The sequence below is a fragment of the Ixodes scapularis genome, unplaced genomic scaffold, assembly GCF_016920785.2.
Source record: "Ixodes scapularis isolate PalLabHiFi unplaced genomic scaffold, ASM1692078v2 PGA_scaffold6__148_contigs__length_123643588, whole genome shotgun sequence".
NCBI classification, from domain to species: domain Eukaryota; kingdom Metazoa; phylum Arthropoda; class Arachnida; order Ixodida; family Ixodidae; genus Ixodes; species Ixodes scapularis.
Genome location: NW_024609881.1, coordinates 108,696,053 through 108,949,085, shown reverse-complemented (window position 1 = coordinate 108,949,085; position 253,033 = coordinate 108,696,053). Strand labels below are relative to the sequence as shown.

The 253,033-nt window shown below is 47.6% G+C and overlaps 1 protein-coding gene across 1 annotated transcript; it reads right to left on the bottom strand.

Annotated features, from left to right (window-relative positions):
- Positions 1-13,222: 13,222 nt before the first annotated feature.
- On the bottom strand, positions 13,223-245,851 carry LOC8028630 (zinc finger protein ush). Its single transcript, XM_029987364.4, has 7 exons — positions 245,452-245,851; positions 37,736-37,929; positions 29,585-29,708; positions 27,803-28,316; positions 24,920-25,176; positions 20,406-20,570; positions 13,223-18,640 (listed from the first exon to the last, which is right to left on the bottom strand). The coding sequence occupies exons 1-7, from the start codon at positions 245,489-245,491 to the stop codon at positions 16,410-16,412; spliced, it is 3,525 nt and encodes a 1,174-aa protein (XP_029843224.2). The 5' UTR covers positions 245,492-245,851; the 3' UTR covers positions 13,223-16,409.
- Positions 245,852-253,033: the final 7,182 nt, after the last annotated feature.

The following is a 253,033-nucleotide window of genomic DNA, read 5'->3' as shown; positions in this document are numbered from 1 at the left end:
GTTTTACTAGAATTAACAAAAATATGATTGTTAGAAAACCATGTCATTAATAATTCGATATCTTTCTGAAAAGTTGAAAGTGCGCTTGTTTCATCGCTATGTTCTAGTACCAGGGCTGTATCATCTGCATATTGATACACTCGAGATGCAAGAGATAGTGCTCCAATTTGATTTACGTAAATATTAAACAGTAAAGGTCCTATTGTTGATCCCTGTGGTACTCCCGATTTAATTCGTATTACATTACTTCTACAGTCTCTTATTTTAACCAGTTGATATCTATCTGTAATGTAATCCTGCAAAAATGTATAAAAAGGCCCCCTAAAACCCATATTTCTTAGCTTTAACACAAGTTTTTCATGATCGATTGTTTCAAAAGCTTTTGTCAAATCGAGAAAAAGGGCTAACGCAAAATGATTCTTGTCTAGACTGAAACTGACATAATCTGTAAAATCTTGCAGCAAAAGTTCAGTGCTCTTATTCTTACGAAATCCGTACTGGGATGAGCGTATTAAATCATACTTTTCGCAATATGCAGTCATTACATTAAATATCCATTTTTCCATAATCTGTGCAATAACTGGTAATATGGAAATAGGTCTGTAATTTGAAACGTCCTTTCTGTCGCCATTTTTGTGTAACGGTCTAACTATAGCGGTTTTTAACTCTACCGGGACATGCCCCGTTAAAAAACTGTCGTTTATTATTTTTAATAAAACTAATTTTAGCTTACAAAAATTATGTTGAATATCCCTTAAGCGTATTTTATCAATCCCCGCAGGTTTTGTCAGTGACATATTTTTTATTACATCTTCAAGGTCTATTTCTGTCATCTGTGGTAAGTATGCGGAGTGCAAACTACCGTCGTAATCCTCTCGTCCTCCCCTTTGATCTTTTATCCTTTTTCTAAGATCAGTTACCCTTTGAGTAAAAGATTCGTTAAATAAATTGCACAATGAGACCATGTCGTTACCTCCAAAAGCATTTTCAATTGTTTCATCAATTGTTCGCTTCCTTTTTGAGCCGGTGATGAGGTTGATCAAGTCCCACGTCTTCTTTAGGTTTCCCTGGCACTTCTGAAATCTATTAGTGTAATAAAACTTTTTTGCTAGTCTTATTTTCGCGGTTACCTTATTACGTAACTTTCAAAATTCTGCTCTTATTTGAGTATTGTCTGGGTTTCCCTTACATATATTCCATAACCTATCTTTTTCATGACATAACGTCATGATTTCATCATTTATCCATACATTATCTGGTTTTCTTTGTTTCAGTTTCACTGTTTTCCAACACTGCTGATAAATGGACCCCATCTTGTCACTGAACCTTTGATAAGCAGTAATATGGTCGTATTCCAATAGTGACCCCCAATTATATGCACTTATCATTTTGTCTATTCTGCTATTGTCTAGAATGCGTTTATAGACCGTCTGTTCTTTTACCCCAGAATTTACTCCCAATATATTCAGCGCTACAAAATAGTGATCGGCAACTTTTTGCTTAATCACCCCTGAAATTAACTTGAGATCGCTGCCTCTAACAATGATATGATCAATACAGGAACGCGTAAGGCGCGTTCCTAAACATTCTTCCCTAGTGTAATCATTAATTACATGTTCTAACCCGTAGCCTGCAAGTAGATTCAGGTAGTCAGACACACCGAACCTGGCTGCATTCATAATATCTATGTTCAAGTCACCAGCAATAATTAAATATTTGTTGTTATTGAATTTATTGAGTAGCTCGTTGAATTCATCGAGAAAAGAATGTATATTCGCACCAGGTGGCCTATATATCGCACAGATAACAAAGGATACCTGTTGATTCGACGCACACACCACCAAACCTTCCGCGTGTATCCAAGATAACTTTATTTGCTCAGTCATCCAGTTGTTCTTTATAAAAACTAATACGCCACCACCCCGTCTTCCCTCTCTGCACACGGAAAACGAGTAGTATCCAAACAGATTAAAACAACTGACCATCGTTGCATCTACATTGGTTTCTGTCAAAATGAGTATGTCGAGACGCGTCAATCTGCTACTTAAGTAGACATTTAATTGGTCCCAATGTTTATGTAGAGATCTTACATTTATGTGTAATAAGTTAAGATCCATTCTACCGCCTTCCAAATCTGCCAACACACTCTGGGCGTTGATATCCCAGTCTTGAAATGATGGGAACGATTTAGCCATAATTAACGTAGTTTAGATAAGTCCTGTTCCTTTTCCACGTGGATCGCAGCCGCTTTTTCTTTTTCCCGGACTAGAATTTTCCCGTTAGTAATCCACACAAATTTGTAGCCCTTCTCTTTTGCGCACGACTTCGTTTTCCATAGCAGTTGTCGAAGTAACTTTGTTAAATTTTCATTAATAAATATCCGTTCCTTTGCCAGAGCCCTTCTCTTGGAGATCCAGAGGTCTCTTACCGCTCTTTCTTTGAAGCGAACAATGATGGGCGGGATTTTCCCTTCCTTCGGACTTAATCTGTGTACCGCTTCTATACTGTCGTATGACGGAGCAGGTAGCTGCAGTTTAGCAGAAAGTTGTTGGATAGTTTCCATTAGGTTCTCGTTATCTTTTTTAGGGACCCCGTGAATTTCAAGGTTTTTCCTCCTTGAGTACTGCTCTGCCGCATCAACTGCGGTCTTCAGCTCCTGAATCTCCAAGTCTTTCTTATACATCGTCCTTTCCAGCTCATTGGTCTTACTTTTTAGCTCCTTTAGCTGTTTTTCTTGGACATTCACCTTTTCCAGAATTTCATGGTACTCTTTCCCCATCACTTCTAAGCAGTGTTCTATGCCTTCCACGGTTTTCTCTTGACTGGTAAGCTTCACAATTACCGCATCATGTTTGTCAGATTGCTCATCGATGGACTTTTCGATTTTATTAATACGGGTTAAAACTTCCGTTAGTTTTGTGCTCATGGCAAGGATGTGCTTCATTAAATCTGAAGCATTCGGTTCTTCCGAAGTTGCGCCCACGACGCTGAATTGACTAGCTTCCTGGGAGTCCCTAGCCGCCTGCGTCGTCTGCCTAGCCTCGTGAATCTTACAGGTGGCACACTGCCAAACACCCAAATCCTCTCTCGTCAAGGTCTTAAGCACGGTCTTAGTCACCCCGGCACACTTACCCACATGATAGCTATTATTACATTCTACACACTTTAGACATTGGCTATCTGCCGGAATTGACTTCAAGCAGCTCAAACACTCAACAAGAGGCATCTAGGAAAGGGGAGCAGTCCAGCGAGGCGGCAAACGAAAGAAAACAAGATTGATAAGAAAAGATCCTTACCTAGAAAATGCAGACGAGAAAACAGTGTTACGTCTTGCCACACACCCCGCTGGACTGCGCCCCGCCGTAGGCTGCTGCTTGGTTTTGTTGACCGCAAGGGGGAGGTACCGTAGCCAACAACGTCACTTGAACCAATCGTGTTTCATGCGACTATCAACGTCCGACAGTGCAAGTATGGTTTCACTGTCCGATAATTCGGCGACTTTTTCCTTGGGGCAGTTGATGTTCTGCGATGACTCAGGCACTCCGACGTACTGCGCTCATCCTTCACCACCGCTTGGTTCGTTGACTGTTGGCGATAGTCCCACTTCTGTTTCCTTGGCACGAAGATAGGCTTTTGCCGGGAGCGCGTACCAGGGGCTAGAAAATGCAGACGAGAAAACAGTGTTACGTCTTGCCACACACCCCGCTGGACTGCGCCCCGCCGTAGGCTGCTGCTTGGTTTTGTTGACCGCAAGGGGGAGGTACCGTAGCCAACAACGACACTTGAACAAATCGTGTTTCATGCGACTATCAACATCCGACAGTGCAAGTATGGTTTCACTGTCCGATAATTCGGCGACTTTTTCCTTGGGGCAGTTGATGTTCTGCGATGACTCAGGCACTCCGACGTACTGCGCTCATCCTTCACCACCGCTTGGTTCGTTGACTGTTGGCGATAGTCCCACTTCTGTTTCCTTGGCACGAAGATAGGCTTTTGCCGGGAGCGCGTACCAGGGGCTAGAAAATGCAGACGAGAAAACAGTGTTACGTCTTGCCACACACCCCGCTGGACTGCGCCCCGCCGTAGGCTGCTGCTTGGTTTTGTTGACCGCAAGGGGGAGGTACCGTAGCCAACAACGTCACTTGAACCAATCGTGTTTCATGCGACTATCAACGTCCGACAGTGCAAGTATGGTTTCACTGTCCGATAATTCGGCGACTTTTTCCTTGGGGCAGTTGATGTTCTGCGATGACTCAGGCACTCCGACGTACTGCGCTCATCCTTCACCACCGCTTGGTTCGTTGACTGTTGGCGATAGTCCCACTTCTGTTTCCTTGGCACGAAGATAGGCTTTTGCCGGGAGCGCGTACCAGGGGCTAGAAAATGCAGACGAGAAAACAGTGTTACGTCTTGCCACACACCCCGCTGGACTGCGCCCCGCCGTAGGCTGCTGCTTGGTTTTGTTGACCGCAAGGGGGAGGTACCGTAGCCAACAACGTCACTTGAACCAATCGTGTTTCATGCGACTATCAACGTCCGACAGTGCAAGTATGGTTTCACTGTCCGATAATTCGGCGACTTTTTCCTTGGGGCAGTTGATGTTCTGCGATGACTCAGGCACTCCGACGTACTGCGCTCATCCTTCACCACCGCTTGGTTCGTTGACTGTTGGCGATAGTCCCACTTCTGTTTCCTTGGCACGAAGATAGGCTTTTGCCGGGAGCGCGTACCAGGGGCTAGAAAATGCAGACGAGAAAACAGTGTTACGTCTTGCCACACACCCCGCTGGACTGCAAAGTAGCAGACGCTCGATTCCTTCCGCGTCGCCGCGGAAAGGCTAAAGCGTCTGCGAAGCCTTGTCAAGCCTTGTCTGCTAGGTGCCGTTAGTGATACTATACGGTACCTGGTACGCGTCTTTCCGACTGGAGTGTTTAGCGTCCCATACCGCCCATGCATCGAAGGCGAACCCGAAGGGGCTACAAATGGCGTCACTAAATCCGGAGTGTCTTGCCGTCGGATGTTGCGATTTTGACACACCGGTCGGAGACCCGTTCCATGCACTCTAGCCACTATGGTACCTGGAACGGCTCCAAAGAAAAGAAGGATAGGCTCCTCCCTCAAAGCCGTTCACTCTTTCCACTTTAGTAGAGCGAACGCTGGAGAGGAAAAAAGAGAGAGGAGGCGAGTTCGCTCACCTCCTTTCCAGCCTTCGCCCTGCTCAAGTGGAGAGGGAAAAGGACTTTGCGGGAAGGGCTTGTCTTGCTTTTGTTATCCTACAAAAAAAAAAGTCCTAGTTTTTTTGTTTTTTGTTTTTTCCTAACCAGCGGTGTTTGGTTTTGAGAGGAAGCATGCTTTGGGTCGTTTGCTTCACGCATGCGCGTGACCTGACACGAGTTTTTTCACGGGTATGCACGCGGATATATGTAATGCGGTGTGCAAGGCTCGAGATGGAGATTACCGCTCCTCCCGCCACCTTGCGGGCGCCGGCGTCGATCGCGCGGAAGACGATGCATGCAAACGGACAGACGGAGAAGAGAGAGCGAGCAGCCCTCGAGGATCGCCGCGTGCAATGGCGCGATAAAAATGCTCCTTCCAACTGTTTGTCCCCGGGGCCGACTTAATCCACACACATATATATATATATAAAAGAAGAAGGACGGATAAAACGGAGAGAGGCCGTGTAGGCCCCGGGTTCCGCGGTCCCCAACAAGGCCGTATAAATCTAGTATTATTATTATGATTATTTAGACTATATTTTTTTTCTCGGGACGTGTGAATAAAAGCGGAAACAAAGCGATTTCGGGTTCCGTTTAGTCTAGAAATACGACGACGCGTTTGTAACTGATTTTTTTTTTCTTCTCTATTTCCGTAAGCCCAACTTTCGTCTTCCTTACGTTTTGTAGCGCCTCGCGTTCGTGGAAGATGCTGAGGGGCGTGGGCCGGCCCCCTCGCTTGCTCGAAAAAATATGGTCTCGCTCAAGAATAACGTTCCTTGTTCGGCCGAATACAGCTCCCTCTCTCTTTCTTCAAAGCCCGTCTTCTCTCCAGAGTGGTTGCGAGATTTTGCAGGATCCTAGATCCACTGGAAAGTGGGCGGAAGTAGAAGCGGGTCGACTAAGGAGAAGAGAAAGAAAACCAACGTTCTAGCACCACGAACAAATAAAATCCTTGTTTGTGTTGATTTGTTGTTGAAGATGAAGCTTATATAAAAACGGCGAGAAAAAAATAGTGCTTTCTAGAAGTTGTGTAGACGGACTAGACGGAGAAAGAATGAAGAGGTAAATCCCGATTTCTGGAGTCGATCGAGAACGCAGCAGCTGGGAGGTTATTTTGGAAGGGCGAATAAACACGTGACTGTGGATAAGTAATCGGGAGAATTTTTCTTGAGACTCGAAGCTGTTGCTCAAATGCCACTATCGCCGCAGACAGGCAGGAAGTGTTTACTTACTCCATTTTTTTTCTTCTTCTTTAAACTGATTTAATGCGCGCGTATATACCTGCCGATATTCGCGGGTGCACGCCTCGGATATGGGTGTAAATATTGCGTCCGCCTTATCGGCGTTCGTCCCGGTAGAGAGGTGGTGATGTTGTTTAAGAAACGATCATAAGAAAGAGAACGGCAGGGTGAGGGAGGAGAAGTTAGTGGGCGCAGATCTTAGAGTATTTCCAGTTGCTCAGTGAGGGTCACGTGGTTTGTGGCAGCCTTTGCAATGCATGATGCGGGGACGAGTCGACAGCGTCGATCGCCTGGAAGCGTCTGCAGGTTTTGTTCGGCGCCTCCATCTACTATCCTTCTCGAGACGCGTGCGGAGGTGTAGGCCATTAGATTGCGAACGCTCTCTATGGTCTGTGTCCTCTCTTACATCTAGGCTCTCTAGGATAGGTTAGTCCCCCCGGAGGGGATTATTGTACCGTTCAGTATAGAAGGGTAAAAAAAGGGAGCATAGGTGAGAAACGTGAATGTGATCTCTACGGCCATTACGCTAGACCATGGTGTTGGTAAAAAAAATTTAAAACTGTTTGTAACGCATCAACTTTCTGCACGTGAACCCTAGGGAAACAGAACGGTTCTGGTGTTCGGGGGATTTGAGCGGCTTTGTGAAAGGTTTCAAGCTATGATTCGTGCGATAGTCTGCAAGTGGTGGGCGTGTCCCTAAAGGGTGGTTTCAGCCTTCCACCATATTGCAGGTATTTTACAGTAAAACAAAAAAACGCCCGGCAACCAAAAAAATTTTTTTTTCTTGTTGGTGCGTCTAAAATATTGTGAGTGTAGAAGTGCTTGTTGTTTTTTTTTACATTGTTTTCTCGGAACAAGCCTTAGAGGGAGTTTCAACGCTGTCAAAGGGCCGAATAGCTACCCTTGATACTGATTCTAATACTTTATTTGTTCCCACTGGGGATTACCCAAGCAGAGAGGGTCACAAAAGGTAATGCTGCCCATACCAGAATGGCGTGTGTGCCCAACCTGCCCTTACAAAAATTATCAGTGAGTTTCAATTGAGTTTCTCATGTATTCTTATAGAATACATTAACAACTCAATTTAAACTCATTGATCAGGGTGGGGCCTGTGAGCATGCCGTAAGTGCGTACATATTCATCAACGAAAGGAAGAGGAAGAACAGAAAGGAACACGAATTAGGAGGGATGTTGGGTGGACGAGGTCAGGCTGTTTGCGACTCCAGCAAAATGGACAGAACCTAGCGGTAAAACAATGAACTGGCCGGAATAGGTCCTGTTGCGATTTCTGCTAGTCTCTTGTGGTTTCCGTGATTCCATGTTGTCGTTGGTTTGAGCGATAGAACAGTTGTCCCGGCGACTCTGCCATAGCTGTAGTATCAGCTTGTTATCCAGGTTGCTCTGCGCGCAACCTACGGAAGCGCGTGAACTAGGTGTTCCGCGTTTATCAACGTTCATCAGCACCATGGAAGGACAGTAGGCAGTCCTTTCATCGATCCTTCAAAGAAAGTCAAGCCCCTGGAAGCTCGCGTACGCCAACACGTCGCCGCGGGTTTGAAACGTTGAGGATAGAAAGCGGGGTAAATCATTTTGAGTCCAATGCTCGTTTGCTGATGCCCCAGTGTTGTGCGTTGAGCTGGCACATGGCACGGCACGACTTGGATTAGACCGCCATATTTGCCCGATAGTGGAGTCCTTGTAGGTCGCTGGAGTCGCGAATACATCGACTTTCCACGTGACGGAAGAAGACCAAGGTCCAGGGCGGCCTGGTCCGGTCATGTGGCCGCCAGAAACAGGGCTGCGTCTGGCTGTAACGTGAATGCTGTCGACGCAACCCCTCCCCCCCCCCCCCCCCCCCCCCCCCCCCGGGCTACGTGCCTAGCCCAGGTGCTTGGAGTTGAAGTTGGCATAGCAGGCGGATCGGGACGGTCTGCACCCTTGATGTACCCGACTGCCACGAAGCCCATCGCATTAGGCTGTCGGCCGCGATTTCTGTGTAAAAGAGGAGCGCTGTGTCTAGGAACACCATTCCAACGTGGTCCATGGGCTCTGTCGCACTTCTTTGGATAAAAGAGTTTCCCACGAGGGTCAGCAATGGCGCTTGTACAAGAGACTGCTCGAAGTGTCAGAGTCGGCATTCTCGTTACCCTCGATGTTGCTTCATACATTCGTAAGCTTCAAACATGTCTGCGGACTGTTCTTTTCATGACCGATCGGAGAGGACCGTCGTACAAGGAGGAAACACGCCGCACGCAGACGGTGTCTGAAGACTGTCTTTTGTGTTTTTGTATTAGGCAGCGCCACCGCGCGGCTTTATGCCCGTGCTTTGCTGAACTCTACCAAGGTGCGTGTGCTGCACTGCGGTGATCGCACGGAACCTCTTGTAGTGCACACGTAGAATGGTACTCCGAGTAAGGCCTAGAGGCCGGCCCTAATGCTGCGGAAGAACACTGCGGCGCAGCGATACGGGGTGCGTGCTGAGGTGCTTCCCGCATGCTTTTCAATGGGCGGAACGCGAACAAAACGAGTCCGAAATAAGGACTTAACGCACAAGGCTGGTTTCCTCCAGCTCCTCATAATCTGACGAGCCTTACACGAAAAGCGTGTTTTTTTTTTTTTTGGCCATACCGCGCCCTATTTGTTTATTTCATTTTTTATCTGTAAGATGCGTAAGAGTATCACACTGCAAAAACTTTTGAGTGACGTCACGCCCAGCGGTTGAGTTTTCGGTTTCTATCGTGTCTATTGATATGTTCGGGTCAAATGCTTACGATATTAAAATTCTCTGGACAAAAATTCAATAGAATTCACCCAAACTCGTTCTTTTTTTCTTTTACAGCGAAGCTGTATATGACTCATAGGTCGGGCTTTTCGTGTCCGTCAACAGAAAACCCACGCGCGCGTCTTATCACCGTTTGTGCACGCCTTATCATTTATCACGTGGTTATGAGACTTGTTTCAATGAGAAAGGAACAAAACAAGTGTCAAAACCACGTGATAGATTATAAGGCACGCGTGAAGGATGATAATAACGTAGCGCTCCCCGCATGCGTTTCACGGTAAAGATTGCGGTTGCATAAGCCGTCGCGGCGATGACAGCGTACGAAGTCTTTCATACATAAAAGTTTTGGTACAGTTTTACTTTTCTTTCGTGAATCATTTGGTATAGACCCTTTGGCTGTTTACAAACATGAACTGCCGCTTGCGTCCCAAGCGACATTCGGTCGTACCATCTTTGCGAGCCTGTTTAGCTTGCTTACGTCACCAGTGCTAGTAAGCGTAAATGTTACAGGGACAACAAAGTTGGAGAGGGCCTTCGGCTGTACAATATTACATCTTGGAGGGGGCAAGTTGGTTTACAAGAACACTCGAAACATTTGAACAGATCTCGCACTCCTTCGTTGTTTTGGCGTTCACCTGGAGAATTGGTGGTTGAATGTTTCATGTACATTTCGAGCAGCGGTGTTAAGGTGACCTTTGTTCATTCGTTTTATAAACAGGAAGCTCTGTGGCACGTCAAAAACTGGAGCACCAGCTGGTGGCGTTTGCCATGAAAAGGATCTATAGTGCAGTGGGCAATCGGTGCAGGTGATAGCACAGCTTCGCTGTCCAGCCAGCTTCACTGCGTGGATTGGAGCCTTAATTTTTTTCAAGCACCTTTTCAGTTTTTGTTTTAAAGCAGCCAACCAACACTGTGGGCGTCTGCTGTCGGGAAAAAGGGCGAGAAAAAAAGAACAAAAATAAATTATTTTTTTTCTTAGGTAAGATAGAGTCCGACGGGACGCAGCACAATTACAGGAACAACCAGTACGCACGCGATCAGTCAATTAAGCCTGGAATTAGAGGAAAGTCGGCTTCGCGACAGCATTTGTATTCAGTGGTGGTAGCTCCGTACCAACCTCTGCCAGGCATCGTTTCTTTGATCCAGCGTGAAGGGAAGAAGTGAGACGGACGCCAATAATCGATTTCACGTGCAACACAACTTTAATAACTTGTCATTAAAACTCGTGCGCTTTCTCTCTCTATCTCTCTTTCTTTTTCTCTCTCTCTCTGTCTCTCTCTTTCTCTAGAAAAAAAAAAAAAAAAGAAACACCTTCGGCTTTCGGACTAGTTCGTGGAAGACATCGATACACAATTAAAAAAAAAAAAGACCGAGCTGGCGAGAAAGTAAAAACAAAGCTCAGCCGACATAGTGGCGCCAACGTTGTACGCTGCGAAAGGTTGACACGCACACAGGGTTCGCAACACATCTCATCACGGCGCGCTTCTTTTTTTTTTTTTTTCCCCCGATCCCGCTTACATTTCATCTCTTTCATCTTTCATTGACCGGTCTCAATAAAAAAGAAAAAAAAAAAGCCTAAAAAAATGCCTCAAAATCTTCGTTCCTCTTCTCCACACGGACGTTCATCTTCGCACCCCCCCCCCCCCCCCCCCTCTTTTACAGCGCTCACACGTGACTAGTTCGAATGCTCAGCACGCGAGAAGAAAAAAGAAAACAAACAAAGAACCTGTCATCGAGACAGAAGGTGAACAGTTTTGGGGGGCGCAAATAATAACTTAACAAAAGTCGAGCCAACTCCAGCTCAAGTTGCTGCTGTTGCTGCTGCTGCTGCTGACACGAGCACACACACACATACATACACAGGTACGCACGCACACGTACAAACAGGCACACGATGGAAATCCCCGATTGAAAGTAAAGAAGAAAGCGAACCTAAAATTAAAAACAAACGACACAAAATGCAGCTTGACATAAAAGCCCAGGTCACTCCCCTGGTACATCATGCAAGAGACACGGTGCGTCGTCACAGTTTTTGCCTCACAAAACTATACGCGCTTGCGGGGCGCGTTCAGACAGTTTCTGAGGACTGTCTCTCGCGTGATGTATCGGGCATCGTCGCCGCGGCTTAGAGGTCTCGATCGTTTCGCGTCGGTACTGAATTTGAGCTCGGCATAAAGCTCTTAGTGGCACGCCCGTTTTTGAAATAAATGCCTCCCGCTTTTGGCGAGCAGAAGCGGCCGCCGTCATCGAACGACCGTTTCTGGTGCCGGTAACATTCGCCGTTGCACGCCTTCGGGCTGCTCGCCAAGCTACAAGTTCAAACTGAAAAAAAAAACTAATTATTTAGTTTTTTTAGAAGTATCTTCGACAGAGCGCGCGAACATGCGTGCGAACCCACGACCAGACACAGCACGCGTTCTATTGAAACAGTGAGAAAGCATTCTTATATTCGTTGGGGAAACTGGCTAGAAGCAGGAAAGACTGGTGGAAGGATGCTTTCTGAAATCATGGTTATCGTTTTGTAGCTCACTGAATTTAACGCGCCAATTCGTTTCCAATCTCGTGAACAGCGTTTCGAAGAAATGAAGCCGCCTAATCGACGCAGACGTGACGTAGAGCCGGAGCTACTCTGCGACCCACTGCCGAGGACACAAAATTCCGGACTGACAATATGGCGGCGGCCCGGCGGATGGATCGAGGGCAGTGTGCTTGACCGAGAGTCTGTGATCTGAGTAGAGATCGGTGATTAGGCCAGTTCGTTGAAGGATGACCGGTTGGCGACTCATATTCATCGTACTGTTACTTTGGCAATTAATCATAAGCGCAGTTGATACCTAGACTTAAAGTTAAAGTCCCTCAGTCTGTACTTCGACAGCATGCTCTAAATTCACCGCAAAGTCTTCTTTACACCGCGGCCGGTTGCTTGCGAATGCCCAGAAACTAGTAAACTTCAAAATAGTGTCAGCTAACGCGAGCGTCCAAAAGGTTGTCAAAATGTTGTCAAAAATAAAGCCACGTCCTAAAGCTGATTCAGTTCTTCAGCGTCAGCACTTGCATCTCGATTCTTCGGAGGCTGACACGGAGTACTGCTTCGGCCTTTCAAGAGCCGAACAGTAGTTTCCGGTTGCGGATAAGAACGGTTTTTTGTTTTTACTTCGAAGTACCGTTTTACGGTACTAAGTTATTGGTGGGGTTATTTTACTCGCCAAGGGACTGTTGCGTGACTGGACAAATTAGAACACATTGCCGTTGCTGGTCCTCCGAACAATGTGCAAGTGGGTCCGAGTTCCGACAACCAATAAAATGATTCGGATTCAGTTCTATTTAGAACGCGATTGTCGAGGTAGCTCGCGCAACTAAGCCCATGGGCGTGACTAGTGCCACTAAATAAGCTACGCTTCAGAGTAACGACACTTGGCCATATTGTGGCTTAAAATCATGGTTGCCAGTTATCTGAAGCTTTATCTGAAATCACAAGAAATGCTTTTCCGCCCTCCACAAACGTTTAAACCGTTCGCGACAGAGCAAAGCAATATTACATTACCTTCCTAACACCGAATCTAAAGCTGAGGAAGTCGCACTTTTGAATCATGACAATCGGCTGTTACGTCTGTTCTGCCTACGAGCCTAAATGGCGGCGCCCACAACAATGTCGGGGAACGGAGTGCCGATACTCTAAGCGCAGCTTATTTAGTGGCTCTAGGCGTGACTATACTTCGTTCTAGCTTCGGTCCAGATGCAGCCGATGCTACAAGCGCGAGCGCGCGAGCTTGGCAGGGATGCTGAAAGCCCGGAGCTCGCGCTTGTAGCTTTGGCTGCGTCTGGACCGAAGCTGAAACGAAGTATAGAGCCACTAAATGAGCTACGCCTAGAGTATCGGCGCTCTGTTCCCCGATATCGTTGTGGGCGTCGCCATCTTGGTGCTTAGTACAGAGCAGACGTAACTTCCGATCGTCATGATTCAAAAGAGCGACTTTCTCGCCATTAGATTCGGTGTTAGGAAGTTCATATAACATTGGCTTTGCTCTGTCGCAAACTGCGTAAACATGTATGAAGGATGGAAAAGCATTTAGAAATGTTTAACCGGCTCGCCTGCCTTATTACGTTATTTTCGATGGAAAAGCGTTTTCTGTGACTTCAGATGAAGCTTCAGATAACTGGCAACCATGATTTTAAGCCATAAAATGAATTAGTGTCATTACTCATGAAGCGTAGCTTATTTAGTGGCACTAGACGCGACTTTATACTGCAAGTTTCCATCAGATAGAGAACATATTTTGGTGGACTCTTGTAGCAAGATAGAATAATTTTACTACGCCATTATTAACGTTCTCGCTGTTGTTGTTATTTTTCATCTACTCGTGAGCACAATACAGTCGGGGACGAAATAAACTATAACGCACCATCAAGCTCGCCTAACTGCTTTGTGCGACTTTGTAAAGGCCTCTGAGCATCATCGGCCGGCCCGAGGGACCTGTGGCGGGCCCCGAACGCTAATGACCAAGCGTACTTTGGCGTTCGAGCTTCTTTTTGTCCGCGACTGTGTGTATAGTACGTGTTCGTTTCCGACAAAGAGAAATCCTTTACGTAGCGTCGAGGAGTGACAAAACTCCGCGTGAGGCCTCAAGGACCAAGCACTGCTATGTCCCACAGCCCTTTCCAGATTGCACAACTTCAAAACTGAACTTGAGAAAAACGATTGTGGAATGCCTCTGTTACCTGGCCGGGTCTAGACAACGAGCACGGGGCAACGGTGGACCGATACAGCACCTCCAAGATGACGAAGTCGTAGCGCCGAATCGTCGGCGCCACCTAATGAAGGCCAATGCGAGGCAGACATTTTGGGACCGACTGCTGCCTTAGTGGCTCGTGTTCTCAGCGACTGAACACGATTCCCAACCGAACTCTGACGCGGCAGTCGTGTCCAATCAGGGCCTAGCGTTGGACTTCAGTAGGTGACGCCAAAAAAATCAGCAGTGCGGCTTTGTCATCCAGGAGGGGTTGATTGAAGGCCCGTCCACACACTGGCGTTTGCTTACGGCCGAGTTCTTGGGATCTCTTACGACGAGACAAGACAATGGCACGCTGGCGCCATCTATGATGTGACCCTTGACCTGCATTTTGTTAGAGGGAAGGTTTTGCGGTGTTTGCGGTGTTTACGACATCAAGTGCACGCGCTATATGAGAAAGGGTCGTTTACAGCATCGTCAAAAAAGCTTTTCTGGCCAAGAAAGAAAAAATAATGCACGAAAAGAAAAAGGAAATGAACGGAAATGCCGGGTGTTCCACGGCTACTCGATAGATGGCGCCGTTGTGTTGTCTCGTCTTAAGAGATTTTTTAAGGCACTCGGTTCTAAGCAGTGGCAAGTGTGTGAACAAGCCTTGAGGTTGACTTCTGGCAATGTGTTACCACTACGGTTAGGCGGATACAAGCGCATATTTATAGTATTTACATCGACAAGGCGTACACACAGATGGCACGGAAAAGCGCGAATAAGGATGAACTACAAGCACACGTCCCTTATTGTTTTGTTTTTTTTGGCTGCTTTCTTTTACCCTTCTGTCATCTTGCACTTTTGGTCACCAGAAGCACGTGATATGTTACACCATCGCAACGTATAGAGTTGCAATGGGAGCATCACATGAAATGGGTGATGTTTGAGGAGCGTACAGCAGCAAAGTTGGTGTCGAAAAAAAGAAAATATGTTTTCGTTTACCCTAATGCCAATTTCCAATTTCCGACATTGGTCCAGTAGCATTTCTGATACATGCAATTTCTTGGAGCTACTCGTGAAAACGCCTTATCAACACGTTATAAAGGGAAATTCATGGTACTTGTTCATATAAAACGACGCTAGAAACGTTGGAAGCTAATAGTTTATCTTAGTAAAATAATGATCGCTTTTAGCTGTTAGGTGATCTGAGCAAGTTCATGAGAAAAATAAAAAATGACGCGTGAGACCGTTATCTTTTCTTTTTTTTTTCGAGATCAACAGTTATATACAGGTCCTACAAGAGTAACTGCATAACTGCTGGGAAATAAATAAAGCGAAAAAAGTTCATTTGTGTCATTTTTGTCGAAATAGCAATCTTTGATTGCTCGTTGTAAAAACAAATGCCGAACATAACACCTCAAATCCATCATTTCCTTCGTTTCTCCAGACATCACTGTCAGCCTTCACCGGTAAAAGACGTCAAAGTTTTGTTTAAATGCCCTACTTTGTATAAGTGTGACACTTTCAAAGGTAAACCGCGCGGAGTTCGGAGGACAACGCAATCTACACTCACGAAGCCGTCTGCTATGTACGGCTACGGGTCTGCCGACCCTCGTAGCGTTCATCAACATGCGAAGGTGGGTTTGACCAAGCCTAAACATTCGTCGCTTGCTCTACCCTCAGTTTTTGCCGGAGAGCAAGCAACCATTGTTCTTGCTACAGTGTGAGACAGGCATAACAAAAGACTGGTGGCGACACATGGGCTGGGATCGGCGCACCTACACGTCATAGTTGCTGGGGTGGTTGCGACTATAATGCCTGTAATTTTGAACCCCGGCAGAACGGTCCGACGCCACAGGAACGGTTGACGACACGCTATGGAGTAGGCTTGACGAAACGTACGTTGAGAGTTCCTTCATCGCGACATTATTCCGACACATCGACCCAAGGACGAGTGTCTTGATAGATATATGTCACCGACTAAAGCGGCAGCTTTCTATATATTGCAGTAATCCCCAACGTCCTCCACATCCAACTCTAACACACACACACACACACATACATACACACATAAAAGGAAATGCGCAGCTCTAAGCTGGACTATGTACACATCGGTGTAAATGCTCGTTCTCGGGAACTTTCTAGAATTTACACCACCGACGTTGTAAATACTACAGCCGGAATCACGTCCAGCGTAGGGTGCAGCAGAAGGGTGTAAAGAGTGCATAAATGCCACCATATACATCTTGGAGGGTTGTGACACCTACACCTAGCGCCTTCCAAGTCAAACACTGTTGTCAATGTGACGACGTGTCAGGTATTCGACACGGGTGCGGGTTGACCATCCGATTGCAGGGTTGCCCGGTCGGGTCGTCCTCTTGGGATCTCGCCGTGGCGTTTCCTTCTTGGGGAATCGGCGCAGCTGGCTCGCCGAGAAACAGCACGAAGTCCTCGATTATGTGGAGCCTTCCTCCGCTAGTCGCACCTCTCCACCGGGATTCGGGGCCGCCTGTGACGAGCAGTAGTACTTTTTATGGGCGATGAACGTGGACAGGTAGTTGAACGAGATGTCGCACGACTTGCAGTACTTCGGACCTTGTAGCTGCGGCGGCTTCACTCCCTCTCCACCCATCGGCGGGGGCGAAGACTCGGCGGCGGACACGTCGCAATTGGCTTCCGTCACAACAGGAGACTCCGCGCGTCGGGGATCCTCCACACCACCTTCCTCTTGTTCGTGGTCTTGAGACACTGAGACGTCCTCCGCGTCTGAGACCTGCTCCGTCTTGATGTCGGATGGCGGCGCTGGGGAGCGTCGCTCATCCACGGTCCTCGGGCGCTCACTCGTGAACGACTGGACAGCCGATGCGGCAACGACGTCCCGATGAACCAGCTTGACGTGCCGAACCACGTTACCTTTGTAGGATGACGAGTAGCCGCACAGGTTGCACCAGTGCAAGAGTTCCGAAGACGGAGGCCCTTGGTCCTCGATGGCGGCGGCGCGGGAGACAACTGACTCCTCGGCTGCAGAGCTGGCCGTAGGAGGACTGGCCGACCTTGCAGAGGGCTGACCGCCTTCCTTGGCCTTTTCCTGGACTGTGTCCACGGGCGACTTGGGCGCTATGGGCATCGGATTGGCAGACGCTCCGTTCCACGGGCACACGGTACTGCCGTCGGCACCGACGCAAAGGATAAGGGCTTCTTCTTGAAGCTGGGTGCCCTTGTCAAGGTGGACACGCACATGGGTGCGCATCCCGCGAAGAGTGTGCCCCTTGTAGCCGCACGCGGCGCACCGGAACGCCCGGACTCCGGTGTGAGTGACAAGATGTCGCTGCGCGGCAATCTGTGTCGGACAGAACACGTCACAGTACGGGCATTTACGAAGCGCGGCGGCGCACAGGTGCTGTTTGAGGGCCTCGTCGCTCTGGTACGACAGGCGGCAGCGCGGACAGACGAACTCTGCGGGCCGGGTGACGGCCGCTACGCCCACCTGACCCTTGAGCACGTCCCGCTTGGGACAGTAGTACGTCTGATGCGCCTGCAGGTTGCTGAGCGAAGTAAACTTGATGCCGCACGCAAGGCAGTAAAACTGGTACATGGGCTGCGGTGACTGGGCGGTCGCCGATCGCTGCGGGAAAGCGTCGACTGTCGGGGAAGCGGTGGCGTTCGCGGGTGACCTGGATGCCAGCTCGGACGACGAGCCCTCGTCACCGGACGGCGACGACAGACGGCCAAGCTTCTGCTGCCGCGACGCGCAGTAGTGCCTCTTGTGGGCCAGATAGTTCGCGTGCTTGTAGAAGACGATGTTGCACTCGCGGCAGCGGGAGGTGCCCTGCTTGACCACCACCTGGTCCCCCAGCGGGTCCAGCCCGCCAACGACGATGGCGGGCATCTCCCCCGACGTCCCCGGAGTCGGGGAGGACCGGGGAGACGCCTCCACGTCTTTTCGGAGTCGAAGGTCCAGCGGCGTCTCGGACGCGGGCTCCTCTTGTTTCACCGAAGGGGACTCCCTTTCGACGCTGGACTGCTCGGTCACCTGTAAGTCCGCTTCGCGAGGTCTCGCGCCGTTTTCCTTGGCCACTTCAGGGACAATGGGGGCAGTGGTCGTCACCGGTTGCTGACAGACAATCGCGGGCGTGATAGCGGATGTGGCGCTAGTCGGTACCAGGCCGTTGCCAGGAACGTAAGAGCAGGGCACCAGGATGAGCGGGTTTGTCGAAATGGCCGCGAAGAGGGGTTGGTTCAGCAACACGTGCTCAGGGCCTTGTTGGGGAGGTGGGACAACTGAGGTGGCGGCGGCAGCAGCGGACTTCTGGACGTGGCGCGTGCTGCAGTAGTACTGCTTGTGTACCGTGAACGTCTTGTAGGAGGAGAACTGGATGTCGCAGTTTGAGCAGTAGCGTGCACCGGGCGGCATGGACACGTCTTCGGCGCCCACTGGGTCGGCGCTAGGTGGCGACGGCGGGGATCCGTGAAGCCGCATGTGACGCGTGAGGCTGCCCTTCCGGTCGTAGGCGTACGAGCAGTACGGACACTGGTAGCAGCGGCCGGCCTTGGGCGACTTGCTGGGAGTTGAAGAAGCGTCTGAGCTTAGCGGAGAGCTGTCTTCGCGTCGGGGACGCTTGGCTGGCGCCGCCGACTCTTCGGGACTGCCCTCGTCTGCGCCGTTCTTGTGCGGAGATGAACCCCCTGCGAGAGGAGACAGGGCCGTGCTTTGTCACCTTTGTGCCATACATGTGGCGTCCGTCGGAGCATGCGGACGCTCTTAACACGTCCTAAATATCAAGGCCTAGTACTGAATTTTTTACATTACCTAGCACAGACCAGCGCGAGCAGGGCAGTTTATTGCTATGACAGTGCGGCCATAGCAGTAAACTGCCCAATCGGTTGCTATTTTTTGATATGGCAGTGCGGTCGTTCATAAACTGTTGCACTAGTCTCCAAACACGTGAATGTAAGATCGAAGCTGCATTTGAACTATACCCTTCGTGAACCTTTTGAAGCCTCCAATCTTTCCACATTTATTGTCTCAGTGCTTGTAAATTGGTGACTTGGGCAAACTTTTACCACGACCTACTTTCACTGTTTCATGTTTTGTGCAGTCACATATTATACCATCCAAATTAAAATTTCCCAAATATTTACTTTGTCACGCAGCAGGGCCAAATGCTATAAGAGCAAGGAGGCTACGATATACAAAACATTAACAAGAAACCGACAGAACATCGCACAAACTTTGTAAAGTTCGGAATTGTTCCGAATGTCCGTAGTGAAAAATATTATATGTGTAAGGAATTTCTTTGTCCAATAAACGCATATGGTCAAATAAGATCATATAGAAGCACACATGAACCTTATAAGAAAAATATAAGATTATACAAGAAGTTATGGGAAACTGATAAGAAGTTTCTTATAACGCATATAGTAATATATTGTTCTTATATGTTCCACGCGACGCGAGCGATGCTACGAGCGGCCTTTCCGCACTGACATGTGCAAATGTGAGTTTACCTTCCCGACGCCGAAAGGGGGCGGTGGCGTTGGGCGGAATTAGACTTTTACGTGACACGTTACAAGTACTCCGTGACGTGTGTCTAGTTATTTTTTTTTCGGTAACGAAGTAACAACCTAGTTACTTTTCACGAGAAGTAACGAGTGATGGATTTTCGTTACTTTGAGACCAAGTAAGGAGCAACGGTGTTTAGTTACCGCTAGAGCGCAACGCGTGCGACACAAGTACCCAACCAAGTTCTCTCCCCAACCCGCGTCTGTAATTTGCACGGTCACAAATGTCTCGATAGACCATAAAAAGGTGTGCACAAGGTACGTCAGTATAGCCAAAGTCATCCCCGAACGAATGCGTTAAAAAGCGGTACATTATTAACCCCGATAAATATTGAATGGGATACTGCTTCATACACACGACCATAGCCTCCTCTATACTCACAAAGCCTGGCAGTTCGACGACGGAGCCATAGACTGCCCGGTCGCAGATTTGGAGCGCAAGGATGTGGTAGCGCAGAGCATTTCTCTGGGAAGCTGGTATTCAGCACACAGCTTTTGGAGCGGCGAAGACCCGAAACATATTGGTTTCAAACCCGACTAGAAAAGAAGCGATAACCCGAGGAACGCGAGAAGCACGAGCGGACATTCCATCGTTCGGGACAAGTGTGTTTCGGCGTCTCGCCGCAGCGGGGCGCCCGTTACATGCCTCTTGTTTGCCGCTCTATCTTTTCACCTTCGCTGACCGCGTTTTGTGGCGATCTGCCAGGCTTTGTCAGTATAGACGAGGCTATATGACACCACGACACACTGGGAGTAACGAGAGATCAAGGCGTTATTTTCAAAGCTGGGGTAATTCGTGTTACTTTTGAATCGGAGTAAAGAGTACCGTACTAACGGTAGTTCGTTACTCTATTTCAGTAACGTGTTTACATGTGTGGGCGGAACTCACGTGGTCTGGGCGAAGAGACGCCGCCTCCGCTCGAGTCCTCGGCGGTGTCGTGCTGGACCGAGGGCACGAGCAGCTTGTCCAGCCTCTTGGTGCAGTAGTAGGTCTGGTGCGCCCGGAGGGTCTTGATGCTGCTGAACTGGATGCCGCACATAACGCACTTGAAAGCTGAAAAAAAGAAACGCGAAATCAGCGCCCTTCTCTGCAAGAACCACGGTCGGGAAACCCGCTGGTCTCACGGACTAAAGATAGGAGATGAATGTGGAACTGAAAATAACAGGTTTATAAAGCGAACTTGTGGCCTACAAATCAGGGTGGATGATAAAAAATCGAGCTCATTTCCACTGTAATTCGAATCGTGATTTAAAATCGTGACTTCGATCGCACCGGTTTTACCTCGGGGATTAAAACCAAACCTTTCCCGCAGAAATAATCTCAAATGTATTTTTGTTTTTATTTGACATTGGTCTATAAATTAAATAAGGAAAAGAAAATAAGCGGAAGCTGTTTCCGGAAAGTCTTCGCACATGGAAGTATTACGGCGATAGAGCGTTTTCATTATTTGAAGAAAAAAACAGAAAAAAAAGATGTTTCTGTTTTACTATGGCGTGGTTCAAATAATAAAAAAAAAAGAGAAAAAAAAAAAGCTCTGAAGTAAACTGTACTTCACGATGTGATCAACTTGACAGTCAAGTTCTGTTCCCCACTGCTCTCAGTCATTGAGTAGATTAAAAAATCAATGTGCCGGCCATGTATAAAACAAATGCAGTGAGAAATAAGCAACACACTTTTTTAGAGAAGCGATTTAAGCCACATAGTTTCGATTTAAAACAAATAAATCAAATACAAATAAAAATATATTTATTTGATCTTAACTTTTCTTCAAAGGTGTATTTCGCGGGTCGTTTTCATCCCGTAAACTCCCAAAGTGTAACTCCCATTGTGTAAAATACAGGGCCAGAAAACTTGCCAGGTTCAACGGCGGACGGCGACGCAGGGTGCGTGGCGGGGTGCGTTTGGCGCACGTACTGATAGATGGCGCTACCTCTTTCTCGAGACTGCTCGCGAAGACCGAGGTCTGTGAAAATGAACACCATGTTTTATCTGATGTACCTTTGGTTTAAAATAAATTAGAACATTAAAAAAGAGCCTTGAAATTAAAAAAAAAAAAAACACGCGCACAAAAAAAAAAAAAAAAAAAAAACGTGGGTACGTAACGACGGCGCTCTTGCTGCATTTGGATTTCGTCTGCGCGTCGTCTGCTTTCTTCCGCTGGTCGGCTGCACCTTCAGACGCTGTTCCGGACGCCATCTATCAATACGAACGCCAAACACGCCCCGTCACTCGACTCGGTCGTCTGCGTCGCCGTCCGACGTTGACCCTGGCAAGCTTTTTTTGTTTTTACAAAAAGAAGCTACGCTTTGTAATTTTAGAGGAAAGAACAGACCCGTGAAATACATATTTGACGAAATGTTTAGATTGCTACGTGAAGGCGCCGATCTTTACGGTTCATTCTACAGGGTGAATCAAGGAGAGGCCAGGCTCTTTGAATCGACAGCGAAATTCGGTTTCTTAACCTATCGCGCTACGACTTTGTGCAGCGTTGCCCACAGAAGCGGTCGCGACGCCAACTGCGAGCATACGGTGCCGAGAGCCGGCGTCTTTAGCAGACAAAAAACAAGGGAAAAGTTCCTTGTTGTTACCGTTGGTTGTTACCGCGCCTGTTTTTGTTTCTGCGACTGTCACCGCCTGCGGAACGCGCGCCGCTTTTGAGTCGAAACGATCGTCTGCTAAAGACGCCGGCTCTCGGCGCCGTATGTTCGTTTTACAGAGGCTTAAAGGGGGTAGTGTAACGAACGAAACCGGAGAAGCGGCACACCGTTGGAAAACGGCCGCGGGTGGCGCTGGCTCTTGCAGCACCGTCGTTCCGGCTATGGCTCCGGCTTGGCCACTTGACCAGCTTGGCTCCGGTCAGCTTCGGCCGCTGATCTCTATGTCTATTTTCTGGATCGCGTTTGACCAGCTCCGCCTATGGACCGAAATGCGGTCACTGGCGGGCATCTTTAGGTAGAGTTATATCATCTCTAGCCATCATAGTAATATGGCGGAGAGCGCAATGGCGGCCGGGTGCCATAAAATAGCCGTGGATCTAGGACACTGTACCGTGGGAGATAATTCGTGCTTAATTCAAGTTGTTCGACGACGTAAATTCTTGAGACCCGGCGTGAACGATAGCCTCATCTTTGAGGACCCGGAGAAAGTTCTACGAAAGCGCAGCACCGGCGGAAAGCAGCGCAGCTCGCATCGAAAGCAGACTCCGTACCGGCGTCTGCTTTTGATGCTAATATTGATGCGACTTTCGATGCGAGCTGTGCTGCCTTTCCCCCGGCGCTGCGATTTTGTGAAACTTTCACCGGGTCCTCAAAGATCGCGCTACCGTTCACGCAGGGTTTCAAAAACATGTTTCGTCAAACAATTTCAATCAGGCACGAAATATCATCCACCCTATTTTGACGGCAGCCTGCCACCACACCTGCCAAAACGCTGTCTGCCATGGATGGACTACAGTGGCTGCAGGAGCTGTACCTTGGCTAGAGGTAATATAACTCTACCTAAAGATGGCCGCCAGTGACCGCATTCGCAGAGCGGGCAAACGCGATCCAGCAATTGTCATTGAGATCAGTGGCTCCGGCCGATTCGCAGCTGTCGACTACACTGTCGTCTGCTAGTTTCTCATTTTTATTCACCTTCAAACACACATCTGTCCTTGGAAGTTCTCTGGAAACAAATAATTGCTTTTGAGGTATTTATATTACTTACAAAGCGTGTTAGGGTGCCTCTATCTGCCTGCCGATCGAGGCACTCTAACGGAGCTGCAGATCGAAGCGCCACCTGCACCGTCTTCTAAGGAGCGGCCGTTCCGGATGCGTGGTGGAGGCTACGCGGTAACTGCACTACCCCCTTTAAGCCACTGTACTCGTTCGTTGGCGTAAAGCCCCTCGATGTGTTTGCTCTCGTCTTGCAAGTAGCGTCAAATGCGCGAGTGCGCGAGGCCCATGTCTCGAGCGGCCCTTGGAAGCAAATGGCGGCACAGCACTGAAATGAGCGGGCCTTGGAAGCGAATGGCGGCGGAGCACCCGCTCATGGCACGTGCCTCGAGCGCTTCCACAACAATGGTTGGCGGTATTTGTAAAAAACGCTTTTATCAAGGGGCTTTACGTTGGCGGCGTTCGTTGCGCCATCTGTTGTCTCCCGTGCGAAACGGCGCTGTGTTGTTTGCAGACCGGTGGCGTCGCTGCGTTTCCATAGGAGCTAAGCCTTTTTCTTTCTTTACTTTTTCCTCAGGTAAGTTCGCTCTTTGCAAATTAAAAAAAAAAAAAAAAATCACCATTTGTGGGCAACGTTGCGCAAAGTCGTAGCGCGATAGGTTAAGAAACCGAATTTTGCGGACGATTTAAAGAACCTGGCCTCTCCTTGAATCACCCTGTAGATCGAGCCTGCATGGTTACTTCAGCTAGCACCCTATATTTCGAGGCGGAGTGTCTCTAATAACCTTGTCACACGGGTACACTTAAGTGCAGTTACGCTAGGCTACAGTTAACACACAATACTTGCGGACAACATTTGGTGGCTAGGCAATCAAAGCTATGCGAACACGTGTGCTTGAGCATCTTAGAGCATTCATCAAAGCAGTGCACGCGCGCTCTTCTCTTCTTTTGAAATAGCTGCCCAAGAGTATAGTGCGGTAACCGTGGTGCCGCATAACAGCAGTAAAATGTGATAAACTGCGCGTAAGGGTACTCGTGTATAAAGGGGTATACGTTAACCGAAAACAAGCTATATCCTAAACTTTCAGCGGGGTTCAACCTCTTCTGCCAGAAAGGCACAGAGCGGGCGTTTCCCCCGCGAATCCACTTCTCCGCAGCACAGTGGTGTTCAAGGCAAAGCCACGCGCTCTTCAGAAGCACGCGCCCAGAGCAGCATCAAAGCAGGCGTCGCGAATCCCGTGTTGCTTCTATTTGCTCTCATTTCATCTTAAAACGAGTCTTAGCGCAGCCGACGCTACGATCGGCGATGTAGTCACTCAAGAAGCGCCGAAAGTGCCACAACATTCGTCATCTTTCTCTTAAGGCCATCTAACGCAACCAAGCCCGGAGAGTACATCGCGACAGTGCGCTCGTAGTCCGCGTCCCCTCTTTTGACACTCCCTCGCAGCAAGAAGCCCCACCACATCCCCATTACCAAATGAAGAGTAGCCAGCCCGCAGGTTTGAAAAGCACAACGTCGTTGAAAGCACGACGGAAGGCGACAAGCAGGCGCTGGAGGCAAAGCTTTTACTGCATTCTTAACCTGCCACCGATGACTAGCGCCGAAATGCTTCGGTGGCGCTCTCTCGTGGTTCCCTTCTGTGATTTCACGACCGGGATTGTTTCTGCGGTCCGAAACTGAGGGAGTTCTCTATCGCGTTCGACGATTTCCCGCTAATCAAATAGAGTAAAGGGAATAGACCCGCATACCTTGAGCCTGCAGCAGCGTCAGAGGATGTTCCAGCACCACGGCCTGAACCGCGTTGGCCAGCGGGTTGAAGCCGTTCACCTGCTCGTACTTGAGGGGCAGCCCCGTCACCGGCACCGGCGCCACGCCCTTGCCGGCGCCGTCGGTGGTCGCCGGAGGCTTGTCCGCTTCTTCCGAGCCGGCATCTTTGGAAGGCTGTCCGACGGCCACTGGACTGACCGCCTCGCGCTTCACCCTCGCGGAGGCCGCGGGACAAGGGCTAAACCGAAAACAAAAACGAGCAATAGGATAAATACGTCGTACAAAGGACAGTCTGCAGTATGACGATCCCATCGGTCGTACAGAAACTGTGTGCGCACATCTTCGAAGAATGCATATGCGTGAAGGAAACACGCTTCGTCCGCAGACGATTCCGTCCTAAAGTCCGCTGCAAATGTCGCGTCTTTTGTGCGAAGTGCGAGCAAGATGGCTCTGACTTGATGAGGCAGAAACGTATGTGTGGCACTTTGGTGAGACCGGACAGAACTAATCGAGTGTGGATTTTGTCCGAGGGTCACGTGGTGACGTGGTTTGTGCAACCGTGAGACGTGACAATAGGTCCCGCAGAGTCATTTTAAGTTTAGCCGCACGTAAGCCCCTTTACAATTAGCTGGGTCGTTTTGTCGTGATGCCTTTAGCGTAGATATCCCCGCCGCAAACTCTCTTTTGTGCGTTTCAAGACTAGCGATCTGTGGCTCCAGAAATGCTATCGCCTTTAAAACTGGACATCGAGAATTTAAGTTGAATGTTTCAGCCAGCGTGAGCTCAAAAGGGGGGGGGGGGGGGGGGGGGGGGGGGTGCAACGATTTCCGGACTTCGGTCAAAGATTTCTGGAAGTTGCCCTCTGACACTTCTGAAGTAAAAAACAGAAAACCGATTTCTCCTGCGTGCTCTAGTTGTTGCGTAAAAAAAAAAAAAAAAAAAAAAAAAAAAAAGATAAATATTGGCATTTTGGGCACCCCTCAACTCATTCCCAGCCTTCAGGGTCACACCTGGTCCCCCTCCTGGTGACGTCATTCGGAGTGCCGTGCAGGTTCCCGTGTGCTCTCCCGGAGGACACATCCTCTCCCTCTATCTGCTGACATTAGCGGGCGTTATGCTGCAGCTTAGAGCCGAGCGAGGTCACGTAATATTTTCGCCGTAGTTCCTTCGGCTGCCACTTCGGGCTGCAGGTGGGGGAAAAGGCTCGACTTTTGCTTTGCGATTATGCAGCGGAATCGCGACATTTTTAATGAAGGAAGTGTTTTCTTCACCCCCAGGACACGATAAACAACGAAAAAATGACGAGATGCAAATTCTTTTAATCCTAAGATCGTGGCACCGCCCCTTTAAGAGAGGAAGACGTGAAAGTACAGAGACGGAAAGTGATACAGAAATACCGCTGGACTACCAACTGTGGTTTAATACATTTTCCTCTTCGTGTACCTGAACTATGTTTCGTTTTTTTCGTCATTTTAAGAACAATACGGTTTAAGCTGGCCTTATTCTAGTATCATGTACTAGCTATTCAAAACAGGTCCATTAATTCGTATATTCCTGCGCATATGTTACAATCCAAGTGATTTTCGCCCATTTCGTGAGCATATAAATAGTATCTTTTCAGCAACCTAGGTTTATACGTGTGAAGGGAAAGACGTCCTTATGTTCATGGTGATGCATTTTTAAAATACAATTTACCAGTGTTAGAAATTTGTAGTCGGTTAGTAAAATTCATTTACATTGATTTTATAGTTTATTGCATGTATATTACTTATTTATTTGTAGATAGTTTCGGTCAGTGGCCCATTATGGAGTGCAATTTTGCACAACACAAATATGCACTTTCATTTCTCTCAAATAAATATTTACTAGACAAAAAATCTTAATAAAAAAAAGAATTGTAACGTTTAGAGATCCAAATTAAGGCGCTAGGAACTCCTGCTGATTTCGCAAGCGCGTGGAAGGTCGTAACAAAAAAAAAATACTGCGGATCCAGCGGCGTGTATGAACACCCAAAACGAGTAACTGGCGTACATCGGGTGCGGAACCCAACGAATGGCCGCGCCAAAAACCGACGCACGGCCACCTTCCTGGAACATCCCGTGGAACAAAACGTTTTCGTGAAAATGTCAAAATGTTAATTGGTTTTCCTTCCATGATACCCAAGCAATTACAGTCCTCGAAAACATTACGATATTTTGTTAAGAAAAGCAGAAATTGACAATTTTGAATGAAAAAAAAAAATTGTAAAACCACAAAAAAAAAAAAAAAAGAAGAAAACTATACGCGTGTCCAAAAGTTGAGTTACTGCTTATTGATATTTTATGACTGTCGTCTACGATATTTCTCGGGAACAATGCGATGTTTCTTGTTCTTCAGTTGTTTTTGGACATCCGCAAGGCCACAGAAGTTGGGGATGTTAGCTCCTGGTCGTCCACGTCATGTTCAAATGTAAACTCCTCCTGCCACTTGTGTACAACCCGACGACTAGTTAGTCCGTAGGAATCTATGGAAATACACCAACACGCGACTACGACGTCGCGCCGTCGTGGTGTCCACACAATTTTTTTGTGTGGACATCACGGAATTTGTTTTTTGGTCTATAAAAGTCAGTAACCAGTGTGGAGAGCAAGTCGTCTGCTTCTAGAGCAGGGGTTGCATTGACGTCAGAACGACGCCCAGTTCTGATTGGCTTTGATCGAATGGATAGTGGGTAGGCTTCAACACAAGATGCCTCGAGGTCTACCCACTATCTTTTTTCTCAATCAGCCAATAAGAGCTCGGCCTTCTGACATCATGGCAACCCGCTGTGCAAGAAACTAACGAACTTGCGTTTCGCATAGGTTTCGCAAGGAATAAATAATTACCTCAGCGAGGACCGAGTCAAAGTCCCTTCACTGTTGGCATCAGAGCCCTTCGCCGAAGCTTCCACAGCCTGACAGGTCGGCGAGCTGGCCACTTGTACCTCAGGCTGAGAGACGTCTTCGTGGACATTGACAACGCACTCATCATCATCATCGTCATCATCGTCGTCCGGGACGCGGAGATCAACGTGGGCTCTTGAATCTGTTTGTAAGTTTGGGTGAAGAAGGGTTGTGCCACCTGTGTTGTCCCCGAGGACGTGCACGTGTCTCAAGGCGCTGTCTCGATGATCGTTTTCTGCCGTTACGTCCGCGTCCGAGGTGGCGGGAGCGGCGGCAGCACTTTCTTCGCACGGTGGTGGCTCGCCCCCGGGAGGGGTGTTCCGGGACGAGGGTTCCTGGGACGTTCTGGAAGCTGGTCCACCGGATGCTGCCACGTCGATGGAAGGTAGGTTTACGTGCGCCAACAGTTCGCTGTCTGCACTCACGTCACGGGTTAAGTTGCACCAGACCTCGTCGCCTGCGTGAGTGAGAGAGACAGACGAAAAGAAGGAGAAATGAAGACCGAGCTATGGGAAGGAAAAGTTCGTTTGCTTCTTCCGAGGGAATTGCCGTGACGCCAGATCACCGACCTCTGATTGGCTCTGATTGGAAGGGTAGAGGGTAGACCTCAGTGCTAGCTGCTTTGGGGTCTACCCACTACCATTCCTATAAAAGTCAATCACAGCTCGAACTTCTGACGTCGACGCAACCCCTGCGCAAGAAACAGACGAACTTTTCCTAGGCATTAACCTAGGTTAGTAGTTGAGACGAAAAACAAGCTGTAGAATGTCCCTTGGCTGTGAAAGGTTCGAGTGACCGGAAAGCCGCCAAACCTCAGAAAAAAGCAAACTCGGAATGTACAAAAATACCACTTAAATGTATCGGATTATCTCCACATCCTCTTTCATCGGGAGCAGCCAACCCTTTGGAAGTAATTCAAGTATAGATCTGTCATGGAACTTCTTCAGCCTACGCTGACTTAGGTGAATGGGTATTTTGGCTGTTCTCCACCGGTGCAGAAGGGCCGTTAGTGACGTTACGAGAAGCTGCTCTAAAACAGGGCTTCATCGATGGTTCTTACGCGATAATTGGAACAGAATCTTTGTTAGATGCCAAGTCCACCATGATTAGTTTCTAAGCCGCAGAGTAAACAAAAATGTAACCACTCGACCAGCGTAAATGTGTCTGTTTTACGCGCTGTTAGCTGCGTCGCAACGATGTAGTGCCACATTCAACAAGTTATTGCGCCGTAATCCTTGTATCTCATCGGAATCACGCTACGATCACTCATGTTATGCTAAGATGTCCCCGAACTGAAACGCATTACCCTAGAACTGCATTTCCAGCGGCAAAGTTTCGAAGCGGGTTTATGTGTGTGACAGCTGTATGTGTTATAACAGGTATGGGCTGACCTGACATGCGAGACGATTTCCAGCAGGACGAGCAAACGTCGCACACAACCAACACCGCCTCCAACAGCCGAAGCCCATCAAGAGCCTTGCCTAACTCCACAAAACGTCATCACGCTAGAATGCCGTCAACTCAACCGAGCCCGACGCCGAAGGTTCATCGATGCACGAGTAAAAGCGAGGCACGCCCAAACGCTAAGTGCTTGTTTCCAACCTATGTGTTCTCTCGACCTTACAGTGATGACGTCAAAATTCAAGTGCGCGAGTTTTGATACTTGACAGGGCACGGCAGCCGTTCGGGTAAGTACGAGTCTGCTGTGTTGTCTGTTCAGCTGACCTTCGAGCGAGAGACTCGCGTTCGCCTCTTCTCTTCGCCGCACCAGGCGCAGCATCTTGAGCCAGGTGCCGGCCGCCTGCTTGAGCCTCAGGTTCACGCCCGGGTTGCCGTCCCTCGGCTGGATCTGCGCCGGAGAAATCCCCAAAATTCTGCTGCTGGTCCTCCGTCAAGGCACACGGTAGAGCGCTCACTTCGCGTTTATTAACATGGCACGGGGCAAAGAAGCTATCCTTATCGCAATCGTTACCATTGATAGCGCCAGCCGGATCTAAGTGTTGATAGCGCGAAGATAGGGCTACCGATTAGTTTCTTGATACTTATCGGTCGTCGCTTAGATAAAGAGAGAGCTCTAATCGACCGTTTTTAGAACAATCGATGAACCTCGTGCCTGTGAGACGACGCTATTGAGCCTGTCGACATGCGTCGTCATGTGGATCGTTTACGATGCTGATACAATTATAACGTTCAGTCGTAAATAGATGACATAGTGTCAGAAACACGTCAAAACTAAAAGAAAAGTCTCTCGGATTTCTTTGAGATAAATGTACCGGTGTTATTGAACGACCCAAGCTTTTATATAAAAGAAAGCTGCCTGTCTTCGTGCTATATCCCGAAGTGTACCCCAAGGGCATAGCATTCATTCGCCGTCTATGACGTCATGATGTAGCCTTACGTCGCGTAACGCTACATTACGTGACCACGTGTCGTGACGTCACATCACGTAACAACACGGCGTCACAGTGCACGTAAAGTCAGTGTCACGTGACGACCGTCACACTGATAACGTCACAAGATCAATAATCCACGATATCAGAAAGTACCATCTTGCAATGCGGAGCGCAACTTCGTCTGCTTCTTTTTGCAGGGGATGTGGGAACATAAGAACGCCGAGCTCTAGCTCCGATTGAAGGACAGTGGGTGACATCAATGCTAGTTGCCTTGATGTCTACCCACTATCCTGCGATCACAGCCAATCAGAGCTCAGCGTTCTGACGTCACCACAACCTCTGCAAAAGAAGCAAGGACAGTGGGGGACATCAATGCTAGTTGCCTTGATGTCTAGCCACTATCCTGCGATCACAGCCAATCAGAGCTCAGCGTTCTGACGTCACCACAACCTCTGCAAAAGAAGCAAGGACAGTGGGTGACATCAATGCTAGTTGCCCTGATGTCTACCCACTGTCCTGCGATCACAGCCAATCAGAGCTCAGCGTTCTGACGTCACCACAACCTCTGCAAAAGAAGCAAGGACAGTGGGTGACATCAATGCTAGTTGCCCTGATGTCTACCCACTATCCTGCGATCACAGCCAATCAGAGCTCAGCGTTCTGACGTCACCACAACCTCTGCAAAAGAAGCAAGGACAGTGGGTGACATCAATGCTGGTTGCCCTGATGTCTACCCACTATCCTGCGATCACAGCCAATCAGAGCTCAGCATTCTGACGTCACCACAACCTCCGTAAAAGAAGCAAGGACAGTGGGTGACATCAATGCTAGTTGCCCTGATGTCTACCCACTATCCTGCGATCACAGCCAATCAGAGCTCAGCATTCTGACGTCACCACAACCTCTGCAAAAGAAGCAAGGACAGTGGGTGACATCAATGCTAGTTGCCCTGATGTCTACCCACTATCCTGCGATCACAGCCAATCAGAGCTCAGCGTTCTGACGTCACCACAACCTCCGTAAAAGAAGCAAGGACAGTGGGTGACATCAATGCTAGTTGCCCTGATGTCTACCCACTATCCTGCGATCACAGCCAATCAGAGCTCAGCGTTCTGACGTCACCACAACCTCTGCAAAAGAAGCAAGGACAGTGGGTGACATCAATGCTAGTTGCCCTGATGTCTACCCACTATCCTGCGATCACAGCCAATCAGAGCTCAGCGTTCTGACGTCACCACAACCTCTGCAAAAGAAGCAAGGACAGTGGGTGACATCAATGCTAGTTGCCCTGATGTCTACCCACTATCCTGCGATCACAGCCAATCAGAGCTCAGCATTCTGACGTCACCACAACCTCCGTAAAAGAAGCAAGGACAGTGGGTGACATCAATGCTAGTTGCCCTGATGTCTACCCACTATCCTGCGATCACAGCCAATCAGAGCTCAGCATTCTGACGTCACCACAACCTCTGCAAAAGAAGCAAGGACAGTGGGTGACATCAATGCTAGTTGCCCTGATGTCTACCCACTATCCTGCGATCACAGCCAATCAGAGCTCAGCGTTCTGACGTCACCACAACCTCCGTAAAAGAAGCAAGGACAGTGGGTGACATCAATGCTAGTTGCCCTGATGTCTACCCACTATCCTGCGATCACAGCCAATCAGAGCTCAGCGTTCTGACGTCACCACAACCTCTGCAAAAGAAGCAAGGACAGTGGGTGACATCAATGCTAGTTGCCCTGATGTCTACCCACTATCCTGCGATCACAGCCAATCAGAGCTCAGCGTTCTGACGTCACCACAACCTCTGCAAAAGAAGCAAGGACAGTGGGTGACATCAATGCTAGTTGCCCTGATGTCTACCCACTATCCTGCGATCACAGCCAATCAGAGCTCAGCATTCTGACGTCACCACAACCTCCGTAAAAGAAGCAAGGACAGTGGGTGACATCAATGCTAGTTGCCCTGATGTCTACCCACTATCCTGCGATCACAGCCAATCAGAGCTCAGCATTCTGACGTCACCACAACCTCTGCAAAAGAAGCAAGGACAGTGGGTGACATCAATGCTAGTTGCCCTGATGTCTACCCACTATCCTGCGATCACAGCCAATCAGAGCTCAGCGTTCTGACGTCACCACAACCTCCGTAAAAGAAGCAAGGACAGTGGGTGACATCAATGCTAGTTGCCCTGATGTCTACCCACTATCCTGCGATCACAGCCAATCAGAGCTCAGCGTTCTGACGTCACCACAACCTCTGCAAAAGAAGCAAGGACAGTGGGTGACATCAATGCTAGTTGCCCTGATGTCTACCCACTATCCTGCGATCACAGCCAATCAGAGCTCAGCATTCTGACGTCACCACAACCTCTGCAAAAGAAGCAAGGACAGTGGGTGACATCAATGCTAGTTGCCCTGATGTCTACCCACTATCCTGCGATCACAGCCAATCAGAGCTCAGCGTTCTGACGTCACCACAACCTCCGTAAAAGAAGCAAGGACAGTGGGTGACATCAATGCTAGTTGCCCTGATGTCTACCCACTATCCTGCGATCACAGCCAATCAGAGCTCAGCGTTCTGACGTCACCACAACCTCTGCAAAAGAAGCAAGGACAGTGGGTGACATCAATGCTAGTTGCCCTGATGTCTACCCACTATCCTGCGATCACAGCCAATCAGAGCTCAGCATTCTGACGTCACCACAACCTCCGTAAAAGAAGCAAGGACAGTGGGTGACATCAATGCTAGTTGCCCTGATGTCTACCCACTATCCTGCGATCACAGCCAATCAGAGCTCAGCGTTCTGACGTCACCACAACCTCCGTAAAAGAAGCAAGGACAGTGGGTGACATCAATGCTAGTTGCCCTGATGTCTACCCACTATCCTGCGATCACAGCCAATCAGAGCTCAGCGTTCTGACGTCACCACAACCTCTGCAAAAGAAGCAAGGACAGTGGGTGACATCAATGCTAGTTGCCCTGATGTCTACCCACTATCCTGCGATCACAGCCAATCAGAGCTCAGCATTCTGACGTCACCACAACCTCTGCAAAAGAAGCAAGGACAGTGGGTGACATCAATGCTAGTTGCCCTGATGTCTACCCACTATCCTGCGATCACAGCCAATCAGAGCTCAGCGTTCTGACGTCACCACAACCTCCGTAAAAGAAGTAAGGACAGTGGGTGACATCAATGCTAGTTGCCCTGATGTCTACCCACTATCCTGCGATCACAGCCAATCAGAGCTCAGCGTTCTGACGTCACCACAACCTCTGCAAAAGAAGCAAGGACAGTGGGTGACATCAATGCTAGTTGCCCTGATGTCTACCCACTATCCTGCGATCACAGCCAATCAGAGCTCAGCATTCTGACGTCACCACAACCTCCGTAAAAGAAGCAGACGAACTTGCGCTCCGTGTAGGATCTAGACAACTTTGCTTTGTAATGTACAAAAAAGGCAAATGAATATCAACGTAACGAAGACGAAGTGCATGATAATTACCACAAAGCGAAAAGTACTAGATTATAGGCATTTTTCCTTTACGCTCTAAGCTTTTGGCTGACGATTGCGTCATATACAGAACAACGGAGGATGACGAAGATTATTCTAAACTTTAAATAGACTTGGACCGTGTGTCAAATTGGTGCAGGAATTGGCGAATGGAGCTCAATGTAAAAAAAAAAAATGTAAATTAGTTATATTTTCGAGAGAAAAGCAAGATAGAGAAAGTATGGGCTATGCCACTGCCAATCAACTACTTGATAAAAAGGATGCAATTCGTTATCTCGGTGTTATTGTTTCAAGCGATTGGCTGTGGGATAGTCATATCAATTTTACAACGAATAAGGCAAACAGCATGTTAGGAGTTTTAGGTCGTAATTTCCGTCACTGCCCAAAGTATCTCAAGGAAACTTTTTTTTTTTTTTCGTTCGTTCAGTCCTGGAATATGCATGCATAGCTTGGGACCCTCAAACTAAAAGTCTATCGAATAAATTAGAGCGAGTACAAAGTCGTTGCGGCAGATTTGTCTCGAATAATTATACGATCAAAGCAAGCGTCACGGCTATAAAAGAACAGTTACACTGGCGACTGCTCTTATGCAGACGGAAAAATTTAAGATTAAAACGTTTTTATTGTCTATGTCACGTTAAAACTTGCATCAATAAAGAAAATTATATCCGATGTCCTTTCTACGTGTCAGAAAGAGTTGACCATCAATACAAAGTTGCAACTATAAACTCTCGTTGTAGATAATTTTTTATTCGAACTGCATTGGAATGGAACACGCTTCATGAAAATGTGTTTCCCTCTGTATTTTCATCTGAAATGTTTTTGATAATCTCTTCCTGCAATAATGCCTCCAAGGCGATGCAGGTAATCTCAATAAATAAATAAGACAACGAAATAGACACAGTTGCGAATTTCAAATACTCTCGCGTATTTTTCACACCTAACCTAACTTGGGAAACTCGCACAACGAGCACAGTCACCAAGGCGAACAGTACGTTAGCCTACATTAAACGGAATTTAAAATTCGCTTCTCAGGGCACAAAGCTAATTGTCTATAAAAACACTGTCAAATCACAGCTGGAATTTTCTTCGTCAGTGTGGGCCCCTCATCAGTCTTTACTAATATATATGCTTGAATCTGTACAAAAACAAAAAAACAACAAAGCGGCGCGACCTACACTCTTAGTCTTCAAACGGGAAAGCAGCGTGTCAGCAATGAGATGAAAAACTCAACTTCCCCCTTTAAAAGCACAGTAGAACTTGTACGGATCTGCTAAGGCTACGCGGATCGTATTGCCTTTCCCGCGAATGAACTGAGCAATAGTATTGTAAACCCGCCCAACATATTTCCCCGCGAACAGATATCAGTGGCAAGCTTGCCCTAATCTCTTCACCGAACAAATCTTAAGTACTCACAATTTCAACTTTCGACCGTATCGTGAAACAGGCTGCCTGATAGCATTGTCACTATATCTCGAGGATGATTTCAGAGATGCGCTTAATGCATGAACTGGTCAAATGCTGAATTGTAACATGTGTATGTAACTGCTTCTTCTTTACGTTTTATCCCCCTCCCCCCTCCCCTCCCCCCTCCCCTCCCCCAAGTTTTTTTTTGTTAAACCTAGAACTGGGCGATGTAAGGGTGTAATAAAATGAAATAAAATCACGGAGAACTTTTTAAAACACTGATGACGTCACGTGAACATGGTCACGTGGCCTGCGTGACGTCACTGTTAAGGCTACATGCCACGAATACGCAGACGTTTAGAGATGGACCTCATAAACGATCTGCCTTTGAAACACGCAAGAAAGCAAAAGAACGGGACTGGAGGCTACTTATTCAAAACCAAATGATTGTACGTTCTGTAATATGAAAACAACGTAGTTTGTAATTGCATGTAAGGACGTCTTAATGTGTCTGTCTTTGCTTTCGCGATAGTCTGTACACTGCTTCGGCTCGATAAGACCGGAAACCGTTACAACTAAAAAAACAGCAAAAAAACTTGGCATGCGGCATATGAGGCACGGATGTTCTGATAACCTAGCCGCCTTATCTAGAGATATGTAATTTCCGGAGATTTTTGAATCTTCAGAAAAATATTAATGCGTTTCGTTTTCCTTTTTGCCGAAAAAAAAAAGGGAAATATTGGGAAAAGTAGGAAGTTTGAACTTTTGAAGCCAGTGAACACGGTTATTGTTTCGACGCAATCGAATCAAGGGGTTATGCGCTCCTCCTTCGACGTCTTCTTACGAATACTTTTTTTATTATTATTATCAAAGGTGTGCGAACACTGCTTCGGATCCAAAAGCAAAGCGAATACCATATTACGGTGAGTGAGTAATTAGGGTGACACAGTGTTTTAAAATGGTCAGTTGCGCCGTAATTGCTATATCCTTTTCGAAAGTCCGCGCCGACGTCTGTCCGCCATTGCTTGATCACATACTCCGCGAGCATGTATTGGACACGAGGGCTCCCTCGGCGTTCGGCGTGAAGTCGGCTCAGGCTCGTATTGGATACAAGTGTGACGTCAGCGTTCGGCGAGAAGTCGGATCCAATCACACGCTTCGCGTCCCAAGCAAGGGCGACAGCCAATGTTGCTCGATGCACTTTTGAGAATGGACTATTGTTTCAGCCGTAAAAGTCGGTAAAAATCTCGACAGAAAAGCTTTGTATCAACTAAGGGTTTGTGGACTGCACTTCGTGTCAGATGAGGAACTTCTTTGCCATCGACTATATATAGACGTTTTCTGTTTCCTGTCGTTCTCAGTCACGTGGGTTTCGTATCTGGTATGCGGGACGAAAAAAATAATAAAACATTTCAACCTGGAATATACGACAAAATATAGGTGAGGCAAAACAAGAATGTGTGACAATCACGCATTTTTAGTGAACACCTTCCAGCGGCGTGGAGAGATCGAAATGAAGTTTTAATGCGTACCAGAAGTGACGATATACAATATGGCTGCGCCCATGCGGAAAAGGTTTGTGTGGCGCCTCCAGCCTTCATCCGTGTAGGCAGTCAAAAAGTTGGAGGACCGGCTACAGTGCTGACAAGTTTTGCACAATATTCCCCAATGATTTCGCGTATGGGTAGGGGCACTACTTTTCTTGTCAGTCGCCGCAAATGATTAGCAGGCGACGCATTTCTTTTTTTTTTTTGCCATCCGACGGCATTTTCGCGCGAGGCGCTGAAGAAGTGTTTAGCGACGGCACCCCATGCGCGCGTTCAAGTGCCGTCCGAGGATGTTAATCACGGGCCACGCTTAAAATCTTACCTGTGTTCCATCAATTGCTCGCCACCAATTTGTTTCATCGTCTAACGCGAGCGAGGCAAACGCCAGGGGAGTGAGCGGCTATATGGCTCTACGGCACTATTGCTGACGCAATAAGACGCCGAATGCCTCCAACGTGGGGGTCAAGGCACGGATCGCAGACGACAATGTTGGTTTCGATTTCGAAGCTAACCGGAAGTGACGTCAGATGCGAGAAGCCTATACTCGTATTCACCTCAAGAACTGTAGTCAAAAATGTCCGGCTCCTCGCAGAATGTTACTAATTTCTCCCTCAAGCGTTAATTTAAAATAATATATGAGTGAATATTTCAGATTAGCTTGAAGTTGTTTTACGAAGACGTCCACGTTTCAAACGCTAAAAGCATTGCTTCCTTCTTCGACAACCAAATTTTGTAAGAATTATTTCCCGCAGCTCATGCAAAACTTTTTTTTTTTTTATTTGACAACGAATTTAGGTTGCGCTTTAAAAGACGGGTGGCTTTTGGGGCGGGGGGTTTCCCCCTCCGTGGGAGTTCTACAACTGAATCGATCTAATAACGTCGGTTTTCAGGCTACTTGGAAGAGAGGTGGGGAGGGGGGTACCCCCTTTGTTGGAGTTCCACAACTGAATCTATCAAATAACGTCAGTTCTCAGGCTACTTGGAAGAGAGGTGGGGATGGTGCGTGTCCTCACCGCCACGTGGTGCTCAAGGTGCTGGGGCACCAGCATGGCCGGGTAGGGCCCGAAGAGGGTGCCTCCTCGCAGCATGGCCCTGGCGTACACGGTCACCTCGGGCTGGGCCAGGTCGGCGCTCTCGCGCAGCTGCAGGGCTTCGAGGGGAAGCTGCAGGGACTCGGCAAGCTCCTCCAACTCCTCCTCGGCTTTTCCTGTCAAAGAGAGGCACAAATTAATCGCCTACATCTTACTCGTAAAGTCCGAATCATACTGAATGCGTCTGACGCACTTGAGGGAGACAGTTGTAGCGAGACACGTGATATATATTTTTTTTCAACAGAAGGTGATTACACGACGCTTATTCCGCGATCACGCCATGCTACGTCACTTATGTCGTAGTGCCCGTAACGCTGTGATATCACACGACGTCAGCGTCATTAGATATTGTGATGTCAACTTGTGTGACCTCGTGACTGTGAGGTCAAGGCGTCACGACTCACGTGGGACCGTAGCGCCAAGTTGCCACAGTCACGTGGTCGCGTCACGCTGTGACATTAAGTCACGCGGTCACGTGACGCCGACTTGTGTGGCCACGTGGCACAGGGAGGTCACGGTGGGACGTGGCACTGTAGCGTCAAATTACATGATCGAGTGACACTGTGTGACGTCGAGTTACTGTGCTGTGCAACTGACCTTTAGAACAAACGTGACGCCGCCACCAACGCGTTATCTTCACCTCGGTAAGCCCTCGCCCGACAACGCACCGAGCGAATCGTTACGAAGCCGAACGAGAACCATTTAGAGAGATTCAAATCTGCATATCGCGCGCACAACACGACCGCTATCGAACAACTTGGTGCCTCCAATCAATACTCCCTAGAGAAGACAAGGACTGGACATCTCTCTCTCTATCTAAATCTCCCCCCTCTCCCCCCTCCCCCCAACACACACACACACGTAATCACTAGTGGTTTCGCGAAGCGCCGCCTGGTTTGTGTCAGCAACTGTACTGTCTGTCCTCGTTTCTAGGTGTCTTTATTCTTTCTTTGATCCTTTTTTATTTTCACCAAACCGCTCTTTGTTCTTTGTTTGACAGCCCGTGTTGCAGCGTCTCAAAAATAAGGGCGATGCTTGCACGTTTTGTGGTGTCTCTCGTTCTCGTCTGGGCGGTATTGCTCCGATGCTCGCCGTACACACCAGACACAGACAGAGGGCAAGGTGGATTTCTCTCAGATTGCGAGGAATAAATTGGGAAACTCTATTGACTCTTGGCGCTCACCAACGTTTGCTTTAGATGAAACCCTGCAGTTAAGGGGGTTGCCGCTCAAAACGAAAACTAATAATAATTAAAAAAAAAAAAGGATCAAAGCGCAGGCGCGGAGACCGCAGCTTGGGCAAACAGGACGGACGTTGCTTTGCCATTAGACGTTGCCCGGACAGATTTGCATGGAGCGCGCGTCATCGGACTAATGCGTTTTGCCCAGTGCGCCTAGGTTTCAGAGTGCATCCATCTGCCCGATCGGGGTCAAACGTTTGACGGACCGCGTTCTGTTATACAAGGTGTGAGGGGGAGCTGACACCGTCGACGGTCTGCAAGAGTTTCCAAGATTTTTGTCAACCGTCCCCGTCCGATATCCCAGGACCGCCAAGAATAAAAGGCCTTCAGTTTAATCCCTCCCCTAGTGGATCCACACGCCGTCGCCCAGCTCGCGTTAACGACGCCGCAAACGCGTTGTGGTACTGGAGGCCATCAAAGTGGAAACGCGCTCAGCGGTTTACGTTGCCTCCTCCCTGAGATCTAGGCTCTCTGATTTTGCTGAGTCCCAGTCGATGCGCTATCGCTGCCGTGCGCAAAATAGCCCGTTCACCATCTTCGAAGACGCCTAACGTTGAAGATCGTACACGGCCCAAAGTTCGTTCCTCGATTTGGTGGTTGTCTGAAGGCGGAATCAGTTTAACGCGTTCGTAAGGTCTAACAGAAACTGTATAGCGTCGGACTTTTTGTGTGCAGGGAAAGTGCAGAGCTGCTTGACTATAGACGGCGACAAAATTAAGAGTTTAAGCAAAGCTCCTTCCACCTCTTTTCACTTTAGCAGAGCAAACGCTGGAGAGGAGATCGCTTCCTCTTCAACCTTAACTTGTCACTAAGTAGTCAGTCTTACCTTAGCATAAAATACTGTTAGCCGCGCATGCAAAAAGCGCGAGCTAATTTTTTCGGATGAAGCCTCGGCGGCTGCACCAGCGAGTTCCACAGTCAAGGCTAGCCGTTCGCGCTTGATAAGCCTTCACAGTTAGTCTACGATGAGGTGAAATGAAGTATAGGTGACTCTAGTGCGAAATCTCCCCCCCCCCCCCCCCCCCCCCCAAAAAAAAAAAAATACTGTTTTTTTTTTGTTTTTTTTTTAACGCGATAGCGTTTAAGAGCTTGTGTCCCAGATAATCCGGTGTGGGCGTTCGCGGGACAAACAAACTCCCGACATGCACCTGTTGGCGTCACACGGGACGTCGCGTGTGACGTCACGAGGGTTAAATATTCTCACCATATACGGCGGGAAAAGTTTTCCGCTAAATTTATCGGATGGATAGGGTCATAACGTCACAGCCAGTCACATCACGCGTGCGACGTCACACGTCGCACGTGCGGCGTCACATGTCGCACGTGCGACCTCACGTGCGACACGTGACGTCACGCTACATGACCTCGCGCGGGAATCGAAAGCAAACCATAACGCTCACCTGTTACGTCACGTGATACGTGACGCTATCGACTGGACCACGCACACACGCTTTGCAAGCCTTGGAAACGAGCGCGGGTTTGTATGAGAAGGCTTTGCGAGCGGGGCCCGATAACGCAAACGCGTTCCACTCTTAAAGAAGAAGCTTAAGCGTCGCCCAAGTTTTTTTTTGTTTGTTCTGTTTTTTTATCGCAATAATAAACTACGAGTTGCCGAATGCTCCTTCTTCGCCCAAATGTAGCGCTAGCGGTGCAAATTAAACGACTCAGTTTCAGGACTAACCGTTATCTCATTCAAAAGTTATAGGTGATTTTCTAGAACGTTCAGTGGCAAAATGGCGGCTGACGGAGCACTCGAACACATGGAGCTGAATGACCCCGGTTATAGAAAACTGATACAAAGGGGCGCCATTTTCCCCGTGAAATTTTCAGAAAATCACCTATAACTTTTTAATAAAATAACGGTTAGTTCTGAAACTTAGTCATTTGGTTCGCACCGCTGGCGCTACGTTTGGGCGGAGAATGAGATTGGGCGATATGGTAATTCATTTTAGCCGTCAAAAAGATACTGTAATGTTTTTTTCCTTTCTTTTTTTTGGCGCCCTCTACTTTTTGCACAGTTTCATGTGAAAGTAAATGCTGCCATGTTAAAGAGGATGCAGAAATAGAAGTCCGATTCGAATAGCGCTGATCTACAAGTAGCCCCTGCAAGGCAGCGAAGGGCCACAAAGTCCGGCTTCCTGCTTATCTGGCGCTATGATTAAAAGCCGTCGTGCTATTGTAACCACACTATATTTTTGTTGTAGTTGTAGATGTAATCCAGAGAAAAAATAAAGAAAAAAAGATAGCCGGGAGACGTGCGGGCCTATAATACGGGGCACGTCGCTACTCAGCGAGTGCTTGGTAAACCGAAAATAGTTAAAAGGTAGCTAAAAGGTTAAAAGTAAGGGGGGGGGGGGATCAGAATTATTGCCATAGTCGAAAGTTCAAGGTGTATACTTTAGGTGCATAGAACTGATTTTGCTCTTATGTCAGGGATCTCTCTCCACATACAAGGCCAGTCGTCTTCGGAAACGTCGGGATGGCTTTGAAGGCTCTGTTTGCAGTTCCCTGTGGTGCAGTAGGCCATCTTTCCCCTGTCACGCGTGAACGTTTCCTAGAAACGTCGAGTTTAGTTTTCTGTCTTGTATACACCTCAAAGAGAAACTGTGGAAACTACATTAAGTGAAGACAAACAACACGTGTTGGTCCAAAAAGGAACTTGGAAGGATTCTTCTACTTTCCCAAGAACCGAATCCTTCGAACTGGCTCCCCATGTCTGCACGGCCACGGTGAACAAAAAACCTTGAACACGAATTTGCGTCTCTAATATCTTAAATACTGCGACCACCGACGGAACCAGTTCAGTCGCACCGAAATGTACTCGATTGTCTTCGATCGGCAAGAAGATCGAGCTATAAAAAGCGCTTTGTACAGCTTGTTTTATTTTATTTTTCCCCAGAGCTCGGCGTTTGAATTTGGTGCAGTGTTCGGCCGCGTCAGCTGAGCATTGCGTCAAAATTGGCTTTTTTTTTATTAATGTTGTTTTTGTCTTTATGGGTTCAGTTCTCAATTTAGCCACAATGCAACCCATGGTTGGATATCCTTCCTAATAGTCACCGAACATAACGCGCACGTGATAAGAAAGGTTATCAGATCAAATAATAAAAAAGCAATCAGTGCTTTTACTCGTTGTTTCCTTTCCTAACTTTCTTATCTATTGGACAAGCCACAAAAAGCAAATCAAATAAGAGGTTAGTTGTCTCTTCAGAGACAACTAACCTCTTAGAAGCGACAAAACCAACTAATGTTGTTTTTGTCGCTTCTATCCAGCTTGAGCTCCGCAATGTGGATGAGACATCTAGCCAGTGCACCATGACGGCTAACCCGCGACCCTCAAGCCGCGGTTAGAACGCCAATACGTAATACAAAAGACAGTCTGGAGACGCTGTCTGAGGGGCGCTTGTTCTTTGTATGACGGTAATGTCAGATTGGTCACATGTTCGAAGCACACACATGTATGGGAGACTTGGTGGCCGAGTGGGCTAGCGCACACCAGCTCGGACCACGTGGAGCGAAAGCTCGCGCTTCAGAACCCCGGGGGTCCTGGGTTCAAACCCTACCCTTGCCCGTTTCGATCTGGATGAGCATCGTATCGGCGTGCGGTCGCGCATCATTATACTGTGTGTTGCACGCCAAAGACCTCAGGCTCGAGGTTGTACCGCACTGGCTAAATTGCTCATGTACAGCTGAGAGACAAGTCGCTCGTTGAAGGCAGACTGAGTTCAAGCTGTATAAACATACGCACACCAATTGTTTTGTTTACATTTATATGTATGGAAAAAAAAAACATGCTTCGGAAACGCATCAGCCGTGTTCGGAGATACTTCCGTCAGCATGTGTGCAGAGGACAAACTGACTTTTACATCATGTACGTGGAGTGTGACTGAGACTTTAGGGAAGCAACAGAGAGCAAGGGTAGTTACACATTAGATGTCTATACTCGCTTTAACTTAAAAATAAGGATGAAGTTTTGAGCACTGTTTGTACGCCGCGAGTAGTTTTTACAAGGTTTTGCTGTCGGAGGAAGAGCGATACTTTTGGCGTTTAAAACGTATGTCTCGATGCCGATAATGTATATCTAATCTAGAATTCACCTACAGATATCTTAATTCTCTACATAAAGGGGGAACTTAATAATGCTCCGCAAAAAGCCAAACTTTTTTTTTTGTTTTTTATAACGGTTTTCGAGATGAAAACTAGTCTATTCCGCGTTAAAGTCACCTCTATCCAGCGTGAGCTCCAGAATGTGCAGGTGAGGCATCTAGGCAAGTAACCTGCGGCCTTCAGAGTGCGTCGCCCAGGTAGTGATTACACGAGTGTCTCCCGCTATTAGAGGATCATTCAGATAGGCGGTGCGAACTGATATATGCAACATCCGACGAGCATACTGCGCGATATCTCTCCGAGTGCGCATGAGTTCATTTCGCCAATATCCTTCTTCGAAAACACACTAGCCCTCTGACGTTTATCACACTGACACACTAAAATATACTGAGTGTTTTTTTTTGTTTCTTTTTTTACAAAACTGTTAAAAAAAACAAAGTCGTCAAACGTACACTAATTCGGTATGTGCAGGTGAGTTATACGGTAAGGGGGACATAATATACGGGGGTAACCGTCACGATAAGTCGGTCAGTTAACTATCGTTTGGTAAGGAAATCATTCTACTTGATAAAAAACAAAGGAACATATAGCTCCAATTCGAAACTTGCTGAGCGTGATCAAAAGACCAGTAAATCAGCAAATATTAGAAGGAATTTGAGCGCGTGGGTGTCGAAGCGACAACTCGGACGCGTGACTTTTCCGTCTCTCGTTAAAGGGGCACTGACACCCCAAAGGTCGTATTTATTTTTATTGTCTAAAACGATGCAAGTTGCAGTCATAGACACGCAAAAAAAACCGCATCGCGAAAAAAAATTTTCCCGCGCGCGCGCGCGCCTTTTTATTTTTGGCGTTTGATTTTCCCGCCTCTCGCCTCCTCGCTTCTTTTGATCGGTGACGTCAAAAATCAGGAAATTTAGAAGCTTTGTAGGCGACATCTCTATAACATTTAATTACGGCAATCCTAAAACATGTTTTTTAACGCAATTGCGAACGCACTACGGCCCTTCTTTTTGAAATACCAAAAATCGGGAGTTCGTTGTGGTGCCGTCTCCTGGATTTGTATCCTCCAACGGAAAACAGGCGACACCGCTCAAAACCGGTCCGCCGAAACGCCGCCGCTCGCTCCCTTCCTCCTCGCTTTGGGTCGCCATGGCAACAGCAGGGAGTAATGAAAGGAAGTCGACTCTCAGGTCTCCTCAATTTTTGACGTCAAGGCACCGGCGCCGATCGCGCGGGAACTTCGAATTCGGCATTTGGAAATTGTTTTTTTACTTCACGAATACTGAATTCCCAAATCTCAAATTTTGAGGGTAATGTCCCGGCATCGTTTTCAATCGTTTCGGATAATAAAAAAAAATATGATTTTGATGTGTCAGTGCCCCTTTAAAGTACCCCGACCACCCACGCGCTCAACGTCCTCCCAAAAATATTTAGTGGCGTTCGATGACGCTCAGCAAGTTTCTGATTGAAACCGTAAATTTCGTTACCTTCAACAAATAAAACGCTACTTAACAAATGTTAGTGAATTACCTCACTTATCGCGACAATTATACCCTTATATTGTGTCCCCCATCTGTATAACTAACTCACCCGCTCAGCTTGTTTTTGTTTTTACAACTCTGTAAAAGCTTAGAATAAAAACACCCTGTCTGTATATACGTACATATAAAAGAGAGTCCTTACAGAAAACAGCCGAATATTATTGCTTCATTTTGAATTTATTGAGAGAAAAAAAAAAGCGGCAGCGACTTTTACTTTTAATGCCCTGTAACGCATGAGATGCATCGTAGAAAATTGCTGCGGGAACTGGTGCGTCACGAGGCGTATATTTTACTCGGGGAAACTGAATGGTTGCATAGGTCACCTGATCTGTCAGGTCACGTGATGTTCATTTTCCCCACTAAACTTAGCGGGCAAACTGGATTGGTGTCTGGGTCACAAGACGTGAATATTCCCGCTACATTTAGCGGGTAACTGAATTGGTGTATAGTCCACGTGACGTCAATTTCCCGCTGAATGTAGCGGGGAAGCTGAGCCGACGTTTTGGCCACAAGATGCGAATTTTCTCGCTAAATTTCGCGGGAAAACTGAGTTGACGTATAGGTCGCGTCACAACAATTTCGCGCCAAATTTTGCGGGAAAACTGAATTGGTCACGTGACGTTAATCTTTCCGCTAAATTTGGCGGGGAAACTGAATTCGTGCATAGGTATCGTTATATCAATTTCCCCGCTAAATTTAGCGGGAAAATCTTGGAATTGTGGGAAGCCTTAAAAAGCATTTCATGCTTCAAAAAAAACACCATAGTCAGTGACAATTTAAAAGAAAAAGCAGTATTCGCAGGTAAGAACACCCAATAAGAACCAATCACGACGCAAGGAGCTTGAATTAACATATTAAGCCACGCCCCCGCGTTTCGTAAGCCGTTAGCGACTATATAGACCAACTCTCTGACGTTGTGGCGCTGCTGTTTTCACCGGGAATGAGTGGAAGCTTCGCCTCGGCGAGTATGGTTTGTGCGCACGCGCAAAGCCCGCAGCCGGTGGAGGGGCAAACGCGGGCCTGTTTGTAAACAGTGCGTTGGTCTATAGACAACCCGGAGTTTCGTACCGCAAGCTCCTCCGCCTTATAGTTATCGTCATTTCTAAAGAAGCGCCCCTTCGGATCTTCGTAATTTCTGTTTCGCGTGGCACTTTGTTTATACATTTACATTTACGGCTGCCAGAGACGCGTTATTTATTAATAATTTATTTTAGTTCCGTCCTTAAGTTTCGGCTTTCGGTTAGCGATAATGCTTACTTGATGCAAAACCACATAGGGCCCAAAAGCAAAATAAGAGCCACGCAAATCTATCAAAATCGTTACAGAAAAAAAAAAAAGATAAAAAACAGTGCACGGAAATTAAGTCGTACCACGTCAATACGAAAAAAAAAACAAAAACGCTCACCAGTAGTTGAACAAAATAGCAAATGTCAAGTCGGTGTGGCAAAGTTAATTTATGGAGGCCCGCATCTGATTAATTATATTCCCTAATTAAACGCGTCGAACGCGACTCTGACAACTGTACGCGGTACCTCCGTTGGTAACAGCCAACAAACATATGCGACGTGCCGATACGAGCCAACGACGTGACACACGGCGAAAAAAAGAAAAAGAAAGCCGAGTCAAGCCAAGTCAAGCAGTCGGTTACGCAGACGGCAAGAGATGACAGCCGCCACGCGTATCCACAGAAATTGTCGCTGCGGCGTTTCCGCACAACTTTTTCCTTTCCGATAATGGTTACGAACAAAGCATCGAGCGCTCTATATTATAAAAAAAAAAAAGTGTGGCGGTAAGTAAAGTTGCAACAAGATACGTGACGAAGAAGAAGAAAAAAAAAAAGCGCTACCAAAAATAATTGGTACGCAACTAACCCTTCAGCATCCCTGTTTATCTCAGTTGCACTCGCACGCGTTTCGTAGGGGGAGGGGGGGGGGAGGGGGGGGGGGGGGAATCACGGTGGCGTTCATTTCCGAACCGATGCCGAAGAGACACGGGCAACACCGAGCCTATCGAAAGGAACAACGCCTCCAAAGTAGAAAAAAATAATAATAAAAAAAAATGTTTGCGCGTGCGATCGGAGAAGACCCCGTTCCAGTTATTAATTAATCCTATTTACGAGTCAACCGGTACACCCCCCTCCGCGGCATCCCGAAACAGAGATCCGCCTCTTCTTTACAACGCCAGCACCCCTTCGGCTAAGCGAAAGAACCGCTCCTGAAGAACAAACAAACAAAAAAAGTAAATCAATGAAACGACACACCCAACACCTAAAACTAGCTGAAAAAAAAAAGCGCTCCAAACACTGTACGAGTAAAGAGCACGCAACTTCCTTAAAAAAAATGTGGTTCAGTCACTCGGCTGGCAGAGATAAGTTGCAACTTGAAAGGTTAGAGTAAAAAAAGAAAAAGAATAAAACGGCCCAAGAAGAAAGTACAAAAAATAATAAGAGAGATGCGCGGGTTAATTAATGATATTGTAAATAAGGGACGAGGGTTGACAATCAGCTCGGCGACTTGGTGCAACTCTGCGGGACTGCGGTTGGAGGGTTATCTCGACTGTTTCTTATTGCAGCACAGAGCGCCGGAGCACGTGTGTGAGCCACGGAAGCGGCGATCCGAACTGCTCATGTTGCCACAGGACCGCTGCGTTAGGCTTTGTTTTTTTCCGCAATGAAATATAAACAAGGAGAGATTTGTGGTCCATATAGTCTCGAGCACAGTTCGGCAAACTTCAGAAGTCCTACCACAGTTTTTGATGTCTTCGCGAGATTCTAGTGAGGATTTAAGTATTAAAATTGCTACACTGCGGTAAAAGAAGAGCAGCTGTTTTTAGCCAATGCATCGAACCGTCACACGTAATTTTTTTTTTTTTATGAGGAACGCAGTACATGCTGGCGTCCAGTCTCCGCTTTTGTCGAACACGACGCAGCGTCCGTTCAAAGCGTCGCTACGCTTATCTTTTCTACTCCTATTTTATCTGCTTGATGTTCTTATCGAAAGCTTTTGGCAGCTGGCCAAGTCTTTTCAAAGCGTCGCAACGGCCTACTTTTCTAACGCTTTTTTCGTGTTATCGAAAGCTTTTGGCAGCTGGTCAAGTCTTTTGGAAGCGTCGCACCCTCCTACTCTTCTAACGTTTATTTCGTGTTCTTATCGAAAGCTTTTGGCAGCTGGCCAAGTCATTTCAAAGCGTCGCAGCGTCCTGCTCTTCTGACGCTTTTTTCGTGTTGTTATTGAAAACTTTTGGCAGCTGGCCAAGTCTTTTCAAAGCGTCGCAGCGTTCTACTTTTGGAACGTCTTTTTTTTTGTGTTGTTACCTAAAGCTTTCGGCAGCTGGCCAAGCCTTTTCAAAGAGTCGCAGCGTCCTCCTCTTCTAACGTTTTTTTCGTGTTGTTATTGAAAGCTTTTGGCAGCTGGCCAAGTCTTTTCAAAGCGTCGCGGCGTCCTCTTACCTGTCTTTTTTGCTTTATTTTGTTGCTGTTCACGAAAGCATTTGCCAACTGGCGAACTCCATCGCCTTCTACTGTGACACACGACGCGATGCTCAAGAAATCTGTGTTAGGTTCCGTTAAAATTCAATTAAGAAATAATAATTCAATTTGGCTCGATGAAATTAGGTAACTTTTTTGTATGTACCTAGAAAACAAGTACCCGGAGTACCCGCAGGTCGGGGTGCTTGAACACGGATAACCAACCATCGTCGCGTTGTACCGACTGAAAAGAAAAATTAAAAAAAGGAGCGCAATTTTATCATCGATAAAATTCCTTATTTCGTTCATTGACAATGATCAAGCACACCCGGTGTCTACGAATTGACATACCAAAAACGATGGGTGCGCATTTTAAGCGACGAGCTCCGAAAAAAAAAGTGGCTGACCTTGAAATGTTAAGACAGAGTGCGGTAACTTTTGTAACACGCAACAACATTCCATTGCAGTATAGAGAGCCGGGGAAGGTTGAGTTTACTGGTTGACTTCCCTGGATGAGAGGAGCCGCGTGTTGAACCTAGATTTGCCTGATCTCACGTTTTCGAAACAGGTCTACACTTTTGTTCTACTTAAAGCTTAGCTCGCCTAGTAGAAACAATAAAACCTCACCATAGAGAATGACAGAGAGGCAGAAGAACGGTCAGTCTTATCCATCCAAAATACCAGACAAAAACAAAAGATCCCTCCAAAGCGTCCGGTCCGGGCTTTTAAAACCGGGAAGCATCCAGCCGTGAAAAGAGGTTCGCCCAAAACGCCGGCAAAGTCACCGGCCGAGAGCAATGCAATTCAAAGAGGGCGGCTCCCGGGGGAAGAATATCCCGGATGACCGACGGACTTCGCGCCCAATCTAGACTCACTTGCTGTGGACTAAGAGACAATAAACATCGATATAAAAAAAAAAAATTAAAAGAAACAAAGCGACGCCCGAGCAATCGCCGAAAACCGGACGACAAACTCTGTCTCGGACGGACGCGACTATAGCCCGACGGACCCATAGTTGGGAAGAGCGCGCGCGCGAGGCGTCATCTTCTCAGATGTCGCCAAATACGGTACTGCGGACGGCGGATAACTCGCTAGGCTGCATCCGGCCGCAATCGGACGGAACAAAAACACAAACGTAAAACAATAAAAAGAGAAACGCGGGAGGAAGTCTATTTCGAGAGGCTGCGCTGTTACTGTGCGTCCAAGCCAACAAATCCACGACGCCCGGCCTCTTCCCCATTCGGGAGAGCGTCATTCCACGTCGCAAAGTACGAACTATCGGTGTGCCCAGCAGCGGGGTCGGGAACCATTGAACGTAAATCGGCATTATTGTTACGATGCGCGCGTTATTATTGTTATTTTTTTTTTTTGCGCTTTATCTGTGTAGCGACATCCTTTGTTTTTGACGCAGAATCCGGTATGGAACTGCCCACAGAGAACAATATATACTCCTTCCGGCGGTGTAACGGACGTCATTTGGCACACCTTATAGAGCGCATGCAAAGCTGAGACCTGGATTCTGCTTTGCCACTAATCCGTTTTGCACGTGCTCCTAATCGGGCCGCGAAATTGTGTTCCCTAAAAAGTCGAAAGCCGAAAGCCACGCTGCTCGGATATTATACAAAACACATGCTGCGGACATGATGAATAGAATTATGTTCGGACACGTCTCAAGAATGTTCGTACATATGCGTGTGCTCCTAACATGCCTGAAGACATGTTAGACCATGTTAGAGAGAAACACACCCCAGACATTGTCTGAAGACGGTACTTTGCAAAAGATATTAGCAGCGGGACCGCGCTTAAAAGGGATTCGTGTTCCGCGGGGGAAGCCCTTTATAGGGCTGGTTTAGAGAGTTTGAGGGGAAAATTCCCGCCAATCTTAGTGGGCAGGTTATCCCGCTAAACGTAGCAGATGAGCTTGTTAAGTGTTTAATATTGCTGTCCCTATACACATCGACACGATAAGCGGACAATCTCAAGATCCCGAATGATCGCCCACCCCCCGAATGCTCGCCCACCTCTTCATGTTTGCCTTTCATCTTCTCACAGTGGGTGGGTGTTACTTCGGGAACTTCGAGTACTTAAGGAGAAAACGGGAGACCACAACACGTCGAGAAATCGTGAGCGGGACTTAAACACAAAAAGCGAAGGCAAAGATTCAACCTGAAGCATTCTTTTTTTAGTAGAATGTGTTCCTTTTTTGGCTCGAGGAGTGATTCTGAAGAGGGATGCAATGTCACAGACATCTGCAACGTCACAGACAGATGTGATGTCATTAACATATCTGTAATGTCACGTAAATAAGCAGACATGATGCTTAAAACAGGCTAAACATGGCGAGGACATTTTCAAGTTAAATTTAGCGGGACAGGTTTAACACGTCGCGTTGCGTCCCATCAGGGTGTCACGTGACCGCTGGGAACGCATCACACGTTCACATGAGTTTAGAGCTTTTTTTTGTTTTTGTTTTTTCCCATTGAAGCTTATTGGTTCTGCAAGACCTCATCTCACGACGCCGGGGGCAGGCCCCTAAAAGGAGAAGGCCCGCGAATGACGTCATCCTTAGTGGTTCCCCGGCCCGCCCCAAGCGGAAAACACGCTGAAGCTCCACGAGAGACGACGTAAAGCGGTAGACGCGTCCGTCTTGGCTTAGCCGCGTGTGAGACGACGCCGTGCGACGCGCTGGCGGGGACGCTGACGGACCCTAGGCGGCGCTACGTGGGTCTACTAGCGATGACGTCAGAGGAGGAAGGGTGCAGGCCTTATCTCCAAGGAGGTATTGGCCGAGGGCGGTGTCGCCAAATGCGGCCCCCGCTTCCATTTGAACTCGCCGTACAGACAGCAGAGACGCCCGAAGCAAAAGACAACGACAACCAACAACGACGACGACGACGACGGAAGTAGCGGGAACTGTCGGCACCCGATGCGATCGCGGCAACGGCAACAAACGTAACGAAGTGTCGCGGCCGACGCGCTGACGGTGGGGAGGCGCTTCAAGGAGGCGCCTGTCGGGCCAAGATAGCGGGCGGCCAGTGGACAAACGCCGAGGCAAACATAAGTGTCCGCCGATGTGGGACAACAATTTGAGAGCGCGATGGGCCCCCGACGAGGCACGCTGCTGCGCCGGCAATGTTTCCGCTCCGTGCCACACCAATATACGACGTGCTCGCTAGACGCCCTTCCTGTTCGGCTGTCCAACACCCCCCCCCCCCCTCCTCCCCCCCTTCCCCCCCCCCCCTCCCCCCTGCGAAGCCGTCCTCCTTCTACGAAAAGTATTTTCTGCCTCTGAACGCCCTTGTCGACGTTGTGGATTGAGTGAATTCTGAGTTCTGAATTCCGTCAAACTATGCGGCATTATTTATTGCCGTAGATTCGTTAGTATCGGGAGTATCTCGAAGGAGTATTTTAGAACATTTTCTTTTTAACGTTTATGTCAACGATATTGTGAAAACTGACCAGAATACGATATATACGCGAACGATACAACCAACCTCCCTGCTGCGGATGAGGCAAATCAACTTGTATCCCTGGCCTAAAGTGATTACTTCAATAGGTTGAATTTATGTAACCATATTTCATATTGGAATGGATAATTTTTGTAAAAATTTTGGAGTTGTGCTCTACGAAACTATATTACAGGATAATCATATTGAGTATCTAATAGAAAGGGTTGGTAAAAGTTGTACGTCTGGTATATCGGAATAGATATACACTTCAAAAGTCAGTTAATGTATTATTATTATATACATCCTTCTTTGTTTTTCTCATTTCAATTACTATTATCTGGTGTGGGGTACCACCACGGCAACAAATCTTGAGAAAGTGCACTTGCTTCGAAAATGAATGTTACGCGAAGAGCGAATGTTTCTTCTCGCTCTTATACTGATAACCTGTTCATGGAGTGTTATATATTAAGCATCTACAACATTAATACTTGGAAGAAAAAAAATAAAATAAAACGAGACAGGAAAAAAAAGGGGGGGGGGGCCGACAAATACAACGAAGTCTCAAAACGAAGCTCTTTTTTGAGACTTGGTTATGTTTGTCCCTTCCTTCCATCCTTCCTTCTGCCCCTAGCTTCATTTTTTTTAAGTGTAAACGTTTACCAGTTACCATGCGCAATAACATTTATTTCTGTAAATCGACACGATAAGGCGTATAGCTGAGTTGCTCAACAATAATACCTACTTGGTAGAATTGTCTGGTCTGAAGCAACATATTTCGAGGTATAAAGTTCGTAACCCCGAGCGCTGGAATGTAGTTACATGCATGTCGATTAAATACTGGAAAGGAAATGTTGCCCTACAGAACTCCTAAAGTGACGAATTTTCTTTCTGAGAGTGATATTCATTTTGAATGAAATAACCATGAAGGAATTGTGTATGTTTATGTATAATTTTGTTACGACCTACTCATGTTTGTAGCATTTTCTCTGTAATAAAGAGATGCCTCGTTAGTATGGACACCTCATTTCCTTTTAAAACAATCGTCCCTAACGTGAGTTGTCCACGATAACGAGACAGATATGCATGCATTTTCCCAGTATGTCCCCGAAAATGGTGTCCTTATAGCAAGGTATTCATATTAACGGTGTCTACATTAACCAGGCATGACTATATAGATATATATGTGTCTTTTTGTAATTTCACACCCAATTTTATGTGAGATTGTAACTACAAGCGGTATTCTTTATTTCTTTCGGGATATTATATTTTTTCTTCATTTTTGTCACTGCTCTAGGATATAAATGGGAGCCGAGAACTCATCAAGCCATTAAGTTGTTTTATTTGTTTTTGTCTCCGCGGTTGCATGATTGGTATATATATATATATATATATATATATATATATATATATATATATATATATATATATAGAGAGAGAGAGAGAGAGAGAGTTTCTGAAATACCTAGGCTCGATCTAAAATGGCTCGTAAAAATCGGTGCGTGCATGTAGCAATCTGAACTTTTCGTGAACGGTGTATTCCACGTTTCGGTTTTAACATGCAAAAGTACAAAGGGTAGCTCCCTTTCTGTAAAAAAAAAAAATAGTACAGAGAAGCTTGCCAGGGTCAACGTCGGACGGTGACGCACACGACCGATTCGAGTGGCGGGGCGCGTTTGATAGATAGCGTCGGGAGTAGCGTCGGAAGGTGTAGCCAACCAGCGAAAGAAAGCAGACGACACGCAGACGAAATCGGTCGGCAGCAAGAGCGCCGTCGTTACGCAACCGCATTTGTTTCAATTTTTGTTACTTCAAGTTCTGCTGTCAATGTTCGCGTTTATTTTTAAACCAAATTTACATTAAAAAAAAGATTTTGTTTATGCTAATAGACCACGGGTCGTCGCGAGTAGTTTCGATAAGGAGGTAGCGCCATCTATCAATACGCGCGCCAAACGCGCCCCTCGGTCGTCTGCGTCGCCGTCCGCCGCCGACCCTGGCAAGTGTTTTGGCCCTATATTTTACAGAAAGGGAACTACGTTTTGTAATTTTACAAGATAAAACCGGCCTGCGAAATACACATTTGATGAAAAGTTTAGCTTGCTACATGCAGGCGACGATTTTTACGGCCCATTTGAGATCGAGCCTGGATAATTCAGACACCGTATATATATATATATGGACTACCGAATCCACCAACTCAACTCTCTGACTGCGCACGCGCGGCTCCTACGCTTGGTATGGGCAAAGTCAGGCTTGTTTATAAACAGCGTGTAGATTTATTTCCCTAGTTATCGCGCGCTCTTAAAGGCAGGACACAAGTAAACAATGCAAAAAAAGAAGCAGTACCGGATGTAGAAACGAATACAGAACTACGCATCATGGAACCCTCCGTTCAGTCTTTCATAAAAACGCAGCGCTAGTAGACTGGGCCGGCTATACGCGAAAGTTCTAGAGCTGGCCGTTTTCTGATCAAATATTTATGAGCCGATTTTCGAGGATTTCCAATGCGAACGTGGTGCTTGTTCTCGATAGCCGATTTCCAGGTGTTCGTGGGCTTCGCCGGTAGTCATTTCCTCATTATACTGTTGTTGTGATTCCGAAAGCAGCTTGTACCTTTTTGGATTCGGTGGCGCGAAGCTGTAGAACTTTGGCGTCTGCGTGGCACGGACTGCTAGCAAAGACCGAACGTTTGGATATGCGAAGCTTATTTTTCGGGTGAGAAAATTAGTCTGTACTTTTTTTCCAAGACATCCGGTAATATATACTTCAGTAAGTAGCCATAATAGCCCCAGAGTCGTTCCAGTTGGCATAACGTACGCAAGTAACCGATTGAAATGAAAATACTTGAATAGCGACGAGACGGCCCAGCGAGAAGGCATAATTTTTGGGTGAAAAAATTCGCACGCCCTTCGTTTCAGCCGAATCAAATTAATCCGGATAAATAAATCAACCGCGTGACTAAAGCATTATTTGAATATTCATATAGTTCATTCTTTAATAACGCGTTACATACGTTCGACGTTCGTGCATTTACCATCAAACGATCGCCGTGTCGCATTTTATGCGTGGTCGTTCAACACCACCTGGGAGACAAGGTCTGCACCCTTCCTGCTCTGACGTCATGACTATGCGAAGCGGAAGTTCGTCTGCTTCTTTTGCACTGGTTGTGGTGACGTCAATACACCGAGCTCTGAATGGCTCTGATGGATGGATAGTGGGTAGACCTCAAAGCAAGCTGCCTCGAGGTCTACCCACTACCCTTCCATCAGAGTTCGGCGTCTGTGTGTGTGTTTGTCTTATTCCTTGTGTCCGTTGATTGTTTGCGTCTTGCATCATGCTTCATAACGTTCACCAACTAGACCAACTACAGGTTCCTTCTAGACTCCTTCAGCGTGTTTTCCACTTGTGGAGGACCGGTGGATGCCCTAACGAAGAAGTCGTGCGCGGAAACTTTCCTTTTCGTTGGCATCGGTTAATCACACGATACGCACCCCCACGGCACCACACTCCAGAAGACCGTCGTCTTTTTCGTAAACGGACACGGCACGCCCGATTCCCATCCCTCATCCGGAGAGCTTCCCGTACGACTCGGCGAGAGACACATCGAGACGTGTGTTGTCCTCCACAGTGTGCCCCAAATTTTAGAGTGCTTCCACGCGACAACGAAACGCATGCGCGCTTGAAACCCATCTGCCCGGGACGCGTCTGCCATTAAATTGCAAACAGTCTCCGTGGTTCGACTTGCCCCATCTCATGTATCTAGGCTCTTTGTTCCTCCACAATTTCCGGCCATTTTCGATCTCCAGTGGGAAGGAGAAGAACGATGCGGCAATCTCGTCGAAGAGCCTGTTGTGTCCGCGGGCTTTGCTCGCTCCATCTTCGAAAACCATGCGGCAGCCGGGCATATCCCAATGGAATGAACGCGGCACCAGCTTGGTTCCTTCCTTCCTCGCTGAACGGCTGTCTCGTATATAGTCTGGTTCCAGCAATCGCTGCAGAAGTCCGGTCGTTCTGGCAAACGTGTCACCGTTCCGTTTAGCTACACGCTCCCCGAAATCGAACCTTCACCCCATAGCCCTGGTGTCGACAGCACGATGAATGAGCTGGGAACGCGTTCGCCCCAAGATCAAGTCACGTACATCGGAAAACGCGATAGCGGGAATCACGAGACACTCAGTTTTTCGAAGGTTCGTTTTTGCGTGGACTATGATCAGTGATTACATCCGTGGCCATAGAAAGTGTTGGGCGAGCTCGTGACGGTGACTTCCACTTGCGATGAGCGCAGATCGTAATCTCTCTGACCAAGTATCCATGATTACAGCGTCAGGAACCCAAAAATAAAACAACCAACAAGGCTAGACTTGCATCCGGACTTTCTAAAGCTGTCCATCACTGTGGCCGTCTATTATCGTCGAGAATTACTGCGGTAGGTGATTGTTAACGGTGTTGTTGTCGCGCCTTCATCCATTCCCGTTCGACACACGCTTGTCATTCCTGCCTGTCGCGTGCCGTTAAAGATAAGGGCGTGTTTGTTTTGTTTTTGTCTGACAATCGCGGCGCTCGATGGCATCTCTCCTTATCGGGGGCGCACCGCGACGACCCGACCGGGAGGCCCATTGTTTCACGTTCCCCCTCTCGTCTCGCGGTCGACACCGAAAGGCGACATCCCGTGCGGTCGCTTTATCGGCTCTGTCAGTCTGATGCCAACGGACATGTTCGTGTTGCCGCTTTGCACTCGGATGGGGCTGCCCCCGCGACGAAAAGTAGCTCCGAGCTTGTTCTTGTGGACTTGAACTTTCTGACTAGCACGTCAAAATAGCAATGAAAAGAATAAGACGCGAACAGCGAAAAGCGGTGTTTTTGACGACAATGTCTGGCGGAGATCGCCTCTTGCTCGTTTCTAATCAGTTTTCATTGTTTACCACCTTAGTAGAGCGTATAGTTCTGGCAGTCAATGAAGATCGCTCGAAGAGTAACACAATTTTGTAATTTGCTGATATCTACTTAAGACTTAAGGCTTAAGACATAGATACGTTGCCGTTAATTCACATGCTGAACCGCTTGTTTATACACCTTTTAGTATTGCATAGCTTCGTAGCAGGAACGCTTGCGGTATGCACCTATGTCCTCCTTTTTTATGCATCATAATTTCGCCAAGGGCTCGTGGGTAGCGTTCAGGTTCGATCTCGTAAATATAAAACTTTCAGTCTGGTTAATGACCGGAAGCGTTGAAGCGCTACTTGCCACACCGGCACCTCCTCGTTTCAACTCTGTGCAACGCGTCGCATTGGAACGCCAGGAGTCGTAGCACAGTCGGTCGCGGTCAAACGCAGGTGGGTGAACCATGCCTTAAAAGTGCCGTGTAAAGGTGGTAAGCCTTAAACTGGTTACCTCCTTGCCGTTAGCCGCAAATTGTGCATGTCGCGAATTTTACCCAACTTCTAATAGCGACGAACAAACACTAGACGAGCACTTTGATCATACTACTAATAAAAAAAGTCGGAACAGTCGAATCTGTTGACTAAATTTGCCGAGTTCATCGGGTCAAGAAATCCATTCGGCAAAATTTACCAAACAGGACGGCACAATTGTGTAGAAGGTGTGTGTGTGTGTGTGTGGGGGGGGGGGGGGGGGGCGAGGCACAATTAGATTCTGTGGCCTGTTTCACTAACTGACTAAAATTATTTATTCCGAGAAACAGAACCGAAGCGTGGAACAGAATGAACCGGCGGGCGGGCGCGTAGAGTCGATAGTCACTCTCTACTTCGCGATTCTCTTCGAGTGGACACGTGTACGCCAAAAAAGGATCGACAAAACAAACAGAAAAGAAGTTGGAAAACAAACACGCGAGCATGGAGGACTCTAAGAATGGCGGGGAGGCGGCCGTGATAAGCGGCCGCGACCATGTTCGTATGCACAAGTGCCGCGATAACATTTGCATACGGGGGCGAACCTCAGAAAGCAGCCCCGAGCAGGGCCTATCTACGACCGGTGCTAGCGGATACCCTTTTAATCGTCCGCCCATGCAAATGACGCGATTGTTACGTGAGGCGGACAGCCAGAGGGCATTTTGTCCGCGTACCCCCCACACACGCGACTCGTCGACCGGCGTCAACGGGTGGCGTTTCCGCTGGCCACCGAGAGAGGGCAGCCACATTCGGGAGAGATTGTCCGCGCTGCGCGGCGTTATCTCCCAGAGACTCTCGCGGCACCTCGCGGGCTTCCGAGGAACCTCGATGCCAACTCGCCTTCCATTCATTATGCTTCTGTTTTTAGCCAAAGCAAGATTGCGCGTTTCCCGTTTTTATCATTTTTGTCATTTTGTTTTATTGAATTCTGGTGTAAGCAAGACATCCGCAGGACATCCGCGGTCGTCCGATGTGATAAGCCGAGCTTAAGAAATTGGCCGCTGACCTTCATCTACAAAGTCCTATAAGGTGCTTTATTATGGGACTTGGGAGATAAGAGTCTCGTTTCTTAATTGACGAGACTTATTAATTGACGTCACGTGACCTGACATCGCGGTGTAAGTGGTGTTCGGTGTTAGGGTGACATAACGTGACGATGGTTTCTCCCGCCTAATTTGGCGGAAAAAGACACTTCTCGCGTGACAAAAACGAGTGACGTGACCTGGAAACACGTCGTAGTGAGCTGAGAAATGTATGCACCAACTGACGAGCGGGCGAACGTGCGGTGGGACAAATGGCTGTGGCATCGCCGAAAATCCCGACTCGATGAAACTGCGCAGTCTTTCGAGCGTTCCGCAAATCCGCTTCCCCGCAATACGCGCCTGCACTGCGAAGAAGTGCGCGAGACGAATATTTCTCCGCAGCTTACGGGTGTCTTGCGGGGAAGTGGATTTGCGGAACCCTCGACGAGAGACTGAGTGTAAGCGCACTTCCCCGCAGCGCACGCGCGCGCTGCGGGGAAGTGGATTTGCGGAACGCCTTCGGAGGTTACATACGTGTAGTACGCGACACGACCCGTCAAAATATGCGCTGGAACCAGCCGAGAAATATATAAGATATGTTGCGAGTGTTCCATTATGTATTTCAATGCGTCACCAGCAGTATGGTCTCATCAGGGCCACCGACGTCCGCGGCCCTGTCCCGCAATTTCGGAGCGGCCGAAATACCATGAGAGCTTCCCCTCTAGACTAGTTATCTATGCGTTAGATAATTATTTATTTCTTACATACTCGAGCCACTTGAGTAGGCCCTTACAAATGTGGGGTAAAGGTCCAATAGGCACAAAATAGAAGACGTTAACCCTACGCCTCTGCAGCAAACATTTCGCAAAATAACTTTTTTTTTTTTTTTTTGCGAGAACAAGTTGGAAAAATTGCTTGCATGCTTCGATGGCGCCACGTGCAAACCTCGAATCGATCAGACAGCAAATCGCCGCCCAAAACTTGTAAAAGCGCGCTTTTGGGGGGACAGCGAGCGTGACTTCGCCTCACGACGTTCCCACGAGTGCGTCCGCCCGCCCGCGCGAGCGAGATGACATGTCAGAGATGCGGATTCGGGATATTCCGCTACAACGCGGATTTTCGGCCCGGGGTAGCAAAAAGCCCCAGGGAGATTCTTTTTTTTTTTTTTTTTTTCGTGGACCTTTCGGACCAACTGGCGGGAGGAGGCGGAGCGTCAGCGAGACGATAACGAAAGAAAGGAAGCAAAGAAAACACAAACGAGAGAAGATAGGGAAAGAAGCGAAGCACCCCCTCGGTCCTGTGAACGCCGCCACTTGCTCTCTGCGCGAAGCTGATAAGCAAGATGGCGGGGGGCTCGAGCTATCCCGCCACTTTTCCCCCTCCCCCTTTGATTTCCCTTCTTTTCCCCACAGCGAACGTGGACCGGCTTATCTCTACGCTATTATTACCGAGAAGACCACCCTCCTTCGCATAAGCAACACCCCCCACGACAATGAACGAGAAAAAAAATAATAATAAAGAAGCAAGATTAAAAAGGTATATAGCGAGCACGATATACGTAACCGGCGAGGAGGAGGAAAAAAAAAAGAAAAAAAAAAGCTCGCGCCGAGGGCGGCACGCTGTGTGGGAGGGGAAAGGGGAAATGTGGGAAAGGGATGAACGGAAAAAGGCTCTTATCACGTCCCGGTCTGGGAACTGTCGTTGTTAAGAGATTTCCCTGGCGATGAAGAGAAGGCCCCGAAAGGCCCACTACTACTCTTTTTTTGTTTCTTTGCGTATGCAGCGTTCCTTTTGAAGCGGTGTCGGTGTGGAGGGGAGAGAGAGGGGGCGGCCATCTTTGTTTGCTCTTTTAGGCGCGTGCGGCACCAGCCTCTCCTCCTTTCCTTTGCTTTACTGTCCGTGTTACGGAGATGTGCTGCGAGAAAATTTTTTGGTCGACGCATGTGCCGCGGAGATAACGGCTGGAGAGAGCAAGGAGGGATAAGGCTTCCCCCTCTCCCACCACCACCACCACGCGCCGCCGCCAGTGCTGCCCCCTGCCGTCGACGGTATCGCTTCCTGGGGGGGGGGGGGGGGGGGGGGGTGAGTGGAGGTGTCGTGGGGGGGAGAAACTCAGCCTCTGTGGTGGCGGGATGGACATCCAGAGATGTGGAAGAGCAAAGTGGAGGAGAGGGAGGGGGGCGAGGCAGAGGCGGGCTTATCTCCATTCCGGTCCTGGCTCTTCCTCCGCTTTTATTGCTATCGGCCGCTCAAAACGGCGACGGAGACTTTGTCGGCTGCCATCTTTCGCCTCCTCCGCCGCGCTTCTTTTTTATTTTTTTATTTTTCGTTCGCTTTTTTGCGTGTCTTTTTCAACCCTTTTATATGCGTTTTGTTGCATTGTCATTTTGATTGCTCATCTTTAAAAAAGAAAATATTGCGAGTGAAGAAAAAAAGCATTTAAGTTTTCGTGTCTCTTTTTTTTTTTTAAGTGTCCGTTATACGGACTGCTTGTTCATCATCGGAACGAATAGTAAGTTAGAGCAGACTCGTTTTTTCCGACACCTGGACTTAAAGATACCTTTTTCTCTGAGAGAGCTTAAACTTCTCAGGTGCATTGAAGCCAACAGGTAACCAGATCGCGAAATAAAATAAAGTATGTCTTTCCATTATATTTCAACTCGCGTTCCAAGCTACCGTCCCGTATTTCGACGATGTGACTTCATTGTCATTTATCCAAAATGAATGCTCTTGGGGCAGCGACCTAACCAGACCTTTGTTTTAGGGTTTTGGGGGGTGCTTCGTTTCGTCATATTGTTATTTGCAACAGAAATCGTGTCATGAAGAATAAAAATAACGTTATATTCTATGGGGAAGGAAAATGACCAAAGTGCTCGCCTGTGGCCAAGCAGGACCAGGTATTCACGGTATGTGTTTCCATGTGTCCACAAGCTCGATTTGTGTGCGACAAAAACAACTTTGATGATGACAAATGAACCTGAACAATCTCGATTTAGAAATTGATTAGCACTGTCTAGAACTGCTGGGTATCGGGTCTCCATGAAATAACTCTTCGCCACAAGAACTCTCGCGCAACCAGGCGAGTTTCTGGTCACCGATATAATTACTAAAATAATCATTTCTGGCACACGACAGAACAGCACACGACAAAACAGCACAGCGTCAAAACTGCACGCGTCAAAACAGCACAGCGTCAAAACCAGGGTGTCGAACCGACACCCCGGTTTTGCTGGAGACGATGAAATAAAAGTGCTACCAATTAAGTACATCGCGAACATAATAGGTCGTATATTATCCCACATAATAAATATAATGCTTGAATGCGGTAATTTTCCTGATGAATTAAAAATCGCGAAACTAATTCCTGTCTACAAGGGTGGCGGACAGACCTTAATTAATAATTATAGGCCCATTTCAGTACTCCCGGTTTTCTCCAAGATTTTCGAGCGTGTAATCAACGACAGGATAGCCGCTTTTTTAAAAAAAAATATCATATAATAACTCCTGCTCAGTATGGTATCCAGAAGGAAAAGTATGCAGAATCAGCGCTAATCGACATAAAAGATAAAATTGCGGAAAACATTGAAAACAGAGTGGTCACACTGAGATTGTTTTTGGATTTAAAAAAGGCGTTCGACACTGTGCAACACGATATTTTAATTAAAAAAAACTTAATATATATGGTATACGAGGAATAGCGCTAAAATTAATTAAAAGCTATCTAAATTAACGCTACCAATATGTATGCTTAAATAATGGGTCATCCAGCAAAATGAAAATAAAACTTGGCGTTCCCCAAGGCTCTATTCTAGGGCCTCTACTATTCCTTGTCTATATAAACTATATAACGGAAATGCCTGGCTCCCCTCAGTTAATAATGTACGCAGACGACACAAATGCATTTTTTGCTGGTGAGACAAAACAGATCGTAGAAAAATTAGCCAATGATTATCTTTTAAAACTCTCAAAATGGTTAGAAACAAATCGCTTAGGTCTTAATACCAGTAAAACAAAACTATCAACATAACATTTGAAGGTACGTTGCTGGAGCAAGCTACAGAGCAAAAATTTTTGGGGCTGTGGTTTACTGAGGACCTGTCTTGGTCAACTCGCTCAAGGCTGAACTGTCCCGAGTTACTGGTAGCATATACAAAGTGCACAGTTTACTACCGACCTGGCTTAAACAAACATTATACTACTCTCTATTTTACTCAAAAATGAGCTATGGCATCTTGGTGTGGGGAACTACGGCAGAAATTAATTACAACAAACTAATTATCTTGCAGAAAAAAAATCTTGCGTATGTATGAAAATTATAAACGAGACAGAAGAAATTTAAGCAGCAACCACTTTTTAATCAATATAATATTTATTTATTACATACTGGTCATACAGTCAGGAATGAGTCACATCTCCCCTCCCCCCCCCCCCCCCCTCCCCCCCCTTCCAAACGCCCTCAAAAATACTGACATTTTTCAATTAATACTGACATTTTCTTTTTCTGATGACTATAAACGACACGGAAAAATCCGACAAACGTCCCAACAAGAGCTTCGCTGATGGAGGTTCGAACAATTGCGTTCGTTTGTTCTAAGCTTTCCCTCTGTCACCTTACGGAAATGCTTTACGCTGGATGCCGATCGGTAACTCCTGTTGTGATAAAAATCGTGGTCCACTACCAACTGCCGTGCCTTCAGAACTGTGGGTCCGACAAATCCAGGGGGGAGGGGGGGGGGGGGGGGGGGGGTCGCGAAGCAATTGCTACTATCAGTATTTTCTTTTTGTGGATATAAATTTAGTCATCTTCAGCATACATTTTATTATGTGGACTGCTACTAGTACTTATCACTGTAACTGATTCTTGTACCCTCGTGAAAAGCACGAGGGGAGGAATCGCGACGCGATATATTATATTTGGGGGGGGGGGGGGGGGGGGTCTCCGAGTTGCAGAGTTTGGTGAGCTCTGAAATAGGCAATAAATTCCTCTATAACCTAGCGACAATGAATGAAAAGGTCAAGGATGTTCGATATGATTCGCTCAGAGGGAGGTGAAGAACGCGCTTCAAGTTGCTACACGCGTGCTGTTTTGTCGCTCTGCTGTTCTGACGCCGTGCTGTTTTGGCACGTGCTCGTCTGTCGCTGTGTCGTTCTGACGATGTGCTGTTTTGTCGCGTGCTATTTTGACGCGTGCTGTCTTGTCGCCGTGCTGTTTTGACGCTGTGCTGTTTTGACGCGTGTTCTTTGACCATGCTGTTTTGTCGCGTGCTGCTTTGTCGTGTGCTGTTCTGTCGCGTTCCCATCATTTCTATCTTGTGATATTACTAAAGGCAACCCCTGCCATCCTTTATTGTTTCCTTCAATGGTGCAACTGGCAGTGTTTAATTACCTACAGTCTCATTTTTCTTCTGTTTGTCTTTTCATTCGTGTTATAAACATTTACACTTTTTCAGGTTGTTTTTTATCAACTTTGTTGTTTTTATTATTAAACTTTGAAGCTGGCTGTCGTTCCCTCGGTAGAATGCCAATTAGGTCTTCAAGGTGGGTTTAAATAAAACGAAAAGAGAAACGCACCAGCAATGACTACGGGAGAACAAAGTAAATTCTGTGCGAATAAAAACACGAAAACGAAAGTTCTTATAAAATACAACAAATGCAACCAGAATGAAGTGGTCATCGCGTTCGATTCAATTTCAAATCAAAGGCGTTCCATAAAAAGTGGTACAAGCGGAACTTCGTAGAATTTGTCTCGTAATATGGTAAATTATACTTCAGCTAAATTTGCTTATGTTAATATATGTACCACTGCGTTCCTGGGAGAAGAGAACCGTTCTTTTTTGGCCCAAATGAATAAGCACTGAATCGCAGAAAGCTCTAACTCCGTGGAAGTGTAATTGGGATAAAACGCAAAAATTTGAGAGCATAAAATTACCTGAATCAAAAAATAATAAAAAAAAAAAAAAGAAACGCCACTACGAGCCAACGTCTGTCTACCTAAGCCCAATATCGCAAAAAAAAAAAAAAAACTGATATTGCGGAAGTTTGTGGGATTTAATCAGTGAATGTGCTTTCTTTCTTGCCGACAGTTTTTTTTTTTTTTTTTTTTTAAATAGATGCCACAGGCGCCTCGCAATATTATTTCTTGTTTTGACGATATTAGGCTTAAGCGGACGGCGGCTGGCAGAGAAATTCTGTTTCTCTCAATTATATTTTGATTCATGTAACGTCATGCTCTCAAACGTTTCGCATTCTATCCCAACCGCTAGCGCCACCTTCTGGCGGAGTTTGAGTTTTCTGCGACGCATAGTTTTGTATACCCGGGCCGATTTCTCGGAAACACCCCGTACAACTCCGACGGTATACGTAAAACTGATAATGCTCACAACTCGATTAAAGGAGCTTCTACACTAGACCCGAAGTTACCGACAACTCAAGAACTGCAAGGCGTGGAGAACCTCCACCAATACGATAGCGGCATCAGTCAATAAGATAACCGCAGGACCAATCAGCAAGAAGGAAGCGCGAACATTATAATTATAAGCCACGTCCTTCGTCTTTTTTTTTTATATTAAACTATCGATGACCTCACGTTCGAAACCGTGTGTTAAGTCACTTTGATTTTAGTTTTTTTTTTCTTCTTTTTTTTTAATTTGCGGACACGATGGAAGGTTGTCCGCGGATACGCCTCAGGCATATACAAACCGCGGACATGTTTTTGTGTTATCGATATGATCGCCATACAATGAAGAAACACGCCTCAGAAAGTGGCTTTAATCTCGCCTTTTGTTTTCACTTAGCCTGGCCGAACTGTCACGTCTTCCGACTGCCACGAAGCGGCCCCATCCGCTCCCCCCAGCCCCGCGTGCCGGGAGGACTGACCAGGACAAAACTCCGTGGTCATGTTTCCACGCGCACAGCGATAAGGCACTCGCGGAGCCCGCCCGCGGTCGTAGCCCAGCGTCGGCTTATCGGAGACGGCCAGTCGTCGTGGCCGCCGCGGTCTGAACGCTTCCGTCGCTGCTTTTTCTTTTTTTCTTTCTCTCTTTTACCGAGGTCCTTTACGTGTGACTCAGTTTGACTCGGTGACAGAGTGGGACGAACGCTCCCCGAGAATCGTCTCTTGGGTGACAGCCCCTCTCTCTCTCTCTCTCTCGCCTCTTGTCAGCTCTCACGCTAACCAAACTCACACAGCTATAATACATCGTCCAAAAGACAGACTGCTGACACCGTCTCAGGCCTTCCGCGCCCCGTCAGATTGGTCATACAAAAGAAACAAATTGCTTGCAGACATTCTCGAACCATACATGTGTATGAAGCGAACGTGCTTCGAACGTGCATCAGGCCATAATCTCCTATAAACTCACAAAGCCTGGCAGATCGCCACGAGAAGCGGCCGCCGAAACGGAAAAGGTGGAGCGGCAGACAAAGGATGAGAGGAGAGCCACGTGACTGGCGCCCCGTTGCGGCGAGACGCCGAAACACACTTCTGTCGAGCGAACGAGTGTGTTTCGGGTTCTCGCCGCTGCAAAAGCTGTGCGCTGACGTCCAGGTTCCCCGAGAAATGGCTCTTTGATGCTCTGTGCTACCAGATCCTCGCGCTCCAAATCTGCGACCGGGCATTCTATGGCTCCGTCGTCGGTCTGCCAGGCGTTGTGAGTACAGAGGAGGCTATGATCAGGCGCGTCTGACGCCAGCAATTCTGTAATCGGGCGCGCGGCGAACACCGCGTCTTTTGTATGACGTGTGAGCGGTATGAACGCGGCTTAAGGCCCGTTCACACTCTTGCGACCTCTTAAACCTGGGTTCCTTAAAACTTCTTAAACCAGAAAACACACTGGCGCCATCTATTGGGAAGCAGTGTAAACTCGGCAGTCCGGCATATTTTTTCTATTTCTCGAGCATTATCCTTTCTTTCTTGGCTCGAAAAACTTTTGACAATGTTATAAACGAGCCTTTCTATGGGTATTACGCACATTTGACCCCGGGAATCCCGCAAAACCTTCGCTCTTGTGAAAAGCAGTTCCAGGGTCACCGCATAGATGGCGCCACAATGTCAGTCTGTTCCCTCATTCTAAAAACATTTAAGAAGTTGTAAGAGATCTCGTCTCTCTCAGTCGTACTCGGTCGCAAGAGTGTGAACGGGCCTTAACTTTCGCGTTCACACTTGCGGATTAAGCGCCGCAAAGCGGCACACGCGTTGGTCTTGGAGTCGCCGCTGGTGCCGGCACTGTAAGACGCGCTGCAGGTGACGCCGAGGCGAGCTGGGTGGCGCCGCGTGGATTCATTCGTAATAACGTTTGGGGGAAGAAAGGTGCTATAATGCCGTGTCTTCTAGGTGTGGTACTCGTTCAGAGGGCTATTTTCTTGTGGCTCCGTCGCGTAGTGCGCGCCCAAAGCCTACCACGACGACGCTGAAATGCCCGAAAGCAGACCGCGATCGGATCGCTCCAGGTCCACCGGATAAGCTCGTCGCCTGATGTCCAGGTATAAATTTACGCGGACTTTCATTTCAGTCCGATTTTTACGACTTTGCTTTTTCTTCCCCCGTGTTTGCCGGATCTTCCCGGTCAGTAAAACCGACGGCACAAATCGCCGCTTGGTGGTTTCCCCTCCTCTGCCTGAGGCGCTTGTTAATAGCCTCGGCGCTCCTAGAGAGCCTGGGTTTAAGAGAGGAGGCAACACAAAACCATAGAGAGCTTTAGCAATTTAATGGCGGACGCCTCCAGCTCACATCGGTCGCAAGTGGGCAAACGTCGCGTTGTCGCATGGTGTGAAATAAAACGGGTGGAGAGGAGAGGACGCTCGACGATCGTCATCACCCCCTACGAAAGTTATTTATGACTTTTTTTTTATTGAAAACGTGTTCACTCTTTTGACCTCGCCTTCCTGTTGACATGGTCAACCTAAAGTCTGTTGATTTTGTGTATAAGTTTTTCTGTCGATTTTTTTTTGCAGCCCAAGTCAAAAGAAAAGCTGTTGATTCTCTGTTAACTCTATTTTGATTTTACTTCTGCTGACTTTCTGTTGACAGTGTTATCAGAAAGACTGCAGACGTTCTGTTTACTTCGTGTTGAGAATACTCAATTGACTGCCTGTAGCCGGTGTCAATAGAAAAGGTGCAGACTGTCTGTGCGCGTTTTGTATATATTTCACCATAGGTCAAAAGTTTACACTACGATCGTCATAGTCAGTGGCAGAGCGAAAAGGGCAGTGAGGGGCTTCAGTGGACTCGTCCGCAGCACGAGCCTCCTACCCTTGACAACGCTTCGGCTGAAGGATAAAAGCGTTCAAAAGACACGCTCTGCTCTTCTCACTTTGTCAGTCGTGGTAGACTTTATTGACCCTAATAAACTAGTCAAATAGTAAAGAAAATTAACGACAAAGAAAATATTTTAAAGCGGAGCGACTACCGTGACTCGCCTCGTCCTGAATGGTGTTATGCAGGGAAGCGATAACATACCTTATAGGAGCCACTTTTGTGGATAGTGTTTTAGCGACTGGGCTAAATTATTGCCTGTACCAATGCTTTTTTAGTAAGAGATAGAGTCCACGAACGTCGAAACTTTGTTTTCCGTTTGACAGACTTCCAAGAAGAAGATAAGATGCTTGGAACCTTAATAAATGATAAGTTAGCCACCGGCCAAATCCTTAATTAAAATGTCGGATATATAAGTCCGTGGGGCAGTCAATAGGACCATGATTCAGGTGTTGTCAGTGCTTTATGGGGTTTGTGTTGGCTGTGTTCATTTCTTTTGTATTTTTGTGGAATGTATGTAGCGCTTGCACATACAATATATAGGCACCATACAAGAAACAAGATAAAAAATTGCAAACTTATTTTTTTTTTTTGCGGCAACTCATTTGAAGCAGAATGAATAAATACCTTAGTAGTAAATAATTTTTTTAAGGTTGTAGCTTTTCAAATGAAAAGCTGTAGGTTTTCAATTGAAAAACTACAAAGCATCTTGGAGGTGACAAAAAGTCTGTTGACTTCGTATTGAAAAGTGGGCCAATATTCAAGAGGAAGTCAACAGAAAAGCTAGAAAAAGTCAGATGAAAATCTGTTCACATTTTATATACCAGCGTCTGCTCTGTCCAATGGGCGCCGCCATGTTTATTCATGCTGACGCCATGACACAGTAGGGGTCTCCGCTTTTTGCGAGACTCCGCTTACTTCATTTTTTTTTCTTTAACCTTCGCACATATCGTAGTGCAATAACGTCAGGAATGCTTAGTCACGCAGCTCCAAGATCAACACCGACGTCGAGAGAGCGGTAAAAAAGTAAAAATGTTGTTTCATGAGCAAGCCCTTTCCTTACAAGAACTGTGCGTCTGAGATTATTAGTTCCCATTTTTATCGCTGGGGGGCCTCGGATTTTGGGACACTGGTCCATATCCTCTGATGACTTTTTTTCCAACGGAAAAGCACCACACATTTGTTTTTCTAAGGACGCTTAAGTAACATCCTCGCACAGCTCGTACTGCAAACGTGGTTCTGAAAACACGTGACCCCGCTCGAGCGGTTGGGGACACTCCGATTTCTGGGCACACCAGACGGTCCCTGGGAGTCCTCATGGGAAGACAGCCGTGGCGCGGATTACGTGCGTTACGTAGATTCAACCCGATTTGCTCGCGCAGGGCAAGCGTTTCACACGCCGCTATTTCCCTTTCCCTTTCGGTTCATCTTCTCATCCGTTTGTTGGCGGTGTAAACAACAACAACAACAAAATGGCAGACCGCGGAGTCTGTTCCGGCAAACTCGGCGGATTCTCACGGAACTGCGGTTGTGAGAGGCGACCTCGCGGTCAGAGTTTCCGGGAAGACCCGGAACAGTATACGGTCCCTCCATCTTCTCCGAGATCCGATTGTTGGCCCTGTCGTTTCTCTTTATTTACGCATAGCGTAGCGTTCTTCTATACACCAGCACGCTGTCAACAAACGAGTCCGCATTTGCCCACGTCAGGAGTGGGCACTGAACATATGCGCAGAGACCAAATGTACGTGAAGCGTTCTGCGCAGACGCCACCGCAGTAGATTGACGTAAGAGCCCCATGTTGGTGTATACCAGTCTTGTACACGTTACAAAAAAAAAAAGAGTAATCGATTATAATTGCAATTACTTATAACTGACTGTTTCCGGTTTCGCACTTCGGTGACAGAATACCGCCAAAAAAAAGCAGAGCACGCTTTACAAAAAGCATTATACACCCTTAAGTGTGTAAGTTCGCTCGTACCAGGGCACATATCCTTAAACCACACCAGAGTCACTTTGTTCATACATCAAACAAAAAGAAAAAAAAAAAAAGAAGTGCAGGCGATCTTAGCAACTCCCTAGGCGATTCTTTTTTTCTTTTTTTTTTTTACGAGCAACGATTTTACAAGAAACAAGCACACATGAAGTTATAACATGTAAGAGAGAGAGAGAGGAATCACGACCCTGCTGACGGCTTCACCGCCTTATATAAATCTCGACGAATCCAAAACACTATAGTTTGCGGGTGATTGCTTCCGCAATATTACGAAGGTTACAGATATTGTTCCTTTGGTCTCGCGAATATTTCGTGCAAAGCCTATTTCTATATCTACATGCAAGAAATCTACATCCAAGTTAAAAGTATGGGTGCAGGCCAAACATTAAATCGGCAAGTAACTCTAGCGGTTCAGACCACACGCCAAAATTTCGGAGCTCGCCATTACCTGAATAAAAAGTTATAAACGAGTTTCGAAAACTTTTAACGAGAAAATAGTAGCTGACGAAGACCACCAATCCATGGATATAAATGGCGTCGGCTACCAAAAAACGGGTCCCATCTCCACATTAAAGGGAAGCTACGGAGCTTCTTGAAAAAAAATGAGTTAGAAGTGAATTCGAGTGTAGTTTTACCCCGTGAACCCAAATACATAAATTATTTTCAGCTCAAGTATTGTAGAACGCGAGAAAACGCGAAAGACAGTCGCTGTCCGTGACGTCATCGACGGATCTTTTGGCTAACCAAGGCTAGGGAGGCGGGGCTTCAGCCCTATTTTGAATTAGCTCTTATGGCTCTCCGGCGCGTCGCATTGAAACATTATTGTAATATCTGTTATTCTAAAGGCCAAGTGAACACAATTCAAGTGTTTTTTCGCAAATTCAGAACCGCCCCATCGTCCCTTTAAACATTTTCGAAAATCGCTCGCCACTTTTAAATCTGATAACGGAAACCTCTGGAATTTTTGTCATTTTGTCCTTACCGCTAGCGTCACGTTGAGCAGAGACTAAGTGTTCGAGGATGCGTAACTTACTAATTCAACTTTAAAAAAACAAAACTTTAGGTTTTTGTTTAATGACTTCCGGTGCAATAAAACCATAGCGTCAGGTGGAGAGGAAGTTTCGTCACTGATTAAGTTCTTAATAGTTCTCAACAAGTTCTCAATACAGTTCAACTTTGGTAAAGGATAGTAAGTTCTCGATCTTGAACTTGACAGCTAACAACTGGCTCGATAGGTTCTGCTACGACGCGTCAGTAGGATATACAGGGTGTCACAAACGAAAATTTACACAGTCTTTTTTACCGCAAAATTAAACTAGGCATCGCCGAACGCTCATTCTCCGCCCAAAGGTAGAGCTAGAGGTCACAACCAGATGCCAAAGTTTCAGCCCGATCGGATAACTTAATCAAAAGTTATAAGTGATTTTCTGAAAATTTCAATGGGAAAATGGAGCCCATTTTTGCCCGTTTTCGGTTTCTGGTGCGATAGAGCCCCATGCGTTTGAAAACTCCGTCGGCCGCCATTTTTCCATTGAAATTTTCAGAAAATCACTTATAACTTTTGATTAAGTTATCGGATCAGGCTGAAACTTTGGCATCTTGTTGTGACCCTAGCGCTACCTTTGGGCGGAGAATGAGCGTTCGGCGATGCTATAGTTTATTTTTACGGTAAAAAAGACCGTGTAAATTTTATTTTCTGACATCCTGTATATGCTTTGGCGGATTAATCGGTTAAAAAAAGTCATTGGTCCATTAAAGTGGTGATCCATTAACCGGTTGGTTATTCTATTCATTTTGACAGCCCTAGTTTTGAACCATAATTTGCTCGTCGCTTATTGATGCACTGGTAGATTTCTGTCGCATTACACCTTCTAAACGAAGAATTAGGGGAAAAAAAAGAAACTAAAAAAAGGCGGGCAAAAAAAAAAAAAGTGACCGGAGGCTGCCAATGGAGTGCGTGCGGGTTGCACTCGCACCTGCAATCATTAACATCGCGATGTTTTTTGTTGCTTTTTTTTTTGGACGGTTTGTGAAAGTTTTGCGCATAGATCGAGAGGTCAGGCGTGGCGGCACACACCAGCAGCAACGGGGGGTTCCCGGTGTCGAGATTAATGCGAAAAGAATGCGATTTGACGCCGATAACAAAAATCGCCTCGGCCTCCGCTCTACTTTTTCTGCGTGTGTCTCTGTTTCTTTCATTTTTTTTTTTTTTTTACGATTTTTCAAGTTTTTCGTTACCTTCCCCGCTTCATTGGTTTGCTCAAAGCCCATTTCTTTTAGGAAAGTATTTTTAGTTTATAATGTTGTTCTTGTTTCTTCGTGTTTTTTTTATTAGTTTTCTCTTCCTTTTGGCCGCCTTCATTACACGTACGCTTTAGCGTGCTTTGACTCGTGGACGCGCTTCTGAGCTGCTTCCGAATACGCGATGCCGATGGAATAAATGATTCTTCTTTTTTTTTTTTTCTTCTTCTTCTTTGTTAGGCAGGGGAGGCCCACGGTGCGGAACCGCCATTCCCCACGCGAACAAATAACAACAAAAATATTCCTCGAAACAAAGAATAAAAATGGCGCTCTCGAGATCGCGGCAAAGAACCCGAACACAAACAAACAAAATAAACCGAGAAAGATCTCCCCTACCCTGCACGGGGAAAAAACGTAATAGCCCATTTCTTACGACCCCAAAATAAAGATGCAAATAAATTAGATTACGAGTTGGCGGAGAAGATGAAAGCCTATATATATAAGAAGCACTGTGAAATTTGAGCTTAAAAAAGGAATAATAAAATGAGTTTATTTTTTTATTCTTCGTTTATCTGGGGGAAATGGTGAGGTGGGGTCGCGAGTGGTCAGAGATATCAACTTTCCCCTTTTTCATTTCGTGTAATCGAAACGGCAGTTTCACAACTACGCCCCAAAACAAAGACGTTAGGGAGCGTAAAACTTTCGGGTATCTGATACGCGAATGCGATTAAAGGTTTTAGCGTCGCTTACGATACTCCTGGGGAAAAGTCCTCTAAAAAAATTTGAAACGCACTACTTTTCTCGCAAAGCACTTGAGGAGAGCCAATCGCGTCGATCTACAGAAAGAGCTCGTCCAATGAGGAGGTCACTTGAAGACTCAGCGTAGCAGGAGCTAGACTCTCCGGTCTTGCAGCGTGCCTGCCAAGCACGCGCGCTCTTGCAGTGCAAGTGGTACCACTAAATACGCTACGCTTCAGAGTACCGACACTTACCCATATCGTGTCTTAAAATCATAGTTGCCAGTTATCTGAAGCTTTATCTGAATTCACAGGAAACGCTTGTCCGCCTCCGCAAAGGTTTAATCAGTTCGCAGCAAAGCAATATGACATGAGCTTCCTAACTTCGAATCTAATGCCGAGGAAGTCGCACTTTTGAATCATAACGACCGGCAGTTGCGTTTGATCTGAACAAGCACCAAAATGGCGGCGCCCACAACAATGTTGTGGGACAGAGTGCTGATACTCTGAGTGCAGCTCATTTAGTGGCTCTAGCTGAGTCGAAGTATACACCGCCGGAACGCTGAAACGCGCCATGCTCAGTGCCATAGCGCAGTCTGTTTTGTTCAAGTTAGAGACGTGCGAATACCGGTTAGAATATTGGATGGCGCAGTATCGTCCCTAGAGCTTTAACGCAGTTAAGAAAACCGGTAATAATCCCTGGGAAAGGGGAACAAGGGGGACAAAGGACAAACACAAACCAGTGACCTTTCCATTTTCAGTGGAGCGCTCTACCGACTGAGCTAACCATGCAGGGGTTAGACGGCAGTAGAGCAAACGGGTTTTATCAGCTGCCACCAGTCTAACACCAGCAAGGCGAACGGCTTGCAATGTTAAGGTTATGATGATAATGCAATTAATGCAAAGGTGCAAGCGAGCTGGACAAGTCCGGCGTTTGATTCTCGCAATTAAAGGGGTTCAACAAGCGCAGTGGAGACAAAGGTGTTCGCTAGATAGACTTAAAGCTAAAAAGACATTGGCGACTCCAGCGAAATCGACGCCGCGTGGCGGCAACGCCGAGAAGCTCAAGAGAGGAGGTCGTTTCGACTTCGTCGTCTGCTATCGCTGCTTGGTTCTCGCAAGCAGCATAAAAACAAACACGCTCCCCAGTAATCATTTTTATGTTTCCGCCGTGTCATTCCAACGCACTGACTATAGAAGAAGATATCTACCGTCGAAACATCGCTTTGCTTTCATATGTAACACCGATTTTACGCTGCAGTAATTTATGGTGGCCCGCGTGTTGAGCGACGAAACCGACCTCCTTTCGTCCGCCATTTTGCCTGACCAGCGCGCCCCCTATAGTTCGCTGGAGTCGCCAATACGTCTACCGACTAATATATCCAACCAGTCTACCCACTAATATATCCCGGCGTCCACGCACGCTCTCGTCTCCTATCTCTTTCAGTTTCTTAGCGCATTGGCACACCTTTAGTTCGGGTCTCAACCAAGGTTTGCTAATACCGGTTTAAACGGAATAACGCCGCGTCATTCCTAACCTTCCCTATGAAAAAGAAAGACGAGAGAACCGGCTTTCGTAGCAGTGTTAAATTCATACGGTCTGCAGGTTCTTTGCCCCACCAAAGCCCCCAGGTGCAGGTTGCCGTCGTCACTGCGCATGCGCGGTGACGACAGCAGCGTCACGGAAGTGGCGTGACGTCAAAGACTCGAGTTTGTCTGTAAGTTAGAGACGGCTTAAATATCCGCAAGTCGTGACGAGTGCCGCGCATCTCATTATCGGTCCTCGGACAATCAGATGGCGGCAATCGCCGACGCGGACGACGAGGAACCAATCAGAAAGCGAGGATTGTGAGCAGGATAAAAGCCGCGCGCTCTGCATTTGGTTTAGCTGACGGCGCCGGGGTACTAAGAGCTTCCTCAAGGGCCGCAGTCACTCGTACATCATTTAGAGGGAATGGTTTTTGCTGTAGGCATGATGACGGAATTATCGGCGGGCACTGGTCCAGGGTGATCGAAGCACGTTTTCTTCGTGCATACCGTAATATCCCGAGAAATCGCCCACCTAAAATCGAGGTAGATCAAAGCGGATGAAAATAGGGAAGTGGGCTCACTTTTAGTGTACAATCAGGAGAAGTCGAAAATATGCTATATTTAGGCCATGTGTCCCTCGCAAGCTTGTTATGGCGGCCAGGGGCAAATATGACTGTACATCCCAGTCAGCGAAATTCGCTAACTACCCGCGTTCACGTGAAGGCCATTCTTGATACCAACACTAGTATTACTAGAAGTGGGCTATCTTTCGGTGTTTGAAAAAAATATACCGAATCGAGCCAAAAATAGGGGGTGGGCTATCTTTCGGGGGTGGGGCATCCCTCGGGATTTTATGGTACGTATCTGCTACAAACATGTCTTCTGCAGGCAGCATTTGTGTGACTAGTGTGACGGAGAAGTCACGCGAGAAAGAAGCACGGCTCAGACAGAGTCTCAAGACTGCCTTTTTGCATAATGTATTGGCGGCCTTGGGCAAACCTGGGGCCCTAATCGGGACACGTGGCGAAAAAGTCGGCACGGGAAATACGGCGGCCGTGATTGGCCAACGCACCACTTGAAAGTGGCGCCGGCCAATCGTAGCCACCAGATTTCTCGTCGACTTCTTCGCCACGTGACCAGATTAGGGCCCTCCATCGGACGACGGTCTCGCGTAGCTCCATGCCAGCAACGAGCGCCCGATGCGCTATTGAGAATAAAGAACCGTCAGGCAAGTCACTTGGCTGCTCGTCGATTCCCTGAACCAAACGCGCCCAGCCCCGCCATGAAAGAATATCTCCACGCACGCGTAGATAAAGAACAACTCCGATCTTCGGCCCAGGGCGACGCGATCCTCCACCTACATTCCAGCGAAGGAGCGACGGGGCAACTCTGGCGCCACCACCGCCACTAAAAACAAAAAACAAAAAGAACAGCAATAACGCGTTCAGATTACGTATATATATATACACACACACGAGAAATGCACTCACGCATAACACGCGGAGAACAAGAGATAACCCGAAGTGCGCTCACTCTCCGCTTATACCGTCAGACCCCCTCCCTGTAACGTCTCAACTATAGTAACAGGAGCAGAAAGGCGGCCTCGCCGATAACGCCTCCGCAGTTATAAATAGAGCTCGGCCCAAAACTTATCCCAGCTTTACATCGATACGCTTTCGAGACAACCCCGACCTCGCAACCTCACTTTCCACAACCTCCTCCTCCTCAAAGACCACTTCTCCGCAACGCCGCAAAAAAAAAAACAACACTAAAAGAAAAGAATAGGGCATATATAAAAAACCCCGAACTGCGCAATCTCGATTCACACAGACGCACACACAGACACACAAAAAAAACCTAACACAGCAATGTGGGTCTATGAGAAAACGCACAAAAAACAAGAGATTAAAAAGAAAGGCGGAGAAATCTTCTGGTTAGGGGTGTGTGTATGTGTGCGTGCGTTGTTGGTGCTTTTGCGGAGCGGCGCATCTCGCCGCCACGTTCTTATCAAAAGCTCCCGTGTTCCGTGTTTTATTTATTTTGTTTCCACCGGCGTATGTACTTCGATGGCAGAGCGGGAGCGTGCGGAATGGTCGCATCTCCTTCGATAAGACCTCTTCTTTCTTTCCTTTTTTTTTTTATTATTTTATCTCCACAAGAGAGAGACAAGGACCGTGACCTTTATGTCACGCTCGAAAAAACACCGCGTCCCCGATAACGCGAGGTGCAGCAGCATTAGAAGCGCCGATAAGCCAAGAAGAAGAAAAAACAAACCGAGTGGTATATAGCTTGTTCCTATCACTCCGTTTCAGCTCAGGATGGACCGCAACGGACGCTACGAGCCACGTTAACCAGTACAGAGCTCCGAACATGTCACGTGACTACACTCTGAATACGCAGTCACACCGTTCGCACATAAAAAAAAAGAGGGGGGGGGGCGGAACTCCTTACTGTTATTTCCATCAGATGACATAATTTGATTGGCAAATCAGCTCGCGATCCTGACTACGAGCGGCGAGTGTGCACCGAGTTTCGACAGCAAAGAAAAAGAAAAAAAATTGGGTTGTGGGGATATTTATACAGCGTGTAGTTGGTCAGCCATTAAAGTTGCGACGAGTCACACGCTGTAGATGAACAATTTAGCCAGTGCGATACAACGTCCGCTAGCCTGGGGTCTTTAACGTGCACCACGCAGTAGTGATACACGACCACACGCCGGTACGATGCTGGCGCACGGTGATTTGCCGCTCAGAAAATAGGGACTTTTAGCAAACCGTTACTGCGTTTCGCGTGCTGCACTACCGGAGCCTTCGAAGCATGCTTTTAAGCACGCGCCCCGCGCGGTCTCACGGTATCAACCGGGCGCGTGCTTAAAAAGCATGCTTCGAAGGCTCCGGTACTGCAGTACGCGGAACAAGGTAACGGTTCGCTAAAACTCCCTAATAGAGACTTTTAGCGATTGTTACCTCAATAGCGTTACCGTGGGCCCGACAGCGCGTGCGCGACCGCGTACCGTTCAAATCCTGCAATTTTTAATTTTAGCATACCGGGGACTCGCACCGTGGTACCGGAGCTCGAATGGAGCATACACCAGTGACAAGGGTTGACATAAGAATTTACAAAAATGGAGGCGGAATAAAGAGGAATAACTATAAGACTAAGGACCGGCATAAACCGGTTCCTGATACTCGGGGACAGCGTTCCTTGACAATGCAGTCAAAGATATATTCCAGGGCGAAAATATTAAGCGATATCACTTTAAGTGTCCTGATTCCAAGTGATATCAGTTCGACCACAACTGATATCACTTGGAATCATTAGGGACACTTAAAGGGATATCACTTAATATTTTTGCTTGTGAAACGGGCGTACTTGAGCTCGCGCACCCTGGGCTCCGATCAAATCTTTGCACGTGCCCTCTTTCTACATTCTGATATGCCATGAAAGGCTGCCCTCGAGTGGAAAGCGCCGGTATCGTGCTCGCCACTGAAATGAAATGAAAAATGAAATCAGCTTGGCTTTCTGCACAAGCGTATTGTCCTAGTTTATTAACCTCGGTTAGGCTTCCCGTAGTTTGCGGTCACTAACCGCGGTTAGACCCAACTCTACCCACCACGGGCATCTTGATCCCTGCTGTCAAAATAAGGGAAAGTGCTGTGTTACATCATCACTCTGAGTAAAGAAACAGAACACACACTCTAAAAAAAAGGGGGTGTAGACGTTACACCCCTTGTCACATATACGACACCCCAAAACTTCAGTTGGATGTACAGCGCACTGACGTTGTACCGACGCTACCAAATTTCACGAACGACTTGATAGCCGAATTGTACAACTCAATAAAATAGTTAGTGTAAATTAGTGTATTTTTTTTTCTGTAGACTTTGATACGTACTTTAGCTCTTTAATATGTTAGATCGCACCGTCATCAACCCTCTGGCAAACGTTGGGGCAGTCAGTTCGACGTCAACGCGCTGTACGTCCAACTGAATTTTTGGGGTGTCGTATATGTGACAAGGGGTGTAACGTCTACACCCACTTTTTTTTAGAGTGCACATTAAGGAATTTGTCCCGTTTATAGGCGTTTAATAACTGTATTGATAGCGCGCCTTGCTATAGCAAGGCGCGCTATATATCTTTGGTGAAAGGTGAAGAGTACTGCCACTAAATAAGCTACGCTTCAAAGTAACGACCCTTGGCCATATTGTGGCTTAAAATCATGGTTGCCAGTTATCTGAAGCTTTATTTGAAATCCCGGAAACGCTTTTCCGTCTTCCACGCATGTTTAAACAGTTCGCGACAAAGCAAAACAATATTACACGAGTTTCCAAATACCGAATCGAATGCGGAGGAGGTCGCACTTTTGGATCATGACGATCGGCAGTTACGTCTGCTCTGCGCAAGCACGAAAATGGCGGCGCCCACAACTAGATCGGGGAACGGAGTACCGATATACTCTATAGCGCAGCTCATTTACTGGCTCTAGTGAATAGCGCAATCGAAGCTCCGCCTCCAGCGCGGAAGAGTGCTCACGCAGCTACACGCAGCCAAAGTGCGGCGAAAGACAACGACCGCGTGATGAAGGCACTGACTGTAACCTTCTTTAGAAGCAGAAAGGAGATAGACACCAAATAGCCGCAATGCATTCAGAAACTATCTTTTTTTTTTTTTTTTTTCTTTTTTGTGGAAAGAAAAGAGAAGCCATTCCGTTCTGAGACGTGCCGGGAAGGTTTTAAAAGCGGCCCCCACCACTAAATACGGCTGCTACGAGTGTTTCTAGATGGCTCCTCCAGCATTCTGAAACAGTAAGTGTGTCGTCAACGCTTGCAGTGACTGAGCGTGAACGCCGCCATGTTGAACACGGGTCGACCACGGTATCGCGGTAAGACGACCACAGTAACGCGTTTCAGGCACGTGACGCCGGTACGAGTCGCGCGTACGCAGTCGGGTCCCCGGCAACGGTCGCACGGTAACGGTTTGCTAAAAGTTCCTAATACAGAGAATTTTAGCAAACCGTTACCGCGCTCCGTGTACCGTGATACCAGAGCCTCCGAAGCGTGCGAATCCCGGACAAAAGCTCACCGGACAAAAGCTCACCGGACAGAAGCTCACCGGACAAAAGCTGACCGGACAAAAGCTCACCCATTTTTTCACAGACCTGGACAAAAGCTCACCCATATTTTCACAAACCCGGACAAAAGCTCATCACGAGAAAATTTTATGTTGGTCTTAACACGAGTGCGGACAACTTAGGCGCATGCGTGCGACACAAAAAGGCAACGATCAATTAAATCTGACAGGCGCATGGTTTGTTGATTTTAGGAGAAACAAGTTTATTTATCGATTGGTTAGAAGCGAATAGAGTCCCCCACTAGCTCCAGCAGTCTTGGTAGATCTCGATGTACATGCAAGCCCTCGCAGATATTTCTAAGACGATTCTGCAGGTGCAGAGTAATTTTTTGCACCCGGTTTACGGTGGGCTCACCTCTCCGGGCTTTTGCCAATGCCGTGGTAACGAGCACCTGATTTTGCTGTAGGCATTCAATCAGCCTCAAGACGCTTGGATGGGCGTGGCCGACGAGCTTCTGGAACCCGGTACTCTATCTTTCGCAGGTGTTGCTCATCCGGTCTTTATCTTGAAGAGTGGTGTCGTACATATTCCACCGTACCGGGGGAAACTCCGGTCGCCGTCGGCGCAGAGTCAGGCGAAGGGAAGAATTCGCTCTGGGTGCCTCCGCAGATGGAACAGAAGCATAACGGAAGCGGCCGTTGAAATACGTGCAATCAAAATATTCCAGCAGGTAGCCGATGTCACCGGTAGACTTTTCCCTGGTGGTTAGTTCTTGTGGAACAAGCTGTGGTGGAAGGAACCCGAGCCTATCTAAAATCTCGCACAATTTTTTTTTAATTGGTCATCTGTCTTGTACTTTTCCAAAAGGCCGAACTGCCGTTCTTTCAAAGTATTTTAAAAAAATTCGCAACTCAATGGTGGATGAGGTACAAGTTCTCCTAAAAATGGTCCAATGTCCATTGCGTCCGCACTTTATTTCGCCCGTGTTTTGCCCGGGGAGGAAAAGAAAAGAAATCGAGGTGAGCTTTTGCCCGGGTCTGTCAAAAAACGGGTGAGCTTTTGTCCGGGTCTGTTAAAAAACGGGTGAGCTTTTGTCCGGTGAGCTTCTGTCCGGTGAGCTTTTGTCCGGTGAGCTTTTCTCCGGTTACCGAAGCGTGCGGTGTCACCCGAAGAGCATGCTTCAAAGGATCCGGTAGTACGGTACGCGAAACACGGTACAAAGCCGAGATCACACTGCTTATACACTGCAGAAAAGACAGCCTTCATAGAGTTTCGAACGCGAATCACCGCGAGGTCCCTGCTACATACATGTGAGCAGTGGGACCCCTAATATCATTCGATGGAAATGGCATTTACTTTGCCGTGTGGCCTATAGCTGTGCATGGCGTCCCACTGTGCTCTTTGCCAGAGAGACGGCTATATTTTCTTTATGTTTTGTGTTTAAACATATTACCAGCCACGCGATTGGCCGAGCTTCCTCGGTACATCGCAGCGATTGGCTCAGCCGTGCTAGGCAATGCAGCGCTCTTGAGCTATCACGTGACTCTCGCTGCGTCGCTGTGCCTCTCCCGGGGATCACGTAACCTAACCCCGGGAGAGGCACAGCGACCCGTCGTGAGGTGTAACAAAAAAAGTAATAAACTTTTCTGTTTTTTTTTTCGTTGTGTTTTTTTGCAAGTTGGCATATTTTAAGTGCGACGAAGACAAAAACACAATTAGGGTTCGTCCGCGTTTCATATTGCTATTGGGCGTCCGTCTCACGTCTTATCTCGAACTTGGCCGCCATCGGCCGGATTCGTAGTTCATAGAACGGCCGTACAAACTTTGTTCTTTCCACTCGCGGAAAGAGACGGAGCAAAAAGGTTTTTTTTCCTTTTTGTTTTCGACTGCTCAGCCTTTAGCCCGGCATTTCTGAGTACATTGCATAAAACGACGTAACACGGCCGGAGAACTATCAAAATCTGCTCCGATGAGAGGGGAAAAGTGCGGGTATACCTGCCGCAGTATCTCAGAGATAGACCGAACTGCGGAGATTCGCGAACACATGGGGGCAGAAGCAACTTAGACGTAAGGTGTTTGACGGCGTGAGACCTGCAGCCTGCCGTAGTATGGTGACACTGGACTCAGCGAGTACGCTTCGGCATATCTACCTTTGTTCCGTTCGCTGGCCCGAAGAGACTACATCGGTCATACAACAATCGTATCGCAAATTGCCCCGCAATCGCGTTGCTACGTGAAACGTTCTCGGTTTGGCGCTGGAGTAACCTCCAGGCATTTCTTCTCGAAGTGTAAACATCAGGTCTCTCCACTCCTCTCCGCCCCACTGACTACTCTTCTCCACAACCCATGACTTTCGCCGTCAGTTTCCCCGTTCAATGTAGCCGGGAAACTGAATTTGTTTACACGTCACGCGACATAAGGTAATCTTACATCATTTTTTTTCCAGCTGAATCTAGTGGGCCATTTGAATTGGCGTTGAGGTTACGTGACGTCAATTTTCCCGCCAAATCTAGCGAGAAAACAGAAGTCACACGTGAACGTCAGAGGCCACGGCTTTGCGAAATGCACCTTCACAAAATCCGGAGCAACATAGCTGAAGAACGCTTCACGTTAAAAACCGTCTGCAAACCCCCAATCCTCCTCCCTCCCTCCCTCCCTCCTCCCTCCCTCCCTCCCCCTCCCCTCTCCCCTTCCCCCCCTTCCTTCTTCCCTCCCCCCCCCCCCCCCCCCCCCCCCCCCCGCAGTGCGCTTACCTTCGCGGCGGCAGTCTGCGGCGGCTCATTACGAAACTTTTAACCCACTTGGCCCACCCGTAAAAGCCGCTTCGCGGCGGCAGACTATTGGCTAAAGTGTTTTTCGATGAAAAGTCGGCGTTCGACCAAACGTCGTTCGATCAACTGAGTGCCCGCATGAAGCAAATACGCTGAAAACAAGCGTGAATCATGGGCGCAGTAATGTTTTTTTTTTTTTTTTTTTTTTTTTGCCGATTGCTTTGGAGGTGCTTCACCATTGCGGTGGGTGCGAGCTGCCTGTGGATCATTGGAGCTCGGCTTTTGATGACGTCACCACAATCGGTGCAAACGAAGCAGACGAACCTGCTCTCCGCTTTGCTTCGCTGCACGAATTCCAACGAAAGTTGACGAAGAACAGATAACGAGGCGAGGAGTCTGCACATTAATAAGTCAAGTCCTTTGTTTCTTAACCCGTGACCGACTATAGAAGCAACACCAATACAGAGCAGCTCACACGCACGAACTAAAAGAACACTGTCAGGCTACATCTTATGCGTTTGATTGGATGAGGTGACAAGTGCCAGAAATACTACGAATGCGGCGACGCATAGTCTCCTAAGCTTGTTGATTAGACTTCTTTGGCTCGGGACTTTAATTGACCGTACTCGGACGTAGAGTGTATGCGCGGTTTTTCTTTATTCATTTTGTTTTAAACGCTATTCCTCATTAATTTGCAAACATACTCTCCAAGCTTCAAAGGTTGTCAAAACAGATTTTTGGTAAGGTAAACACTAATTTAGTGAATATTTTGAGGGACACTTTAACCTGCGTTCGAAATAGATTACATTAGATAATTGAAAAAAAAAAGTTATTTAGAAATTGGTTTGCGACCTGTTTTTTGGAGACGCGAACGTATTTAAAGGGAAGCTACGGAGCTTCTGGGAAAAAATGAGTTAGAAGTGAATTCTAGTGTATTTTTACCCCGTGAACCCGAAGACCCAAACCATTTGCCGCGTAAGTATTGTTAAACGCGAGAAAACGCTAAAGACAGTCGCTGTACGTGACGTCATTGACGGATCTTTTGGCTGCCCAAGGCTAGGGAGGCGGGGCTTCAGTCCTATTTTGAAATTGCTCGTATGGCTCTCCGGCGCGTCGTATTGAAATATAATTTTGATATAATGTTATTCTAAAGGCCAAATGAACGCAATTAAAGCGTTATTTCTCAAATGTAGAAGTGCCCCATCTTCCCTTTAACGACGATAGAGCCGTTCCAACCGCCTGGGGCAAGCCAGCGCAACCTATGTGGAAGGAATTCAAAGACCCGACGACGAATTCTGATACCTGAATGTATGCGGCGGCGTCCCTCGAAGCATTTAGATATTTGCGGACGATAAATCTGTCTGGACACGGCCGTCACCAAAGCTGCCGCGACACATCGCGACGATTAACGCTCCCCCCGACGAAATGGACGACCGTGTACGCGGGGAATGAGCCGCGTTCCGTCGCCTAAGGACGCGAGGCAAAACACCCGAGATAAAGAGGATTAAATGACCGATATGCCCTCGGAGATCGTCGATTCGGGCCGCCCCATCCACTGCTTTCGCTGCCACTTGAACCTGTTAAATCGAAGACGCTAACTACTATGGTAGACTTTCGTGTGCTCGTTCGTGTCACCGACAGAAAGGCGAGTCTGACCGCGCGCAGTGGGCCGACACCAAGTGTCGAAAAGAATGAATGAAGCCGACGCGTTCGCTAGAGGTCGCCCCGAGCAGTCCGGTCCAATACCAGCGACTAGAGTCCCTGAAAATTTACACGAAAAATCGGATGGTGTGGCTTCTCGTGTTTCCGCTTCCTGCCTCGTGATTGGTCCTTCGCAGCTCCTATAAGTGAACGCCTCGATCTCCTTGACTGCGGAACGACATCCGGGACTCGTCACGTGCAGACTAAAAGGTATACAGACGCGACAAGCACAGATGTCGTATACGTCGAGCAAGGAATCCCGGACAAAAGCTCACCGGACAAAAGCTCACCCATTTTTTCACAGACCCGGACAAAAGCTCACCCATATTTTCACAGACCCGGACAAAAGCTCACCACGAGAAAATTTCATGTTGGTCTTAACACGAGTGCGGACAACTTAGGTGCATGCGTGCGACACAAAAAGGCAACGATAAATTAAATCTGACAGGCGCATGGTTTGTTGATTTTAGTAGAAACAAGTTTATTTATCGATTGGTTAGAAGCGAATGCAGTCCCCCACTAGCTCCAGCAGTCTTGGTAGATCTCGATGTACATGCAAGCCCTCGCAAATATTTCTAAGACGATTCTGCAGATGCAGATTAATTTTTCGCACCCGCTTTACGGTGGGCTAACCTCTCCGGCTTTTGTCAATGCCGTGGCAACGAGCGCCTGATTTTACTGTAGGCATTCAATCAGCCTCAAGACGCTTGGATGGGCGTGGCCGACGAGCTTCTGGAACCCGGTACTCTATCTTTCGCAGGTGTTGCTCATCCGGTCTTTATCTTGAAGAGTGGTGTCGTACATATTCCACCGTACCGGGGGAAACTCCGGTCGCCGTCGGCGCAGAGTCAGGCGAAGGGAAGAATTCGCTCTGGGTGCCGCCGCAGATGGAACAGAACCATAACGGAAGCGGTCGTTGAAATTAGCGCAATCAAAATAGTCCAGCAGGTAGCCGATGTCACCGGTAGACTTTTCCCTGGTGGTTATTTTTGTGGAACAAGCTGTGGTGCAAGGAACCCGAGCCTATCTAAAATCCCGCACAATTTTTTTTAAATTGGCCATCTGTCTTGTACTTTTCCAGAAGGCCGAACTCCCGCTCTTTCAAAGTATTTTTAAAAAATCCGCAACTCAATGGTGGATGAGGTACAAGTTCTCCTAAAGATGGTCCAATGTCCATTGCGTCCGCACTTTATTTCAGCCCGTGTTTCGCCCGGGTAGGAAAAAAAAAAAAGAAATCGAGGTGAGCTTTTGCCCGGGTCTGTCAAAAAAAGGGGTGAGCTTTTGTCCGGGTCTGTCAAGAAACGGGTGAGCTTTTGTCCGGTGAGCTTCTGTCCGGTGAGCTTTTGTCCGGTGAGTTTTTGTCCGGTTACCCGAGCAAGTGTTCCAAAATGCGTCTTTGGCGTATACACTCCGTGCGGGAACTATAGGGGGCGCTTTGAAAAACGCGCGCAGCGCCGCTCGCGGAGGAGCTGGCGTTCGACTGCGAGGCGCGTTCAGCAGCCTGCGGCGCCTTTTCGCATGCCAAACTGTGGCGGCGGAAGCGCGCGCGGACGAAACTTTTGCTTTTTGAGCCGATAAGTTGAGGGTGACGTTGCATGAGTGCTGGGGCAGAAGGGCATTTAGCTGTTCTCCACTTCTTATATATTGAGTTTGAGTCGTTATTAGGGGTAATTTCTCTAGTTGCGGCCGAAAAAGGAGTTGGAGCAATTTTCTGAAAAACAAGACGGCCGCCACCATAATTGCTCTGAGTGAGAAATTTATTTCGCTCGTCGCTGTAAACCTAGGACTGCTGGAACGATGATATTTGGAGGCGAGTGAGATGTTCACTAAGTTTGTGCACGAAGAGTGCCAAGTTTCTTTAAGACAGCAGGTGTGAAAGTTGTTTCTAACGAATAAAGAAATAAAGCTGTACGGGATATCCAATATTGGACCCAAAATGTTGTGTTATAGCGGGCTGTGCAAAGTGCAGATTTGGCCACACAGGTGCTTGGACTTGACAGTAACATGACACAGCACTTATTATACAAAAAAAAAAAAAAGGTGGCATAGGGAAACCAGGTGAAAATTTGGTTTGGGCGGCGTAACTCAATGGGAACCGGTTTTGACCATGAAAAGGCTGTCAAGATAATACCACTGATTGTGGGAGGTGGATACTTTACAGGTAGGAAGGGACTGGTGGACTGTACTTCCAATTGAAACAACTTTACGGAAGGTGGTTCCAAAGCCGAGAAAACAAAGATGTCGGCCAACACACGGTTTGGCCACCAAGGGCTTTTGCGGTCAGCTGTTGTGTAATAACCTGTTGTGCGAGGTGCTGATTTTCGGCGCACAGGTACTTTGACATGACCGTCACTTGGCACAACACTTATTATAACAAAAAGAGTTGGCATAGCGAAACCAGGTGGAAATTTAGTTTGGGCGGCGTAACTAAAGGGGAACCAGTTTTGACCGTCAAAGGCTGTCAAGATATATCACTCATCGTGGGAGGTGCACACTTTACAGGTAAAAAGAGACCAGTGGACGGTACTTCCAGTTCGAACCACTTTGCGATACGTGGCTCTAAAGCCGAGAAAAAAATTGTTGTCTACAGAACTCAGGGTGTCAGCGTTTTCACATCCAAAAGGAGGCTGATCCAGAAAGAAAGCACACCACATAAACTTCCATACTCAAACGTCGATTCTCCAGCGATTCCGAGTTTCATTGTTGTTTTCTTTAGGTTTATATTTGTCACTTTTTTTACCGTTCGAATCTTTCTTCATGAAGTACAGATTGCGCGCCATACTTGTCCGGAAATATCAATGACACGTACGATGGGGACGAAACTTCTTTGGAGGGCATTCCTCCAACAAAATTGGCACTTCATACCCGCGAGTGTGGGATGGCATTTTAGTTCGTCCCATCGGCGCTTACAGATGTAGGCGTTACTGGTACGAAAACAAACGCAGAGCGCAAAGCGGCAGTGTAGAATATGTCAGCCGTGATGACACAGTGGCAGACATGATCGGGAGACCAAATTTCTCGTGTCGTACGGCACGGCTCCATCGTTGTCGCTGTCCCAGAAAACATCGGCGAGGTGAAAAACTGTGAAACTTTGTCTCCACGAGGTACGGCGCATAACTATTGAAGCACTTAATGACGCAGCACAGGCAGCACTTCATGCCGTGAACCCGGCGCAACCGCACCACTCCGACTTCAATGCGTACCAAAGTACGCGGCGTGGTTTCGGTTTCGGTTTCTCCGGGGTTCTCACTGCCTACCTTCGCTACCGGCCGCGCAGCGGCGCGCCAGTCGCGTTGCACGGAGTGTATAGGAACGCAGAGAGAAGCACGCGACATAAGAGAACAAGAGTGAGGTCGGGTGAGGGGGGGGGGGGGGGGGGGGGGGTAAGCAAACGCACGAGGTACGAAGGGAGTACAAGAACTGACATGCCGTGTTCTCCGCAAAAAAATAACAATCTGTTTCATTTGGTCGCTGGCCAGTCGAACAACCTGAGTAGCGGATGTAGGACATCGATAGAATTAGCACCTCACAACTGTGTCATGCAAGACTCCATTCCAAGTCGTCCATTCTCTGCTTAGCTTTTTAAGCCAGCTGAAAAAAAAAAAAAAAAAAAGAAGTTTACTATTAACGCGAAAGAAGATCCAAGAAAACGTACGTGGCAATTCATATCAGGAGTCAGTCTCGAGGCGGCGCCACGATCGATAGCCGGCCGATAGTGCTAGCGATGCGGATGCACGGAATCCATCGAGCCCTCTCTCTCTCACACACAGACTCGCAATCTGGCGACGAGAAAATAAGAAGAAACCGAAACTAACCCGCCTCAGGCCATAGTTTGTGCCGGGCAGTATTCCACCGCGGTCGCGCCTTCGCTATCTCCACGCACGCATTTATTCCGAACGCTATCTTTTTTAGAGCCAGCTTCGGAAGAGAAAATAAGCCAAGAAGCGAGAAAAAGAGAAAAAAAGATAAAAAAGAAAAGGAACCTGACGATAGCGACACACGTCGCGGGAGCAGTTACCGGTCGCCTTTCCTCGCGTGTTCCCATAGAAAGAAGCGGCTATCCGGGGACAGTGCTTATCGGTCGCCGGGACGAGCTTCTCGTATACAAGCCTCCGGAGGGGGAAAAAAAAAATGTAATCAGCCCGTGCCCGGAGACTACATCAGCGCTCCCCGATAACGTGGAGACGATCATCTTTTTTTTTTTTTTTCTCCTTTGAGTCGCAGTTTTTGTGTGCTTGTTTTTGAACAAGTCGTGCCCGCGCAGAGCGTGTGTCTGCAAGAAGGGCAGAGTTGTTTTAACTCCGCTTTCGTTGGGCTGCAAGTTGCTTATCTCGCTGTATCCGTTTGCGAGGTGCTTTTTCATTTTCCTTCTGAAAAAAAATAAAACAGCCGGAGACGGAAATCAGTCTTTATCTGGATAGACGCGATGGCGCCGGTAGAATCCGCGAGACGTGCCATTTTTTTTAAAAGATAAAAAAAGAGAAATATATTCGGAAATGCAAGTAGGGCCCGGCGAAGTCTCACCTCATGACCAGACTGCCATCTGCTCAAAGCTGGCGCCTTTTAGAGCTCACCTTGACAGAATAAAAAAAGAACGCGAAAGGTCACAGGAAAAACCACGGGAGGGACGGAGGTGTGCATTACAGCTCGCCTGCTTCTATCTTAAAAAAAGAAAATATAAGAAGAAAAAAACACGATTTCAACGAAGTTGACGCGTCGTCCTTGGTTCACTGTGTCATGTGGTCCGTTTCTCGTGCAATAACGGACAGACTACATTTGTAGAGGGAGTATTCACTGGGCGCCCTATTTGTGGGTGCTCTTTAGAGCGCATGCTCAAAGTGAGGTGACATTGATAGGCTGCTAAGACCGGCCATCTTGACGGTGGGGAATGCAAGCTAAAAAAGAACTGTGGAAGCTCGCCGTCAGCACGCGCTCAGCAGTCGCACACACAGCTATGGCCGCCAGTGAATACTCCCTATAGATGGCCGACAGCTGAGTCCGCGGTTGGTCAGCGCGTGCCAACTGCAAGCCTCCACAGTTCTTATTCTGACACGTGCAACACGCGCCATCGAAATTGCAGGTCTTACCGACCTATAAATGTAAGCACGTTTAGGGTATGCACAGTGAATAGGGCGTTTAAATTCGGCGCCTAGTGAACTAGACTGGCTCAGTTACGGAAATGCCCATAGGTGGCGCATGCTGTAAGACGTATACCTAGGTGAAGCACCGCAAACGCTTACGACGCGGTCGACCAGATAAAGTCCTCTTGGCACGAGCCCGATTAGCCTCAGCATAGCCTCCTCTATACGGAGAAAGCCTGGCACATCGACGACGGAGCCATAGGGCGTGCGGCCGCAGGAAAAAGGAGAGGAGGAGCGCGCCGAACGGTGACCAATATGGTAGCGCAGAGGAGAAAGGGCAGACCTAGACAGCGAGCGCTTGGGTCACGAGCGGCCGCTCCCCGAACCACGCTTGTTTTTGTGTTTTTGTCACCGTCGTTTTCGTACTCCGGGAGAAACGGGCGTGGCGATTCCAAAGGGCGCAGGGAGAAACGGGAAAGAGTGGACGTTGAGTTTCTCCTCTCCACGATAGAGAGAGAGAGAAAAAAAGATTGTTTCTGCGTTTGGCCGCTCGCTCTTTTGTGGCGCTAGCAGGCAAGGTTCTCTCCGCTCCCGTTTCTCCGCCCCTCCTTTCCCATTTACGGCGGCCCTCTTTTCTCGCGACGCGCCAGGCTTTCTCCGTATAGAGGAGGCTATGGCCTCAGGCGACAGCGCCTCTGCCGTCGAGACGGTGAAACTGAAAAAAAAAGAAAAAAAAAAAAAGGGGGGGGGGGGGTTTCGTTTCCGTCTACGTTGGTTTTCACGGCACCCGGAGCAAGCGCTCTTTCCTCTCGGACCATGTGTTGTAACAAATATCAAAACATACGGAAACCTTTTCCGAAATGGGTGAAATATGACCGAGGATATATCCGTAGCATACCTCGGCAAACCTCACTCATGAGGGCCCTCACTCACCCTCACTCACCCTCATCTTCACAGGTGAGGTGAGGGTGAGTGAGTTTTCGAACCAGGAAAATTCATGAGTGTGAGGGTGAGTGAGGGTGAGTGAGGGCCGTGAGGGCCGTGAGGGCGGTGAGGGCCGTGAGGGCGGTGAGGGTCATGAGTGCGTGAGGGCGGTGAGTGGCGTGAGGGCCATGAGTGCGTGAGTGGTGTGAGGGCGGTGAGTGCGTGAGGGGTGTGAGGGCCATGAGTGCGTGAGGGTAGTGAGTGGCATGAGAGGCGTGAGGGCCGTGAGGGCGGTGAGTGCGTGAGGCCCCCTTCAGATCGAGCATCTTTCTCAGCAATTTTGGTGTTGATGGCGGGTTGTTCTCTAGCTTTCAATAGGTCGACACGAATTGCTGAAATCGGGTCCGGCTTGAAATAAGCAAGCAACTCGGAGCAATTCGAATACGTTTGAAGCGGCTGCATCCGATCAGGGACGCAAAATTTTCACGTGATACCTCGTGCCGGTGATGATGACACCGAATGACTTGTTCCTGGTTTAAAATCGATCGTTTTTTTTTTGAAATAAACTGTTTCAGAAAGGTGCATTGGTATTCTTAACGAGGTTTAAATGCATAAAAACACGTTTATAACGCATAATTCTGTCTAAATAGTACAAGAAATATTAAATTTTATGATGACGATGGCAAATTGCAGCAATTGGTTGCTGCGTGTGATCGCGGGCGGTGCGTGTTGCTGGTGTTGCGACGTAGTTTCTGGGCGAAATTGCCCCATCTGAAGCTGGCCTCAGTGGCGTGAGGGCCATGGGTGCGTGAGGAGCGTGAGGGGTGTGAGGGCCGCGTGGGCGGTGAGGGGCGTGAGGGCGGTGAGTGGCGTGAGGGCCGTGAGGGCGGTGAGGGCGGTGAGTGGCGTGAGGGCTGTGAGTGGCGTGAGGGCTGTGAGTGGCGTGAGGGCGGTGAGGGCGGTGAGGGCCGTGAGTGGCGTGAGGGCTATGAGTGCGTGAGGGCCGTGAGGGCGGTGAGTGGCGTGAGGGCGGTGAGTGTCGTGAGGGTCATGAGTGAGTGAGGGGCATGGCCGTGAGGGCGGTGAGGGGCGTGAGGGCCGTGAGGGCGGTGAGGGCGGTGAGTGCGTGAGGGCCGTGAGGTTCAGTGAGGTGAGTGAAGGGCTGAAGGTGAATGTGACTAGGAGGGTGAGGGTGAGTGAGGGGCTGAAGGTGAGTGTAGCTGTGAGGGTGAGGGTGAGTGAGGGGCTTAGGTGAGTGTGGCTGTGAGGGTGAGGGTGAGTGAGGGCGACCTAAAATGCCGACCTCTGATCCGTAGATGACAATCGCACGTTCGTGTTTTAAGTGGATGGTTATATATTTCGTTTCAAGCGTCCCATTCAAGCGAGCGCTTCGATATCGGCCATCGAGGCGAGCGATCCGTCATGGGAATTCCGTCGCAATCGTGACGTATAAGGCTCCTCAGCACACGCTGGCGTGATTATGAGCGCCGCCACGCGGTGGCTTTTGCGTGTTACACTCTCGCGTTTCGAAGTGGCGGAGGACTGCACAGTTGCACGACGACCATCGTGACGTATTCACTTCGGCCCTTGTAGTCCGCGGTGCGTTCCGCCACGATCTATGAACTCGACGGGACGAGGATTTCGACTACCCAAGGGCACTCGGAAGATGTCGGCGAGGACGAGTAGTCACTCTCACACATGGTCACGGACAGGTACGAACCATCCGACAGACCGAACGTCTGCTCGAAAAACTGCGAAGGGGGTGGGGGTCGCCAAGATATGATTCGCATTTAATATTGATTGGCCAACTTGGAGGTATGCGCCAGGTTGCTCCGCTTTTCGTGCGGTTCGCCGAGCTCTTCTGCTCTTCTTTGAAAAAAAAAAGAAAAAAGAAAAGGTCGACATAACCCAGCATCCGAATATGTTTGGTAGGAAGACCCAGACTCCCGAGGACAGTGGGTGGCTTTTCATGGTCCTCATCGCGAAAATGGTCACCGTATGTATACAGGCGATCGGTTTTCACGGCAAGACGACGGACTCGCCAGACGGATCCACACGCATCGGAATTTCTCGTTGTTCGGAAACCCGTCGGTCGGCGTCTCGCAGTTCAGCACGCTGTTTCCCTCTGGGCCGGAGCCCTCTAGCGTTTGTATGCATCTTGCTCGAAAACGTGATGATTAAACGCAGAAACAACCCAGCGGTACCAAAAGAATCACGCGCCGCGCGTAGCAGCGCGATTGCATCACTGCATTCACGGCTAGGGATCCATGGGCTCCGAGTTCGGGATCTCGGAGGCCATGGGGTATCTATGCGAGTACGGTGTGCTGCCGAGGGTGGCGCCACTGCGGGAGGAGCAACACGTCACGGTCCTCCCAACGAAGCTTCGGCCCCCCAACCACCAGGGGCGAGTGGGAAATTGTTTCATTCGTTTTAGAATCGCTTTTCTTGCGTTTGCGAGCGAAATACTAACGGTTCTGAGGTGCCGATGCGACGTGGTATATATACCGAAGAAATAAAATGATCCCTAAAATTTCGTTCCCGTTCCTTTTTTAACATGAACTCTAATCGTGCTGTGTGTGTGTTATACAGCCGCAACTTAGTCGGCACCGATGAGGAGTGGTGTCTCAGCAGTAGATGAGCAATCTCGCTAGCGCGGTACAACCGCTAGCCTGGGTGTCGTTAACATGCACCGCGCATGTATGGATACACGACCGCACGCCGGTCCGATATCTCATCCAGATCAAAACGGGCAGGGGTAGGGATTGGACCCAGGATCCCTGGGTTCTGCAGCGCGAGCTTTCGCTCCTAAAGCCCCTTCATGTTTTAAAAGTAGCGCAAGGTGCGTCGATGCACGAGACACGCGCAACCTGCAGCCCTTTTGGGAAGATCATGGCAGCACAGCCCAGCACTGAGCTAGATTTCAGACGCCATGTTCTTCCCAGAAGTGGTGCGCGGCACGTGTCTCGAGCATTTCCACAACAATGAATGGCGTCACTTTTCCCAGGCTACAGGGGCTTTATTCGCTCCACGTGCTCCGAGCTGGTGTGCGCTAGTCCACTCTGCCACCGATCCCCCCTCCGTAGCAGGCTTTGGCTAAGTGAGCTTAAGCCTGTTAAGCTCGTAAGCTTACGCTTAAGCCTATTAAGCTCAGCTCAAGCCACCGATCCCCCCGCTCTGGCCTTGACTATAGTCACTGGATCAAGGGAAAGTAGCGCCATTGCCTTCCCTGCCTGCTGGACAGACACAAACTGATAATAATTCATACACATGGCGAAACCTGACAAGGCGATTGGCTGGTCGGTCTCGGCTGCCATGGCGATCGCCATTTGGGTCCGTTCGAACCTCCGAAGCTTTGAAAGGTTCGTCCTCAACCCGTCGCGCCAAGACCGCTATGAAGCACCGACGCCTCATGTTGTGGCGGTACGTAGATGTGCGCTTATTTCGCCGGTGTGTGGATAACGAAATTTCGGTATTCGAGAAACGCCCTTATAAAGCTACCCGTCACCAGCGAATATAAATCGGCTCACCAAGCGTGGAGAAGTCAAGGAGAAGCTTCTCATTCCATGAACCAAAACGACGACCATATCTTGGCGCTACTTTACAAGGAACCAGTTACCTTAATTAAAAGGGTCACACACCAAAAATAATATGAGACAACTATACTGCTAGGATCGATTGTATGTTCCTAGATTTATTTGGAAAATAGAACGATAGTTTTGTAGATAAATCGATTTATTTTCGGGACCCTCGGATTTGCGCCCCACTCGAAAACGTCGCCGTGGCTGGTGGGCGGGCTGGTGACGTCACCAGCCCACCACGCGGCGACCCCCTGGCACGCACTCAAAGACTTGGCTCTCTTGGCCTCCCTAAAGTCACTAGGTAAGCTACGCTTTCAGAGTATACCGCATTCCTTTTCTTTGGCGTTTTGCCGACAATACAGTCGCTCTATTCAGCAATATTCTGGTTCGCTGCGGCATCATTGGACAGCGGCAGTCACGTGAGTCGCTATCATCATCATCACGTTTTCTCAACGTTACCATCTTGGATCCAGCGGTCTTCTGCCTGCTACTCTTTACTGCGCGCGCACGCTGAGGTCCGTCGCTCAGCTGGCGCGGGCGACGGCTACAACTCGGCTTGGCTCGGCTAGAGTAACTCCTCCATCCGCGAGTGGACCCAAGATGGCGGCGCCTGACGCGCTTCAGACGCGCAGTTTGGGAGTTTCGGTACTCTGAAAGCGTAGCTTTATTTAGTGACTCTAGGCCTCCCGAGCTTCGGCTTCCTAGTTTACCTTCCGACGCAATACGAGCATGCGGTCCGTGACGGGTCTAGGACTTTTTGTCCGATGTAGGGCATTTCGGTGCGGACTTTTCGGTCCACGGACTTTTCGGTGCACGAACGTTTCGGTGCACAAACTTGTCGCTGTACGGACATTTCGGTGCACGGACTTTTCGGCGTGGGACGTTTCGGTGCGCGAACATTTCGGTGCACGGCCAATCAAAATCGCGTTCTTTTTTTTTTTTTTAGTTTTTTCTAAACATAAAACCTATATGCACTCTTTTAGCCAGAAATTCCTTCTTTTTGCCATTCATAATTTTTTCTTTGACTTGGTCATACATTTGTCACTTATTGATATACGACCTAAGTGACTTTGACCTAAGTGACTTTGACAACGGGAAAGTCTCGGCCGCCGCTTTCCCGTTGAACATTTCAGAAAATCCCTTATAACTTTTCGATGAGATGACGGTTAGTTCTGAAATTCTGGCATCTGCTTCGAACCGCTAGTGCTACATTTGGGCGGAGAATGAGAGTTCATAATGCACAGCTTACTTAAAAAAAAAAAAAAAAAAAAAAAAACATGTAAGTATTTTCGGCATCTTGTATACTATAGAGCGAGCTCACAGGCTATGGCGGCAAACCAGAGACACAGATACAAGTTACAACTCCAACGACTCTCCTCAAGGGGGAGGGGGGGGGGGGGAGGGGGGGGGGGAAAGAGAGAGAGTTTTTGCTTATACAATATCTGCAGCAAGCTGCTATATATAAGCCTGGATTGGCAAGCTTGTATATAATTATAACGTTTTGCATCCAAGATTAGCATCGAGTCGAAATGATTTATGCGTCAGAGATCGTTTCTCGCGATTATAATAAATTACGGTACATAGTACACGCCGCACAAAGATCCTACCTGCGACAACCCCGTAAAAGGGTGCATTAATTGTAGCCTCGATAAATTGGCTCGGAAATTGGTCAAAATTAAGTTCGCGTAACATGCACGATTGGATTAATCGGTTGCTTCATCGATTAATTTCAAAAGTAATCGTTATTTGGTCCCAAGGACTTACAACCCTTGTCACATATACGACACCCCTAAACTTCAGTTGGACGTACAGCGCATTAATGTTCAACCGATGCTACCAACTTTCACGAGCGAATTAATAGCCGAGTTGTACAACTTATTACAATAGCTTATGTAAGTGTAACTGACTGTAAAAAAAGTAATCAGGGTTTTCTTGGCCCTATTTCAAAACCTCTGTGTTTTCTTTTGTTTGGTTTTTTTTTTTCACTTTGATGCCTACTTTAGCTGCTAATATCTTATATGTTATATCGCACCGTCATCACGCCTCTCGTAAAAGTGGGGGCCGTCATTTTGACGTCAGTGCGCTGTACGGCGAACTGAAGTTCTCGGGTGTCGTATATGTGACAAGGGGTGTAAGGGCTACACCGTTACTTTTTTTTTTTTAGTGTGCGGAACGGGTCTTTGACTGGTGTGTTTATCGTCCTGTCCCGCCCATGTACTTCAAGCGTGGCGTAGACGTGTTAACAGATGACGTCCCATGCGAGCCGGCTAGCATGCCGTACTCTTATCGATGTCGCTATTCTGACGGTAGTCCCGACAAAGAAATGTACGATCGCATGCAAGTCGTGCTGGGGTCGCGTAGTCCCAACGCCTGGCTGCTAAAAGCTTTCGCGTGGCCTGTCAAGTTGTAGAGCGACCTACGGCAGAACAGGCGTCTGTCACAACCTATGCACCGCTCCTGCGACACCGCCAGGATCGCGGCCAGCGACAGCGTGACACTTCCGTGACGTCACCAGGCGGTACACGGAGGACCGCTTTTTTTAAGACGTAATGAACACCCCGCGTTCCAGGTGCCATAGTGGCAACGTTGCCCATCCCGCGTGCCAACGCGTTCTCCGACGTTTCCGTTCCTTTGACTCTTGACACGGCCAAGTCGTAGCGTAAAGTCATATGCCCGTAGGGACTAGTGACGCCTCACAGTGAGGTTGATGTTACTAATGCGAACGCATTACCCATGAAGCGATCCTATGTCATCAGCTTTGAAGCCGCCCCAAACGGCACCTTAAACCCTTTCCCCGAGTGAAGCAGGCTCCCAGCTATGAAACCCCGCGAAAAGCCTAGACAACGGCATCTAGTTTCCCCGATCCCAAATTAGCGGAGGGAAGCTGATGGATTTCGGCTTCGGTCCCATTGGCTGGCGCGCGTCATAGTTTCAAGGAACGAGGCTCCCATTGGCCGCTGCGCGTCAGTTTCAACGACCGCCATCCCATGGCGCTGCCTGTCCGTCAGCGCGCCGGTAACACGAAGCGTCCAAGGTCAGAGCATCGAGGAGAGGGCTCGCTCTGCCGTCGACGCGAATACGCCGCAGACGAAATAAGGGAGCGCAAGAATGACGTGCATGCTTTCGCATTCACAACTCATAAGAAGTGCTTACGTGTACCTCGAGCCTTTTTAATGTCGACTCGTTGGGTTCTACGTGTTTCGAGACCATCGTGCGTTCCTTGCGATTGTACCATAGCCACGACATCTTGTGCCCGAGGGTGAGTCCCTCTAGGAACATCCCGACTGTGGATAGTGGTTCTTGAACTTCTTCATCCCCATGGTATATTGGATCGCACGGTGCATTTTCTTTTTGTCTATGTGCACATCACCGCGTGTTGCTCACCTGATATATTTTCGTATTATTTTTTTACATATACTACCAGTAAAAACGGATGTCGTTATACATTTTGTCTCCTTTCTTTTACGTTCGTGCCGTGTACACTACTTTGCACTATTTTACTTGTGTTTGGACGTGGCGGCACGGAGACAGATAATAGATGGTGACCCTTGATTATTATTATTGTTGTTGTTGGAGGAGGAGGAGGAGGAGGAGGAGGAGGAGGAGGAGGTGGAGGTGGTGGTGGTGGTTGTGGTGGTGGTCGTGGTGGTGGTGGTGGTGGTGGTGGTGGTTGTTAATGATGATGTTATGGCGGTAAGACGTTAAGTTTGAGCGATTCAAAATACGTGCCCGGAGGATCCGATAAGTCAAAAGCTTTTATGTTGTCGTTTTTTTTTTTGTCACCAGGGTACTGTACGTGTTTTTCTTCTTAATGCTCCTCCGTAACTGAGTGATTCCATTCGACATCCGCTAAGCCAGCAGGTTGGCAAGGGTACGTAATCTCCGCGCTGACCCCGTCAAACAGCCATTAAATCAAACGAACCAACAGTTCACCCTCCTTTTCGTTCTCCGTTTTCGTAAGCAACCTGCTGGCGTTCAAAAAAAAAGAAGGCAGACAAAACCAAAAACGAATAGTTCATCCAGACGTTCCGTCGGAGGAGGCAATCACAGGTCCCTAAACGAGGCAATCATTCGGCCAAGACGAAATGAGCTCCCCGGTATCATATGCTCCCTCCGAGATGCACCGAAAGCCTCCCAAATTACGCTCCCTACCACGTTCATCGCACATCGCAATGAAGACCGCCGAGCACCGCTCCAAAAAAGATGCTCCAAACGCTCCCTCCCTCCCCCCAAGTTCCCCTTTACAGCTTGAGAAAAAGCTGTAAATTACCCCAAACTTGAAAAGGAACGCTTTCAGATAACGTTTCCATTCAGAACACACACACACACACATACATGAATTCCGGCGCTTTCAGATATAGACTTCTTTTTTTTTTTTTTTTTTTTTGTCGCGAGTAAACGAAGAGAAAATGAAACTAAAACGTTCCACAACTCAACTATCAAAATAAGACCGACCATAAAAAATTAAAAAAATATTTCCAAAACGTCGGCGAGCGATCTGAAAACTAATTTATGCTTTGCTTGTTAATATATTTTTCGTGCCAATCTTCAGTTTCCATTGGATATCTACGTTTTCTGCATGATGAGGCCATATACCCATACGTATATACTCGGATCTAAAGACCATAGAAGTTGGGCTCTTAACACCATACGCTGCTCCTTCCCCCAAGTGGCCCTCCTTTTTTTTTACTGTAGTTCTTATTATTTGCTTGTTCATTGGATAACTCGCCATCGGGAATGAGAGCGCGAGCCGCTTTGTGAACGAAGCCCAAATGAGAGGGGAATTTTCCATCGGGAGAAAGTTTCTCTCGCATGATGATTCACCATTTGGAATGAAGAGCACTCCTCTCTTCGGCGACACAGCTTATCGAGCACTCCTTCGCAACAACTCGATTTAAAAGGTTGGAAATAACGAAATAACCCGAGCAAATTCTGAGCGCTGATAGATAAATAACTAGAGAGGAGGTCTTGATTGGAAGAAGAAAATTATCTCGGAGCTTGCACTGCCGGGAGCGCGTCGTAGAGACGTTGGTTCCGCTTGATTGCACCCCGGACGCCTCTTTTCTTTTTCGCTGCCTCATCTAGAGCCCACTTAAGGGTTGCCGGCCAAAGATAGATATGCCTCTTCAGCCCGTTTTAGATCATGGAAGAAAAAGCCATACGCGAAGGAAAGAATGGCGTTCGCTATTACTTTTAAATGCATAGTATTTAGAAGGCCAGTTTTTTTTTTAGCGCGACGTCACAGTCGTCTTGAGGTATACGACACAAGTAATCCTGGCGCGGTGGACGCCGCAGTTGGAGCAAGGGGTCACGACGTAGCTGGATCGAGACACGAAATCAACTTAGCACCTGGCCAACTCTGCGGCAGCGAGGGCAAGGGGGAAAAGAGGAAAGAGCTAATGGCGTTTTCCTCCTTGCTGGTTTGTCAGGGACGAGCAGAAGACCTGGATGAACGCCACGGAATGCGTATGTGCTTCAAGTTCGCTTGTTTTCTTCGCGGTTTCCTACATTTCTAGCACATTCAATGACGACAATCCCCTGGTCATGGGGACGCCCATTGTTCTGTAATAAGCTGCACGAATAACAACTAAAATTTCGGAATATTATCGGAGGACATCTTTCTGGCGCACAGGATCCGGCAAGGCAACTGCGACTGCAATATGTTTTCAAACTTGATCGCTTTTTAAATGACCAACACCTCCGGCGGTGTGCTTGGGAACATTTTGTTAATGGAACGCGCACCGAACTATACGCCCTGCCGTCGATGAACAAGGGGTACGCTGGCAAGGTGCGTGCAAGGTTTCTTGAGAGAATTGCTGTTTCAGCTTGCAAATTTTTGGTAACTTAATTTATCTTGATGTTGATATTTTGCAGTGGTGGCATTGACTCGATTTTATCACCTACAATGCTTAGTTGAAGGTTCATTTCCGACGCAGGGAATGGCTAGAAATTGGCGAAAAAATTCTATCCGTTTTCTTGAATCGCGATTTCCTGTGCGATACCAGAGAGCCGTCAACTTCCGTTGACCGCTACAACGCGACTGAATTATTTTTATTTTGAAAATTATTACATAATGTAGCAGGAAAGAAACATTTTGCTTCTATAGCCGAAATGATGTTCATGCATCGATTTCGAGTCGTTGAATCATTGATCAACTCGCGCCGCGGCAACGGGTCCATCCTGACTTTGCTGTTTTAAGTTTCCGACAAAAGACAGTCGTCAACACTTGATCCTCAAATAAAGCTTTCTTAAACGTCTTCAAGCCTCCGATCGTTCCATGCAATGTTCTTTTTTCGGGCGTCCTTGTTCACATTATGTTTCATTGTACTGGACGACACAAACCGCCAAACAATATTCTCAAAGTACTTCATCTGAACGACAAAAACCCGAAGGGAAATTAAATCGCTGTTCACTTATAGGATGCTCTGAGTACTTGCCTTCAATTTCTATCGCTGGCGCGTTCAGTGTCGCACTTCTCGGCATCGCGGCAGTGGCGGATGCCATAATGCGGGGCAAGAAACGTTCCCAGTGAGTTCAAAAACGCCATCCGCGGCACACAAGAACACTAGACGTGCCAAAAGTCACACACCCAGCACTTTGGAACACCCCACTAGCGACCCAACGCGGGAGCGGCGCCCCGAGGAGAATTTTCACCAACTTTTCCAACCACTCAGCATGGGAGGGCTGCCAATAGACCTTTTTCACAAGGGCGCCGCCATCTTGAAATATCGTCACTTCCAGTATGGGCGAAAACATTGTTTTGCCGTCGCCACGCCAATAGAAGGCATTTAGGAGATAAGCGTAACCGTCAACCATTCTCGTTTTGTGTCCCCTCTATTTTTTTTACTACTTTTTACTTTTACGCCATTTAGGGATATCCCATACCGGATATCCCTAGTTGGCGGTCGGAGGCGAGAGTTAACAGAAAAGATTTATACGGAAACTCAAAATATCCCTAGCGGTGTCCTGAAAATTCCCTATTTCTGCCGAAATTTCTCCTGCTTGCCCAAATAATTATATACTACTAAATATCCGTTGTTTTCAGCATCATTTCTGTTTTTACGATAAGAGATATATTATATATTACGCTTCGCGCACGTTTCGGAAAAAGAAAAAAAAAAAGAGTTTATCGGGCTAAAATCGTAGCAAAACTAAATCTGGCGAGGGGCAGTGTTACCGGGAGATTCAAACTGACGAATGAATCCCTATCTTCACCTTAGATGTTATGAACGTCATAACAACATGTTACTGCTTTATCAACTTCATTATCTCTTTTTATTATAGCCCAACTCAAAAGGTGCAACAAAAGCGAGAGTTCTCAAATTCGAGCACACAGAACACGACACACAGGGCACTTCACGAGATATTCTTTGTCATTGTAAGTCAGTATCTCCAGACATCGCAGTATCTCTCCGTGTACTCAAGCTTTCTTTTTCGACTTGGCTGGTCCCTTCCTTTACAATTTTCACTCGAACGATGATGAAAACTGATTTTGCCGAAAAGAGGTTGTTGGAGCACTCCTCAGTCTTGGCAGAAGTTCATGCAACAAACCGCCAAACGGCTGGAGGGAATATCCCAAATGTAGCCAAAGCCGCTAAAAATCGATGATATCTCGAAAAAAAAAATCATAATTAACCTATAAAATTCTAGATATATACAGTGCCCAGAATTTACCTCTAACTAGCAAGATTTCCCTTATTCCTACGTAGACCTGAATATTACCTTAATCTTGGAAATTCCCCTCGGTGCTGCAGCCCTGCAGCATGGCACCGGAACCTGACGCTCGCTAGACTGCCAGTATTCAAAATGGCGCTACCCACGAAACGCCGCTTCGAACGCTTTTCCTAAATACTTCTTACTGCGAAAGCATTAACTCTCCCATGGAGCGAACTGACGCCATCAGCTTTGAAACCACGCCAAACGTTGGTCAGACGGAACCTAAAATCCCCTTTCCTAAATGAAGCCTATTTCTGTAATGGATCATGCTCCCATTTTGAAAGTTTTTTTTTTATTATTTCTTTTTGCACCAAAGGTGGAGGTGATTACAGTAAGAAGGCACAGGACAGATTAAAGACGAAAAAAAAATGAGACCAATCAAAGGTTCTAGCGCCAAAACGGGAACAGAGCAACTTAATTGCGAAAAAAAAAAAAAAACTTTCGACCATCAACGCCACTTCATTTCGCAAGTTCCACCCTCTCGATACCCGACAAAAACACCGCGATAACGCAAAGTGCTACCCCGAGAGTTTTCGAGAGTTTCTCCCTCGCGCAATCATATTTTCAACCTCTAAACTCCGAAACGCCGGACACCAAAAGACCCCAGCGTGCCCCCGATGTTGAGCCCCGCGGGGGGTTAGTCGTATAATTCGTAATCCTGGACCAGGCGAATCGACAAGTAAGTACTCGTCCGGTTAATTAAATTCCGCGATTAAAAGGCGACCGTTTAATTTCGTCCCGATCTTCAAATGTGGCTGTTCCGACAAGACGGCCGGTGCACTTTACAAATCGGACCGGGCCGATTCGTTAATCCTCTTAACTTCGGCGCCGCGCTCGAAACTCAGAGCAGCGCATCCCGAAAGAGCCATCTATATACTTGCCACGAGAGGCATTCCGAGCGCTTGCCCCTCCTCCTCCTCTTCCTGCTTACCCTTGCTCACAGCCGTCGATCAGTCCAACGAGATTGACTTCGCCGCGCGCTAGCGCTCGCGGCCATACAGGGGTAAACTACTTCCAAGATGTAACTTAATTACAATTACAAGTAGTTTAACTAGAATTACAATTAGTACTGAGTAAAAAGTAATTCATCGCAATTACAAATTACTTTTTAGGAAGTAATGGAATTAGTTTACAATTACTTATTTCTGAGAGCGACCCTACTTGGGCCGTATAGGTTTACACGAGTTGTTTAGAATGCAACGCATTTGTTCATTCCTCGCCCCAACGTTTTGGAGGCTGAAACATTGGGGTATAAATGTCACGCATTGTGCTTTCCTTTTGTGAATTTTGTACAATTAGTGATAGAACTTGACAGTTTGGAGTAGTGAAGTCCTACATTATCATATTTCCAATTAAGGATAACTCGAAGACGCCAGATCGTTAAAGTAAAATTAGGTTCACACACTTTTATTATCCAGGCAAAACAACAAACTATGCGGCGCCATTTTTGTTTAGTGTGTGTGTGTGTGTGTGTGTGTGTGTGTGTGTGTGTGAGTGTGAGTGTGTGTGTGTGTGCGTGTGTGTGTGCGTGTGCGTGTGTGTGCGTGTGTGTGTGTGCGCGCGCGTCTATGTGTGCGAGTGTGTCACCGAGCGCTTGGCCGCTTGTGCGAGCGCCGAGGCTTTCAGTGAGGTTCCGTCGGCGCCGCAAAGTCTCGCAAAAGCAATTGTAATTGTGCCTGAAATTTTTACAATTACTGATGCTAGAAAGAAATTAATTTTCAATTACAATCCCTTTTAGGCGAAAGTAATTAATTGCACTTACAAAGTCCTAAGAAAGTAATTAAATGACAGCACTTAACTAACTGTAATTGCATTACTACCAAAGTATGGCGCGCTTTCAAAGGGCGAAAGTATTTAATTACAGTTACAAATTAATAAGAAAAATAATTCAATTACAGTAATTCAATTACTGTAAATGAATTACTACCCAAGCATGGCGTACACCTCCCGAAGTGCTAGCGTTCCGCACTGCTGCGAGAGCACGTGGGTTCTTGTCGCGTTTTATTCACACGCACTGCTTCAATAGATTTGAGAGTGGGAGAACAACGAAAGCTACGGTAGCCAAAACGGAAGGACAACGCGTACGACGCGACGCAAAAAAAAAAAGCGAAGCCCCTGCAGGAACGGGCCCTATAGCTGAGCGTCACCGACAAGGCGGCTTAACCGCAGAGCAGAAGGTGCTGACCTGGTGAAACTCGCTCGTGACGGGACTTTTCGGTTTCTTGAGTTGACACCCCGCCAAACCTTATTCGAACAAAAGAAAACAAAAAACGTACAAAATCTCGTCGGGGGAAGGCTTAATCAGCCAAGCATTTTCTTGTTTCGAGTTTTACTTAATTTTTTAATAAACTAATAAAAAGATACAATGAGGCTCGATCAAACTCCAAGCACGTTGTACAGAAAACCTCTTCTAACGGGGAGGGATTAGTTAACTTTTTGTAAAAGCGGGATTACACGGAGGGAATATGCAACGAACAAAGGATGAATTTCACTCGCCGAGTCAGCGGCCGTTGCGCAGCGCGCAAAGAGATCGCGTCTCCGAGCGATGTTCGTAGAGTTAAAAAGGTTTAAGAGCGCAAAAAGAAAACATTAAGAAGACGAAGATACATGGACGAGCGTTCCCGTGTGTGCTTCTTCGTCCTTGTGTGTGTGTGTGTATGTGTGTGTGTGCGTGTGTGTGTGTGTGTGTTTTGCTTGCGGTTTTAAAAATTCCGAGGACACCCAAGCAGCACTTCTTATGAGTTGTCAATGCGAAAGCATGTACGTCGTTCGTTCGCTCCCTTAGTTCGTCTGCGGTGTATCTGGAGTGGACGGCCACGTTTCGCTACTGCCCAGGTTGCGGCCGCCTACGATATAGATGCCTCAGGCGCCGAGAGGAGCAGAAGCGGCCGCAGCCCCCCACCCCATCCGGCAACGCCTGAAACAAGAGCGGCGGCCGAGCGCGCGCTCTCGTGGAACGACCGCCAATGGCTATCTTGGAGCCGTTTTGCTCAGCCAATAAAAAAATAAACATATATTTTGCGTTGTGTCTTTTTATTTCGGTGAAAGACGTTATTGGCTCCATTCCATGGGATAGTTAATGCTTTCGCATAAACAAGTGAACATGAACCAACTAGCACAAATCAAGGTATTACGCATACTTCACGATGTTCGTAGGTTGTTCGATGTACATTTAGTTCAGGGAGTCTGGGCTTTATTTGACATTACATACGCTCATCCGTCAAACGGGTCGCGAAAGAAACCAACCGATGTGTCGTTTAACGAAGTAAGATTAGCAATAATTAATATTTCGATCGATATCCATAACCACCACGGTCACCGACAACTTAAGAAACCTCCCAGGCATCTAGTCTGATTGGCCAGCAAGTGATTGGCTCGCAGCCAATCACATTGCAGTATTAGTCGGTAAGACCGCGGAAGAACTACAAATACAAAAGCGCGTGAACATAGTAAGCGACGTCCCGCATTTCTTAAATCGACTAACTGTAACTAAATATCGACAGTCGGTGGCGAGCACATATGCACGTGCGTGAGCTCACGCACGTGCAACACCTCCTACACTCATTGTCATTTCAAGAAAAACAAAATTAAAACATTTTTGCGCATTATTTACGCGGTGCACTAAGTATTTCTTACACGATTTGGATGTCGACGGAAGAAACTATGTTTTTGCCGTTACTAAACGTGTGCGTCTTGATAAGTAATACTGGCAGGCTAATCTAAAATTCACCCCCACATATACATAAATTCACCACATAAAGGGGGAAATTAATATTCCTCCGCAAAGAGCCGCACCTTTTTTTTTTTTTTTTTTTTATTACGGTTTTTGAGGCGAAAACGGATGTATAGACGGTAAGTTCCATAGTACCCAATTTTCTGTATCACCCACTATAGAGGCCAACGCGTGGCACGCATTGGTCGCGAGAACTGCGTCAGCATTCGGTGTCCAATCAGCGGAGAGCACGAGTTCCAGCCGAACGATGACGCGGCCTTCGTGACCAATGCGCGCTCCGTGCGCAGCTCCCTCTCCCGTCGTCGCAGCCAACTTGGAGAACGAGGCAACGGCTCGGCAAATTTTTTTTCTTTTTCCTCTCCGGTTCCCGATTCTAATTTTATCCTGGCCGTCATTCATCCCGCGCCCGGTAATCTCTCGCGCCGTGCACGTCATAACGAGCTAATCGGAACCGATAACAACCGTCGCTTTTCTCTCCTGCCCTCCGCGTATACGTCCATACTCTATATATATATACTAGTATTCCGCGCGCTTTGTCCAGATCATGAAGGATCGCCCAGGATATCTACATGACGGAAGACGAGCGACACTTCGCGTCCCAGCGCGAGGTCAAGATAAGAACAACAAAAAAGGAGGCGAAAATTCCTTTGGCCCCTATCTCCAGCACACTATAAATTACAGCGACGATGCGCTAAGAATTTGTGGACGACTCGGTCGACTGGCCACAAATCATGCGTCGGTGTGGCGTTAGCGCGTGGTCTCCGGCCGCCCCCTCGGCAGCGGCGACGATGATAAGGAAGAGCACAGCTTCCTCTTTCGCGCTATCGCGCAAACCAAGTGCGCCGACTTGAGGTCAGTACAACCAGCCACTCATCAAGAGGACACAAATTTTCCTCTCCCTTCGCCGCCACGAGCCACAAGCAGCAGCGACAGAGAACAACTTGAGATATGCCCCTATTACCGGGACAACCCGCGCGCGCACGCCTTAACATTGGACGAACGCTTATCGCTTCCCGCCCTTTTTCTCTTTTTAGGCGCGCATTTTGGTTTCGTTTTGGCGCGCGCGTCTTTAGCCCTTATTGTGGCTGCTAAAGTTTGAGCTCTTTTTTCGTTTTTTTTTTTTTTTTATTGGCGCATAGATTTGCACCGTTTATGTATACCACTTCCCGCTTCTTTTTTTATGTGTGTGTGTGTGTTTGTGCGTGCGTGCGCGTGGTGGGCGTGCGCTTCTGTACATTGTGTCTTGGTCTCTTGTTCATTCCCGAAGTAGCCTATCTCTACGAACTAGGGATCGGCCATCCGCTTTGGTGGCTTGTTACGATGTGTATATATTTTAGTATCTGATGTAGTTTTGGCTGAAGGATCGCCTCCTTCTTCCACCCCCCCCCCCCCCCCCCCCCTCCCTGAAAATCCCATCGGCTCCGGCTTTCCACAGAATACCAAAAAAAGCTCGCTTGTCATCGCTGCGTGGACACAAAAGGAAGCAAGAAGAGTCTACTAGTCGCCCATAGATGGCGGTAGGTGTCCGATGATAACAGCGCGCGGATGTGTGCATCTGTGTGTGTGTTGTAGATACGCTGAGGAGCCGCGGTGGTGGCTACTACCGCTGCTACGGTAGCGCATGATTAATGTGCATTCCGAGAAATGTGCCGTGGTCGGCGAAGTAAGCGAGAAGGGCGCTATCTCGCGCCCCCTCGCTCCCATGTTCCCGCGTTGTTAGAACACGTGCTCTCTTCTGAGATCTCGTTCCACGAGGCCGGCGGGGCGCCGAAAACGCGTAACTGGCTTCTTTTTTTTGTGTTTTAACACATAATGCGTTGTATCTGTTGAAAGACCCGGTTTCAAAATGCAGTGCCACCTGATGGCTCAAAAAGCGGTTCCATTTTTCAATAAACTATGGCCGGTAATGGAACTATATTTCATCGGGCACCGTCACTGTCGAACTTTAGCGATAGATTACATCATAATTTGTTTTCTTGATTTGTTCCACTTTCGATGGTGTAAACATAAGACTTGACCAGTAAAAAGCGGCGACCCCTTAGGCACCCTGAGTATGTTTCTGCCATCAAAAAGCTTGAAAGTCAACCTTGTACCGACAGATCGATCATGCGCTTACGAGCTATTGTACCTAATTCGCGCGTCGTGTTGTATAGGAGGTATTCACTGGACGCCATATTTGAGGACGATGTTTAGAGCGCATGCTCAGAACGAGCTCACATTAATAGCCTGCTAAGACCGACAACCTTGATGGTGCCAAATGAACGCTCCAAAAGGATTGCAGAAGCTCGCCGTCAGCACGCGCTCAACAGCAGCGCACACGGATATGGCTGCCAGTGAATATATTGACGCCTCGAACGTACTACGGGCCAACAATTACTAGATTACTTCACTCGTGGAACTCCCGCGGAAGGAGGTACCCCCCTCACTCACTTCAGTCCGCCTCCCGTCGTTCGAAGCGCCATCTAGATTTTCGTTTACGAACTGTGTGTTTCATACAGTATAGAGAAGCGCCATCTAGACGCTTGGCTTTGAAACATACGTATCCCATAGAATACACTGCAGTTCCCACAGCAGCCGGTATACGGCGCGTCGAACGAAGGGAGGCGAACCGTGGTAAGTGAGGGGGGTGCAGACGTTCTTTATAGTCTCTAACATGCACTTATCTCCGATAGCACGTGCAGAGCCTTATCGTAAAAACAGCTTGGAAATCGGGGAATATAACGACAGCTTTGGCACCTGTTGATTTGTACGCAGACCACGTATACAAGGTTGGGCAAGTTGAACGGTACGAGAAAACACATTGCAAAACTCGTCCAGGCTGGCACGGAAACAAGGGCCGCCTGCTTCTAAGCAGGGCGTGACTTGCGAACACGGCTGGTTTTGATGATGTCCGTAATGAACCGAGGGAGGCGTGGTAAACAGTTAACTGCGTAATCGGGAGAACGAACGTGCGCAAGCCCTGCGGAAGAGATCAAGATGAGGCTTGATTAGACCCTTTCCGAAATTCAGTCTGGCCACTTTGATCACTATCATCATCTGTGGAACGGCATCTGTGCCATACCAATGGCGGCCTTCAAGGGACTCATAAAGGAAGACGTTGAAGATGCTCCTAAGCGGATGGTACGAGGCCTGTACATTCGGGAGGTCAGTACGACGCGACGTAGGAATGGAACACAAGAGCTACGTAAGCGTTCATTTCTAATAACTCAGACTCAGTTAATCTGTGGGCGGCACACAATCGGCTTTAAAGCACTTTGGTGTATAGTTTTTTCTCGAGGCATCTGAGTGTGTTGGAGCTTTGTTCTGAATGCAGGTTCTTGGTCACCATCGAACTGAATGTGATCGAGAAAGAACTCGCACTGAACAATTCCTCGCGTGCCGTTGACTCGCGAAAGTGACGGTGCCGATACAAGTTCATTTCCGCCATTGATATGGCAAAACCTAAACTGCTTTACAAAGCACCAGATGGCACTGAATTTTGGGAAGGGTCTATTAATCCTAGATATGTGTATCAATCGCGGTACCAAGTATCTTCAACTTTCGGTATCTTTTTTTTTTAGTGACACTGAAGGAAGTCGTTATGATCAAATCAAATTCAATCATTTCAACCACGGACAATAAAACCAATTTTCGTTGGACCGTCGAGCACCGGGCCACGAGTGCTCGGCAGACGGTGACTGAGATGCAGAAAAAAAATCTAAATAACATACAAACAGAAAATACGGCAGCTAAACGTTTGGCATTAAAAATAACACAAATTGCGCACAATGACGTTCAAAAACTTAAAAAAAAAAAAAAAAAAAAAAAATATATATATATATATATATATATATATATATATAAAACTGAGAAGAAAAAAACCATTAGTGAAAAACAGCAACAACGGACGATTTAATCTTCGACGTTTCGGCCGGAGTCCGGCCTTCGTCTTCCTGACGAAGGCCGGACTCCGGCCGAAACGTCGAAGATTAAATCGTCCGTTGTTGCTGTTTTTCACTAATGGTTTTTTTCTTCTCAGTTTTATACCCACGCCTTCGGCCTCCCGCCACCATGCCCGTTATATATATATATATATATATATATATATATGTATATAATGCATTAAAACTTGGGTTTGGGCTAGTTGGTCCATTACTGAATAAAAGGTTAAAAAGCGCGAACAAACGAGGACAATAAAGAAACACGGACGACAGGACAGGCGCTTCACTCTCAACTGGTTTTTATTAACACCATTGTCACCTATATATACACATTGCCCAAACCACATCGGATTCAATCGCGACAATCAGAGCCAACCTTCCAGAAACACCATCTCACTCTGGAGCAAATACAAAGACGGAGCGCTGACGCAATTGTTTTCTTTCTTTTTTATGTAGAATGCCTCTATAATCTCTCTTTCCGTTTTTTCCTTTGCCTTTCTTAAAAACTTTGTGCCAGTCAGGTCAGGTTTACATCCACATCGCCCACAATGGTCAGCGAGATGGCCCCCCGCGTTGTTGCGCACACACAAATTATGTTCACGTGCTCTATCATTGAAGCAGCGCCCAGTCTGCCCAATGTAGACTCTGCCACAACTAAACAGAATCTCGTACACCACATTGGTGACGCACGCAGTATATTGCACCGCGTGTTTCTTGGAGCACGGTGCCTTTTTCTGCCTTGTCAACATCGGACATATCCTGGCAAGTTTACACGGTGACTCTCTTGTTTCCTATGGCATGCACGCCTTGGATTTCGGGGTGAGAGCAGATGGTTACTTGCTTGCGCAAAGCCGAACTCCCACCTGCACGTGGTGCCCGCCGCAGGACTAGTGAGCCTAAAGGGGGTGCATCCCTGGCGAACTCGTTCTCAACGGGAGCTCTCGCACCCTTCTGGGGGGGACGACCCTGCCCCCTCCGCCGGCTTGGCAATTTGTACCACTACTTTCTGTAGACCCTGACCGAGTGGTCGGGGTTCCAAGTCTGGAGTCCTGGCCGTCTGCCCGTATGACGCCATAACTGCCCCAAACTGGATGGCCGCCTGGCTGAGGCCAATGCAAGTCCAGTACTAGGGCAATCGGTGAGGGCCTTTGTCCTCTTGCTTGAGCCCTGTGCAGCGGCCAGGCTCTACCCGTGTTCCTCGGAGCACGGGGTTTTTCGGGTCCCTCTGCCCAGTCATCTCAGAGTGACAATCCTTCGTACACCACATGTGCAGCGCCCAGGCTGCACATGTGGAAAAAAGTTGCAACCACCAGATGAAAATCAGTTTTGAACGACAATCAAAAAGGTTAACAGACGCGGGGTACCCCTCTAATCTAATCTCTAGTTGTTGTGAGAGCCTTCTTCAAAAGCTAAAAAGAAGTAAAAAAGGCAGCGAGGCACGTAAAGAAAAGAAACGAGTGCAAGTCATTCCGTACATGCATACCCTATCTCATAATCTAAAAAAGGTAGGTGGTAGATACGACATTAACGTGGTTTTTTCTGCACCGTGTAAACTTGCCAGGATATGTCCGATGTTGACAAGGCAGAAAAAGGCACCGTGCTCCAAGAAACACGCGGTGCAATATACTGCGTGCGTCACCAATGTGGTGTACGAGATTCCGTTTAGTTGTGGCAGAGTCTACATTGGGCAGACTGGGCGCTGCTTCAATGATAGAGCACGTGAACATAATTTGTGTGTGCGCAACAACGCGGGGGGCCATCTTGCTGACCATTGTGGGCGATGTGGATGTAAACCTGACCTGACTGGCACAAAGTTTTTAAGAAAGGCAAAGGAAAAAACGGAAAGAGAGATTATAGAGGCATTCTACATAAAAAAGAAAGAAAACAATTGCATCAGCGCTCCGTCTTTGTATTTGCTCCAGAGTGAGATGGTGTTTCTGGAAGTTTGGCTCTGATTGTCGCGATTGAATCCGATGTGGTTTGGGCAATGTGTATATATAGGTGACAATGGTGTTAATAAAAACCAGTTGAGAGTGAAGCGCCTGTCCTGTCGTCCGTGTTTCTTTATTGTCCTCGTTTGTTCGCGCTTTTTAACCTTTTATTCATGTATATAAAGCTGCTGCTGATAAAGCACAAACGCACGTGAGTGCATTTCAGCGGTATTTTAGGGGGGCCCGCCGTATAGGCCTGTGTGTACTGTTCCTTCTCCACCGCTCGAAAAGCAACACGGTCCGGACATTGAAGGCCATGCGGAGAGCAAATCGACAGCTTCTTGCACAGCAGTTCCGGTGACGTCAGAGCGATGCCGAGTTCTGATTGGCTCCGATCGAAGGATAGTGGGTAAACCTCAAAGCAAGCTGCCTCGAGCTCTACCCACTAACCTCCATTCAGAGCCAATCAGAACGCGGCATCACTCTGACGTCACCAGAACTCTTGCAAAAGAAGCAGACGAACTTACGCTCCGCATTTGTCGTTCCAGCAAGGTCACGCAGGTGTGCTAATGGAGGGAGCGAATCGACGGCCGCGCCCTTCGTTATTCGACTGTTCGTTTGACGTCATGAAAGGCAGAGAGAGAGAGAGAGTAAGCGGGCGCCATGTTAGTATCCGAACAGTAAAGCTGAAGTCACTCTGCTCGCACATCGTATACAAAAGACATGGAGTTCTTTGTGTTTCGAGCATGTTCGAGGCACGTCTCCTTCATACAATGTAGGGTTAACAACATACGTGTGCATACAATATTTGTATGACCAATCTGACTCGACCGTCATGCGAGAAAGAAACTCGCCTCCAACGATATTTGCAGACCGCGTCTTTTTGTGCTTTGTATCGGCAGTGTAACCGCGGCTTCATTAAAGGCAGACCCTTCATAATCGTCTTCTGCCAGGCAGAAAATCGGGACCAGGTTTCCTTCTCCCCTCTCCCCCTCGCACTGCTCTCTCCTCCTCTCCCGATGCGAGCGAGTTACTGAGCTACTCCCCCGCGGAAAGGAGGAGGCTCTCCCTCTTTCTCGAGCGGAAAGCAGGAATTGAGAAAGGGAGAAAGAGAGAGAGCTTTATCCTTTTCCGATGGAAATTGTTTTAATACGTCGGGAAAATCACCCGTGACCAGAGTCTGCTTTTCAGCCACAACGATCCGAGTTACTCAACTTTAGCGTCGTTCAAAACAAAATAACTAATAGGGGCTTACAGTTTTTTTTTTTTTTTTTTTGTCTAGTCATGGTTATTAAAAACTTAAGCGAATGATAAGTGGCGTGGCTTATCCTTATTCGTGCTTCTTCCTTCACTCTAAAAAAAGCCCGGGAGTCTGCTTTCCCGCACAACACTCGGAGAGCCTATCAGCGCAACTTACGGAGGCAGCTCAGCGAATGACAATGCCGAAACATCTGTTTAGACCAAAAAACGCAGTCTGAGTTGTGACATTAAGCAATGCAAGCGTGACGTTTAGCATTGCTTAATGTCACAACTCAGACTGCGTTTTTTGCTCTAAACATATGTTTCGGCATCGTCTTTCGCTGAGCTGCTTCCGTAAGTTGCGCTGATTGGCTCTCCGAGTGTTGTGCGTGAAAGTAGACGCACAAACTTTTTTTAGTGTGTTAGTGATTCGCTCTTTGGCGCGAACTGATCGCGGCCCTGGGGCAATAATGACACGTTGAATGCAAACAACGTCCGATCCCGCGCGTTTGGCCAATGGCGTTCCCTCATTTGCGTGCAGCAGGCCGCCCCAATTGACGGGACCATACTCTCACACGCGGCCCGTACGGGCAGTCCCTAAGTTCGGAATGGCGAGATGAGGGGAGGGGTGCAAAACGAGGGGCAAGGAGGAAAACCCCGGCGCTAAGTCGCTGTAGCGAGGGGTGCCATATCGCCGCAATACATCGCGAGGCGCGACCTTCGCCTATCAGGCACATCTTACATTATCTCGCGCGCTATTTATTCCGCCCGACTCTCCGCCGCGCACGCATGTACACACTTCCTTTTTCGCGTCTCGAATAGAAGCGGTCGGAGGACAAGGAGACAGGAGGGGGGGACCCTTCCGCCGGCGACGCCCACGGCTTTACAACTTACAAGCAACACACACGAGGAAAAGCCGCGGCTGCCAGGGCGCCTTCGATTTTTATGGGTATCACTTTTATGTGCGTTATCGCGTTTCGCTCGACTTTCCGACGAAGACAGATGCACGTCCGTGCGCTAGTGCCGGCAATTAAAAAGAGCTCTTTCCGAACATCGAGTCCGGCGGCTGAGACGAGCAGACTTCTTCCAAACTTGGTTTCACCGTTGCTGGGCGAAGAGCGAACACTACTGCCCCCTCGAGTCGATCAGAGCAACGAAGGCGAAGCACGTGATAACCTTTACCGTAGCTACAGTGGCGTCAGCCAAGCAGTTGGAGAAGAGACCAAAGAAAAAACAACCGCATCTCCACGTGGTGAATGATGTTGATTGGGGCGAAGCTCTGGTGGTGCTTGTTTGCGTAGACGCTGAGCCGCAGCATGCGCCGAGCCTTTCGTTCGTTTTCATCTATGTCACGCTGCGGTCAAATGCTCAAATGCGTGTATAACCACGTTCCATAACACACATTTTCTTTCTGACATGGATATAGGCTCACCAAAAAAAAAATCACAGCGCATTTAACCTCACCGGGGTAAAAAAAAAAGCCAACTAAAATAAGCTTACCGGAGACAACCTCAACAAACAGAACTCACCGGACATAAGCTTCGGAGAAAAGCTCATTAGAGATAAGCTTGCCGGAGAAAGTTCACCGGAGATCATTCTCACCGAAGAAAACACTCACCTGATATACGCTCACCGGAAAAGAAAGCTCACCACAGATAAGCTTACTGAAGTTCACCGGAGATAAGATCACCGAAGAAAAGCTCACCAGAGATAAGCTTACAGGAGAAAAGTTTCACCAGAAATAAGCCTACAGGAGAAAAGTTCACCGGAGAAAAGCTCACCAGAGAGAACCTCAACGGAGATAACCACGGAGAAAGTTCACCGAACATAAGCTCACGAAAGAAAAATCCACCGGACACCGAAGTTCAGCAGAGATAACCTATTGGAGAAAACTTCGCCGGGGATAAGCTCACCGGAGATTATATCCGGTGAGCTTTTCTCCGTCACTCAAGGGCCCCCTTTTTCAGTTGTCATCTTAGAAGAAGGGAAGACAGCGCGAGCACAGCTTTGATCGGTGGTCAAGGCACGCGAGCGGATTTTTAGCTTTGCCTTCACTACCAGAAGGATTTGCCCCCCAAGTAACAAGTGCACGCAGATGCGCGCATAAGTTTCGAGCGTCTCGATTCGAGTGTTGAACCGAAACTACGTGATGGCTCCGTCACACACAGAAAGCAAGTCCTGGACGCCTCAAATCGAGACCAGCGCGTTCGGAGGCTCGTCGGGCGAGCGGCTCGATTCAAGGGGCACTCGGCGGTCGCAAGGCCGAGCAGCTCGGCCGAGTAATTACTTTCTTTGACGAGGCTCGCGAGCCAAGGACGATACTCGGGCCACGCTGTAAAAACGGGATCGACAAAGGCCTCGCTGTCTCACTTATTTTTCGAGCGCTCGTCGGTCGACGTGTCGAGGAAAATGCGGTCGAATAATAATCGGTATCTTATCTCGTCGATAACTTTATACACGGAATATGCTTAGAGCTAGACTTCATTTCAACTTAAAGATTGGTTCACGCCCTTGACTCTGCCTACGACTGTGTGCCTTGAAACCTCTTAAAATATTTTACGACGAGAGAACATCCTGGCGCCATCTATCGGGCAGCCGCGGAACACTTGGCGTTCCCGTATAGTATTTCCTATTCTTGTCGGGCACCGTCCTTTCTTTCTTAGCTTAAAAAAAAAACAAAACTTTTGACGATGTTATAAGCGACCATTTATTATATACAGGACGTAAATAACGCAAAATTTTCGCTCTAGCGAAATGCAGTTCCGGGGCCACCTCACAAATGGTGTGCCAGTGGCTTCTCTCGTAAAGCCCCTCGATGTGTTTGCGTTTGTCTTGCAAATAGCGTCAAATGCGCCAGCGCACGAGGACCGTGTATCGAGCGGCCCTTGCAAGCAAATGGCGGCGGAGCACCCGCTCGTGACACGCGGCTTAAGCGTTTCCAGAACAATGGTTGGCGCTACTTTTTAAAAAAAAAAACGCCTTTATGAAGGGGGACGAACGCAAGACTTCGGTCGCAAGCGAGCGGAAGTGTGTGAGCGGGCCTTGAAGGGGCGATGGTACGATTTTCGCATTTTGCGCAAATACCGCTTAGAACGGATCCTTGACGTTAAGGATCCTGTGAAACACCCGTTCCTTTTTTACAACAAACAATCAAAGTCGCAGAAAAAAAAGATTAAATAAAAACTAGCACCCCTCAACTTGCAGCCAGAACAAGCGGCCGCGTGATATCGAGCCGATTATATGCCGCCAATGTTGATCCTAGCCACGTGCTAAGGTCGGTAAGGCACAGGACACGCGCCGAGTTCCAGACATTGTTATGGTTCGGCTATTGTCGTCACTGCAGAGATTGGACACGGACCACTACCCGAATGCTTCTCGAGCTATCGATAATAAAAATTTCGGCTTGTGATATTCGATAGCCATCGATTATCACGAGCCCAAATCGAGTGCCCAAGCAATGCTCGGGTTCAACCTATGAGCCGCATTCAAATATCGTCAATGGAGGATACTGCCATCCCCCAGTTACGTCATCAAGTTTTGCGAAGGAGAGATTGATTGAAAACGCTCGCTTTTGTCCTTGAAATTACACCGCAACAAAGGGGTTTCTTGGTCAGTGGCGTTGCGTGCGAGTATCCTTGAGTGCCACTAGTGCGAGTAAGCTCGTGTAAAGTGAAAAACATTCCAATTGTATATCATTGCACCGTCCCTTTAAGTCCGGATCGAAGCCGACGGTACCATGCCGACGGTCCAATCAAGCACTCCAAAAAGCGCAACGTCACGGAGCTAGCCGCCATTCTCTGCCTGCTCGTCTGCCCGCCCATCCATTCAAGCGCAGATAGCCACAATCACACAGATCATATATTATACAACGGCGTTGGCTCCCGACACGATGATTAATATTCGGATTATTTGCCCTATAGGTAGCACATTTTAATAAGATATGTGTTATCAAAAAGGTTTACATCAGTTCTTCGATTTGCTAACGAGAAATTATGCTTAGCGTTATTCGATGGCCAAGTTAGGCTTTCCATAATCCCCGTAACTGTACGATGGACCGCAGAGGACGTTACCAGCCATCGGCAGGAACCGAAACTAAGAGGAAATTGAGCGTCGAAAGCTCCGCGTATACGAAGAGATGGCAGGGTAGGGTCATTATAGATATTGCGCCTCGGTCAGATCGGGTCATCATAAGTGGCCACCCGTTCATAAAAGCTCACATCACTTCCTGAAGGAACTTTTACCGCTGCATACTTTAGGCTCATAAATAAATTTTGTTTTTCTTTTGTATCTTTCGATCCAAGTGACGTCATGATCCTCAAACTATCGCGTCTTGTCACCACTGCTGGCGTCGCATTCTCACGGGGTTTCCGCTTTCTGCGATGGGTAGAATTATTTCTACGGGCCCAAAAGGCGGGTTTCATTCGCGTGGTCCAACCCGGTAAATTTACCTTCGGTCAACGGGATCAGGCGCAGACTCCGAGTCCTAAGCAAAAAGGAAACCATTCGCTCTTGAGTTTCCTTACCGTGGCACGTAAAACCGGGTATGATTTCCTCTCTCGCACCCTGTAGATACTAAATCCACGACCGGTCAACGGGGGTTATAAGAGCAGTCTTGGAGTCCCAAGTTGGGGAACATTTCATCCTTCGTATTCTCCAGGGATGGGCAGTATTTCAAATACAAATATTTGAAATACGTATTTCAAATACTTTGTGTATTTTGTATTTGTATTTAATTACTAATTGGGTAATGTATTTGACGTGTGTATTTAAATACTAAAACGGGGGTATTTCAAATACAATTGTAATTAAATACAATTTTGTGAACGAAAATACATCCCTCAAATTTATTGTCACGACTCATTTTGCTCATCCTAAGACGTGTCCAAAGTTGTTCTTTCTTCACCTCAACGCTAACGGCAACAACAAACCAAGAAACTCCTCATCTCTTCATGCTCCAGTCCTGCGGCAGTTCGCGTCTCGCTCCCCACGGGCGCCCGGGCACGCGGGGCGCCCGCGGCACTTGCCTCTATTACGTTAAATAAATGTTATTGCCAAAGTTACAATTCTTGTTTTTATGCATGTGGTTGTAAAATATAGTCTCCATCCTTTATTTGGCCATGGGGCTTTTTCTTTTTCTCCTTTGGCTTTATTTTAAAGGCACTGTCCAGAGCTGGAAGAAAACTACGTTCTGCACCGAATGCAGTGTCTCTCAATCAAGCACAATCGTCTAGTGACTTTGTGATTACGGTGCTAGTCTAGGGCAACAATAGTTACGAAATCAACGTTCACAGGCGGACTGGCTAAATAAGTGCCCCTGACAACTTGTGATGCTTTCCAGCCTGATTTCCATCCATATTTTTGCCTGAAACATTCTAAATGATCGGGTCGTCAGATTTTCGTAACTGGTGCGAGTTGCAACAATAAAAAAATTCTCTACCTAGTGCTGCGCGTCTTGGTCGTCTCGGTTATTTGTTGGTCTATACTAAAATGTAATCGACAAAAAAAGCTGCTTGAAGCTCTGTACTTTTTTCACTTATTACGTCTAAGCTGATTACATTTTTTTTCGTTATTATATTTCTATTGCGTTACTAGAGCCTCGCACACTAACTCCCGAGTGTGCGATGCAAAATTAAAATGAGATACCCAGAAACCCGTTGCAGGTGCCCTGAAGTCGCTGACGCAAATTTTGAGGAATGTATTTGGAAAAGTATTTGGAGGAGACCAAATACATTAATTTGGTTGTATTTGTATCTTGTACTTAAATGCTTTTTTTGGAAATGTAATTAGATTTGTAATTAAATACATTTTTGACGAAGTATTTTGTATTTGTATTTCGATACATATTTGCATGTATTTTGCCCATCCCTGGTATTCGCGTAGTTTATTCTCGCAGCTCGAAGAAACCAGGCAATGTTTTCTCTCCTGCCACCAAGTAGATTATATCCCCACGTCCGGTCAGCGGGGTCAAGAGCATTCTCCTCGTCCCAAGTATATCTGGATATCATCCGTTTGTCGTCCTCCGTCGGGAGCGATTGGCTTACGTCCGTGCCCTTCGTGCGCAAATTACGACGTTGAAGAAGCAACAAAAAAAAAGTCTCCATCATCCTGTTTGGGTTACCAGTTTTGCGGACGGCGCCGATGCACGAGGCGCTGCCATTTAACTGTGGCGCAAGACGACGGGTATAGGCGGACAGGGCGTCCAGATGCCAGAGCGTCTCCAGCTGCTCGATCGGGGATCACGTGGTATACGGCGCCGCGTTTGCAGTACGAGCTGCGAGGAGGTGACGCAAACTGCAAGAGTCTCTGTGCCCAGATTCGACAAGACCACTAGGTCAGCGGTCCTCTGGGACTTGGGTTCTCAATCAACGAATCAACCAACCAAGCTGACGTCTGCAAGAGTCTCTCTGCCCAGATTCGACAAGACCACTAGGTCAGCGGTCCTCTGGGACTTGGGTTCTCAATCAACCAATCAAGAAATCAATGAATGATTGATCGATCTATTGATTGATTGATTGAACACGAGTTCAGGCCGAACATTGACGCATTAATGGCGTCCAATCTCTGCCAAAAGCAGCAGGAGTCGTCCGCCATTAAAGCGCCCATCCTCTCTCGGCGGTTTCCATCGCTCGCTCTCTCTCGAATCTCGGCTCTCACCAGGTATAGGCGGCGGGCAGGGCAGCCTTGACTGTGGCGGCACGCAGATCGTGCAACGAAATGACGATAAGTCACTCCAGACTTCCTCCTGCGCGAGGAAGAAAAAACGGCTCAGAGTGTCTCCTAATCTCCGGCTCGAATCTGGCGGACGGGGAACAAAAGCAGGCTAGCCTTGACGTTGTTTTGCGCTGCCAGTGGGCGGCTGCCTGCCCCTCCGTACTTTCCTGGCTCCCGATATGAATACGTAATCGTGGCGCGATCGGCCCGATGTCGAGAGAGACGCGTTAAACACATCAGTCGGGAACGATGCTATCTCAAAGGCGCAATAAAAAAACACAAGAAGCGAGCTCAGGGAGAGATGGCGTTGGCGGCTTGGCCAATCTCCGCGGCGAACACGTGTGGGCCGCAGACTAAGAATGTTTCTTCTATGAAATCACACACCCGATCAGTAAAAATAAAAACAAAAAGTAACGTCTTTTCTCAGGCTGCAACCAAAGGAGGAGATGTAACGTGATAGCACTTGGGACACTTCGTCGTCAAGCTCGGCGCCCTCGCTCTGACTCAGCGTTGCGCCATTGTCGCGTCAAATCTCTCCGCTAATAATACAAATAAAAAAAAAAACAGGTTTCCCGTTAAAGGAACAAAAATATATTAACTGAAAAATTGAATTGGAGTGCAATAATACACCCATTCAGACTTTTCCGCTAAATTTAGCTGTCAAGACCCCGATGGACGGGCGTATTATTACGCATTATAATCAAAACGTTAATATTACTATCTCTGCATATAATGACGAACATGAAGGTACCCTCGATGTTTTTCCTTGTTTGCCGAAGTTCACGCATGCGTAAATAAATGTTAACTAATTATGGCAAGACATGCTTTCGGATTATTATTAGTTTTCTTTCTCTCGCAGCTTTGTTTTAGCTTTACCGCTAAATTTTCCCGTTTGATCCCAGCGTATATGTGCTCCACGTAGGAGGCATTTGCGGCTGTTCGTGGGCATAAGAGTGAGGTATTACTATTATTAAAGGGATTGCGTAATGATATTGGGTTGGGACGTTCCTCACTTTTGTGGGAGGTACTGGTTCCCGTCCCCCGAGAAGGCGTAAGTCGCGGACGTTCCGGCCGAAGTCGTCTCGCTTCGAGCCCTGCTCGTTCCGTATCGTATCAGGGAGAGTACGCCGTGCACCATGCTGGCCTTCTCTCGCGCACTCCTCCGCGCCTCTCCCGTTTTCGGGGGACCAGCGAGATCGCACGGGACAGTCGGGCCTGCCCTCCTCCGAGTGGACGTCCGTCTGCCGAGAGCCCTGCCTTGATCCCCTGCGACGACGGGTAGCGGCGTGAGGTCGGCCCACCGGCGATGGCTCCGCTCGCAATACGCCCTTTGGCTCTCATGGTCGACGGGCGCTGCGGGCACTCTGTGCCCACGGCCCGCTTGACCGCAGTTTCTTGTTGGGGAGCCCTGGTTCCCAATAAACGCTGTTGGATACCGGGGTTATCGTTGTTAGCATGGCGTTGGCGGACCCGGCGCCGCGACCGCCCTCGCTGGTATAGCCGTCGGCCGCCCGGTGCATGCGACTTGCGTCGCGTTCCCCTTTGAGCACCGGTTTCCGGACGTACAGGTGCGTAATCTTTCACACTTTACACCAGCTTACTCGCACTAGTGGGACCCAAGAATACCCGAACGCAACGCCACTGATCAAAAAGCGTCTTCCAGTCATGTGATCGGCCTAAGCCGTTATGGAGCACCTTTCGTAGCAGCCAAAACAGTGTTTTGGAGCAGTAAACGTGACCTTTGGAGCTCCCAAAACAGTGTTTCGAAGCAGCAAAAGTGTCTATTGAAGCAGATATTCTTAGAAAAATAAAAATGTTAGTTTTAAGTGCTGGACAAATAAGGGCACTTTGCTCGCCGCAATAAACCAATTATGGTGAAGTTAGACCACCAGGGAAGTCTTTCAACATGTAATTGAAATGCCAATGACATGACACATTTTGCAATGCTTCAGTTAAATTATACATATGTATGAACGCCCTATAGATAAATAAGAACCAAACTACACAATTAATATTTATTTCAAAATGACCAGCTTGGTAGTAAATATCACAGCATTGGGTTGACCCTGACATTCTTTTCTGCGTGTTTAGCTTGTACATCGCCTGCCGGCTTGTCGGGGATCAAAAAGTTCTTGAAGCGCTTTGTGCAACGACTGAACTCGAGACAAACAAGCGCGCTGTGCGGGTTCAGCGTGCAGACATCACCTTCTTTGCTTTAGCTCACTTCTCTTCACCAACTTTCTTTGGCAGCAGATTTTTCACGTACCGAAGTCCCTCTCAAAAGAAAGCCTACCGTGAGAAACCTAGGTAATCAATACTTCGGCACAGCAGTCTTTGAATTAAAGAGGGCTTTTTTTTCTAGTAGCGTATGATTTAAACAAGAACAGGAATGTTGATGACCTTGCGGCGGTCCTTGCGTTTCAATTTAGGAAGCACCATATTTGCAGCGACGTGGGGACGGCAACACCCGACGTCGTGCGACCACAGTGACTGGTACTGGTAGGCAGGAACCAAATACAGTTTTCCAATGACCGTTGCTTTCAGGAGCGAGTGTTTCAGCCCACAAAGTAACTTGCGCTGCGCAAAAACGTGGTTTCGTTTCACAGCATGACGGCATGGCTTGTACCCGGCGCTAGCGTCGGAGCGTCCGTCACACGCTTGCATCTATCGTTGCAAAATTTTTGAAAAGACGCGAGACGAGACCTACGAGACGACGAGAGCGCGAAACGAGAGACGACGAGAAAAACCATACAAGACCGGATGGACGATTCATGCAGGGTATTTGTATCGGGCGGCTGCTTGCGCCACCTAGCTCACGCGTGCTCAATTACGGTACTCAGTTTTGTTTCGGTCTTGAAAGGCGACCGAAATTTGTCCTTTGACGCAGGCTTGGATTACGTAGAGAGAGAGAGAGAAAAAAAAAAAAAAGCAACGTGTGTTTTATAGGTTATAAATGTCAAGGAATAATTCGAAGCTGAATTTATTGAAAGTAGAACAATTGTTGCATCGCCCCATGAAGAGGGATCAGTATAGTAGTAGATGTCAACTAGATCCGCAAGCAGACGTTTCCTATGGACCAATTCAACTCCCTGACGTCACGCGACTGCGGTGGCGCAGCTGTCGGCACTGCGCATGCGCATATGCTTCGTCTCACGATGAATGGATGGATGGACGGATGCCAACGGCTGTACCCATTATAACGGGCGGCAGCTTCCGCCACCTAGCCTAAAAATTAAAAACCAATTCCTCCCGTCGGCCTTCGAAGTCAATTCGCTTCCCCTCTGCGATTTCGTAAAGCGAATCTGGGTTCTTCGCACGCGCACAGCCCACGCCCCGTGCGGGGCGACGCGGGCTTGTTTTTTAAACAATGTGTTCGTGTACACGTACTACGGTGAAGATTTCTCGATTAAAAGCTGCGACGGAAAATGGTGAAATCTTCCGGTTTTCCCACCAGGAACGCACTCTGGGTGGGGGCAGTTTGCTCGGGTTGTTTTCTCGGGAGTTGTTTTCTCGGGTTAATCGACGGTAGTTTGAACTCAATCGCACTTCCGTGCACTTGTCGGGGCCCTCACTTCCGGCTGTCAGCAATTCCATAAAGCTGCCTTTCCCGAAGCCATCGGTGCACGAATGGAAGCCAACTTTAGGTGAAAAGAGTGGGAGAGTCTGCGGGGACGGGCAATATGACGGATGAATGGACGGATACGGCTGAAGCCTTTTAATTGGACGGCTGCTTGCGCCACCTAGACAAAGCTTTTTAATTAAACACTTTGGTTAATACAACCTTACGGTTAAGACATAGTAAATGTGCAACGCAAAAAAAAAAAAAAAAAAAAACGGGGCACAGAAGAAGTAAAAACACGGGACGAGCGCTAACTTGCTACTAAAAGGTTTATTGAAGAAATTCCACGGAGCAAACATATCTCACGTTTTCTGCGCTACTCTTTTACACTGTCTGGCGTCAACCAACTAGCGCCCGTCAATCAACTATTTTAAGATTAAGCCTTTTCATAGTAGATTGTCCGGTCGCTCCCTACTGAAAAAAATTATATTAATCTATATAAGAACTGATATCCGACATATGGAACGGATATGAAATATCCAAAAACTGATATGTGACATCTGAAACTGATATGAAATACTCAAAAACGGATATGCGACATATAAGAACCGATATGCGACATATAAGTCCTGGTATGAAGACGTGTCCAATAAGCATATCAGAAATAAATTCATATAATTTTTTCAGTATATGACGTGCCGTGCAGGAAAGTAACACGCGACTTGGAGCCGCAGTGGAGCCGCTTGTTTTATTGCCTTTCAAATAATTACGGCATCAGCGTTTACCTTTTACTAGCAGACTCATCCCCTGAGCCGTTCAAAACACTCATAGAGCTATGACATTACTGAAGACAAATCAACATGCTGGGAATATTATTTATTGCTAAGGTGGCCACCGAGAAAATCCGTAACTTCAAAACGACCAGTATAAAAAGCGGAAACGCAGAGCTCAGAAGTAGTTATCGGGTGCGCTGTTGTATTCATGTTTGTTGTGCCGTATATGTGCAAGCGCTCAATGTATATGTTCAGCTGATGTTAGTGGTAGCGTAATATATCCACATGTGTGTACAATAAAAGTGCCCGGAGGGCTTGAAGTGAAATGGTGGCGTGAGCAAATAAAAAATATTTCTGTACCATATAACTTGTGCGGTACCTAGCGCCACCTAGCCTAGCTGAAACTTACATACGACATATGAAACTGATATGAAATACCCAATAAATTCTGGTATGAAAAACGTGTCCAACAAATATATCAGAAATAAATTCATATAATTGTTTTTTTCCGCTACGCTTATTGGGAGATGGCGCCACAAGTTAACAGTGTCGCTAACTCGGTCGTCTGCGAACGCGACCGGCGTTAACTTTAACAGATTATTTGCTCTCTTTTTTTTTTAGAAAGATGCAAGCAAAAACAACGTGTAATCTTTTTTTTTTTTTTTTTTTTTTTTTTTTTTTTGTTACCTGCTCGGCGCACATTTCGTGGACGTTTTAGCTTTCTGTGGGTAGGCGCCGATTTTTCCGGCTCGCTTTACAGTGTTGAATCCACTTAAACCACACTACACAAAAAAAAAATAAAAAAAAAAATCCGGGAGACGATGGGGAATTTTCGCCCACCCTGATGAGCGCACGTTCCACCACCCTTTAAATTAGAAAAAAAAAAAAAAAATGTCAGCGACTTTTATTTTTAACGTTCTATAATGCACGAAAAGCATTATTCGAGATGCGATCGTATAAAATTATTTAGAAAACATTAAACCGTCGTTCCGGAGAATGGTAGAAGCTTTGTTTTACTCAAATTCCTCGATCCATTGAGTGGGAGAACTCAATTGGTGTATCGGTCCCGGGACGTCAGGTCACATGACACGATATTTCCCGATAAATTTAGCGCCCTATTGAAAATCGCTCTGATGGGACTTCAGGATTTTTTTAAAGGGTGTGAAAGGGACTTCAGGAATTTCTGAGATGTTTGACGGGGGCACCGATATTTCCTGGTGGGTTCACTGGCCCCGTCAAAGGCTCTCCTGAAATGTCTAAAGTCCCCTTTACGATGCCTTCAAATGTCTGAAAGGCTGTCAAGAACTTTTCTAATGGGGTCGGGAAAACCTTCAGGCTTCTTGAGATGTCTGTGGGCAACGAGACACATTTCGCAGAATTAATGAACATAGCTGCTTATTGTACGCTACGAGGGAAAAAATAAGTATTTGGAGAATGCCGATCGTGTGTGAGTACGGTCAGATTTTTATTACTGCTCTTCTATCAAATACGAGTGGGCTCCTGGACCCGTCTGTCACTGCCCGGGTGTTCGGTCGCGAAAGAGCTACTGAGGGCGACCGCCCATGTGGAGAATTGACGAGCCGCGGGCCGAGTGGTGTTGGCCGAGCGGCGTTTTGAGGCGAACGCAATCCTGTCCGCTCGAGGCGAAATACGTGCAACCATGCATAAAAAAAAAAAAAGAAAAAAAGAAACAAGAAAAAAAGAAAAGAAAAAAAAAAAAGAACAAGCCGAGAGCAGTGCGCGCTTTCCAGGAACAGGGACGCACGCGGGAGCGACTCGTTCCGGGAACCGGTCCCCCCACGGGGGACTGTCCCCAAAAAAGCAATCGCCTCTCTCCGCCCGGCGATGGGGAGAGGGTGCAGGGCTGCCAGGCCAGCGGTCGGGGGGAGGAGGGTGCTGTGTGCAAGCGGGGGAGGCCATAGCCATTTTCTCTCTGCTCGTGTGCGGTTCCGGTTATCCCACGAGCCGGGATGTTTGGAGCGGACCAATTTCCTCCAGGAAGGTGAGCATGCATGGTTTTGAGGGCTCGCCCCTTGGTCTGTTTTGATCCGTGCAGTTTCTTTCTTGGTACCGCAGGTGAACCATAGTTCGGCGCAGGCCGCCTTCAGCACCGCTCGAGCGCCATTGTGTTCAGCGTGTTCAAGGAGATGGTGGCCGGTGTCGGCTTACTCGCTGCAAAGCCTGGCAGTCGGGGTCAGCGTCCCACCGCATGTTGTGCCTGCGCACCGGGATTATGGCACTGTGGGTGTTGAGACGGTGGATGACGGCCGCTGTCCGGGCCTGTTCCTTGCGCCTCTTCGTCCGTCCGACTTCAGACCAGCGAGCAAAGAATACGCCGAAGACGCCGGCGCGACGTCATCATGGACGAAACCGTGACTGTGCTCGGGATTTCTCAACGGCGGCGGGTGCTGCTTACGAGTTTGTGGTTTTCGCTAAACGTGCTTACTGAGACTGTGTATGTGTCCGTGAGGTGCACCTGCGCGGTTTTATTAGCTGAACTACCGTACATCAGGAATATACCCAGCGGCATTGTGAGTACTTTGAAAGGTATTTTTCTTTGTGATAAGGATGTCAGTGGTCCCTGTTTGATGTGATCCCTCTCGTCTACAGCTCCTTGCGCCGGGTTTGAACAAGCGTTGCTTATTGAGTTATAATATGCATGTAAAACTAAATGTCGGCAATAAATTTTCAGTGTTATGACCTGCATTTTTGTCTATGGTTCACAGTCATTTGGGCGTCTAAAGGGTTGATGGGCTAAAGGGCCTGACGGGTTAAAGGGCTGTGGGGCTAAAGGGTTTTTCTATGGGGTATCCTTGAAGGGTTTTTCTGTGGGGTATTTTTGAAGGGTTTTGAAGGCCTGTGAGGTCCCATAATCCTTCAAGGCTGACGGGCCCTTTAGAAATATTTTCAATAGGGCGGGGATCGTGAATTTGTGCATAAGTCACGTGACGTCAAATTTCCTCTCTAAATTTAGCGAGGTCCCGTGACATCAATTCGTCCGCTAAATTTAGCAGGGAAAGTTAACTGGCGCAGAGGTCACGTGACATCAGGTCACGTGACATCAATTGACGTCCAATGAGCGCACGATATGCGCAGAGAGCAGACGAGTTTCCACGCGAGGCGCAAATGGAACACGGCTGCCGCGTCAGAGTTCGGCCGCAACTCGCGTTGTCGTTCAGTCCGAGCGCGAGTTCTAGCCCAAATTCGCCTGATTGCGCAGAATTCCTGCGCAATGCGAGACTCGCGCTGGCTGCTAAATTTAACACGTTATACTTCTGCGTTACCTTTCTCTCGAAGTACATTTCTTCTTGTTAATGAAAACAGTCATGTCTCGTTTAGTATGGACCCCGTTAATATGAATACCCCGCTTAATGGATACCACATTCGGGGACAAACTGGAAAAATACGTGCATTTTTATCTCGTTATCATGGACAACTCGCACTATAGACGACTTTAACGAGAGCGGAGGTGTCCATACTAACGAGACATGACTGTACTTCGTTCCTGCTTGAGTACAAGCTCAGTCAAAGCCTATATATACTCGTCATTTCCTTCGAGGAACGTAGTAAAAAAGTAAAAAAAAAAAAAAAAAAAGGAAATTAGCAATGCTCGCGGAGCATTGCTAATTTCCCCTTTAATTTAGAAATTTCAGATATGTGTAGGTGCATACGAGATCTTATCTCAAACGCACAGAAACTATATAGGCGTAAATCGGCCGCAGACAAACTGCTAATGATCCTACAAAAAAAAAAAAAAAAACTGGTTGCAGACAATAGGGATTTTTAGGGAACCGTTTTTCCCCAACCGATATGGTATACGATGGGCCCTCCGGTACGAACTGCGCATGCGCTGCCGCAGAAGACTCGCGCATGCGCAGTTCGTACCGGATAGCCCGTCGTACCGTATCGCATGTGCGAAAGACGGTTCCCTAAAACTCCCTATTGTGTGCAGGCTGTTTTTTTAGCAAAAAAGGTTCCCTAAAACTCCCTAATGTTTGAGGCGCGCTTCCCGTCACAACGGTCGTACCAAAAACCGTCTGCAAACATGTTCGAAGATGCTTGAGGCATGTCAGCAGATAATTATGTTAATTAGGTAAATATAATGGCAACCTTTATGCTCGCACTCCGACGTCCACCGCGGTCGATAGCCTTATTACCTAGAGTTATACCCTACAAATTTCTTTGTTCATTCTAAGTGTCTTTCTTTATTACTGTCAGCTTTAGGTCAAACAACACCCCGTGTGTGTGTACGCCAACTTGAAACTCTTCGCACGACTGCCTCCAGACATTTTACATACAGCAAAGCTCACCGATTCAAATTCAGCTGCAGTTTTCCTTAACGTCGACTTCCGCTGGAAAGCTTCGATGGCCATTAATGAATAACGGGGACTCTAACGACATTCCATGAGCAAAGACAAAGTGAGTGTATATCCTGCGACAAGATGGGTCTCGCTGACCTATATTAGAGAGCAAAACGTCCGGCTCATTGAGCCAACCTAGGCGCGTGCTCGGAGCTCGCCCGTGAAAAGGGGTGAAGCTCCAAACGGGGGCGACGGTGCGAAGCAGTGAAGCTTGACGCGAGAAATGGCGGAATTCCTTCTAGCCGGTGACAGGTCAAGAACGAGGTGGAAGCTCCCTCACCCCTTTCCACTTTAGTTGAGCGAACGGTGAAGAGGAGGACGCCTCCTCTCCCGCGTTTGCTCTACTAAAGTGGAAAGGGGTGGGAGGAGCTTCCACTTCGTTCTTGACCTGTCACCGACTGTAGACGACTTATTCGTAACTTTCGAATATCCGAAAGGCTAAAACTTCAAAGTAAAAGTGGGCTGTACATCGAAACGAATAGGAAACGCAATGCGCGAATTATAATCGAAATTTCGAATCTTCGTGCGCCTCCAATAAACGTCCAAACAAAATGCAGATGATGTCCTACTTTTTTTTCTCTAATCAGCACGGCGTGTTCGATCAAAAAATCGACGGTGCGTAGGAACACGAGGAAAGCGAGTCGATCGCATTTGATAACTTCGCTAGCCGTCGCATACATCCGGAGATGGAACGCGCGGTTCTTTGTCTTCAGTAACCGAGCATCGTGTCCTCTTGGCCACGTTGTTCCGAAACGAGAAGAGACCAAAAATAACGTAGCACGGGAAACCAACATGGCACGCGAGCAAACAGGCATAAAGAAGCGAACGCCACCGCACCGCGCGCTCACCGCGCGACTGATAACAGCGCCACCGAGCAGACAGGGAGGGAACCGCCGCCGGAAATCGGAAGCTCCAGATGCCACCGCGGAAGGAGGGAGATGGAGAGAGACGGCTAGCGCTACCAGTCGCAGCGCCATCTCTCGCACAACGCTGGCGGTTATCTTGAAGCCGCGCTCCGTTGTCTTTTACGTCGTACGACCGACGACCGACGAGTGAGCTGGCGCTGATACCGTCCCACGCGCGGACAAACCAACCAGAAACACAAACAGCAGGAGCGGGGAGCCAACTCGGCCAAACAAAAGGAGGGAGGACGGGTTACTACTACACAAACTGGCCGGAGCCTAGGGGGCGCTGTAGACAGCCGGCGGGAGAGATAGTGGCGCCACTCTTCGGCCGTCACGCTCCCTTTTCCGCGAGCCTTATCTCTGTCGGCGGACATCGAGGGAGGCGATAGGGACGCAGTCAGACATCGTCGCGCCCCGTGGGCGGACGACGGCTGCGTGCTGCCGGTTCTACTCGGCGACGGAAGTCCACCTCAATTCGTGCCGCCACTTCCTCGAGCGCATTTGTGCGACTACCGCGGCCATTATTATTTTATTCGGCATCACCTCATCGCTGACATTCTCGTCATTATGATAAGTTTAACCCGAGACTGGGGCAGAAGGAGGAAACAAATCACTTGGTAATGGTGGATTGAGAAACAGGGACCCCGCTTCTTTTTCTACCACTGTCAGTGTTTTTTGTTTGTTTTTTTGCCTTCTGTTTCATCCTCGGGTTAAACTCATCGTGGTAAACCTACACCAGCTCGCCTGCGCACTGACCGCATTTTAATCCCAATCATATTGGTTGTAAACTGCAATCTGGGGGGATTTTTCGGAAGATATGCGTTTCTCAGTTTTTCTAGGCTATTAATATTTCGGTATTTTTTTTATTACCTTTACCTACACTTTGCCTTTCTCTTATTTTATACTCTGGGGAATGAAAAGAAGAAAATAAAGATGACTGAGAACCGGGTGACGGGCGGGTGCGCGGGGTAAGTCGGAGCTTGAGCACTGTGAGAATAGGTATTCGTTTCTGAGTCTCCACATTTGGTGCCCAACGTGGGGCCCGAGATATCGCCGCAGCTACGCGTCGACACGACCAGAAACGCCCTTTTCACTCGGCCTTTGAATGTCACGCGACACGCCCAACGGAGTCATGAACAGACAGGGAACTCCTCCAGTAGACAAGGACTGGGAGGACTCGAAATTGGCACGAGCTGCCCCTACCCCGTATACTCCAGCGCCGCTTCAAAAACCGACAAATTTGTGAACCAGACCATCAGGGCCAATGGCCATCAAAAGCGGTGATGTCTCGAATCCCTCCGGCCCATATGAACGAGCGCCAACTCGGTATCTTCAGCAATGCTTCCTCCCTCTGTAATTTATCCACTTCCACCGCTCAACACTTATACCACATCAAAGACCTACATGGACTTTTCTTTTTTTCGAAGGACTTTAGCTTTAGTTCCGGGAAGCTGAAGTTTACATTCCGACTGTGATGCTTGCGTACGTGCCGGCAACAGACAGACAGGGGATAACAAGCGCCTCCACCACCGAGGGAGGGGGGGGGGGGGGGGGGGGGGGCTGGCTGAGGACACGGGGACGTTCGGGCGCGCGGGGTCAGTCGGAGCTTGAGCACCGTGAGAATCGGTATTTATGTCTGAGTCTCCGCAGTACATGGGAGGTTGGTAGTTATATCTTACATTTTGGACATTTGGACAGCTGGTAACAATGAGCCCTCAACCTGCCTTCTTGCCGAAATTATGTGGTGAAAGACACCCACCGCCTATTACAAAGGGACCGATGGTGGAACCGAAGCGGAGGGGACTCTGTGCCGGCATGCATTCGTAGCCATTACCCGTGCACGATGAAGAGTCCAGATTAGCAGGAGCACTGTACTCAAACCAGACGCCATTGTAAGATACATGAACCCTCGGCTATTTCAAGCTTTGTAAAGTAACACTGAGCGTTAACGTAAGCTGCCTGGGCCAGGATAATTACGTCTTGCATGTGTGCTCTGTTACGATGTATAGGGTGTGGCAGTTAGACAAAGTCAAACCCCTGTCATGTGCATCAATGTCAGTTGTTCATATCTTTATCGTGAGTGCCTGCTGACACTGGGCTTGCACATATAGATCGTTTCGAACGATGAAAAGCTTGTTCCCTTAATAAAACGGCCATGGAAAATATGTTGTCATGACCAAGTGAACCGTGATCTAGTGGACCATTATCTATTGAACAGTGAGCCATGACCTTCGTGACCTAATTTATCGCGACCTAATGGGCTGTGACCTAGTGAACCATGACTTAGTAGACCGTGACCTAGATCGTGGCCTAATGGCTTGTGATCGAGTAAACCATGACTTAGTGGACTGTGATGTAGTAAAGCATGACCTAGTGATTCATTACCTAGCAGACAGTGACCTAGTGAACAGCGACATAATGAACCGAAACTAGTGGACTGCGACCTATAGTGAACCATGATCTAGTAGACCGTGACTTACCCTTGTGAAACCTCTTATATGTATAAGAAATTCCTTTGTCCAATAAACGCATATGATCAAAAAAGGTCATATAAGAGCATACAAGAACCTTATAAGAACAATATACGATTACATAAGAAGTTATAAGAATCTGATAAGTCTCTTATAACTTCTTATATAATCTTATATTGTTCTGATAAGGTTCTTGTATGCTCTTTTATGATCCTTTTTGATCATATGCGTTCATTGGACCAAGGAATTTCTTACACATATAAGATTTCTCACTAGGGTAGTGGATTACGACCTAATTGACCTTCACCGAGAGACGTGTGACCTAGAACAGCGCTTGTCCCGGCTACACGTTCCTTGTCTTTGTTATTTGTGCGCTGTTTCTAGCTGGACCTAGTCTAGATATGACCTAGCAAATTGTGACTTAGTGGACCATGACCTAGTAGATTGTGATTTAGGGAACCCAACAAGTGGACCGTGGCCTAGCGGATGGTGGCCCAGTGGACCGTGACCTAGTAGAATGTGACCTAGCGGGTCGTGACCTAGCAGACTGTGACCTAGTGGACTGTGACATGGTGGACTGCGACCTAGTGTAGCGTGACCTACTGGCACAAGACCAAGTTGAGTGTGACCTAGCGGAGTGCCTACCAAGCCGTGAACTAGTGACCATGGCCTAGCGGACCATCACTTACTGAACGGTGATCCAGTAGACCGTGACTTTGTGAAATGTGATCTAGTGGACTGTGACATTATGAACCTTGACCTAGAAGGCCATGACTTAGTGGACCGTGATCTAGTAGGCTGTATCTTCGTAGAATGTGATCTAGTGTACGTGACTTAGCAAACCATGACCTAGTAGGCCATAACCTAGTGGACCGTGGCCTAGTGGATTGTGACCTAAAGAACCCCAAACCAGGGAGTCACCCTAGATTGTGAGCAATAACTGACATAGCGAGAGTAACTTGCGCTCCGGTGGTTGAAAAGGTTGTCACGGAAGAGTAGCTGGAGAGGCGGAGGACATCCAATGGTCCGCAGGCCGCCGTTCCACGAATCCAACGGAGACGGCACAACATGTGAAGACAGCTTCCTCAACGACCACCATGTATCAAGGTGGCGAAATCCTCATCCTGAAGGAGCTCAGCGGCTCCACAGCGTTCGGAGACTCCCACGCTCCGAAGTGAGATCGCGTCCTGGTCGGTATCCTTGAGCGGCACCAGAACGTGAGCAAGAGCAAAAAGCCGGCAAAATGAGAACCGCGATAAACCGATACCAATCTCTCGCACGTGCCTGTCTCTCACACACGCTCCTTTCTCTCCCACCAAGCTCGTGTATCTGGCTCGGCCATTGAAGAATTCCGACACGGGAGGCGGGCAACCTTGGCCTGCCCAGCTGGCCGCTTCTTTCTCTCCAACTAATCCCAACCTTGGCGACGATCAAGGTACATTGCATCGTTAAGCCGGTCTTACCGCCTGCTCGCCGCGGCGATAAGCTCACGCTCCGCAATGAATTACGAAGCGGCGCGCTGGCACAGACGCAGCGGTCAACCGAGGAGGTCGAACCCGCGTAAGTTTCCAAGAGCGCCACACCGCAACGAAGTTGCTCGGACTGCGGTGCACAGTGGAGTCTGATTGGGCGATGCCGCCCCAAGAGGTCACGTGTCTCAAACACGTGACTAAAAACGTCCAACGAGCAAGTTGGGAAAGCGTTCAAAGGAGGCAAAGGGTGACCGACTTTGCAAAGACACTAACGCTTGGCTGCAATGTATACAATCTGTCTCGTAATTTACGTCCGCCCCCTTGAAGCCCGTTCAATTCGCGCGCCTTGGGTGTTTTCCCTCTCGCGGTCGGATTCGAATTTCCGAGTAGTGGCGTAACTCACCGCCCGCTGAGACGGTATGTGTACATACTTGTCCTTTGTTTTATTTACTCTCAGCGCGCCGAAGAGTGCCATTGGCCTTCGGTAGTTTGGCACGTAAGGCCACCAAAATTTGCTTCAACGTTGCACGCGACCTTGGTGCTTTCAGTAACTTTTTCTTTGGTGTTAGCCTCTATTAAAATAAATTGAGAAAACAATGTGGTGAAGCAACGAAGCGCCAAGTATGTGGCATTCGATGTCGCAATCTTTGCCTTCCGTGGCATACGTCTTTTGCTGTTATTTAGAATTCTGCTAGCCTATTTTTAAGGTGTTTCTTCTAATGTGATAACATTGCGCATATTTGCAAAGGGAATGCCACGTACGCTATACAACCTGCGGTGTAACTGGCGTTTTGCGGCCTCTGGAAATGGATTAATAAATATATGATGCTCAATCCACCGTGAACCTCTTCTCCGTGTTGCTTTTTGGATGTTGTCCTCCCGACAATAATGGGGAAGACTGGAAATAAGTGTACTATATTCAATTTTAAGTTTCAGCCGGGTTCAGTTATCCAATACTTTCAATAGAGGGCCCCGTGCCTTTGTTATACGCATATGGGGCGTCCAGTTTTAGATATCTAAAGCCTATATTTCCACATCAACGTGCGAGGCATAAAGCTTAGTGTTACCATCAAATTTTCGAATCCATCTTTTTTTTTTTTTTTCGCAATATAGTCTGCGATGAATTTCGAGCGCCATAGTGATTTAGTGCTTAGTGCACTTAAGTGCACTTGCAAGCGTCATAGTAATTTAGCGTCATAATATTCAAAGTTAAAGAACGCGGCTGGCGAGGGCGTTGGCGAACATGCTTTCCGCAATGCCGACTCCGTGTCATATGACTCATATATCTCGAAAGACGTAAGCGTACCTTACCGTAGGCCCGTGCTGACCAGGATTCAGAAACACTTACCTGGAAGAGACAGAAGAAAAAAAAAGGGTTAGACTCTGACGAGACACACGGTTCCGGGTTCTTTTATACATTTCAGACAGACATGTCGAAATGGCGATATGTATAGTCGTTATAAATTTTATAGCTAGGTTCAGTCCCCTCCGCGTAATCGGGTGCTAATGTGCACAGTGCAAGGGCCCCTATATAAGGGCAACATATTGGATATGACTAATCTTGGGCGGCGGAGAAACGCTCACCGGAGAAAAGCTCACCGCAAAACCGGCAGATGCGAAGAAAAGCTCACCGGCCTTTGAGCGGATGCGGAGAAAAGCTCACCGATTTTTTAAAAGTTTTTCTTAGCTTAGCGGATTCCGTGCCACACGTGGCAATTTAACACAATTCGAATTCGTCACTTCGTTAAATATAAGTACCACTTTTGCAATATTCTTGAAGTTCATTGGCCATATTTACTAAATCCTCGGAAATTAGTAATCACCCATTCTGTATATTAGTCTAGCCGCAAGTATAAAATCACAACATTGGACACCGGTAAAAAAGACAATTCATTGACAGCTGACAGTGCGCCGTCGGTAGCTCTGTCAGATAAAAAGGTTTGTTCTTTACGAGCTAATATGAACAGCTGTGTGGGAACCGCTTCAGCTCCAAAGATTGTGTAGTGCCTGATAGATAAGAATGTGTTTGTCGATGTAATCAGTGTCGGCTACGCTGTTTTCTTTCTGTTAATTTCACGAATAAAACTTTAGTTGCGAGAACAGCTTCGTCCTGTCGTGTTTGCATGTCTTCACTCCGTCATCATCGTTTGAGCGGTTTTCATCATGTATAACGTTTACCAACCCGCCATATTGGCAACCTTACAAAAGACTAGTTCTTATATAAGTCACGCATAACAACGGTGACAGTGTGCAGCTCTGAAGGTCATAAGTGGCTCGCCGTAGAAAGGCACTATCACGCAAAGGCAACGTGTGGAAACAGCAGAACGAACGGCTAGAAAACGTGCTTCTCCGTGGAAGAAAGAAACCTCGATATCCTATATACTGACTGTTTTATCCTGTGTTTAAAGGTTAACAAAAGCTTCAAAAGAATTTCAGGCACCGCGTTGTTGCGCATGCACTTTCGGATTTTCAACATTTATGGTTTTGATTTTTAGGTTTTAGGCAGACATAATTAAGTTTTCGAACTTTTTCCTGTTCTTCAAGTTCATAAAATTTTCACTCAGGCTTTCGTTGCCCAAAGAGTAAACCACAGAAAACACTCGCCCGCAATTATAAGTTTGGGAGAAATATACCCAATAAGCTTAACAAATAATACAAAAAAGGACATTTTCTTTTTTACAAATTGACGATTTTCAATGATAATAAATTGATATGTTATGCATGGTCCAACAGCCTCCATGTAAAAAGAAGAAAAAAAATCGGTGAGTTTTTCTCCGGATACTCTGAATGGCCGGGGAGCTTTTCTACGGTGAGCTTTTCTCCGCTGAGCTTTTCTCCGCATCCGCCGGTTTTGCGGTGAGCTTTTCTCCGGTAAGCTTATCTCCGATGAGCTTTTCTCCGGTGAGCTTTTCTCCGGGATTCCGGATCTTATACACCTACGTTTGTCGTTCCTCGTCGTACACCGCAACATTAAGCTCGGAAAATGTTCTAATGCTTTCGATCAGAAGTTAATAGCGAGCGTATTTCACGTGACAATTGCTAGTCTAAATCGATTGAAGCGAAAAAACACGGCGTGGTAAGCGAGAGTATACAAACGAGCTGGTGATGCTCAGATACAAATCTCCTTAAGATCGTAGCTGTGCGGATCAGGGTTTCAAAAATTACCGAGACCTTTACGTAACGCTCTCCAATAGGCATCTTTGCAATATTCTCCTCTCCGTGCGTGTATATTTATAAAAAGGATGTACTTGTCACCACGTGTGATACAGCGAGTCTCTGCTCACCCCGAAAGCCCATATTCCCTGCGCTGCCATCAACAAGAAAGAGCTACAGATGAATATAAGCTAATATAAGCGTACCAACACGCTCGTTAGGAATATAATATAAGCTGCCCCGTGTTTTCCTCGCTGATCTCCACTAGGGGGCTGGATGGAGCACTGAGCACACAGGTATAAAGCCACCGGAAGTAAGCGGCTTGTCCCGGAAGTGAGCGTTTGACGGGCTTTCCAACTCTTCGGAGCGTAGGTTAACACAATGTCCAAGGCGCTGGACTTTTCTTTTTTTACCTCACAAGAGAGTGGAGTGTTTGTTGTGGAATAAAAGAGTATGCATGCCCACTTGGTCTTCTGGGAAGCCATTTTGTGTGCGAAACTTTCTAGATTTTAGTTGATTTAAGTGTGCATGACACACGTTCAGATTCCTAGTTGTCTAGATTTAGTGCTAAGGGGAATTATTATTAACACCCGCTTAAAAACGCAAGCGTGAACCAAAGCATATGCTGAATACCCTAAAAAGCCCAGCAGACAGACGCCGGACTTCCGGGACAGGCATATCAAACTTCCGTTGGCTCCACTCGCACCCAGACTATGGTGCCTGGAACGCGTCTCCGACTGGTGTGTTTACCGGGTTCAAAAAAGTGGTCCCTCGATTTCCGCCTGATGATGTCATAGAAGTGTCATGCTGTCGCCTTTTGCGACCCTGGCGGCGCCCCAACAGTTGTGGTATAAGTGGCAGACGCCTGTTCTTCTGCAGGTCGCTTTCCACTGTGACAGTTCACGGAAGCTCGAGCAACCGGAAGTTGGGACGCCTAAAGGGACGCCGTGACGAAAGCGACACTCGCGTTCACTCGTGCTTTTCGCCAGCATTTCTACGGCCAACCGCCAGGATCGCGACAGGCAACAGCATGACACTCGCGTCATTTGTTGCCACATCGGGACCACTTTTGATGCATGGGCGGGATAGGACGCTAAACACACCAGTCGAAGACGCGATCCAGGCACCATACCCAGACAGCAGAGGTATTTGACTGTAGAGTGCTCTCAAGCGCTATTCAGCCGTAAAGAAAGTCGTATGAAGAAGCTAAAAAATGCTGTGCAATTAATTTTTTTCTTCACAAATGTGTCTTTACGTTGAATTTCGTTGAATTTACAATCTAAAAAAAGTGACAAAAAAAAAAAACGTGGTAGGTATGTTTATGCATAGGAATAAAATCGGAACCAAACCTTCCAAATGACGCTGCACTATTCGCGGCTCCAGCGAACTATAGAGGGCGCGCTGTTCAGGCAAAATGGCGGACGAAAGGAGGTCGTTTTCGTCGTTCAGCACGCGGACCACCACAAATTCCTGCACAGCAGCGTAAAATCAGTGTTACATTTGAAAGCAAAGCGATTTTTCGACGGTCGAAACCTTCTTCTAGTCAGTGCGTATGAATGACACGGCGGAAGCATAAAAATAATTACTTGAAACAATGTTTGTTTCTATGCTGCCTACGACAACCAAGTAGCGATAGCAGACGACAGGGTCGAAACGACCTCTTTTCCTAAGCTTCTCGGCGCTGCCGCTACGCGGCGTCGATTTCGCTGGAGTCGCGAATACCCTTAAATGGCACTACACAAAAAAAAAAAAAAAAAGAATTGAGAAGCTTTTACGAAATATATTTTCTGAAACACAAACAGTATAGATACGGGGGGGTGTGGTCTCGTCTGCGAGCAAGACCGCCGACCAGGCGGTGTATTTCCGTTTATCTCCCTGTGCATATACGAATAACAGGTTTTTCTTTTCTCTTATTTATTTTCACAAGATGACACTCGTAAAATTTGAGTATTACGAATTCACTACCTGCGGAATACAACTTTCTGAAAAGTTTAATTGCATTTCATTAATTTACTTGTTGATGTTGTTTTTTTTTCTTCCGACTGAGTGGCGCGCTCTCGAAAACCCTGTATACAAAGGGCCGCCCTTCGGAAACAAGAAGGTACCGAATCGACCCCTTCCAAAACAAACTATACTTGGTTTTATAATAAGCCCGGACGCAGCTGACTGATGAGACCGAACCAGCAAAAGCGCGGGTCACCGCGGGCCTTCCTCGTAAGGTAATTGGCTCAGCCATGATATGAACCAGGCACAGAAACACGACGAACATACCGTCGCGCTTTTGACACAACATGATTGGTAACCCGTCAGCTTGTAGCGTCAGAGCGGAGAGTGCAGATCAGAGAACGCCGATCAGAGGACACCCAGTCACACGCGTTTGACCGTAGCGATTAAGACTTAATTGACAAAACTCTACCTCGTCTCGGTTCATGACGATCGTAAACTTCTGTCCTGGCCCCCTACCGGAGCAGTGACGCAAGCGCTGAACCTTTATCACACGGCGACGATCAAAAGCATATAATAAAAAACAATATATATGAAACGAAGGTCAGGAATCAGCAATTCCGATCCCAATCAGCGTCTTGTCAGCGAGATAACAGATCGGGGACAGCCCTTGTTTATTCCTTCAGCCTCGTATACCTCCAAGAAAGTCCGTGGCTGTCACCGGCTCCTGGCAGTATAACTGCGTCGTGGCGTGCAAGGGTACGGCCATTCTTCGGTATTAGCTGGAGGCCAAACGTATTCGGAGCAAAAACGACAACCAAATGCCCCCTTTTTATTTTTTTATTTTTTTTTCCGAAATCGACGCCGAGTTGGACGAGCACACCTGACGCGAATCGCAATGATTCCCACCTGCGAGGAAGACTTCCCGCAATGCGACGCATAATGAACCGTTTAGCGAGTCGGACCACCGCGGGAGGTAAGCATATATTAGTCCGGCTGTGACACCTCCACACTCGCGCAAAGCCGGAAAAAAATTTTCCCAGCCGGCTTTTGCTGGGACACATATCCCCAGCTTGTGCGCTGGACGCGAGGAATGTGTCACCGTTCGCCGTGAACTGGGCTCGGCCAACGCCACCTAAAACAATCAAAGCCCGTGCGCTAGAACTGTGACGTCATAGCAGTGAGATGGAGCGGAGACGCGGATTGGATACGATTGCTGCGTCAGTGCTCGGGTGGGATTCGTGTCCAATGAACGCGTCGAAGGACGCTCGGCATCGGACTCCGGTCCAATTGCCGAGTTGGCACCGTCCGACCGCGATGGCGTTCCACGGGGTAAGAGTGGGGAGTTCGGAGGCCTTCGTCGTTCTACAGATGGTGTTGGCTCAGCTCGTATCGAAGACCATGTGCTACGTCAGCGTGACGAAGCATTTTTTTGTTGCTGCTCGATGGGCTCCGAGACATCGTGGCGCCGGCTGTGGTCAGACTCGAAGCGCAACGGAGCGTAGAGCCACTCAATAGGTTACGCGAGTAGAGTATCGACACTTCCTATCTTCGAATTTTCCTAAGGGCGCCGCCATTTTGGGTGCACGGTGCAGAGCGGGCGCAACTGGCGGTCGCGAGGATTCAAAAATGCGGTTCCCGGATTCTGAGATACGGCGTCAAGAAAAGACTCGGGGAATAGCCCTTTTTTTTTTTTTTTTTTTTTTTTTTTTTTAGGTGTGTCGTGGGCAACTTCAACATTCCCGGAGGGCGTAAAATGGTTTCCTGCGTTTTCTAATAAAAGCTTCAAAGCGACGCGGCAACGGGCATTTTAAGCACATAAGGTGGCTGAGGGTGTCTTATAGTCTGACGCTTGGCTAATCTATATTTGAATCCAGCCGGGTATAAATTAACACGCGGTCCTGACGTCACACAGCTGCGGTGGCGCTGTCAACGGCAATGCGCATGCGCAGACGCTTCACTTGACGCGGATTCGGTTTCTGCGCTCGCGCAGTGCCCACACCTGGGGCCCTAATCTGGACACTTGGCGGAAAAGTCGGCGAGAAATTCGGCGGCTCTGATTAGCCGGCGCCAAGGTCAAGTGTGGCGTTGGCCAATCGCGGCCGCCAGATTTCTCGCCGTCGTTTTCGCCAAGCGTCCAGCTTAGGGCCCCTGGTGTGGTCAAACGCGGGCTTGTTTGGAAACAGCGTGTCGTTCCATAGTGCACAACCGACCGCAGTGTTCGAACCCACTTTTGTAGTGGCCGTGCTAACGGGACGTATAGAATTTAGGAATTTCGACATCTTCGCACCGAAGGCAGTCGGCAAATCGGCGAACAATTGAAGTCACCCGTGACGCGACCGAGGGTCCGGAAAAACGAGCTGCTTAACCTGAAACTCCCTCCGGTCCTCGAGATATTTCACCAACGCGACAGCGGCTCGACCCAACCTTGAAGTCTCAGACGTACTGCTATCACACAAACGACATAGATATGATGACACAATTATCTGCGCACATTCCTCAAGCTTGTTTCAAGCACGTTTACTTCATACATATGTGTGCTTTGCGCATGTCCGGAAACGGTCCTCTGCATGTAGGGCGATCAAACGAGGCTCTCGAAGACTAAAAAGCGACACAAAACATCGGTATTATATACTTGTACCAGTGGCCATGACTCCTATCCGAAATTCCGTAACGCGCGTGACTGCGTGCCCGTAAACGCGGTAGTACCGACGAGCAAGAAGGCAACATCTAACCACTTAGGATAGGTGTACACTTCTTTCCAATTATGTCCGGGCCAAAATGTTACTAATGCACGCCGCGGCGTTTAGGTATATCGTGGCGCCCGCCACTGTACACCATCAAGGAAAAGAGCGCGATTGAAAAAATATATATGCATACATATAGAAGCCTCCAAATGAGGTGTCGGCCGGCTTTCCTTGGATGTGCGGGCTCTGCTCTTTTCCCGTCGGGGGGCGTCTACTAATGGTGCGGAGATGGCGGCAAACAGCTCCCATTAGACGCGAAAAGCGGACCTCCCGTATCGAGCAATTCACGGTGCCCAATTTATCTCTCGCACGGCGTTCCTCCGATATCCGCTGTTAAGGAAACACATTTGAGGAGGGGGGGGGGGGGGGGGGATCCATTTTAACGAGTCCACAGCCAATGAAAGGCTCCCATCTGCTGTTAAATGCAACTCGACAATTACGTTGTGAAATGCAACTCGACTATTACAATTACGAAACGGTAACGGAAGTGACGTAATGGCATCTGATTGTCGGACGCAATCGGCTTCACCAGTCAGATGCCTTCACGTCACTTCGGTGATCTTATAAAACGCATGCATGTCAACTGTCCAACCTAGCCCTCTTGCTTGCCGTATTCGCAACGAGTACAGCGGGTTGGCTTCCCCGCAAGAGATCGCGGAGAAGCCGTCCGGCGGTGTGTTGCTCCAGGTCTCGGGAAGTCGCATTTCGTAAAGCCGTGGCCTGTGACGTCCCGTAATGCAACGCGCGCAGTGTTGCATTATGGGACGTCACAGACCTTTCACAATATGTAAAATACTCAAACCGTGGCCCAATGCAAAAACGCCGTCGTCATGCCTTAGAAAGTTCTGTTTGAAAAAAATTACTTAGTCAATAACAAACACATTCCTTGCTCATTCAATGGGACAACATTTCTTTCTCGTTCTTCATCTCAATATTAAGGGTCTTCCGAAAAAACTAAATGTTTTGACTACCTGGAGATAAAAAAAAAAATACCGTGCGATGTCAATTGATCTTTTCTCTAAGCCTGATTGCAGTCGTGAAGCCCTTGAAGATGCTTGTGCGTAAAAACTCTGACTTTTAACTTCGCAATATATTTATTAATTTATTCGTTTATTTATTTCGTTCATTTCCTTTCGGTCAGGGTCCGAAAGACGAGGCACCAGTCCCTCACAGCTGATGGGTACAGCATAAGTATATACAAGATTCTTTTCCGTTTTGAGGGAAAAGGTGGGAGCGGCAAAGGGGGTTGGGGTGTTATTTACATGTACGGGTGCTCAGGGGAAATAGTGCTGTATTCTGCTCGCATAATAAAAGGCTGATATACAACACCCTCCGCAAATCGTAATGAGTTGGTTGGTCAGCCGCACCTTTCGTCGAGGCCGAAGCGTCCGTTTCTTCGTTATTTTTCGCATATCGAGAAGACCAAGAGGGCTGTAGGCTGTATCCTGCTGCGAGTAAATTGGGAAAACTCGGGAACACGTTTTCGAAGCAATCGAACTTGCCGCAATCGATCAAAAGCGGCCGGCGCGCGCCGCGAGCGTCCGTGCGCCCCGTCCGTACGTAATCACGGCTGTAAACAAGAGCGCGGGGGCTCGCTGTCTCACTCTAACGCCTCTGCAAGAAGACAACAACAACAACAACAACGAAGATTACGCAAAGAGGACCCAGAACGCAAAGAAACAATTAAAAAAAAAAAGCGCGAAAAAGCTGCGTGCAAAAACAAAAAATAATAAAAGAATAAAACGACAGACGCCGCGGGTAAGAAAGAAACGAACAAAGAGAACAAAATTGCTTCCCACGGTGGATGCGTCCCGACCGGGAAACTCCGACTAATATCACACTCTACCCGTGTCCGAAAGAAGAGTGCTCATTCCATCTCGACTTAATCGTCGCAACCGGACTGGAAGAGGGAAAGAAGTTCGTGCCCCAGTTCCTCGAGGCTCGGTGAATGCGCGTAAGCTACCAGGTGCCGAGGTTAAGGTGTTTCGATAAAGAAGAAAAAAATTAACCTGGGTACAGACTCATTACAAGTTATCAAATCGTAATCTAGCACTACCTCTCGGAGTAAATTTGTAATAATTTAAATTCGGTTAATTAGGGAGTCATCACCACAGTAATTTGATTATTTTTGAATAAATTTTGATTAGAATAAATAGATTATTCTAATTGCATAATGTACAGTAGGAAAGACGCGTTTTTAAAACCGCAAAAATATCAGTAGTTTCCAAAATCTGAACTAACCGGAAAAGTAATGAAGAGTTACTTTTTCGACTAAAGGCCAGTTACTTTTTTTCTCGAGTAATCAAGTAATCTAATCAAATATATATATATATATATATATATATATATATATATATATATATATATATATATATATATATATATATATATATATACACATTTTAAGTGTGCAATCTCTCAAGCCACAGCCAAAACAAAACACAGAAGCCTTAACATAAAAAGGTTCGAGGACACCTAAGCACTTCTCATGAGTTGTGAATGCGAAAGCGTGAATGTCGTTCTTCCGCTCTCTTACCGCTCATTCACACTAGAAGCGGATCCGCGATCGCAAAGCGGTTCTGAACGCGGTTGTATAAAGATCCAGTACAATTGCACGCGCACTCGATGACATCAAGTGCGCGTGCAATTGTACAGGATCTTTATACAACCGCGTTCGCAACCGCTTTGCGAACGCGGATCCGCTTCCAGTGTGAATGAGAGGTTAGTTCGTCTGCGGCGTAGTGGCGTGGACGGCCACGTTTCGTCGACCGAAGGCCGAGCGCGCGCTCTCACGGAGTGGCCGCACCGCGCTGAGCTCGGTCGTGCACCCTCCCCCGGAGTTTGCCCGGGCGGGCTCCGCTGCACCTCTTGCCGGCGACCAGCCCGATGCGTGCGCTGCGCCCCTATGGAGGGGGCTTCCCTGGTGGCGTGTTTTAGAACTTTGCCGCACGAAAGTCAATGGGGGCCTCGTTCCTTGATGACGCGCGCCAACCAATGGAAGCCTTTTTTTTTTTTTTTTGTAGAAATTACAGGGGTGATTATCGATGAATGCGATAGCGTTCATCGTTGCACACTCGGGCAGGTTTTCGGTTTCGGCGGCTAAAAACTGGAGCACGTGCACTGAATTTACGACAATTCAGTTCCACTAAATTTATCGGGGAAACTGAATTGGTCCACAGGTCAGGTGACGTCAACTTTCCGCTAAATATGGCGGAAAACCTTTTCCGCCAAATTTAGTCGAACAATTTCCTGCCAAATCTAGCGGAAAATTTTTCCACCAACTTTTGCGGAGAAACTGAATTGGTGCATAGGTCATGTGACGTCAATTTTCCGCTAAATATGACGGAAACTTTTTCCCGCCATATTTAGCGGGGAAAGTATTCGAGGCCAGATTCCACATAGACAGAAATCTGTGATGAGTAGCCTAATAATGAATAAAAAAAGTGTCCTAAATTAGCAGCTGAACTGCAAACTCAAAGAGCAAAACAAACAAAAATCCAGATTAAAAAAAAAAACAAAAAACAAAGCAGTGGTTGAAGCTATTATGAACGATGAGACCCAATCTGCACAGTTGTTGTCCGATCTCCGGTCATGCCGAGAGAGGCGCCCCACCCCGGGAGCCAGCAGCGATATACATACTGGCCCCGAATCAATCACGGGGGCACCCAACTGGGACCCTCCTCTCCCACCTAGAATCCGGTTTAGCGGCGAGCAAAAAGCAGCCACCGGACATTTGCTTAATTGGCTCCCGGTCGGTTTCGGGGCGGCACGGGTGCCCCCAGAACGGAACAAGCCCCTTTGGCGCGGAAAGGAAATGATATACCTGAGAAATGGGGGTTCGCACCCTTCCGAAATCAGCCTCCATCGCGCGCAGATCCATTATCGATTGCTATTTCCTCTCGACTTGGTCGAGCGCTCAAAGAGTATGCGCACTCGTAGCGGGCACTGCCCTACCCCCAAACGTTCGAATGAACAGTCGTCCGACGAATCAAGTCGCATTCAGAAAGGGCCAAGCCCCAATTTCTTTCCTGACCGCAGCCGAATGGTTTAGGCCAGACTTGCACTCTACTTATTACAAGCAGGGCTGGGCATTTGACCAATTAGCCTCCCGACTAATCGATTAATGCTTTAATCTCGATTAATCAATTCGGCTAAACAAATGGGTGAAAAAAAAAAAACAGGCCTCCAGGTCTCGCAGTAAAACACTAGCATTTTGTATGACCGCCATCGAGGGTGTGAGCTTTTTGCCTTTTAAAAGTGCCTGCCCTTGTTCTGTTTTTAAGGGTGGTCAGCATCAAGTTTCAAATGAGATTGCGCCATTGATGACAGTAACAATATATTCGAAAGGAAAATGTGTACTTTTGTCACTTTCTAGACCTTATGTCTGGTAGTCAGCAGAACCGATTCATCGATTAAGTAATGCGTTGAAAGGTAGCAATTAATCGGGTTAACAATCTTAATCGACGCCCAGCCCTAATTACAAGTAATCAAATTACTTGTAATCCATTACATTTTGGAGTAGTGTTGCAAGCATGTCAATACATTTATTAGGAAGTAATCACGAGAGCCATCTTATCACTTTTAAAAGTAGGTGTTAAAGTCACCATTAACTCTTATTGTTTTACAGTGGAGCTGTTAAGGGCTAGTTTCCCCAGGATCGTGTCCGCCAGCAAACAAATGCCGATACAACACTCTGGACAGCTACCGCCATCTATGAGTGACGCCGGCAACCAGACAACCAACTTGCCGGTCGTCTGGTTTGCCGCTATCGCTCATAGATGGCGGCAACCTTTCCAGCCTTTCCACTTCGGCTTCCCGACTTGCAGCCGGCCATTACTTCATTCCCAGCATAGTACAGCTCCGCTGGTCTTCCTTCTTCACCAGAGTAGAAAGGCTGAAAGTTTTTCCCTCTCCTTTCTAATGGCGTCTTTTGATTTCTACCAGTTTTCTACTAAGGGATCCTCGAACCAAGTCTTGGACAGGCGGAAGCTAGGTTTACGAAAATTGGTGGATTAAGAAGATATGCAGTTCATATTTCGATGACTCCAACCCAGTAATGGACAGTCAAAAAAGACCCGTATTCAAACCGGCAGAAAATTTTGCCGTTTTGAAAATCTGAAGTAATAAAGTAACCGTTACTTATTCAACTGAAGGCCAATTACTTTGTTTAGCAAGAATTCGGGTATTCTAACTGAATAATTTTAACCGAGAGTAATTGTTATTGTAAATGGTTGCTTTTTTTTTTATTAGTGTACTTACGAGATTGGTTTAAACTGACTTGTTGTGCTTATTGCAAATACTCTACTCAAAATACTCTATTTCGAATATACTTTCGGCAGTAACGAACTGGTATCTTGCAAAAGCATTTGATCGAGAGTGTTTGCTAGTCTATCTTAATTGCATTTTTCATAATCTTGTACTCATTACTTTATATGCATTTTTTTTTTTAGAGCGCAGCCTTTAGGCGCTTGTTTCTGGGTTGAGCGTCGGCGTCGTCGGCGTCGGCGTAACCGCGCGCGTTGCATTATGGGACGTCACAGTTTTCCCGCTAATTTTAGCGGGGAAATTGACGTCACGTGACCTCTACATCGATTCAGTTTCCTCGCTAAATTTAGCGGGGAAAATGGTGTCGCGAGTTCGTGTCACGTCACCCATGAACAAATTCAGTGCCAGAAGAAAAGAAGGAGGAGAAGGGGAGGAGGAGGGAAAGAGGGGCATACCCTCCCCTCTGTACCCTTTCCCTCTCCTCCTCAAGAGCTGCGCTCTAGTTTCGCATTACAGAGATTTGTAAACGTCTTTCTTCTTTCTTTTTTTTCCGAATGTGAAGTACTTTGTCGCTGGAATATTTTACCGGAATGGGATTGTAAACTTTGGAGCGGATACGACCAAACGCAGAACAGGAAACAAACCACGACCAAAAATGCAGACGAAGACCAACAGCAGCAGCAACAGCAGAGAGGGGAGGAACTACGAGAACACCAGATGAAGGCACAAGTGTCATTTCATGCGTTTTTCTTCTTTCTTTTTCTTTTTATTCTTTGACCCCGCTTACGGAATTTCGCAATACGGAAGTGTCTTCGAAAGTAATTTAATTACATTTTTCGTACTTACTTGTGCTCTATATCGAATATATAAGTTGCCCCGTACATAATTTACAGTTTTTTTAATAGCTAATTTTTTTTTTAGGTATTTACCGCTCAAAAATATTTTCCTCCCAAATGTAGCGCTAGAGGTTCCAACCAGATGCCAAACTGTCAGCACTCACCGTTATATTAATGAAAAATCATGTTTTCTTTTTTTTAATAGTAAAATGGCGCCGACTTTTCGAAAACGGACGAAAATGGGCTCTACTTTCCCATTGAAATTTTTAGAAAATTACTCAAAGCGTTTCAAAAAGATAATGGCTAGTGTTCAAACTTTGGCATGTGGCTCGGACCGCTACATTTCGGCGTAGAATGAGCGTTCGGTAAAGCGCACTTTATTTTTGTTAAAAAAAGAAAACTAAAAAAAAACTGTAAACTTTTTTTCTGTGTGTTTAAGAGAGAGAGGGGGGGGGGGGGAGGACACGCTGTATATTGCGCTGAAAGTAACTTGAGTAGCACTCTACATACTTTGCGAAGGAAGTATTTACCAAATTGCCTTAATTAGCGTTGTACAGTACGTTGTCCAGCACTGAGTTTAAGTCGAGTTCGGTTCCATCAGTTACCCATAAATGGGACATGTACCAGACCTTCCACAAATTAGGCTCGACCTGCTCCCAATGCGATTAGAAAATGCGAATGACTTCTCATCCGGAATACCGCGGTGCGTCACTGGTTGAGCGTTCGTCATTTCACACGGAGGTGTAATGAGATGGCTCATTCGTGTATTCAAAATATTAAAGGATGAGCTCAGGTGAGTACACAATTACGAAGGAGAAATATTTCTTTTTCTCACAACTGGCTAAGCTGGCCTAGCTCGCGTGAAACCATCAAATGGGATAATGGGCCACTGTGTCGTTTACTTCGGCAAAATTAAGGTAATAAAACACGTAAGCCTTTTTTATCTCATTTTCTTTCCGTCCGTTGTTCTGTCGCAATAACGTGGCATTTATTATGAGAGTAAAACGGGCGGGAAGGGAAAATGGGATAAAAGAGGCCTACGTGTTATTTCTCTAATTTCGCCAAGACAAACGTCACGGCGCATGCCATTTGCTGGTCATGACTTCGCAAAATAAGAAAGGCTTAAGTGGTGGTTTGTCCATTCAGTAAAACACTCGTTTTCTGTCTTGTTTTTTTACTCGAGTGACTTATTATTTTTAATACCCTATACCTTAATATACTAAATGCACCACCAATAGGCACCTATGAAGAAAACTTTAGAACGACACGTTAGGAAACCAATGTATGCGGTCACTTCGAGTGTCCGAAACGTCATCGGTTCCCCGCTGTACGTACACTCTCCGGCAATATGAAAGACCCACTGGGAGCGCGTGGCCGAGGCGGTGGCTGGCGGGGGCGCTGCGAGCCCTCCGGGCAATTCCATTCTGCTTCGAGGGGAGGACGCTCACTCGGGCTCAGATAAAGCGAAACGCGCTTATCAGTTTGTGCCGAGTGCCGAATGAGCGTCCTCCCCTCGAAGCAGAATGGAACTGCCCGGAGCGCTCGCAGCGCCCCCACCAGCCACCGCCTCGGCCACGCGCTCCCAGTGGGTCTTTCATATCGCCGGAGACTGTACATGAAAGAAAAAAACCTCCCGATTTTGTCTACCCTTTGTTACGTCAGAAGACCCGAGCAAAAAACAAAAGCGCGTTTCCCAAACGCGTCGGGCAAGCCTTTTCATTGTTCGTCGCAACGCAGCTGCGGTATGTACTTTTTCGGCGTCTCCGTGAAACCGGCCGTAAGAAGGAAAACCGCGGGGGAGTCCACTCCTAAAATACACTGAGTTAGCTTGGCGCCGGTTCTCTTATATAGCGCTTCGAAAGGAATACGAGGCCGACTAGCGCGCATTAATTAAGCGGAAAACCTGCAGCGCGTGCCGCGGGAAAGCCTCCCCGCGATAACCAAGGGTTGTTCCCCTCGTTTAGATGGGGCCTGGCTGCGCGAAAAAAGAAAAAGAAAAAACCCCGGTTGCTTGGAATAAAGCGTAAAACGATGCGTTCAGAGAATCTTAACGCCTTGCACGTGCCGTTTTTCTTTTTTTTTTCTGGCGTTGTATAAACTTTTTTTTTTTAGTTTACTCCCCCCCCCCCCCCCCCCCCATTCCCAGCCACCTGGTAAAAAAATTAGAGGGGAGACAAAACGAGAATGGATGACGGTATACGGTGCTATAGGCGGAAACATGTAGGCACCCTATAGACATTTTCCACAGGAGCGCCGCCATCTTGAATTGTCGTCACTTCCAGTATGGGCGACGACAAAATAGTAAAACGTTTCAACCTGTAACTAGTAAAAAAATAGAGGGGAGCCAAAACCAGAATGTGTGACGGTTAGGCTTACATCCTAAATGTCTTCTATTGGTGTGGTGACGGCAAAGTAATGTTTTCGCCCATACTGGAAGTGACGACAATTCAAGATGGCGGCGCCCTTGTGGAAAAGGTCTATAGGTAACGGTTACGCTTCTATCAATGAGTTCGGCTGACGTTCTTGGGAACCGCGGATGCGTCACTGTGAAAAGGCGGAGGGATTTCGAAGGAAAGGAGGTGACATAGAGTCCACGGTATAATCAAAATTTTTGTACCGAGAAACAGGCTTTTTTTAGCTTTCCAGCCTCGTGCACTAATTTTCTTTTCGCGCGCTAAACGGTACGCGATTGGTAAAATCCTAATCTAAAATCATTTGTCAGAAGCCCGAAAGTCATTTCATGATGTCCTTAACTGAAATTTGAATTACGCGAACCTGGTTAAGATTTTAGTAACATTGAGCCTTATATGACTCGATCAAGATAGGCTCATTATTAATCGTAACACGATACCTTTTTTGTTCTTTTTTTTTTTTGCTATACTTAGTTGTTTTTGTTTTGTTTTTACGATCACTTCGGCCAATGTTTGGTAAAACACTTTGTCCATCTTTCTCGGAGTTCCTCTTTTCCCTCTAATCATTACCGCCTCGTATTTAGAGGAAAAAACAAGTTCGGCGAATTTTCTTTTACAGCAGCCCTCCCCGGTGTAGTGTTTTCCTGATAGCAGTTCCCAAAAACTATGCTCTTGATGTATTTTCTTTCTTTTTGCTCTTTTTTATACTCATGACAGAACTTCGAAATGAAAAATCCTTCGACATTGATACACGTATACTTGAGCTCGGTTCCATTCCGAAAGTAGGCCGCATTACCGCGAATTTGTGGCGCAGTAACTTAGGCGCGAACTTCCTTCTGGTGATTCCCCCGGTCAGTGTACTAAGCCCCCAAGAACTGCATTGCTCACGGGGAAAAATAATTGTTTCACAAGAGTCGTGCAATCACGGTCGTGGTCATACACACAGTACAACGATGCAGAGCACAGTATACCAACAATTCTTCAAAAGTAAAAAAACAAATAAAGAAGAACAGTTGAACGTTTGTAACATGACAATAGTATTGCACAAATGGGGTCGCATTACTGATAGAGTCCGGCGCATCTTATCATCATTCCGCAGCTCTCAAGCGCTAAAGCGACGTAAAAAAAAAAAAAAAAACTATAAATAAATGATTTACCAGATGGCATTGAAACGTTTCACAAAGGTGTATTTAAGTGGGGCCTTCGTCATTATCAAGTTTTATCAGTGTAGTTTATACGAAACAAAATCAAGCCAAAAATAAAGTAAAACTTGTTTGTTGTTGCTTGCACGCGCGAAAAGGAAAACGGCAAAACAACGCTCTGGTTAATCGCACAATATAAAGGGGCAAAAAAACAAGAAAAAACTGAAAACTTCTTTGAGGGGGGATCGGTGACCGAGTGGGGTTAACGCGTCTCAGCTCGGAGCGTGGAGCGAAAGCTTGCGCTGGGAACCCCCTGGGTTCAATTCCCCACCACCCCCGCCCGTTTTGATCTGGATGTGTTTCGCACCGGCACACGTTCGAGTAATCACTAGTACTGCGTGGTGCACGTTAAAGACCCCCAGGTTAGCGGTTGTGCTGCACTGGCTAAATTTCACACAACTACAACTGAGGGACAGGTCACCCGTTGAGACGTGTACCAATTTCAAGTCTGTCTAAACATACAAGCAGCACAATTAAAAACTTCTTTGAGATGAATACCCAAAAGCAGATCCAGCAGATCCTTACGTGTATGGTACCATATGTGAAGAGCAACGTCAACTAGAATTTTTTTTTTCCCCCGTTTTCTTGCTTGTGGATAGAAAAAATACATACTCTACACCTTTTCTTTTTTTCTTTTTTTTTTTTCGAAACAATTGCTTGAATAAACATTGAGTGATACATGCACCATGAGACACCTTAGTGAAAAGTTTCAATGCGCACTCCGTTCATTGGTCCAATAATCGACTCCAGCCAATACCACCTAGGACACAACGGCCTGTGCGTGGTGTCATCGTGTGTGGATCCCCGACCGGAGCCGACCCAAGCGGCAAACACCCTGGCGCTCGACGAAAGAGGCAACTGTAACGAAAGCCTATTTGCAAACAAACCGGAGCGCCCCTAGCGGACGCCACCGGCGCCGCGCATGCGCGATGGAGTGTGGGCAACAAGCTCGCCGTCGCCTATAAAAAAACATTGAAATGCGATGTTGTTGGTGTCGGTATGAGTCCCAGTGCACTTTTTCGTGTTGGAATTGTTGATTACGCGTCTTCCTGGGCAATGTCTGACTACTTGAGCGGCCTCAGCGAAATTACCGAGGCTCGTTACACCGCAAAACTTCGCGTGAATATTGTGCATGCGGCGATTCTTTCCGCGTGGACGCCGCAAAATGGACGCTAAAGTCTCATTCGAATGATGAGATTCTGCTCGGCAAATTTCAGTCGGGACGTCGCTCGGGCTGCAAAAGCGTGAACCGTAGCTGAGATGGTCGACGTCGATACTGAAAATCGCAAGCAGAATCGGACCAAGTGAATCGGGAATAACAAGTCGATGATGGCCACTGGTAACAATGGTCAACATCTCCTTATATCTATACCGTTTTCATCAAGCCTGCTTACCCCAACCAACCTTCAAAGTTAAAGGATTTTGAGGTCTGCACTTTCTTCTTATCGCAATTACCGGGCCAACGTTTGGTCTACAGGCCGGTGTCGTCTGAAAGAGCAGACGACAAGCAGAAACGTTCGAAAAAGCAGATGACTGTTCGAACGACCAGCCGACCGTTTGAACTTGAAGAAGCACTGAACGCAGTCCACACGTGGTCCGTACAACTTGACGGTTTTCCCACGTTCATGTTGGAACAAAACAAATAAATTCGATGACCACAAGGAAACCCAAAGTGCTTCCTGCACAAGCAATCGTGGTCCGACGGCGTCCGGTTTTCCCTTTTCACGGCGCATTTCCACGTTCTCGGACGAACCGAACACATGAAAACAGACCTTCAAACCTTTTTCGACTTTTTTGGTACAGCCCCAGTCGCGGCGTTTCGACGAGAAGGCAGGTTTTTGTCTCGTTTCTTTCAAAACAACACAGGAATGCACGTCTCGCATGGTGACTTCCGCCCACAGCCCCAGACCGGAAGTGCGCTCGACGCGCCGCCACCGCGGTCGCCGCGAGTACCAGCGTCGCACTCGATTGTGGAACGCTGCAGGACTCTATAGAGCGCGGCGACCCAGGACGTATCATGTATTTAGTACACCCGATGCAAATAAACGAATCGAATCAAATAAAATACTTCTTACTTCGCTATTGTTTTATTTTTAAATTTTTATCGCGCTGGTGTAGAAATTTCATTGGCTGTGGAGTGATTCGTAAGATGCTTGGAAGTCACATAGAGGTACACGCCGTTTGTGGTGGGGCAGGTTTGGGGTCATTTCACGAAGAAAGGGTGAGCGAAACAAAAGAGACTAAACATTCATACCGAACACGTATGCTCGGTTGCTTCATGTGTGCCGCGGAGATCAATGGGGATAATATCCAGCCCACGCCGACATGAAATCTCGTCGAAATCTGGCCTCTTGTCGGTTCGAAAAAAAGAAAAAGCTCGCAAACGTATCGCCGCTTCCACTTCCGACCCAGCACCGGAAGCCACGTGCTGTTTACATCGATTGGAACGGAAGAGATTGTCGCGGTTCGCTCGCTCCGATTGCCATCTCACTCAAATGTGCGCCATAAAAAGGGGAGGCCAAGCGTATAACACGTCATAAAGGGGACCTATCTCCCTGCCTTATATAAAACTCGAAAAATTCGATTAAAAGAAAAAAAAGAAGTAAGAGCATGGTTCCATTTGCTCATTCATTCTTTCTTGTGACGAAAAAGGTAGAAACCGACACTTTAGCGTACCAAACATATATATCCCTTCGAAAATTACACCCCCTTACGGTCGATCTGAAAATACTGCAAACTGGAGCACGCGAACGTCACCAACAAGATGCCAAATGAAGCGGCAGACAACGGATGAGAAGAGAGCCACGTGACTGGCGCCCCCCTGCGGCGAGACGCCGAAACACACTTCTCCCGAGCGAACAAGTGTGTTTCGCGTCCTCGCCGCTGCAAAAGCTGTGCGTTGGCGTCCAGGTTCTCCGAGAAATGGCTCTTTGATTCTCTGTGCTACCAGATCTCCGTGCTCCAAATCTGCGAACGGGCGCTCTATGGCTCCGACGTAAAACTGCCAGGCTTTGTGAGTATACAGGAGGCTATGCCTTTTCTCAAGAGACGACAGCGTGAGAGCGACCGTCCGCCACGACGCCGCACCATTCACGGAACTATACACGCCGCCTGGAACGCGTCTGGCTAATGGCGCGTTTCATAGAGTTATGCTTATGTACGCTAGAGGCTCAACTGGCGCTAGTGTGCTGCAGGCAAATTGAAGCAGAAAGCAACCAGTCGAAAACTGACTTCCGGTAATTCGTTTCTATGGGGAAAAGTGAGTTCATTTTCTCCTTGCGCTCGATTATAAGAACAAATATACCGAATAATTCGTACGTACTAGGTAGCTTGGAACATTTCTCAGTCAGGCAGACGAAATAATTGGTCAGTTACGGCGTTTTTCTTTCAAATCCATCGCATTGAAAACGGTACTGAAACGGCTTCGTACAAGTATTTGTATGCATTGTCGGACACTGTTAGTGCGAACACGACGTCGGCGCTTTTCAGCATGGGGGATACACGTGACACTGAAATGAACAAATTACATCTGGGAAACTAAGGCAGACGACAAGAACTACGCACTAACACTGAACCAGTAACTTAGTGCGCAGGTAGACGATAGAAATTAATTAAAGGGCACATAAAATAGGCCAATTTTTATATACCTAAGTACCGCTTTATTCTTTCTGCTCTGTGCGAACATGCTTGTTCTACGTTCAAAATATCATCCTCGCGCTCGAAATCTTTGATAACAAGTGCCCAATAAAGGCTGCCCGGAAGAGAAAATAATAAAAAAAGACTCCTTTCATAGCCCACGTACTTCGTTTTTTTCGTTTTGGATGTTTTTAACCGCTGGTAAAGATGCGAGACGGCGTAACTTTGCTATAGTGACGGGTATAGTAGTAATATATAAGCGTCACCGGAATGCTCTCAAGCCTCAAACATGCTCTACATTCTGTTCGATTGCTATTTTGCTTAGAATCGTCTCTCGTTTTTACACACCTGCTGTGGAACAGAAGGTGAAATGTAGCGAAATTAAACATCGTTCACCGATGAAGAAAAAAATGCGGCAACTAAAGCAATTGCACTTTTACATGGCTAATAAAAGTACATATACCATTCGGTACGACCCAAAATAACGTGTGCCGCGGTCTGTTCCGTCGTCGACGAAAACGAAGGCGGCCGCTCAAAAAACGACCGGACGAATGAAAACGATCGCGCCCCGCTGGAATCCTTGCCCGCTTCGCCGGCCTTCCCCGCATCTGCGGGACGCGAACTTTAATCGGGCGTCCGAATCTCGGAAACGTCGTCGGCGCATCAACACGAGCGGCCAGTGAGAGAGATAAGAACCAAAGAAGGAGAAGAGGTCCGATTTGCCAATCTCCGCCCGTCTCACGCAAACACACACGTTGAAGCCAAACTGGCACGCCAAAAAAAAAAAAAAAAAAAAAAAAAAAAAAAAACAAGCGGTAACCACGAAACAACGAAATGACCCAGCGTCATGCAAGAGAACTGCGGGCAATCAAAAATAAATAAGTAAAAAATAAACGGTCGCCATTTTTACGTGTTCTCCTTTTTGATGGTCGCGTCGCGTCCCTGCAGATCCGACATCTTGATACCGGGAGTTAAATCAAAACCAAATATCTAAACGCCATCTTCAAAAAAAAAAAACAAAAAAAAAAAAAAAAAAGCGCGTCACTGGCCTTAACTCTGAAATGAACGTACACATAGGAATCAATGACGCGACAAAAATCAGCAAAGGCTGGGAGCCCCGAAGCGTCTCGGTCGTCGTGCATACGATAAAAGAGTGCGCGCGTCTGCAATAAACTTTGCATCGAAGGAAAGATATAGCTTCGCCGTTTTTTTTTGTTTTTTTTTATCTTATCTCGGTTTCTTTGTATTTCTTCTTCACATCGCGCAGACCGAATGTCCAGGCATGATCTCGAGTTGATGACCCTTTATCTGTTTGTGCGAGTGCGCAAGCGAAGAAGCGGTGGTTGCTCCGGTGTATAATTCAGGTAATTTTTGTTTTTCATACCAAGACTTCTCAAGAAATCTCTCGCCAAAAAAGATATAGATGATATTAATTGAAATTTCGACGAAATTTGGAACATGTGAAGTTTCTTAAAAACCGTTCTGCAAAGGTGTTAAAGAATATGTGCACAAAGAACATGGAATGTTGGTATTTCGAGATAAAACGAAGGAACTAATAAGACAAACTTGGGTTTCGGAGTTTTCGGATTAAACCGATAAAAACCGATAAAAGTGCGCCGAATCCATTTTCGGAAATTCGGTTTAAACTGAAAAAGGTCAGTTTTTTGGCTTCGGCATTTTCGATTAAGCCGATAAAAACCGATAAAAGTACGCCGAATCCATTTTCTGAAATTCAGTTTTAACCGGAAAAGGTCACTTTGACTTTCCAGTCGTACCGCAGAGCCGTGGCGAAAAAGTGAAACGACACGACAGTGTCTATCGAAACGTGTCCAAATGTAGGGGATACACGGGTGCCATCACGACGTTTTGGTTTAATGTGCGCATCATGGATCGGAACCTGAAGTCCGAAATGCCCCATGACTTCGCCATGTACGAGCATGTTTTCAAACTCGTAGTAAGGAAGATTGACTTGATGCAAGCTCTGCATATTGTTGAGCTTCAAAACATCGCACCGTGTCCCTTTTGGCGGTCACAATTGGTTGATTGGCCGATTTTGGCTCAGGCAGCACTTCATCTCCTCAGCCTGCCAGTGTTAGCGTTGAGAGGGCATTCTCGAAGCTCAGGGTCATATTAACAGGAAAGAAAGAGTGCGAATCAACGAGGAGAACCTGGGAATGTACATCTGTGTGTACTATAATAAGATCACGTAATCCTGATGTACAGAAGGTGAAGTTTCATGCTTTTTGGGCATAGCTTCATATCTGACTTGTTTGTACTTCTGTGCTTGTTTTTTTCTTCTTTCTTTTACAGTTGCCCATATTTGCCAAATAAAGTGTCCATTTCTTTTTCAATGTATCTGTGCCGTTATTTTTTAAATGATCACAGATATCAGATCTAGAAGGATCATCTGATCCGGTGTCCGTTGGTGTTTATTTTATAGCCACCGAAAAAAGCCGATAAACTTTAGTGGGCATAAATATACGCCGAAAAAGCCGAAAACTGAATTTTAAAATAAACACCGAAAAAAGTTCGCCGAATTTTGAAAAAACAGAAACTGAAAACGCGGAACCCTAGACATACTATAAGGAATTTTGGTTTAAAAAATAAACTTAGACTATTAAGGAAAACAAAATACGAAGAGGCGACAAAAAGAACATATTACGTGCCAGAGAAATATTTCATAATGTTACCCGAAGTGATCCTTAATTTAACAAAAAAACCGTCCTAAAACACTCAGGATGTCGACAAAAAAAAAAACGATATAAAAATAAACAAATGAAAATGCAAAAAAAAAAAAAAAACATGAGAGGAAAAAATATTTCAAGGGAACTTTCTAAGTTGTGTTCGTTCATGGGATCAAAGACAGTGTCAATACAAACGGCTAGTATGCGCAGCTCGGTGTATGTACTACTCGTTTCTTTGCTTTCGCCTCTGTGAATAGTGGCCACAATATAAAATCTTACCCAAACAATGTCGTTTTATTTCGAAGTTCTTAAACCTCCAAATTGTGTTCTCGTTAGTTTACCTTGTTTCTCCCTGTACCACTACTGCCGCGTAAACCAAGTTAACCAATTAACCAATAAACCAAGTTGGAAAACGTGAGGGGAAAACGTAATAAATTGTATTGTATTGTTTTGTTTTTGCTTTACTTAACTTCTGTCCAAATGCCTCTGCCTTTTTTTTAAACGTGTGTTTGAACCAAGAAATCGCAGTGATTATGTTTTTAAGAAATTAATGATGTCTTTATATATATAATGGTTAATATTTAACCCACAATGTGACATAGCCGGCCAGCATCATCTTTTCTGTGCAGTTGTAGATGACCCCAAAACAATGAACAGGTTAAGAAACTGAGGCCGTAGCCTATTAATGATGATGATGATAATAATAATATTAATAATAATATTAATAAATGTATTGGCTAACGCAAGAATCTCATTAGTTGCGAAGAGATAATCAGATGATCGGAACTTGCCCTTAGCTGCGTTCCCCCTCCCCCCCCCCCCCCCCCCAATCCACTGTCAGTAAATATACAAAAACAAAAACGCCTAAACGCCTAAGTTTTTTTTGTTGTTGTTGTTTTAGAACACGGAGATATTTAATCAGGGCGAAGAACAGAGGATATCTCAGCCCATGACAAAACTCAAAGTACGAATAGATAAAAAAAAAAAAGGAAAAATGTCTATGCCCATAAAAAAAAAAAAAGGAAAAATGGCCATGAGTAGACGACTTCCATCAATCCGTTGCCGCGCGCGTTGCATTCTGGGAATCTGTGGTCCAGGAGGGGAGCGTGCAAGTCTGCATTCCGCTGGCCACTGATTCCCACGATGCATAACCCATGGCATTACGCCGCTTTGAAGCGCTTAGAGTTTTGGTGAAAAAAAAAATCTATTGTGTGGGTGTAGCAAGAGGAATGTTTTTACACTCTGAATAAAGGGTGTCCGTACACCCGAGGGTATGCAGGGAGGGTGTCGGGCGTCGATGTCGGAGAGGCAGCGGAATCGAGAGCTCGCGAATGACTGCACTTCGTGCAGCGCTAATGTACGGCAGTTTCTTTTCCTTTTTCTTATTTTCTTCTGATATATATATATGGCGACGGCGCATGTGCGTTGAATCACCACCTCGTGTCCTTCCCTCGCTGCTCAGCCGTGACTTATCTATTGCAGGTGTACAATCGCCTCTAAGAAGCATCTCTTCATCGCCGCGAAGCTGCTCGGTGTTCGTGCTTCTTTGCACACGCTCCGCCTTTTAGCGAGCGGCCTTTTAGTCGCGTTACGCGCGGGGGGGAAGGAGGCCACTTAGCGCGCATTCGCTATATCGGTGTCCTGTAACTCGCGCCGCGAAATCGGAAGATTCAGATTCGCATCGAACAAGGACAAACCCGTCGCGAGTTAATTCCCTTCGCGTCGATCGGGTCATCCGAAACAGGTTTCTCTCGCGTTTATACAGATACGCGTACCAGAACAGCAGTAACGAAGCGAGCGTCCGAGCACTGCTTCAGACACGTGCGATTGCTCACGACCGAGCGAATTAAGACCTCTTAGGATCGCTTACAACGAGAGCAGACGAGAAATACGCTGGCGCCATTTATCGGGAACTCTGGGACACTCGTCATTTCCGTATAAGTTTTTCCTATTTTTGTGTTTAGCGCATCATTCTTTATTTTCCTGGCTCGAAAAACTGCTGACAATGTTATAGAAAGGAGCATCTCTCAAAGATACTGTAGTGCGTATATTAAATCTCGAAAATATCACAAAACCTTCCCTCTAGTGAAATGCAGTTCAAGGGTAGGCTGGTAGGTGGCGTTGCAGCCCGCGTTGCAAACGCGACCCATGAATCACGTGACCCTGATCGAGCAGTTGGAACTTGTCTGTAAAACAGGCTCTCTGGTGCTTTCTCGTCGGAAGGGATCACAATAACTTGGTCTTAAACGCGAGTTTGTGAACGGGAATTCACACTAAAGACCCCGGAATCCGCTGCGAGACCTCGCCAATAAGAATAATATTTTTTTTTCTCTTCGAACAAAAAAATAGAGAAAGGGGGAAAAGCAATGCAACGGCTATCGTCATAAAAATAAGGTATGCAAACGAAGAAGCCAAAATAGGCATCTTACGACCGACCCAGCGCAACGAGGCCCGACGAGGCTATACTCCGTCTCACCCTACGATGGACTAGGGCCCGAAGGCTTGCGGACGGAACACTGCCTCCGAAAAGCTTGCATCCGCATTGCGAAAGAGTGCGCGAGAGAAATTCCGATACGCAGACTACGATAAGCACTAATCTAACGCATATGTTCCCTGTTATCATAGCGGGCTATTTTATATCGATGAAGTAAACGTACATGGTATTTAGTTTCATAAACATGCTTGGCCATATTTCATAAACATGTCAACTGTTTCGAGAAGTTGGACGGCGCGCAGGCAACAGGTCGTCTCGACATAGCCACAACAATCCAATCCAAATCCAACATTTGTTGACGTAAAACGCACCTGGACCAGCATTTGCCTGTCCCACGCGGTCCGTACATGCCAGTGGCGTAGCCAGGAATTTTTTTTCGTGGGGGCTGACTTGGGATGTCCATGACTGGGTGCAGACACACGGAGGGGGCTTTCCCGGTTAAGCCCCTGGTACATATGCTCCCGTGTCGAACACTCTATCAGACTTATCTTCACTTCTTAATGTCGAGTGCTTCTGATCCCGGGTTCCCTTCGCCCCATCGCTTCCAGACGGTATTTAATCCTTTCAGTAGTCTTCAGTAGTAGCAAGCAGACAGAGCCGCCGCCAGGGCTCGACAAGCAGACGAAAAACTCGCCTCCGCATGACGCGTCTTGGCGCACTGATACGTACGACGGAGCAAATATGCCACGTCGTTTCTAAGAGGCTCGTGATTGGACCCGGCGGCCTGTAGCATTGGGCTTTAGTCCATCGTAGGATGAGGCGTCACACCGGCGAAGAACCGACCTGGCGTGAGAGAAACGAATCACTTAATAAGGGGTGCCGGGCGATGCGTCTCCGGCGGCAGCCCGTCCGGGCCTAAAACACGGACTCGAGGACCATGATGGATACGAAGAGCGAAGGAACGGGGGAGCCACCAAAAATCGAGCCACACTCGTCCAATTCTTGGTAGCTCTATGCGTCTACCCGAGTTAGATGCACACCAACCCACCCTTTTTGCAGCCACGAAATACTCCGTTCATATGCGGCCAGGCTGGTATAAAGCGAGGTGCTCGTTGGACCAATCTTACGTCGGTCTTTCGCCACATGACCACGCTGTCGCCCATACCCTGCCGCAGAGATATAGTAGAGAGTTTTAGTAGATCGTTCCCATGACTCCGATAACGATACCCGATACTCCGCCACCGCCTCCCTTGCGCATGCATAGTAGAGAGTTTTAGTAGATCGTGTTTTCAGGCCACGCTAATCGTAGCGGGAGCTCGCGCTGCCACTTCAATGCATGCTCTGAAGCGCGCGCTCGTAGCGGTAGCGGGCCTTCGAAAACGATCTACTAAAACTCCCTAGTATCGTTATCGGGGCTATCGGAGGTATCGGAACGATCTACTAAAACTCTCCAATAATGGCGGCATCATGAATGCGTAGGACGCTGAAGTAAAATCGGTCTATTGTCAGCTTATACTCTGTTTCATACTTAGCGTGCAACGCTGTCAAAGCTACTGGCGCGAGCACGGGGCTTGAACTCGTTGATCACTTGCACGCGTTCTCGCGCACACAACAAAGTCACGCGCTCGCGCCCGTAGCTTTCACAGCGTTGCACGCTAAGTATGAAACAGAGCATATATGAGCTTGGCGTGGGGGGAGAGGGGGGGGGGGGAGAGTGAACAACGAGTAGCTTTTGCTCTGCGTTCCACTGGAAGGACAGCCTGAACCTGAAGCAATGCGCAAATCGAGAAACGGTCCTTGGGAAAACAGAGACATCGTTCTCGACCGCTGTAGGCCTAACGACGTAAGCATAATGACGTAATGACGGGTGTGCGCGAAGGGTTACGTGAAGTATCCAGGCAAAAAAAAAATAAAAACAGACGTCGCGAATTGCGAAAAAGAAAAAGATGAAAAGCGAAGTGATAGATGAGAGGTTTTGGTGCCCCTTGTTGGCCGCAGTGGCAAATAGAATGTATCTATAAAATGTCTCTCTAAAATGCGTCTATAAATTTCCTCTATAAAATGCCTCTTAATAATGGATGTAGGAATGCCTCTTGAAGGTAGATCTGAGGAATGCCTCTATAAAATATTCATCTAGAATGTTATTTAGGCTGCTTTTCTTGTAGCTTTCGTAGCACCAGAATTTAAAAGAAAAACTTCGTTAGGTTGTGTTTTTTTGTTTTTTTATCCCCATAATATAGTTGAAAAATTGACGCTCGACCTCAATATAGTCTAACCGTGACATGAAATTTTGTAAAAATACCTAGTGGGTACTACGAGGCGACAAATGTCATCTTCGTTCACGGCTTGAAACCGAAATCACCCGGTGAATTTTCTGTTCGATCTCGTTCGGTATCACATCAAGTGACGTCAGGTGATACCCCGACGTGACATCATCATGTTAAAGCAGGTGATATCCTTACGTGACGTGCCTCCGTGATGTCCCATAACATCACATGACGTCATGATCATTGCGAGGTGTGATTGGCTGTAGTCCTTGCGCATACGCAGAGCCGACAGGAGCGCCACCACCGCGGCCTGGCATCCAAAGAACCGCGATGGTGTATACTCGACCCTGCTGTAGAAAAAAGAAAGACGCCATCTTCCAGCCACTTTGCGCTACAACCGGGGCTATCTATCCGACGTGTTGGAGGCCTTTTCAATGCCCCGTGTAACGCGTCATTGATCGCGTATATCCCGTGAACGAGCCGGCGCATGTAATAAGGTGCGAACAACCTGGACGGGAAAGAGAAGGGCTACAGCTCAGATGTAGCGGGGATAAAAGCGGCCGGCTTAACTACATTAATCCGGGCATCGTGCCACCGCAAAGCCGGCAGCGATTAGGGAACTTAACTACACCCTGCAGAACAAGCCTATGTGTTGCCGGCGCCGCCATTGCAGCCTCCGATCGGCCTTGCTCGACCATCGATCAACGTCGCGCGGGCGTCTCGCGCAACCTAATCGCATGCGCGCATGCGCAGATTGGGTGCTCTTTGGTCCGGGCCCCTTCTTGGAGGGCCTACACTCTAAAGAGTCGGTCTATACTCCTCATGCATCATGTAAAAGACGCGGCGTTCGCATGCAGACATAATAACATTAATATACAAAATGTTTTTTTTATTTATTTGTTTTTAGGCTGAAAATGTTTTGTATTTAAACAAGCCGCGAGAGCTACACTTGTGCGGTTAGTGTGAGTGAGTCATACGACCCGGGGGACATAGTATAGGGGCGCTAATCGTAACGATCAGTCGGCTAATTAAGCAAACTTTGTTCATCAGCTTTTTAATGAGCGGAAAGAAGGCATATGATTCCAATTAGAAACTTGCTGAGCGTCATCGAAAACCACTAAATCAGTTTTTGATATATATACTTTGAGCGCCTGGGAAGCGTAGTATAGTGCGCTAAACTAAGGCCGGTTCACACGTAAAGCGGAGCGCTGAGTTCGCGCTTCATGAGCGCTGGAAGCAGCGCTCATGTGGCACCGACTTGCGCGTGACGTAGCGCTCGGTTAGCGCTTCAGAAGCGCTCCAGTATTCGTTCAGTTAGCGCTGCAGCAGCGCAGTGTAAGCGCTCTCACGCTCAACATAGTTAAAAAATCGCGCACAAAGAGACGGGGACAAACGAGGAAGGAACACAGAACACAGATTCTTAATTGTAGTAAAGTGGTTAGTTGGGCGAGTTGGTAATGATTGAACATGGTTAAAATTGCGCACAAGTAGAAAGGTACAGAGAAGAGAGAATGAAGAAAAGACAAGCGCAAACTCACAACTCGATGCATTGAAGGAAGCGTGCTCGGGTGCCCCCGTGCGAGTGTGGCCTCAGCTCGAGCTGATACCGAGGGCTGTTCTTTTTTCTTCCTTCAATACATCGAGTTGTGAGTTTGCGCTTGTCTCTTCTCTCTTCCCTCTTCTCTGTACCTTTCTACTTGTGCGCAATTTTAACCATGTTCACAGATTCTTAACTATGTTCGTCGTTCACCAACTCGCCCAGCTTACTACTCTTCTACTGCATGCACTCAGGCTCCTTACGCCGTGCGGAACAGCGCGTGCACGGCGATTCCGTTGTTGTTGTTTTTTCCCTTGGCATTTAAAGAAGAGGAAGTAAAATAGCCGCTCTCCAAGCAAAGGGTCGGAGAGACGATCCAGAGTCATGGACTCTGAGCGACTAATTGACTGGATATACGACCTCACCGCTTTCTGTAATTGACATGTGTGACCCATGGTTTCAACGACATATAGTTAACAAATAATCACCTTCGAAAGAGCTCATGTGTCTTGGTCCCTCAGTCTAAGGTTCGCCGGATACCTGTCGGTATCCCGGTGGCGAAAGATTTCGCGCATCCAGAAGGCTCTTCTGGACGTTAAGTCGTCCAAACACATATGCACCAATTGTGGTTGTAAGGGCATTCGTCGCGTTTCTATTTCAGCGTCCCACATGCCCGCCATTGATGCACACCCAACCACAGGAACCGGAACCGCAGTGCACGCGCTAATCCGCAGCAATAACCTCCGTGCAAGAAGCGCTAACAAGGCGCTACTGAAGCGCTAACAAGCTGCTACTAAAACGCTAACAAGGTACTACAAAAGCGCTAATCGCGCGCTATATTAGAACTAAGTCACGCGCTAGGAAGCACATGAGCGCTCTTTGGAGTGCTCACGTAGCGTTAACTTAGCGCTCCGCTGTATACGTGTGAACGGGCCTTAAATGTACGACTCGTGCAACAGGTATGCACAAGGCTCGGGCTATGTATCATAAAAGACGAAAAAATTCGATTCAATTGAGTGTTTTATTCGGACAACATACGCGGAGGCACGTTATCGCACCGAGCCTTGCTCCTGTTGCACGAGTGTGTAACTTTAGCGCACTATAGTGCGCTTTCTCAAGCGCTCAAAGTCTCTCTAAAAATTACCGATTCAGTGGTTCTCGATGACGTTCAGAAAGTTTCTAATTGGAACCATCTGTGTACATTTTCCCAAACTAAAAAAGTTAATGAACAAATATGACTTAATTTGCCGACGGACCGTTACGATTAGCACTCCTATTGGCGAAGTGCGCGATCGAAATCGTCGCTGTGATCGGCGTGCCACGATTGGCCGAAGGCTAGCTGTGACGTCATCAAAGGATTTCTCATCGACGGAATGAAGAATAATGCAAGGACTTTAACTGTGGCGGTATTGGCAGTGTTGCTTTGAGAAAGCAATGATTTCAAGCTTCCACCATGCTTATTACAAACACCATCGAACTTGTTGTTCGGGAGGTAATGACGTCACGAGAGGGAACCATAAGAGGGCGCCACTAAAACATCTCGCCGCTAATACTATGTCCCCCGTATAACTCACCTGCACGAGCCGCACAAGTGTAGCTTTTACGGCTTTCTTTTTTCTACTTTTTTTCTTTTAGCAAATACGCTAAGCTGGAAATAAAATAAAACAAACCGTTTTGTATATTTGGGGGGACCACTCAAGCTTATGTTGGAAGCATGCTCACTTGATACATATGTATGTGCTTCGAACAGATCTGCAGAATACCTTTTGTGCGATGTATTAGAGCAGTGTCCGCGCATCCGAAAGGTATGAAAAAGGTTGTTGCGGCGTCTTGCGCTCTGGGCTGTACACGCACCTTTTTTTAGCACCAGTATTTCCAAAAATACTAGTTTCTAAAGCTATCAAATTGGTTGCGAGTGGGTGGCAAACCCTTCGTTTCCCGAAGGGTGTAAAAAGAGCGTAGAAAAGGATGTTGCGGGCAAGTGACACTCGCTTCGAACAGTTTATAGGCGGAGGTTATCTTAATCGAACAAATATTGCCAGTACCGATGCTATTTTATCTGGAGATATGCAACTCCTTAAAGTTCTAGATGTTATATTCTATGTTTTAGGAACGAGGCAAAGCCGCTTCCAAAGTTCGTAATCGCGAAAAGTTAGGGTTGTAATACCGGTTTCGGCCATGCCTCTCGGTGTCTGTATTGGTCGTCCTTGTCTGTGCAACGCTCTTATACAACAATTGTGGCCCTAAACTGGACACTTGGCGAGAAATTCAGCGAGAAACCTGGCGGCCGTGATTGGTCAACGCCCCACTTGACCTTGGAGCGGCAACTTCTTCCGTTCGACAACGCAGACGACGTTTGACGTCGTCTGCTTTGTTCTTGGCGACTATATATTGTTTTTCAGATTGGTGAGAAATAGAAGCTATTGTATTGTACACAACAACACGCTGCTTAAAAACAATCCCGAGTTTTCCCGCATCAGGTGTGGCCTCTGCTCGTGCGCTGAAACCAGATTCGCGTCAGAGTTGAGTTGGTGTATTATTGTCAACGTTACTATACTCCGTTTCAGCTTATGTTGTACCGCAGCGAAGGCTAGAAGCGCGAGATCATAGCGTTGGCAGCTGCCCCTGGTGCACGAGAGCTTGTGCTACCGAGACGTGCCCTAGAGCAAGGAGCTCGCGCTTGTAGCCTTTCCTGCGGTACAACAGAAGGTGAAACAGAGTACAGATTACCTAAGTTGTGCAACTCCCGCAGAAGGGGGTACCCCCCTCACTCACTTCAGTCCGCCCCCGTCGTTCGAAGCGCCATCTAGATTTACGTTTACTAACTGTGTGTTTCATAGAGTTTGGTGGAACGCCATCTAGACGCAGTGCTTCGAAATGTACGTATCCCATAGAGTGCAGTTAGCAAAGCAGCCGTTCGGTGCGTCGAACGACGGCAAGCGAGTCGTGGCGAGTGAGAGGGGATACTGCTCGTGCATACAGCGTCTGCGAGCAGTTCCGTAACTGAGCTAATCTAAGAACGTTGATTGTTGTACGCTGCTCACTCGGAAGGCAGGGCTGGCGCGCAGGAAGTTTTTGGTGTTGTTCGACACCGACCTAAAGGTACATATTCGCGCGGTGCATCTTCTTAACGAGTCTAGTTTCGCGAAACAGATGCGGCATGTGATCGCGACCGAATCAGCGAGATTTTGCTGAAACCTCGTCGAGGCCTGTCAATCACCTGAAGGAGAAACGCAGGCGCTGTCAGTGGCCCGCTCGACATCGCCGTGACGTCTGACCATCGAGGCGGAGCGAGCCTTTGGAGGAGCCTGATTTTAGGCCGATCCAGTATCCGAGCCAAAGCCGGAAACAGAAAACGAACATGGCGGCGAGCGACCAGCGAAGAAGCGGTGCAAGCACTGCATACAAACGCACGGCGGCGAGCGACCAGCGACGAGTTCAAGCACTGCATACAAACATAATGACTGCAGGGATTACATCTCTTAGCGGTGCTAAGATGTCCGAAACACTTCGAGATCATCATCCCGCGTGTCCCTTGACGTTCGCGGTCTTTCCTCGGTTCGACAGGCCTACATAGTAAACCGAATCAGACAAAGCATATCGAGTGGTATTACTGAAGCAGACTATCTCTTCACACCGTGCCCACTTCATACCGTTTTGGAGAAATTGCTCGATATTCCCGGTGCAGACGACACGGTTTGGCGAAAATCTCGAGAGCCGATACGCACGCGTCAGACTCTACGGGTGACCAGGTCGCGATTTCGCGAAATCTGGCTTTCGCCAAACTGTCGCGCGTCGCCAAAAACGCATCGCGCGAATAAACCTTAAAAGTCAGCTAGCCAAACGTGTCACGTCTTCCGCTTCCCCGGAAAGGGTGCTCCCCTCCGCACCGACGTCGGCGACGTCCATCCACCCCCGAACGCGACTCGCGCGGCCCGCCGCAAAGCCCTTCCGCGCCGTCCACGCGGCGGCAGCAGCCGAGCGTGCGCCGCCCTTGTGTGCCTAAATCACGGAGTGCTTCCAAACTGTCCGATCCCGCTCACGTGGCTTACGGGGCCACGTTCGCCACCCGGGCTGCGAGGAGGCGATGAAAGTGGCGTTCGGCCGCGAGCGCCTCCCCCTCTCTCCGACTGCTTTCTCCCCCCCTTTACGGGGGGGGGGGGGGGGGGGGGGGGGGGGGGTCACCACAACCCCCGCGAAAAGAAAATAAAAAAAAGCAGACGAACTTGCGTTTTGCATACCCGTTTTCACCTAAAAAAAAAGGTTTGCGCATTGTTTATACGCGGGGCGAAGTAGTTCTTAACGAGATTTGGTTGTCGGTGAAAAAAAAAAGCGATGATTTTGGTGTTTGAAACGTCTACCGCTTGATAAGATAACATATATCTGATGCAACGTTCACCTACGTATCTCTTAATTATCCACATAAAGGGGGAAATTAGTAATGCTCCGCGAGGCGCCGAACTTTATTTTTTACTATGATTCTTGAGGTGAAAAAGGGTATAGTTACTTTCTTTTTTCTGACAACGCAGCTCCGTTGCTTTTCGACAGAAGCAACGAACAACCCATTTCCGTTCCAGTTTGATGGAGTAATGACTAAGAATATTTAATTACTTCTGGGAATAAAAAAAAACATGCACAACGCGAATTCCGATATTTGGCCCTCACCCCCGCTCGTGCCTGTAACTTTAACTGTAGAAAAAAAAATATGCGACGAGAAGAAAACGAACAACAAAGATACTTTTGTAGATCGCTTCCGCTGTCCAGCGATGTTCTCCGCAAATTGCCACGAGATCGGGGACTTTGCAGGTAAAAAGCTAGCGCCGCGCGTCCGTAGTAGTGCATGGTGTCTTCACTTCGGAGAGCGTAGCGGAGGTGGGAAAACGGTCTACGAAAACTTCCTAAAGGTGCCCACGGATGCGTTTATAAGCTAAGCATTATGCACGACACAAAATACCCGGAAGCGGCGACTATACTTTGGAAAAACTAAACATCCAGAGTAAGAAAAAGAGTAACTCATTATTTTTCTTTTTTCAGCCAAAGCAACGCATTTCTTTTGAAATCTCAGTAAGGAGTAGCGTACGTAGAGGTATTCAGTTACTTTAACTTTTGGCACATTGTACACGTGTGAGCTCAGTCCTGCCCGGAAGTTATACAATTGAAGGCCAGAAGGTCAGTATACTGAAGAAAACGAAACCGTACCAGCGTAAAACACCCGACCTCGCGCGTGAAAATGACTCGAGAGATGAAACCAAACGACCGAGCCACTTATTCTACTCTAGAGCCGCTATTTTATGCTGTAACTCGATATGGCTCCTCCAACGAAGCACGTGCAGGTACTGTAACGAAGTCACGTGCTCCAATGGTCCGTTTCGTTTCGTGGAACACTGTACATAGCGCGCAGACACCTTGCATTAAAAAAAGAAAAAAGAGTTGCTTCCTCCGTTAAATCTAGGCCCTCTCGCGTTGCGTAGGGAGGGCGAGCCGCGAGGGGAGAGTGAACCGCGGAAGGGGACGGAGAGAGCGAGAGGGTCGACTCTCGTCGTCGACGGTGCCTTATCGGCAACGACGATCAGGCTCGCCCGGTCTCGACTCAGACACGCCGCGATAAGCAGCCTTTTCCCCCCCCCCCCTCCCTCGCCGATGGGGTGGGGGAGGGGGGGGACATGGCCGGCGCGGTGGCTCGCTTATCTGCGCCGCCAGAGCCCGAAAAACGTCGCTATCGGAACGCCATGCATGCGTGCAAAGGCAGGAAATGTGCGCCCCTCCCCACCAGCGCCACCAGATCGGGCCGATAAGGGACCTCCTTCCTTTCGCCCTCGCTCCCTCCGGTGGGCGCGCGCAGTCCTTTCTGGCGCGCTCGCGAAAGATGCTGACGATTACGATTCTTACCGCGCCCGGGTCGCACCGTTTGCTTTGTCTTGTTTCCCTGATATGTTTGTCATAGATTTTTAATATCCGAATTACTTTTTTTTAAATATTTTTATAGATATTTCGTCAACGGAACCGATTTTCGCTGGATCTGATAACCTGAATATTAAAACGAAAAAAAACTACAGTTATTGGTTTGTATGCTTTTAATTACAAGTAATCAAATTACTCTAATCCATTACTTTTGGAGTAATATTGTTTTGTTACTTTTGTCATGTAATAATGAGAAGAAGAATCGGATTAATTTTGGAAGTATTAAAATTTCTCGTAACCGTCACTATTTGTATCTCCCCTCCTACAAGTTTCCTACCGGGAAATCTTCGAACCCACTGCCGGACAGGGGGACATTTTACCGAAATTGGCGGATTGCGTTAAGTGGTTCGCAGTTCGGCGATTCTATAGTCCAATACTTCTAGAGACAGTACTAATGCGCTCTAAACAAGCTCGCCTGTTCACTAGCTTTATCATTACTAATAACCCGTTTTCAAACCGAGATTAAAAAAAAAAAAAACGTCGTTTTGAAAATCTGACGTAATGGGAAAAGTTTTTTTTTTTTCCCGAGTGACGGCTTATTACTTTCCTTCTTCAGTAATTTAGTTATTTAATTGAATACTTTTTAACCAAGATTAATCGCGACTGAAAAGAATTACTTTTTTTTTTTCTCGAATAACCTGTACAAGGCTCTTTGGAACTCACCGCGCGCAACATTTCTTAAGTTATCAGCGGGGTAAAGAAGAAAAATCAAGATGATTTTGTGACTAAAATCACGATATAAATCGTGATTTACATCCGAACCCGTTTAACTATGATAATTTCAATCAAAACGTTCCCGAAAAAAAAAAATAAATAATAATAATTTTTTAAGCCATTTTTTATTCTCCCTTCGTCGATCCTTCGATGCTTTCTATGTTTCTTTGTTTTGTATTTAAATTGAATAATCATGAAGCAAGAAAGGCGAGCAAAAAGAAGAGCTCTTCCGAGCAAAATGACAAAATGCCCATGACAAAACGCTGTATGAAAGGGAGGGGGAGAGGAGGTTCCAGCACCATCGAAGATTTCGGGGGGGGGGGGGGGGGGGGGGGGGGCCCCATGGGCCGCCCCCCTGGCTACGTCCGTGCCATTTAGGCAGTGGCGGATCCCAGAAGGCGGCCCGCCCCCCCCCCCCCCCCCCCCCCCCCAAACAAAGTCGACCCCCCCTCCCTCCCCCTTCTTGGAGGGCAATTTGACATGGGTGGAACCCCTTGCACAAGAAAGAATGGGAAAATAGTATCCTTACAAATTATCCGCCCCCCCCCCCCCCTCCCCAATACGGAGTTCTGGGTCCGCCCCTGCATTTAGGTTACAGTAATGTTAAGTGATCGGAGGAAATGACGAATCGATCTGCCACGCCCAAAACTGATTCCAGTCGTAAAGAATCCCTATTTTCCTAGCGACGGCGATTTCAATCAAATATATCTGATTTCTTCGATTCGTTCAAAAATAATTTACGTCTTTTATCCTATCCTGGCTGCGAATGACTACCAATTTATCCGAATGAAAGTATAGCGCGCGCCGCGCCTTTCTTTAATACGAGGCTGCGGTTACGTCGGCGTAAAAGTGTCTTCTTCCATCGAACATAGTTACTGATTCGAGGTTCCCTCTCTCCCGATATATCATTGTGCCCGTTGCTCCCGGCATCTGAGGACAAAGTCACAGCCCCCTCCCACGGAGAGCTCATGCTACAGGACCCCATCCGGGGGCTATATATAGACCACTGCGGGTGCTATGAGGCCATCGCAAGCGCGCAACCAATCCGGCCAAACACGACCTATAACAATCAGAGCCCACGAACAACTTCCCTATACCTCCACCCAACAAGTACCATACTCGCGGGTGGCGTCAACTCAGCAATCGGGCACGAGCCCAAAGCGCCTCGTCATGGTGTTTATTATCATCCCCGCTGAACTTATCAGAAACAGAAAAAAAAAAAAGCCAGTGACCTGAGCTTTTTACGCTCGTTGATTGGTCCCATTACCGTCGTAGCGTCGTCTGTTAAGCTGAGACGAAGTACGCTAATCCAATCAACACCGAGATCCCCGCGTGTGCGTTTATTCTAATCCCATGGATTCAGACATGCCTAAAAAAAAAACGACTCACGGTACGTTCTCCCGCTCAGCCACTATACGAGAAATACAAAAATGAAAAATGATAAAAATCGTCTAGGCCTTTGTCGAGCCAATGAGCGTCCACGAGTCTGGATGCTCCGATAACGAGCGGACGATAAGACGCTGCCACAGCTGAGTGGCGCGAATGCTCTCCCGTCGGAGATAGCGAGATAGCCCCGGCCGCACTGAGGAGACACACTCCGCTGACCGCAATCGCTAGGCGTGGCTGCAGATGTGCTGGAAGCCGAGCGGCTGACGCTGTTCCTTTGTTTCTAGTCGCACGATGGGTATTGGCTGTGGCCATGGTATCGGCCGGAGGAGGAGGTGCATGGCTTTGGACACGGCCACTTAAATGAGCGCGTTTCAGAAAACAATGGCATTCGAGGACTTCGTTCGTGAGGCAGTGACAGACGAGCCCACACCAACGTAACAGTGCCCCTCAAACTTAACGCCGCCACTCGGTTACGCAAATATTGAGCTGTTTCATGGTATTCAAAGATAAATTGGTCGTTGCAGCTGCTCGAATCCCTCCCCTGGTTGGGTTTCCATCGGGGACGCAAATCTTTACGAAGTCGTACGACCGCTATGTTCAGGAATAGCTCAAAAACTAACAACAACGACGACTTTGTTAAGAACGTCAAAGTGCGAGTCGTGCAAACATTCGAAAGTTCATTAGAGAGTTTTAGTAGATCGTTCCCATTCCTCTGACACCCGCTAACGATAACCGATAACAACACGATTCACGCGTAAAACCGCCAGCGGAGTATCGTTAGAGAGTTTTAGTAGACCGTTCCGGTATACCTGCGATAGCCCCGGTAACGATAGCTCGACAAGCGGTAGCACGTGCTATTCACACCGTGATCAGCGTTGCGTATACGAGCGAACGCGAGCGGTGTTCGCTTGCGTTAGCGGTGCGTGTTCCAGACCAAGCGTGCGTGCGCGCCACATTTTACGGGACAGAGATAAGGTCGCCACGCGAAAATCTGATCTGGGCAGATCGCATTTTCGTGGAGCGTCGTTTTCTCGACCTCGTTATTTGCTATACGTTTCGTGTGTAAAACAGTAGAATGCGATAACAAGTTGTATGTGGGCTGTGCGGGGTATGTCTTCTATTAGAGTGAATGCTGTAATCAGAAAACAATAATGAAAATAGCCTTAAATATCCGAAACGCTTGGTTCTTTCCTACACTCTAAAAGAAAGCCCGTGAGTTCGCTTTCCTGCGGAACACGGGGAAGGTCAATCCCGGCGACGAGGAAAAATATTTCAGCCGATGACAAACCACAGAATACGCGTATATCAGGTTTTTCCACATCTAATAGTGTACGCCGAGATTACTCGTTGGCTGAAATACTTTTATTCATTCGCCGTGACTGGCTAACTCCGGGATCTGCAGGAAAGCGAGCTCATGGGCGTTTCTTAGAGTACATGGCCTAATGGCAGAGGTTAATTAAACTTTTTTTTTTGTTTAAATGCCTTCTATTGGCGTGGCAAAGGCAAAACAATGTTTTCGCCCATACTGGAAGTGACGTCAATTCAAGATGGCGGCGCACTTGCAGAAAAGGTCTATAGGAGTCGATGGCCCCAATCAGGGAACGTCAGAAGCACTACGTCACGACTCTCGGCATCTTTCCTTGGGTGTTTTCCTGGCACGCAGCCAATCCAATCCGATCCAGAGAGCTCATCGTGACAAAGCACTTTTAAGCCCCGGTGACTCTGCTGATACATCATACAAAACACAGCCTGTCCGCAGACAGTGTATACGAAGTAAACACGCCTGGAAAGTGCTTCGGGCGTCTCCACAGAGACCATTCTGTTATCGCGTGTGCTGCGAACACCGTGCCCTTTGCACGGGGCGATCAATACGTCTTCACTCCTTTAGGCGCTAACGTTTTTATTCGGCGATGGAATTAAATGGTGTTACATTCGTATGAAAGCTTGGAATCACCTCTTTCCCAGGAGCCCATAACCATTCAATACAGAGTCCCGATTAGCGTCGTGGTGATGCCCTTCCGCTACCAGTGCACTATTCTATTCGCACGCCGTCGCATATATAGATGATTGAGGGAAGCTGTCGACGAGACCAACGTCGCGCCGAAGGAGCTGCAGTCGCGAGATGTTTTGGATTGTTAACCTTACAGCTCGGACCTCGCGCCATCGGACTCGGCTGTTTTCTAAGATGAAGGACCATCCGAAGGGTATATACGCGGTTTGCGGCCGACAACGAGGTTACCGATGCAGTGCGACCGTTGGTGTCGTCAACAGCGTGCACCCTCAATCATCTACGACCGCGCTTTGACTCGGGATTAAACGAAATCGAGAAGTGACGCCTACTGTCCCGAGACGATCATGATGGCGGCGACTGCGACGAAGCAATAAAAAAATAAAGTAAAGGCGCCAGAGGGGACCGGGGATGTCGCTATCAATTTTTATTCAGGGGCCTTACCGGTGCCATCCTCGAGAAGGCGATTGCCACCGACACCAGAGCGAATCAGTCGATCGGCGATCGAGTCGATAGCAATAAATGATGGCCCGCGCTTGTCGGAGATCAGCGTGCACTCTAAGAATGGAAGAGGACATCGTACGTGGACAAAGTTCCTGAGTGAGCCGCCCGCGACACTCGCCCAGTTCCGCGTCCCGGGAACGACGGGTTCGTTGACAAACCGCCGATAGAGCGCAGAGCTGATTGCACTAACGAAGCTCTCTACGTATACGTCTCTCTGCATTTGCCGTCAAGACGCCGAACTCGCTGCTTCTCGATAGAGCCCGTCCCTGCGCGAGTATGCATGGAGCGAAAAGCTCGCCAAGCAGTCCAAGGATGCGCCATAAACTCGATGCCATAAACTTGCAGGGGTTGTCATCACAACCCCTGCGAAAGAAGCAGACGGACTTGCTCTTCGCATAGCATCGCACAGGTGTTCCGACGCTGCAAGACGCGCTCGCAGTGACTCGGAGGCGATGGCACTGCGTGAGTCCACTAATGGTCGCATCGAAGTGGAAACGCGCGGATCTTGTCTTTGTGCTCTGCTTGTATCAACACCTCTACATAGCCGTATAGTGCTAAATCTTCTTCCTCGTCTATACCAAAGGACGCTAGAGAGTATACAGAAGCGAGTGCTGGGTCAGCGTTTCACCCCGCTGCCCCAGAAGCCCACGTCGACTCTTCAAGCAGCACTCGTGGCTGTGGCCCGTATACGTGCCATCCTCTGGTAGATGGCGCAGCAAGAACCAACAGCCATGTCTTCTAGGAAGACAGTCATCCTGGGGGAGGGGGGGGGGGGTATAGGCAGCAAGCAACGAGGGAGATTGCCGAGGCATACCACATATCTCGACATGGGAATGAAGTGTGCGTAAGTGCGCCCTCAATCGCTCTGTTTGATAAAGAACTAGCGTTCCTGGGGGCACGTGTTTGACAGTCAACGTGCATGACAATGTGATAAGAATGGTTTCCTATTTATCCGCGGCGAGTTTTATGTGTTGCTTTTCAATAAAGTTCAGTTGAGAGTCAGCGCTCTGTGTGTCTACGCCTCCTCTTGTCCTTCGTCTGGTTCGCGCTGTTTTTAATCCTTCAATATGCAAAACCAACTCGCCCAAGTCTTTATCCTACTGTTCCAGGAGAAACACCTCCTGTATCTCACCGGGAACGGCAGAGCGGTGTTGTCGGAACACCTCACCGCTGCGCAGAACCCGAACATTATACATCCAAGGCAGGTGGCCGTGTTCCTTCTTCCGCGGTTCAAGTGCCCAGAGCCTTCCTGCATTACATCGGAGATCGCATGCAGGTTCGGTGTTTCGCCAATTCCAGGACCACGCCCCCTTTCGCCGACAACCGTTATTAAATCAATCGACGGCCGAGGCGCATAAGAAAAGCCTGCGATGGCACACCACGATAATAGTATAGGGCCGCGTGTTCCGGAGGTGCGCTTGTTCCTCGTCGGTAGCTTACTCGGTGGCCTTGCCGCAGGGGAGGAGGGGGGGGGGGGGGCACTTAGTCGGCATAATTAATTGCCGCAATTATCCGCAGCAGGCCGAGAGACATCCTGGCGTCGTAAATTCCAAAAACTCGCCCTTGTTGTCGGAAGGGGTGTATACCTGCTCGGCGGGCGCCCCGCCACTGCTTTGCCCCCCATTAATGCGAGCGTGCATGTATTACGGGCGGAGTCAAACGATCTGCCAGGTCGGCCGACCTTGCGTCGACGGTGTTTTGACGCAATATTGTGTATGTACGTTATTGCAAGCCCCCTCGATTCCTGGTGCAGTGATGTAATGCTTCGCCGCTGCAAAACAAATAAAAATATATAAGTAAACCCCACATTTTCTCTGGCTCATGCCAGAGCAAATTGTTGTGTGTATGCTTATACAGCCGGAAGTTAGTCTGCCTCAGTGGGCGTCTGGTGTCTCAGCTGTAGATGGGCTGAGACACCAGACGCCCACTGAGGCCAGTGCTGTAGAACCGCTCGCCTGGGGTCTTTAACGTGCACCACGCAGTAAGGATACACGACCACACGCCGGTACGATGCTCATTCAGACCGAAACGGGCACAGGTGGGGATTTGGTTTTGCCAAAGTCATTCCCTCCTTGATAAGCAAACCTTAAAGGGTTACTGAACCGAAATTTAGGTTTCGCAAAATAAGGTCGCAGAAGCGTTGAACGGGACGCTGCGAACTCCAAAACATCACTAATACATCGATATCTCAAACGGATGGCCATACTTTTCGAAAAAAAGGGCGCGATCAAGCGAGGTCTTTGACGTAATTGTCCTCCGGGAGAATTTGAGGACGAGGGGAAGCGGCCTCGCTTCTCTCCTCCTCGCTTCAGTTTACCAGCTCGACGGGACGTAGCGAGGAGGAGAGGGAATGGGAATTGTGACGTGCCTTGTATCGTCGGCCTTGTCGGCCGTGTTCAATCGCGCACCTATTTTCCAAAAACACGGCGATCCGTCAGAGATATGGCTGTATGATGATGTTTTTGGGTTTTGCAGCGTCCCGCCTATCCGTCCAGCCTTGTTTTGTGAGCTCGAAATTTCGGTTCAGTATCCCTTTAAAAGAGCCATGAAACTATTTTATTAACTTCTGCCTCCTTGGTTCTAAACTTCAACTCAAAAGCGAAATGAGAAATCACTCGGTCGTGACTTGCTCGGACACCGGTGCGATAACTCTAAGCTTCCACCATGCTTTTTAAGCAAACCATGGAAGTTAGCATTCGCAAGCGATGATATGCGATATCATGGCACTGATTAACCACGAACGCGAATTCAAATATTTGTCAACGGATTGATTGTGGACGAGTGCACGCTTCGAGTAAAGCAGTGTCCAAAGTGTATAAGCTGGGATAAGCTGACGCGCCTTGGGTACTGCGAATATGTCACAATAAAATTGCGGAACGCTCTCGAAGGAAAGAAAGGTACGAAATAGTCCCCTATATTTTCAAACTTTCGTACCGAAGAGCAGGCTTTTTACTTTCTACCCTCTTTCTTTCGACCCATAGTAAAGTTCCAAATCTAAAATTATTTATCCCAGCCAAATATTTATTTCAAGACCCCTTTAGGCCTGTGTCACATGCTTATAGACCCTTTTTGCTGTTTACAAACACGAACCACCTCTTGCTTCCCCCGGCGACTTCCCGCCGCCCCGTCTTTGCAAACCTGTCGAGCTTGCTTATACCCCAAGTGCACGCTAGAAAGCGTAAATGCTACACGGACAACTGAGTTGGAGATTGAGCGAGGGCCTTCGGCTGTACCATTTAACGTCTTGGAGGACACAAGCTGGTTTACGAGAATATTCGAAAAGAAAAAATGAACAGGTCTCGCGCTTCTTGGTTCTTTTGGGCGTTCGACTATAAAATCGGTGGTTAAGTGTTTCATCGACGTTTCAAGCTTTGGAGTTAAAGGGGCCATGAAACGAATTTTGGGACTGGGTGAAGGATTTTAGATTGGGACTTTCGTAATCGTATATCGTTTGGCGGGCCAAAAGAAAGAGGGAAAAGTCACATTGATCATATAAAGACTGCCTCCAGACATGTAAGAAGCGCATATGGAGCTTCGAAGATGTTTCCATAGACATGCCTGCATATATACTTCGTTTCACGATCCCTTGGCGAGTTGTGGAGGCTGCAGAACCGCGACCCAATAAGAGAGCCGGGGCAATGAAAGTTCTGGGTAGTTTAGCTCCCATATGTCACGCTCAAATAATCACCTCGGCGAGCATAAATATACGCTGTCCGTGTCCCTTTAAAGAAACGGATGGCGTAGCTTATGATATTCGAGCTTCTGACTAATGCTGACTATTCACTTCTGACTATTTACTAATGCCTAAACTGCATTGACTGTGGAGCGATTATAAGATGTCCGGATTTCGCAAGGCCTTTCGTTTTTTTTTTATTATTATGTTTTTTTAGGGATTATTGGAAAGGCATGCGCGACCAGAGGCGTCGCTGTGGTCGACCTTCCACGACTGACCAAGAGCTCACCATGACATCTTTCGTAATCTGCTTTCATCGACGGAAATAAGGACACCCTACGTGATTTCACGTAGGGTGTCCTTATTTCCACGCGAGGACTCTTGCCACTCGCAGGATCACTCTTGTCACTCGCAGCTGATGATAAGTAGCCAGGATCATACCTCGTGACGTCACGGCGAGGGGGTAAATTCTGGTTGCGACGTCACGAAAAGGTACCATAAGAGGACGCCACCGAAACATCCCGGCGATAATAGTCACCGCCCGATTAAAGAACGCAGGCTGTGGATGCATGTTCACCTTTGTGATTGGTTCTTTGGAGGCTCTGATCGGCTAATGCCGCATCTTGATTGGCTGTGGAGTGATAAGCAGATGTGACTATGTGGAGTGCAAATTCCTCTGCTTCTTGATGACGTCAGACGTCGTGATCCTGACGGAGTGTCTTTAGAAATGCCGACGAAAAGATTCTCGGTAGCGTCAGAACCCCGAGCTCTGATTGGCTACGGTTAGAACCGGGTAGACCTCAAGGCTGCTAGCATTGAAGTCTACCCACTATCCTTCCAATCAGAGCCAATCAGATCTTGGCGTTCTGCGCAAGAAACAGACGAACTTGCCAGCCAGACCCGCTAACATCTCCATTGCCGGGGCGGCGTATCAGCGTCGTCTTCCGATTGAAGCGGTTTATCGTCTTGGTCTACGGCACGCTCGAAGAAAGACAAGGCAATTCAGAACTGCAGGGCACGGATTCCAGCCGACTGATTGCCGGTGCACGAGACAGCGGCAACCCTCGCTCGCTGCAGCGCCGATAGCCGGCCGCTATCCTTCTACGCGCTGTTGCAGACTGTTGTCGCTGCTTATCATATCGTGTTGCTCGCGTTCACGCGCCGTCCTGACTTTGCTCATGGGGTAAAGGGCACCGCGCGGCCGGCCTGGACTCTTCGGCGGGGCGGCGAAAACGTTCGGAGATCCCGCATCGGGCCGTGTGTATACTGCAGCGCGACACCGGCCCGACTGCGTCAATCGCCGAGAGTTTCGAACGCACGTGCGAAAGAGCACCGCGGAGGAGGAGGACAAAACATATTTATTAATGGTTTTACGCTGTGGGGTGGATCCTCAATTCAGGTACTCATTGTGCCGTCCTGGCTCGATCGGCCCTCTCCACCAGCAAGAGCTGATCTTGAGGGAGGGAGCTGGACAGCAGTGTCTCCCACTGCTCGGGGGTAGGGGAAGGAAAAGGGGGTGATATGTCTGGGTTGTTGTCGCACTCCCATATGATGTGTCTCAGGGTGCCGGGTTGGTTACAGAATTGACATTGGGCGTCGAATTGTGTGGGGAATAGCAGGTGCATCCTAATTGGATGGGGAAATGTGTTAGTCTGTAGTAATCTGAGTGTGGTTTCCTGACTTCTCGTGAGGGAAGGGTGTGGTGCGGGTAATGTTCTTCTGTTGAGCCTGTAATGTTGTGTAATTTCTTGATAGGTCGTGAGGGGTGTGGAAAACATATACGGCACGCGAGGGAAGGCGAGGAGGAAAAGACGCGAGCAGATGGATTATTGGCGTCAGGGCCTGGCGCTCGGGTTGCCGCAATTAAGCTGGAGAGCGACTTGCAGCAGAACAGGCGTCTGGCACAAACAGCCATGCTGATGAATAACACCGCCGGGATGGAGGTCGGCGACGGCATGACACCCCTTTGTGACGTTAATTATAAGGCAAGAATCGAGAAATCATTTTTTTTTTTTCTTTCTTGACGCGGTAAACGCACTAGTGGGGACGCGTTCCACTGCAGGCACCACATTTTGCGCACCGAAAGCAGGTGTCGTCCGCTGATCATAGCAATGGCTGTCAAATCGCGTGATGCCATAGTGCGCACTCAGGGATTGGCGGTCCTCGTGTGAGAACCCAGCTCGAAGCTTATAACAATTGTGCCTAAAAAAAATGGGATCAAGATTCTACAATTAACGTTGTGGAAAAAATATTTAGAGAATGTTTTAATAGCACCGAGTGTTAAATAGTTAATGCGTGAAAAAAATATATATTTTGTTTTCGAAAACATACACCGAAATTAGAAACTTGGAGAAAATGGCACTTCACACCGTTCCAGCACTGCGTCAATTGTTTTGACTAACAGTTTGGTAACCATCGATCCAATCTTATATAAAAAAAAAAATGCCTAGAGCACGTTAAAAAAAAAAAAAACCGAATAGATGCAAAAACTAAAAGTCGAGATCTTAAATACACATACCTCGTAATTCCCATTCCGATTTTTTCAAAGGCTGTTAAACTGACATTTTTTAAAAGATATTATCTATTATACCCTGAATCATGGGAAATGCTGGCGGAAAACGCGGATTTATGACGACCATATTAACGCTCTCACAGAGTCCAGACTGACCATGAGATCACAAGATAACCAGGACGGCGGGTGGATGCCCTGCCAAAATTCTCTCACTGACAACTAAAAAAAAGGAAAGGCAGGTCATGGCGAGGCCCAATCATTTTACTCTCGCTTCTTAGCCGATCACATCGAAGCATCGATCACCCTAAAAGAACGCGAAATATATTTAACCCTAGAGACCAACTCAACTCTCATGACGTCACGCCACTATGGTGGCGCTGCTGTCGGCAATGCGCATGCGCAATACGCTTCCCTCCTCCGGAATTTGTTTTCTGCGCAAGCGCAATTCGCCCGCCTGGTGTGGGCAGAGCGGGTTTGTTTGTAAACGGTGCATAGGCCTCGAAATCATATTGGGGTTTCTGCGTGGTAAATTATCCCCTCTAACTCGATTAAAATAATTTAAAAAAAAAGTGCTCAACGACTTTAGTCTATGTTCTAATGCTCGCTCGACTGAAGCTTTTTTTTTTTCTTTTCTTTTTTTCGGACTGGCCTTACGTTTAAAGTCAATTTAGTTCTACCTGGAGTCACTAAGTAGGCATACGGTGCACTGTTCCTTGACAGTTTTCCTAATATTCGGTCGGGTCAACCCAACATCCGGTAGGGTACGCTAACGACTAAACTATATAGACCACTCCGCCAGAGATTTTGTCTTACGGCGGCTTCGAAGACTTTGATTCATTCGATCAAGTACGGTTCATTCATATGCCTCTTTGGAGGCCACGATAGTGAAAGTGCCCGAGATATATTAATATACAGTTTTAGTATAGCGTTCCTGGATCTTACGTACGCAATACGCAATAGTATAGCGTACGCTAAAAATGACCTGCTCGGACCGAATTTAGTTGTGCGTTACGTTTTCGTGTGAACACCACGCATGATCTTGGTTAAATTTGCTAGAGCCGTGGAATTCCGCGTGCTTATAGTGCAACCGTGCTCCTGGAAAGAAATATTGAAAAAGAAAAAATGTCCAATCATTTTATTTCAGATTAAACCAAGCCACAGCTGCCTCGTCAAGCGCGTTTTTCTGCGAGGTACAGAGGCTACGAGTACGAGTGCGTAGCCAAATTCAATCACGGAGCTGCCGTCAATCTTCCCTTTGAAACGGCACCTTTTAGCAATGCTATCGCGGAATGAAATTCATGACCCTGATGTCCAGTGCATAGCGAGAACTTCGGCGATTTCTTTCAGAGTCGTTCGTCCGTCGGCGATGAACTGTGGGAATAGGCTTAGCGTTGAGCAGATCGCAGCGTCGACGCACACTGCGAGCGGCGAACATTTCCACTGTGCACTCCTTCAGCTGCAGGGCGATCTGATTCGACCGCGGTAGGTCCCAGAAAGAATCGCCGAGCTGAACACCACGCAATTTCACGTAACACAGAACTTCGAGAACACCACGTCGCCCTTGCTGCGCCGGTCGAGGCAACCGCCATCTTGAAACTGGCGCTCTCGTTGGGTCCGAGATCTCTCGAGAGCGTCCCGAAAGGCCCGCTAGCCGGCAACGCAAAATCCCCAGCGTTGCGTGCGTACGCAATACGCTAGCCCTTCTATCGCGTTCTGCGCATGCGCACTCACGACCCGCAATCTCCTTGCGTACGCAAAGCTATAGCGTACGGTCCACTAAAACTGTCTAATGCGAAAGCATGAACTGTCCCATGGAGCGAAGCCGGCGTTGTCTGTAACCAGAGAAACGGCACCTAAATTCCCAATGGCCAGAAGCACAGCAAAGTGGATGCATCGTCACGGGAGCCGTCGTGAAGCCGGCGGGGTTCACTGCGCATGCGTAGTGGGGGAGCGCGTGATGTTGCCGCCGGAGCGCCGCGTGAAAAAGGAAGAATGCAGCGCGCTCCTTGTAGGAATGCGCTGCGTGTACGAATGCTTTCGCATTTCCACACGTAAGCGGTCTTTTCAAATCGTGGCTCTTGATTCTCGCAGATGATAATACATTGTCTCTAAACCCCCATAAAAAAAAAAAAAAAAATATTTCATGTACACGTGACGAGACAAACAGTGAGAGGAATTCTGGATCACAACGAGCGGCAACGTGTGCTTTCAGAACACCCCTGATTGCATACATTTCGTTTTCATAAGACAGATAGGAAAACGCCAGAAAGGCAAAGAAAATACTTTATTCGTTAGTCATTTAGAAATTGAGTGCGTTAGTGACGAAAGTAAGGCGTTACCTGCCACGTCGTTACTAATATGGTAACGCGCGTTACTTCCAACATCGATAGCCATCGACAGCCGGCGTTCCTCGCTTTGAAAATTGCCCGCAGATTGGTTTGCGCTCGAAGAAATACCTCCTGGCACACCGCCTCCATTTTCTTCGTCGGTGCGAACAAAGTCAAAGCATAACGACCAGACGCTGCCTTGAACGATGCTTATTACAGCGGTAGCAATTCACCCGATACTAACACAACGCCGCCACGGATCGCATCATATCGTTATCGGATATCTGTATCGGAACGCTTAAAACGGTCCGCGAAAATTCTCCAGTAATACGTCCTCGACAAGCCAAGCCGATGGTGTGCCCTGGAGCCACCACAAACAATCCAGGTTTAGCTATACAGTATCGACACTCGAAACCCCGATTGTCTTGTCGGCGCCGCCATCTTGTTACCTAAAACGGTGCGGGCGCAATTAGCGATAGTTTCGATTATAAAAATGCGACCTCCCGAGCCTTAATTCGATATACGATGCCAAGTAATATCGTTTTTTTTTTTTTTTTTTTTTTTTTGTGTGTGTGTGTGTTACAATTTGTTTTGAGGTATCTGGAGGACGGAAAAGCGTTTTCTTGCAATTTCAAGATGAGGCTTCGGATAACAGGCAACAATGATTTTGAGCCACAAGATGACACGAGTGTCGTCGGTACTTTCTAGCGTATAGCTTACAATAGTTGCTCCCCAATGGTTAAATATTTACTGTGAGAAAGTGAGAAGATATGCCTAGAGGCAATGCACCGTTCGCGTATTGGGAGCGAGGACTGCACTGTGGGTTAAACAATAAAAAAAAAACACCAGTCAAGAAGTAAAAAAAAAAAAAAACGATTTAAACGTTGAACGTTTAGACAGGAATAGAACCTTTCGAAAGTCCGCGCCGACACCTGTCCGCACTTACTAGCTCACACAATCTGAGCAGTTATTGGACACGAGTGTGACGTCAGCGCTCGGCGAGGACTCGGATCCACTCACGTGCTTCGCGCCCAAGAAATGGCGACCGCCAATGTTGCTTGATGGGGTTTTGAAAAAGGTCCGTTCATCTACCTTTGAGGCCACCAAAAGACAGTCTGCAGACAGTAGAGAGTTTTAGATCACCTGTTTCTGCATATCCGATACGGTATCCCTCCGGCCCTCCGGTACGAACTGCGCATGCGCTATTGCAGAAGACTCGCGCATGCGCAGTGGGTAACGGAGGGCCCATAACGTACCGTATCGGGTGTCCCAAAACGGTTCCCTAAAGCTCACCACTGTCTGAAGCCTGTTTCTTCCTTGCACGACGGTGTGATGTCTGCTCCTATCTCCAGACATAAGCATAAGCAGATGTATGAAGCAAACATGCTTTTGACATGACTGAAACATGTCCGAAGATAACTCAGTCATCATATCCGCAGAGATCTCCGCGTCTTTTTTTGTATGATGCACGAGCAATGGAACCGATGCTTTAGTTGTTTTTTCGCTGGGACGCTGAATCCGACATAAGAACCTTGAACGTTTCAAGGCTCGACATTTTATTTATGTTACCGCTTCCCACTGCGGTGTCAGTTTCGGTTGAGTTTTGTTAGGACGCTCAAACGACTCAATAAAACAGTAGCAAGTGATCGTTACAATAATTTTTGAAAAAAAAAAAAAAAAGATAGTGCTAACTTTCGGGAACTTTGAGAATGGTTTGACCCGAGTCGAGCATTGGAAAGCTTATGTCCTAAATTGTCCACGAGCAGGCAAAAAGCAGACACAGTTTGCCAGGACTGCAAACTTATCGCACGGAGTGAAAACCGTAAATTGCTGTTTGCTCACAAATAAACTCTGCTGCGTTTAAACTTTTGTGTCGTGTTGTCCGTATTTTTTTTTTATTCTTTTCCCTTGTCTTAATGTTTATATTATGATGTTGTCAGATGGCTTTCATAGTGTCACGCGCTTTTTCGATGCATATATATCTTCTTTTTTTGTGAAAATATCCGAAAGATAATTCAAGGAAATCAGCGAAAAGAAACACAAACCTCCTTAATTTAATTATGCAGAGAAAACAAACGTGTTGAATGGCACAGACTTTTCAATGTTTCTCCAATCCCCAATTGCCAGAAAAAAAAAACTTTTCCGATTTGTTCAATGTGTTTGAAAATGTGACCGTTTCTTGCTAACTTCAGGCCTTTAATAGGTATCACACAGCAGCAGTCTCTAATATGCCTCACGTCGTTACAGTGCCAAGCGCAAGTTCGTCTGCTTCTTTCGCACGGGTTGTGGTGACGTCAGAACGGCGAGCTCCGATTGGTTCTGATCGAAAAATAGTGGGTAGACCTCAAAGCTATGCTGCCTCGCCCTGCAAAAAAAAGCAGACGAACTTAGGCTCTGCATAGTCTCGCATCGTGTGCGAAGCATTCGTTGCGGTCTAGCAAAAAGAAAACAACACACACACACACACCTGGAAGCGATCCTACCGATAAAAACCATCGGCTTCCGCGCATGCACGCAGCTGACCCGTGCCCCGCTCGTTGTTTTCAATTACTGGACCCTCTCCTCACCCTTCTGGCACCCGATGCCGCCTTACAAGAAAACACGCGTCGTTCCGAGCGTGATCCAAGCCACCGAAATGAGCTCCAATTATAGCCCGTTCCAACTCACGGCGGACCGCGGACAGCCATCCCAGCCAATCCAATACGAAGCCAATCCAAAGCCAACACGAACGTACCACGTGACTACGGGCCCAACGCGCGCGTCACTTCGCTCCTTCCCAAGGTCACGTGACCTCAAAGCGGCACTGGATTGGTTCTGGTGGCTCGTAGTGTCATCGGCAGGTCCATCGCAAATGCGAAACGGAGTTTGCTAATTCGCGTCGTGAGCGGAGGGAAAGGAAAATGTTCGCGTATACAAGCAGGGCGTGTAACTACCACGATGTTTTCTTTTTTCTTTTTTTTTGTGTGCAACACTATAATTAGTAGAAGTGGTATACGCCGGTGCGCGTCGAACAAGGAGAGCCATAATGAATAATCAGGTACTCACGACGTTCCCAGAGAGCCGCAGGGCAGGCAGACTGACGTCCATCGACGAGATGGCCCCACGAACTTCCCCGTTGGTTGGATAATGTCCCTTATTTTGTACATTAGCTAGCGTTAGATAAAATCTTATGCTGCACAACTCTTGAGTGAGAACTGCCGCGTCTCTATGTCGATCCTTTCCCGTGAAAGGCTCCTTCCTCCTCCTTTCGAACACCGAGAGATTTTTCCCAAGGACCTCTGTCAAGAGAAACAGCTAGGAGAGACGAGCGTTCATGAGTGTAATGAGCGTTTCGCTCAATTACTGATTTACGTGTCATTATAGATCTACGAAATTTCTGCTACCTCAAAAGCTAACGACGGTATGCCCGGGTGGGCCCCCAGAGAGATTCCTCTTTGAGGTTATCTCTGCAGGAAGCGACATCCTTCCTGAGGAGGGGGTCACACGGGCGAAAAGTGCCGAGTCATTGGGCCGTGGACACGACGTGTGCGCCGTCTGGTATGTCGCGGAAGAGAGCTACTACGCGTGCTCAAAAAGCTCCGGCCACACTGGTAGAAGAGGTGTTCGAACGGCACCCGCCTCGCCATGGAGGAGTGTGGCGAAGGTTCGCTCGCATTTTCGACAAAGGCCGCGAGATGGCGCAACGTGTCTAGGGGCATCTTGATGGGCATGCACCGAAAGCCAATGGAAGCAAGGCAGCGCGGCACACGACCGCACCTGCGCAGAGGCTCCTTCACGATAGTTCCCCTGCCGGGAGATGACCGAAGCGGGAGCATAGATTTGCCGGCTTGTTTCGTTTTGTTTTAGACACCTTTCTCTCTCTATTCTTCCACCGGGGCTCAGACAAAGTTTGCAGCATGTGGAAGCCAATTATTGGAATAACCTATTCGCGACTCCAGAAAAATTGACTCCGCGTGCCGGCCACATTGGAAGATCCGAAAGGGGGGCCCTTTCGCCATGGTCGTCTGCTTTCGTCGGTTGCTTTTCTTAGGCGGCGTAGCTTCGGGTGTTTGCTTATCAAGATAACAAAATACTCACGGCTTAGCGATATACTAGAACGTACAACCTAAAAGTACAACTTAAAAGTGCGCAATCTTAAGAAACATGTCATCCCGCCACACGCGGTCCTGTCCGCAACTCAGAATAAAATCCGCCGACCGGGAGATGCAGTATAATATAAATGCCGCATAAAGTCACTTTAGCAAGAATGAAGTATAAATAAATGTTCAGAAACCGTGTTTTTTATGTGTTAATAAAAGAATACTAAAACCCTAGCTCTTCACAGTGGCTCGATATTGGGTGTTTTGAAGCCCATTCTCGCGCCTGCCAGGGTCAACCAATTTCCGAAAAGACCTCATTTTCGCGAATCACCTACAACTCGCCAGAAAAGCTCAGGCAAAATGTCAACGTTGGGAACGCAACATCGATGCTTTCCGCCACGTTCAGCTTGTAATCATAATAAGCTTCATTTACTATATACATCAGTTTAAATATGCACAAATGCGGTTCTATAGGATCGCACTTGATTCCGTTTAGATTCCTTGTTAATGAAATATTGAAACGAGTAAGCCGTCCTAAATATGCAGGCAGAAAATAATAGAGAGAAGGATCTCTGTTTCCTCCTCTCCCTCACTTTCTGCCCGCGTAGGGTCTCGCGTTTTCTGGCTTTATTTTTTCTTCAAATTCATTTCCTTTTTTTTAAGTTTAACTTTTCTTTTTGTAGATCCGTGGTTTTACGGTGTATACACTGCTTGTCGACCAAAAAAAAAAAACAGTTTTATCCTAACTTGCGTCGAAGAAAACAAAACACCAGCATGATTTTTTCCATTTTTATTATTCATTACTATTATTGACCTCTGGCATAGTCTCCTCTATAGTCACAAAGCCTAACAGTTCGACGACGGAGCCATAGTGTGCCCGGTCGCGGATATGGAGCGCGAGGATCTGGTAGCCCGGAGCATCAAAGAGGTATTTCTCGAGCAACCTGGAAGTCAGCGCACAGCTTTTGCAGCGGCGAGGACCCGAAACCATTTGTTCGCTTGGGAAAAGTGGGCTTCGCCGTCTCGCCGCAGCGAGGCGCCAGTCACGTGGCTTTCCTCTCATCCGTTGTTTGCCGCTCCACATTTTCCGTTTCGGCGGCCGCTTCTCGTGGCGATCTGCCAGGGTTTGTCAGTATATGGGAGGCTGTGCGTCTGGGGTACAAGCGTATAATCTAAGATTATCCAGAAGAAAAAAAAAAATTAGAATGACGAGCGCAGTGACGCTGCACCTTGACGCTTTTTATTGGTTCGTTGTCTCCCATAGCGTTGGCCCCGCTCCAACTTTCGCTATCTTACAGAATGACTTGCTCGTTTCGCGAAGTCAGTTGTGCAGGGGTTCGCACCCGGCACGTGACTTTCGAATGGGGGCCTATTTGAGGATTTCGCAGACAAGCCCTGCCAAAGGGTAGTTCTTATTTTTGCCTTGACGCTTCCGAGAGTCCTCCTCGACACCATAATTACGTTTTGGTCTGCCAACGCGAACTAACCTTCCCTGCGGCCTCGCAAAACCTGCGGATCCGGTACAAGAGGAGCACGACCTCTTCATCGCGAACGTCCGTGGCCGCGGGATTGGAAAGAACTCGGCAATACCATCTAAAACACAAGGCCTATACTATCCCCCTAAAAATGCCATCACTTGGATCCACGGAGCGCCGCCTTCGTGGAGAGCAAGTTCGTCTGCTTCTTTTGCAAAGGTTATGATGACGTCAGAATGACGCCGACCTCTGATTGGCTCTGATTAAAGGATTGTGGGCGTTCCTCAATGTTGTTTAATATTTCTACCCATTGCTCCTGACACGCCCTTTTGTATTTTCACTAACTATATTTTGCTTCCTAACTCTTCAGTGTACATTTTCCCATCGCCACCGCCACTGCCTCTGTAGGGTGGCCGAGGACCATGTCAAGCTGATTTATCAGCTTTTTTCTTCGGTCCCCCCCCCCCCCCCATTTTTCTGTAAATGGGAAAATAAACTATTTGATTTGATTTGATTTGATCTTAAAGGAAGCTTCTTTGGTGTCTGCCCACCATCCATCAATCATCAAATATATATATATATATATATTTTTTTTTTTTTTTTTTTTTTTTGTGGTGGCGCGGTTACGGTTTTGGGAAACCCGGTCACGTAAGTATACCTAACCCCCGGGGCGGCGAACAGGAGGTGCCTCGGTTGGCTGTATAGTGTCTACATGTCTGCCGTCTCGGGGTGAGGACACCAACTGTTGCACTGAGCGGGCCAGTTTGGACTACGCGCTGGTGCACTCAATGCGTGACTTGCGCTGTAAAAAGGCGTCTAAACCTCAGCCAAGGCTACGAGCTCGAGCTGAGTCCCATAGATGTGCGCGCACTTCAAAAGACAAAATAATAAAAAAACGATTGGGCGGAAAACAGGTTGCGACGCCCCCACTCAACCAAAAGCGCGTGTTTGAAAGAACTCTATGGTTGGCTACAGAGCCGTTTATACTGAGTGAGTTAGCGAGTGAGTGAGTTTTGACAGACTGGCAACTGCAGCAGCGTAGTCTGACAACCGGGAGATGGCTAGTTCCGTCCGCCAGTTTGGGGTTGAGACGCAGAGGAATTTTATGAGATTTCTCAGGATTAAAGAAGAGAAAGAAGTGATGCCATTTTCTGTAATCGTTAAAGAGGCGATGTAACGATTTTTGTGCTTAGCGGAAATACCGCTTAAAACAGATCCTTGACGTTAATGACCTATGAAACACGCGTTCGTTTTTCACCCCACGCCAATAGAAGTTCCAGAAAAAAATGAAAGAAAAACCGAGCAGCGTTCACCCCCTCAACTCGCAGCCAGAACAAGCGGCGACGTGATCTGGAGCCACGCGCTGGGGTTGGCAAAGCACAGGACACGCGCTGAGTTCCAGACATTGTTATGGCTCGGCTGTTGTCGTCGTTGCAGCGATTGGACACGGGCGACTATCCGAATGCATGTCGAGGCATCGGTTGCCACGAGCCCAGATCGAATGCGTAAGCAGTCTTCGCGTCCACTGTGTGAGCAGCATTTGAATATCGTCACCGCAAAGCTCGATGACGCATTCCCGGGGATCGTACTGTTGCCATTGTCCCCACAGCTTCGTCATCAAATTTCGTGAAGGAGCAAAAGGCGGCTTTGGAAGGCGAGACTGAAAGAAACTTTCATCCTTTGAATTCCGCCGCGACGAAGACGCTTCTTGGTCAGTGGTGTTGCGTTCGAGTATTCTTGGGTCCCACTATAGTGCCAAGAAGCTGGTGTAAAGTAAGGAATATTCCTACCCAATGACGTTGCACAGCCCCTTTAAAACAAATGGCCCTAGCGGGCAACAAGCTCCACCCCATTGGCCAAACTCTCAGTATAAACGGCCCTGGTTGGCTGGTATACAGTCAGTGCGGCTGGCTGTCAAAAAGGGCAACCTTGGGCAAGGCCACGCCACCGCGAACGGGTTGACACGAGCGCTGAGTCAAAGTTCGGCAAGGCACTCTGACGTTCGAGCTTGAGATCGGGTTCAAGGGTTGCTGCTGCCGCGAACCGTCTACGAATTGCGAAAATTGCTCATGAGGCGGCGCAACCTCTCAAGCCAACTTTAATGTTCCTGTTGTTTTTACCGCAAAAATAATCGACGCATTGACAAACACTGCGTCTGCATTCAAGTGTGCTAGCGATTGGGACGACATGTACACTTCCCGTTACCTGATTTCAGTATACTTACCGTTATCCGATTCAACAGTTATAAGCGATTTTCGGAAATTTTCAATTAGAAAATGGGACCCGTTCCCGTTAGCGAACGCGTGTTTACATCTGCATGCATTCGCAGGCGTCGTCTGCCACCACTTTCTCGTGGAAATTCCAACCGCTGTGGTCCGTTTCACCCTATGTCCAAGCGCAGTGGATGCTACGAGTTATCGGACCCAATCTAAGACCACCTCAGCGTCACGTGACCTTAGAGAGGGGTCGCAGCGCCGCGCAGAGATAATAGAGGGTTTTAGTAGACCATGTTTCCCCCTCCGCTACGAAGAAACCGCCAATGCGCCTGCGCGCCGATGGCCTTAGCTATAGAGTTCTGGGTAGCGGAGGGGCTTAGCGGAAAGGGAAACACGGTATACTAAAACTCCCTATTGGGGTGTTTTCCTAGAGTTTCCGCAGATCATTTCGGCAGTCCAACAACGCGCTCCACAACACGCTACGATACCATGGACTCTGCAAACAAGCCTAGCGCCGCGCATAGTTTTAAACGACGGTATGGAGGTGTGACCTGTATCGTTTTGTTATATGTTGTTCCTTCCTGCCACGGCCCGCGGGTCAGCAGTATGTATAAATAAATCAATAAATCTGTCAGTTTCAGAACAACTTTGAGCGCGTGAGAAGCGCAGTAGTGCGGGAAAGTGTCCACACGTGTTGCAGGAGCTAAGCTACCGGTGCGATAAGGCGTCCGCGCGATTTTGCCGTCTCTTATCTAGCCCCAGCCTTGTACCTGCTCCACGAGTGGTAACTTCAGCGCGCGACAGCGCTTCTCACTAGCTCAAAGTGTATCTGAAAATGACTGATTTAGTGGTTTTAAATGACGCTCAGAAAGTTTCAAATTATAGCCATATGTCTATTTTCACTAATTAAAAAGTTAATTAACAAATTGTAGTTAATTACTTACCAGACAGTTACGGTTGTTCGCATCTCGAATGTCCGCCGACCTCAGGATACATATGGTGAAGACGGCATTCACGTAGCAGTTAAGACGCCTTTAAAAAAAAATAATCTTTTGGGTCTGCGACGTGTAATTCTTACTGTGTGAAATACGAGCGATATAAGAGCCTGACCTCCTACTTCCACGTCAAGAAGGTGTTTCATTCCGAAGTCGATAGTCCGGGAGTATACTGGGGAGTGCGATTCTCATACCGCGGTACCACCATCGCTGAAAATGTTACCGCTGTGTCACTCTTTTGCACCGACTAGAAGGAGGCGTTTAGCGTTCAAAAAGGGCTTTCCGTGCAGCGTATTTAGACACCACGCTGAAATGTAAGATTATTTTGCGTGCCGAACGATGGAACTGACCTCCTTGCGTCCGCCATTTTGCCCGGCCAGCGCGCCCCTTTTATAGGTCACTGGAGTCGCAGATAGATTTTGTGAAACGGTAATAACGCAGGTTCCCGGAATTTGAATTGCATTTTTTATAATAGGAGCTGTAGCAAAAACGTAGGTAAGACACATAAAAAAAGTTTGCTCATTTTCAGTACTCGGTAAATTATGCATGAAACACACGCAGATCGCAAGTGTGCCAGGGTCAGCCGATAGATGTCGCGAGCGGTTGCAACGCAGTCGATCACACCCGAACGCAAATGTGTGAAGCAACCTTCACAGAGTATCTACACAGTCGCTTCCTCGCTTACGCTCTTCAGTTTTCGGCGGGACGGCATGAGTATAGGTCACCTCGATGATATAGGGTATGGACGCCTGCTCCGTGTTCGGCGACCATTACAAGTCCCCCCCCACCCCGAGGGGGGAGGCCCCCCACATCGAGCGTCGCGGCTCAGCGCCTCGCGAACAGCAAATTAGCGGAGAATCTTCCTTCCCCCCCCCCCCCCCCCTTGCCTTCCTTCCCCTTACTGTAATGGCGACCATCGCAGCATGTACACGTGCAGACACTCCAAGCCGCCTCACCGTAGCTACGGGGGTTAGGACGCAACGAGATCTGCTGAGATCTCGAGCGCGTGAGAGAAGCAGAAACTTTATCTTCAAAATCAATTACCAAACCAGTTTGTAGCTCGCCGCCGGTGGCGCATCTTTTATTTTCCTGGCGGTTCATGTTTTGTTTTTGCTCGTTCGTTTCGAGGGCGACTAACGCTGAATGAACTCCACTTCCTTCCCTCTTGTCGTCGTCTGCTCGCTCGGCGGTATTTTTCCCCGACAGGCCTTCTTCACTCGGCTTTTTTTTTTAGTCATCTGCACCGCGGGGCAGCTGGCGTGCTCTTCAAGCGGGAAGTGTAGAGAGCCTGCAGGGAAGCTATCAGGGTCACGGGACGCGCTCAGCACGCGATTATTTAATTTTCCATCGCGTGATTTCAGCGAACTCGTCTGTCCGTCCACGGTCTCTCTTCGTTCTTCGGTAACGTTGCCATATAAGGTCCATCAAGGAACGGTGGTGGTCGCCATTTCTTTGCGCAGGGAGCGTGTCACTGGATCCGAGTCATCACCCAACGTTAACGAAAGCAGCCAATTGAAACAGCACTCATTCTCAATGCGAGCTGAGTCGAATTCACACTGACGCTTGTGCTCAATAGAAGCTCATGAGTACGAGTTCAAACGGCGCGCACTTTTCAAAGGGAGTAGCTTGTATGCTACCGGACTAGGATAGTTTATTACATCGAAGGAATCGTACTACTATTCAGACAGCTGTACCATTATGTGAGGAGGTATACCGACCAAAGTGCTTTGAATGCATAGCGTTTACAGGGCCATCTCTTAGGGTTTACGTGTCAGAGCCCGGCGCGTATCGCCTCAATGGAGAAGAGCGCGCAGTGCAGTCGGCGACTTCGCTCGGAGCATGCAACTTTCCTCAGAGTGCGCTCGGTGGCAGCAAAGCGTGTACACCGACGGCTGTTGCTTGCGGGGTTTTGTGTACCAGCAAAGCGGCACAGGAACTACAATGGAACCGATCGGCAGTCCAAACGCCAGTTTGCTGTCAATCGATTCGGCGCGATATGTAATGTGCGCGCGACAGAAAGTGGTTTCGGGCGAAAGGAAGCAAAGGTTACATAAATTGTATGCATTCAGAACGATTTGGTATATCCCGAAAAGATAGCCAGATATTGTTCTCTCTTATAAACACAAGTATTTTTTTAATAAGCTAAGTTAGGCAGTTCGTAAATGATAGTGTGAGTTTTAGTAAACTATACTGTACGATGATGAGGCGACACTCTCACGTCTGGTGTCATCAGCTGCGCTGGGGTGCATTGCAGCATACTCTATAACCGCATGTTCACGCATGTGCTCGTATGTCTAACAGGACTTGTACAAGCGAATGGAGACCGAGATGCAAACAAACGCACTCACCAATAGACTTTTAGATTAGTCAAAAATTACAACCTAAAAGAATATTCACAATTCTGCGAAGAAAATTACGCCTAATCTTCCCTTGGCATCATTCGGTAGGAAGCGCCACTTGAGGAGTCTCCGGGAAAAAAGAATGCATAAAAATATCTACCTTACAGACATATTTTAAAAAAATGGCTATACATAAGCGACAAAAATATTGCATGAATGCAAGTATCCACACGATGCGACGCGAGACACACGCAAAAGCTATCTCAAACAAATTGACGATAATTACTATTTCAGTCAAATGAAAGAGTGAAATGTAAACTTTTTTCCATCATCTTGCTAAACCCGTGCAGTCTTGTACATGTTCATCGAAAAAGTAATCGATTACAATTACAACTACACTTAGTTAACAAAAGTATCCCATTAGACTGTGGACGCACGCCACACGTGCTCCTCGTGTTAATTAGAATGATTGTGAGAATCTTACTTTGTTCAGGAACCGTGACGTCGTCAGATAACGTTGAGAGCTACGCTTCATCATTCGGGAGCCAACTGCGCGCGCCGACGGCCGCCTGCTCAGCTGGCTCCCCTCACACTTAGTACAGCTGCCTGCACTTCCGTTCGCCTCCTCCTTTACTCTATTTCACATTATGATGTACCGCAGGGAAGGCTACAAGCGCAAGCACCTTGTTCTAGGGCACGTCTCGGCGGCACAAGCTCTCGTGCACTAAGGGCTGCTGCCAACGCTATGAGTTCGCGCTTCTAGCCTTCGCTGCGGTACAACACAAGGTGAAACAGAGTATAGTTTCACCGAGCAAAGGCGTCGGGTTGTGGATCGATTCGCAGGTGCGGGGGTTCGATTCCCGCTGCACCGCTTGGAAAATGGCGTTTCATTATGACGAATCGCGCTCACTTGATATCAAATAAAATTAATGTTACAAACTATATACGCATTCTATATTCTTTCTACGCTAATACATTGCCTGCTATTGTTATGCTGCGTTATGTAGCCTCGGCCAGCCTGTAACGTTTTTTTCTTCACACTCTACAGCAGTGATTCTCAACCACTGATGTTTCGCGGACCCCTTGTGGATCGGGGGAAATGATGGAGGACCCCGTTTCTGGTGAATGGAAGGGAAACGTATAGGTCAATTATGATGATGATTCTATAAGTGGAAATAACTGAGGGCTAGTATGAAGTAGACTTCTCTCATCGACATGCACACAATAAAGCACGCCCGAAAATTGGAATGTTTCCTCTCAATCTGGAGAAAATACAGGTTTATTTGCGGGGCTTGACTGACGCGGCAGGGCTTGGCGGACCCCTAGAATGCCTTCCCCCCTTTGAGAAGCACTGCTCTAGAGTAACGCTTTCCGCGTAAAATCCAGCCGTCAAGCAGATTCTAGGTTAAAAGAATAAAGTAGAGATTTCATACGGTTTAGAACATAGCTGCAGGAAGCTGAGACGCAAGGCAACCAAAAATGCGAACACAAAGAAAACTTCGACGCCGAGGTTTTCTTCGAATTATTTTTCTTTCTCGTTGTTTTAAGGCGTAATATGCCCATCTTCCAGTTTTAGCAACACAGTACCCGTTAAAAAATAAATGTCCTCGATAATAGTTCCGTAATTGGAGAGCTAAGCCGCCTTGGTTTGTTTTTTTTTTTTTCTTTTTAGTGTGTTTGTTCGTGAGCGTTATCTCGTGGCTTGGGAGTTGTTTGCGTCTGCGGAAAGCAAAAATATGTGAAGTATGTAACACAATGAATTATGGGTTCGCGGAAAAATAATGATACCACTAAATGCCGTAGGCAACGACGGCGAGTCGTGAGATCAACAGTCGTTAATAAGCACCCCCAGTAGCTGTATAGTGGTGCACTAAATTCTCCTCGCGTCAAATTACCGTGATCTTTTCCCCAAATAAAACTCATTTTGATGGGAACCTTTTAGCGGCAGTTTTCCCCTCTCCCCCTAAGAGCCTCGGAAGCAACAAACTGCCTCAGACCCAATGAGTTGTGGTTCACGCATTCCTGCAGAGACGACGCGACACAGAGTAAAGTAATTACGGAAATAAACATTACCTAATTATTTCGCCGTTGACGTTCAATCGCCGAAACTATGGTATACATATATCATTCAAAAAGGGTTATAATAATATCTGCTTGGCTTTTGGTGGGAGGACGCTAAGTCGGTGCTGCGAAGGCTCAACACTGCCGACATTGCCATTACTTCGTCACTAACATATTCTTTCTTTCTATTATTTTTCTTTATAAAACAGCTTTAAATCAATACCGTAGAAGGCCTGAATATTACGTCATCACAAGTGGATCCCCGCCCCGCCCCAGGCGGCAAGCACGCTGACATTCGAGGGGACTACGACGCAAATGCATGGCATATATTGTGAGTCTTAACGCTTTCCCCGTGCTGGCGTCCCATTTGTTGTGAGACGCTGGCCAAGTAGGCTACGAGTCCAGATGCGTTTCTGAAGTGTGATCTCTGATTATTTTTAATTTTGTAAAAATTAAGTGAATAAATCAATACATAAAGATGCTCTGGAGGCGACGCCGACGCAAACCTAGGCGGGCGCTGCGTCGATCCACTTGTAATGATTTTCGGAAGAACCTTGTCTTCTAAAGATGGTATTGCCCAAGGCACAGCCTCCTCTATACTCACAAGGCCTGGCAGTTCGACGACGGAGCCATAGAGTGCACGGTCGCAAATTTAGAGCGCGAGGATATGGTGGCACAGAGCACCAAAGAGCCATTTCTCGGGGAACCTGGACGTCAGCGCATAGCTTTTTGCAGCGGCGAGGACCCAAAACACACTTGTTCGCACGGGAGAAGTGTGTTTCGGCGTTTCGCCGCAGCGGGGCGCCAGTCACGTGGCTCTCCTCTCATCCGTTATCTGCCGCTCCACATTTTCCATTTCGGCGGCCGCTTCTGGCGATCTGCCAAGCTTTCTAGTATATCGACCTTTTCTACAAGGGCGCAGCCATCTTGAATGTCGTCACTTCTTGTATGCGGTAACACATAGACTGGCATGGTGGAAGCTTGAAATCATTGCGCTCTGAAACCAACGCTTCCAAAACCGCCAAAATGGAAGTTCTGCTATTCCTAGAGTCCAAGAGAAATCCTTTGCTGACATCATAGTCAGCATTCGGCCAATCGTGTATCGCCGATCACAGCAACACTTTCGATCGCGCACATCGCCAATAGCTAAATTTACCTCTTTATTTCTAACCCAGAAATGTTTTGTAACATGTACAGTGATGTGATTGGCCTAAGCCGTTTTGGAGCAACTTTTGGAGCAGCCAAAACGGTGTTTTGGAGCAGCAAAAGTGGCCTTTGGAGCAGGTAAAACAGTGTTTTGGAGCAACAAAAGTTGCTTTTGGAGCAGCCAGAACAGTGTTTCGGAGCAGCAAATGTGGTGTTTGGAGCAAATAATCTTTAAAAAATAAAAATATTTGTTTTAAGTGCTGGACGAACAAAAGGCACTTCACTCGCCGCAATAAACAAATTATGGTCAAGTTCAACCACCTGGGTGTCTTTCAACATGTAACTGAAATGCCAATGACATGACACATTTTGCAATGCTTCAGTTAAATTATACATATATATGTACCGTTATTGATAAATAAGAACCAAACTGCGCATATTAAAATTTGTTTGAAAATGACCAGCTTATTAGTAAATAAGCTGGTCTATTAGTAAATAAGCTAGTAGGTTGACTACCGTAGTTATATAATATAATAAATGGAAGCAGTCTCCGACTGGTGAAACACGTAACTATACTGCAGTGCAATGCGAAATTGTACACAAGACAAAGGTGCTTTCCTTTGCTTTTCGAAACTTTCTAGTACAAGGATGCTGCAAGCCTCGCTTTGCCTTTGACTAGTAATGAATTCCCACTTTCAATGTCTCCAAAGAGACATTGTGACATCCCACAATTGAACAGTGCTGTGGCCGTTGCCGAGCGATTCCGAAAAACCGCTTGCCACCGTTTAACTTGTTCCCGACGTGCCAGATTTTCGTGAAAAGTAAGCAAACATAAAACAATGGGTTGCAAGTGTCCCGGCTGGTGCCTCTTTCGTGCAGTCATGTTCGCATGCACATGAGGGCAACTTCGGCCGGCTTGCATTTGCACGTGATTCGTCGCGCGAGCGGAGATGGCTGTTCGATCGAAACAGACACCACGCCAATCCGCTCCGTCGCCAACTGGTTCCCAAAATTGTATGCAAAATGTAATTGTCCAGCATACGACAAAAAATAGTCCAGCAGCAAGTGCTTGCCAGGCCCGCAGGCGAGGTACAAGCTAAACACACAGAGAAAAAGAACCTGAGCGAGTCAGGTCAAAACAATACATCGCGAGTCAGGGTCAAAAATGTACTTGGAGCGCTTTGTACAACGACTGAAGCACTGAAGCGTCAACACACGCCCGCGTCTATCGTTGAAATTGTTTTTAAAAAGACGCGAGACGAGACCACGGTGTAGACGAGACACATGAACGACGAGAGCGTGAAACGAGAGGTGGCGGGAAAAAAACTATGCAAGACCGGATGGACGATTGATACAGGGTACTTTTTGTTGGGCGGCCGCTTGCGCTACCTAGCTCATGCATGCTCAGTTACGGTACTCAGTTTAGTTTCGGTTTTGAAAGACGACCAAAATTGATCTTTTGGCGCAGGCTTGGCGCAGTTTACCCATATTTTGGCAAAATGTAGCAGGATGTAGCAGGGTTCACCCCTTGGCGCAGTTTGGCGCAATTGGCGCAGCAATCACATCACTGCATGTATCAGTGATATTGCCACGCGCGTCGCCGAGCGAGCGTGAGGCCGAATGGGTACCACGCTTGGCTGTCGCGCGGAGCCTCCGGGTTCGATTTTAGGGAGCGTACTCCTCTTTTATTTATTCTGTCAGCTTGAGATTCTCGTAAGATCGAGAACCTTGTCGTGTGATCGAGTCACGAATGTTCTACGCGCCGCACGCTATATGCCGAATGTTCCAGAAACCCACGCGGGTACAAAAGGTGCTCCGCGTGGCGGTAGCGAAAGCAAGGCATGTAGTTGGGCTAGTTGGTGGTACATATTGTTTGGAGGGAACAGCGCAAAACACAACGACTGTGTTGAAACGGTTAAAGAGATTGTGGACATTTTTAGTGAATGTTCCCAGGGCCTAAGTTTTAAGCTCGAGGTCCCGACAGAAGGGGCTTTGCAATTTTTGGACATTAATCTCCGCCTTGGGACGTCACACGTGTGCTGGGCCTATGATCCTAGATCAAAGAAGGGATTACTTCCTTATGACTCGGCACACTCAAAATTGGTGAAAAGGGCTATTGCTGGGTCGTGCCTCAGGGCGTCTTTGTTAAAATCATGTCACCATAGGTGTGGGTCAAGTTTTATGACTCAGGTTGATAGGCTTGCCTCTGCGGGCTTCCCTTCGGCGGTTGTGGGGGGTGTTGCTGAGTCCCTTGTTCGGATGTTTAGGGGGCACGCTAGTCCTGGGAAAAAACAAAGGCCATCCACTAGACCTGTCGTACTTCCGTATAGCCATGCCCTGTCCCACCGAATTAAGCGCGTTGCCGGTAGGTTTGAGGTGCCTGTCGTCTTCTCGGCGCCATCTAAGCTTTCACACCTTTGTGCTGCTGTTAGAAGAAAGGGACGCCCTTCCGTTGTGTGCGACATCAAACATCGCACCCCGTACGTCGCCTGTGTAAGCGGGGTCGTGTACCAGAGCCCCCTGTCCTGCGGCAGGGTGTATATTGGTCAAACCGGGCGTTGTGTAAACGTAAGGGCAAGGGAACATTCCCTTTCTTTGCGTTCCTCGCCCTCAGGAAACCTAGAGGTTCATTGTGACAGGTGTGGCTGCACGCCGTCATTGCGTGACATAAAGATTTTGTCTCGTCACAAAAACAAAACTGCGAGGGAGATAGGCGAAGCGTTTTTTATCGCGTCTATCGGAGCTGACACGTGTGTGAGCGCTCCTTCGGTTGCCCTTGCAAATGACGAGGTGGATTTTGTAAGAAAAAATGAAAGCCGCTTACAACTCCCTGTAACACCGAATTAGAGCGCAGCTCTTGAGGAGGAGGAGGGAAGGGCACTGGGGGGGGGGGGGAGGGTTAAACTAACCAGTGGGGGGTCACGTGACCTTGGGGGTCACGTGACCCCCAGTGCCGATGATGTCATCACTGACGTCACTGATGACGTCATCACTGACGATGACGATGCGGGTACCGATGACGTCATTAGTGACGTCACTGATGACTTCACCAGTGATGATGACGATGACGATGCGAATGTCGGTGACGTCATCAGTGACGTCGCTGATGAAGTCATCAGTGATGATGACGTCATCAGCGAGTGATGAGTGATGATGACGATGCGGATGCCGGTGACGACATCAGTGACGTCACTGATGATGTCATCAGTGATGATGACGATGACGATGCGGATGTCGGTAACGTCATCAGTGATGATGACGATGACGATGTGGATGCCGGTGACGTCATCAATGATGATGACGATGTGGATGCCGGTGACGTCATCAGTGATGATGACGATGACGATGTGGATGCCGGTGACGTCATCAGTGATGATGACGATGACGATGCGGATGCCGGTGACGTCATCAGTGATGATGACGATGTGGATGCCGGTGACGTCATCAGTTTTGATGACGATGACGATGTGGATGCCGGTGACGTCATCAGTGATGATGACGATGATGATGTGGATGTCGGTGGCGTCATCAGTGATGATGACGATGACGATGTGGATGCCGGTGACGTCATCAGTGATGATGACGATGACGATGCGGATACCGGCGACGTCATCAGTGATGATTACGATGACGATGTGGATGCCGGCGACGTCATCAGTGATGATGACGATGACGATGTGGATGCCGGTGACGTCATCAGTGATGATGACGATGACGATGTGGATGCCGGTGACGTCATCAGTGATGATGACGATGACGATGTGGATGCCGGTGACGTCATCAGTGAGGATGACGTCATCGGGGGGTCACGCGACATCGGCGGGGGTCACGTGACCTCGGGGGGTCACGTGACCTCGAGGAGGGGGTCACGTGACCTCAGGGGAGTCACGTGCCCCCCACGAGGTCACGTGACCCCGGTGGGGGGCTCGCGCGGTGCATTATGGGACATTTCCCATGATGCACCGCGCGGTTACGCCGACGCCGACGCCGACGGCGACGCCGACGCCGCTCAAGCCGGAAAGGGGCCCCTAAGAGCTGCGCTCTAAAAGTGGCAGATTCGTGTGACGGAGCGTGGGCGTGGGTGATGCCGCATGTTATTGGTTTGATTTGTTTGTTCTCTCCCCTTCCTCCTTTCTGCGTTTATTTCTCTTTCTTCAGAGCAATAAACTTTCAGTTGTAAGTCAGCGCCCTGTCTGTGTGTTTCTTCGACCTGGTCCTACGTCCTTTTTGCGCTGTTCCCTCTAAGCGGTAGCGAAAGCTTGCTCTGGGAACCTCCTTGGTTCGATCCCCACCGCCCTCGCCCGTTTCGATCTGGATGAGATTCGTACCCGCACGCGTTCGTGTGATCACTACTGCGTGATGCACGTTAAAACCCCGTGTAAGCGGTTGTATTGCACTGGCTAAATTTCTCATCTACAGCTAAGAGACCGGTCACCCGTTGAGGCGTACCAAAATCAATGCTGTAAAAATATACAAAAAACAAGCCAATTTTTTTTTTTTTTTTTTTTGTCCGGAGCTAGTTTTGTTTCAGCGCTCAATCCTGCTCTTTCTCCTACATCGACGCCTGCGACGCTAGCCTTTCTCTGTTTTGTTTTTGGCACAAGTTCGCCCCATTAAACGTTTAGTTTCTTTAGTTATTCGCCGCTTGATCCTTTGTCATTCGTGACAGTATTCTGCTCCTTATATTTGGACTGCATAAAATAGCCATAGGATGTTTTTTTTTTTTTTTTTTTTTTGCTGTTTTGTGTTGATGCGCGGAAATAAATCATTCTGGTGAACCAGATTCGCGCAACTGTATAATTGTCGTAGTCACTGACGTCGATTCAAATTACGCAATGCGGAAGTATCTTCAAAAGTAATGGAATTACATTCCTAAGTATTTGTATCCTACTCAAGATACTTTGCACCGAAAGTGACTTGAGTAGTATTTTAAATACTTTATGAAGCAGGTATTCAGTAACTTAAATACTTTTGTCGAGTATTTCTTTCCAACATTGGGCTAACGTTTTGACCGCATTCAGGAGAGTTTAGACAGCCAACCCAAAATGATGGTTTAAAAAAAATATCTAACACACAATCAAGCAAGCACGACCACACTAGCTGCTCGCGAATCAAAAATTTTAACACGCTCAAACGTGTAAAAAAAAACAGAAATAAAATAAATACACCGTATAAAGTCTAGCCCGCACTATATATATGACGCTATGCAGGCGAGCAAATTATTTTCAAATTGGCTTAGAGAGTCCATTGTCAGTACACCACGGGGAAGAGAGTTCCGATCCTCTATGGTTCCTGGAAAGAATTAACATTTATATGCGTGTCGTTAAATGCGTGATTCGATTCCGATGACGGCTTCCGACTGGACGAGACTTTCGTAGCACGTTGTATCTATCGTTCAGGCGTCAAACTCGAGAAGATACCGACGCGTAAGTATGCGAAACGCACAAAAGCGACGAAGCGTTCCGTCGCCGATGCTACAAACAAACGCGCGAGACAATTTGCGTGCGCGCGGCAGTGATCACGTGACGAGAGATGAATGTCGTACGGCCGACCCAACAGGAGCCTGTTTGTCCGTTGTCCCTCTTGTTCCCCTTCTCCGGGGATTATTTTCGTCATTCTTGCCCAGCTCGCTCACACCTTTGCATTTAATTGAATTAAAATCATTACCACCGCACAGACGGCTCAGCGGCAAACGGAGTACGGCCATCCTCGCCGAGCGTCGCGCGGTGATGATGTGCCCGGGGGCCCCGCGTCGGCGGTACAACCGGTCCCCCCCCCCCCTTCTCCGTGTCAGCGAGATCTGCGACGCTAATCTCGCGCCAGCATCGGGTCCTGGCGGCCGTAAAGATAAGGGCTTATCTCGGAGAACGATCCGGGTTGTCCAGGTTCTTCAACCTCCCCCCCTCCCCCCCCCCCCCCCCCCCTCCATCCCGGTGGCGGGGAGGGACCGGGGAGGCCGATGGCAGCCAGCGAGTCGTGTATCGAACCGCCGGACTCGATGACGCGACGCGCACAACTGTAGCTTCACGATACCCACGAGGTTGTTGTACCAAGTTTGACGTTTCGAAGCCGAGAGTTTACCGGTGCATGGCCCCACCCATTGCGGACTATCGACGGAAAAATGTTTTTTCTCTTCGGCCACAATATGCCACTTTCAATTATACACACTACAGGTGCCGACTATAGAGCCTACTAAATGAGCTACGTTTAGAGTACGGGCACTCCTTTCCCCGATCTGCCAGTGGGCGCCGCCATCTTGGTGCTTACAGCAGAGCAGACATTGCCAACTGTCGATCGTCACGATTAAAAAAAAGTCACTTCCTCAGCTTTAGACATGCGGGTAGCAAGCTCAGGTGATATCGGTTTGCTCCGTCGCGAAGTGTTCTAACATTTTCTGGGAAACGTTATCGGGTAACGCTTCAGGTATCTGGCAACCATAATTTTAAGCACCAAGATGGCTGACATGTCGTCACTCAGAAGCGTAGCCTGTTTAGTGGCTCTAGTGCCGACTGCACGGAGCGCAAGTTCGTCTGCGGCTTGTACACCTTGTGCGTTTGTTTCCTCCCGATGTCGACCAATGACGGCGGCTCCAGCTTGGCAGCCTCGTCCCCGCGCGTTCTCCACGCTTTCTTTATGTTGTCATTTGAATGGCGTTCCCATGCGACTAACAGACGCGTCCTATAACACTTGCCCGCCGCACAATCCGGAAAATACGGAAACCATACATATATACTTTATGTTATAGGAAATTTGCAAGCTTCAGGTTGGTCCTTGTTTCCGGCGTGTCCCATCAGTTTCCTTCGGTAACCGGGATCCATGCACGGAGACGCATCGCGGAAGTCCTGCACTCGCCTCGAGTTCCCCAGTGTCACGCGAGCGTACAGACGCACCAAGAAGCTGGACGACGCATAATCTGAGGGCCGGCTTCACCCGCCGCAATCGATAAAGAAGGTGTACGGCTTCTCAACCCCCGAGCGCGCGGTCGCAAACACGGACTGGGCGCGGCGGCAGGGCACCCACGCTCCAAAACTCGGGCACGGAAGGATTCCCCCATATAAAGAACGAACTTCGCTACCCACAAACTCTGACAGCGCACCGTATGCGTGGACGTCCTTCACACGAAGACTCGTTTGCAAACAGCGTGTTGAAAGTGAACATTCGACTGATATCAGTCTGGTTGGGTGGAATAATTAAAATTAATCACACACACGCACACACACAAACAAACAAACACGCGCACACACACGCACGCACAAATGAAATTTAACAAAAAAAATGAAACCCGTTTACAGCTCCCTGTAACGGCGGATTAGAGCGCAGCTCTTGAGGAGGAGGAGGGAAAGGGTACTGAGGGGAAGGTATATCCTTCTTCCCTCCTCCTCACCTCCATGATCCTGTCTGCTACCCTTCCCTCCGAGCGGCGTCGCCGCCGTCTCACGAGGGTCACGTGACGATGACGATGACGTCATCAGTGACGTTACTGATGACGTCATGAGTGACGATGACGATGCGGATGCCAATAACGTCATCAGTGACGTCACGCGTCCCATAACGCACTGCGCGGTTACGCCGACGCCGCTCAAGCCGGAAACGGGCGCCTAAGAGCTGCGCTCTAAAAAATACAGAAAAGCCGAGTACGCACCGAAGCGCAGGGTTCCCAATAGATCTGACGTGGAGCCAAATATTTTCCGCCAATGTTTGTATCATGGCCACGCGCTGGGGCACGAGCGAAGCACGGGTCACGACGAGCCGAGTTTCACAGATTGTCAAGGCTCGGCTGTTCCCGCCATCGCAGCCGATACGAGCAAACATACCAACGTGTACTACGTCGATGCATCGATTGTTTAGGGAGCCCAGATGAAATGTTCACGCAGTACTCGTGCCCACTGTATACGAACCGCCTTTTTTTTAAATATCATCACCGCGGGGTATTGCGAAATCCTGACGACGAAATTCTAGGAATCGCATTGTCGACACCGTCAACAATGTGATCCCAAGAACTTTGCAAGCCATCGAGTCTTTGCGAAGGGGAGAGACTGAAACAAAACCGTCCGCTTTTATCCTCGAATTATTACGCGTCGACAAAGGAGTTTGACGCCCCTTTAAGCTGGTTCACACACATTTGCGTTTGTGTGTGGTCTAGTCCAGGGTGTTTTGATACCCTGGACTAGACCACACACACGGAACAAGTCTTTGATATATCTAACTTCCTAGCCAGGTAAGTTTTGTTCGGTGAAAGTTTGATACACAGAATCCACCACCTTCGGGCACCTCTGTAACAAATCCTAGAGTCCTAATATATATATATATATATATATATATATATATATATATATATATATATATATATATATATCTGGTCGGGGAAGAGCACTTAGAGGGTTCTTCGGCTTGCCCATATTTAGCACCCTAAAGAGTTCTTTTAAGCAACCCCTAAAAAAGTTCTTAGTGAAAAACCTGTAAAGAGTCCTTTTAAGCTCCTTTCTTGATGCGAAAGAGTTCTTTATCGCCCAGTTGCTTTTCTATAGTGTGCCAGGAAGCGATAGTGCTCGAGGCGAACCGTTCTTCATGAACTGATAGGTCTTGGGGCGTCAAAAAACCTTCCGAAAAGATTTTGTTTTTTCGTTTTCGTGTAGCGTCATAAGTTAAGAAACCGACTTATATGGTCCCTTCAAACAGCCAACCAGCCCTTCGCGACTCACGCTGTACATTAAAAATCGGTACCTGTTCTACACTTTACGAGCACTAAGAGCTCGTATACGCAGCACCGAACACGAGTGAACCGGTGTCGTAGACTCGCTCGCCCTTTACAGCGGAACATTAACGTATTACCTTAGCTTATCACGGGAACACTAAATCCGAAATGAGAACCGTCGAATCAAAAGAGAGAAATCGAGATCGTCTCCCGTTCATCAGAGAGAGAGGCACCCACGTTTTGATCCAACCCCGCACGCAGCAGGGCATCAACGTATGCAGAGCGTCGATAATCTAGAATGCGCGACTGTTCTTCTCTCTCTCTTTATTCTGTTTTTAATGTAGGTAAAAATAAAACCCCCGAATCTTCACTGGGCTGCAGTGTTATCTTAATAGCGCTCGTGGCCATCTTGAAACCAAGTTTAATGGTTAGAAAAGGGCTTTAGTAAGGGAGATAACGAGATCGTTCTGCGGTCGAACGTCACCGTAAAGCCAGTTTGATATAAACAGGCATCAACAAAACGATCGGCGGGAGCAGATAAACATGTCTTCATTTAACTTACTTTTTTTGTTGTTAAACACAAGTTTTTAGAAACAGTATTTTCTTTATATTTAAAGGACAGCTAAAATATAGTGAAAAAGAGGCATCATTAGAAGGGTATATCGCAGGGGTGGCCAAACCGCGGCTCGCGAGCCGCATGTGGCTCTTTGCCGGTCCAAGTGCGGCTCGCGGTCCCTCGTAAGGGGACCCCCCCCCCCCCCCCCCCCCCTTCCCGCATTTCCCCAGGAAAAAAAGAAAAGATTTCAGGCAGAATGAAGTACGGCTCGCGGTTTGGCAACCTTATACCCCCATACGTACTGTCGTACATCCTTGTGCACTCATACGTACAGTCAGACTCTGCACAAAATTTAAACTTGCCCCCTCCTCCCCCCCCCCCCCCCCCCCCCCTGGCTCTTAGAAGTTTCGCGGTTTCGTTTGCGGCCCTTAGGCCTGGTCGGCCTGGCCACCCCTGGTATATCGAATACGCAGCTTTCTCTCGCTTATCACCCGGTCGCAGAATGCCGAGTCATCGGACTTTGTATATGCATGCGCGAAATCTGAGATTACGCACAATAGGGCCACTGCGCAATGCGCACACTCGGAGCGCGACCAGCAGCTGTGCATGGGCGCCGCCATAATAGCCGACCGACCTTCAGTTTTTTTTCTTTCCTCTCTGTTCCGTTCATATACTTCACTTCATTATTACAGCTGGGCCTCTAAACTCGTCAAAAACAAAATTGGGGCCGAAGTTGACGGAGCGCACCGATTGGCCTATCACGACGATGACTTCGCACTTTTTACGCCGACGTCCAATCGGCGCGCTCCGCGAACTTTCCGCTCCAACTTTGTGTTTGACGAGTTTAGGGCTCCAGGGGTTCTGAACTGGACACTCGGCGAGAAAGTCGGCGAGAAATCTGGCGGCTGTGATTGACTGGCCGGCGCCGCTAGGGTCAAGTGCGGCGTTGGCCAATCACGGCCGCCAGGTTTCTCGCCGATTTTTTTCGCCAGGTGTCCAGCTTATTAGGGCCCCAGGACGGGTTAATGCCGCTTTATATTCTGCCACGTCCTTCTCCATGGCAGGGGCCTTTGTGGACACTCGTTAACGTCCGCTTTGGTGACGCGGCATCTCGGTAAAGGGGTGTCCAAACAGGACACTACAAAACGCACGACTCCAACAAATCGTGAAAATTGAAGCGGGCTTGAAGCGGGCGCGTCCGCTTTAATTTTCACGATTTGTCGGACTCGTGCGTTTTGTAGTGTCCTGTTTGGACACCCCTTAATACGAGCGAAGATCAGCAATGGCGGTTGTACTCCCAGAGACGGTAATATAACCGCAGAAAGATAAATTCGAAAGTAATAACTCTAATCTATTTACCCAAAAAAAAAAAAAAAACAGATGCAAGACTAGGTTAACACATGCGTAACTCAGTGGGGAACTACAGAACTACGCGTATCCCATATCTGAGCCAGAGCACAAAGTTGTTGCTCTCTGGCTTGTAACCGTAATCGATGCCGGTTACACGCAGATGATACGCGTTTCACGCCCGCGACGCTGCGTGAACCGAGACGACGCGCAGCATAAGATAATAGCGCCGGCGATTTCTCTATCTCCTCCATGCTGCAGATAAACGAGCCCCGAGATTAGGAACTAGGGCGATAAAATGGCTCGTGAGGAGCAATAGGCAAACTACTCGGACGATGGCGCCAGAGCAGCGAGACTACCTGTACCCCGTGGGCGCCGCCATCTTGAAACATCGCCACTTCCAGTATGGGCGCAGGATATAAGCGTAACCGTGACCCATTCTCGTTTCGTCTCCCCTCTATTTCTTTACAATTTGCAGATTGAAATATTTTATTGTTTTTTTCGTCGCCCATAAGCGAAAAAAAAAAAAAAAAAAACCTATCACGACGCTTGTTGTTTCTCTTCGTTCGCTGGCACACCCAAAATATATCAGGCGCCGTGACGGCGCACTTTTTTGGCGCGACTTGGTTGGCGATCATATAGCGTCGTCTGCACTCGGACCCGTTGTGAAATGGAGTTAAAAAAGAGTTCCAAATCTTAACTGGTATACACAATCCGAACGCGGCCATCTCAAAAGCACGTTTTATTATTTTTATATTTTTATATTATGATACTGAACGAATTACAGTACAAATGCATGGTGGAACGCGGAACGCGGCTCGGATACACCGTGTGAAAGAGAGATCTACATGGCACTGTCTAAGGCGCGCTTCACCCAGCCTAAGTCTTTTTTTAGACTTAGGCTAGGTGGCGCAATGTACCGCCCATTTCAAAGGGTGTAGCCATTAACATCCATCCATCCATCTTTTCTTTGTATGACAAGCCTCTTAATCATACGAAAAAAAACACCTGCAGCTTGTGTTCGAAATGGGCAAATGCGTAAATGTTTCGAAGATGCGCTGGAGGATTGAGTCCGCAGATCATTCTGTAATGATGTCTGCAACAAACACCGCGTCTTTTTTTTTACATATGTTTATTAAGCGTCAAGAACGATTACGCCTTTCAAGGTGGCATATTTAATCCGTGACTATAAGCGAAAAGCGAGTGTATTCAAATCGCTCAGAATGGTGGCAGAAACAGCCCTATACCAGCTCTTCTGGAACGAGGAAACCCGAAGGAGCGTGACGCGGCAGTATATAGTAATTAAACAAATACGCGCCGCGACTGTTCTTATACCGAAACCAGCAATGATCGGAGCGGCTTAAGTTTGCACATAGCCTCGTCTATACTGACAAAGCCTGGCAGATCGCCACGAGACGCGGCCGCCAAAAGTGAAAAGGTATAGAACGGCAGACAAGAGTCATGCAACGGGCGCCCCGCTGCGGCGAGACGCCGAAACGCACTTGTCCCGAGCAATGGAATGTCCGCTCGTGCTTCTCGCGTTCCTCGGGTTACCGCTTCGTTTCTCGTCGGGTTTCAAAAACCATGTTTCGGGTCCCGCGCCGCTGCAAAAGCTGTGCGCTGAATACCAGACTCCCCGAGAAATGCTCTGTGCTACCAGATCCTGGCGCTCGAAATCTGCGACCGGGCACTCTATGGCTCCGTCGTCGAACTGCCAGGCTTTGTGAGTATAGAGGAGGCTATGGTTTGCAGCGCGAGCTTCCGCTCCATGCGTGCTATCGAACCGCGGTCCAAATAGACTCTTTCCTAAAGGTCAGAGCCACCCATGGATGGTGGCGTTCACGGAAACTCCGAGGTTTCATTCCTTGAGCCCTTTGGAAAAGAAACCCGACAACTTGGATCACGAACTCTCAGATTGAGGAAATTGGTTAATAAGTTCCAGATTTCCTTTCTTTTCAACACTTCTCTCTCTCTGTCCGAAGAGACCTGTGCACGTTAAAAACAGCTCTGAGAGTTCCGTGTTTTCCGATAAATCAGAGAAACACTCGCCGGTAAATTTTTCGTCAATACGGATTTATCCGAAAAACTCAAAATTTCGAGATTACAACGACCAAAAACAAATGACTCTTTTTTTTTTATATATATATAAGTGCACAGGGTCAGTGGTCCATGGGAGACGCCACTTCGATTTCCTATGAAATCTCGAACTGCTGACAAAAATGGTTTGCCTTTTAGCTCATGAAAGTTCCTTTGGGACAACAAATTATGGTACTCGGAATTCATTTTTTAGTATCATATCTTTTAAACTGGGTACACAGTAAAACAAACTCCGAATTTCAGAGAATTCGGAACGTAACAAAAATAAACTCCGAAAAACACCCTCCGAATTTCACGAGAAATAAACTCCGAAAACACGGAATCCTATCTATCCGCGACCAGACAGTTTCGGTGATTCCTATTTCTGACGGCACGACCAGTAATATAGACTATACCAAGGACGATTTCGATGGTCTGTGTAAAAAGTACAGTAGAAGCCTGGAGTCGCCGCGTTTTCAGATCAACACCGCCAAGACTGACAGTCAAACATGGATCTTATTTCCGTCGGTAAAACCAGAATTAGTCCTTCGCAAGACGTCACATTGGGGGCAGAACCAATCAGGGAAGGCCGGCCACAGCGACGCTTTTGGTAACGCACGTCATCTGCGTGACCAAAATCGTCGTTACGGTCCAAATTCCAGAATTGTCCAAAGGCTCACCATGACGAAAAAAGGAACAAATTGTCCTACGATGAAATGCCTTATCCGACGAATTGCCCTGTACCAACTGACCAGCTACGAACTGTCTTTCGGCGAACGGCCCTATACGGCCGCTGAGAACGGGAGTCGCGCGCTACGCGACGATACAGGCCTGGGATGCGCATACCGGCACCCCGTTTATCGCCGATGCGCAAGTTGTCACCTGTGCGCAAGATTTGACACAAACGACGCGCGAGATAAAATCGCGCAGAAAAATTAACCTCATAATAAATTTAAAAAAAGAAAGAAAAAGAAAACTCCCTGCTACTACACCGACACGAAAAACTAAATGTACGCAGCAATCAAGGGGGTTAATTCAGACAACACCGTGGAATATATTCAGGCAAAAACAAAAATCGGCCTCTATGCATCACCAAGGCCACCGAAAACATCAATAACACTACTCACGCCGAAGCATAGTACAGTGTTTTTGTTCTTCTTGATTTATTTTTAATTAGAACCGTTTTTCTAAAAGGAGTTCCGGAAGATGCGAAGCTGCTTCGGGGAAAGGGGGGGGGGGGGGGGGGGGGGGTTGTAATAACTTTGTCGTCCGTAGCGGACGTACAAGTGCGAGAGTAAATTAATTAATCCTAGGTCATTAACTTTACTTCACTATTCGTCCGTTAACAACGTTTGCTTTGGCCGCCCCTTTTCAAACGCACTCTCTTTTTGCTGAAACGGTTATATTTTGAAGCCGGTTTTAGAACTGTACCCTGCTGCGTGCTCCTGAACTTACGCTGGTGTGCTGCTATCACTGTATACAGGTGAAAAGGGGACGTAAGTCACCTTTTGCACCATCCCTCTAGATGTTTGGCTGATTGAAACGATTTCACAGCGAGGCTGTTTATGGCTAGGGTTCCGTGCATTTTTCATGCGCGTCAACAAAACCTCGCAGTTCCCCCTCTTTGTCGTCGTTCCAAGCGCTTGCGTGCCTAGCTTCCTTCCGCTCTCCCGGGGTGGCGCTCCCGTCGCGCGTGTCTGGTTTCCTCCGGCTCCACGGGGCGGCAATAGTCGTACACGCGAATGTAATAATGGGGAGGCCGCGTATAGTACGGACTCCCGAAGAGCAACGCGCCTACGAAGGGCAACGCGCCCACGAAGAGCAACGGCGGGAACGGCAACGAGAATGTCATCGGCGGCGGCAAACACCACCGATGATGATCGTGCACAAAACGCCAAGCGCACGCGGCAAACCAGACAAGACGACGAACGTCGCGGGGCGGAGACGCATCACAGATACGCAGGTACCATGCTGCTAAATTGGACAACTTTAAGGGAGCATACGCTAAATTAGAAAGGGGCTTTTTTGAACAGGCAGTTTGGGTGTAGTTGTAGGGTGTGTGTTATCGGCTGTGGTTCGACAACGACTTGACCAACATCGGCAATGTGCGGGATCCTGCAAAGCGGACTCGTCCGCTGCAGGAGATGTCGGGGAACACTTGCACTTTATCGATGCCGACCGATCAAGACAATAAATGTGTGCGTACCTTAATTCCCAATTCTGTCACGTCTGTGTCGTGTGCTCAACAGCTTCGCTGGTCATTCACCTTCACGAAGTGGAATGGCTCATGATCTTTTTTTTTTTATTGTTGTTGGTGGACGAGGGAGGTGGGGGAGTCAACGTAGGCGAAACGGTAAAAGATGGGCAAGCAACTACGCTACCACAATTATCTTTGTCTCTCTCGCTTTCCCCGGTGTTTCGTGGTATACGCTGCGGGGCCAGGTACGCGACGTTCCCACAGTCCCTTGCGCGAGTGGCGCGTGGCCTTTCGGGAAATGGGGGGGCGGGGGGGGAGTAATTGGTCTATTGAAGAATTTTAGCACGTCGCCAATAATCAATATAACCCATGGACGTCGGTCAGCCAGCCAGGTCCAATCACGAGCATATTAAAAACCATGCGGTACATTTTTCCGACGTGGATATCAGCGCGTCGCAAAACGCGGCCTGGAACTGATCGGCAGAGTTTTGGCTATACTTTGTGTCAGTGTAGGATACGAGACGAAGTATTTACACGGTACTCCAACCGAAACATAAACAAACATGGCCGAACTTCCGGTGGGCCCAAAGTGACATCCGAATGAACCGCCGTCTGTGAATGCTTCTTTCTATATATCAAGAAGAATTGATAACACATATCAAGGGTCTTTCTTGGGGAAAATTAGAGAAGACACGTGGAAACGTTGACGCTCCATGGATTGATCCCTGTCCCTATCGTCTTATGACACCAGAATGAAGCAAATTTTCTCGTTTAATTCGGCATCCTCTCCGAAGATGATCCTATCCTATTGGTACGTCCTAGTGCACCTGACCCGTTCACAGCGTAGACGCCCTATACAAACTCACTAATCGATCGAGGACCATAAAATTATTACTAATGCAAAACTGCATTGGAAGAACTCTTATTTCAAGAGAGTCGCGTGGGCGCGTACGGCGAGGCAAAGTTTAAAAAAAAGCGGGACAAGTTCCTCCCCACCGAGCTCTGCACTCTTCCTACTTTAGAGGAGCAAATGCTGGAGAGGAGGCGAGTGGAGAGAGGGAAGCAACCAATCATGAGAGCAGAGGGCTTTGTGGGTGGGGCTCAGTGTCCCGCTTTTCTTAACCGGACTATAGACGAACACACTGCTCCTTAACGAGCCGGCGTTTGCCCACACCAAGTGGGGACACTAGCAGATTATGCTATAGAAACCGGATTCGCGTGAAATTAAGGGTTTTTTTTGCAATTGCACCGCGACGACCGCAGCGCCACCTTAGCGGCGTGACGTCAAAAGCCGCGCCTGCGAAACAACTGCGCCCTAAACCAATAGCGTGCGTAAACGCGCGCGTGACGTGTTGACGATACGTTGAGTCAACCCACACCACACTCCCTTGCCCCGTGTGCGCGTTCCAAAGGCCGTCGCAAAAAAAAGAAAAAAGAAGCAGCGACGAGGCGACGTTTTGAAGAGACGCGGCGGCCCGTGCCAGGAGGATGGACATATTGAACGTGAGCGTCGGCTTCGTTTCTCAGAAAATGCAATTCCGCACATGGCGGTTTTGATTGACAGATTCTATGGCTGCAAATTTTGTTTTTCTCGTGAACGGGGGATCACGTGCGTGAACCAATCGCCGCCCTTTCTTCCCTGAATCTCATCGCCGTGAGTGCTCCAGGAACCAAAGAGGAGTCTAGGACTTTTCGATGTAGGACTTTTCGGTGTAGGACTTTTCAGTGTAGGACTTTTGGCTGCGGACTTTTCGGTGCACGGACATTTCGGAGCACGGAATTTTCGGTGCGTGGACTTTTCGGTGTGCGGGAACTCTGGTGGATATGAATGGAAGTCCTGGTTATCCTTTGATTGTCTTTGAACGTACCTCGCATATTTTATCACCTATAGTACTTATTTATACATGCTCATGCAGTATTTATTCTCGGTATGGTACTTTTATCATTGCCTCTACAAATAACAATTCCTTTATTTGCTATGTTTATGAATCAAATGACTAAGAAATTATATTCGGCTTACTTGGCCCCACTCGCCACTGTTTCGAGTATTTATGTGGCGACTATTTCATGCCATCATTTTGCCTCACCAAACCTAAAGCTAAACCAAACCTTATATATCCATTGTATGAATGCCTGCCGCTAAAAGAAAGCACGTTGCATTTTTTTGTAAAATGTATAGATTATTTGATCTCTCATAATGACTGCCTTGACAACCGTACTTAAATATCTTTCCCCGCAATAAATAACTGAATATATTATTGTTGGACTGGAGACGCTATTAATTTTTGTTGTTGAAGTCTATATTTTTTTTCTTTTCTGTAATGGACAAAAACACAGCTAAAGTAAGACAAATCTGCAATCCCTATCAATACATCTTGTAACTCTCCTGCTTCAAGATATTCAATTTCACAAAGGTCCGCAATGTCTGGAGTTTCAACTATTTATTTCCAAACACAAATATCATTTACACCGAAACGTCCGTGCACCGAAAAAACCGCACCGAGAAGTCCTACACCGAAACGTCCTGCACCGAAATGCCCGGATCCCACCAAAGAAAACCTCGACGCTACAACCGATGGGCTGCAGCTCAAATGCCGTTGGTTCGTAACACAGCGTGACGGATTGTGTCGCTTGTACCCCGCGAAAAAGCGAGCGTCGCTCTTTTTCAAAGGGTGAGGGCATCACGATTGCGACAACGTCGGCCCGTCATCCCCTGAAGGATGCTGTCGAGAAGCGACGGAGGCTAAACTTTCGCGAGGAAAAAGTTCAGTGCAGTTCAATGTGTCTACACTATGCGTAGCGCAAATTCGTCTGCTTCTTTTGAGGGGGTTGTGTTGACGTCAGAGAGACGCTGAGCTCTGATTGGTTCTGAATGCAGGATAGTGGGTAGACCTGAAGGCAGCTTGCTTTGAGGTCTACCCACTATCCTTCAATCAGGACCAATGAGAGCTCGACGTTCTGACGTCAACACAACCCTTGCAAACGAAGCAGACGAACTTGCGCTACGGAAAGCGGGCTGTTCGAGGTTATCGAATGCTGTCGACAAGCTAAGAAAATTAGTGAAGCGCTCAACTTGCCGCCTATCATGCGTGCACCTGAGTACAGTAAGGTTCAACGGGCAGATAACGTGGTGGAAACATGGTTATCTCGACATCCGCAGGGCCACCAAAGTCGATCAGGGGCTCCGAGCTATTCGCCGTATAGGAAGAACCCGCGCCAATTAGACTGCCCAAGTCACGCAAAAGACCACGGTGTTTGATTGCGACATGACGACAACACTATCTGCAGATACGCCTCCAACACGGTCTAAGCACGTTTGCTTCATACATAAGTAGGCATTGAACATGCATCTATAAAGACAGCTTTTGTACGGCCAAAGTAACAGTAGTGTGCCTCGAGATTTGAGTGTTTCCAACTGCTCGATCGGGGTTCAGAAGCCCCGTCTGCAATACAAGGTACGACGATGAGGAGGCGAAAGCGATGATCGTCGACAAGCGTCTACAAGCTTTGCTCAGCGTCTACACCCACTGTCCTCCTCGCCATGCGGGAATGCACGCACGCGCATACGCAACCAATCTGCGCAGAAGGTGTCCACCATTAAATGGCTAACGCTCTTCATTCTTTAAGTGGCGCCCCCCCCCCCCCCCTCTCTCTCTCTTAATATCTGAACTCTCTAGGCCACTATAAGGGAGGCAACGCCACCCAGAGGAGAAGTCGCGAAGCAGGGAAGCAAGGAGCGTGTAGAGAATGCTGGGGCGGCCTATGGCGTCCGAAATGAGAAACAGGGAAAACAGGATCCGCACTGGAGTATGCAGCTTTACGAGCGCTTATCGCCCAGACAAAAAATGCTGAGTCACTGCGGCTGTGTATGCATGATCGGCGTCTGATACCAACAACTCGCTTCCACAGCCCAGTAGACGAAGATAGCAGTGCACGGAAGGCAATTACTGGAATGACCTGTATATACGGGGCGTACAATTTCAATTCCTACAGATTTCTTTTTTTTTAATCCGCGAACAATAGGTTCATATGGCCTGCGCAGGTGAGCTACGCGGCCAGTGGCGCCTACTACAGGGGGATAATCGTCACAAAGGTCGAATAATTAACTAAAATTTGTGAATTAACTTCCTTGTTATCGAAAATAAACATACGCTTTCAATTAGAAACTTGCTGGGCGTCATCTGAAACCACTAAATAACTCAATTTAAAAAAAAAAATATGTGAACCTCGTTGGTAAGCACGGAAGTGCGTTGTGCTTCCCCCTCGTGCAACAGGCACGAGGCTTGCGATGCGAAAACACGGATGGAAAGATGATCATCCCCGTTTACGGACCGCCATTTTGTAATCGACAGTGATGTGATTGGTCATAGCCATTTTGGAGCAGCTGTTGGAGATGCCAAAAATTCATTTTGGAGAAGCAAAAAGAGCTTTTGGAGCATAACAGCACACTTCATTTTCATTTATATCGCTGGAAATGTGAGGAGAGACGGCAAATATCAGGAGAACAAACACTAGCTGTTTAGTTGCGCGTGGAAGCACCAGACACAGAACAAGAAGACGATTGATGAAGAACAGCGCAAACTGCCGTGAATGATTATGCTAGGTACGAAATCCCACTGAAGAAATGTTAAAATACAATCATTTTGGGCACCTAGATCTATGTGTCCTTCAAGTTCTAAGGGGGGTTGTAACAAAACTGCAACTCTTAATTCAGACAAAAAAAAAGGCATAAGAAATAAACCTACAAGAGTCCATATAGACCCTTTCCTCAAGGGCGCCGCCATCTTGAATTGCCGTCACTTCCAGTATGGGCGAAAACATTGTTTTGCCGTCGCCACGCCAGTAGAAGACACTTAGGATATAAGCGTAACCGTCAGACATCCTCGTTCCGCCTCCCCCTTATTTTTTTACTAGTCACAGGTTGAAACGTTTTAGCAATTCTTCGTCGCCCATACCGGATACGCCAGTTAGGTGGCTGGGGACGAGAATACACAAAAGTGGTCTATATACCTTCTTGCACCCCGTCTCGCTCTGGAGGAGTACATTTCCCCTTAGTACCCGGGTGTGCTGCGGCGAAGCAAGACACGCAACATCGCGACGCCCAGTTCGCAATTGTTGCTTCACTGCATTACACCACAATGCGCTGAGAAGCGCACTCAACAAAGCGAACTAACCCACCAGAACAGACCACGAACACGAGACTTGTTGCGAAACTTCCGAGTACTGTTAGTGCTTGGTGCGAAATCAAATCGAATAGTATGTTATTTGAGGCGATTATCGAAAGTCCTGAAAACCCGCCAAGAGCCTACACTAACGATTCGCCCCGGTAGCAAGGCCTGCAGCTGTCATATTTTCAGTATTGTTTAATTGAATTTAAGTTCTGGTGCAATGTCGGCGCAAATTCTTCACATTTTGATGAAATTTGGCAAGCGTAGCAGAATAAGCACTTTGGCGCAGTTTGGCACAAATGGCGCAGCAGTCACATCACTGAGTCGATTACTTTTTGTACTTATTTTGTAATCACTTGATTACATTTCTTAGGAAGTAAAGTAATCGCGAGATAATCTGACGACTTTTGGAAGTATACTCAAATTACTTGGTAACTGCTACTATTCCCCTTTCTAATGGCGCTCTTTCTTTCTCTGTTTCCAACTAAGGAATCCTCGAACCAAGTCTTTGAAGGAAGGATGGTTTACAGAAATCGATGGATTAAGGATCATGTGATACGTATCGTTTATAGTCCGATGATTCTTATCGAATAATGGACACTATAAAAAAAAACGTTTTTAAATCGGCAGAAAAAAAACTGTCGTTTTGAAAATCTGAAGTAATCAAAGAAGTAATTGTTACTTTTTTTTTTTTTTCAAGCAAAGGTCGACAATTTTTTTTACTCAAGTAATCGAGAAACCTAATCTAATACATTTTGAACCAAAAGTAATTGTAATTCTGACCAATTATTTTTCTTCTTTTTTTTTTTTTTTTTCGAGTAACCTGTACAAGGCTGCACCGGTGTGGCGCAACGTCCGAGGGTGCATTTACAGCGCCGGCAAATGGGGTGCGGGCCGTTCCGTCTTTGCAGAGCATGCAGCTGTCGCGGGGGCTATTGAGAAGTGGGCACGACCGACGTGGTAAGTGGCGGTGCCAGCGATTCGACGGACCGTGACTCTTCTGCACCGCGCCCGTCCATTGTGGCGCGCCAGGGGCTCGGCGAGACCCAGTTTGTTCCCTGCGGCCGCGGCGGCATCCATCGCTCGGCAAATCCCACCCCCCGCCGCGGCCCGCCTGTCAATCAAACGCGTAAGCGAGCCCTCGATGTTACAAAGTATCTACCAAACAGGTTCCCGCGTATACTTTCCGGGTCACAAACACGCGGAGCGAGAGAAGGCACGCAGAAGCAAGCTGTGCTTCTCAGCGGCACGAAACCTCTCGAAAAGGCACGAAAAAAAAACTTCCTGGACTTGTCTACGCAACTCTTTGCGAAGCGCAAGTTCGTCTGCTCCTTTGGCGACGGTTCTTGTGACGTCAGAACGCCGAGCTTTGATTGGTCCCGATTGACGGATACTGGGTACACCTCAAGGCTAGCTGCCTTGAGGTCTACCCACTATCCTTCGATCAGAGCCAATCAGAGCTCGGATTTCTGATGACGTCACCACAACCGTCGCAAAAGAAGCAGACGAACTTGCGCTTCGTATAGTGTATCTGGATTCGAGAGTGTTTCCAATCGTCGGCGATCGGGGTCACGTGATTCACCTACCGCGTCTGCGATAAGGGTGGCGAGGAAAGCGTCTAGAAGCGTCTCCAAGCTTTGCTCAGCCCCTCTTCCCACTTCCTCCTCCTTACTATGCGCAAATGCAATCAATTCGGGCAAGAGGTGTGCGCCATTCAACGGCGAACGCTGTTCATAGTTCTGAAATGGTCCCTTTCTACGATTCGGGTATACCGACGCAACTCTACGCAACTCCAGAGGAGACGACGGCACCTGGCGGAGAAGACGCGAAGGAGAGAAGCGGGGAGCTACCCGCCCATTCGAGCGTGCAGCGGAAACTGACGCGGGGCCTGGTGGCCCAAGTGTGAAACAGGGGAAACCTGATTACATGCTCGCCCTTGAGAGTTGCAATTAGCTCCGATCGCGTAAGAGATAAACTTGAGCACAGATAGTGACAGCGCGCTCGAGCTCGTGGGTCGGAAGCTCGGCTTGCCCGAGTATGAATCATCGTCTGCATCTCACGGAGTCAGCAGGTTCTGCTCGCACCTGCGTTGGTCCTCCTGTAGGGCTCCCGCGACAAGTGTGCTAACGGAGATGTCGCTTAGAGATAAGCGGCATCTCCTTCACCCTTATCGGCAACCTTAGCTCTAAGATTATCAATTCAGAGAAGAGACCTAGGTGCACATTCAACTCGCAGGGAAAAACAGTTCATCCACCGGCGGTTTCTTCTCAGAAAGGGGACTGAGTGCACGATTACCGCATTTTCCCAACTGTAATCTGCCGACTATGCATGTTCGAAAGTTAACATTCTACACGCTCCGGACTATACACACTTGATGACTATACAAATATATATATATATATATATATATATATATATATATATATATATATATATATATATATATATATTTTTAAAGATTGTTCAGTACGACGAGACATTACAAATTTTGTCCTGAATTTCAGGGTATGCTCATGAACACTAACATAAAACACAAGCTTTTTTGTACGTTAAAAAAGAGCAAGCACTTGTCAAAATGTGGTGCGTATTAAAAAAAAAAAAGTGTTCTAGCGCTCTATATTTTGTTTTACCGTAAGTTCAGACGCAACCGACGCTACAAGCTGATGGAACCAATCAGAAAGCGCCAAGAACGCACCATCATGGTGTCCGCCATGTTTCCGTGCGTGTTCTCTATCATCGTTGAACCAACCACAAGCACAAAAGGCCAAGGGACTTTCACTTTCGACGCTGATCGATTGGTTTCCTTACCTCGTAGCGTCGTCTGTGTCTGGACTTAAGCTGAAACAAAGCACCAGGTCCAGATGATGTCCCGACTGCGGACTACACAGCAGGTGAGAACTATCTAAAAAGTGTATCTCTTCGTTCAGTCAAAATTTGTCCACCGGGTGTGCGATATAGTCAGGAAAAGGCGGTAAAGACCGACGACCAGTTCGCGCTTTCCACTTTTCCCCCGCTTCCTCCTCCCCTCACTTCTACCCTGTCCACCATTGCCTGTTTCCTCCTCCCCCATGGTGTGGAGGATCTCCTGCCTTGCAGAATCTCGGGTCTGGTCGTGGGCCTTTAAAATCGGAGCAGACCCCTTCTTGTCGTCCCTGGACGGACATAGGCTGTCCAACGGTGGTACCCCCGTGCTCCTTCATCAACCCGCTATAATGTCTCAAACGTCCAATTTTATTTCACGAAGGACAAAACACATCCTTCACTAGTCTCACGACCAGACCAAAGCACAGCCTAAAGGTCCAATTATAGACAGTTTGCGGCAGCTGCGCATGGGCGTTAACCATAACTAACCTTCGATATTTTTTTTTTTCGTTCCGTCGACTTCATTTCATCACTGTAGTCGCTCGCCAGGATATTGATCTTTTTGGACACTCCGGTGTTCATGTACTCGACGCACACCTTACGTGAATTCGCCATTACCCGTAATCGTGACTGGGCATCTCAATGAGTCAACAGAAGGTCAGTTATGGCGGCCCAAATCTGGGGAGCGGAGAAAGGATCTCTATACACGAAGGAACCAAGACCAACCACGGCTTCTCGAAGGCTAACAGCACAAAACCGTGCAACGTCCAGACAACAGCAGATCAGACCGATACAGAAGTAAAGGTAGGTAGTGGATACCCATGAGGGAGCGATAAGAGGACCAAGTGAACAAGGACGGCAACCAGACCCAAAAGGAATAAAAACCAGATTGAACGAGACTGCCGCTTCCGCACGTCAGGATTACAATGTGCGCACGAAACCAGATATCCGGCATATTCGCTTTTCACTTCACGATACTCATGAAGCATTGTTGACCAGGGGGGGGGGGGGGGGGGGGGGGGGGGGGGGGGTCTGCTGAGAATGGCGACCGTCTGTCAACAACGCCATAGGCAACCGCATTATCATACATGTATTTGGCAGAACATGGTCAGTGATTTTGCGGCGTCAATGCATAAGAACAAAAAAGTTTTATTTTGTTTTTTTATAGACCACTTTTTTCGTGGCGGCCACCATGTTGAAGTTAGCCGAGTTGGGTCGAAATAGCAATTAAATTTATTTGTCATTTAGAAGGCGCTAGTATCGTCAAGGTATGTGCCATAGTTATATTTTTGTCTTGGCTATACTTTGTTATTGTAGTTATGCTTGACTATAGCTTTAGTTTTGTTTTTGTCGCCTAACCCAACTACGCCATATTTCAACATGGCAACCGTTGCAAGAAAATGCAATATAAACACTAACCCTAGAGATGTTCGCAGGTACCGCCTCTCGGCGCCGCCATGTTGGTGCTGGTGCGGGTAGATCACTAATAGTCAAGCACACATGCTGACGCTAGGCGTACCCACAGTTTCCAGACTGCCGTTCCAACAAAGCGTTTTCCAGTCACGGTGGCCAGAAAAGATGTCAAAGCGCAGCAGAGACGAAGGTGATGGCAGAGTGCCTAGATTTTAGAGAGGCACCAACTGAAACCATGGAGGCCATTTGAAATTTAATAACAGATGGCTCCTACCCCGATTGGTCGCAAGTGCGCATGCGTTGCGTGATCCGTGAGGCGAAGGGGAAAGCGGGCGCAAAGGCGGGGGCGCTCGCAGACGATTAACGGTTTCGTCACGTTTTCGCAGCTCGTACCGCTAACAGGGACTTTTAGGAAACCGTTAACGTGTGCCTTTGAAACATGCTTTTAAGCGCGTGCGCTCGGGTGCTACCGTAACAGCGTCGTCGCGCGCTTAAGAGCGTGCTTCCAATTGGTTCCGGTAGTACGCTGCCCGGAACACGGTAACGGTTTGCTAAAACTTCCCTGATGCGGTCCATAAGCCACGTGAATTCCGGATCGAGCAACTGGAAACACGAGAGCGTTTTAGAAAACCGTTATTGCACATTCGACGCGGTACATCGATAAGCCCTCCGGTATACGAACTGCGCATGTGCCGGCCTTCTACGGTATAGCACATGCGCAGCTCGTACCGGAGGTCCCATTGGGCGTGCAAAAAAGGTTCCCTAAAACTCTCTACTCTGTAATCTGAGCACACTAGGTGACGGTCAGTGGAGGCGTGCACACGGCGTGTTTGGGGGCGACGAATCCTTTGGCGCCTCGGAAGAATGGTCGCCGGCCCGGCCTTCGGCGTTCAAGGAGCGAAGAACAGATCGCCCTGCTGGGAAGGCGACCAGCAAAACGATAACAGCGATAGCCTCGGCGGCGACACTATCGCCCGCTGACACTGCATAGTATCAAGACCCCGGCGTGATTACAGACTGCCTCGAAACGAAATTCGCTCGTGCCCGCATCTTCGTTTGGCTTTTTGCTTTTTTTCAGGAGTCGAAGACATCAGCCGAGTTTTCTATAGGTCTACGGCTCCTCTTAGCCGGGGTCACACTGCTTATACGTCATACCATGGCCTCCTGGCAGATCGCCACGAGACGCGGCCGCCGAAATGGAAAGGGTGGAGCGGCAGACAACGAATGAGTGGAGAGCCACGTGACTGGCGCCCCGCGGCGGCGACACGCCGAAACACACTTCTCCCGAGCGAACAAGTGTGTTTCGGGTCCTCGCCGCTGCAAAAGCTGTGCGCTGACGTCCAGGTTCCCCGAGAAACGGCAATTTCATGCTCTGTGCTACCAGATCCTCGCGCTCCAAATCTGGGACCGGGCACTCTATGGCTCCGTCGTCGAACTGCCAGGCTTTGCGAGTATAGACCGACACGCGGCGCGGCTCTGTTTACGAACAGGGCCGGAAGGCCACGCATGCGCGGAAGCTACGTGGGCAAAAGCGGCCGGGCTCTCCGTGTTTTCGCCTTTGCGTTGTGTGGCGTGCGCTCGTTTTTGACGTTGTAGAGACGCTTCTAGCTTTATTTCAGCGTCGTATGTCTTCTTAACGTAGGTCGTATGTTATGCCCGACTAGTTGAGTTCGCTACCCTAGCCTGAACGGCAGCGGTATCGAGACAAACTGTGTGTGGACGGCGTTGCCTTAGACGATCTGTACGCCGGGACTGCTGGAGTTCTGACCTGAGGTTTCTGCCACCGACGTGGATGGCTCACGTCAGGATGCAGGCTTACAGGTCTCTCGAGGCCTACTATTATACTTCGAGCCGCTTTCCGCGCTGCCGGCGGGACCAGCAGACTGTGGGTCTGCGGAAGTGTATTTATTAATGGATTAAGTACATACAGCGTCCATAAGTCAAGGTATGATATTTTTCTTACCCTCGTGATAACAAGGCACGACAAGCGGTAACGTTTTTTTTTTCGTTCAGCCGCCGGTCTTCTTCTGCTTTGTAGCACGGGCGTATAGCGAGCAGTGTTGTAGGCGTTACCGAAAAAAAGTAACAAAATACGTTACTCGTTACTTGGAAAAGGAACGCTTTACCGACTTACGTTACCTCAAAATAAAAGAAACGCGTGACCATTATAAATAAAAAGTGACACACGTAACTTTTTATTTATAAATTGACTACCCTATTGAAAATTCCATCAAGGTACGTAATTTAAGACACTGACTGCCAGTCAGCAGCCTTGGTGGAACGTGATGGACCATCAGACGTCATCTGATGGTCCATCAGATGACGTCTGACTGCCACTGCCAAGGGATTTTCATCAACAAGGGCAGCATTTATATAAGAGTAAAGCTATACGGACTCATAAATATCGCCAAATACCTCGATAAAACAAAATGTTCGAGAAAAAAAAAAGAAAAAAAAAAAAAAAGCAGGACAACCGCGGATTCGAACCCGCGACCACTCGCGTACAAATCGCACACCGTAACCGCTATGCTATAGGACCGTCTTCGAAACTCTATTTCACTAATCGTTTTATACAAGATGCTTCGGCTGCAAATGCAGTTAAGCCGTCAGCACGTTATGCAAAGCACTCGTACATCACTCGCCGTACTTCAGTTCTACTCACCTGCCATGTAGAGTACTTTCGCGTCGTAGAACGATCCTTTTGTTCGCGCGTCACCGGCCCAGTAGACCTGGTACACCTTGTCGTCTTCAACTACACCGCTAAAGTCCCTTACATCGTCGGAACTCACAACAGGCTGGGTCTTGTCGGGTAGAAATTCTACTAAAACATAAGACATTGTAGAACCCTGGCAGGATCGACAGGTTGGAGCAAGCGGGCAAACAAAACGAGTCGAGAGCGATCGTTCATGAAAGCTCGGCGAAGCCTCTATGGGCGAAGCGAAGTGCGAAGTGTCGTGTTCGGCGCTTCGGCGGGCTTCTGATCAAGGTTGTCGGTCGGTTGCGTGTCATATCTCTAACGTCAGCGGTTTTATGGGCTCACGTCCCAAAATCGTTTTCTCGTGCATAGATTACTTTTCGTATTCATAGATTTGACGAAATAGTGGTGTCCGAACGAACTTTACGTCCTTTGACCGTACGTCTGTCTGCACGTCAAAGCTTTTTGACGTACAGTCAGAGACAATCGATGTACAGTCAGAATCGCCACCAAGACATCCTGATGGAATTTCGCGGCGGCCGACTGCCACCAGGAAACCATCAGAAAGCCGACAAGCAGAGTCTGACTGGAGTTTGACTGTCGGTCAGAGTAACTTGTTGGCCAATCAGACATGCTTGACGTACAGTCAGGCACAGTCAGCGGTCCACTAGAAAACATTGACTGCCAAACAGGGTTACATTGATGGATTTTTCCTTCGGGTACAAGTGTTTTTTTTTTTTTTTTTTTTTTTTTTTTTTGGACACTGGGACAAAGGGCTTAGGGGTTGAGGTTTTTTCGAAGTCGGACTTTTTGCACGGAGAAAAGACAAGCAAAATTTAAAAGGTAGGTGAAATGTAGTGCAGTAATTAATGACAAACTGGCGCCTATACTTAGTTTTAGCTAAAGTCGAGACGCAGCCGAAGCTACGAACTAATGGGGCCAATCAAGCAGCGTGAAAAAAGCGAGTCACTGGGTCGCTTTGTTTACGTGGAGCACGTGAATCGATAGCTACACCGCTTCAGAACCCAGGGATCGTGAGCTCAATCCCCAACTCTGCCCGTTTCGATCTGGATGAGCATCGTACCGCGGCGTGGGATTGTGTATCACCAGCGCGTGATGCAACCAAAACGCCCCGGGGCAAAATGTTTCACCTACAGTGGAGAGACGCCCATTGGATCATCATGCTGACCAACTTCCCAAAGCAGCTCGAAGCCCAAAGACCGCACTATGGGCTTATACGGCTCATAGTTTAACGCAGCAGCTATTTTATGTGCGACGGCAGAGAGAGAGAGAGAGAGAGTGAAAATAAATGAAGGTTGTGGAGAGATTGGCAGTCTTGAAAACGGCGTCATCTACTCCATACCTTGAAAGTGAGAAGATGAAGAATATACCCCTTGAAGAAAAAAAAGCGTGAAGCAATTTCGGCAGTCGCCATTTCGTGAAAACAAGGCGTATGCATTGATCCCAGTCCTCGCCGACCACTGACACAGCACTCGTAACCAATACACGCTCAGAGTGTATGCCCAAAACAATATGGCGGACTCGAGTAGTTGGCGCCGCAGCCTTCGGGTATACTGTAGACTTCTTCGTTGATCGTGACGGCCTCTGGAAGGAGAATGGCGAAAGCCGCAAGAAGCTTCGTCCAGGCATTGTCGCGGCATAATGACGAATAAACTCGGAGAAAAAGACGCCGCCGTCGGATGAGCTGCATGCATGCTATAGCTCGCACACAGCCGGCCCTCCGAGTCACTCCTGCGGCGCAAAAGTTATTATCGTTCCCGTCGCCTCTATCATCACGCGTATACCCTCAAAATAGCCTGAATTAGCGGGCCATCCACCGTTCCCGATCGTGTTTGGCGGCTTGATAATGATAGCTGGAATGACATCGGGAAGCGCTCGCGGCACTAAGAGAGCCGACGCGGCGAGCGCCCGTTTATACGTATCTACAAATCCGCAAATTAATTATCTCGCGCCAACCTCGGATAGATGCGTGTGGTCGAGTGACGTTTCGTTGGAAGCCGTTCCGCCGATCACTGTGTCATGAAATGGAGTCTCATCGAAATTAACTTTATCGAACACCATTTCACTGAACGTCGTTTCATCGAACGGAGCTTTATCGAAGTCCCATCGAATCAAGTTTCATCGAACGCCATTTGCCGAATTGAGTTTCATTGAATGCCGTTTCATCAAACTTCGTTTCGTCAAACATTGTTTTTTTTATCAAAGGGAGTTTCGTGCAACGCTCTTTCATCGAACCGAGTTTCGTCGAACGCAGTTTCATGGAATGCCGTTTCGTCCAACAGAGTTTCATCGAAAGCAATTTCACGCGCTTCGGCTTATCATTTCAACCAGAGCTCAGTGCTCTGACGTCCTGCAGCGCCCTCTCGTGTCTCCTCCTCTCCCTCAGTTTCTACTCGTATGCAAAAGAAGCAGACAAACTTGCGCTCCGTATAGGGGCCGCTTTCGTTCCTATCAAAATGGCTGTCATCTGGATGATCGTCGTAGAACACCTGATATCTAATTTTTTTTTTTTTTTTTTTCAATATGAACGATATGAGCACCTTTATTTTAAGCCGATCATGCAGGAACTATAGAGAGCGCGATCCTCACACCGCGGCACCACCATCGCTGTAAGTTGCGAATAGACCATTCCAAGAAGAGGGTTTCTATCCGGCGCCATTTTCAGCGCTCGTGTGTATGGCGCGTGCGTTGCTGCTCGCTTTTTTGAAGCCACAACACGCGCGTGATGTGGTCTATGGATTCGTAAAGACAGGAAACGTGTATACACACCATCTTACAGATTTCTACAGTGCAGACTATAGAGCCACTAAACGAGCTGCACTTATATAGAGTATCGGCACTCCGTTCCCCGACATTATTGTGGGCGCCGCCATTTTGGTGCTTGTGCAGAGCAAACGCCACTGCCGATCGTGATTTTGCCTCACACGTGTTTCACGCTTAGGAATCTCTTGCTATAATTGAGAAGGAGATCGAACTATAGGGGGCGCTTTATCGATCTCGCTGTCCCCACAGCTCGGTGTCTACTAACGCAGCAAAACCAAGAACTTGAACCTCGCCTAGCACGGTCTGGGTACGAGCGACTGACCAGCGCTTGTATCACACTAGAGCCACTAAATAAGCCACGCTTCAGAGTAACGACACTTGACCATAATGTGTCTTAAAATCATGGCTGCCAGTTATCTGAAGCTTTATTGGAAATCACAGAAACCGCTTTTCCGCCCTCCAGAAAAATGTTTAAACAGTTCGCGACAGAGAAAATCAATACTACACTGCCTTCCTAACACCGAATCTAATGTTGAGCAAGTCGCACTTTTGAATCATGACGATCGGCAGTTGCGTCTGCTTTGCATACGAACCAAAATGGCGGCGCCGACAACAGGATCGGGAAACGGATTGCCGATACTCTAAGCGAAGCTCATTTAGTGGCCCTGTAGGTCAGACGAGGAGCTGCCAAGGTACATGGAGTGCCCTTTGAATCGTTATCTTCGATTTCTCCGATCAAAAACAAACGAAAAAATTCGGTCGGTATAGCTGCATGCGCGACTATACCGAGCGCGCGCAAACGGCGAGCTTCCACGGTACTTTCTGCAACGTGCATTCCGCAGCATCGAGATGGCCGCGGTCCAACGTTACCGCGGTAACAGCCTATTAATGTAAGTTCGTTCTGAGCATGCGCTCAGAACGAACTCACGACGCATTCACTGTGCCTGATTGGTTGGGCCGGTGATAACAACCCCACAAAAACGACAAGCGTCATGACGACGCACTTTTGAAGCCGCTTGTCGGATCGTGCGATGGGGTAAGACATAATATAAAATTGAGTATATAAGACTTTGTTTCTAGCAAGCCAGCCCTGAATGTTTTGCGAGATCAATTTTATCTTTTAGTATCCGGTGAAATAATACTCGCATGCACCTTTCAAATCATTCACTCAATATCTAAAACAAAAACAAACAAAAAAACATGCACGTCTCAAACTCGAAAAGCAATGTTTGTTTTTCTATCTCCGCAACCAAATCTGGTATGATCAATATACTCAGTGCAACGTATAAACCGTGCGCATAGTTTGCCTTTTCCTTGAGATGATAGCGATTATATGAGGGAGAGAAAGAGAAAGAAAGAGGAAAATAGGAAAAAAAAGAAAAGGACAGGTGAATTACTACCGCTGATCACACGCCAAGTTAGCTCCGGCCTGGTTAGGTAAAGGCTCCCGGATTAGAAAGAGATTAGCAGAAACCAGTTTTGGCGGAAAATAACGCTCATACTTCGAGGGTGGCAGCAAATACCACTTACGAGACAAGGCCCCGCGTCTCCCCTCCAAACGTCATCACCCGTGGACCGACGCCAAGTTCGTCTGCTTTTTTTTTTTTTGCAGGGGTTGTGGTGACTTCAGAAAGACTAAGAGGTTCGATTGGCTCTGATTGAAGAATATTATATAGACCTCAAAGCAAGCTGCGTTGAGGTCTTACCCACAATCCTTGTTTCAGAACCAATCGGAGCTCGCTGTCTTTCTGACGTCACTACAATCCCTACAAACGAAGCAGACGAACTCGCGCTCCACATAGCTGCGTCAGCGTCGCCGCCAGCGCGTATTTCAGTGTCTCACGAGACGAACGCGACGCTAGCACGTGGCAACCATGGAGTTGTTATAATGTACGCTAGAGGTTCAATTGGCGCTATAGTGTCTATGCGACTTCCGGGACGCAAATTGAAGCAGACAAAAACCGGCCTACCTTTGCGGTGCTCGTGTGCATTCCTACGGGAAAACGCGCGTGCATTTCGTCTCTTCGCCGGCAAATAGCATGAAACACTTTTGTAATTTGCGTCGTACCGAAGAGTGCGCACCTTTATTAACATTGTAAAAGTGTAATTGCTTTAGTTGGCGCGGTTTTCGTTATCAGTGATCGGTGTTTAACTTCGCTATATGTCGGGCCCAAACCTGCGTTCAACAGCAGGTGTGTAAAAACTAGCGAGGATTCTAAGCAAAATAACAATATAAAAGAATGTATACAGTGCGTTCGAGGTTCGTCAGCATTCCGGTGACGCTTATATGATGCTAATATGCCAGTCCTGTCCCTATAAAATAATGACCCCGTCTTGCATTTTTACGAGCGCTTAGAAACATTAAAAACGCAAAGAATAAAGTATGCGGGCTATGAAAGGTGTCCTTTTAATATTTTCTATGCCGGGCAGTTTTTTTTTTTTTTTTTTTTAGGCATTTACCGAAAATTTCGAGCGTGCAGGTGATATTTTGAACGTGAAACAATCATATTCGCACAGAGCAGCAAAAAAAATAAAGCAGCCCTTACTTATTGAAAATCGCAGTGTATTACGTATAGGCTTCAATGAATTTTGATCGTACATGCCCAAGGAGTTGCTGATAGAGTGTTACTGCGTAGTTATTACTGTCTCTCTTGGTTTTCCAAATGCTTTTCGCCCTCGTTTGGCCCGTATATATCGCGCCAACACTGTCCGGAGACAGTCAGTTTGCGAGAAATTCGAACCCGGCTTTTTACACCGCAAAACATCAACTAGACATTGCGGGGAGCTCAAACTTCGTCAGAACGTCTAGTCCCAGGCGTTCGAGCAGGATGCAAAAGTATTAACACCAACCGTTATCTTATTCAAAAGTTATTAGCGATTTTCTGAAAATTTCAATGGAAAAATGGCGGCTCTCGAATTCACATAGAGCTCTATGGCGCCAGAAACCAAAAACGGGCGAAAAAGGACCCCATTTTCTCATTGAAACATTGAAAATTAAAAAAAAAAAAAAAAAGGTGTAACTTTTGAATAAGCTAACGGTTGGTGCCGAAACTTTAGCATCTTGCTCGAACGGCTGGAGCTACGTTCTGAGAGAGCAATACGTGGAGTATGCAACGTCTGTGGTGTATAACATACCATTGAGTTACGGGAAATCGTATGTGGGCCAAACGGGGCGTTGCATCAATGAAAGGGCCAGAGAACATGCCTGGTCGGTCAAACAGTCCCCGTCCGGCAATCTTGCGGTGCATTGTGATAGGTGCCCATGTGGCCCGGAATTGGAAAAAAACAACAGTTCTGGGCAGATACGAAAACAAAACAGCGCGAGAAATACATGAGGGGGCAATGGGAGAGTTTGTGTATTAGTGCGCCGTCACTGCACTTAACAGATAAAGAGGTTTTCTTTTTAAGCCAACACCCAGACAGACGATATTAATAGTTCAATGTTGTTTTCAATAAATCTTCAGTTGTGAGCGTGCTTCGTCTCTGTCCCCTTCTTAGTCCTTGTTTATTCGGCGCTTTCCATTCAAAGTTCTGAAAGAGTTTGAGCTCTCCGCAGTGTCTAATTTATTTCTGCGGCGCGAAAAGCCGGGTTCAGTTTACTCACAAACACCCTATAGATACATGTACGGAGCTGTTTTAGCACCGTTTTTAATGCAATTCATTAAAAAAAAAAATAACGCCGTAACTGACCAAATATTTTGTCTGCCTGACTGAGGAATGTTCGAAGCTACGAAGTACACTTACGATTTATTCGGGGTATTTGCTCTTATATTGGAGCGCAGGGAGAAAATGCACTATCGGAAGTCAATTATCGACTGGTTGCTATTTCCTTCAATTTGCGACATCACACTAGCACCACAGAGCCGTATATGCAGAGTTTGTCCATTCATTGGGAAGTATAGGAGACAAATGAGGAGGCGTCATTGGCCGAAAGCGGGCTGGGCGTGTCCCAGGGCGTCTTCAGAAATTCGAATAAGACCAACCAGAAGCCGGAAATAATACCCTGGCGGTGGTTGCGAGAAACAAACTTAATAAGTGCGTCAGAGTAACTCTCGGTGACTGAAAAAATGGTGCACGTGATGTTTCATTCACGGTCATCCAAAATCATGGTGGAAGAGTCCGACTAGCGGAACGATCGACATAATCCGCACGCCACGCGCCGAGGGCCGGGAATCTGCCCTCCGAGCGGTCACACTCTGTCCGAGCAAAACAGAGTTCGAGCGGCACACTCGTTTCTTACATCGTTCTGCACGATGAAGATCGAAGCATCACGTGCACCCTATTTTCAACCATGAAGGGTTACTACATTTAACCCTTACGCGCTTCTTAATACGATTAAATCTGCTTCTCGCTACCACCGCTAGGGGATTCTTTTAGGCTTCTGTTTGGCCAAGAGACCATATCAAGCACTCTTTCTGCGTCTGGTGCACGCCCTGGCTCTGCCCGCGCTTCCCATTGACCAAACTCTCCATATATACATGGCTCTGTAGCTAGCGCCAGTTGAACCTCTAGCGCACATTATAATAACTATGGCGGCAACGTCAAGACGAACGCGTCTGCCACTTCGCGGAGTCCCTCTGAGTTTCAGCGTTATTGCCGCTTGAGGGCGGGTCGGGGATTCACTAAACATGACGTCATGAGCAGGCCTTGCCTCGGTATTGGTGGCAGTCGGCAGCCGAGGGCTCCCTCCCCGTTCCAACTGCCCCCTCCTCAAGCAGCGAGACAAAAACAAGACGCCGAGAGCAGCGCGCCCCAATCTCGATCTCTATGCACGAGCGGCCAGTTCGCCCGGCTGATTAGATAAGCGCCATAATTTAGAAGGCGGCCCGGAGGAAGAGAATGAAAAAGAGAAAAAAGCGCTCCGATAAGACGGCCCTGGAAGATCCGCAGGAACCTCTTTCTCCCTCGTTCTCCTCGCACCCCCGGCGCCGCTGATGGCCCCGCCGCTCCCGCGACCGCGAGCAGTCGTTCTCGCAGACCGGCGCTTCGACGGGGGGACCAGCGTCGTCGACGGGCCCCTCGAGGGCCTCGACGACTTGGGCCTAAAGTTTCGTCCGCTACAACACCTTTTATTTTGACACCTTTGGCCACTGAGTAACTGCTCATTCACACTGGAAGCGGATCCGCGTTCGCAAAGCGGTTGCGAACGTGATTGTATCAAGATCCAGTACAATTGCACGCGCACTCGATGACATCAAATGCGCGTGCAATTGTACAGGATCTTTATACAACCGCGTTCGCAACCGCTTTGCGAACGCGGATTCGCTTCCAGTGTGAATGAGCGGTAAGAGTGCGAAAAGAGCTGTTAAACATTTTTTACACCTTTAATGGTAAAATGATGTTTCAGAGACATCTTATCAACAGACCCTTTTAACGCAAAATGTTTTAGCTACATCGGACGAATTTTACGGAATATCAGACACGTTGTGTGACTTAAGTTCCACCGTTACACAAAGGTTAAAGTTTCTGGGGCTCACTAAGAACGAAGTGCCTCCTGGACGAGAATCGAACCTTCGACCTAATCTTTACGGCGGGACGAAGGGATCAGGACAACGACGCCTGCTGCGATTGGTCAGTGGCACGCCAATCACCAATCGCAGCTCACGTGTTTGGAGAGCAATTCCGGAAAGAGCCGGTGTGTGAGGAACAGCTGCGCTGTGAATTGTGATTTGCGCTATGCGCATTACATGATCCCAGGTAACTTCACCCCAGACACCCATGAATGCACCGATCGGCGCGCTTATTTCGAGTAATACGCCCTCTCTAATCGCACAATATATGGTGCGAACGCATAGGACGCCCTTTCTTTTTGACGGGTGTGAAAAGGGTGGAATGAAGGGTGCTATAACGCCCTTTTTTAATTTTGTTTACCGCACTGACTAGTGTTTAATACAGCTTTAGCGGAGGTTATTTCAGCGACTGTGTCGAATAATGATTGCCCGTACGCCAATGCCTTTTCTCTGGAGACACATTCCTACAACTTAGATGTGCGGCATGCCTTGCGTGGAATATTCACGAAAACGAAGCAAGCGATGTATTTCGTGACCTTCGTAATACCCTACTTCCAAACATCTTTGGCCATGGAGAGGAGTGGCATGGTTTCAATTTCGATCGCCGCGTTGGCGAAGTAGTGCTTCTCGGTATACTGCGTGAAAATAAAAGTCTGCGCTCGGCTCATTGCATCCATTCACTTTGGTTGGAGCTATAGCACGCACCTTTAACGGCCGTAAGGACCCGCCTAGACTTAGCAAGAAGTAAGGGTACGGATCATTAAAAAAAATAATAAAGAATCCAAGGACATTGAGGCGATGAAACAGGCTTATAAGTCCATGCAGTACACCTGGTCTTCTTTCCTTTGTTTACCTGCGCACATACTTTGATACGTTGGGAGCCACCCCAAAAACGTGTCCCAGCATTCTATTTGTGTTAATACGTAACACTTACAGTATTATAACTTTCAAAAAAAAAAAAAATCCCATATTTAAATATGCATGCACTGTGTATACTTGTTCATGACGGGATATCGTGAAACAAGGTTGGCAAACTCGAAACCGACACCGCGGGACCCCCCATTAGGTTCCTAAGATACTTTGCGCAGCACTATATATACGCCTCTATAGGAACGCTCCGATTTTCGCGAGAGGTCTACTCCAAAAGGCGATCGCCTGCCAATGAGTGTTTCTGAAGTGTCGAGTATATAATATAAGGCGCTGGAGCAGTCAGCATGCAGGTTCGCGGCGGTTCTTGTTCTCGTGTCAGGTTTATTGTTGCGTCTGTATTTGCCATTTTTTGTGCATGCGAGAACTGCATGGGGTGTTTCCTGCCTGTAAACTTGTTGCTCGTAAAAACAAAAACAAAAAAAAGACGACAGGTTATCTTAATGTTCATGTCTCGGGGTTTTGCTTACATGTTTCCTAACCATCTCGCCTACATCATTTCTTTTCCTGCAGACTGCCAGTTCCACCATTGCACAATGCATAAAAAAAGCTACTGTATAAAAAAAAAATTTTTTTTTCTTTTTACGCTTGACTTGGGTGTCAGGTAGGACGCTCAGCAGGCAGCGAGCCGTCAGACGATCGGTCGCCATCGCCCAGGAACCGGCGAAACCCGTTGGGGCGAAGCCGACGGGATCGGGTCTAACGCCGACGCCTGACGTCACTGCGACCAGTCATCGCCGAGAAGCCGCCAGCTGGACTGACTTGCGTTCTCGCCCCAAGAATATGCTTCCTTCCCGGAGCGCGAGACGCAGTGCATAAAAAACGCTGTCGCTCACCTTTCGGACGGTTCCACGTTAAAGCCCGCCAACATATAGACGCTTTACACACGCGCCAGAATACAGCCGCCATTGCTGACCTTCTCTTGTTTTACCGAGATACCGAGCCACTGAAATTGGTGAAAACGAGCCTCCCCAAAAGCCAATGCTGTGAAGAAAGGCGGAATAAAATCTAAGATGGCAATAACCTGGCCTGCTATGGTAATAATGAAGTGAAGTAAACGTAATAAGGGGAAACAAAAACTGAAGGTCAGTTATGGCACTGCCCATGCACAGCTGCTGCAAAGCGTCTATACATGAACGCACTAAATATATTAACACCCTTAAGGGTGTAATAAATTCGTTACCTTGTCGCCAGTTTTGAAACCCATCTATACAAGAATTTAACATCCTAAGGGTGTAAATACAGGTCTATTTACGCCACGAGGGGAGTAAATGAGCATGGTCTTTTTGAACCTTTAGATATGTTGACACACTTAAGGGTGTCAATACACCTGACATCAACACCCACCTTATAAGGGTGTGAAACGGGGCTAACACCCGTGGGGTGTTATAGCAACAGCCTTAGGGTGCTTAAAAACACCCTAAGAAGCCGGGCGATTACAGCAGCAGTATCAGAGATGTATGTTTTACGAGCAACAAGTTTACAACCAGCAAGTGCCACATACTGTGCCTCGTGTGCAGAAACCATAAATACGAACGTAATGTAGAGCGAGATCGCAATCAAGGCCGCGTTGACAGCTCCTGCTTCTTGAATAATCGACAACTAAAGAATACTAATTCGCAGGTCCGGGATTCTCCGCTATATCGTTAGTATTTCGCGTAGGACATAATACCTCGAACATACAAAAATGTTTCCGAGTCAAATGCATTAGTACAGATAATTATTATCAACAAAGTAGCCAAAAACAATATTCCTAAAGCTGTATTAAGGTGTACTCCGCCGATTTTTGAGCTACCTCAACTAACTATATTTTCTGACTCCCAGGCCTTTACCCTTTCTGGAATGCTATTTAATATCGTGAAATTCATAATAGTTATTGCGAAATCGGCAAATGAAAATGATGCAAAAACAGACATTCAAATATACCCGCCCTTTTCAGGGCCGTGACGTCAGTGGAAGTTCAGCTTGGCAGTCGGGCGAGTAGTCTAAAAAATAGAATATGCCAATTATTTGTTCCGTGCTGGAGCACGGGGACTGGAGCGAGCTTCCAAGGCATTCATTTGACACCATGAAACTGCTTCGAATCAGTTGGGAACAAATTCTACAGTCCAAAGAGTGAACCCCTGCACTTCCAATGACGTCACTTTTTCATTGTTGCCAGTAGAGACTTTCAGTTTGAAAAACACGGTGAGGACCAAAATTGTAAATTCCATAACTTCGTGAAAAAAAATTATTTTGACCTAATATTTGGGATACTATTTTGGCGATGTTGTTTGGCGAGTTTAGCAAAATTTAAAGCAAATCGGGGACCATGAAGAAATCGGCGGAGTACACCTTTAAGCGGGTGTCAGGTTGCCCGCACCTTTTTTCGCCAGCCCCATCCTTTCCCACACCCTTTTTACACTCTTCAAAAAAGAAAGTAAGGTGTTCTCGGCTTCCATCCAACAGCACCTTATATTACAAATAAAAAAGTGCGTACTACTCAAAATAAGACCATTGAAAGGGGTGCAGCCGTGGGTGCATAAGTATCAGGAACACCGTTTTTACACCCTAAGAAGAGTAAAACGTTCTCTCAGTTCCTTTTTTTAGAATTTAATGGGTTTAATCAAAACTACTAGTATGGAGGGAAGTGTTCATTTGGAGCACTAACATAATTGGTTAAATTCCATGCCCGCTAATGCCCTTTCGATATCCGAAGTAACGTGTCTCACAACGCTGATATCGTGTTCTGGCTAACGGAGTTACGCAGTGTATATTCGCTCATCTTTTTTGTTTTGTTTTTTTCTGCGGAAAGTTTTTTTTAACGGCCGACTCACCGCGGACACCCATCGGCTCTATATTTCTTTTTCTTTTTTTTCGCAGATTTGATTTACCGCAGTTGTGAAATATTTTCAACAATGTTATAGGTGGCCATTTTTCGGAGAAATCTCGAACATTTAGTTTCGCGAATCCTGCGAAATCAGCAGTTTAGTCTGGGACTGCGTTTAGCCTGAGAAGGAGCTATGACAACAGATGTCCGTCGCAGATGTCTGATTATATATATATACAGACTTCATAAACGCCAACTCGTTGGTAAAGTTCTCTTCTAATTGGCCCTCGCGTTTGTTTGTTCGTTTTTTTGTTTTTTTTTACCGTACATGCGCGTGCTTGCTTCTTCGTTTTGTTCGGGCTGTTTTTAGTGTGGGAAGCGTTTTGGAATATACCTTCCGGTAATATTATACGTAATCGATCCTTTCTGCTTGCCTGTTGTTGTTTTTCTTTCTATTTTACAGCACCTAGATTATTAATGTTTACATTGTTTTTACGATTTTCCAGTATTCTTCTTCTTCATCGGTGATTGGTCGACTGCAAGCGGAACGACAGATCCGTAGTGCTCTCGAATCGGTTATTGTCGCTTACAGCCAAGAAACTCACGGCTGATTGTGTTCATTCTTTGTGATTGGTTCCCCGGTATTCTTACCAACGAATGGAGCAATCCCATTGGCTGTGGTGCGATGATTAGGCGATGGGCACCCTCCACGCCCACCTTGGCGGTGCCAATCATGCAGCCATGTAATCGCTGCAGCATTGTGCAGTGATTCCACGCCTTCCAACAGAGGGCAGACTTTCTTTGCAATGCGGAGTGAGTGAATAAGGTTTTCACATTTAAATATTCTAAGCTTAAATAGTAAAACTCAATGGCTAGGTGGCGTAAGCTACCGCCCGATCTAAAGGGCTTAGCCAGATTCATCCATCCATCCATCCATCTACTCGGAAACCAACAGTGGTGACAAAGTGCCAGCGTTTTTTTCTTTTGTTTTTGTCTTTTTATTTTCGTTTGATACACGACCTCGCGTAGAAGGGTGTCGAGAAGACGACGACGCTCCGGCAATCGGGGCGCGAAAAATAGCAGCGCCGGCGGCACTCGCGATATCGCCCCCGCTTATCGGCCGCGGGGCTTGTGGCCCGAGTCCCAGATAAGGCCGGTGCGCGATAAGCAAGGAGGGGGCTCCGGATAAGTCGGACATCTGCCGCCTCGATTATTTCCCGTACGCCTTGAGCGGGAGGACGCGCGGCCTGCCTTCTCCCTCCTCCTTATCAGCGCCGCAGATAAGGCCGCAGTCTGCTCCTTCTTATCTCGTCGCCCCCCCCCCCCCCCCCCTTTTTTTTATCCATCTGAAGATCCGCGAAGGCCCACTTGGACAAGCCGGCCGCAGGTGGCCCTCAGGGCTAAGGCGCTTACATTCGCTAGATCCAGATCGGACATGAGGATATCGGTCCCTGTATAAGCTGCGCTCGTAAACTCGAATGACACTCAAGAACCAGGTCAGGTACACCCAATAAACGCGAAGGCGTATCCATCACCACCAGTATACAGGCGTGCCACAGTGTACCAAGAAGAGTACACCCGTAAGCGATATGAAGGTGAACAGCCCTCTTCTTGTTTTTGACGCTCCTGCAAGTTTTGGAACAAGCTCTGTTTCAGAAGAGGGCTAGAACACTACGTTTGGACCCCAAACCACGTACCATTTGAGACGTTGAGAGATAATACAGCTTTAGGGAGCCGTAAAACAGGCAAGAAACCAGGTAAGGTGTTCACCTTCATATTGCCGGCGGGTGTTCAAAACCGTAGAAGTGCTACGATGAATGCGAAGACGTTTCAAAAGCCGATGAAGATACCACCATGCGTAGGTGGCCAAACGTCCATCTTTTTGTTCATGCCTCGGTTGTGTCAAGTCAGAGTAAACGCTTTTAACCGTGTAGAGCGCTGCTTATGTCTAGGCTGATTGCGGTGGCCGCGTTCGGGTTCTTCCATATGATATGGCGGCATCCTGAGACGCGTAAGTGCTTGGGAGAGTTCCCGACGACCTGTTCATATTTTCTTTTGTTGTACAGACGCACCAGGATTCTAAATGCAAACGTTCCCGCCATCTTTTTTTTTTTTTTAACTTTTGCTGAGCACGTTGCGAAATTACATCACTGCGCGCCACTTCGATGTATACTCGGACACAACTTTTCTTGGCAATGCCGTCAAATGCATGAGACCACCTCTACGACTTTGAGCGCCTATCAAAGATGTGCGCGCTCTCTTTACTCTCCTCGAAAATGCCAAGACAATCCCTGCTCTCTTTCTTCGCGTACATGACATTCTCATAGTTCGTAGCGCGGATGGTGCGCACTGTTTCGCGATTTTTTGCAAATGATTCACTGCAGTACTTCTGTCACTGCAGTGGGTTCAGGCCAACACCACCCAGAATAAGTACCCTGTGAAACACCGAACATTCTGCTGGCTTTCAATAAAGGGTGGTCTGTTATGCTTCTGAAATTATTTCTGAATTAAAAAAAAAACTCTACATAAATTTTAGTTCGTTGGATAAGTGCACCGATGCTTAGCGGAGTAGTTAGTAGCGTACGAGTGAGAAATATTTTGGCCACATTTCAGATATGTGCGACGACATTAAATATGGGCACCGTATAAAACTATATAAGCGTTCGAAAAAAACAAAACATTGGTATCACTCTCACGTGCCTTGAGATAACAATGTTCTACGATATTCTGGCATCCTGTCAGGCTGAAACGAACTTCTCGGGAAAGCAAGTCAATGAACCGATAAACTGATAAAACGTCGAGAGGATAATAAAACGAAAAAAAAAGTATAGATTAATTTTCTTTTATACCAGCGAGAGATAAGCAGACGCGGCCCCATGCACGTTATCCGCAACACATGCCATATTGTACCCGGGAATTTCCAATCGTTTATAGCTTATTGAGATAATATATGGATAGCGTTATCTCTATCAACCTATTGCACGTGCCACGTAATAAAAAGAAAATAAAAAAAAAACCTTGACAGCGTCGTTTCGGGAAACAAAGCCACTGATTATACAGACGAATTAACGCCGAGGTGCTTCGGTGGCGCCCTCTTTCTGTTTCCGTTCGTGACGTCACAGCCAAAATGTTCCTCGCCATGAATTCTCGAGTTGCAACTGACCATTTACCATCAGTTGCGAACTACAATTTCGATGGCATGTGTAAAAATAACACTGGAGGCTCTCGAGTCATCGCATTCTTAAACCAACATCGCCACAGTTGAAACTCTCGACATTGCGCTGATTTCCGTCGATGAATGAAAAAAAAGAAAACACATAATCCAGATGAAGCCGTCACAGATGAGCGCTTGGCCGACCGCGAATTGCGACCACAGCGACACTTTTGGTCGAGCACGTCACTAATGAGTGTTTTACTATACAGGGATCAATCGAGAAAACGAAATCCGTTTTTCTGCCTACATAAATAAGCTAACGCATCGCAGAAAGCTGAAACACCATAAGACAGTGACGCTAACGGCGGTGATAAAATGCGAATGTGCGAGCACACGAGGTTACCTCGATCGAAAGATATGAGAGAAAAACAAAGTTTATTCATAAGCTAATGTCCATTTAATCCTGATATTCATCACACGAAAATTTTAGATTGTAAGCGCCTTACAACATTTTTCTTTTTCGGTGAAACAAGAACAAAAAAGCTTGCCAGTGAGAAAAAACGATATTGTCTTATTTTCCTGCTGACAAGTGTTTTTATTAAAATAAATGCTACAGGCACCCACACTCTCAAATTTACGTTTGCTGAATATTAGGCTTAGGGGGATGTCGGCCCGTAATGGAATCTTGTTTTTCTCTGGTATCTTTTCATCTAGGTGACGTCAGCTGCTCACACTTTCGCATTTTGCAATCACCGCTGGCGTCACGTTCTCACAGAGTTTCAGCCTTCTACGATGCGTGGTCACACTATTCGGGCCGAAAGATCGGCTTTCCTTTCCTCGATTGACCAGCTGTCTATAGATTAGTATAGTTGAAGGCTAAACAGGTTCGTTCCTTCTATTCCACGGCTTGATTTCTCCCCTCGCTCCCTGTCTTTCTTCACCCGTGGTCCTGAGTTTCAGCCCAAATATTCCGAAGCCCCCAGGACTTCAGAATACATATTTTGTTTTGTCTTTTTGTTTAACAAGTATTTCATTACGGCTTCATCTTCCGACTATAGTCACTAGATAGGCTTTGGAGTACCGACAACTACCCAGGGATTTATACCCCCCCCCCCCCCCCTTTTCTCCTCTTCAAATTAGGGGAGTAATGTCTTCATACTTTCTAGTGATGAGTCCACCGCCCTCGGACATCTCAAGAGTAAATCATATCGGAACAAGTTGAGAAGCCAATTGACGTAGTCACTTCAAAGGACCAACGAAACAACGCGAGAAAAGATCCACAATCTCAAATCGAGGCTAGCGAGGGAATATAGTTTTGTGAACCTTTCGAAAACTCGAAGCGTTCTTGACGGTGAGGCGCGTGGCACAAACTCTCTCGGCCGGTTCGCCACTAAGTTTCGGTTTCCACTGGCACCTTCGCTGCGGCATCGCGTAGCGACCGAATGCACTGCTTGCAGCAGCTCTGTCAAATACGCATACCTCGCCACTCGAATCCTGCCTCTGTGGCACCAGTTTTAGGAAAACATTTGAGTACTGCATGGTACATGTATAATCAATATTTGGTTAGTGCAAGCTCGAAAGGTGTTTGGTTTGCCAGCATCATGCTCTTTCTCACATCAAGTCGAACCTCATGGGAACTTGGAGTACGGGCTACACGCCTTTCTGTGACGCCTGCGCTCACGAGAGCGAATAAATAATATTGCAACTGCCAGAAAAAAAAAAAGAAAAAAAAAAAACGAGCTGTGGCTTTTTTGTACACGCCCATCACTGACGAAAGAAAATAAATTAAACGCAAAAATATATCCCTCACTACTGCACAAAAAAACAACCGCGAACCCTTGCTCGTGTCAACATATGTCTCCCGCACAAATTTTATACTGATTAGAAATGAAGTATTAGCAAACCCTGAGATCGGCTGCGACGTAGATCACGCCGAATAGTCACAACAGCGGCCGCCCCCCCCCCCCCCCCCCTGTAACCCTTTTAAGCAAGCTTTAGGGCCTCTAGAAGGCTGTGCCTAAGGGCGGCCAGGTTAAGAATGCTCATAAAATTCAACAAACCTGTAAACATTTGATTAGGAATGATCTTTCAGCGCATGGAACTCTTGCATAGTTTCTCCGGAACACTCGTATCGATTTCGGAATAATATCCCGGTAAAAGACGCGATTTCTCGCACACATGATCGCGGATAGCATCACAAGCGATGTATTTTAACGTGGTTCGGCCTATCAGACAATATAACAAGAAACGAGATACAAGGCAGTCACACACCTATGACGCCCCACCATCCGACGATTCTTTGCGTTTTTGGGAGGCCACGCGGTTGCTATGGATGTCAGCCATTGAGTCTTGCGAAATCAAGTGTGTAGTTTCGTACCTGCGCTTTCGATAGGTTTTACGAATATCTGGAGGCAGACGAACTCGTGCAAGAAGCACAAAGAAGTGCAAATGGAGGATAACGTCGAGGCCAGCGGAAAATACCTCCAAAGACTAACTTCATCGTACAAAGAAAAAGTTGTAAACAACACGCAGAAAAGGTTTTCTGACGAGTTGCTAGAGCTGGCAAGATTTCACGAAATGTTCTTATCAAGAGAGGTAAATCCAGAGTTAAAAATAAACAACTAGATGTGTGGAACGAGCAAAGAGGACATGGTCCGCGAATATAAGATCTACCGAAGATATCCCGGCGACCTGGCTTCGCAGAAAGAACTGCTGGCACTTGCGTGCGAAGTCGAGAGGAAAGCCATGTTTCCTGTCCTGTGTGCTGCAGCAAAGAAGATCTTGCTTTCTCCTGTTGGAACTGCTGGTGTAGAGAGAACGTTCTCAACCATGAAGAGGATCCTTACCTCAGAAAGGTCTCGTCTGACTCTAGCCCATGTTGATGCCCTAATGAACGTTTCCGTAGAAGGCCCCAATTTTCCCAACATTACAGACGCCACGGATGAGAAGACGGACAAGTACTGTCAGTTTATCAACAAAGCTTTTCATATCTGGGAAAGAAAGAAAAAACTTGTCATGCCTTGGAATGGTTTCTTTTTGAACTCGGGTTGCATTAAGATGCTTTTCATGTTCTGTATATCTATACATGCGAACATTGCGGGAACTATAATTTGTGCAGTATCACAACAAAAGCAAGTCAAAAGAACCATGACAGAGTGCTGCTGGGAGGAGGGGAACAGCGGGTGTAGACTACTGCAACGTGTGGCCATCACGGACAAGTTACGTAAAAACTGTATATAAAACAGCGTTTTTTAAATATTGTGTACCATTCTTCTAAACTTTCTGGCGCCAACTGTAAAAAAAAAAAGGGTTTTTTTTTTTTTTTACTAATGCATGTTTAATTTTTGGTTATGCCGAAATATTGATATGAGGCTCGATTGATTTGTGTCCCGGCAAGAATAACGCAGTTTCATCTAAGACATTTAGGACTTTTACTCTGTTTATAGGTACTGCAAGCGTATTTTGATATATATAAATATAATAGAGACAGAGAGATATCCAAATACTACATCCAAAAATATTGTAACGAGGAAATTAACCACTGGATGCTTTTTCAAAAGGTTTAATAATTATAAGTAACCTTTTTTTTTTTGTCCTCTCGACAGCTACAAACTCTGGATATTTAGAATTTAGTTGAGCTCATTGAACAAGGTTTTTAACAGCCTACATCTATTAGTAACGTAGAATAAGAATAACCCCGACCTCCCCCCCCCCCCCCCCCCCCAAGCAACAAAAAAATCCGACACTTTTTTAAATCTGAAATTCTGGATAAACCCTTGCATCCACCGACTAGGCTTGTGGCCGCCGCCATTTTGTTTTCTACAGAGCGGAGCGGGCGCAATCTGGCGATAGAAAGAGCCACTTCCGGAACTCTTTTCATAGAGGATGTGAGAAAGCTCGGACGACATCGGTTTGCACAGTGTCGCGGACTGTTGTAACATTTCTGAAGGACGGAAAAGCGCACTCTGCGATTTCAGATAAGGCTTAGGCGGTAACAACAATTGTAAGCAAGAAGATGGCCGGAGTGTCGTTGCTCTGAAGCGTATTTGGTGGCTCTAGACCTTCTTCATGTACTGCCGTCCCCAGCCACCGAATAGGCGTATCCGGTATGGGCGCTTCAACTTGTAAAGATTTTTAAAAAAAAGTAGAGGGGAAACAAAACAAGAATGTGTGATGGTTACGCTTACATCCTAAACGTCTTCTACTGCAGCGTGACGACGGCAAAACAATCTTTTCGCCCATACTGGAAGTGACGACAATTCAAGATGGCGACTCGCTTGTGAAACGGGTCTATGAATCCGGCTAAAGCCACTGGATCTTACGAAAGTATAGCGCCATTGCCTTCCTGCATGCCTGTTAGTCAGACACAACCAGAGACTAACATACAGTCGAGCAAACCTCGCAAGGTGATTGGCTGGTCGGTTCAGCTGCCGCGGCAACCGCCATGTCGGTCCATTCAAATCTTCGAAGCTTTGAGAGGGTCGTTTGAAGCAGTCGCGCCAAGATCGCTATGGATTGGAGCCTCATCGTGTATTGAAAGCGTTTTTCGCAAATGTAAGCATCCCTGGCACTGTGCATGAAACACACGTATCAATCAGACCTGTCTGAACAGATCTCTTAAAACGGTAGTGTTCTTCTTCAGTATTTAAAGGGAGAAAAATTAGTTCTTTAATGCCGCCAAGCAGCGACGTCGCATGTGGTGCAAAAATGTGCGCTTGTTTCGCTGGTGTCTGTATAGACGCTTTACACACGCGCCAAATTACAGCCGCCATTGCTGGCCTTCTCTTGTCTGACCGAGATGCCGAGCAACTGAAACGGTAGTTGACGATCCTCTACAAAGGCCGATGCTTTAGAGAAGGACACAGTTGAATCTAATATGGCAATAACCTGGCCTGCTATGGTAATGATGAAGTGAAATAAACGAAATAAAAGGAAGCAAAACTGAAGTTCAGTTATGGCGGCGTCCATGCACAGCTGCTGCAAAGCGTCTATATCAAAATCTCGGTATTCAAGAAATGTCTTCATAAAGGAGGGGATCGGTGGCAGAGTGGGCTAGCGCACACCAGCTCGGAGCATGTAGAGGGAAAGCTCGCGCTGCAGAAACCAGGGATCCTGGGTTCCGCGGCGTGACAAAGTACGATTTAATTTTTGAGGAAGTCACCAGACCACTATTCGCCTCCTCGACTAACTTGACTCCTACGGATACGGTACACTGTATACTCTGGTGTTTAACCGTCTCGGTGGCCAGCCGAGGCCCCAGTTGGTGCGTTCAAACATCGGCCGAAGTTTGTGTGAAGTTAAACGAACGCTTAGGATTATTGAGGTGAAGGTGCCTTAAAAATGATCTCGGTGCACGTTGAAAGACGCCCAGGTGGTAAACTTTGCCGGGACAAGCGCTTTTTGTTCCTCGACGCAACGCGGCAGCGGCGCCAATAGCGAAACTGGCTGATGAAATCAGTCTAATAATAATTGGGGCTGTGTGGATATTTATACAGCGTGTAGTTGGTCAGCCATTTCAATGTTGCGACGAGTCACTCGCTGTAGTTGAGCAATTTAGCCAGTGCAGTAGAACCGCAAGCCTGGGGTCTTTAACGTGCACCACGCAGTAGCGATATACGACCATATGATACTCATCCAGATCGAAACGGGCAGGGGTGGGGATTGAGGCCAGGATCCCTGGGTTCTGCAGCGAGAGCTTTCGCTCCACGTGCTCCGAGCTGGTGTGCGCCAGCCCACTCGGTCACTGATCCCCCAAATCACTCTAGCGACTAGGCCCATAGTAGACCTATAGAGAACCAAAAGAACGAGCGTGCGGTGACCACGAGCGATGTTCGTTAGTCACAAAAAACTAATTTCGCTGCTGTCTATAACCATGTTCGCTATAAAAGCACACGAAAACCTGAGTACCAACCTCATCGACATAATTGGATGGACATACCGGCAAGAATGTCTACTCATTTATGAAAATGCGAATCAAGAGCGAGCTGGTTCGAGCTCGTTCTAAAGACGTGCATTTCTAGCGCGACTGCTCGTTCTGCGGAAGAACGCTTTAAACCTCGAGCTCTCCCTTAGTAGCACAATTATGTCCTCAGGATGTCCTAACGTTCTAGGGTTGTCCTAGGGACGTTCACAGGACATTCGTGCTGCTTGGGTCCCGCGTGTGCCATTGGCTGCAGTATCAGCTTAAGCGTGAAAGGAGTATAGAGAGTCTTAGCACTCGACCGCTCCAGAAGCAAATACATCAACCAATCACTGATAAGCAGTTGTCACACCCGGTGGCCGACTCCAACCACCAGAATATGGTACCTTCCAGAGATCCTCCAGAATATGCATTTCATATGGGAGTGCAAAGCACTGGCCCAATCTCTGATCAAAACCCTCTGACATCTTCGAACGCTAGGCTGCCGAGCCGACGACATTAAAGCACAGCGCCCTTCCACGGGACCCCCGCCATATAAGAAATCTCTAACTTTACAAGAGATAGAGGGAAACTGGCGTCTGGCACAATAAGCGTTCACTTACAGGAGGCATCTTATATGGAGGGACAAGGTACAGGCTCACTCTTTGATCACGGCCCTAAGCGCTCCGACATCTTCATACGCTATAGGATGTCGAGTCGACGACATTTGAGCCATGTCACTTTCCCTGAGGAACCGCCGCCATATCAGAAAACTATCCTCTGCACCCTCTTCGACTATATACCTTCATGACACAGGTGTAAAGGGAAATTGGTGTCTGACACTGTACTAGAGTCCCCTCACAAGAGGCATTTCATATGGGAGGGCAAGGTACAGGTTCAGTCTTTGGCCAAAGCCCTTCGACATCTTCAGACTCTATAAGCTACCGAGTCAACGACATTGAACCATGGCGCCTTCCCAGAGGATCCCCTGCCAGATAATAAAACCGTCCCATCCACTTGATCTATGTCAATGACACGGGTGTAGAGACATACCTCTGTCCCTCTCAGAACGTATTCCAGGCATCGTCGCCATAAAAGACCTCCGCAGCCTTACTGACCTCCCGCTAAACGTTTTATTAACCAATGAATCGATTCAAAAGGAGGACCTTATGATAAATTTCTAACACCACCTTCCCGTTTTGAAACCTTGGGACTCCTCCATCCTGTTCCATATAGATGACGTCGGTCAAGTGGGCCAGTCGTACTGAGCCAACATCTTAGGAGTACACAAATACATGTCACAACTACAACTTAAACTTTCATGCTTTGTCGGTAGATGTGGCTGATTCTGGTGTGACCTTATGTTAAATTCCCTATTTCCGTGGTCAACAGGGTCGTTTATTAGTTTGCATGTGTGAGTGTGTGTGTGTGTGTGTGGGGGGGGGGGGGGGGGGGGGGAAGGAGGGGACCCAATGTTGTCACATGCCAATAAAAGATTCCCGAGCACCAGCAGATTCCCAGGTGCTCCTAGCAAACATTCGAGTGACACACATTAGCGTTTCACTGTGATGACGACACACGAAGTAACGAGAGTTATCAGGACATTCCTACTTCGTACAGCATACGAAGCACGGATGTTATAATAAATTATTGATGTGCCTCGACGTAAGCTAACGTACACGTTCAACCAGTAATGCATGTGGATGCAACGCTGTCAACATCCTGATCGTTTTAAAAAGCTGCCGCTGTGACTTACTACGGGGATGAGTTGGGCTAGTTGGTTATTATACATCACGGGTGGAACCACCTGAACAATGAAGGAAGGAGAAACAGAAAAGACAACCGACCGCTGTAGGGCGTACGGGTTGAGGAGGTTGAAATTAACGAAACAGGTGCTCATTTAACTAGAAAGATAACTTATTACGTGGATGAGTTGAGCTAGCCATAGAAAAAGCCGGCGATCGCTTGCTTATGCTAACAGTGCCGCAGTCTGTACTTTTTTTCTTCTTCTTTTATTCATGACGTTTCGGTGGAGGTGCGGGGTGTCGTTCACCCATCTGTTACGTTTCGCTTCGTTTGTTTTGATTCGACGCGTTCGCGGTCAGGCCAACGGACCCGCGGTCGAAAGCTTACTTTTCAGGGGCTTGGGGTTGGACTGCTTGCGACGTGACATTGAATCCTGGCCGCGCGTCAGGCAGCACCGAGCACGCGGCTGATCCACGGGAACACCGAAGAGCGCCGGCCGACCGGTACGCGCGGCGGCGTTCAACAAGCACGCTGGCGGTGACGACGGCCCGTCTTCTCGCCGCCGTCGGGGATGGCAAGCCGTCGACGCGCACCCGCGGCGGGGTACAACACACACACACGCACCACGTGGTCGCACCTCTCCGTCTCGTCGTCGTTCATGACGCTTCTTTCGCCCGGCACAATACACGCACACACGCGGTACACACACCGACGCAAAAGCGGCAACGCTTTTTCACCCGGTGGCGCCGAGTCACCGACTGAGGCGCGCGCGAGGAGTACGTTCTCCGGACGCTGCGGAGGAGAGAGGTGGAAAAAGGGAAAGGGGGAGGGTGGGCGTGGCGTAGGTGCGCCACCGCCTTCTGCGCCTGCGCAGTGCGCGTCGGTAGGCTTTGGCGTGTCGCGAGGGAAATTTAAAGGGGGGAAAAGGAAAAGAGGCGCTTGTTTTGAACCAAAAGTGGAGTTTTGATACAGCGACCAGATTTTAGGGGGAGAGGGTGGGGGAGGGGGTTATCCCAAATTTGTGACGTCATGCATGGTATCCGTCCCGTTGCGATTGAGTGTGTTCCGCAATGAATTCAAGAGATGGCAGACTTGTACGTCAGGCGTTACACCTAGCGCGTTACCGGCACCTATACTCGTTTTCACCTCGAGAACGGTAGTAAAATAATAATAATAATGATATTAAGTCTGGCTCCTCGCGGATCCTTACTAATTTCCCTTTCTACGTAGAAATTGCGGTATGTGTAGGTGCATTTTAGATTAGATAAGTATATCTTATCAAGATCTGCACGTTTCGAAGGCCAAACGCATCGTTTCTTCCTCCGACAAGCAAATATTGTAAGGACTATTTCGCGCGGCGGATGAACACTGCGCAAAACTTCCTTTTTTTTTCGTTCTTGACGTAAAAACGAGTATAGCTACTTTTTTCTTCGTAACGAACTAACGACCTTTTTACTTTTGAAACGAAGAAACCACTTACGTATTTTTGTAACTTTTTGATGAATTAACGAATAGCGGTTCTTAGTTAAAGAACAACTCGGCTTCATTTTTTTGTTTTTTTGAAAAATAACAACAACAAAAAGGCAATGCAGTCCTTTTCGGCATTACCTAGGAAGATTACACGTCAAATATTACGATCTAGTTCTGTTTAAATGTTTCTTAAACGGTCCGGCAAACTTTGCAACTCGCCAAATTGCCAAAATCCGCTGAGTCGAGCGGGCAGATTGAGGAACAACCAACAGAGCAGACAAGGCTACGGCGTGGGCGTAGCCAACATTGAGCTAAACGTCATCATAGTTGCCCCCTTTTGCTTGCTTTTTTTACTTCTCCGGGCAAGCGTAGCGGGTGACGTCAGTCACGTTTCCGCTCTTCACAACCGCAGTCGTCGCATCGCCGTTTGTGGTTATTGTGTCTCGGAGTTTCGTTCCACACTACGGACACCTCATGTGCAAACTTATGCCGCAGTTGTGCAGACGTCGTCGAATGTCGTGGGCACCAAAACGTGGTGAAGAGTGCGGTGCAGACGACACGTGCGCCTGGCAGACGCCCGCCCTAATCCCGCCTGTCGTCGCGTAGCGGATCACGTGACATCTCGTGTCACGTGATAGCCATGTTCTGGATGGATGGATGGATGGATGGATGGTAATGGCTATATCCTTTATAACGGGCGGCAGCTTGCGCCACCTAGCCTAACTTGGTGGCCCGAGACCAACGTTGCCAGACGGAGCCGAAGTTTCGGTTTCAATTTCTACTCGTGTTTAAAAAATTATGTATAATTATATATCCCATCTTCCGCGAAGCGAGTGACGTAGCGTCTTTTATTAGTGCTTTTAATGTAATGTCACTCATTATACTAAAATCTTCGGACTTAGCGGAGTTGCCCTTCAACTTCTGGAACATGCCTGTGCAACGTAAGTACCCAACCTAGTTTTCACCCCAGCTCGCGCATGTATTAGGGTTGTGCGAATATGCGGAATTTCGAATAGTAGTTTCGAATAATGCACTATTCGATATTCGCTTCGAGAAGAACTGCACTATTCGTGCTTTTCGAAGTGTTGATTGCGTCGGGTTAGCCCCGTTGAGTGCGCTTCTTGGCGAGCACCGGAGCACTGCGGAGAAGCAATACCCGCAAAAGCGAACTCCGCGGGTGATGCTTCTCTACATTACATCAGTGCTCGGTAAAAAGCACACTTAACGGGGTAACCTGCCGCGATAAACACTTGGAGAAGTATGAATTTCGCCATTGCGTGCTTGGAAGAAAAGAGTACATTCAAAGCGGGATGGTGCACGCGTGCCGTGTGCATTTGAAATAAATGGAAACTTTGTGAGTGTGTAGTTTTTACATTGTAGTAAAAGTTTCAAAATTAAACTCACTGCTATGCAAGAGTATACTATGTTGGGCAGAGATGCCCTTACAGCCTGTATTCATCATGCGGGATTCATTCTTTCTTAACTCGAGATTAAATAAAAAATATTTTATATAGCAAGATTCGTAAATTCACTCAATTGGGTATAGTTGGCCATCTCTATAGGATTCATTTTATGTCAAATCTGTCGTTTACTTGCCATCCCAAGACATCAGACCGTCTTAGTTCACAGTTCATAAATATAGATAGATTAAACTTAGCTTGTAAATAAACAAGTGGAACAACCTTCACAAGTTTAGCTAGGTTTTCATCTAAGCATTACGCAGTGGTAGTGAAAGGTGTGGAGAAACTATTCGATATTCGATTCGAATATATTCGGCCAAAACCACCATTCGCTTCGAATTCGCTTCGAGCTCAAAATCCACTATTCGCACAAGACTAGATGTATAATTTGGCAAGACGAGAAAACGCTATAGACCAAAAGACGATTTGCACAAGGTGTGCCAGTGTAGCCACAGTTCTCCCCGTATCAACGCGCTATAAAAAAAATTATTAACGACGAGAAATACTGGACGCAGCTACTGGTACGTAAAAACGACGCATTTGGAGCAGCGAGAAAATACCGCGTTGCTTTCGAGCTGAGGTAAGGCGTTCCTTTTTGAATCGCAATAAGGAGTAACGTACTTTGTTACTTTCTGAGTGAGTGACGCATAACGCCTTCGAGTTCATCGTTTTCAGTAACATGTATACGCCTGCAAGAAAGGGCGCCGAACTTAAAGCGAACTCAAACTAGTATGTTGTCGTTTCACGCACTGAGACTGGCAAAACTCTTGTTCGGTGGTTGCGCCAGCATTTTTAACCTATTATAGGTTTCTATTTTTGGGTTGTGAAATGATCTTTGCTCATCATTGTTGAGCTACGCGTAGTGGTGCTACAAGTTTTTGAGAGGCGGAGCTATCAAAAGAAATTAAGAACTGATTTTGTACGTGCCAGTGGGTGGATGGTTGTTGATGGATGGGGTTGATGGATTCATCAATATTTATATTTTTATTGAGTTTTGCGGAAACGCAAATCTGGAATGTTTTACCAGTGAAAAAGAAACTCGCGCGGAAAAAGAACACCAAAAAACCTGCACGTATGAGAAGTAAGAAACGGCACGAGTCTGTTTGCACCGTTAGACTGCATAGCCCCAAACAGCACATCCATCTTGGCCGACACGTCGACGCAATCAAACTAACCGGACTCCAATATTGCACCTAATATTGGAGCCCCCGATTCCCTCCCATTTTTCGACAATAATAGTACTAATATCAATGATTCAGGTTTCATTTCGTCACTATGCCAATATGTGCGATTGTTTTTTTTTTTTGATCAAACACCAATATCTGTCGGTACGCCGGGATTTCTAATATCGCCAATCCAATGATGCACCAATGTGTCCCACTATTGTAGCCCAATGACAGACCGGGTTTTTCAATATTGTAATTTTAATCATACGCCAAGTTTTTTCAATGTTTCCTAATTCTACATCCGACTAGGTGTTATCCAGGTATAGTTAACCACGTTTCCTGATAGTGAAATCCCGTGGCAGACGAAGCGTTTCAATATTGTTGCTCCACCTGTAACGGAGAGGTCCCGGGTTCGAAACCCGGACCAGGCCGATTTTTTCGGTCGCGCACCAGTCACCTAGATGTGTTTCGAGATTTGTGTTTGTCCTTTGTTCCTCTTGTTCCCCTTCTCCAGGGATTATTTTCATCATTTTCGTCATTGTTGCCCTATGACCGACCGGATTTTCAAATCATTAGTCAGCAATATTTGCCCACGATTTCCATCACTGGGGATCAACGTTAATTCTACCGCGAATACCAATAAAAGTGAGTGTTTTTTTTTTTTATGTGAGGGGGTAACGTTTGGAGCTGACGTGTGCTTTGGGTTTTTTAGTTTGTCCTTGGGTGGCTTTGTTCCTTAGTATGGTAGCTAAAAGAGCTAAATACTTTTTTGTGTTTTTTGACTTTTTTGTTTTTGGTTCTAGGACTATTTAAGGATGATTCCGACTAATATAACTTCAGCTGTTTTTTTTAGTTTTGTGTTTTCCGTACAGTTTTTCTCCCACTCCCGTGTTAGTAATATATATCAAATCATGGTCTCCTATTCTGAGTGTGCCTGAAAAAATAATTCAATTCAATTCAATGTTTATTTTCGCGTGCTTACCAATAGCTCCAAGGCCTTTGCGGTAAAGCACGAAGCATAAAATACATATATTCATCACAAATTTACATGCTTCAAATTATACACATTTTAAAACTTATACATATGCCTTACTTTTTTTTTTTTTTTATCGATACCACTATATCCTTTGGGAGATGTGGTAGGAAGGGGGGGTACATAATGTTTGTTTAAAGGCATACATTTCTAGTCATTTTTGCACACGTGAATAAGGCAATTAACGTCATCTTTATACAGTATTGAATAAAAATTAAAGCAAAAACAAAGAACAACAAAAAAACCTACAAGGAATACCGTCGATCGCAGGAGTCACAGAAACTGCGGAGGTTAGCAATGAGTGATGACTCAGATGAAGCATTTATTATATGACTGGGTAGGGCATTCCAGTCATGAATGGTCCCTGGGAAAAATGAGAACTTAAAGGGCAACTCCGGCCAAAACTCAAAATGAATTAAATCACTGGTATCGCTTTAGTGACACAAAATACGACCTCAGCCAAAATGTCACGTCCGTGGGACGCCGCATTCTCAACTAATGCCGATAATAAAAACGCGACCCGCCGCGAGCCGCTGCTCCTTAGCGGGCGGCCAGCGGGTTGCCGGTCGCTAAAGCAACATTGGGCCGTGATGTCAACATCGTTCTCTTTTTTTCTTTTTTTCCTCTCTTCCGGACGGGCGCACGGCGCAGCCGTCGCGCGCGATTCTCTGTGCCGCTACCACCGCTACTTCGGCTTGTAATTGCGTGTTAAGCCGTTGCTTTTACCTGTAGCCCGTGTAGCTTCGATATAGCCTTTTGTTCATTTGCTTGTGAGGACTCCTAGACTAGTTTTAGCGAGCAACTCGGTGCGCCCAAGACTGCCCAGCTGTTGCTCGAAAGATGCCGAGTACAACTTGTAGCGCTGTGGGCTGCTGAAACAAGCCGCTGCGCAACCCGGAGGTGCTTTTTCACAAGTTTTCAACGGATCGGAAATTGGAGAAGGTGTGGGTGAACGCTGTTCGACGAGTGAACTTCGAAAAGCCTTGGACGTCGACCCCCAGATCGAAGCTCTGCTCCGATCATTTTTCGCCGGAGAGTTACGAACGAAACCTACAGGTGTTGGTTGCTTGTGGCTTTTCAGCGAAGGGGTCGAGGCTTAAAAAGGATGCCGTGCCGTCGCTCTTTGCCCATCGTACCGGTACAGAAAAGGTAAACATGATAAAAGTATCCTGATCAATAAATAAAACAGTCATTGTCAAGTGCAGTGTTGAAGATTGAGCATTCACGCTCCATTGAATGTCTGTTGAATGGGGAATGGTGGGCATGTAGAGTATAACCACTAACTAGCTCCAAACACTGAAGTTTGTAATGAAAACGAAAACAATGTTCTGCTTTGCGTCACTGCTTGTTTACTACGCAATCTCGTGCGTAGTATTCAGGTCCGTAGCGACTACTAGCGAACAGCCGGCGCGTGAAGCTCATGCGATATAAACATTCGCCTCCCAATCGTTCGAACCCGTTACGCAGCAGTATTAATTAACATTGCGCTTGTGAATACCACAAGGGACTTTAAAGAAATCGCGAAAGTTCGGATTTGTAAGTTACACCTCTCTAATTTGCCCGAGTTCGGCTGGAAGTTAATATAATATTTAAAAATGCAAAAAAACAAAAAAAACACTTGCTTTAGTCAAAAGTTACGAAGGAAAACTTAAAATCCTATGTATTCTAATAAAAAAAAATTGTTGTGGGTGGGGGTGGGAATGCGGAAGGGAAAGGAAGTGTTCTCACCTTGCTAACGTTCTCTGTTTTCCTTTATCACCCACAAAAACTTTTGTTAGCTTTGAGAAGAAAATGACCGCCCAAATAACTTTTTTTTTTTTTTATTTGTACAAAGATTTATTACCTGGACGAACTTATGTGGTGAATTAGTGTCGTAGCTTGCAAATTCGGCTTTTACGCGCCAGAGGAAAAAATAACAAAAAAACAAACGTCTACAACTTGACACACGTCTGTTCGGTTGTCGCGGAACGCGCCGGAGAGCCTCAAAGCTTCGTGTCTGGGACTGACCCGCCGCGCGAAAGCGCCAGCACTGTACGTCACTGGCAGCGCGGCGTAGAGCAACACCGCTCCATCCACGGAGCTCCGATGACAATTTAGGCCTAGCGACGAGTGCGGGAGACCGCGCGCACGCCGACAGCTGCCGAGTACGGCACCGAACGAGTTCACTCGTTTTCCAGTCGCTAGCTTTTGGGTATACAAGCAACGAGTACGGCACGGCATAGCGCACGCGCGGCGGCGGCCGCCGAGTACGCCACCGAACGAGTTGACGGGTTTTCCAGTCGCTAGCTTTTGGGTATACGCACTAACTCTTGCTACATATGCTGGATAACTACCACGTATACAGAATTAAAATAAAATCAGCTTACCTTCTATCTTTAGACGGCTAGCGCAACAGAGGTAGGTGCCGCTTGGACTGCGTACTCGCTGAACGAGAACGATCTTGGCGTCACGTCCACATAACGGCTGATTTCCAGTGTTGCCGGAACCTCGAGCGGCTAGTTTCGGTTTTGTCGGCCGCGCCCCAAACGAAACTTTGAGACGTCGATATCTTTAAAACTACGCACAATAACGAGAAAAAAATTACACCTTGCAATTCAGGGGCGCTAACTGCACTAAAAACAGCCATAATCCCAAAATCGAAAGTATGGACCGGAGTTGCAAAATCGAAAGTATGGACCGGAGACAGCTGTATTATTGCAATGATCTACAATGAAAATTTCGCGTGGGGTAATTATGAAGAGCAGGTGAAATATACTGTAGAGGTGTCAATATTAAATCGGTTGTTTAGTAGGTCGAGCAAAATTTTAAATCTTTAAAACATGCATATATGGGTTAATGGG

Excerpts from the sequence above, each read along its gene's own strand:
- LOC8028630 (XM_029987364.4), bottom strand. The coding sequence starts at position 245,491 with ATGTCACGTCGCAAGCAGTCCAACCCCAAGCCCCTGAAAA. Across the intron at positions 28,317-29,584 it reads CGCGAGTCTCTCGCTCGAAG|GCGACGAGGTCTGGTGCAAC; the intron begins GTCAGCTGAACA and ends TCACTCACGCAG. Across the intron at positions 20,571-24,919 it reads GACGCTGCTGCAGGCTCAAG|CTTTCAAGTGCGTTATGTGC; the intron begins GTATGCGGGTCT and ends TCTTTTTTTCAG.